The sequence below is a fragment of the Ambystoma mexicanum genome, chromosome 12 (assembly GCF_040938575.1).
Source record: "Ambystoma mexicanum isolate Mex_15411 chromosome 12, UKY_AmexF1_1, whole genome shotgun sequence".
Classification (NCBI taxonomy): domain Eukaryota; kingdom Metazoa; phylum Chordata; class Amphibia; order Caudata; family Ambystomatidae; genus Ambystoma; species Ambystoma mexicanum.
This window is the reverse complement of record NC_090936.1, coordinates 1012193429-1012481786: the sequence shown is the minus strand read 5'-3', so window position 1 is coordinate 1012481786 and position 288358 is coordinate 1012193429. Positions and strand designations below refer to the sequence as shown.

The 288358-nt window shown below is 47.5% G+C and overlaps 1 protein-coding gene across 1 annotated transcript; it reads left to right on the top strand.

Moving 5' to 3' along the window:
• The first annotated feature begins 50913 nt into the window (after positions 1-50913).
• PRRT4 (proline rich transmembrane protein 4) lies at positions 50914-280168 on the top strand. The gene is made up of 3 exons (XM_069629555.1): positions 50914-52142; positions 115780-117284; positions 275896-280168. Exons 2-3 carry the CDS (start codon positions 116306-116308, stop codon positions 277848-277850), a joined length of 2934 nt encoding a protein of 977 aa, XP_069485656.1. The 5' UTR covers positions 50914-52142; positions 115780-116305; the 3' UTR covers positions 277851-280168.
• The last annotated feature ends 8190 nt before the right edge of the window (positions 280169-288358 follow it).

The following is a 288358-nucleotide window of genomic DNA, read 5'->3' as shown; positions in this document are numbered from 1 at the left end:
GTTAATGTTAATGTTAATGTTAAAGGACATTTGTACCGTGCACTGTCACCACCGGAGTGGTACCCTGGTGCTCTGGCGGCTCTGAAAGAGGAGGGGAGGTTGAGTTAGTGGGAGGAAGCAAGAAAAGGGCAAGAGAGCAGTGATGTGCTGTTGGCGGCCTCAGCCCGGTGGGTCCGTTGGCATGTGAGGAAGAGGACAAAACTGCTATCACATCAGTATCATTCCCGAGCTTCCCGGGGCAGCCTAAATTGTGCTCAGTCAGAAGCCTCAAGAAATATGAGATGAGGACTAATCCACTGAGACCCGCTGGAGAGAGTGGCTTGTTTATCGTGCTGCGAATTGTGATGAATCCTGTCGAGTCCTCACAAAAACCCTACCTAAAATCTATTCCCAGGTGGCCAGGGAAAGACAGACACTTCCTGATCCTAACCTTGGGGAGGTATTAGCCGGGAGGAACACCTGGCCAGAGAAGGGCCCCAAGGGAACAGGAGGACTTTGTGGGATGAGACACAGTATTTGTCTTCCTCAAGGAAGGGAATAACATTGATACCGGAGCATGTAATGGTTTGCTGTCAGAGAGAGCTTTTATTTTCTCAAACTGACTGTCAGAATATAGGTGAAGATAATTACAAGCAGTTATGTAATGGGAGTAAGAAAACCCCTTTTAAAGTCACTGACATTCATAGACATGAAGGCCTCGATGAATCCCAGTGAAATAATAAAAGAGAGTCTTTAAATATTACCAATTTAGACCCTTAAAGACCCCCTTCTCGTGTAAAGCCAAATACTCAATTGAATCCTTATAATACTCCTTTAGGAAACAGATATAGGGAGAGATGTGAACTTGATGATGATAACTTCATTAGGAAAGCTGAGTTTTATATTGTGGACTTCAAGTCCCACAATTTCCAAAGTACTGGGATGAAGAAGATGACTGCAGAGGCACAAGACTGCAGGTTGCAGCCTATAAGGAACAATGACCCGCACCTGAGGAGGACTGGGAGGCATACAGAAGAACAGTAGCAGAAGGTGAAGTAGTTTTGCTACCTCCACGTGGCAGCAGAAGAAGAAGTCAGGTGTGAGCCGAGACGCCGGGACCACAGTGGTGTGTAAATTGGATGCCGGTCCTGAGAGGGTGTTTTATGCTCAAGACCATAACTGCAGAGCTTGCCCAGCGGGAAGCGTTGGGAATGACAAGCCTCCCTCTGAGGATCGCAGGTGCAGAGTTTGCGCATTGAAAAGCGCACCATTTAATAGTTTTCCCTGTTCTCAGACAAGCGCTGGTGGCAGGCGAGCACCAGAGAGTTGTGGGAGCCAGGAGAGCCCTGCTGATGACAGACGTGGGTCGTGGCAAGCTCTGAAGTTGAGGCTGCTGGACCGCGTGGGAGAACAGAAGCAGAGGACCTGGAGGAAGCAGGGTGAATGGATGTGCATGCCAGACTCGGTGAATTCACTGTTAGATTGTGACTCTAGAGCGCTCCGTAACTGCCTGCTGGCCAAGTCCAGGGGCCTTACTCTCAGAAATGCGATAAACGTAGTAACGTTGAAGAAGAGGAAACTTTTTAAATACCAAACTAATGTAAAACAGATTAATTCTTCTATTGTGAACAAAGCTGAATTTAAAAGGCACAGATGGCAAAATAAGAACCTGATCATCATACAAGAAGAGTGTGATTATAATATTGTGGGGCATAACAAGAGCCGGAAACAAGAGAGAGCATATACCTACAAGAAAAGACAAACCATCATTGCCAAAGCCAAAAGAGAAAGATACCCGGGCAATTAAGAAAGAACCAGTATTGCCCAAGCCAAAAGAAGGCAAGTGAGAACTTCAGTGTTGGTAAAAACTATTGCATATATATGAATAGGATGGGCCTGAGAGAAAATGGCTTGAACCCACATTGCCAAAGCCAAAGAAGTGGGAAAGTGAAACAGAGTCTATATCAGCAATTGGTTAGTGTGAAAGGGGAGAAACAAGAGTGGCAGGAAAGCTGCCCTTCTGAAAGAAGATATTCAGAAGGAGTGGAGCATAACCTGCAGAGGCTGTGGCAGTCACACAGGTGTAACAAACAGCACCCGTGTGGTTCCTGCTTCCCTTGAAGGGTTTCTTATACTTGATGTTGTGGAGCAAAAAACATTGCTTAACTGTTTGAGCTTAACATTTACCACAGACATACTTGCAATTAGTAGTTTATTCTGGCCTGGCAGGAGAGTATGCCAGGTCAGAGAACATTATAGTATTTTGATCTGTCCTGGCAGGAGCATACACCAGAGCAGAGACCGTTGTCTTAGTAGGCCCGGCAGGTGAGTGGGCCAGGCAGAGGTCATTGAAGTACTGTGGTGTGGTTAAAAGTCTTGAAGAAGTTGAAGGACCACTAAAGTGTTTTTGTGGATCAGTGCAGAATCATACTGACAAATTAATATCACTGAAGCATGTGCTGTGTGAACTGCTGCAGAAGTATTTAATATTGTGAAACAGGTAGTTTTGGTGAACTGGTGCAGCAATAACCCGACCAATAACTTTTTGTTGACACTAATGGAAGAGGGAGTCATTCATTGTTGATGAAAAGAAGTTGTTTCGAGATCTTTGTCACAATTGAATTCAAGGAAAACTTTGTTGAACACATGTGAGATATTGGTTGAATATAAGTTAGAAATGTATGTTATCAAGTAGGAACAAATAGAGAACTGAAGTGGAATTTTTGTTATGAGCCAGGATTTCCTTATACTTTTGGAACTGTTGAACAAAACACTGCTTGAATCTGGGTAAGGGGAATTCACCCAGTTTAAAAGGAGAAACAGTTATCATGATGTGAATGGGTCTGTTATATTTATTGCTTTTGAGCTGCCATATATTACCTTGTTATGTTGGTGTATGTATAAGTGTGAGGGACAGAAACCTTTTGTTAGAGTGTTTTCTTTAGTTTATTTTAGGCAGGAAATTCTCGTTAGTGTAGGGATAGTGAGGCATTTATCCAACTTTTTGAATTAATAAAATTGCATTTTTTGGAAAACATTCACAAAGTTGTCCGCCTCACATTTCTGACCCTTCACAGTAAGACTTTAAAAGCAGTGTTGATGGCCACCTTAGCCCGTTGGGTCAAGTGGTTCAAGCTCCAAGCAAGGATCGACATAGAAAGATCTGGGGCTTATTCAGCATGTGATGGTATGACTTCGAAAGCTTTAGTGAGTGGAGCTTGGCTCCAAGACACAATGAAAGCCTTAGTTTGGTCAAATGAGTCGACCTTCAAGACGTTTCATTTTAAGCCCATGGAACGGGTGGCCTCGTTGATGGTAAGTAAGCTTTGAACAAGCATAATACAAGCACCCGTGTCTTGACATAAAATTCTGATTTCCCAGACCAGGGCAATAGGCGCATGTCGCGAGATGCACGTGAAAGGTGCAAGCAACAAGGTCACGGAATTGGGAGAGGGAGTAGCTAAAGTGCATGCGATTGCCCATCCCTATGACAGATACCAGTGTCTATGAAATGTGGACTTTCGTTTAGGAAGAGACAACAGAGCAACCAGCAGGCTCTTGAAGAGACGAGGAGGATCCGGCTCGGAGCTTAAACCAGTTGTAGAAGTTGTGCTACGTTGGGCACCATTGGTTAATTTATTTTTTATTTTTGGATTTGTCGAGCGTGCTACAGCCCGCAGGCATCGAGGTGCTATGAGGAAACGTAAGAAGGCTTGATTCAGGGTTACAAGAATGCGGCCCAAACAGAATGTTGCTTAGTAAATAAAGTTTTGTTGCATGATACATTGGTTAGACATTGCTTATATGCAGACACAGAGATACATGGAAGCGGAAGTAAAGCCCTATGAAACAAACAGCCTTGTTTTGATGGCTTTCCGGAATGCTGCATGAGAGTCAATCCACCTGATGTGGGCCGGGAGAGTGTTCCAGAAGGTAATGGCCATAGTCGGGAAGCTGGTGCCACCTGCACACAATCTGCGTGTGAGGGGAATGGTTATTTGATTGGAATAGGCCACTCTGGATGGTCTAGAAGGCGTGTGTCTGATGATCCTTTGTGCTAAGAGGGAGCCAAGCCGTGGGGACATTTGTGTGTCAGGGCGAGGGTGTTGAAGACAATCCTTTCCTTGACGGGGAGCCAGTGTACCTGTCTTCTGACCCCAGAGATATGGTCCCTGCGTGAGATGCCTGTTGTGGCCCTCAAGGCATTGTTCTGAGCTAATTGAAGTTTGGCAAGATTCTTGTGGGAAGTCCCAACAAAGAGTGCATTGCAATAGTCCAGCCTCGACCCAATGATCGCCCTAGATTGGTGAGGCAATTCTGTTGGGAGAGGAAGGGTCTAGCTGCGTTGAGCAGTTTGGAGTGGTATGCTGCGGATGAAGCAATTGCATTAACCTGATGATCCATGGTGACGTTTAGTTCGAGGTACACGCCCAGTGTCTTAATGACTTGTTAGACAGTGATGGGAATGTTTTCCACAGTGAAGGCGCAGTATTGCTTTTCCAGTTTACCCAAAGTGGAGGGGGAGCCAATTAGTAGAAGTTCAGTTTTCTCCCTATTGAGACATAACCAAGTTTCTGTCATCCAGGATTGGATCATTGAATAAATGGAGTTGAGGGTGTGGATGTCAGTCGGATAGTCACCAGAGAGGGGGATGAGCACCTGAGTGTCATCTGCATAATTAGTGTATGAGATGCCCAGGGCGTCCAGGATTCTGAACAGGGGCATCGTGAAGAGGTTATAGAGGGTGGGGGCAATGAATGAACCCTGTGGGACCCCACATTTAATGGGACTATGGTTGGCACAGGAGGATTAAGAGGAAACCTTCATCACTCTTTTCTGTAGAAAGCAAGTTATCCAGGCGCAGGCCCTTGGGGAAAAGTTGGCTGCGGAGGAAAGGTGATGGCAGAGGGTTTTGACAAGATCAAAGGTGGCAGACAGATCCAAGAAAAGGAGGAGCGCAGGTTTGCCTGCGTCTCGGAGGTCATCCATTTGATTTTTTAGGTCAAGTAGTGCCGTTTCGGTGCCATGTCGTGGCCGGAAGTCGGACTGGCGTAGACCAAGAAGGTGGTTATCTTAAAGAAATGTTTGGACTTGAATGTAGGCTGCTTTGTCCAAAACCTTCAGCAAAAAGAGGACAGTGGTGATAGGTCTGTAGTTCCCAGGGCCCAAAGGGTCATGGGAGTCTTTTTATAGAAGCGGTCGGACCCATGCTTCCTTGAGACCAGTCGGGACATGGACAGACTGGAGGAGGAAATAATGAAAGCAGTGATGAATGGGGCGAGGGAAGAAGCACAGTCCTTGATGATCTGAGCCGGGCATGTATCTCCTTTACAATTCGACGTTTTGAAAGACTTGAGGAGAGCAATGACTTCGGGTTCACTCATGTCCATGGATTCAAACACCGGAGCTGGCCTAGAATGAGTGGCTGGGGTGGATGCATTAGGACTATTAGTAAGTTGATCGGACAGGGCCTTTTGGTGGGCTAGGATTTTGGAGTGCAAGATGTCCAATTTGTCAAGCATAGCAGCTTGAAGTTTGTTGCACCGCGTCTCGTCCTTCATGATGGTAGAAGGCGGGGGTGAGGGAGTCTCTAGTTCTCTAAAAATGGCAAAGATTTCCTTTGTCCCAGATTTTGCATTTTCAATCCTAGAGTTGAAAGAGGCAGCTTTATCCTGTGTGATGGCAGTTTTATATTCTTTGGAAATTGACCTGAATGCTGCTTTAGAGGCATCATTCGGGTTGTTTTTCCAACGTAGCGAGCACCGCCCTTTTTTTGGAGCGAAATTCCATGAGCTCCAGTGTGAACCATGCATTGGAGTGCTTAGCTTTCTTGGCCTTTTTAAGGGCGAGCATAACGATTGTGTCTACCGCTTGGATAAGGACCTTATTGAATGCTGTTGCCAAGAGCTCTGGCATTAGGGAAGGGGGCTGGAGGGCCGGTACCAGGAGGTAAGGGGAGAGATTCTCCTTAGTGATCTTCCGCAAGCTTCTGGAGAATGCAGCAGGTAGAGCGATAGTGGACTTAGATGGTCCCTTCTTGCAGAGCATAATTCTTCGCCTCTGTGTCTTTAATAGAATTATGACTTTCCAGTATGCTAGTCTGAAAAATCTGAATTATAACTAAAAGTCACTAGCCAAAGTAGACAAAATATGTGCAACATTCAGGTATTAACACCTTTTTCATATTATATGTTTAATTAACAAAAATGTGCCCATGTAAATAATGAGTTGAATTAATGTTGAGCTAAAGAAACTTAGATTAATTTTCTCAAGTCTCCAGGCGGAAATGATTCGGCACACATGTTTAATTCCTAGTTGAACTAATGGTTCACCAAGTGAATGGTTTGGTATTTGGCCTTATTAGAGGAAGGAATAAGTGAAGCAGTTACTCAACAATGTACTAATCTGCTTTAACATTATCAAGTCACGTTAAATATTAGCCTTAATTTAGCCTTATTGCTCAGTAATTGAAGCTTTATAACAGAGTTTTCTTTTCCAATCAAATGTGAAATAAGTTTCTTTGTTACATACATTCTAAATAATAGGTGGTTCCCTTTTGTTTCCCTTTCTCCAAATATTTGTTTTGTTCTATGGATTATTGAAAGATAGATTTTCTTAGCTCGCCAGAGTTCACAGTGTATGTCCTCGCGAGTGAAACACGTATTGGATTTAAAATGGCAGAGTTAGGAGTCTGTTGAATCTGAATATGATTAAAATCATAAGTATGTTATGTTAATTTATACAGCACACTGCTGCCATTTGCATGCAGTATTTCCCAATGATTTTGAACAGAATTGGCACAACCAAGATTTTTTGTTTCCTTTCTTTGTATTCAGGCATCTAAGGAAGATCATTTAGATTTGAAGATGACTGTTGAAAATATTAAAGGTTGTGTTTTATTGTACTCGTTTTGTGACGGGAAACACAGAATTTTACACATATTGGTTATAAACCAAAAGGCATTGTGAATTAAAAAATTGAATGTCGTTTCTATGAACACATGATTAAAATCGAACTATTGAAAGAGAAGATCTATTATAAATTATGTGCAATGTGTGTGGTTACTTTATAATATTACTTTCACTGCATAGCGTGAGCTCCTTTAACAGTGGCGTAATATATGGGTGCATCTAGGTCACAAGGTGCAGAGTGGTATGTGTGAAAGAGGTGTGTATACACAGAGGGTGACTAGTCAAATGGTCGACAGACAAATGGTCGAAAGTCAAAAGGTCGACACAATTTGGTCGACAGGTCAAATGATCGAATTTCTTTTTAGTTATATATATTTTTTTAGGTTTTAGTTTAGGGAAAACAAAGTGGTTTTAAGCAAAAAAAAGGGGGTTGCGGGGGGACCCCCCCAAAAAATAAAATGTGAAAAAACAAAAAAAAAGATTCGATCATTTGACCTGTCGACCTTTTGGTGTCAACCATTTGTCCTGTTGACCATTTAGATTCGATCATTTGTCCTACAACCTACACAGAGGACTGTTTTCCAGAGAGCTTTCCTCTCCTTCCCCCAGAAGCTCACCGTCTCCAGAGCCCTGGTTCTCTCTAAGCTGGACTATTGCAGCAGCCTCTATCTAAATCTGCCTGCCTCTACTCTACGCCCTCTGCAACTTATCCAGAACAGGACTGCGAGACTTGTCCTTGGCCTCAAGCCCAGGGATCGTATCTCTCCAGGACTGAAATCCCTGCACTGGATCCCAGTGGCTGCAAGGATTCATTTCAAAACCCTCTGCATTGTCCATAAGACCTTCTGGGGCCAGGGGCCACAATGTCTTCCACTCTCTTTTCCCAAATATCTTCCTTCTCGAGCTCTTCGCTCATCCGCCTCCAACTCCCTCGGTGTCAGCCGCTTCTCCAAGAAATTAGTTGGTGGTAGATCTCTCTCCTCGGCAGGAGCCTCCCTCTGGAACAGCCTTTCTGCCTCCCTGAAACTTGAGGACAACGATCTCTGGTTCCGGAAGCACCTCAAAACTTTCCTCTTTGCTTCTGCGTTCTCTCCCCCATCCCCTGCTAATTCCTGACTAAATCTTCACTGGCTACCTGGCCACTCTTCTGACCTCAGGCCCAGGCCCTGCCACTTGCACACCTGCACTGCCTCACTGGCAACCCCCGCACGGGCGACTGTATTCTGTATCCCTACAGTCCCCCTACCAGCACTTATGCCTGCTCTTACCTTGCACTTGCCACCATTCGGCTGTTGTATTTATCTACGTATTCTACTATCCCATGTACTGCACTTCCCCCCTCCTTTCCCCCACACACTTTTCCCTTCCCCCTTCCCATGCACTTGCGCGATCTGAATATCACCTGGCCTAGTATGATCGTTGTCTGTTCTTCCCTCTTTTCCCCCTCCCCGCCTCGCCGCGCCTCAAAACACTTCAGTATAGGTGCGTTATAAATGCCATATCATATCATATCATTACATGTGTGTTATACGAGTATAACTGCATGGGAAAGTGTATGGTGTATATCTCCTGCAAGTGAGTAGGGTAGGGGAAAATCTGCAGTGCTGTTGAGAAATAGGAATATGAAAAAACTATCATGAGCATCAAAAAACAAACATTAAACCTAAACATTAATTCTCGTTTATGATGATTGTATATATGTGTCTGCTTCCATCAAACTATTTATAAACAATATTAACACGCGTTACAATAATTTAACAAACAAATTCCATATAGAAATTACTTTAATGCGGACTGATTTCTCAGACAGACTCCCCGAGTCCCCATTTTAACTAAAGAAACAATCTACAACACTGGACCATATGTTCAGATGGGGGAGGCTAATATGTCTGCCCCCATAGTAACACTCCAAGCCATTTCTAATGCAACAATGCTCCGCATTACACCATTACTGCGCCCCTAACCCTGCGACCTCTGAAAATGTCGACCTTTTTTATTTCGACCCCCTTTACACCACATATATATGTGGGGGATGGTAATGGTATATAATTCAAGTAAGGTGGCCTGCGGGGGGTCTCCTGCATATATGTGGTGAAAAGGGGATCGAAATAATTTCAGGCTTACAGTATTCGTATAGATCCCACTAAAATCAATCAGAACTATGGATTTTAAACCCAAAATGAACCAACTAGAATGTATGTGCTATTTTAGTGTTTTCACATTATTTATGTATGTATTTTTACAATATTTGGAGCAGTCCTTAATTAGTTGCACATGATGTGTGTATGCCTTCCTTCTGCAGTATTTTAACCTGTCACCCCAGAGCATGCCACTGTCTTCGTGCGTTTTTTTTTTTTAAAACACTTTATTGTTTTTTTTTATTTTTTATAACGTTACAAAAACAAACAAACATATAACATACAACTTATAACACATTACATGACTGGCTGCTTGGCACTCTGTATAAGTGTCCTACTTCTCATTGCCCCCGAGTGGACAGGCGACCCTGCCATTTGAGTTTCTTCTGTCTATGTGGCGGTGTAGCGGTTTCATTTTTATCACCTTCTTGTACTGGGGGGTGCTGCGAGCACCATCCTCTACTGTTCTTCCTCCCTTCCCAAGTCCCCCTCTTCACTGTCCTCTCTTTGTTCGAATAGGTCCTGCATCAGGGAGTTTTGTCCTATTCCCTCTTCTCCTTTCTGCGCTGCCCTCATCCACACCACCGTTTCTGTCATCGCCCATTTCTTGAGATCCGCCCACCAAGAGTCTATTCTTGGGCCCTCTTTCGAGTTCCATGCCATAGCTATCCGTCGTTTAGCTAATATACATATTAAGTCTTTCATTTTTGCGAGGTGCGACCTTTGTCTGCCTCCTCTAGGGAAGAGGCCCAGTAGGTATAGTTCAGGGTTCCCTACTTGTATTTGGAGTCCGCTTCCGGCCACCTTGCTTCTGACTCCGTCCCAAAAGACCTGTATCTCTGGGCAGGTCCAAAACATGTGCACCATGCCCGCTTGCTCCTCCGGACAGTGGGGGCATGTGCGGGTTTCTCCCAGCTTCATTAAATTCATCCTTTTAGGTGTTAAGTACGCTCTGTGTGTGACATATAATTGTGCTTGCCTGAACCTTGCATTCCTTGATACTTTCTTGGGATATTTCAATGCTCTGGTCCACTCCTGATCGGTAAGGGATCGTCCAAGTTCTTCCTCCCAGCTTCCTCTCGTGTGTGGCGCCTGTGAGTTATTAGATTTTAACAGCTGTTCATATAGCCTTGAAGTTGTGTGTCCACCTTCTGCTATATCGTACCATACATCCAACTCCCCTTCTTCATCCTCTTGTTCTGGCCACTCAGGCCACCTCTTTTTAATTGTCAGTATCATCCTATTATATAGGATGAATTGGCCTTCATGTATATCAAAACTCTCCACCATGTCTTGAAACTCTGCCCACTGTTCTTCTATCCTCCGATCTCCTATTTGTGCCACCCTTTGGCTTCCCATTGGGTACTGTATGTTGCAAGCATATTCCGATCTGTACCCAATAGCCCGGATAATGGGATCTGTGACGAGCAAGGGTCCATCGCCTTCTGGAGTGTCCACGCCCTCGCCCACAGTTTTGTCGCAAGCCTGATTATGCTTGGTAAGGTCTTGCGTAGGGATTCATCTAGCCATGGGATTTCTCATAGGTAGTATGATTCCAGTGCCGGTTGGAAGAGTATTTTATCTATTGCTTCATCATCCCCCAGCCATTTAACCACAAATTGAAGTTGCCCTGCTAGGTAGTATCTTTCGAAATCAGGTAACCTGATACCCCCTGCTTTGTACTGTCTTTGTAAAGTTGTCATGGCGATCTTGCACCTCCCCCCACCCCACAGGAACCTCCGCGCTATCGTGTCTAATTCTCTGAAAAAGGCTCTGGGTATGGAGTGCGGGATGTTTGTGAAATAATATAGCAACCTTGGGAGTACTATCATCTTCAAGATGGCTGCCCTTCCCATCATCCCCAGAGGGAGTGTCTCCCAGAAGCTCATGGCCTTTTGTATTTTGTCTAATGCTACTAGTGTATTACGTTCATGTGATTCTACAGTGCTATGGTGTATCTCTATTCCTAAATATCTAAAGGAGTGTGGTGCCCATGTCAGACCCATGTCTGGGAGTTTGTCTCGGGGGACTCGTCTGAGGTCAGCCAGGGGGAAAAAGATCGACTTCTCTTTATTAATGGCTATCCCTGAGATTCTGGTGTATGCGTTTGCTGCTTCCAGGAGTCAAGGCAGGTTAATATGTGGGTTTTCTACGAAGAGCAGGATATCATCTGCATATATCGAGATCTGATGTACAACTCCATCTATGTCTATTCCTGTGTCTCCGTATTCTGCCCTAAGGAAAACCGCCCATGTTACGCCAAGGCCAATATATATAACATTGGGGACAGTGGGCAGCCCTGTTTGGTGCCCCTGTATATTCTCCAAGCTTTTGAGATGTGCCTTCCTGTTTTTACTCTGGCTCTGGGATCCTTGTATAGTAGCCTGATCCATCTAAGGAACCCTTCCCCTATGCCGAAATGGGCCAAAACACTTAGCAGCCACTTCCAGCTAACTGAATCGAATGCTTTGACGGCGTCTAGTGACACCACCGCGTACTCGCCCTGTCTCTGGTTCATCTGCTCTATAACATGATGTAATCTGCGAAGGTTCCATGACCTATGACATTGAGTGGATCAATGTGGGTATCACTATTTTCAAGCGGTTCGCTAAGACCGCCGTGAGTATTTAGGTGTCTTGGTTGATGAGGGAGATTGGTCTATACGAGGCACATTTCCTTGGGGATTTCCCGGGTTTAAGGATCGGTACAATCGTCGTTTCCGACATGCTATTTGGTAGTTGTATGTTCTCATAGCCCTCCAGGTATGTCTCTAATAGTTTCGGGGCAATGGTGTTCTTGTATACCTTGTATAATTCTCCCGGGAGTCCGTCAGGACCCGGGGCCTTACCCGAGGGGAGGTCGGAAATCACTGTTTCAATTTCATCTAATGTGATGGGGGCATCTAATGATTGGGCCTGTTCTTCCGTTAACTTTGGTAACCTTATCTCGGCCAGGGCGTCCGGAATGTCTTTCGGCTCCACATCCAGATTAGGAGCATAAAGCTTTTCATAAAAGCCGGCGAAAAGGTTGTTTATATTTTCTTGACTTCTAACCTCTGTCCCTGTTTCATCTTCCAGTACCACTATGGGTTCCCTTTTGTTTTCTTGCTTTGTGAGCCATGCTAGGAGTCTGCTGGGTGTATCCCCTTCTGCGTGCAGTCTCTGTAGGTATTTCTCATAATTAGGTTCCCCAATTTCTCCCAGAGTTCCATACATCTTATTCTTAACGTCAGCAATTCCCTGGGTTCCCCGCCCGCCTTTTCTGCCCTTTTTTCCTCCTTTCTTATTTCTCTTTCTATTTTATCCAGTTCCTCCATGGCTGCCCCTTTTAGCCCTCCTGTTTTCCCAATCACCGCCCCCCTTATCACTACCTTAAACGCGTCCCAGATTGTGGCGTTACTTCCTACACTTCCCTCATTGTGTTCAAAGTATTCTATTACCTCGTGTAGGTGTGCTTCCAATTCGCTCTCCTCCAGCGCCTCCGCTCGGAGGCGCCATGTTGGTATTGGGGTTTTTCTATGGGTATACGCCCATGTTGCTATTAGCGGGGCATGATCCGATAGTGTTCGTGCTTTAATGTCAATTCCTGTGAATTCTATTAAGGATTCAGCGCCTGTGAACAGGTAATCAATCCGTGTGAATACCCTGTGGGGCGTACTATAGTGAGTGTACCCCCTCCCTCCTCCGTGTACCTGCCTCCAGACGTCCACCAGCTGCAGTCGTGTGAGTGTTCTATGAAGTTCCTTGGCTGGAGGCGCCGGACTCCTGTACTTGTCATCTGATCTGTCGAGGAGTGGGTCTAAGGTACAATTGAAGTCTCCTGCCCAGATGAGTGTGGCATCTCTGTATTGAGCCACTCTGAGTGCCGCTTTCTTGAAGAACTCGGTTGCTTCGTGGTTCGGAGCGTAAGTATTGATCAGACATACTTCTTTGTTTTCTAGCATTCCGTGTACCAGCACTAGCCTCCCCTCCAAGTCCGTTTCTTGCTTCATGAGCTGGAACGGCACTCCCAGTGCAATCCATGTTAGGATCCCTCTTGCATAATTCGAATATATACTGCTATATACTTGTCCTCCCCATTTCTTTGCCATCTTGGCCTGCTTTTCCGATGTTAAGTGAGTCTCTTGGAGCATTGCTATTTTGACATTCATCCTGTTTAGCCAGGCGTATACTCTGAGTCTCTTGACATAAGCATTGAGTCCCCGCACATTCCAAGTTGCAATTTTTATCTCGTCAGGGTTCATTTATGCATTGATTCTTTTGGCTCCGTTGTCCCAAAGCCTTCAGTTTGTTTGTTGCCCTGCTTCCTGCCAAGTTATCTCCTCCTTTGCCTCTGGGGTGGGTCCGCATGCTTTGCTGTTGTGTGATTTCTCGATCTGCACCCACTCGGGACATGCTGTAGATGCTTGAGTCATCCCATCCGTCGATGGTGCCGTGTGCCAGTCGGCCATGTCTATTATCAACCAACACGTAAACCGTAACTTTCTTAAACCAAACTTCAACCTTTAAACTAACGCCCAGCCACCCTCCCCCCGCTCGGGCTTTGCCGCTTATCTTGTCATGCTCCTTTGGACAAAGCAGACTCGCCGCAGCGTGATACCTTTGAACTGGCATCCAAACTCGCGTTGTGCTCTTCTTAGGGGCTTGGCCTTTCCCCCTCCGCCGGTGCTTCTGAGTGGAGCTAGTCGCTCCTTTCTATCTGTCTGCACTCTCCGAACTCCCATTGTATATTCAATGTTTTTTTTTTGGTGTCATTATTCCTAGTTGGCTGCGGATCCCTTCACCGGGGTCGGCCCCTTCCGTTATTGGCATCCCTCTGTGTCCGCTGGGGGATCCCCTGCGCGTCCATCCATGCTTGAGCTTCCTCCGTAGATTCAAAAAAATAAGATTTCCCTTTATATATCACCTTTAGTTTGGCCGGAAAAAGGAGCATGTATTTTATCTCCGCCCTTCTGAGGCGTTCTTTTGTAGGGCCAAACTGGCCTCTTTATTTCTGGACAGTGGCAGTATAGTCCGGATATATTGTGATCCTGGAGGAATTTCTGATGATCTCTCCCCCTCCCCTCGAGAATGCCAGTATCCTTTCTCTGTCTTTAAAGTTCATTATCCTGGCGATCATTGCTCTCGGTGGGGCCCCGGGCCGAGGCCTCCTGGATAGTGCCCTGTGTGCTCGCTCCATCACAAAGCCTTGGGATAACGACCCTGCTCCGATTTCTTGAAGGAGCATATTTTCTACATATTCTGTGGGGTCGTTCCCCTCTTCGCCCTCCGGAACTCCAATTATGCGGACGTTGTTCCTCCTGGCCCTGCCTTCCACATCCTCTGCCCTCTGCTCTAGGAGCCTGTCTTTCTGCAGAACTTCTGACATTTCTGTCCTTGTAACCGTGAGATCTGCAGTGTTTTTTTGTAACTGCTGCTCTGTTGTCGACACCCTGTCCGTCAAGTTCCTGGCATCCTGCCGAAGGAGGCCTACATCCACCATGACTGTGTCCAATTTCTGTTCCAGGGATGCTTTCAGGGCACCTATAGCCATGTCCATTTTTTTTTCGAGACACGTCTTTAGGGAAGAAATTGCCTCCAGGACCTCTCCGTTTGTCCCGTTGAGTAGTTGGCGTGGGGTGCTCGCCTCCGCCGCCACCACGTCCTGTACGTTTGGTTGCTTGTTCCCAGGTGCTGTAGCGAAAGTGTCCATGGTAGCTTGTTTAGTTTTCACTTCTGTTTTCTTGTTAGTAGGCATTGTTTGTATATGGGCATTTAGGTATGGCTCTGCTCCCGTCCCTTTCACCCGTGATCTGCTCTCAATTCGAAACCGCTGTTATTTTATCTGGGGTTTAGCTTCCCCCGAGGGGCGAGCTCTTCCGCCGGGTTTCTATCAGCCGTGGCAGCCGGATTGGCGGGTGAGGTGGTCCTGTTTGTCGCTTACGCCGTTAGGGTGGAGGTTGCGGGAACAGATTTTGCCCGTTCTTCCCGGGGGGTTGCATAGTCTCGTATGCAAACTCGTGTCATGGGTGGGGAACAGCTGCCTCCCACCTGCTGCCACCAGGTAGTTTATTGTCCCCCAGGGCTGCGGCACACACGGCCCTGTTTGTGACTAGCAGGGGACCGCAGCACACAGGCACGCCACCCCAAGACGGCGATCCGGATCTCCGAGTACCTGCAATCCCGATCTGTTCTCCTCGGTCGGGCGTCTTCCCTCCGCCTCCTCGCTGTGTCAACAGTGCGCTCCTCGTCCCGGTGGCCACGAGGTGCAGGAGGCCGTGCCCAGGCTTGGGAGTCTGCGGGGCTCACTCCTCGCCGCCTCTGTTGCTTCAAGCGCTCAGTCGGTTCCCGGACGTCAGGGGTGACAGCAATGGCCCGTCCAAGCCCGCTCATCCCAGGAGCACCGCTCCCCGCCGTGTCGTTCGTGTGTTCCTCGGTCACCGCCTCTCCACCAGCCCACCTAGGCCCGTGATCCTGCGGGTCGGCGACGGCCGCAAGGTGCAGGCGCGTGGTCAGACCCGGACCCGAAGTCTGCAGGGCTCGCCCCCCACCGCCTCTGTTGTCTCAGGCGCTCGGTCAGCTTCTGGGGTGACGGAGATGGCCCACCTGGTCTTACGCCCCCGGGGAGCCCTCAGCGCCATCTTGGAAGACACAGGGGGGTCCTGCAAAACAGCCGCTACCACAGTTTCCCTGGTCCGTTTTCTCTCCGGGAGGGCACCGGAGGGTAGGAAAATGGTTCTGCCAACTTTATTTGTGTTTGCTTGCCGTCGGATAAGTCTATGTCCGCCGTTACAGGATCATTTACAGGATCTCAAACGGGAGCTGAGTGGATTCGCGTCTTCACTCCATGCGTGCTGGCCACGCCCCCCCGTCTTCGTGCTTGTTATGTTCCGTTACTAGGATTTGTGTGGAGCATCCATGCCATGTGCATGGTCTCCAGGTACTCTTGCCGCTTTCGAGCCAGGACAGGTAAAGAGTGTGATAGACAGAGTCAAAGAGACAAAGTTTAACAGGCAGAACGTGGCAAATGAGAAAGAGGATGTGCGTGACGCAGAACTCTAGCGGTGAAAGTGATGGGAAGTGAATGCAATGAAGAAATAAACTACACAATCAAAACCTGGGCTCGGAATGCCCAGAGCTCAGCCAGAGTGACATCTCATGCCTTGGCACTCAGTATAAACTACACAATCAGAACCTGGGCTCGGAATGCCCAGAGCTCAGCCAGAGTGACATCTCATGCCTTGGCACACAGTATAAACTACACAAGCAGAACCTGGGCTTAGAATGCCCAGAGATCAGCGAGAGTGGCACCTCATGCCTTAAAACACAGAATAAACAGAGCGAGCAGAACCTGGGCTTAGAATGCCCATAGATCAGCGAGAGTGGCACCTCATGCTTTGACACACAGTATAAACTACACAATCAGAACCTGGGCTTAGAATGCCCAGAGCTCAGCCAGAGGGACATCTCATGCCTTGGCACACAGAATAAACGAGGTGAGCAGAACCTGGGCTTAGAATGCCCAGAGCTCAGCCAGTGGGACATCTCATGCCTTGGCACACAGTATTAACTACACAAGCAGAACCTGGGCTTAGAATGCCCAGGGCTCAGCCAGAGGGACATCTCATGCCTTGGCAAACAGTATAAACTACACAAGCAGAACCTGGGCTCGGAATGCCCAGAGCTCAGCCAGAGGGACATCTCATGCCTTGGCACGCAGTATAAACTACACAATCAGAACATGGGCTTAGAATGCCCAGAGATCAGCGAGAGTGGCACCTCATGCCTTGGCACACAGTATAAACTACACAATCAGAACCTGGGCTTAGAATGCCCAGAGCTCAGCCAGAGTGACACCTCATGCCTTGGCACACAGTATAAACTACACAATCAGAACGTGGGCTTAGAATGCCCAGAGATCAGCGAGAGTGGCACCTCATGCCTTGGCACACAGAATAAACGAGGTGAGCAGAACCTGGGCTTAGAATACCCAGAGCTCAGCCAGAGGGACATCTCATGCCTTGGCACTCAGTATAAACTACACAATCAGAACCTGGGCTTAGAATGCCCAGAGCTCAGCCAGAGTGACATCTCATGCCTTGGCACACAGTATAAACTACATAATCAGAACGTGGGCTTAGAATGCCCAGAGATCAGCGAGAGTGGCACCTCATGCCTTGGCACACAGAATAAACGAGGTGAGCAGAACCTGGGCTTAGAATACCCAGAGCTCAGCCAGAGGGACATCTCATGCCTTGGCACACAGTATTAACTACACAAGCAGAACCTGGGCTTAGAATACCCAGAGCTCAGCCAGAGGGACATCTCATGCCTTGGCACTCAGTATAAACTACACAATCAGAACGTGGGCTTAGAATGCCCAGAGATCAGCGAGAGTGGCACCTCATGCCTTGGCACACAGTATAAACTACATAATCAGAACCTGGGCTTAGAATGCCCAGAGATCAGCGAGAGTGGCACCTTATGCCTTGACACACAGTATAAACTACACAATCAGAATCTGGACTTAGAATGCCCAGAGATCAGCGAGAGTGGCACCTCATGCCTTAAAACACAGAATAAACAGGGCGAGCAGAACCTGGGCTTAGAATGCCTGGAGGTCAACGAGAGTGACATCTCATTTCTTGGCACACAGAATAAATGCAGCAAGCAGAACCTGGTTTCAGAATGTGCAGACTTCAGCCAGAGGGACACCTCATACCTTAATACACTGAATAAACTAAACAAACAGAACCTGGGCTTAGAATACCCAGAGCTCATCAAGAGTGAATCCTCAAGACTTGGCACACAAAATAAACGAGGCAAGCAGAACCTGGGCTTAGAATGCAAGCAGAACCTGCACTTATGAGCCACACGCTGAACTTGTGAGTTAACTACACTTCCCCCTTTTTAAAGAATGTCTAAACGGCAGATGTGCCAATGGACCGCAGTGTAATAGGCAGGGCATTCCACAGTTTGGCAGACATCACAGAAAAGGACCGACCACCAACTCAAACAGTTCCAAAATCTCGGCAGAGAAATAAGAAATCGGTCCCCACAGCAAAAAGAACAGCAGAGAACATAAGGGCGAAATGTATGCTGCAGTTATTCAGGCCCCACCGCTTGAAAAGCCATGTGTACAAGACACAGGGACTTATAATGCACCTGCTTGGCCACCCGGAGCCAATGAAGATCACAAAGAACTGGGGGATATGATCCCTGAATGGGGGATTGGTGGCTAGCCGAGCAGCAGAATTCTGCAGAATCTGCAGGCGCTGTAACAGAAAATCTGGTTGCACGGGGTGAAAGGAGTTGCAATAGTCAATACGACTAAGGACTAAAGCTGAAACAACCAGAGCACGAAGATGTACAAGAATAAACGGCAGCATCTTTCTCAGAATCTTCAACTGAAAGTAGCCAGCCCGACACAATGAGCTCATCTGAGTGGCCATAGAAAGGGACGCAGAAAACATAACACCAAGATTTCTAACAACTGCTACATGGACAGGAACAGGACCAATAGACGAAGGCCAAAAGGAAGGAGTCCAGAGAGAAGTAGCAGAAGCAGAGCCCACTACCACCAGTGTAGTACACCCTATTCAGAGTCTTAGAATGCCCAGAGCTCAGCGAGAGGGACACCTCATACCTTGGCACACAGAATAAACAAAGCAAGCAGGACCAGGGCTTAGAATGCCCATAGCTCGGCAAGGGTCGGACCAGTCCCTGGAAGAAAAAGGAAAACCTATGACCAAGAGAGTCAGTGTCGCGCATTTGGCACATCATGCCCGGCCCGCCCTTCCTATGGCCACATTATCTCAATTAGAAGATCTAATGACAAGCAAGCCCTCTCTTAATGAACCCCGATCTATAACGACGGGGGATACAAGTCAGGGAACAGGCGCCTTACAACAGTCTGAAGGCTGTGATAAGGAGGAGGTTTTGGTGGTTGCTCCTACGAGCTCATCCTTGCAGTGAAACATGCCTGTGACGGAGTGCCAAAAACCCCCTAGTCCTGATGCAGGACTTGGTGAGAACCCGGATGACACGGTCTACCAACCAACCCAAAAGGTCAGGATGTCGGGGTACTATCCCCGAGCCTAACGACAGAAGGACTCCTTTTGAACTCATTGTCCCACACAACAAAGCACGGATTGAGAGTGCCATTAACACCTCTAATCGAAACAGGTTTCTTTAGGGGGGTGTACATCGCTGAGTGCCAACCACCCAAATGAAGGTTTCGAAAACAACCGAACAGGAAAGAAAGATAACAATCAGCCAAGAAAATCTGGCCAGGATCTTTTGGGCCACATGTCAGTGGTAACTATTGCTTTGGCTCCTTTCACAAAATGATATGAAGCCATAAATGACACCATGAAGAGCAATCAACCCTACTGGCAATGCCACACTGCAGGATGATATTCATTGAAGGCTTCAGTACAGCCGGAACAATTACAGGAGAAATGTGTCCCATTGATAAGCAGATGTCTGAGGGCTGTCTATGCTGCTCCAAAGCTCTGCTTATACAACCACAGAGACCGGCCAAAAGGAAATGATGCAGTCAAACTCACCGCTGGGAAGTGGGGCAGCGGAGGTGAGACCTGCAGAGTTAGCAACTGAAGAGCCTGCAGCTGCCTCTTTGACAGAAGAAACGGGGGGTGCTCTGACCTCCCGTCCAGATGACAACTGTGAGAGGATGAGGTTAACAGTGGAAAATACACAACCCATTTTAGCTACAAACACTGCAGTGGTAGACCTAACTACAAAGACGGGAAAACAAAAACCTTTCCACTATTCAGCAGGAAAAGGAGAACAGAGACGACCCTCTGTCCCAAGACACGCCAGAAACAGCTACTGCGGGGCAAACCAAAAAGCTCATAAAGCGGTGCAAGAAATTCAATCTACCCCAAAATGACCCTGCAGTTGAGGAACGAGGTACAGAGCATAAAAAATAAACAACAAAGTATTAAAAAGTCAGGACAAACTATCACAGAAGCCAACAGGATTGACAGAAACCTGCGTGGGGTGGGGGAGAGGAATTTTCGGATGAGGAGATGCTAACCACACTTTTAAACCTATCAATTTACTGGACAGTGAGGACACGCAGTTGAGTGACGTCACGGATGACAGTTCCACCGACTAGACAGTGCCGAGACAGCCAGGGGGCGGGTGTCCCGAGCACAAAGAATGATCCTAGCATATTCCTACCCTGGCTGAAAGGAGAGACAGAGCTGTGGCTATAGCCTTGGAACAGGAGCGAACTGGGGCAAAGGCTTGGGGCTACAATGACGCCCACTACGCCTTGGATAAAGCCACAATTGGTCCCCCAGAAAAAAACCAAGACACTCTATGAACCGCAAAGACCAAACACAGGCAAGTGTGATAGATGGAAATGATCCATTAATGTTAGTCAACCATTGGCCCAACAGGGATCGATTAACGACAAAGGCAGCCCCTATAAAGGGGATTCATTCCTCCGTAAATGTTAGGGCTTGGAAGTCTACGGTCAAGGACAGCAAAGATGGGAAAGCTGGAAGTAGACCATTGGAACGGCGCCTGAGACTCGAGCGGGTAGTGGATAAAGGTTTGCCACTGATTGTGAATAGAAGGAACGTCCTGAGGCTATGTCATTGTATTCCAACCCTTTTGACAAATAAACAAAGACGACTTGGTGATTGTGGAATTCAAAAAAGAAGAACGACTGGACTTGGTTTACCCAAGTCTGCACTCCATTGTGATTAAGAACCTGATGCTCACAGTGGCCTCAAGTTTCCTGCTGATGGGTTACGACCTAATGGATATAACTGAGGAGAGGGGCTACATGGCCCACAAAAGACAAGTTAAAGCAGTCAGCCGAGAAAGATCAAGTCAGAAAAGTCTGGGTACTGTTTTAGACGGGGATCGGACTCCAGAAAGGTGCCCTCAAGGTCCCAGGGTGAGGACCATGACCGAACCAGGTTCCCCCAACTTCAGCAATTTCTTTGCCTACTCCTAACATCCTGGGCTAAAGCTGATGCGGACTATAAATCAGGGTGACACCGTGGTGGAGAACGACAACAAGGAGACACAAAGAAAGTTAAAAACATCAAAACTAGGAGAGGTGGATAATTGGTCTTGGCTAGCTTTCACCTTAACATCCAACACCTCAGAATAGGACAATCCCCTGGGCAAGAGGCAGAACACCCTCATCTTCATTTCATGGAACACAAGGGGTTTGTCTCACCTCTTTGCCAAAGGGGAGCTGAATTGGTCAGAACTGGATCTCGTGTGTTTACAAGAAACCTGGTTGTGGGACTGCCCAGTCTTGGACGGTTTCACTGCACCCTTGAACCCATTGGTGAAGGGTGAGGTGGGCCGGCCTCAAGCAGGACTGCTGACACTGGTCAGAAACAGAAAAGACTTTGGAGTAAGATCCCATTGCACAAGAGGACCCTACATCCAACAAATCATACTGGGAGCCAAAAGGAGCCCACAGGCCTCTAAAATAGAAGGCCAAAAAATTCTATATCTACTGGAACGCAACACGGACAGGCTCAACGATATGGTGGGGGAAGTGGCGCGGGTGGTGTATGAAGCGTATAATCAAACAGAGTCTTCAATCATACTTTGTGGGTACCTAAACTCACACTGTATCGACGACCAACATAAAACCATCCAACACAACAGGGAAACCTCAAACGGCCAAACCCAGAAAGGAGACCTCTGGATGGAGTTAATGAAAGCCGGAACCTCTACATCATCATGGGCCACTTTGAATTAGCAGGCCATCGTCATCACACCTGGAAAACATGTCTGCAAGCCTCAGTTATAGACTATGGCCCTCATTACAACTTGCCCGCTCCAGAAACAACGGTGCTGGTAGGTTTACCGCACCGTTGTTTCCGGACCGCTAAGGTACAAGTCTGGTGGCCGGGTGCCCTCCCGCCTGGCAAGTCTGACTTGCCGGGCGGACTGGCACACACCCACAGAGTTTCACAGAAAAACCAGCACCGTTATTACTGGTGCCAGTGTTTTCATGGTCACCATTCCCATAGAGTCCTATGGGACTCTATGGGAATAAGGAAGAACATATTACCGGCACCTAGCTCCCAATCCGCCGGGACTTGTAATGTCCTGTTGTTACCGGAAGCTAGGTGCTGGTAATGAGGCCCTATATCTTTGATTCCAGGGACTTGATTGGCTCTATAGCCAGCCTAGAAGTGCTGCCGACTACCTCCAGTGACCATAACATTTTTATAATGTCATGGTCCAATGACGTAGTTGAAGTGAATCATCACAGGACCAGGGATTTGGAGGTAAAAATGTACGGCTGCAGACTGAGAATGAGGAGGAAGGATGTTCAGCTTGCAACTGTTGCTCTTAAAGAGAAAATCGCTGAACTGTCTAATCAGTCTACATCGAAGTCAGTTAATTATGTCGAAACATTGACTGACTTTGTGCGGATCCCTGGCGCCTACGCCTGGAGACCGGTAGACCATAGTTCTCTGTAGACTCTTCTGTACCTAACCCAGCATGACTTAAATGAACACTGCATACGATTGCTAGCTCTAATGTGCCACATATATACTAGCACAATGCAAGTTTGTTTCTCCTATTCATTCTCCTTTTAATTCCTCTCTACCATGCTAGAGTGTTAGAGCCATCCGCAATGCTAGACTGTTAGTCATCTGCCTTGCCTGTTTATCAGTGCCATCTGCAATGCTAGATTAATAGTCATCTGCCTTGCCTGTTTATTAGAGCCAACTGCAATGGTAGATTGTTAATCATCTGTCATGTCAGATTGTCAGTCTTACTCTGCTTGCATGCAATAAGATAGTAGCTACATATTCTATTACACCTAATGTGTGCCACATGCCTAGCTACTCATCTTTAGATGTGTGCTCCATACTATGACTTGAGCCCGATAGCAATCTCTAAGTGCTGTCCCCTATCTAGCCTCACGCCAACGATATGCACCTCCCACTGCTCTACACGGTCCTACTAAGGTCAATCCTCTATACAATCACTTTACAAGACTTCACTATGTCATCTCCCCCTAAGCAGGGCGACATGATCACCAGACCTTGCCCCTTAGCTCAGAGGAACATCAAACTACGAGCGAGACTCTCAAGATTGCACGACCCCTTAACCAAAAAAATGTCAGTTAACGTTACCTCTGGTCCTTGCAAAACTAGCAATCATCAGCACCCTCTCCAACTGAATAGCAGACTCTTCTGAGAGCCTACCTCTACCTCAAAATGTAACATTAAGGCACAGCTATTACCGTCTCAACTAGCACAGTCTGGTATAAAGGGTGCCCTTATAAATGCCCGATCCATGGGTGCCCATGCAACAGATATCGCAGACCTTTTACAAAACGAAAACATAGATTTCTTAGCGATTACTGAATCCTGCCTCCACCCTGCAGCGGGACCTGCAATTATGCTCGCCATCCCAGATGACTATACCCTCCTAAAACTAGACCGCACCCCCTCTTGCGGCGGAGGTCTCGCCATAATTGGTAAAACCAACCTTACACTGAGACTTTCTTCACTTCACGACTCAAAGTCATGTGAATCCTTAACTGCTAAATTAACCATATCTAATACACAGTCTACATCTATCCACCTGATATACCGACCGCCAGGCACGCTAGGCTCTTTTGAAGAAGAGTTAACAAACATATTGTCTAACAACCTTAAAAACTCCTCTCAGAGTATCATACTAGGGGACTTCAACCTTGGCTTCAACGACCGCTTAGACACCAATGCCACTCAAATCAACAATTCCCTAGAGGAACTAGGCTTTCTCCAAAAGATCTCAGGTGCTACCCATACTAAAGGTAGAACCCTGGACTGGATTGCCGAGCACAACTGCCCAATTACAGTCACATCCATAATACCTCAGTCCTGGTCGGACCACCACCTAATCACGTTCACACTAGAAGCCCAACCCCTTATGCATACCGACAGTACAGCCCCAGCTGCCCCTACTAGGAACAAAAGAAACATTACCCCTGAAAACCTCATTCCCTTAATATTGCCCACTCTTAACAATATCCCAGACCACACAGATGCCTTTAATATGGTAGAAATGTATAACAAAGTTATGCTTTCATCCCTTGACGTCATAGCCCCATTGAAAATACGCAAGAGCAAACCCCGTAAACATGCGAATACTTCGTTCTCTCCTCACTTAAAAGTAATCAGGCAAGAGAAACGCTGATACGAAAAAATATGGAGACTAGACCATCAGAGATTAACAAGACTATCCTGAATAAACACGCATCCCTATAAAAAAGAAATCATCCTTGCTAAACAAACTTCCTACAACCTCCGAAATCTCCCAAGCTAATTCTAACACCAAAGAGCTTTTCGCTATACTAAGAGAGGTAGAATCCCCCATCCAAACTCTGGATTCCTGCCTGAAAGATAAAAACTGGTGCTCCGGCATATAAAATGCTCTGGCTAACAAAATCACAACCTTGCAAACTAAGATCAGTAACAAAAAAAATACTCTTCTTACTGTTAGGAAAGATTTCTTAATTGTGGGTAATTTTCCTTCCATGCGGCAACCCCTAAACTTTTTGCTGTTGTTTTCACCATGATCTAGACTTTGCCAGAGAAGTGCAGCCTTCTGCCGCACTCCTCTGGGCTTTCGCTCCATTCTTACGGGGAAACTGACATGCCCTTAAGACAGTCAGTACGGGGAAACGCTGTTTTCCGTAGTTTCTTTATCATGTTGCAGCTTTCGTGCAACATGACACAAGAGGGCACTGTAAGCTAAGCTACTGCTCTCTTGGGTCTCTAGCCTTCTACAGGCCCTAGATACTCTTTTTGGATTGTAACTGATCAGTGAAAGGGAATCACGGACGGGAATGGTGGCAGCAATCGTTTCTTGTGTTTTTGAGCTCCTTTTGGCGTTTTAAGCGCGTTTCTCGCGCTTAGCCCAAAATGGTGGCCTGGCTCCCAAAATGGCCGGACCATGAGGCTCCTTTGTCCTGTCCGCTGACCGTCTTGCCCCTTCACCTTCCCCAGGTCGAGCCGACCCGTGGCCTTCCTTATTTGGGCATGTACTTTCCCGCGAAACACAGATGCTTTCGCAGGCTTCTACAGGCCTTGTGTGTGCCTCCAGGATGTGGGCTGGGATGTCTGGTCCCAATACACATCCTAGGTGCCAGAGAGTCTAGTGTGGTGTGAATGCCTGGGACCACCGTGGTCCGTGATAGGTCCACATATGGTGTGAGTGTTTTATGAGCGGATCTCCCATTGGGTCCCCTCCGTTCTGGCGCGAAGGGAACCGTGGATAAGAGGGGGCTGGAAACGCCACTACCAGGTCGATCTCCTGAGTTCTCACGAACAAAGGAATACAGGAGCCAAGTATCCTGCAACCACGAGGCTGAACCGAGGAATCGCTGGTGACCCGCTGAAGGACTGCCCCTCTGCACTGCTGTCGCTTTGTGAAACCCTTTCTACCTCTGATCGAACCAGAAGGCCTGTACTGGTACTTCGACCCTTGGAATAGCGGGAACAGCTATTCTCGGCATCTTCACCATCTCCTGCACGTAAGCCTTCGGAAGTGTCTCTGGGCCATCCAGCAGACTGACCAGCCTACCCAGGAGTCTTGCTCTGTAACCGCCGCCAGGTTGTGTTGTATTTTGAGTCCTTGTCACTCTCACACGATTCGTACACTTGGCATTCCCAGGTCTGTAGTGAGTAGTGTACATTTGGCTGAGATACACACGGCCGCTCCGTTGCCCTGCTGTGGTAACAAACTGTGCGGGTTCACTTCGTTTGGGACATCTTTAACTCAACTCTGCTGCTGCAGAATCTACACGACGACGAGACGTCCCCTGCTCCCCTGAACCTGCCAGCACTGAAACTGACGCGGAGAAGCTTGGGTCTGCTTACATCGGGGACCGGTGAGTAGCATAGCTAGGAACTGGTCGCCCTCCTGCAGGAGCCCATAGCTTTTCCCCGCTGTGTCAAACAGCACGCCTTTCCGTACTCGCGCTCTGCTTCTGCCCACAGTGGAGGCTGCGCTTGAGTCACGGAACTCTGTTCTTCTTCATTTGTGCACCGAACAGAACTGCCTGATTCCCTCGAAGAGACTCCCCTTTTTGCCCGTTGGCACCAGCGTGTGCAGGTACTTTTGAGCACAAGGCTCCACTCTTCCTAGGGCTTGGACTTCCTTTTAGTTAGGTGCCTCTGAAGGCGGACTGGGTCTAATCATTATTTCGCACTGCCTGTTTTCCTCCCCTTCTAGGTGGACTACACATTTCGTGCATCTAACGCTTTAGACTCGTTTGTATTTGTATATATATTGTATTGGTTTGGTATGTGTTGGTTTACTAGAGTTTTATTGTGATTTCTCGCTACGGTCATTGTTGCAAAGGCCTTGGAATAAATGTGTATATATTTTTAATATAACACCTGTTTGGAGTAATTTGTAAGTGTCCTTGCTTTGTGTGCTCATTGCAGGCTTTCAGTCACCCTCACCCCTCTTGAGACCTAGTATTGACCGCCGCGATCGCTACCCTGATTGGTCTGTCTTGTCCAGAGGTTACCCTGTTCCAAGTAATTAGGTTGGCCTTCCGAACCTCTGCTCCTCCAGGACAGAGTTCAGAAATCCGTCTTAACAAATTGGTGTACAGCGGTGGGATACGACTGAAGGTATCCAGTGTTGCGCACAAACTAAGGCATTTCAAGTTATTCCTACCAGGACACGTAGTGAATTGTCGTAGTATAACTTTAAAAAGGCCATAATCCTATCTAACAGTATGGAAACAAATACCTTGTTAACTTTAAATGCTTCCAAATCCGAAACATTGAAAAAGATGTGTGCGGAGAGAGTGTTTCCTCTCAAGGCACCAATTTGGATATGATCCAAAGAATCGTGGTGTGGCAAGAAGCGCAGCTTGACGCTATAACTTCTGAGGACAGTGCGGAAGGAGGTGGGGCTGCCCTCACTGGTAGAACCGACGGTTCTGCCGCTGCACTGATCCACCGCAACCACGAGGACAGGGAGGATGTGATGTCTAATGTTTCCTCTGCCAGTGTCAATGGGGAGGCCATGCTTGAATTCAAGAAGCAAGAACTGCTGTTTAGGCAGAAGGAGCTTGAGTTCAATATGGCCAAACTACAGGAAGAGCTTGAGTTCAATAGGGTCAAGCTAAAAATCGAACAGGCAGAAAAACAGAAAGACAAGGATCACCAGTTGGAACTGGCCAGGCTTCAGGTTGCAAATGGGTCCAAGGGTCCTGGACATGGGTCTGGGGCCTCCTCTCATCCACGGTTTCCGAAAGATCTGCTCAGTGTGTACGAGGAAAGGAATGACATTATGGACTGGCTGAATACGTTTGAGTATGCATGTGAAGTTCAAGAAGTTGACAATGCTGATAAGATTGCCTGGTTACTCAGCAGACTGCCCCATTCTGGCTGTAGTGCCATTATGGAAATGTCGAAGGCTGAGCGAGCTGATTTCGCAATGTTAAAGCAAACTCTCATTTTAAAGTTTGGAAAGACTCCTGCCCAATATTTTAAACGATTCCGAGAGTACAAGAAAAAAGAAGGTGGTACTTGGGTATTTTATGTAACCGAATCCTTAAAAAACTTGACTGGCTGGGTCGAAGGTTATAAGGTTTCTACCTTTTGAAGGCATGATAAATCTTGTCATTCTGGAACACATTTTTGCATCTTCTTGCCCGGAGCTTAAGCAGCATTTGGCCGATTCGAAGGAGATAGATCCTAAGAAGCTGGCCATTGCAGCAAGCTTATGGGTGTCACATCGAGTGTCACATAAGGACAAAACTCATCCTGGTAAGCAGGAGGAAGGGAAAAAGTCCAAAGATAAGGAGGGTGGAGAATCTGATAAATCTTCTTCTCAAAAGGGCCACAAAAAGAAAAATAAGGGTAAGACACAAGAGAACTCACAGGGTAGTGGAGGTCAGCCTCCGAAATAGAACTCTGGTTACAATAAGCCTCCCTATGTAAACAGACCCAATGGATCTTGTTTTGCTTGTGGAGCAACGGACCACGTGAAGGGGGATCCCCGATGTAAGGTTAAACCTTTGGGGGTCCACTCTGCTAATCTGGCCTTCTCCTCCTACGAGGAAGAAGAGATTACAGGAGCATCCTTCTCCTCAGACTCATTCCCCAGCGGGATAGAAGCTGAGGTAGTTTTAGTTTCCCTGGGTTCCTGGGAGCCTAAAGTCGCAGAGGCTTATGCTAGGATTCCAGATAATACCAAGCACTACTTTAAAGACAGTGTGCTGATCAATGGAGTAGATACTCCAGCTCTTAGGGATAGTGGGTGCAGTCGAACTGTAGTGGATTCTACCTTGGTAGACTCAGAGGAAGTTGCAAGAGCTACTCTGATGCCCACTAAATTGGCTGACGGCCCACTCCGCATGTTCCCAGTAATACCTGTAAATCTTACTTTAAATGGTACAGCAGTCAGGATTCCAGTGAGCATTCAGAGAAACGTCCCAGGAAAGGTCTTCTTAGGCAATGATCTCAGAGCTTTAGGGCTTGTAGGAGACACTGCCGACAGACCCTGCACACGGTCTCAAACACGGGCAGCATTGGCCAAGACCAATACGCCGCCCCAGCCGAAGGGGAAACCCAAGGCGAAAGGAGTAAACAAGTCAAGACGAGGGAAAGAGAACATTCCCCTGAGCTCGCCTACCACTGCGGTGAAGGAAGTTGGTCAATCGCCCGGGCCTGACGAGGAGGTAGCGATGCCTGAAGTATTTGACCCCAACGACCATCCTGAACTAAAAGACTTGTTAGTAGAAGGCGGTCCTGACAGGGAAGAATTCAGTAAAAGCCAACGTGAGTGCCCATCTCTGGAAGGCCTAAGGAGACAGGCCTGCTCCCAGCTTGAGGGTGAACCTCCTGGGACGCATCGGATTTATTGGGAAGGTGGACTCCTGTATAGTGAGCCCACAGAGTCTACAGAAGGAGACCATAGGAGGTTGGTGGTTCCCCTTGCTGTAAGACCCTTCCTCCTGCAGTTGGCGCATGAAGTGCCCCTTGCTGGTCACCTTGGTATTAAGAGGACCAAGCAAAGGTTATCCATGCACTTCTACTGGCCCAAGATGGGGGTGCAAGTAGAAAGTCACTGCAGGAGTTGTGCCTCCTGCCAGTTATCTGGTAAGGTTGGCTCGACAATCCAAGCTCCATTGGTACCACTCCCAGTTGTGGGAATACCATTTGAAAGGGTAGGGATCGACATCGTTGGTCCCCTTGACCCGCAAACATCCTCAGGCAATAGGTTTATCCTGGTGCTGGTCGACCATGCAACCAGATATCCTGAGGCCATCCCATTGAAAACTGTAACTGCCAAGTCAGTTGCAAAAGCGTTACTTGGCATATTTACTAGGGTTGGCTTCCCTAAAGAAGTTGTGTCGGATCGTGGCAGCAACTTTATGTCGAAGTATATGCAGGCTATGTGGAAAGAATGTGGGGTCACCTACAAGTTCTCTTCTGCATACCACCCCCAGACCAATGGTCTGGTGGAACGTTTCAACAGAACGTTAAAGAGCATGATTGGGGCTCTGGAAGAACCTCAGAGAAGAAAATGGGATCTTCTTTTACCATGCTTACTGTTTGCCTACCGAGAGGTACCACAGGAGGGTGTTGGCTTCAGCCCCTTCGAACTTCTGTTCGGTCATCCTGTACGGGGACCCTTAGCCATAGTCAAAGAGGGATGGGAGATGCCCACTCCCCCTGTTACTACCAACATAGTAGATTATGTGCTGGGGCTCAGAAAACGGATGGTACTTCTGATGGGCTTGGCTAGTGATAAATTGAAGGCAGGACAAGCGCTGGTGAAACATTGGTACAACCAGAAAGCTTCCCTCATCAACTTTACACCTGGTCAGCAAGTCCTGATCATGAATCCCATAAGGCCTTGAGCTTTACAGGACAAATGGTCAGGCCCTTACACAGTGGTGGAGCCCATGGGTGAGGTTAACTATTTAGTGGACCTTGGAAGGCCTGGACAGGCTCCAAAAGTGTTTCATGTAAATAGGCTGAAGGCTTTCGTCCCAAGAGTCGAAATCGCAGCACTGCTACTGGCTTCAGACGTTGAGGAAGAGGAGTCTGAACCTCTCACCGACCTGTTCCAAAGTGGTCCTTCAGATAGCTCCTTTGAGGGTGTCCGAGTGGCCCCTCACCTGACTTCTAATCAGCAGGCTAAGGTGAAAAGTTTGCTTAGGCAGTTTACCCCCCTGTTTTCACAGTCGCCTGGTTTGACACCTTGGTGCAAACATAACATAGACACAGGAGACAGTGTACCTACCAAATGTAGGGGATACAGGATGTCAGACAAAGTACGGTCTTATATTAAGACCGAGGTCAACAAGATGTTAGACCTTGGGGTGATTGAACCCTCTAGTAGTCCTTGGTCCAGCCCTATGGTTTTGGTTCCAAAGGCAGGCACTTCTGAATTGAGGTTCTGCATGGATTACAGGGCTTTGAATGCTGTCACCAAGACAGATGCACACCCCTTACCTCGAACAGATGAGCTGGTGGATACTTTGGGTGCCTCCAAGTACCTCAGCACGTTTGACCTCACTGCTGGCTATTGGCAAATAGCTTTAGCAGAACATGCCAAGGAGAAGACAGCGTTTTCTACTCCAGACGGTCTTTACCAATTCAGGGTAATGCCGTTCGGGTTGAAAAATGCACCTGCCACTTTCCAGAGGCTTGTGAATCATGTGTTGAATGGGTTGGACGAATTCTGTCTTGCATATCTGGACGATATAGCAGTTTTCAGTGCCACCTGGGAAGACCATGTGAAACACCTCGGGATTGTGCTCCAGGCTCTTCAGAAAGCACACTTGACCATAAAGGCTAGTAAATGCCAGATTGGACAAGGCTCAGTGGTTTACCTTGGACATGAAGTAGGTGGAGGGAGGATACAGCCTCTTCCCAGTAAAGTACAAGCAGTACAAGACTAGCCTACCCCACTACACAGACCCAATTGAGAGCCTTCTTAGGACTCACAGGGTATTACCGCAACTTCGTGGCAGACTATGGCACCATAGCTGCCCCTCTGACTGCCCTCACCACTCCAAAGAAACCCAAGAAGGTAACTTGGACCGACGAGTGTGAGAAGGCCTTCAACAGCTTAAAAGACTCCTTGGGCCAGGCCCCTGTCCTCAGGGCCCCTGATTATCAAAGAACTTTTATTGTGCAGACGGACGCCTCTGACACTGGGATAGGAGCTGTACTATCGCAAGTAGATGAGAAGGGTAAGGAACACCCTATTGGTTTTATTAGTCGCCAGCTTAAGGACAGAGAGCTCAGATGGTCCACAGTGGAGAAAGAATGTTTCTCTGTTGTGTGGGCCCTACGGAAGATGAGGCCCTACCTCTATGGGACCCACTTCACTGTGCAAACTGACCATAAGCCGTTAAAGTGGCTAATGAACATGAAGGGAGAGAATCCAAAGTTGCTTAGGTGGTCCATAAGTCTACAAGGCTTCGACTTCACTATTGAGCATAGGCCAGGTGTCCAACATAGCAATGCTGATGGGTTGTCCAGAATGTTTAACCGACCTGAACAAGAGACTCATCTAGGGGTGGATTAGTTCCCCCTGTCCATAGTCTGGGAGGGGCGAGTGTTAGGAAGGATTTCTTAATTGTGGGTAATTTTCCTTCCATGTGGCAACCCCTAAACTTTTTGCTGTTGTTTTCACCATGATCTAGACTTTGCCAGAGAAGTGCAGCCTTCTGCCACACTCCTCTGGGCTTTTGCTCCATTCTTACGGGGAAACTGACATGCCCTTAAGACAGTCAGTACCGGGAAACGCTGTTTTCCGTAGTTTCTTTATCATGTTGCAGCTTTCGTGCAACATGACACAAGAGGGCACTGTAAGCTAAGTTACTGCTCTCTTGGGTCTCTAGCCTTCTACAGGCCCTAGATACTCTTTTTGGATTGTAACTGATCGGTGCAAGTGAATCACGGACGGGAATGGTGGCAGCGATCGTTTCTTGTGTTTTTGAGCTCCTTTTGGCATTTTAAGCGCGTTTCTCGCGCTTAGCCAAAATGGTGGCCTGGCTCCCAAAATGGCCAGACCACAAGGCTCTTGTGTCCTGTCTGCTGACCGTCTTGCCCCCTTCACCTTCCCCAGGTTGAGCCGACCCGGGGCCTTCCTTATTTGGCCATGTACTTTTCCGCGAAACACAGATGCTTTCGCAGGCTTCTACAGGCCTTGTGTGTGCCTCCAGGATGTGGGCTGGGATGTCTGGTCCCAATACACATCCTGGGTGCCAGAGAGTCTAGTGTGGTCTGAATGCCTGGGACCACCGTGGTCCGTGATAGGTCCACGTATGGTGTGAGTGTTTTATGAGCGGATCTCCCATTGGGTCCCCTCCGTTCTGGCGCGAAGGGAATCGTGGATAAGAGGGGGCTGGAAACGCCACTACCAGGTCGATCTCTTAAGTTCTCACGAACAAAGGAATACAGGAGCCAAGTATCCTGCAACCACGAGGCTGAACCGAGGAATCGCTGGTGACCCGCTGAAGGACTGCTCCTCTGCACTGCTGTCGCTTTGTGAAACCCTTTCTACCTCTGATCGAACCAGAAGGCCTGTACTGGTACTTCGACCCTTGGAATAGCGGGAACAGCTATTCTCGGCATCTTCACCATCTCCTGCACGTAAGCTTTCGGAAGTGTCTCTGGGCCATCCAGCAGACTGACCAGCCTACCCAGGAGTCTTGCTCTGTAACCGCCGCCAGGTTGTGTTGTATTTCGAGTCCTTATCACTCACACGATTCGTACACTTGGCATTCCCAGGTCTGAAGTGAGTAGTGTACATTTGGCTGAGATACACACGGCCGCTCCGTTGCCCTGCTGTGGTAACAAACGGTGCGGGTTCACTTCGTTTGGGACATCTTTAACTCAACTCTGCTGCTGCAGAATCTACACGATGACGAGACGTCCCCTGCTCCCCTGAACCTGCCAGCACTGAAACTGACGCGGAGAAGCCTGGGTCTGCTTGCATCGGGGACCGGTGAGTAGCATAGCTAGGAACTGGTCGCCCTCCTGCAGGAGCCCATAGCTTTTCCCCGCTGTGTCAAACAGCACGCCTTTCCGTACTCGCGCTCTGCTTCTGCCCACAGTGGAGGCTGCGCTTGAGTCGCAGAACTCTGTTCTTCTTCATTTGTGCACCGAACTGAACTGCCTGATTCCCTCGAAGAGACTCCCCTTTTTGCCCGTTGGCACCAGCGTGTGCAGTTACTTTTGAGCACAAGGCTCCACTCTTCGTAGGGCTTGGACTTCCTTTTAGTTAGGTGCCTCTGAAGGCGGACTGGGTCTAATCATTATTTCGCACTGCCTGTTTTCCTCCCCTTCTAGGTGGACTACACATTTCGTGCATCTAACGCTTTAGACTCGTTTGTATTTGTATATATATTGTATTGGTTTGGTATGTGTTGGTTTACTAGAGTTTTATTGTGATTTCTCGCTACAGTCATTGTTGCAAAGGCCTTGGAATAAATGTGTATATATTTTTAATATAACACCTGTTTGGAGTAATTTGTAAGTGTCCTTGCTTTGTGTGCTCATTGCGGGCTTTCAGTCACCCTCACCCCTCTTGAGACCTACTCTTGACCGCCGCGATCACTACCCTGATTGGTCTGGCTTGTCCAGAGATTACCCTGTTCCAAGTAATTAGGTTGGCCTTCTGAACCTCTGCGCCTCCAGGACAGAGTTCAGAAATCCGTCTTAACACTTACCTCCTCCAAACTGAGCAATTCTAACGTGACACGATCTAGCCTTACACCACCCCATGCAGCCATTCCCCACTTTAACTTTCGCAAAGTTTCCACTAAAGAGGTTGAAAAAGTCATCCTCACTCTCAAACCTTCAAATTGCCATGGTGATCTATGCCCCGCACAACTCATAAAAGATGCAGCTTGTGAACTCTCCGCTTTTATCACTAAACTCATAAATGCATCCATCACGACTGGCACCAAATCCAATAACCTTAAACAATCTTGAGTCCTCCCTCTACTCAAAAAACAAAACCTAGACCCATCCATTCCCACTAATTACCGCCCCATTACCACAGTCCCTTCCCTACTTAAACTCCTCGATAAAATAGCATACCTGCAAATCCAACACTATCTCAAACACAACCACCTCCTAGGAGTCTGACAGTCAGGTTTCAGACCCCACCATGGTACTGAGACTGCTCTTGTAGACCTTAAGGCACAAATAGATGAGCTGAGAGACGAGGGTAAAACAGCATTATTGTTGCTCCTCGATCTTTCAGCCGCTTTTCGATCTGGTAGACCATGAGATCCTCTGCAATCACTTAAAATCGCAGCCCACTTCTCCCAAGAGGCTATTGACTGGATACATCCTTTCTCAATAACAGAACAATGCGAGTGTTCTCCCCATTAGAAGCTGCCGACCCAATGCCCATTACTTGCGGTGTGCCTCAGGGCTCATGTGTCTCTCACACGCTGTATAATATCTTCACAAAGCCCCTTTTCGATGATCTTGATGGTCTGGGTATCGTCTACACAAATTATGCAGATGATACCCAGATCCTCATCCCGCTGACGGGTGATTATGACAAGGATTTGGCCTTTGTAAACAGACTATACCTCATCATCCAGGCATGGATGGCCTCACATTGTCTATGCCTGAATGATGACAAAACAGAACTCCTCATCCTGGGCACTACTGCTAATCTCAACAATCTTGGCCATAACTACTCTTCGTTTGAAATAGACAACAATATTATTGCTGTGGCTAAGGAGGTCAAAACCTTAGGTTTTTATCTAGACTCCACACTAACATTCAAAAAACAAGTAAATGCTATGGCCTCCGCTACCTCCTATACTTGCAAACTTATCAGAGCAGCCAAACCCTTCCGTTCCCCTAATAACTGTTTTTCCCTAGCAAGAGCCTTGATCTTGTCGAAATTGAACTATTGCAACGCTCTATACGTAGGTAGCAATGAATACATCACGAACAAGATACAAATCTTGCAAAACAATGCATTAAGAGCAGCCTTAAGTCTCCCGAAGAAAGCCCATATCTCTGAGACTAGAAGATCCATCAACTGGCTTTCTACGAAAGACAAGATCCTCCTTAAATCCACCTCCTTGACCCACAAATGTCTCCACCATTCTGCCCCTCAATACCTCATAGCAAGATTCACCAGACAACTATCCTGACGCCCCTCCAGAAAAGCTAATTCTAACCTCCTACTGGTGCACAGATTCAAATGCACTACCACTGGGGGAAGTAGCCTCTCTGTCAAAGCAGCACAACAGTGAAACTCGCTACCGCCATCTCTAAGGGAAGACTTGCCTTACTTACAATTCAGATTGAATCTTATTCATTGAATTAAGGAACATGATATCTAATGTATTGGCATCTACTGACCTTTCAGCTATAAATTAGTAAATTATGTATATTATGTATATTATACTTTTCATGTAATTACGACATTGTACCTGTTCTCATTCTGCTGTCGTGTCTAGCACTGTAACCACAGCTGGACTCCACAGTATCTCTTGTAACCTAAGTTATACAATCCTCTTGTTGCTCCTGCACCCTGCTACCTCCGGGTTAGGTGCGCATTACAAATAATAAAACAAACAAACAAACTTCATTCCTGATCAAAAATGGGGCTAAGGGGAAATTTCCGGTGCCGAAACACACGCATATAACCAACAGATAGTTGTAAGAAAAAGGGAGAGGAGGAACGCCATGCAGCGAGCCAAAAGAGCCGACCCACTGGATTGGTACCTGGCAGTGTGAAGGATCAAAAACACATACAAGAACTGGCTTAAGGGTAATAAAGGCACTGTTTTACAACCATGATGCAGAAATGATGCTGAAAACTATCAGTTCCAGAAACAAAGCCGAAAATGTGGGGCCTTTGAACCGGACAAACCTGGTGGCCTTTCAAATGTATCACTGAAAGAGAACCCGGAAGAATGGGCGATAATGCTGGAATAAATTTTGAAGAACGTGTTGAAATTGCCAAAAATTCCAGTCTCCTAGACGACGGCCAATGTGATACCAATCTTTAAAAGTGATAACAGACGGGACCCGAACAACTACCGGCGATTGCCTTGCTAGATGTACTGGGTAAAATCTACGCAACGCTCCTTTTAAAGAGATTAAACACCTGGGCGAGCGAGGCTGGAATCTCAACATTTTCCAGTCTGGATTTGTCAGAGGTTTGGGTACAGCTCCCCCAATATGTAAACTACCGATTCCAAGGGATAAAACCGTAGGTCTAACTGCAAGCTGTACTTGGCCTTTGTAGATTCTCAAAAGGCATTTGATAGTATCGACATGGAGCGCCTATGGGAAAATTAACAACTTGGGGATGCCTGGAAGACCTTGTGGCCCAAATAAGGATTCTCCACACTAACTCCTCCAGTGGCGTAACAGGGGCCCCTGCAGCCCCCGTGGTGCGGGGGGCCCCGCTAGCACATGTCCTGGGAGGGGGCCACACTTGGAAAAAAAAAGAAAAAAATATTTTTTCAAATTTTTTTTTGGAGTTTCTTTTTGAAATCACTTTGCCTTCACAAAGAAATTATAAAGACATAGTGACTACAAAAAGAAACTTTCTTTGTAAGAAACTTTCTTTTTGAAGTTCGAGGGCTCCCCATACCCCATGACATGGAAGACCCCAGGCTGGAGGCCTCCATGTCATGGGGTGGGGGAGCCCTATGACTTCAAAAAGAAATAGTTTATTGTTAAAGTCACTCTGCCTTCATAAAGAAATGATTTCCGTTATGGTTCGGTCCTTAACAGAAATAATTTCTTTATGAAGTCAGAGTGATTTCAAAAAGAAACAATCAGCCTCATTACAAGTTTGGCGGTAGCCTTGCTGATAAAACCGGCAGGTTGCTGCCAAACTTGCGCTTTTTTCCCGCACTCACAAATGGGCAATTACCGGGTCATTAAGGCCCCGCCGGACCCGGTAATTGCCCATTCGTGTGTACCGGAAAAAAATGCTCCCCATTCTCATTTGATCCCCATAGGGTTCAATGAGAATGGGGAGCTTGGATGCACCAGCACCATTCAGAATGGTGCTGGTGTATCCGACATGCTCTGCTCGCGGGTGCCGGTACGCCCGCCATGTCAGACCTGGCGGGCGGGAAGGCACCTTTGAGCAGAACTCGTAGTTTGCCGGTCTGGTAACAACGGTACCAGCAAGCTTACCGGTACCGTTGTTACCGGACCAGCAAACTTATACTGAGGCCCAATTTCTTTTTGAAGTAATAGGGCTCCCCTCAACACAATGACGTGTGTGTGGGTGAGTGTATGTACACTTAAATGTGGAGGTGGCTGCCTGTGTGAGTGTATGTTGAATGGGTACACACAAATATATGGGTGACTGGGTGCGCATGTGTGCATGTAAAGTGAAAGGGTGCACACTTAAATGCATGGGTGGCTGCTTGGGTGTGCCTGTATGGTGAAAGGGTGCACACTTAAATGTAGGATGGCTGGGCATGCATGCGTGTATATGGTGAATAGTGTTTGTGCTTGTGTTCAGGGGCACAACAAAACCTACATTTCGGGGGGCTGATCCTTCAAATGTTGGGAGAGGCGCTAACTTCATGGGTGGTGGGGGAGGCAAACTTATTTTTGTGGGGGCATCTAACTTCTTTACGCATTTTAATAAGACTATGTTAATGTTAGAAGCAGTTAACTCTCTCCTTTAGTGTGAAAGCACCCACTTATGAACTGTTGTGAGAAAGAACGGTGTCCTGTTCCCTTTCTACCCTTCCAATCACTTCCCTGGCATGAAAGTACTAAACCCACATCACAATTTCAAGTTCCTAAAAAATTTGGCATTTGAATGCAGGTACTAACAGTGAAATGCTTTACGTTAGGAACTGCCGGGCCCTTGTTAAGAGCGAAACCCAGGTGACATTTAACAGCTGTGTCCTGTTCTGTCCGGTAACTGCTCTGAAGTTCAGCCAGGTTGAGTCATTATAGCCCAAAATTTCTGGGGGTGAGTGCTGCAGCCCAGTCAACTGAATATTGTTAAGCCCCTACTTGTGTTTAATGCCTTAATTACTTATTGGTAATCGTCATTACTCCTAGCCCTATACTTCCTTGTCCCTGTACTTCCTTGTCCCTGTACTTGTGTATGAGGCAGTATGCCTCATACAGAAGTACTAGGATGAGGTAGAGGTACATGAAGGTAATGCCTGACCTAGCTACCTGTAATCTTCATTACTCCTATTCCCACTCATCCTCATCCCAGTACTTACCTATGAGGCAAGGAGCCTCAAACGTAAGCTCTGAGACAAGGAAGAGGGATGTGAAGGTAATTCTGGGCCAAAGGAGCTGATTTTAGAGGTTGGGGTAGAGCATGGGAGGGAGAGGGGATGTGTGGGCGGTGGGATTGTGTGATAAATCATAATGGTTGTCCATGTCCAGGCTAAGGATGCATGATATGTGGTATTAGTGGCTAGAGAGGCATTTTGGTGCACCCAGTCTAGTTATTCTTCAGTTTGGTATGGCTTTTAACTGCGCATTACTGATAAAGCAGTCCTGCTAAGTGTAATTACCTGGCTAGATTGCCAGTTGGGTGCTGCCAGTCTAGCCATTTCTTACTGCAGCATTGTATATTTTTTTTAGCATCTGTGATAAAATGATATGATATAAGTCTATTATAACACGCTGAACACAAGTGTTTCTTGGCGCGACAAGCAATGGAGTAAAGATAGAGGGTGGACAAGACAAATGATCTTACTAGGCCTTGTGTCATTCAAATCGTGCAAGTGCGAGAATGAGAAATGCAAGGTGAAAGGGAGGGGGGAAGTGCAAGGAAGAAGGGAGGGGAAAACAGGACTGTAATGTGCTGAGTAAGTGCAGCAAGGACAGTGCGGCTCACGGCAGTGCAAGGAGAACAAGGGACTGTAGGGTTACAGTTGTAGCCCCTAAGTGTGCTGTAGCCCCTCAGGCAGTGCAAGGGTGACTGATCAAGAAAGAGCCTGGACTCAGTGAGACTGAGGGTAGCCAAGCAACCAGTCGGTACAGCAGACAGGTATGCCAGGTAGGTCAGCAGTGGAGGGACAGAGCGAAAGCAGAGGAGAAGAGGAAAGTTTTGCGCTGCTTCCGGAACACCAGGTGGTCCGCTAAAGTTTGAGAGGGGCAGGGAGGCCATTTCAGAGGGAGACATCTGCAGAGGAGAGAGATCTACCCCCCACTCTCTGCCTGAAGAAGCGTCTAGCCCTTAGAGAGTTGGAGGTAGCCGGGGGAAGGGCTCGAGAAAAAAGGTATTTTGGAAGAGAGGGTTGGATGTAGTGTGGGCCCGACCCCAGAAAGCCTTGTGGACAATGCAAAGGGTCTTGAACTTGATTCTTGCAACCACCGGGAGCCAGTGGAGAGATTTCAGGGCTTTAGAGATATGATCCTTGGGCTTGTGGCCAAGGATAAGTCTCGCTGTCCTGTTCTGGATTAGTTGCAGAGGGCGGAGAGTAGAGGAAGGCAGCTTGAGAAAGAGGCTGTTGCAGTAGTCCATCCTAGAGAGAAACAGGGCTCTGGAGACAGTGAGCTTCTGGGGGAAAGTGAAAAAGGGAAGAGTCCCTTTGAGGAGGAGCAGCTGGTAGGTAGTGGGACTTCTTGGCAATGGCCGAGATGCGTGGAGAGAAAGAGAGAGTGGAGTCAAAGATGACACAAAAGGTTTTTTGCCTCGCAGGAAGGCGAAGGAAGAGGGCCCAAGGTGGGTGGCCAGACTGAGTGAGAGAGGGAAAGCCGGGGCAGGGGTCCCAATGAGAAGTATCTCCATCTTAATGGCACTAAGGTAGATATTGTTGGAGGTGCATCAATCCTGAATCACAGATAGACAGTCAGGAATGAGCAAAAGATGAGAGGAGCCTGAAGGGAAGCCGAGTGCCATCCCCATAATACTGAAAGTTAGAGGAGAAGGTAGAGATCAGGTGGGCCAAAGGGGCCAAGTAGAGGTTGAAAAACCAGGGTGAGAGCAGAGCCCTGGGGAATGCCACAGGTAGAGAGAGAGGTGGTGGAGAGAAAGGGACCAAGTTGGACCTGGAAGGGGCAGTCCAAGAGAAAGGAGGTCAGCCACTCCAGGGCCTGATCCGTGATGCCCAGGTTCTCATGTAGTCGATTGATCAGGATGGCGTGGTTGACTGTGTCGAAAGTAGAGGAAAGATCTAGGAGGATTAGGACAAAAGGAATGCTGGAATCAAAGTTAGAGAGCAGATCTTCACTGGTTTTCAGGAGAGAGGTTTCAGTGCCACTGGCAGCTCTGAAGCCAGACTGATGGTCATGGAGAATACCAACAGATTCAATGTGCAGAGTAAGCTGGGAGATGGCCAGCTCTTTTCCAAGAGTTTGCCCAGGAATGGGGTGATGGAGATTAGGCAATAGTTTGCGAGACAGATAGGATCGCCAGACGGCTTCATGAGGAGTGGGTGCACAAGGGAGCGCTTAAGGGGAGCGGGGAACGTTCCAATGGTGAAAGAGTGATTACAGAAATTGGCCAAGGTGCAGCGAGGGTGTCAATACGGTCCTTGATGTTTCTGGAGCAGCAGGGGAGCACCTGTTTGGACGACACTTTCATGAATCAGACTGGTCTAGAAACCTTGTCAGGTATGGTCAGAGAGAAAGAGGAGAAAGGAGGAGGAAAGGTAGAGATGGCCAAAGGGGGGCCGAGAGAGTCCGAGGGAGAGGAAGAGGAGATAGTGGACAGGATGTTCTGAGTTTTAGCAGAGAAGTGAGAGGCCAGAGCCATACAGAGGACCTGAGAGGGAACAGGAGAGGTGGAGACCGCAACAGGATTGACCAGTTCCGTGCAGATTTTAAGGAGTTTGGCCATGTTGTTAGAGGCAGCAGAGACCCGGGCTTCAATGTGTGCTCTCTTCTTGATGAGTGTTATTGGTTCGACTGGTATTTTGGTGCAACCAGTCTAGGTATGTTTAAATGTGGCCTGGCATGTTTTACTGTAATGTTATCACCTGTCTACACTAGTCTACATTGTGCAGCCAGTGGGACATGTTTTCAATGTGGCATGCAATTTTTAATAGCAACGCATTAATGTTCCTGTGCACTGTTGGGGACTTGCATGTATTGGATTGGTGTTACCCTACAAAACAATAGCAAACACTCTGGCTTTTTAGCCAATTTTTCTCAGAAAGTGTGCTGAATATTGCATTAAAACACATATTTATATCTTTCTCCTAGTACAGTGTGCGGCATACCCCTTCAGCAGCCCATTCATGCGTATTGTGCAAGCGTGATAATTTAGGCCGGCCAGAGTGTGGCATGACCCGTGATTTGTTGCCGAGTTTGAGGGGGGCCCCCACAGCATGGCTCGCAGGGGGGCCCCCACATTTTGTGTTACGCCGCTGAACACCTCCATTAAATAAAGGCCATGGGATGGCTAACAGAAGGAATCCTGACGTGGAGAGGTGTAAAACAGGGATGCACGTTGGCACCAACCCTCTTCAAATTGTATATTTCAGATCTACACTACTCAATGGAAACATTCTGAAGCGTCCCGTCAACAATAGAGGGAGTAAAGTACCTGCGTTTACTTTTCGCAGACGACTTAGTCGTTCTGGACCAAACTGCCATCGGCCTGAAGAGACAGTTACAGGCCCTTAAGGGAGTATGCAGCTGAAAATAACCTACAAATTAACAGCAAAAAAACAAAGATCTTAATACCTAAGCAGGGTAACCAAAGAAGAGAAGCTTTCGATGGTGCTTGGGGAAGGAAGGCATTAAAGCTGGGAATTCTTCAAATATCTAGGGATGTACATCTCTGCAAGCAAAGTGGAAACACATGCTTGGATCTCCCTAAGAGGGAAAGTCATAGCATTGGCAAAGCAGGTATTGACAATAAAATGCAAGTATTGCCGCTATTCCATCCTTCCCATTTTGGAAATGTACAAAGCGAAGGTGGCCCTGACCTTAACCTATGGAGCGGAGGAGGCCTTGTTCTGGTTGCCAAAAAAATTGTTTGGCAATATTAGAAGGGATCTTTTGGGAAAGGGTGCTGGGCCTGCCTAGATCAACTCCCATCCAAGTCATCAGGAGAGAACTGGGTCTATGTTCCCTAAAAGCAGTGGCAGAATGGAAAAACCTGAACTTTTTTGGGTAAATGCACTGATCCTAATGCACCACCGATGTTGGCGATAATAAGAGCAGCGATATTGAAGGATGCCATGAACGTGCTCGCCACCTGAGGAGCAGAACACAAAGTTAAACTAGCTGAGCCAGGCGTTTCACTGGAGAACCTTCATCGTACGCCAGGGACAATAAAGAGGAAGTTGTGGACACTGGACTGGATTTTAACAGCTGAGGAAGTAAGCAGCTACAAGGTTTTTCGCAATACAGCAATCGAACCAAGGTGCTGGGGTAATCTACGGGGATACTTCAGGGACATCATTTAGGGGTCGCCAGAGGTCGCAACTGCGACCTCTGTGGTCTCCCTTGCAACCTCTGTGCTCTCCCTTGCGACCTCTAAAAAAAGAACAAAAATCTTTTTTTTTTTTAATGCAAGCTCCTGGGCTGGTGCCAGCACCATGTGGCTCTTTACTTCTGGAGTGGCTGGCTTTCTTGTTCAGGCTCCTTAAAAAAATAAGAAACATAAGAACAGGAGTGCCACAAGTCGAACACTTTCAGCACTGACCCTAAATAAGAAAGAATAGGAATACCAAATAATGTTTCTTCAGGGATGTCATTCGAGGGTCGCCAGAGGTCGCAAATGCGAGCTCTGACGTCTCCCTTGCGACCTCTAAAAAAATTAGAAAGAAAAAATATTTTTTTTTTTTTGTAATGCAAGCTCCTGAACAGGGGTGCCACAAGACTAACACTTTCAGCACTGACCCTAAATAAGAAAGATAGCAATACCAAATAACGTGTCTTTCTGGAATTCTATGCAATAATTGCTAGACTCATTAAAGGTTTATTTCAAGCACAGTTCAGGGGGTGAGTCACTGAATTAGTCTGTTCTTAAACACCTCAACTCAGCCTTTCATCCTTCTGAGGTCGATAAATGAGTATCAACACAGGTTGGGTGATATTGGGTGTATATTTTTTCTATATAAAGCGGTTAAGCGTAAGTGCTACATAATAACACACCATTATCATTTGGTTATGGACGTCTGCTTGCATTCACAGTAATTTGGTAATATGGGCTTATACACACTGATCTTAAGAATAAATATGGCGATCCATTCTTGTATGACATGTACATCACATTATAGTGATCTTGTAACCATATTTTTCGTAGTATACAATGCTATGTGATGCCACTTCTTGTTTTGTCAACGGGTGAAAGGTTGTGTTCCATCGCTTCCCGCGATATCACTTTGGGGGTCAAATGACATCACTTCCTGAGTGAGAGAATGAATTGTGTGCGCTCTCACAAACCGGAAACGAAGGAACATGTTACTTGGAATTGTCAGTGTGACTCTTTGATGATTCATTTGCAAAAGTTTTAAATTAAACTATTATACAATAAAAAACAAAAATTTAAAAACAGAAAGTCTGGCAGGCAGCCTCTCGAAACTCCAAGCACTGAAAGCACGGGTGTTTATCCTGGCACCAACAAAAAATATTCCAAAATGAACAGATGAACACCCAGTGATAGCTACTGGGGGTTGCTCTGGCAAGTGTGACTTGGCTCCAATGGCTTCTTCTTCCAAAACGAACTGACAAGTTACATGTAAGAGATGCCTTCTGTGAATAGGAAAGTATACATACTGATTTCTGAGGTCACTCTCTCAATCATTGTTTGGAATTTCAGAGTGTTCTGTGTCAGTCAAAGTGGCCCATGACAGGAAATTGAAAGCTGCCACAAAACGTACAAAAAACGTGCACTCAAGCAGTTTCTTGTGAAAAGTACGAAATTGTGGCTTGCAGTTGGGGTGGGGCACTTTCTTTATTGTTGCCCAGGCTGGTTCGTTCCAGTCTGACCCAGGCCATGCAATGCTCTGCTAGTATACTGCAATGTGGACTGTCGAACGTCTGCTATTTTAGAACCTGGGCCTGCCCAAATATATCTCAAACCTGACATGCACCCTTTGCTGTATCATTTCCGAGACTCACAAAGCGCTGCGCCAGTGTTCCACTAATCTGATCAGTAGCACCACCTTCTAGTCTAGTACTGGCATCCAAGCAAAGCTGTGTAAATGCGCCTCAATATGACTTGCAGCATTGCTGCTGCTTCAGTACTAGAACCCATGCACCATGCTGCCAATGCACCGCAACATGAGCTGCAGCACGCCTGCTTATCTTGTACTGGGATGTACACACAGCTATCTCAGTACCGAGACCCTCAAACCTGTTCAGCAGCATCAGCACTGGGACACACACACACATCAATGCCAGTGCACCTTAATGGTGACTTCCAGCACCCATGCTACTCCAGTACTGGGATCCACACACAGCTATATCAGTACCGAGTCCCACAAACCTGTACAGCAGTATCGGCACTGGGATAGACACACAGCAATGCCAATGCACCTTAACAGTGATTTGCAATTGCAGCACCCATGCTACAGCTAATCCAGTACTGGGATACACAAACAACAATGTACCTTAATGGTGATTTGCACTTGCAGCACCTGTGCTACAGCTACTCCATTACTGGGATACACGCAGAGCCTGGGATGCACTTACAGCAATGTCAATGCACCTAAACAGTGATTTGCACTTGCAGCACACATGCTACAGCTAATCCAGTACTGGGATACACAAACAACAATGTACCTTAATGGTGATTTGCACTTGCAGCACCTGTGCTACAGCTACTCCAGTACTGGGATACACAAACAGCAATGCACCTTAATGGTGATTTGCACTTGCAGCACCTGTGCTACAGCTACTCCAGTACTGGGATACACAAACAGCAATGCACGTTATTGGTGATTTGCACTTGCAGCACCCGTGCTTCAGCTACTCCAGTACTGGGATGCAGACGCAGCCTGGGATGCACACATAGCAATGTCAATGCACCTTAATGGTGGCTTGTACTTGCAGCACCCGTGCTACAGCTACTCCATTACTGGGATACACGCAGAGCCTGGGATGCACTCACAGCAATGTCAATGCACCTTAATGGTAATTTGCACTTGAAGCACCCGCGCTACAGCTACTCCAGTACTGGGATGCACGCACAGACTGGGATGCACTTACAGCAATGTCAATGCACCCAAACAGTGATTTGCACTTGCAGCACACATGCTACAGCTAATCCAGTACTGGGATACACAAACAACAATGTACCTTAATGGTGATTTGCACTTGCAGCACCTGTGCTTCAGCTACTCCAGTACTGGGATACACAAACAGCAATGCACCTTAATGGTGATTTGCACTTGCAGCACCTGTGCTACAGCTACTCCAGTACTGGGATACACAAACAGCAATGCACGTTATTGGTGATTTGCACTTGCAGCACCCGTGCTTCAGCTACTCCAGTACTGGGATGCAGACGCAGCCTGGGATGCACACATAGCAATGTCAATGCACCTTAATGGTGGCTTGTACTTGCAGCACCCGTGCTACAGCTACTCCATTACTGGGATACACGCAGAGCCTGGGATGCACTCACAGCAATATCAATGCACCTTAATGGTAATTTGCACTTGAAGCACCCGCGCTACAGCTACTCCAGTACTGGGATGCACGCACAGACTGGGATGCACTTACAGCAATGTCAATGCACCCAAACAGTGATTTGCACTTGCAGCACCCATGCTACAGCTACTCGAGTACTGAGATACACAAACAGCAATGCACCTTAATGGTGATTTGCACTTGCAGCACCCGTGCTACAGCTATTCCAGTACTGGGATACACAAACAGAAATGCACCTTATTGGTAATTTGCACTTGCAGCACCCGTGCTACAGCTACTCCAGTACTGGGATACACAAACAGCAATGCACCTTATTGATGATTTGCACTTGCAGCACCCGTGCTACAGCTACTCCAGTACTGGGATGCACACGCAGCCCGGGATGCACACATAGCAATGTCAATGCACCTTAATGGTGACTTGTACTTGCAGCACCTGTGCTACAGCTGCTCCAGTAATGGGATACACGCACAGCCTGGGATGCACTCACAGCAATATCAACGCACCCAAATGGTGATTTGTTCTTGCAGCACCTGTGCTACAGTTACTCCAGTACTGGGATACACAAACAGCAATGCACCTTATTGGTGATTTGCACTTGCAGCACCCGTGCTACAGCTACTCCAGTACTGGGATTCACACGCAGGCCGGGATGCACACATAGCAATGTCAATGCACCTTAAAGGTGACTTGTACTTGCAGCACCCGTGCTACAGCTACTCCAGTAATGGGATACACGCACAGCCTGGGGTGCACTCACAGCAATATCAATGCACCCAAGTGGTGATTTGCACTTGCAGCACCCGTGCTACAGCTACTCCAGTACTGGGATACACAAACAGCAATGCACCTTAATGGTGATTTGCACTTGCAGCACCCGTGCTACAACTACTCCAGTACTGGGATACACAAACAGCAATGCACCTTATTGGTGATTTGCACTTGTAGCACCCGTGCTACAGCTACTCCAGTAATGCGATACACGCACAGCCTTGGATGCACTCACAGCAATATCAATGCACCCAAATGGTGATTTGTTCTTGCAGCACCTGTGCTACAGCTACTCCAGTACTGGGATACACAAACAGCAATGCACCTTATTGGTGATTTGCACTTGCAGCACCCGTGCTACAGCTCTACTCCAGTACTGGGATGCACACGCAGCCCGGGATGCACACATAGCAATGTCAATGCACCTTAATGGTGACTTGTACTTGGAGCACCCGTGCTACAGCTACTGCAGTAATGGGATACACGCACAGCCTGGGATGCACTCACAGCAATATCAATGCACCCAAATGGTGATTTGCACTTGCAGCACCCATGCTACAGCTGCTCCAGTACTCGGATACACAAACAGCAATGCACCTTATTGATGATTTGCACTTGCAGCACTCATGCTACAGCTACTCCAGTACTAGGATACACAAACAGCAATGCACTTTGTTGGTGATTTGCACTTGCAGCACCCGTGCTACAGCTACTCCAGTACTGGGATACACAAACAACAATGCACCTTATTGGTGATTTGCACTTGCAGCACTCATGCTACAGCTACTCCAGTACTAGGATACACAAACAGCAATGCACCTTATTGGTGATTTGCACTTGCAGCACTCATGCTACAGCTACTCCAGTACTAGGATACACAAACAGCAATGCACCTTATTGGTGATTTGCACTTGCAGCACCCGTGCTACAGCTACTCCAGTACTGAGATGCACGCGCAACCTGGGATGCACACATAGCAATGTCAATGCACCTTAATGGTGATTTGCACTTGCAGCACCCGTGCTACAGCTACTCCAGTACTAGGATACACAAACAGCAATGCACCTTATTGGTGATTTGCACTTGTAACACCCAAGCTACAGCTACTCCAGTACTGAGATGCACACACAGCCTGGGATGCACACATAGCAACGTCAGTGCACCTTAGTACTGGGATAGGCACATAGTTGTGAAATCTATCTCAATGCACGCGGATAAACAGCCCTGCCAATGCACTTCAGTAATATATTGTATTTCCCCTGCTTTCCCAGTATTGGACCCAGAAACCACTCTTTACACCCCTCAACCTCTAGAGTCTTCAAGGCAGGTAAAATCAGATGTTTCGGCTGGTGATTCAATTGAAGTCAATGGGAATTAAAGCTGGTGATGAAGGATGTCCTGGGTGGGGGAGTCAGTTGAGGGCTATGGGGGACAAAAGTTGTGTTGGGAGGGGGCGCGGGTGGCCAAGATGCAACACACTTCTACCAATAAGACCTGGGAAAATAGGCTGTGAGGTCAGGAAGTTGCGGACTGATCTCAATTCCTGCCTGAGTTCCATGGGTCCATGCCGGGTGTTCTAGAGGGACCTGAAACTGATTAAATAGAATATAATGCTAAGTGCCAATTGCTGTCTTTGTTTTCTTCAGATTGCTCAATGGTTAAACGAGCTTGCTTGGTGTTTGTGTTAATAGTCCCCAAACTTGACACCCTACCTCTACTGTTGCAGTAGGGGAACCCGCAAACAGCCCTGCCAATGCACCCCAGCCCTGCCCTGTAGCGCCCCTGCTTTCCCAATACAAGGCCCACACAGAGCTCTACAACATGTATCCCAATCCTGGCATTACTACTCGTTAATCAAGTACACTACTTGCCCCGCAGAGCGCTTTGCCAAGGCACCTGGAACCTGCTGTTCGAGCACCCTGGTGCACACTCTTCCCCTCCAGAGGACAACATGCTAATCAGTTGTATCCAGGATTAGGTCATTCCTTCTACTCAACTAAAGCACATACCTACCGAGATAGCTAAAGCCTTTTAATGTTTACAAGCTATTGTTTTACCGCCTGCGGTAAATAAATGTCTCGACTTCAATTCTTTTACACTCAATGTCAACCTCCAGCTCCACACACCCCTGCGTCTCCGCCCCCTCTTCTGCCCTGCGCCTCCTACCACCCTTGTCCCCTCCAATGTATGCCAGCCGACCGACCCCCCCCCCCCCCGTCCCCTTTCCGGGCTGGCTGCAGACCCTTTCTTTGCTGCCGCATTTGCTCAGTGAGGTGTGGTCGCAGCCCATTGTTACGGCATTTGCATTTCAAATAGGCAGTTTGGGACTGGAAGGAGCGAGGGGGCAGGGGAGCTGGGGGAGACACCCACAATGCACCAGGGAGCCAGAAAGGGTGGGGGTAGCCAGGCACTCAGAAAGTGAGCAGAGACGGACCACCCCAAGTCAGCTAGAAAGAAAGTTCAGAAAGTGCGAGTCCCACCAAGTCAAGACAGAAAGGAAGGGGGGGCCTGTCTATCAGAGCAAAAATAAAAAGCGTCAAGAAAAAGATTTAAAAAATAAGGGGGTCGTGGAGCTGAGAAGAGTGAATGGGGGGCGAAGGGGCACAGAGAAACGGGAGAAACTGCTGAGGGACAGAAGAGAAAATAAAGGAGTAGAAAAAGTGCATAGGGACAGAGGAGAAAATAAAGGAGTAGGAAGAGTCCAGAGGGACAGACGAGAAAATAAAGGAGTAGAAAAAGTGCATAGGGACAGACGAGAAAATAAAGGAGTAGAAAGAGTCCAGAGGGACAGACGAGAAAATAAAGGAGTAGGAAGAGTCCAGAGGGACAGACGAGAAAATAAAGGAGTAGGAAGAGTCCAGAGGGACAGACGAGAAAATAAAGCAGTAGGAAGAGCGCAGAGGGACAGACGAGAAAATAAAGGAGTAGGAAGAGTCCAGAGGGACAGACGAGAAAATAAAGGAGTAGGAAGAGTGCAGAGGGACACGGAGAAAATAAAGGAGTAGGATGAGTGCAGAGGGACACGGAGAAAATAAAGCAGTAGAAAGAGTGCAGAGGGACAGAGGAGAAAATAAAGGAGTAGGAAGAGTCCAGAGGGACAGACGAGAAAATAAAGGAGTAGGAAGAGTGCAGAGGGACACGGAGAAAATAAAGGAGTAGGATGAGTGCAGAGGGACACGGAGAAAATAAAGCAGTAGAAAGAGTGCAGAGGGACAGAGGAGAAAATAAAGGAGTAGGAAGAGTCCAGAGGGACAGACGAGAAAATAAAGGAGTAGGAAGAGTGCAGAGGGACACGGAGAAAATAAAGGAGTAGGAAGAGTGCAGAGGGACACGGAGAAAATAAAGCAGTAGAAAGAGTGCAGAGGGACAGAGGAGAAAATAAAGGAGTAGGAAGAGTCCAGAGGGACAGACGAGAAAATAAAGGAGTAGGAAGAGTGCAGAGGATCACGGAGAAAATAAAGGAGTAGGAAGAGTGCAGAGGGACACGGAGAAAATAAAGGAGTAGAAAGTCTGCATAGGGTCGGACGATAAAGTAAAGGAGTAGGAAGAGTCCAGAGGGCCAGACGAGAAAATAAAGGAGTAGGAAGAGTGCAGAGGGACACGGAGAAAATAAAGCAGTAGAAAGAGTGCAGAGGGACAGAGGAGAAAATAAAGGAGTAGGAAGAGTCCAGAGGGACAGACGAGAAAATAAAGGAGTAGGAAGAGTGCAGAGGATCACGGAGAAAATAAAGGAGTAGGAAGAGTGCAGAGGGACACGGAGAAAATAAAGGAGTAGAAAGTCTGCATAGGGTCGGACGATAAAGTAAAGGAGTAGGAAGAGTCCAGAGGGCCAGACGAGAAAATAAAGCAGTAGGAAGAGTGCAGAGGGACAGACGAGAAAATAAAGGAGTAGGAAGAGTGCAGAGGGACAGGCGAGAAAATAAAGGAGTAGGAAGAGTGCAGAGGATCACGGAGAAAATAAAGGAGTAGAAAGAGTGCATAGGGACACGGAGAAAATAAAGGAGTAGGAAGAGTGCAGAGGGACACGGAGAAAATAAAGGAGTAGAAAGAGTGCAGAGGGACAGACGAGAAAATAAAGGAGTAGAAAGAGTGCAGAGGGACAGACAAGAAAATAAAGGAATAGAAAGTGCAGAGGGACAGACGAGAAAATAAAGGAGTAGAAAAGTGCAGATGGCCAGACGATAAAAAAAAGGAGTAGGAAGAGTGCAGAGGGACAGACGAGAAAATAAAGGAGTAGGAAGAGTGCAGAGGGACACGGAGAAAATAAAGGAGTAGAAAGAGTGCAGAGGGACAGACGATAAAATAAAGGAGTAGGAAGAGTGCAGAGGGACACGGAGAAAATAAAGGAGTAGAAATAGTGCAGAGGGACACGGAGAAAATAAAGGAGTAGGAAGAGTGCAGAGGGACACGGAGAAAATAAAGGAGTAGAAAGAGTGCAGAGGGACAGACGAGAAATAAAGGACTAGAGAGAATGCAGGACAACAGAGAATAGAGCAAAGGAGCAGACGAGAAAGCAAAGGAGTAGAAGAGTGCCCAGAGGCATTGGAGCTCTCAGAGGAGCGCAGAAGAGAAGGAGAGAGGGGCACAGGAGTAGAAGACGCAGACTGGAAGGAGGGAGTTCGGTGAACGACACCGAGCAGAAAGCAATAAAGCACCGGAGCAGAAGACCCTGCAGAGAGACAGAAGACCCTGCAAAGGACCATGCGAGACAGCAAAAGGAGTAGAGGAGTGAGGGAGACAACAGAGGAGAGGGAAGAGGAGGGAGCAGCAAACGAGAGAGCGGTGCAGAGGAGAAGATCGGGCACGAAGAACTGAGAGGCGAGCACGAAAGAGAAAGACGACAGCAAAACAGGCTTCAGAGAGAGGCGGGTTGCTCTAGACTACACTAGTGGGGGAGAGGGGGATGTAGAAACAGAGAGGGCTATCGCTGATGTTGATCAGACAGGGAGCGGGGGTTGAGTGGGGGGAGTAAGACAGGGGCACAGGGCTCACGGCGAAGAGGGGGAGGGAAGGACACCGACCGAGAGGACCCAAGGAGGAGGGGGCAGGGTTCGGAGAGAGAAGGATCGAGGAAAGGCTAAGCCTGGGAGAAAGCTGTCCACAGGAAAGCGACCACAGAGCCAGATCCCCCCAGGCGCAGAGCCGCAGACCCCAGGCAGAGACGGCAACCCTGGAAGCTACAGGCCTTGAATGCAAAAAGGAAAGAGCCTGCAAACTACGCTCAGCAGCACACCTGCAACCGAGAGTCGCTGACTGTAGACCAGGGGCAGAGACGGCCACCCGCAGGAAGAGACTGCAGCCAAAGCCGACCTTCAAGAATTGACTGCAGACACTGTACCCCGCGGACAGAGACTGCCTGCAACCCTGCCGCCTGGAGCCACCGAGAGGAGAGATTTAAACCTATCCAGCAAAAACTGCGAACTAAAAGCAGAGACTGTAACACAGAGACCAGGGTGCCGCCTATAGACTGCAAGCCAGGGGAACATACGGAACCCCCGAAACTAAAGACTGATGAAAAGGCACGCTCGAGACCGCAACCCCGAACGGCCGAGGCACTAGTCAGAAACCAGAAAGACTGCTCAGCCTGGCAGCTACGTGACTGCGGAGACCTGGGTGCTGGAGACCGTGGCGACGACGATTGGAGAGCCGAGACTGCAGAGTGTAGACACCAGTGACTGGGCAAGCAGGAAAGCAGAGACATTCAGGGGAGAGGACGCAGAGACTGCAATTAGAGAGTGCAGAAAGGGCTGGCGAGCAGAGACAGCCGGCAGGCAGAGCGTCAAGGTGAGTGCATGCGGGCTCTTCCGTGCACATGGATGAGGGTGGGGAGCAGTCCCTGTATGTCACCGAGCGTGGTGCAAATGATCAATGAACGCTGGAAAGGGCGCTAGGGCGACGGAGTCCACCTGCCCGCCTGCTCTGCGGTGCGCAGTGGTTTCCAGATGTGAACATAACTGGGCACTCGGGCATGTTCTCTGCAGCAGGGGGCGCCGTTTCTCTGGTGGGCAGCCAGGCCCCTTATGGGCCCCCATGGGTTTGGGCTAACTCGCTGTCCCAGATGGCTTCGTTGTGTCTTGTCAGGTCGCTCTGAGGGTACTCAGGTGAAGGATGGGGCTCCTTGTGGACATGCCCCCCTCGCTTATTGGTCAGGGTTTCTGGGGGGTACGTACCCACGATCGTCTGAGCGTGCATGTGATTTGGAGAGAAGGGGGCGGGGGATTATAAGGGCTCTGATTCTTGAAGTGTTCCACGTGGTTACTTTGATGTTGGGGCAGGCCTTCCATAGTGCATACGTGGTTCTGGGGGTATTCCCGGGGTTACAGATGGTGTAGGGATGACCAGAAATTCGGGGGGGGGGCGAGATGGGGGGTCCTATCTTGGGGCAGGCTGCTGTTCTCCTCGAATGACCAAAGCTGCTTCCACGAAAACGCCCTCACAACTAGAGGCGCCTTCATTCATAAGAAATGGACCAGATGTATGGGGGATGTCGGGTTCCGTGTGTGCAAGGGTGTGGATGTGTGGTGTGGGGATATATGACCCGGGAGTGGGTGAGCCTGTGGGTGTGTTGCAGTGGGTCGTGTCTATGTATGTGGTGTATGCGTGGCGTCTGGTTCCGCGCGTGCGGTGTGCGGGTCCGTGCAGTTTGTGTGTGGAGGGTTGTGCATATGTTGTAGTGGTGGTGTATGGGTCGTGGGTGCGCGGTGGTCCGTGTGGAGGGTGTGCGCATCTGTGGCCGCGGTGGTGTGTGGGTATGTCTGCGGGTGTGTGGTGGTGGTTTGTGAATATGTGTAGTGGGGGAGGGGGATGTCGCTGGGTAATGATGTGCGTGTCTGTCATCCAGGGAGAGGTTCATCACCTGGTTGGGGGGTGGAAGAGTCGTCTTATGGGGAGGGAGTTCACGCCTGAGAGGAAGGGGAGGGTAGAAGTAGCATACAAGGCAGATTTAGGTGCAGCATCGTGTAGGTAGGATTCTGTCCACTGCAAATTATCGACCATTTTGGATTTTTCTGGTAGCCTACCTCCAAAACAAAATAGTTTTCATGAATTCATTCGCTGTAGTGTATGCTGCTCCCTAACGTCGTCGTATTTAGCATTATTTAATGTTGCCCTTTAGCCCGGTTCAGGGGGTTGAGCAGTGGCTTAGGATTCAAATATAAGACCTTTCGAGGTAGGTATCAGCAGCTGCAACGCTTTCTACCAAATCTGCATTCACCGATATAGCTCAAGCTTACTCACCCCTGCACACCACAATCACATCCATTCACTCAAGCTTCCAGACCACAATCACATCCATTAACTCAAGCTTTCACACCACAATCACATCCATTCACTCAAGCTTCCAGACCACAATCACATCCATTCACCCAAGCTTCCAGACCACAATCACATCCATTCACTCAAGCTTCCAGACCACAATCACATCCATTCACTCAAGCTTCCTCGCCACTGCAGACCACAATCACATCCATTCCCTCAAGCTTTCACACCACAATCACATCCATTCACTCAAGCTTCCAGACCACAGTCACATCCATTAACTCAAGCTTTTACACCACAATCACATCCATTCACTCAAGCTTCCAGACCACAATCACATCCATTAACTCAAGCTTTCACACCACTCCAGACCACAATCACATCCATTAACTCAAGCTTGCACGCCACATTCACATCCATTCACTCAAGCTTCCTCGCCACTGCAGACCACAATCACATCCATTCACTCAGGCTTCCTCACCACTCCAGACCACAATCACATCAATTAACTCAAGCTTGCACACCACATTCACATCCATTCACTCAAGCTTCCTCACCCCTGCACACCACAATCACATCCATTCACTCAAGCTTCCTCACCACTCCAGACCACAATCACATCCATTAACTCAAGCTTGCACACCACATTCACATCCATTCACTCAAGCTTCCTCACCACTGCAGACCACAATCACATCCATTCACTCAAGCTTCCAGACCACAATCACATCCATTAACTCAAGCTTCCTCACCACTGCAGACCACAATCACATCCATTAACTCAAGCTTGCACGCCACATTCACATTTGTTAACTCAAGCTTCCTCACCCCTGCACACCACAATCACATCCATTCACTCAAGCTTCCAGACCACAATCACATCCATTCACTCAAGCTTCCTCACCACTGCAGACCAATCACATCCATTAACTCAACCTTGCACACCACATTCACATCTGCTAACTCAAACCTCGTCACCCCTGCACACCATAATCACATCCATACATCCATTAACTCAAGCTTCCTCTCCATAGCACACCACATTCACATCTATTAACTCAAGCTTACTCACCCCTGTACACCACAATCACATCCATTCACTCAAGCTTCCTCACCACTGCAGACCACAATCACAATCATTAACTCAAGCTTCCTCACCACTCCAGACCGCAATCACATCCATTACCTCAAGCTTGCACACCACATTCACATCCATTCACTCAAGCTTCCTCACCTTTGCAGACCACAATCACATCCATTAACTCAAGCTTGCACACCACATTCACATCTGCTAACTCAAGCTTCCTCACCCCTGCACACCACAATCACATCCATTCACTCAAGCTTCCTCACCACTGCAGACCACAATCACATCCATTAACTCAACCTTGCACACCACATTCACATCTGCTAACTCACGCCTCGTCACCCCTGCACACCATAATCACATCCATACATCCATTAACTCAAGCTTCCTCTCCATAGCACACTACATTCACATCTATTAACTCAAGCTTCCTCATCCCTGTACACCACAATCACATACATTAACTCAAGCTTCCTCACCACTGCAGACCACAATCACATCCATTAACTCAACCTTGCACACCACATTCACATCTGCTAACTCAAGCCTCATCACCCCTGTAAACCACAATCACATCCATTCACTCAAGCTTCCACACAAATGCAGACCACAATCACATCCATTCACTCAAGCTTCCTCACCACTGCAGACCACAATCACATCCATTCACTCAAGCTTCCCCACCACTGCAGACCACAATCACATCCATTAACTCAAGCTTCCTCACCACTCCAGACCACAATCACATCCATTAACTCAAGCTTGCACACCACATTCACATCCATTCACTCAAGCTTCCTCACCACTGCAGACCACAATCACATCCATTAACTCAAGCTTGCACACGACATTCACATTTGTTAACCCAAGCTTCCTCACCCCTGCACACCACAATCACATCCATTCACCCAAGCTTCCTCACCACTGCAGACCACAATCACATCCATTAACTCAACCTTGCACACAACATTCACATCTGCTAACTCAAGCCTCGTCACCCCTGCACACCATAATCACATCCATACATCCATTAACTCAAGCTTCCTCTCCATAGCACACCACATTCACATCTATTAACTCAAGCTTCCTCACCCCTGTACACCACAATCACATCCATTAACTTAAGCTTCCTCACTGCTGTACGCCACAATCACATCCATTAACTCAATCTTCCTCTCCATAGCACACCACATTCACATATATTAGCTCAAGCTTCCTCACCCCTGTACACCACAATCACATCCATTAAATTAAGCTTCCTCACTGCTGTACACCACAATCACATACGTTAACTTAAGCTTCCTCACCGTAGCACACCACATTCACATCCATTAACTCAAGCTTCCTCACCCCTGTACACCACAATCACATTCATTAACTCAAGCTGGCACACCATATTGACATCTGTTAACTCAAGCTTCCTCACAATAGCACACCACATTCACATCCATTAACTGAAGCTTCCTCGCCATAGCACTCCACAATCAGATCCATTAACTCAAGCTTCCTCACCATAGCGCACCACATTCACATCTATTAACTCAAGCTTGCACACCGCATTCACATTTGTAAACTCAAGCTTCCTCACCACTGCAGACCACAATCACATCCATTAACTCAAGCATCCTCACTGCTGTACACCAAAATCACGTGTTAACTTTAGTTTCCTCACCATAGCACACCACATTCACATCCGTTAACTCAAGCTTCCTCACTCCAGCACACAACAATCACATCCATTAACTCAAGCTTCCTCACCATAGCACACCAGAATCACACCCGTGAACTCAAGCTTCCTCACTGTTGCACGCCACAATAACATCTGGTAACTCAAGCTTCCTTACATTACACACCACAATCACATCCCTTAACACAAGTTTCCTAAACGGTTACACACTACAATCACATCTGTTATTTCAATCGTCTTCACTGCTGCACAGCACCATCGCGCCCGATAACTCAAGCTCCCTCAATGCTGCACACATCAGTCCTAGCCAATAACTCAGTCTTCCTCAGCGCTGTGCATCCTAATGACATCTGATTCCTCACCGCTGCACCCCACAATCACATGCAATATCTCATCCCATAACTCAAGCTTCTTCAACACTGCACACCACATTCACGTCCGTTAACTCAAGCTTCCTCACCGCTGCACACCACAATCATATCCGTTAACTGAAACTTCCTCACCGCTGCACACCAACATCAAATCTGTTAACTCAAGCTTCCACACCATATCACACCACATTGACATCTTTCAACTCAAGCTTCCTCACCACAGCACACCACATTGACATCCATTAACTCAAGCCTTCTCACCATTGCACATCACAATCACATCGTTATCTTAAGCTTCCTCACCCCTGCACACCACAATCACATCGTTATCTTAAGCTTCCTCACCCCTGCACACCACAATCGCATCCGTTATCTCAAGCTTCCTCACTGCTGCACACCAAAACCACATCTGCTAACTCAATCTTCCTCACCATTAAACTGTCATGCGCTGCCTACGCACTCCTCCTTGGCAGGTATGGAGTAGATGGAAGCTCCGCCGCCATTAAGATGTTCCATTAGGTACCTGCACTTCCTGATTCTACGATCTAGTCTTTCTCTCCTTTGTTTTCTTTCCGGTACTTAGCCACGCCCCTCGGTCCTGACCGGTGCGTTGCAACCCTTTGCTTCCTGCTCCGGGTGCTTTCGCTCTCTTGTTATCCCCTTCTGCAGTTTTTGTGCTTGAGCCTTCGATGTGGGATTTTCTCACCTTTCTTTTTCTCTGCCGTTCTGCCCTCTCCAGGGCTCCACTGTTTTCCGCTGGTTTTCCTTCCATCGCTCACCTGCTGTTTTTTTTGGTATTTTCACGTGGCATCAGCGGCATTTCTCTCTCTCTCTCTCTCTCTCTCTCTCTCTCTCTCTCGTGCTTCTGAATGCTTTCCGTTCACTCCCTTCTACTTACTTGAGTCCTGGGACGCCTTCGGTCCTCGTTCTCCCCCTTTTCTCGTTCTCCCTCTTCTGTTTTCCCGGGGGCAGTGTCCCGTGGGCTTCCGCTACGCTCCCTGACGTCTGCGGCTTACCTTGGATTATCCTCCTGCTCCACTTCTCCAAAGTACTTCCATCCGAATCTGGGACGTCTTCTATTGCCTGTATTACTTACCTGATGAACTTTTAAAAATCTCCAGAAGGAGCCAGACGTCCTCCCTTGGTACCAGCCTTTCAACACAGAGAGTTTTTTTTTAGCTTTGCTTTTTTCCTCTCAACCGGCGTATCCCGGAAGGGGGTCCCCTGTTAACCAGTCTTCTTAGGGTCCCAGGGTGGCTTCTTTTCGGGGACGACCATTCCTCTTCACAAAAAAACTGACTCCCGAGAAAAAGGGCAGAAGAAAGAAATCTTCCACAGAAGACTGAGGTGGGGAGGAAGGGGGTTAGAAGGGCGAGAGGATCCAGGAGTTGATATAATATGATATAGCTCAAGCTTACTCACCCCTGCACACCACAATCACATCCATTATGTCAAGCTTCCTCACTGCTGCACACCACAATTCCACCTGGCAACGCAAGCTTCCTCACCGTTACACACCACAATTGCATCCGTTAACTCAAGCTTCTTTGCTGCTGCACAGCACCATCACACCTGATAACTCAAGCTCCCTCCATCCAATTTCTCATCGCTGGACACCACACTGAACACTGAAAGTTGGAAGAGAAGGTCGAGATCAGGTGGGCCAAAGGGGCCAGGTAGACATTGAAGAGCCAGGGTGAGAGGATAGAGACACATGTGGAGAGAGAGGCGGTGGAAAGAAAGGACCCAAGTTGGACCTGGGAGGGTCGGTTCAGGAGGAAGGAGGTCAGCCATGCCAGGGCCTGAATAGTGATGCCCAGATTCTCACAGAGTCGATTGATCAGGATGGCGTGATTGACTGTATCGAAAGCAGAGGAACGGTCAAAGAGGATGAGGCAGAGGGAGAGCTGGAATCAAGATTAGAAAGCATATCTTCATTGGTGTTCCGAAGAGCAGGTTACAGGCCTATGGCTGCTCTGAAGCCAGACTGATGGTCTGACAGTATGTCACAAATGTGTTTTCGGACTTCCACCTCAGTACCTTGAAGAAAGGGTGACCATCTATTGCCCTAAAAGGGACCTCTGATCTGCTAAGGCCTGTTGCCTAAAAGTCGACCGTATAATAAGAGCCCAGGGAAACGGCTGTGCGTTCCCGGTCCCGGCAGCACTGGCCTGGAATGAATTCCTGGAAAACTTCCTTAAGGAGGAGAACCACCTGGCTTTTAGAAAATTATTAAAGACCAGGCTGTTCAGTAAAGCACCTTATGATATAAGCTGGCCTTTTTTGTCCCCCCACTGTATGTAACAGCGCCTGGATGCCCCCGGCTTTGGCGCTATAGAAAAGTATTAACATAACATAACATGGAGATTACCAACAGATTCAGTGTGGAGAGTAAGCTGGGAGATGGCCAGTTTTTCCAGGAGTTTGCGCAGTAAAGGAGTGATAGAAATCAGGCGATAGTTTGCCAGACAGGTAGGATCAACGGAAGGCTTCTTTAGAGGAGGTGCGCAAGGGAGTGCTTGAAGAGAGAGGGGAAAGAGCCAGTGGTGAAAGAATCATTACAGAAATCGGCAAAGGCTGGTGCAAGTGTGGGGACATGGTCCTTAACAGTTCTGGAGAAGCAGGAGAGCACCTGTTTGGGAGATACTTTCATAGATCGGACTTGTCTGGAAACATCATCAGGTTTTGTCAGAGAGAAGGCGGAGAAAGTAATAGAAGCAGGTGAGGTGGCCAAAGGGGGTCTGGGAGAGGTAGAAGGAGAGAGGGGGGGGCGAGGACAAAATGTCCTGAATTTTAGTGGTGAAATGAGATGACGAGGCCGTACAGAGGGCCTCGGAAAGAACTGAAGAGGTGGAGACTGCAGTAGGATTGGCCAGCTCCTTGCAGATATAAAGATTTCAGCCGTGTTGTTAGAGGCCGCAGAGATGCAGGCTTGAATATGGAACTTCTTCTTGGGGAAGACAGAGAGTCTGTATTGCCTTTGGAGCAGGCGGCAGGCGAGTTTATCAGAGGATGCTTCCAAAGCACTCCCTGCACTTGCGTTTCTGGGAGGCGAGGTCTGAGTCATACCAAGAGTTGCGCTTGGAGGTAGGCTTCAGAAGGATTCTCATGACAGGGGCAAGGATGTCCAAGGTGTTTGAGATGGACAGATTCAGGTTAGAGAGGGCTGTGTCAGGGTGGGAGTCAGCTGCAGAAGAGGAGCAGAGAAAGTTGAGGCAAATGCGGCCATTGACACTCGCTTCATGAACTGAATGACCTAGAAGGAGGGTGGCTGTCATGACCACTGTGAGGGGGCACAAGTTGTGCCACAAGCAGGCTCCCACCAGAACCCTGAGGGCATTAAAACCACTGCAAAAGGGCTCCTGGAGCCAGTCCTGGCGCATTTGGTGCCAGGTTCATATGTAGGAAGGAAGGGCTGTTCAAACTAGGTCCCATTTATGTACACGGGCCTTTAAATCCAACACGGTAGCACTCGCACAGTGTAGTTCTAAGAACTAAGCCATGCGGTCTAGTGGGTTGGGTGTGGCAGGCCTGGAAATACTTTCCCTGGTACTACTTTACCTGGGCTATATAAACCACACCCTGACTGCAGAACATGCTTTGTGCCATTCTGCAACCAGCAGCGTGACGCTCACCGTGTCCAGCTCCTGGTCTTCCGCATCTCCCTGTAATCCTACAAGAACAAGAACAAGATTATTCTGTTTTACCTGAGAAAACACCATCCAGCATTCAGCATCTCAACTGGGATGCAATCTGTGGAAACCGAGAGAAGAAGAAACATCACTCACCTGTGAGTACTATCTTAAGGACTTCCGGCGAACCGCTACCACAGCTGCTGTTCGAACATTGCGACCTGCAATAACGAGAAAGGGAAAAACAATATTAGAACGCGCGCTTCCAAAACATCGAATTCCATCAGTCTTACCTGAATTCCATCGCGCTACGCCACGCTTCCATCCGGAGCACCACAGCAACATCTGCAAAGGAAAAGAGACATATTCAGGTTCGCTTTCAATATTAAACAACCGCACAGCGCTGTACTACCTTAACGGATTCCGGGGACCTGTTTTTCATCGCGCTCTCATCCACTCGCAGCACCACAGTGGCCTGTGAGGAGAAGAAGAAGAAAACACAGGTTAGCTTCAAAAACCAATAAAGGCGCTGCGCTTTGCGCTTCTCTTACCTAGAAACGTGCCTCTCCATACGGGTCGCCAGCATCAAGACCTTCGCACCTGAAAAGAAGGAGATAAAGACATTAAAAAATTCCCACCATAAACAGAACAAAGACTTACAATTAGCAAACCTACATGCCTTCCAGCAGATTCGGGCTCACAGCAGGCCTGGGCTCAAGGAAGGTGTACTGCACCAGTGAAGCAACTCGGGCAGCTCGCCAACAAATGTCAAGCGCACTTGCACAAGAAACGCAGGATGGATAGCTCACCCTACAAATAACTAAGATTCATTATTCAGCACTGGGCAACTACACATCCAGGGTTCCAGATCTCAGAGCCTTCCAGATGCCCCTGGGGATATCAGGTGAGCGTAACAGTGGCAGTGCTGGTAAGGGCCTTGTCTGGGGGACAGGAAGTTTCAGGTGGGAGGAGAGCAGAAAGTGGTCAGTCCAAGAGAGAGGAGTGGTAAGCGGGTTAGAGAGGGAGATGTCTGAGTAGATGAGAACATCAAAGGTGTGTCTGGCAGAGTGTGTCGGACCAGATGGTAGAATGGAGAGGGAGAGTGAGTCGCAAAGGTTACTTAAGAGCCCAGAAGAGGGATTAGAAGCATCCCGGTGGATGTTGAGGTCTTCGAGGAGGAGAAGTTGAGAAGTAGAGGCAAGGAGAGAAGAGGATAGGGCTGCCCATACTAAGAGGAAGAGGGCGATCTGGCCAGGTGGCCTGTAGGTGGTGGCCAAAGTCAGAGAGAGGCCAGGAGAGATAGAGAACCTGCAAACCAGGCATTCAAAGGAGGAATAGATCTGAGTAAGAATGGCAGAAGCAGGGACCCACTCAGGAAAGAGCAGGGCCAGTACACCTCTGGGCTGGTTGGTTCTGGGCTCAGAGAGAATCTTGTAGCCTTCAAGAAGGAGAGTGTCAAAACTCGTGGCAGAGCTGGTCCTGAAACAAGTTTTGGTGAGTGCGAAGACATCCAGGTCAAGGTCTTCGAGGAGGTGGCAGATGCTAGAGGAGTGTTTGACAGCAGAGCGAGAGGTGAGAGTAGCGACATGGAGCAGGTTGCCACTTTTGAAAGACGTTTGGGGAGGGGTACAGGAGTGAGGTAAACCCAACGGGAGTGGCAGGTGGGTGGAGGCAGTAGAATGAGGTGGCATAGGGGCCAGAAAGGGGGGTGCCGGAATGGAGGCTGAGGAGGAAGATGAAGGTGGCAGAGGAGCCAGAGAGGTGGTAGACAGAGTAGCAGGAGAAGGGAGGAAGTTGATAAGACGGAGGAGACGCCTATCAAGAAGGGGGAGATTGGGCTGAGGGCCCTGGACTATACCATTAGATAGACATTGATGATGGTCTTAGAGGATTGGAAGTAGAACAAGAGGGCCTCCTGCTGGATGCCAACATTAATGGGAGAGGAGAAGAAAGGAGAGAGAACGAGTGGTCCATAAGTCTGGAGAGGGAACGACAAACAGGATGTAGGTGAGAGTCTGTCTGGAGGAAGCACTGGTGTAGTTATCAGCGATAGGAAGGCCTGGGTTAGAGACCAGGATATCCCTCTTGAACTTTTTTCTTCCAGACTTAGTGAGAGGGATCGGATAGGAGATACAGTAGCAGTTTGAGAAGATAGGAGAGATTGAGAGCACCATAGAGGGTGCGAGGAGGCAAGCAGGGAGAGTGAGGAAGGAGAAGATGCAGAGCACAGAGCCAAGCACCATAAGAAGCACCAGAGGGGGAGGGTTCCCACAGAAGGGGACGCACAGGAAGCCTAAGCAGGTAACACACCACAGGGGAAAGCAAGGCCAGTGAGGATGCAGGACAGGTTGGAGGGGGGGGGGATGCAATGCAATGCGAGAACACCCAGATTCAACTGTTGCAGAAAGGAGAGGCCTAGTTTTAAACACAGCAGCAATGCAAAAACACCCAGATTCGACTTTCCTAATAAGAGGGGAAAAGGCTTGGTCTTAAACACAGTAGCAATATAAAAATACGACTTTCCTAGGGATATGTGAGGGATGGCTAAACAAGCAATTAACTGAGATGCTTATCGGTGGTGCAATAGTGAAATGGGAGTAATCTGAGGGGTGGATCCATTTAGTTGGGTGCAGTGATTGCTGCCTCCCCTGACCGCACCTCACCTACCTGGTTGGTCAGAGCAGGTTGAGGGCTGCAGGTTTCTTGCTTCCCTGGCTTACACCGGCCCAACACCATCCAGAGCTGTCCTTTGCCTCTGGATCCTTAGCTGCAGGGGCTGCAACAGGCAGGGGGATCTGAATCACATCCACTATCTCAAGATTCCTCACCACTGCACACCAGAATCACTTTCAATATATGAAGCCCCCTCACTGCTGTTATCACCAACTGCCTCACTGTTACAAACCACAATCACAGCCAATATCTCAATCTTCTTTACCGCTGTACACTACAATCATGTTCAATATCTCAAGCTGCCTCATTGTTGCACACCTGAATTGCATCCACAATCTGAAGCTTCCTTGCCGTTGCACACCACAATCATATCCAGTATCTCAATATTCTTTACTGTTACACACCACAATCACATCCAGTATCTTAAGCTTTCTTACAACAACACACCACAATCACATGTTTTGGATTCTCCCCTCAACCTACTTCATTCAATCATGTAATGACTGTCAGGCTTGGACTGGCATATAGGGCATTAGGCCCATGGCTGAACCAAAAACACAAAATGCTGGAGAGGGCCTGTTTTTTTGGTCAAAGTGGTCCACTTTTTGGGCCAATTTGGGAATGTTTGATTAGTTAATTCACTCTGCGGCTAGTAGTTTTAACCAGTGTTTCTGAATAAATATTCTTTAAAATACACAATTTGCATCACACTTAATCAAAAAACTCCCCCTTGGTTACTATTCAAGCATTGTCACAAAAGGAATGAATAGCCATTTGCAACCATGGGCCACTTTTTCATTGGTGGCCGAGACAATTTTATGGCCCAGTCCAACACTGCTGACTGTTACTGGCCAAGGTATTGCTAGTACTGGTCCAACACGGAAGAGAGATTGATGGAAAGTTTTGTCTCAAGCACAAGGACTGTCATTGGCCTGAGCAACCATCAAAAACGTTGTTTTCCATTTTCTGTGCAGAAAGGAAAAGTATAAGCAAATCATGGTTGGTCCCACCTTGAACGGGACAGTACAAAAGGAATGTCTAGTTCACATCCATTCTGCACATGACCATAAGCAATCCTAAACAAGTTTCAATCTCTTTGGGCATCATAAGTGAAATGCAGCTTGGACTTCTAGGGCCAGCAACCCCAGAACCCACGTCTCGGCATAGCCATCTCACTTAGGGTGACTTACACAACACTGAGGAGTGGTGGCTGGAGGGATTTGAGTTAATCATAACCACTGAAATGTATCTGCACAACCCCCTCCCCAATGCTTTGTTTTTCAGATTGCCATGCTATTAAAGAAGGGGTGAAACGATATGCAAATTAAGAATTGTCCCCTCCCAAAAGGCACATTCTAGGCCAAACGGTTAGGTCATAGCCCGTTTGCGAACACTGCAAACAATCCCAGACATATTTGAGCCTCATTGGGGGTCATCAGTGAGGTCTTGCTTGGCAATGCCCTCTCTCGGTTTACTTCATCCATGATAACCAATCATATTCTGTGCCACAAAGTCACTAAACCGAAAGCTGCAGTGGGGTCCCATCAGAGTCCAGTCCAAGAGCCCCTACTCTTCACATAGTAAACAACTGCACTGAGCAATATCATTTCCTCCTCCTGGTTCTTGTTTCCTCTGTGACGCAATACTTCCTAATGATCAGTCTTTGCATGTCAGCAACCTTTCAGACCGGCCCATCCTTCCTGGGAGTACCTTAAAACCAGGGTCAAGAAACTTAACCAATTCTCCAAAGAACATGTTACGGGACAGTGTTTCAACAAAATATACCCTGAATAGCAGCAAGCTCAGCAGGAAGCAGCAGCAATTCCACTACACAGTAGGGTTATCAGGTCACCAAAGGTGTAGAGTGACTAATAATTTTAGAGAACTACTCAACCCTAAGGTAAGCTTATCTCCAACAAGCAGCAAGCAAGGCAGCCTTCTCATAAGGGTCCTTATTCAGGTGAAGGTAGTTGACATAGAAGATGAGTATCATTTGACACCCTCATGTCCTGTTGCGCTCATGAGATGATCGCAAGCAACACAGACCCTAGCACAGGGGTCTGTACCCCGTGACTCTTTAGATGTTTTGGACTGTGACTTCCTGAACCGTCACCATTGTTTGTGCTGGCTAGGTCTTATGGTAGTTGTGATGAAATGACGCAGCCCGATATGTATTCGTCCTTTACCTTTTTGGTAATGTGGGCCGGCCAAGGGAAGGCTATATACTTCAGGAGGGGTGTGAAGTAGCACAGAAGCAGTCCAAACAGTAATAGTACCAGGTTAACAAATAAAATAATGCCCAACCAATGTTCCATAAACATAGGATACTTTAATTAAACTAGAATTACAAACAACTACTCATAAACACTAAAACGTACCACTGTAAGGGAAAACCCAGAGAATGTAGACTTGGGAACTCAGGGTTCGAAGACAGGGTTGAACAGGTCACATTTTCTGCAGGAATGTCATTTCACTGCAGAGGTCTTTAGAAAAGGTAGAGAATGGGGTCTTAAAGTAACTATGGCCCTTTAATGACCATCAGGGCACAGAACCACTTCAGATAACTTAAATGCTTGCTCTTGGGGCTCAGCATCATGGGTTGATTCACCAGTTCAACAGCAGATTGAAAAGCAGTGAGTGTCAAAGGCAGCTCCAGATGCTTGCAGCGGCTCAAAATGCACTTCAAGACAGTCAAAATTGTTTTAAAAAGACAGTCAAAATTGTTTTAAAAACGTTTCAAAGCTGAAAAACAGGGTCTAGAGATATGTCCCAACTTCTGGGGTTTTAAGGGACCCCATCCAGGGCATTAGGAGCCAAGGTGAGTCTTCTCTTCTGCGCTTTCCACCCAGGAGGGATTTTAGAGAGCAGTTACAGGGTTCTGTCGCCACCAGTGAGCAGGTTCATGGGTACCAGTGCTATCAGCAGCAGAAGGCATTGTCCAGGCAGCAGGTTACCCCAAATAATCTCTTGGTAAGGTTAGGGGGAAGAGCTTACCTCTTCCTGGGAAATTTTGGTCTTTATCTCTATGGCAGAGGTCTTTGGAGCAGACTGTACTTCCAGCCATGATTCAGATGAATTGTTCTTCTTCCGGTATCTACAGATGAATCCACTAAGAAGAGGGGGGCCTCCTCATCCCCCACTTGTCTAGGCAAATGGCCACAGATGATTGGTTCCATTTTAGCCTTCTGTAAGGTTTTCAGTCCTGACTGCTGTGTTCAGAATCATCTGCCTGGTGATGTCATATCCAGCATGCATTGTCTGCAGGAAATGGGTAGTGAGACAGGAAGTTTGGGAGCCTTAGGACAATCTAGACAGTGGAACCTTTCTCTGACTTAAAAGTCCTATTCTCAGATACTCTACTCTGCCCCTTCCTCTTTTTTCCTACATCAAAGGGATTTGTTAATTAACACCCTGGTGTGATTTCCTCTCCCTGTCCCCAGGGCAATTCCCGTCTGGCTTAATGGAAGGTGAAAACATGCTCCCAGGTAGGCAAATACCTTTGCTGGGGCAGAGCCCACATTATTTTTTGGGCCGAAATTCAGTCACAGACAGCGAATACACAAGAGCCCCTGATCAGGAAGGTCACATGTAGCCAAGCAGATAATACAATTATATCAATATCTTTTTGGACATTATTATTGTGATGTCCTATATACCACCATGTTAAAACCAGACATGGCTTATATTTAAATTTGTCATCTGCCACCAGAACCTGCGACCCACAATTGCATATGTTAATTTTGATCCAGGATTGACCACAGTTAAAAGCAGATCATGGCTATTGCATTTTTGGTTCCAACAGTTGCTGGCATGAATGCACATATCAATTTGTGACTATGATGTCAAATCACAAGGCAGCACCTGAGAGGTGTCATTGGAGATGCTCAGCCAAGAGTGCACTATACTTTTCTAGCATGGACCTTTATGATAATTATTCATGCACTTGCACTAGGAGAAATGCCTTCAGGCCTAGTATTCTAGTTTTTTCTGTTAGATCATTCTGAAATTTCAAGGCCTAAGAATGATTATTGTGTCTCCTTGCTCCCTTACCGCCTTGAAACGCTTAGAAGCACTCCACGTGTGCATAAGCGTTGTATAAATAAACAATTACAATTACAAAGGTGATTTGCTTAGCAGACCTCATTATTATTATTATTATATATATGTATAGCATGAACCTAGCTCGGGATCAACACAGTGCTGTACAGGTCACAAAGCCAAACATTGGTGGCGAGAACTTAACAAGTCATCAAGTTAAATATTAGTAATAGTTATCACAGTACAATGCACGGATGGGTGTGTGCACAAGATTCCTGGAATCTAGGTTATACCATGGAGTTGTTGGAGGAGCCAGGTCTTCAGTTCTTTCCTCACCTGAAGGAGACTTGGAGCATGGAGTTCCAGGGGACTGGAATGTAGCATGAGAAAGACTGTTTCACAGTTTTCTCCTGGCAAGCCAGTCTAGCTTGCAGTCTGGTGATGGTCTTACTGCAATATTTGATTTTGATTCGATTTTTAGCTATTTGTGATGTGTATGTAAACGGACAGGCGTGTATCCGGGCGCAGATTGACATTCTATGAGCAATGATGGACAATCATCAGGGGCAGTTCCAATTATTGATAAAGGGACATTTTAAATTTTGGACTGAATAAAGGTAGGGCATCCAACTGATGGCGCGCCAGGGGCGAGGGGGCAATTCTGGAGTCTAGGACCCATTATGGGGAACCGTCTATCATCTCTTGAAGAACATTTTGAGCCGAATATGAGCAAGACATTTTTGTTCGAAGAGAGCAATGCTCTGGCTGGATGGTAGGGCTACATTTTAGTTCTAAGCTAGAGTAGGGCCAATATATGCAAGCACCTAATATTCCAATAAAGAAAACCCCCAAATGTAACGTGGCCCCCGCAGACATCCATTCCCAAAGGGCCGCACACCTCATCAAGGGTCTACGCAGATACGACTACATCACCCAGGCCCTCGTCGACCTTCACTGGCTCCCATTTCACGCACAAATTACCTTCAAGTTTTGCTGCATCATCTATAAGACAGTCGCCCTCAAGTCACCCAGCTACCACGCGGAGAAACTCAGCATCTCCGGCAGACAGCGCACCACGAGAACCCAGGACACGTGCAGACTTGAAATCTACCATTGCGAAAAGGAAAGGACCAGAAAACAAGCCTTCTCTGCCTACGCCCCAAGACTATGGAGCCTTCTCCCGGTTGGCATCAGACTCACCCCCACACTCCTATAATTCAGAAAAGAACTCAAGACCCAGCTCTTCAAGGAGTCTCTCCTTCTCAACACCTCGGAAATCACGTCGCCCCTCGTGCCACCTGACTGACTAGAGGCCCTCTGTCCCTCTCCTCCCTGCCACCCGGTACAGCAGTACCCCTCCTCTGTGCCCCTCTGTATCTTACCCCCGCTGTATTTCTGTTCTATTGTTATCACTGAAAAGCGCTCCGTTATGCATCTGTTATGTTGTACAGCTCTGTAAAGCGCTCTGTGATGTATCTGTATTGAGATATACCTCTGTAAAATGCTCTGTTGCTTCTCAAAGCTGGGTCCGCTCAATAAATACCATAATAATAATACTTATAATGGAAAAAATGAAACCACAAGTTCCAGGATGCAAACAGAAAGGCCGGAACTGACTGTTGGTGTCACAGATGACTTGGGGCCACGTCAGAGTTATGCTCGTTGTCAGGGAGCTTCTATCAAATAAAGACCCTTAGCTGGCAGTAACAAAAATATTCCGATGGCCAGTCTTTGCTATGGTCCAATCTTGAAATAGATCCCACTGCAAAATGGTCCTGAAGCAATGGAAAATCAAGCAAGACCTCACCAGAAGGAAAGAACCGGTATAGCCAGAAGGGTGGACGCAAATTGCAAGGCAATAGGAACTAAGTCTCCTCCCCTGTCCCTCCCTCACTGCAAGTCCCACACCATTATACACACACACAGGAAACGAGGCAAGAAATAATTGCATTTGCAGGCAGAAAATACATTATAATTTGGCTTGGGTTTAAAAGTCCACCCCAGCCAGCCTGTTATTATTATATGAGGGCAAATTAAAATTAGGCGAAGTACCCCCACCCCGAGGAGGAAGAGTGCATCTTCTTTCACCAGCCACCAAGATGCTGGCCACCCCAAAGCATTCCTGGTAGCTTTTCTACTGAGAGCAATACCCCTGAACGAGTCCCACGTCATTCTCGATGGCCTGCTTATGGAGTCTATATTACTACTTGAAATCTCAGTTCCTGTTTGCTCTACAGATCAAACCACAGCAGGTGACGAAAATTGAGCATAAACGATTCCAGATAAGATAGTGTTTACTTGATCTTTTGGTTCGGGTTTGCGCTACAGGCCAAACCAGAGTACACAGTGGAAACGTAGCTAGACCGACCATGCAGAAGTTGGTGTCACAAGGTGATGTGCCAGTTCATGTCCTCATCGTGCCTTGCTATCCCTGACACCATAATGCCCTTGCTGTTTGGGGCTTCAAACTCTCACAAGGTCCTCCCAGCCTAGTTGTCCACGTCTAGGGGGGAGAATCAGTGGGAGGCGAGAAGAATTAGGGGCGGAGTGCTCAGGGGTTATGGTATGATGAAAAGGACAAGTAAGTCTTGATGGTTTGGTCATAGCACTACCCAGAAAGGCATGGCCAGGCAGAGCAACTTTGGGTCAAGGGCCGGTAGAGCCAAGAGTGTGGGTTGTCCTTTGGGTGAGATAGGATTTAGTAAGAATATTCGTTAGCCAGTGGTTAGGGCAGTTCTGTTTGGCTACTCGACAAGGTCAGGACAATGTTTGCAAGCTTGGTCTGGTCACATTAAAGCGATCTTTTAGACACAAGAACAGTGCATGTGGTTTGTTGTCCTCTGCTGCCGTCTTAGAGGATTTTCAGAGACATTGTGTAGCCCCCGTTTCTTGCCCTAACACAAACCATGGAGCATCCAATTCTGGCCTAGGTCAGGGACAGTTCCCATGGAGAAGCCACCTCCCCCACCCTACAGCCCACTGGGTAGGGAGGGGTGCCGCAACTGCTAAAAGAAAATTGCTGAGAACAGGAGATGGGCCACACCCTGAGTCCTTAGATCACTAAGAGACACAGACACCAGAGTGAATTTTATAGGGATCCAAGTGGGGACCCCTCTTAAATAAAATGGCAACACTTATACCTTTTATTCTCTTTCGTTTCCCTATGGTTCTCTGACATGAGATCCAACTAGACTGGGACCTGTCACTTCCTCTCACCCTTCCTTGTAGGGACCCGTAGGGTGAGCCTGATGCAACAGACCCTTTACCTAACTCAGGTATCACCCACATGGAGTGTGAGACCAGAGGATGGCCTCTGTGGGTGATCCTGTCTTGCTAGGCAGTCTCAGGCAGGCCGCCTTACATTATTCCACTACTTCACGCCAGAGTACCTCCCCTCTAACCCATCTTTAAATAATGGCCATATCTATATAATGTCCTACGTAGCCATTACCCCGCTTAACATTCCCCCTAACACTTACCCCAAACTCTACGCTTCCCCTACTTAAAAATGACCCTACAAAACATGACTTAAATAAATATATACATATAACTACGCATACATATATACATTGACTTACAACATATATACAACATAAAACACTATGTCACAATGGGGGGACTGCTGCAATCAGTCACCCCTTCACAGTACCCTGGCGTCTGGCTCTGGGCACTGGCTCTGTGCTGGCTGAAGGTAATGCTGGCTGGAGGTTAGTGGCAGGCTGGGGCCTATCCCCCGATGGTACATGATGGGGCCTTGGCCACTCTTCTTTAGATGGGCTTTGGAAGCTCTTCACTTTTCCACCGTGGCGGTGTAAATCCTATAGGGCTTTGGAAGCCCCTTGTTTCCCTCTGTGGTGGTGCGTGTTGGGCTCTGCCCAGGTCACAGCACAGTCTGCACTCTATTTAAAGTCCTGGGTGGCCCCCTGGTGAGTCGGGGTCCACCCAATCTCACCACAGTGCATGCAGCTCTTTATCTTGAGGGTGGGCCCCGTTGGCTGGGGGCCCACCCGCCATCACCACCATGCCCGCAGCATTGTCCATTTATTCTGGATGGGCCCTGTTGGCTGGGGGGGCCCCACCCGGGGGCCCCACCCGGCATCGCTGCCACACTCACGTCTCCATTTTGACTTCGAGTGGCGTACCCGTTGCCAGGGGAATGCTGCCACGCTCACCACCGCGCTCTCCACAGCCATCTTGTTTCGAGTCTCCATGGCAACAGGGTCGCTGCCAATCTCACTGCCGCACTGCACGGCCTTGCTTGGGCTACAATGCATCGTGAGACACACGGGGCGACTGCTGCCTTCCCCCGGCTGCTCCGCTGGGCAGCTGGGGCTTCACCTGGGCTGCTCAACAGAGCAGGCTTGGACTTCCTTCTCTACCACTTCTTCACCCGGGTCAGCTGCCCAGGACTTCCACGTTCACTGCTCCACCCTGCTGCGTGAAGGAGGCTTCCTGCTCGCTGCAATTCACAGCAGGGGAGACTGGTCTAGGCCACGCCCACACATGGCACGGAACAGGCTGTTCTTCATGGGCCCAGGCAGGACCTGTCACGCTGCCTGGACCCTGGCTAGTGGGGGGCACGTCCGGTCTGTCCCCCAGACGAGCTGACATCTGCCACGGCCCCGGGGCGGCCGATCTGCCCCTGACCCCTTGGATTCCTCTTCTCAGGGGACTCCGCACGTGCCGTCCGGTGCCATTAACTGGAATTAGGCCCTGGGGAGGGCTGCTCGTGGCAGTGACCTGCCCCAGGTAAGTCTCTTTCTGCTTCTCTCCTTTTCCCATACTCTACAACAGTCCTTTTCTTTCGTTTCAAATGGTCCTTGGATTCTTTTCTGCCCTGCACAACCCATTCTCAGGCAAGGGAGTTCTACTCTATTGTTCTTTTCCTTTTTCTTCTACTTTACCATTCCATCCTGCCCCATAGGGGGCCGGATGGTTTAGCCCAACACAAAACACACACACACACACACAAAGGACACATGCATTAATAAAAACACACACTACACTTTAAATAGAAACCTGTATTTCCCTGGTGACTGTGTCTTTATTACTAGGCCTTCCCTCAGAATACAAGCATGCAGCCACACTAGCTGGGTCCTGCGGGGCCACAGGCGATTATTGCTTTATCTTTTTTCGACAGAGATGGCCAGGGAGGATGGAAAAATGGCATCTGATCTCCATCACCCAAATGGTTATGCCTATCTGTACCATGAAAGGGGTCTGTTGTGATTAGGGGGAGGGGGGGTCAGGCAGAGAAGAATGGGGCAGCTGCAATACTGTGCGGACTGTGGATGATATCACAGCTCTGGAATGCGGTGTGCCGCTCCAGCGCAGCGTCCCCCTTTGCCCTCTCGATGTGGTGCTCTCCCTGCTTTGATCTCGTTCCCTCTTCTGCTATCAGAATCACCGCTCACCGTCTGATCTGCCGACATATTATTATTATTATTATTTTATTATTTATTTTTATATCCGTCCCTCTCCTCAGCAGTCCTTTTCCTGCCTATTCCGTTTGCCCCGCTACTCAATAGCTTGTATTGTCTCTCATTTCCTCTTCTCCCCCACATTTCTCACACACCAGTCCACACTCTCCCTTATTTTTCCTGGCAACCTCCCCCCTTTCTCCTGCATAGTGTTTGCTTTACCTCCTTCTTTTTTTCTGACGGGTCGCACTCCATTTCCCAGGTGTATTCATTCAGTTCAGGTGTGTACGGTAAGCACCGCCCCAATTGGTACTGGGAATTCTGGTCACTGTAGTCTCAATTTCAGCCCTCTGAAACCAATACTCCACCATAACTTTATACCGCAAGCTCAGTGGGGTATGGGGGCGGGTTCGGGGTGCAGACCACAGTGTTGCATTCCTTGGTGCATTACGGATAACCCCTCAGGAGTCCAGAGCAATGTTTGATCTTAGGGGGGGGTGCATTTCATTTCCCAGCTATAATCCCTTTACTGCCAATGCTCTCCTCCAAAGCTTTCCAAGCCTCGTGCGGCCATCGGGGAGGCCGTTTAGGTGTGTATGGTAAGTAGCACCCCGCTTTACTACTAGGAATTCTAGTCACTGTACTTTCAATTTCTGGCAGCCCAACCTCTGCGTGGCCCAGAGCCGTTCTCGTTTCCCATTGGTCCCTATGGTCTTTGGCTTCACACTCGAGCTTCTACACACGTGGGCATGGGTGTAGCTTCAGTTCTAGCGTGAAAGCAAAGCACCAGTTCACTTGTCTTGCTTGGGAAAAGAGATGCCATTCGGGGTGTTTTTTTGGTTACGCAACACCAACTCTCCACACTTTGAGAAGAGACCCCTGACTTTTCAACGCAAGGGGTTTATATTTGACAGCATTGTTCAACGTGCCGCTTAATATTGACTTTGTTCGAATGCAAGTTAATGGGAAAAACAAGCCTCGCTCTTCCTGTTGCACAATTTGCCCCTCAAGGTTTCTCAAATACTTGCTGCTGTGAACAAGTCTACAAGCAGGTCGAACTCAAAAGTCCATAACTTGGGTCATTACACGTTTTAATGCAGGGGGCGCTGCTACCGATGGAGGTCATGAGATGTGTTGCTTTTTGGCTTACTGCACAAAAACCCAGACTCATTTAAAAGTGGAAAAGGTCGCTTTAATGTGACAGGCCAAAGCTTACAATTAAACGCTTACCTGGCTCCATGGCCTTACAGACTAAAGAACTATTTTAAACAACCAATTAAATAATTAAACATTTTCCTTTCCCCCAACAATTAAATAATTAATTAAAGCCACTTCCTCCCTAACTATCCCTTGGACCCTACCGTCTCCTTACCCCTTTTCCAGGCATCCCGCTTTCTCCCCGGGGACATGCCCCTCCAGGCTCAATACCTGTTCCCCCGGGGTGGCCCGCTTGTGCAAACAGCACCACCCCATCCTTTCCCGTGCCATTCCCCCATTGTGCTTCCCTCCCCCCACATCTCAAGGGCCCATGCCCCCGGCAACCCGAACCACTTCAAGACCCCTCAAACTCCCCTCTACACCAATCTCCCCCTTCCTATGACCTGCAGCCTGACCTGCCACATCAGCAACAGAAATGTTTACATTACACTTCACTAGTGTCCAGACCTGTCACACAAAACTACCAGACAATAGCTCCTTCACAGACACCAAAAACAAGAAATCCACGTAAAAAGTTGCCATGGAAAGTAAAAACCCTGCAGAACCCAAGTACATGCCCCCCCCCCATTAGAAATAAAACCAGATACCAGACCTAAAACAAAAGAAAGGGGTGGGAGGGCGGGACATTCTCCAAGTCCAACCGTCGCCTGCTTCCCGAACCTTCTCTGGGACCTTAAATACCCAAAGAGGTGCTCTGCCCCTCCACGGCCACTCGCTGGCCGTGTGCAGCGCCAAAATAATCCCCGGGGGTAAATGCTTCGCGTTCCCCCCGGTGCCCCCCTTTTGGCTTACTGCACAAAAACCCAGACTCATTTAAAAGTGGAAAAGGTCGCTTTAATGTGACAGGCCAAAGCTTACAATTAAACGCTTACCTGGCTCCATGGCCTTACAGACTAAAGAACTATTTTAAACAACCAATTAAATAATTAAACATTTTCCTTTTCCCCCCAACAATTAAATAATTAATTAAAGCCACTTCCTCCCTAACTATCCCTTGGACCCTACCGTCTCCTTAACCCTTTTCCAGGCGTCCCGCTTTCTCCCCGGGGCCATGCCCCTCCAGGCTCAATACCTGTTCCCCCGGGGTGGCCCGCTTGTGCAAACAGCACCACCCCATCCTTTCCCGCGCCATTCCCCCATTGTGCTTCCCTCCCCGCACATCTAAAGGGGCCATGCCCCCGGCACCAGAAAAACCCTCCACCGAGCTGTTCTTTCTGCCCCACCCCCCCACCAGTTCTCTTTACCTCCCACTCCTTAACCAATCTCCCAGCCAAGAGCCCCAGTCCGCCAGATAATGATTATTCCCATAAAGCGACAAGTGTACACCATCCTCTCAAAAGATCATGAAACCCTCAGAGCCTATTTTCTTATGGTCCATAACCTGTACCGCCACCGAGGCACAACTTTACCTTATCTCTGTTTTTCCCCTTCCTAGCCCGCTCTATCGCTCCTTCACTTCTCGTTCCCCTCCAAACTCTCCGCGGCAACCACTTAGACCCTACTACAGATGCTTGAGGCCACACTTCTCGAAACCATAACAAAATCCCTTTTTATTTTCTTAAGAAGAGCCACACCCGTATCTCTTACCAGATCATTTTTCCCACCATAAATAATCACCCCATCTGGAGGCCCATAGCTTTCCCTCAACCCTGCCAACATAGGAAGCAACTGATCCCATTGCAGCCCCCTAAACCCGGACCAATTTACCACAACATCTTTATAGCTGCAACCCAGTTGCCTGCCAACAACCCTTTTCACAGCCTCTTTCCCCGCCCACTTAACCATAGAATGTCCCACAAACCAGATTTCTGACATCTGACCCGACCTCCTAGCAGCATCTGAAAAAGAAATTACAAAATCACTTACAAATCAACATCCTAATAACTACAACTACTCCTGTTACCTACTGAAAATTTTATTTAAAGACATCCCGCCCCCACCCTTCCTCCTTACTAAGATGTCCCTGTGTTGCCCTCCCTGCACTGGGGGCCCACGTGCACCCCGTCCATGCAGGCCCTTTTCTTTATTACTCCTTTTCGCCACTGCACCAGGGGCCAAACCTGCACCCCGTCCATGCAGTCCATTCCCTATAACTAATCTTCAAGCTCCTTGCCTCCATTAACACCTGTTTCCAGCCTGCACCAGGGGCCCTAGTGCACCCCCGTCCATGCATGCCCCTTCTTTGCCTTCCGCTGCACCAGGGGCCAAACCTGTGCCCCCGTCCATGCAGTCCATTCCATATAAATTCCTCTTCCAGCACCTTGCCTCGTTGCTCCATTTTCCCCCAGCTGCACCAGGGGCCCTAATGCACCCCAGTCCATGCAGACCCATCTCATCACTTCCCTCTGCTGCACCAGAAGCGCTCCCGCACCTCCGTCAATGCAGCCTGAAACTTACTCACCTGGTCGTGCGGCAAGCGTGAGGGTTTCCCACCGTCGTCCATGCCCTCCAAAACAACTGCCACCAACCCCTGATAATTTCCACAGTTACATCCCCCCTGCATCCCTCCCCCACCCTACCTAAGCGTCTTCCTCCTCACCCCTCTCCTACCCCCTTTAGATCACCCCCCAAAACTTCTCATCAACCTTGTGCCCCCCCTCCTTTTCCGATAAACGGAGCCTGACCTACCAGAACACCCCAATTTACCTGGCATGCGGTTCTTCCCCCCCACCTCCTTGCCCCGCTCCACGCCCTGACCCACTGTCCCCTGCCTGAAAACAATCTGTCACCGGATGCCGACCCGCACACCTGCTGCACTCGTGTTTAAATTTGCACATCCACCTCGTGCAGCCTTCTTTATTGAACGCCCAACATGCTGCTGAGGGCTGTCCTCTGCCTCCTCCCCCGTCCCCTCATGGGCGGGGCGACCAAGAAAGGGCCGGTAAGGCACCGGCAGACCACTTGCTGTGTGCAATGTCAGGGCAGGCCTCATTGGAGCCATCCATTGCAGCCAAAGAGCCATGTCTTTCTCCCCCTATACCGCCTGACTGTCCTCCGCCATCCTCGCTCTGAATTCCTCATCATACCTTACCCAGGCAAATCCCCCGAAACTCGTGAAAGCCTTCCGAATTACGTCCATATATTTAAGTAGGGCCACAGAACGCTCAGGAAATTTTTCACAATAAACACTGGCATAAATGATAAATGCCGACGTCCAATTCTCAATAGTCACCGGTACCCTTGGGCGCGCAGCTAGCTCCCTCTCTTCTTTCTTAGACACCTCCTTAGCTCTCACTTCCCTACGTAGCAATTTAAAAATGTCTACAAATTTCCCCCCTGAATCTTCTCCCTGGTTGCCGCCATCAAGTGCGCCCCCAACGGTTTCGTTATCCCCATGTATGGTAGTTTTTTCTCCTTTCCTTTCACTTCCAACTCTTTTTCTTTCCCAGCTTGCCCCTCGAGCACCAATGGCTCCCCCACCTTGTCCGTTTGGACCTCCACTGAGAAGATGCCCTTCTCGACCCCCAAGTCTCCAATGCCGTCTACCCCCACTTCTTTCCTTAGCCCTTGCAAACCAGACCCTTCATTTCCCGTCCCCCCTCTTGGGACCCCTCTCTGCCATGCAGATGACCATTCCCTTTCCCACTCACCTCTTTCCGCACCTGCCGTCTGCTGTCTCGCGTCCACACCACTGCTCCTCATCTCCTTCCTTATAGGGCTCCTACTGCGGGGACAAAACATGTCAGCAGCCTCACCCAACCAACCGTTCCCCCGCCTTCTTGTCCCCCGGCCACCCTGCGCCTGCCTTTGCCGCTCCCAATACCAACTTCCTCTCTCCTCCCCCCTTTCACCCACAGTCCTATAACCATCCACCTCCCACTGCCCCACACAATCCTCAAAACCAACTTCATCACCCGTCCAATACCATTGCGGCTGCGAGCCCGTGCCCCAGTCGAGTTGATCTTCTTCCTGCGAGCCCGGGGTGTCCAACCCGCCACTCCTTTGACGTCTTCTCGGCGGGGCCATGGAAACCCCTGCCTGGTCCTCTTCACTCGGGCGAGGCGCTCCGACCTCGACCCTGGAGTCTTCATTGCTAGGGGCCGTGTTGCACCCTCTAGGCTCTCCGTACGCTGACCGAGGAGGGGCCGTTCTCAAACCCTCTACCTCCACCTGACCAGCGGGGGCTGCGCAGCGCCCTCCGCCCCCACTTCCCCTACCCGGGGGGGCCGTTCCGCACCCCGCCCTAACCACCTCAATTGATGGGGACCTCTCCCTCCTCCTCCCACCCGCACTCTTACACAGGTATTTCCCCCATCTTCCCCGCTGCCCTTGCACCCCCTTTTGTGCCCCATCCCTAGCCCCGCCGTGGTTCCTTTGTGCCACCTACCTTTGAGCACTCCCTGCTTCCTTACTGCTATCCTCCCTTCCCTCCCCACATGGCTGCCCACCCGAAATCCTCTCTTCCCCGGACGCTCTCCTGTCTATCTCCTTCCTCATCCTCCTGCCCCTGGATTCCCACACCTCCCCTCTCCACGCCGCAGGGGTGCAAGCCACCACTGCCGCGAGAGCCCCATCCGCTGCCGCCCTACGCTGCGGCCTACCCCCACTTGTCTCCCCCTCACCCGTGACCTCCCCCACCACCCTCTCCAGCTGGGCCTTAGTTGCCCTGCTAATTATTGCCAGGGCCTCCCTCAGAGCCCTCGCATCAACCAACCCCTTCCTTCCTGCACCTTGGCCCACCATCGTGCACCCACACTGAATGGCGCACTAAAATATGCCCCTTGTCGCTCGCCCGCTATTTAAGCCCCCGAGCCGGGCCTAACCGTGGAAAGAAGGACCCCTAGTAGCGGGGAAACCCAAAAGAAATTGCACTAACCACTAATAACGAAAGGAGTTAAATAACTCCCGCTTTGAAACCAAACTTACAACTCTATTCTAATTATTCTATTTATTTAGCTATTTTTTTTTTTATTTGCCCCCCCACCTAAAACTACCCCCCCTTTCCACAACTCCTTTTCCTAATTGCCCCTCTCCCTACAGTACTAGCAGGCCACCCACAAGCCTCCCCCCCAACTGCTAAAAATCCACGCTAATCCCCCTATTTCAAAAAACCCTGTGCACAGCCTGCCCTGCCCCCTAGTGGCACACTATGTGTACCGTACCACAGAAAACACCAGGCAAATGGAGCGGCCCCTTTAAGGAGCTTGCTCTGCCCCCTCTGGACGGAGGCTGCCACCGCACACAGAGCCACGCACCCACTATAGGGCCCACTGGTCTCCGCCACCTCCTCCAGCCTACAGCCCCAGTCCCAAGAGAGGCCGTGCAGCGCAGCGCGGCCCCGCGGCCGTGTGCTGCTTGCAGGGAAGTGTCCACCAGCTCCCTGCCCTGATCACCCTGCCTGTGCCCGCCCCCCAGCCCGGGCCCACGTTCCCCTAATAACGGGTGCAAGACCCGACACCCGTGCCGGCCCCGCACAAGCGACGAGTCCCACTACACCAAACCCTGCTCCCCCACGGACAACCCGGATCTCCCGAAGCCCGGCTCCTCACAAGGACGGCAATCTACTGGACCCGCGCCACCCACCTGGATGCTGCTAACCCCCGGCAGCGGCTCAGGTAAGGAGGGGGGGGGTAATTTATCTACGATACCCCCGACTAGACTGGTCAGAACGCCCCCACCTCCGTATTATTATTATTATTTTTTTTATTTTTTTTGTTGCCTGACACTATAACAACCCCCACCCAAACTAACTACTCCCACTACCCTACCTCACCTGCCCTAACCAACGACAGATGGGCCCCACTCACTCAGGGAAGGCTCGGGGGCAGGCAACGGGACCTGACAATCTCCAAGTCCAACCGTCGCCTGCTCCGGGTAAGTCTCTTTCTGCTTCTCTCCTTTTCCCATACTCTACAACAGTCCTTTTCTTTCGTTTCAAATCGTCCTTGGATTCTTTTCTCCCCTGCACAACCCATTCTCAGGCAAGGGAGTTCTACTCTATTGTTCTTTTCCTTTTTCTTCTACTTTACCATTCCATCCTGCCCCATAGGGGGCCGGATGGTTTAGCCCAACACAAAACACACACACACAAAGGACACATGCATTAATAAAAACACACACTACACTTTAAATAGAAACCTGTATTTCCCTGGTGACTGTGTCTTTATTACTAGGCCTTCCCTCAGAATACAAGCATGCAGCCACACTAGCTGGGTCCTGCGGGGCCACAGGCGATTATTGCTTTATCTTTTTTCGACAGAGATGGCCAGGGAGGATGGAAAAATGGCATCTGATCTCCATCACCCAAATGGTTATGCCTATCTGTACCATGAAAGGGGTCTGTTGCGATTAGGGGGAGGGGGGTCAGGCAGAGAAGAATGGGGCAGCTGCAATACTGTGCGGACTGTGGATGATATCACAGCTCTGGAATGCGGTGTGCCGCTCCAGCGCAGCGTCCCCCTTTGCCCTCTCGATGTGCTGCTCTCCCTGCTTTGATCTCGTTCCCTTTTCTGCTACCAGACTCACCGCTCACCGTCTGATCTGCCGACATATCCGACCCTCTCCTCAGCAGTCCTTTTCCTGCCTATTCCGTTTGCCCCGCTACTCAATAGCTTGTATTGTCTCTCATTTCCTCTTCTCCCCCACATTTCTCACACAGCAGTCCACACTCTCCCTTATTTTTCCTGGCAACCTCCCCCCTTTCTCCTGCATAGTGTTTGCTTTACCTCCTTCTTTTTTTGCTGACAGGTCGCACTCCATTTCCCAGGTGTATTCATTCAGTTCAGGTGTGTACGGTAAGCACCGCCCCAATTGGTACTGGGAATTCTGGTCACTGTAGTCTCAATTTCAGCCCTCTGAAACCAATACTCCACCATTACTTTATACCGCAAGCTCAGTGGGGTACGGGGGCGGGTTCGGGGTGCAGACCACAGTGTTGCATTCCTTGGTGCATTACGGATAACCCCTCAGGAGTCCAGAGCAATGTTTGATCTTAGGGGGGGGTGCATTTCATTTCCCAGCTATAATCCCTTTACTGCCAATGCTCTCCTCCAAAGCTTTCCAAGCCTCGTGCGGCCATCGGGGAGGCCGTTTAGGTGTGTATGGTAAGTAGCACCCCCCTTTACTACTAGGAATTCTAGTCACTGTACTTTCAATTTCTGGCAGCCCAACCTCTGCAAGGCCCAGAGCCGTTCTCGTTTCCCATTGGTCCCTATGGTCTTTGGCTTCACACTCGAGCCTCTACACACGTGGGCATGGGTGTAGCTTCAGTTCTAGCGTGAAAGCAAAGCACCAGTTCACTTGACTTGCTTGGGAAAAGAGATGCCATTCGGGGTGTTTTATTGGTTACGCAACACCAACTCTCCACACTTTGAGAAGAGACCCCTGACTTTTCAACGCAAGGGGTTTACATTTGACAGCATTGTTCAACGTGCCGCTTAATATTGACTTTGTTCGAATGCAAGTTAATGGGAAAAACAAGCCTCGCTCTTCCTGTTGCACAATTTGCCCCTCAAGGTTTCTCAAATACTTGCTGCTGTGAACAAGTCTACAAGCAGATCGAACTCAAAAGTCCATAACTTGGGTCATTACACGTTTTAATGCAGGGGGCGCTGCTACTAATGGAGGTCATGAGATGTGTTGCTTTTTGGTTTCACAGCTGCAGAACTGTCAGTGCCAAATGGGGACCATTTACGCATGGGTGTAATTTTAGGGGGGCACAGGGGTGTTTGCCCCCTCCAACTTTCATGGCACACTATCCATTTGGCTGGGGCACCTTTTCATCAAATGGCCCCGCCCCCCAACATTTTCAGCAAAGTTACTCCACTGCTTACGTCTATTTGAAATTCTTGGGTTCCATCGCAGGGTGTACAAGAACATGATCCCAACAGCATTGGGTGCAGTACTGAACCACCAACCCATCACACACTTAAATGAACAAAGACTTCCACTCCCTTAATTGAAAGGGGGCTCCTGCTCCATGGGCCCTCTTTTTTTTTTTAAATGAAGCTAGCTTCACGTGAAAAGCTTGCCTTTGAAGTAACCTCTAATCATGGCTGCCCTGTTTCAGAAGTCTGTCTTTTGTTCCCATAATCCCATTTGTGTCACAGTCATGGGAAGAGATAGCCAGGCTGCGGAGGTTATCATTTGTCTTTGCTTTGAATTCTAACCAGTGGCTTACAGCGCGTCTCCCTCTGCGTTTCTTGAAGGCAGGGTTGCAACTTCTACAGTGCCCGCGGGGGGGGGGGGGGGGGGGGGGGGGGGTCGAGGGCGCGGGGTCCAGAAGGAGCCCCCCCAGCTGCTGCCGCGAGGGGGGTTGTCCGGGGCACGGGCGATTGTCGCCGGCAGGGTGATCGTTGTCTGCTGGAAGAGGTCACTGGGAACTCATAGCTGCAGCTGTTTAAGGCCTCGGCGGTTTTGCACAGTGGAACTAGTGTACCAGCTGGGAGAGAGGACACGAGGATATCCTGATCAATTGCTGATCGCCTGAGTAGGTGAGCAGACAAGCTGGGAGGGGTGTCACTATGATATGATATTTATAACGTGCTTAGTACCCAGGGGTTTCTAAGTGCGGACCCGGGGATCGAACCTGTGCTGCTCCATGCCGCCTTGCTTCCAAGGCGGGCACGTTGCCGCTGAGCTATCCTCCCGAGATGAATATTGCTCTAACTTTCTGGCAGCCTGATTAAGGTGAGAGGCCAAGGACTAGGCTGTGGTGGGTGGCAGGGGTATACGCCAGTTGCCTGTGTGCCCTGGAAGCTAATCCAAGTCAAGCTAAATTAAGCCGAGCCACTTCTTAGGAGCCCTGCATAATTGCCATCCTTTCGATTATGCAATACAGCGCAATAGCAAGACGTAAGATATTCACTGCCTCAAATTACTCCTCGGACAGAGCGTTTGGCTGAGCGACATGGTTGCTTGGTTGTACATTGTGCAACAAACGCATGACATATTAGTGTCAGGCATTGGTTTGATCTACCTATTACCCAAGAGTTGGTGAAAACAGATGCTGCAATGTCGGTGGCTGCGCCCACCATTTTGGAAGCGTTGGTGGCTGGCGCCATTAGCAGTGGCACAAAATGGTCTAGGAGGCCCTTAGCCTCACCGCTCCTCTACAGATTGAGAAACCAGACTCCAAAGTGACGCACGCTGGCCCAGGAGGCCCTTACCCTCACAGCTCCTATCCAGATTGAGAAACCAGGCTCCAAAGTGACACACACTGGCCCAGGAGGCCCTTACCCTCACCGCTCCTATCCAGATTGAGTAACCAGGCTCCAAAGTGACGGACACTGGCCCAGGAGGCCCTTACCCTCACAGCTCCTATCCAGATTGAGAAACCAGACTCCAAAGTGACGCACACTGGCCCAGGAGGCCCTTACCCTCACCGCTCCTATCGAGATTGAGAAACCAGACTCCAAAGTGACGCACACTGGCCCAGGAGGCCCTTACCCTCACCGCTCCTATTCAGATTGAGAAACCAGACTCCAAAGTGACGCACACTGGCCCAGGAGGCCCTTACACTCGCCGCTCTTATCGAGATTGAGAAACCAGACTCCAAAGTGACGCACACTGGCCCAGAAGGCCCTTACCCTCACTGCTCCTATCCAGATTGAGAAACCAGACTCCAAAGTGACGCACACTGGCCCAGGAGGCCCTTACCCTCACCGCTCCTATACAGATTGAGAAACCAGTCTCCAAAGTGACGCACACTGGCCCAGGAGGCCCTTACCCTCGCCGCTCCTATCCAGATTGAGAAACCAGACTCCAAAGTGACGCACACTGGCCCAGAAGGCCCTTACCCTCACCGCTCCTATCCAGATTGAGAAACCAGACTCCAAAGTGACGCACACTGGCCCAGGAGGCCCTTACCCTCACCGCTCCTATACAGATTGAGAAACCAGTCTCCAAAGTGACGCACACTGGCCCAGGAGGCCCTTACCCTCACCGCTCCTATTCAGATTGAGAAACCAGTCTCCAAAGTGACGCACACTGGCCCAGGAGGCCCTTACCCTCACCGCTCCTATCCAGATTGAGAAACCAGACCCCAAAGAAGGAGAGGGACCTAAAGGCAGGGTAAGGGGGCGAATCTTTGGTGAGCCTAGTGGTCGAAGAGCTTTTGGTGAGGCCTGGGCAGAGCAGGAAGCAAGCTGGAAGGGGCCAGGCTGGCCTACTTTAAAAAGGATGCCCACAAATGCAAAGTCCTCCGATCGGGCGTGGCACTAACAATCACCCACCGTAGCAGAATGTTCCAAGAAAGCTGTATACTTATGTCTGGGTAGCCAGCTGTGTCCCAGGAGAAATGACCTTCACCTAAAGACTACATTTCGCTGCTGTTCGCCCTAACTAAGTGTATTCCTGAGCTGAATGCAGCTGCCATTACACCAAACCCTGCAGCTAAACAGGCCCCATTTTCGGGCCAAAAGGAATCCTAGTGAACTAAGGATCCCGGGTGTTTTGTGGTAGTAAAGTATCTCCTGGGCAGTGCCAGGGTGAGACACCTGCTTGTGATATCTTGACACAGGTGCTCTAGCTCCTGCCGTGCATGAGCAGGGTGACCACCTGATTAATGGATGGAATTCCATACCCCAAAGCCCAATCAAAACCCACACAGACATTGTGAATATTGTCTTTGTGCCTGCACGGTCCCCTGGGTCTGTTCCACTTGTATCCATAAGTGCGCATCCCAGTGCAGCCGATCACATGCTCCCGAGGGACCTCACTAACTTTTTGAATTCTTGGGCTTGCTGAGTGATGATTTGAGGCGAGAGAGTGCGCTCTGTGTTGTGGTGAAATGGGAGCTCATTTAGGGTAGTCAGGGGTAGCCGTCACCACCCACATGCAGGTCCGTACTGCCCCTGTGCTTTCGCCTGTTAACACGTGCTCTAGGAACGCATAAGGTGGGCGTGGTCGCGGTGCCTTTGGCACGTGGCTAGAGCACCGCAGTTAGCATTGCAGTCGCGCACGGGCACTTGCATGCTAACTTCATGCACTAAATGAACACAACTGCCCCTGCTGCTCCTCAGAGTTCTCTCCTGTTGCCTGCCCGTTTCGCCCAGACTCCCTCTGCCCCCTCCAGAAACCCCCGCCCCCTCTACCTCGTTTACTGTGCACAGCTGGCGCTGGTCTGCTGCTTTCGACAGTGGTTTAGTGTCTGCGCACACTCAGACCTTCTTCACCATGGAATTATCCTTCGCTGCAGGATTGCCCTCTGATCCCTTTAAATTGGCCCCCTGATTTGTCTAGTAGGGGTACGGAGACCTAGCAGGGGCCACAGCTAAGCATCCCCCTGCAGCCCTGGGCCCCTTCCCCTATCCACTCTGCCGCTTCCATTGGTCGGTTGCTGTAGCAGCTGGCTGTAGCCTTGATATGTAAAGTCGTGCAGCGGCCCCCTGGTAGACAGCCGAGGACAGTATGCAAGGAGTGAATCGTTTTACAAGCTCTTCCAAATGGTGGCACGTAAACCCCGTTCTCTTCTCATGCTGCAGAATGTGCAGGCGGGTAGCAGTGCCCGTGCGTGGGCCACTGACCTCACTTTTACTGCTGATGCTGTCAGCCAGTGGTTGATGTTATGCAATTACTATGGTAAGAATGATTGTGAACAGCTATGCAAGACATGGCTGTTGCATTGGACACGTGGTGCCGGCATGCAGGCCGTGATCTAATTGTACTTTGATACCATTCTTTTATTTTTTAAGTGTAGCTACCATCTGCGAACAAGTAACGGGATACAACCCTGCTACGCCAACAAGCCTCGCCTCAGCCACTGTGGGCAGGTCCAGGCTGGCAGGTCAGTGGGAACGGTCTTCCTGCATGTCCTGTCCTGTTCCTCATTTCTGACTGACAGAAAACATGCATCACTAGCGTGAGAACTCATCTAAATGGCATTGGGCTGTTACAGCTGACGAGCAAGGCGACCAAGCACCCCCTAAGAAAATGCTGTGCTTTCACACTCATGTGCGTTAAAAAGAGGACACTAGGGAGAGATTTCGACATGCAGAGCCAGGGACACTTCCCAATGCTATTACCATTTCAGGGACTTTAATATGAGGGGAGGATACCATTTGAATTTAGGCCAGTCTACCTGTAAATACCTCCAGCAGATTACATAGCATGGCGTCTGCCATGTTCATGGCTTCTTGACACTCAGGGACCTGCAAGAGATGGAATAGGTTTGGTCCAGGGGTTAGCAAGGTAGAAGGCGCAGGAGGCAGACAGCAAGTTAGCTTTGTGGTGTTAATGCATTCATATGGGAATAAACTTGGCCCTGTAAACTTCTAGGCGTTTTAAGATTGCATGCAGAATAGCATAATAGCTTATTCGATTGTAGCTCAGTATCCTGCCCTTACACCTATCAGCATGTGGTTGAGATGTACATGGTTGCGAGGTGATTGGCTATGTCAGCTGTAGCGCATGGTGCGGACCTATCAGCATGTGGTTGAGATGTACATGGTTGCGAGGTGATTGACTATGTCAGCTGTAGCGCATGGTGCGCACCTATCAGCATGTGGTTGAGATGTACATGGTTGCGAGGTGATTGGCTATGTCAGCTGTAGCGTATGGTGCGGACCTATCAGCATGTGGTTGAGATGTACATGGTTGCGAGGTGATTGGCTATGTCAGCTGTAGCGCATGGTGCGGACCTATCAGCATGTGGTTGAGATGTACATGGTTGCGAGGTGATTGGCTATGTCAGCTGTAGCGCATGGTGCGGACCTATCAGCATGTGGTTGAGATGTACATGGTTGCGAGGTGATTGGCTATGTCAGCTGTAGCGCATGGTGCGGACCTCTCAGCATGTGGTTGAGATGTACATGGTTGCGAGGTGATTGGCTATGTCAGCTGTAGCGCATGGTGCGGACCTATCAGCATGTGGTTGAGATGTACATGGTTGCGAGGTGATTGGCTATGTCAGCTGTAGCGCATGGTGCGTGTCCGAAACTATTTTATCGTCAATGTAAGGCTGCGTGGGGCTGCAATTGGGCTATCTGTCAGTTGCAACGGCAGCCTGAGAAAATTGACATCACATTGTAGGCCCTGAGCTAGCGCCGTGGCATAGCATGATCTGGCTTCCCATGACATGGCCTAAAATGGCATAACATAGCCTAACAAGGAAAACCCAGGCACAACAAGGCATAACAAGGCCTGGAAAAGCAAGGAAGGGTCTGACAATAATGAAGAGTGACAGCAACGCATAACGAGGCATGGAAAGGCACAGCAAGATGCATCTTGATCTCCTCCCAACACTCCTCCCACTCGCCTCTGCAGAAAGCTATCATTTTCAACTTGCTAGTATAATTCCCTCACTCTTTTTTGCTCTCTTTCCCTCTCTATTCTTTCCCTCTATATCGCTCATAGATACATTGTACACCATATACAGTAAGGGCCAGGGATGTCAGGTAAGGAGGCAGGTTCTGCCTGGAGACTACCCTCATAATCCTCAGTGCGGGGATAGGGCTTCTGCAAGGTAGACACTCATGGTTTGCATGAATGACTGTCCCAGGAAATGACATACACAAAGCCTCGCTGCTACAGTAAATGGGGGCAGAATGGCAGCCATCTCAGACCTCAGGCTACCCTGCAGAGATGCGGTGTACAGGGTGGCTTTCCGGGACGTTCACCTCACTGGGCAGAGAATAGTATTTGGCAGAGGCCAGACACCGTAGTTGTAGTTCTCAGAAACCTGCACAGTCTCTACAACAGACCTTAGACCGGGCCCAAACAGACATTGGCTATAAAGGACCCCACTCACTTGGGGTTGGGCAGCTCTGCAATCTTGTTTCAGAATGTGGCTGAATCCATGACAGAAGTTCTGGTTTGAGGCAATTGATCTGGTTAACTATGCTAATGAAAATGAGCCGGTAATACATCTCGATAAAACTAAGGTGATATTAGTATCGCATAAAAAGAATTAACAGGGCGTGCATCAAATTAAGTATTGGACAGACACAGATCCAGTATACACCCTCATATAAGTATCTCCGTCTTAACCTGATGCACAATGCAAGTTAAGAAAGCATCATAAAATTTAAGACCTCAAAGGCAAGACAATTGACCTTTCTGATGAGCCGGTTTGCAAAAGGAATGCATGTTTTTCTATGAGGGGGATATTACTGCTATATAAGCAATGATTTTGCCCCACTATAATATAGAGGTTAGAAACCCTGCAGATGCCCAAATTGGTTTGGCTAAACTGTATAGAGGGTTTTTTGGTGCAATATTTTGCGTTTGCCACAAAACACTCCCATGAAGTATGTGTGTCTAGAAGTAGGGTTACTATCATTAAAGGCAATGGTGATGAGACGCAGGGGGTAGTTATTCATTCGTACACAGACTCTAGGTAAAGATACGTTAATGGCCCGTACGGCCAGTTATAGCCATGAGGAGATAAAAAAATTGATAAATACTTAGTAATGATAAATGAATTATTTACAATTGTAAACTTGCAAATGGATTATTCTCGTGGAATCAATTATGAAAAATTTGAAGAAAGTATTTTTCAGGAAGTTAGCACAGTGGGATTGGCTGGGCAATGACACCCACCTGGGAACTCTGCATGGTTATGCTCAGGTGTCAAAAGGGGTTCATTGCTTCATGCGTCCTCAACCATATCTTCTGATTTGCCATGATCCTGAGGTAAGAAGACTTAGACCTCTTACCCGGATTAACCATCTCCCAGTGCTTTCGTCTATGGGCGGTCGACTAAAACTGAGCCAAGAATGTAGATTTTGTAGAATATATAAAAACCCTGCAAATAAGGAAACTGCGCGACATGTCTTCACAGAATGCCCAAAGCTTGGTCCTTTAGATATGGCATACCTAGGATATCTGGTACATAACTATGAATCGATATTGAATGAAGATTTCTGGATTTACTGTTTAAAACCAATTCCACATCGGTCCATATTGCCCTGCCTGTATCAAATTCGGATAAATATTAAAATATATATGCAGAAGGAGCATTAACCACATATTTGGATGGTACACGTAACCTTCTTGAAAATGAGAGGCTGCACAAAAAACCTTTAAGAATTTTTAAGAATATGTTGAGAACTTTTTTCAATGAACCTTAGTGAATGACCATTTTACATTTATTGTCATTTGAAATTTTAAACCTTTATATAAAATGCAAATTGTCTAATTGGTTCCCAGATACGTGTGAGTATAATGGAAAATGAAATTTGATCATGAAGCATTTTCTGGAATTTCACAAAAAGGTTTTAGTGTTTTTTAAAAAAAGTTGTGATTTTGGAGTATATGGAACATGTTAATATATGAGCATAGGCTCTATATCTTTGATGTCTTATATTTTATATGTGTATTTGTGATAAAGTATGTAATGTATTTGTAAATACAAAAAATATGTAAAAGTTCTATGAACTAAAACGTATAAATAAATCTGGTTTTGAATTGCTCTAATGTGGCAAATAATATTGGATCGGCTTATCTGTAATTAACAGTACATTTCCGAATGTCAGGCCTACTGCCACATTCATGTCCACAATGCTCAAAGAACATTGTAAGCTTATAAGACTGTCACTCCAGGCATACCCAGCAATTTCATTGATAATATTCACCACACACATTTCTTATTGCAGAATTTTATTCGCCAAGATATTCACCTACAAGCTATGATTTCTAAAAAGGCACAGATGGCAAGATTGGGAAAGACGATACTTTTCTAGGGGTGGGATTGAGTGCTACATGGAGTGTCCCCCCACATTTTGCATCAAGGCATAGAATAGACAATACAAGGCTCCTGATAGGCAGCCTTCAGATGCAATATGCTTGCTGCATATCCCATATCCCTGCAAAGGAGAGAAAAAGACAAAAATCGGGTTTTGCAAAAATAAGAACTTTATTTCCAAAATTCCCAGCAATAACCCTCCAACATTCTCGCTAATCATCATGAGTACCCTGAGTTCCAAATATAACAATATCGACAGTCACCACAATCCTTCAGTTAGGTCCAAAAACTCTGCTTCACTACACATTTGGCATCCTCAATGCCATCACCTTCAAGAAAGAAACATCGTTTACTGATTGCTATTGCTCAATGCTTAACTGTTTTTTGTAAGGAAAGGCATTTCCCTTATAAAGGCCCTCAAAACCTTTCTAACAATTCTAAAGCAATTGCAAGGTGCAGAATTCAATGCATCAGAATAAACATCACAAATGTTCAGCAAAGCACAGTGCTAACCAGACCATATCTCACAGGCAGTTCAAAATCAGCATATACCAGACCATATCTCACAGGCAGTTCAACATCAGCATATACCAGACCATATCTCACAGGCAGTTCAACATCAGCATATACAATTCAGTCATGGCGTTCTGCAAACCCTAGAGCTTACACCCCCCCCCCTCTCCCCTCCCCCCCCCCCACCCCCATCTCTGCTTTATGGCATCAGCCCGGCCCCGCCAGCCCTTCATATCTCGAAGGGATTCACACTTTGGAAATCCCCTTTCTTACCTGAAGCCCCTTATGTCATCCACTGTCGGACGAATCGGCTCAGCTTCTCACACCGGGGTCTGGGCTGCCTCCCACTTAAGTCCTCAGGACTATCTGGATAGTAACAAGAGTATGGTGGTACCAGCCCATGTTCTCTGGGCACATTTATCTCCTATTCCTCGGGAAATGTTCAGCCTCTAGTGCCTGCTGCCATATCAAGGCGCCCCTCGCCCAAGGCTTCATTGTCACAGAGTATCATATTCGCTTATGAGCCAGCTGTTGTATTTCTTGCTAATAGATAACGGAGTGACGCTGGCTTAGACAGGCCTTCTTAATAATGGCTTCTCCTTGCACACAGGGACATGCACGCTCTCCTCCCCGCTGAACTACATATGTCTGTTTCTGTCCGAATCTGCTTAGCGTCTTTGCTATGCTACATGGTTAAATGAATGCTAAATCAAAAACACATATCGTAGTGTCTGAGACACTACTTCTAAAAACCTCATTGATCTGTATATAGTCTGCTTTCTGCTTCTATTATAGGTCCTCAGGAGCCTAAATTGTTCACTGAAGCACGCTGAGTGCACAGTTGTAGTTTTAAAGATTACAGTTTAAACTGATTCCAGGCATATCGTACAACCTAGTTTTGTAACCTATGCTAATCAAACATAGTAGGATATATTACAGTATATGTAATATAGACTAGTTTGCTCACCCGTTTTGGGGTGTATATGTTTACTTCGGCCTCTTGGGCCGCCTGAGGTTATTATGAAATGATCTAACATGCATGTGCAGGATGAAGTTCTCACATGCATGTGCATGATGAACTTCTAACATGCATGTGCAGGATGAACTTCTAACATGCATGTGCAGGATGAACTTCTAACATGCAGGTGCAGGAGAAGTCCGTGGCTTTTCTACCCGTCTCTATCAATGGGTGAAATCCATTGACGCCCTGGAGTGGATTGGCAATAAGCATGCGTGTTAGGAAGGACACTACTTGCTATTGTATATGATGTTACTGGGGTGCATGCCTTAACCAATACCATGTGCATCATCTCCAAGCACTCTGAACTGAAACATGGGGGTGGCTTAGGTTGTCCTAATTATAATTGGTTAAGCAGGGACTCGGGATTCGAACCTCTGTTGCTTTGCATTGTATTGCTTCCAAGACGAGTGTGTTGCCACGGTTCCATGTGTTAAAATCGCTGCAAAAATGGCCCTGGACACAAATTATTGCGGCAAAAAGGCTGTGGTTTTGTTGCCGCAATCTATGTAAAAGATGCGGGGGACACCACTGCAACCCCCGCTCCCCTTAAATGGTGTAATGGGGTACACCTTTAACAGGTCAAACTACAGCATTTTTGCTGCGATTTTATTTGTACACATGACATTTTTGCCGCGATTTTATCACTGCATACTGTTGCCACTGAGCTATACTACCCTAGCCAATGTCAGTGGGGAGAGAGGAAAAACTCACCATAGCCTTTGTGCTTTGTTGGTGTGTGCCATTTGGAAGTACCCAATTAATGTGTGCAGATCTATTTTTGGGTGGTGAATTTGTAATAAACAAACTAAATGGAGACTGTGAGGGTCTCAATACCTGCTTTGAGGTAACGTGAGGAGAGAGGTCATGTCTGAAATGAAGGCTGGAAGATAGAGACGAGGGTTTATTTTGTGGGATTTCTATCCTTGCCAGTCGGAATTTGAAGTTCCTTTGTGTATGTAAAACTAGGGGTGGTCTTTTTGCAATGACTACACCTGCGTGTTGAGCAGTCCTGCCTGTGCAATGTTGAATGTGTTACTGGTGTGGGTTTAGTTTGTGCACAGAAATCTAGGGGCTCCCGGGTTTAAGCATTTATACCCGAGCCCTACACTATTCTCACATACAGCCTGCAATGAATTGAGAGCATTCACACGAATCCCAGTGCATTCTGCCTGATTTTCTGCAGAGGGGGAAATGAAGAGGAATTCCATGCAGAGTCTAGTCTCTCTGCACGCACGTGAATAGAGGTGCATTGCATTTTCGACAAGGCAGCGGTTGGGGAGGCGGAGGCAGCCTTGACACACCAACCTCCAGCCCTGTGCAGAAAATATACAAACCTTGCATGATTCATAATTTGGTGGCGGATACCTTGTCTCCACATGCTTCACAAAATGACCACTTGAAGGACTTTTTCATCCACATTTTGTGATCTCAGCAGGGTCAAAGTTCGTAATATATCACGCCCTGGGATGGCTCTGTCGTGAAACCTTGAGGTGTGTAACTTCCTGTGACCTCACATTGGGTGAAAACCATGCGAAGGATTTTTCTGCAATGTTGCGTCCTGTGATGTCACTTCCGGTGTTGCCATTATGGGGATGGGTTTTTTGTGTGATGTTACTTCTGCTACCCCTATGATTTTGGAGAACTAACACCTGTGGAACGTGACGCCTCTGTATCTTCATCCTACCCAGTATGAGAGTCGCGATAATCGCGGGCTTCAATCAAGGTTTCTTGAAACCGTTTCAAGATAATGTTTTGGCCTGGAACCTTCAACTCACATTTCATGCCCACTGCCAGAAGGAACCCAAGTTCAGCATCTGAACTAGGCAGTCACCTTACAGTAAGAACTTCCATTCCACAGCAAAGCCCTGTTCCAGGGCATTCCAGCCATGAGAGAACTCCCAGTTGTGCTGCTCAGAACACACAGCATAGTGCAGGACATGAATGCCCTGGACCAGGTTACTCATGCGATCCCTGAGGGGTATTAGTTCTTATGCTGACTTGACACAAATGGGATGCCTTCAGAGCGTGTGAAAAGAGGGACTAGGGAGGACAAGCAGATCTGGCCTTTGTTACTGCACACTAGGATTCACAGAAAAGTGTGTTTAACTTCTTGCAGAATTCTAGAAAGTTCTGGCAGTCGTTTAGATGCCAGAGCTAGGAATTCCACATGCCAGCGCTAGGAATTCCAGAATAAGGTACCATGAATGACCAGCCAGAAATGGCGCGACCACATGGTACTGTTTAGGGTCTACGGCCCTGTCCGTAATTCTCTGTCCCCGACCCCACAAGTGCACATTTCAGGGAGCAAGACAACCTTCCTGTAGAAGGAAAAAGCGACTCGAAACAGAGCTTTCCAGTGGAACTACCCAGAATGCAACGCGCAGGTGCTGTCCAATCCAAAAGGTGTATATGCACTGAAGCATCACATCCATCACCACTGTATGAAAGAGGGGCCCCCTCTAAACAGTCACATCCAAAAGCAGACCACTGCAATGTGCACTCTCAGCAAGGATCAGGTGAGGAGCAAAGCACTCATGGTCATGCCCTCTGAGGGGAACAGACTCAGCAGCATAGCACCACGCGCTGGGTCCTTTATGACGTTCAGATCCGAGCAGTGAAGCACAGCAGCGCACTCAGATTCAGCGATGGAAGACAGTGACTCCACTCCGCAGGATCCGATGCATCAGTAGAGATAAACCAGGCGCACACGCTGCGAGGATCCGATCCAGCCATACAGTCCAGTGATGCACACTCTGGAAAGAGCAGGTGCGCCAGTGCAGGCCAGTGATACACACTCTGCAAAGAGCAGGTGCGCCAGTGGAGTCCAGTGATACACACTCCCGCAAGGACAGATCCACCAGGGGAGTCCAGTGATGCACACTCCCTGCAAGGATAAGATCCAACAGGGGAGTCCAGTGATACACACTCCGCAAAGAGTAGATGCGCCAGTGGAGTCCAGTGATACACACTCCCGCAAGGACAGATCCACCAGGGGAGTCCAGTGATGCACACTCCCTGCAAGGATAAGATCCAACAGGGGAGTCCAGTGATACACACTCTGCAAAGAGTAGATGCGCCAGTGGAGTCCAGTGATACACACTCCCTGCCAAGAACAGATTCAACAGTACAAGCCAGTGATCCACTGCAAAGATCAGATCCAGCTGTGAACTTCAGGGATACATGCTCTGCAAGGAATGGACCCACCAATAAAAACAGAGATACAAACTCTGCGAGGAAGCAATTCAACATTGGAGGCCAGCAATACACACTCTTCAAAGTTCAGATTCAGCAGTGCAGTCCAGTCATGCACACTTACTGCAGGGAACAGAATCAGCAGTAGAGCAAAATGATACACAATCTGCGGGGATCAAATCCAGCAGTAGAGGTCAATGATGTATACACTCTGCAAAGATCCGATCCAGCAATGGTACAGTGATACACACTCCCTGCAAGGAACAGACCCAGCAGCGGAGTCCACTGACGCACTCTCTGCAAGGATTCAATTCAGGATTAGACCAAGCAGTGGAGTCCAATGGTACACACGCTGCAAGGAACAGATCCATTAGTAGAGGCTGGTGATACACACTCTGCAAGGGACAGATCCGGCAGGAGAGGCCAGTGATACACACTCTGCAAGGGACAGATCCGGCAGGAGAGACCAGTGATAGACAATCTGCAAGGAACAGATCCATTAGCAGAGGCTGGTGACACAGATTCCCCGCAAGGATCACATTTATCAGTAGAGACCAGTGATACACATTCCCTGCCAGGAACAATACACGCTCTGCCAGGACCAGATACAGCAGTGGATTCCAGGGACACATACTCTGCAAGGAACAGATCCGGCAGGAGATGCCAGTGATACACACTCTGCAAGGGACAGATCCGGCAGGAAAGACCAGTGATGCACACTCTGCAAGGAACAGATCTGGCAGGAGATGCCGGTGATACACACTCTGCAAGGGACAGATCCGGCAGGAGAGACCAGTGATACACACTCTGCATGGGAAAGATCCGGCAGGATATGCCAGTGATACAAACTCTGCAAGGGACCGATCCGGCAAGAGAGACCAGTGATGCACACTCTGCAAGGGACAGATCCGGCAGGAGAGACCAGTGATACACACTATGCATGGGACAGATCCGGCAGGAGAAACCAGTGATACACACTCTGCAAGGAACAGATCCATTAGTAGAGGCTGGTGATACACACTCTGCAAGGGACAGATCCGGCAGGAGAGGCCAGTGATACACACTCTGCAAGGGACAGATCCGGCAGGAGAGACCAGTGATAGACAATCTGCAAGGAACAGATCCATTAGTATAGGCTGGTGACACAGATTCCCCGCAAGGATCACATTTATCAGTAGAGACCAGTGATACACATTCCCTGCCAGGAACAATACACACTCTGCCAGGACCAGATACAGCAGTGGATTCCAGGGACACATACTCTGCAAGGAACAGATCCGGCAGGAGATGCCAGTGATACACACTCTGCAAGGGACAGATCCGGCAGGAGAGACCAGTGATGCACACTCTACAAGGAACAGATCTGGCAGGAGATGCCTGTGATACACACTCTGCAAGGGACAGATCCGGCAGGAGAGACCAGTGATACACACTCTGCATGGAAAAGATCCGGCAGGATATGCCAGTGATACAAACTCTGCAAGGGACCGATCCGGCAGGAGAGACCAGTGATACACACTCTGCAAGGGACAGATCCGGCAGGAGAGACCAGTCATACACACTATGCATGGGACAGATCTGGCAGGAGATGCCGGTGATACACACTCTGCAAGGGACAGATCCGGCAGGAGAGACCAGTGATACACACTCTGCATGGAAAAGATCCGGCAGGATATGCCAGTGATACAAACTCTGCAAGGGACCGATCCAGCAGGAGAGACCAGTGATGCACACTCTACAAGGAACAGATCTGGCAGGAGATGCCTGTGATACACACTCTGCAAGGGACAGATCCGGCAGGAGAGACCAGTGATACACACTCTGCATGGAAAAGATCCGGCAGGATATGCCAGTGATACAAACTCTGCAAGGGACCGATCCGGCAGGAGAGACCAGTGATACACACTCTGCAAGGGACAGATCCGGCAGGAGAGACCAGTCATACACACTATGCATGGGACAGATCTGGCAGGAGATGCCGGTGATACACACTCTGCAAGGGACAGATCCGGCAGGAGAGACCAGTGATACACACTCTGCATGGAAAAGATCCGGCAGGATATGCCAGTGATACAAACTCTGCAAGGGACCGATCCAGCAGGAGAGACCAATGATACGCACTCTGCAAGGGACAGATCCTGCAGGAGAGGCCAGTGTTGTACACCCTGCAAGGGACAGATCCGACAGGAGAGGCCAGTGATACACACCCTGCAAGGACAGATCCAACAGGAGAGGGCAGTGATACACACCCTACAAGGACAGATCCGGCAGGAGAGGCCAGTGATACACACTCTGTCGGTTCTGCCGCATCAATGGACACCAGTGAGGCCGAGGCCTATGCACTGCGATAATCAGATCTAGTAGGAGAGTGGTGCACACTGTACAGGTTCCGATGCTGCAGCAGAGCCCAGGGGTGCACACTCTGCAAGGGACAGATCCGACCGTAGAGGCCAGTGATACACACTCTGCAAGGGACAGATCCGGCAGGAGAGGCCAGTGATACACACTCTGCACGGACAGGTCTGGCAGGATAGACCAGTGATAGACACTCTGCAAGGAACAGATCCATTAGTAGAGGCTGGTAATACCGATTCCCTGCAAGGATCACATTTAGCAGTAGAGACCAGTGATACACATTCCCTGCCAGGAACAATACACACTCTGCCAGGACCAGATACAGCAGTGGATTCCAGGGACACATACTCTGCAAGGAACAGATCCGGCAGTAGATGCCAGTGATACACACTCTGCAAGGGGCAGATCCGGCAGGAGAGACCAGTGATACACACTCTGCATGGGACAGATCCGGCAGGAGAAGCCAGTGATACAAACCTTGGAAGGGACAGATCCGGCAGGAGAGACCAGTGATGCACACTCTGCAAGGGACAGATCCGGCAGGAGGGACCAGTGATACACACTCTGCAGGGGACAGATCCGGCAGGAGAGACCAGTGATACACACTCTGCATTGGACAGATCCGGCAGGAGAGACCAGTGATACACACTCTGCATGGGACAGATACGGCAGGAGATGCCAGTGATACAAACTCTGCAAGGGACAGATCCAGCGAGAGAGGCCAGTGATGCACACCCTGCAAGGGATAGATCCGGCAGCAGAGACCAGTGATACACACTCTGCAAGGACAGATCCAGCAGGAGAGGCCAGTGATACACACTCTGCAAGGACAGATCCAGCAGGAGAGGCCAGTGATACACACTCTGCAAGGGACAGATCCGGCAGCAGAGACCAGTGATGCACACTCTGCACGTTACAGATCCGGCAGGAGAGGCCAGTGAGACACACTCTGCAAAGGACAGATCCGGCAGGAGAGGCCATTGATACACACTCTGCAAGGAGCAGATTCAGCAGTAGAGGCCAGTGATACACACTCTGCACGGGACAGATGCGGCAGGAGAGGCCTGTCATACACACTTTGCAAGGGACAGATCTGGCAGGAGAGATCAGTGATACACACTCTGTAAGGGATAGATGCAGCAGGAGAGGCCAGTGATACACACACTGCACGTTACAGATCCGGCAGGAGAGGCCAGTGAGACACACTCTGCAAGGGACAGATCCGGCAGGAGAGGCCAGTGATGCACACCCTGCAAGGGACAGATCCGGCAGCAGAGGCCAGTGATACACACTCTGCAAGGACAGATCCAACAGGAGAGGCCAGTGATACACACCCTGCAAGGACAGATCCAACAGGAGAGGCCAGTGATACACACCCTACAAGGACAGATCCGGCAGGAGAGGCCAGTGATACACACTCTGTCGGTTCTGCCGCATCAATGGACACCAGTGAGGCCGAGGCCTATGCACTGCGATAATCAGATCTAGTAGGAGAGTGGTGCACACTGTACAGGTTCCGATGCTGCAGCAGAGCCCAGGGGTGCACACTCTGCAAGGGACAGATCCGACCGTAGAGGCCAGTGATACACACTCTGCAAGGGACAGATCCGGCAGGAGAGGCCAGTGATACACACTCTGCACGGACAGGTCTGGCAGGATAGACCAGTGATAGACACTCTGCAAGGAACAGATCCATTAGTAGAGGCTGGTAATACCGATTCCCTGCAAGGATCACATTTAGCAGTAGAGACCAGTGATACACATTCCCTGCCAGGAACAATACACACTCTGCCAGGACCAGATACAGCAGTGGATTCCAGGGACACATACTCTGCAAGGAACAGATCCGGCAGTAGATGCCAGTGATACACACTCTGCAAGGGGCAGATCCGGCAGGAGAGACCAGTGATACACACTCTGCATGGGACAGATCCGGCAGGAGAAGCCAGTGATACAAATCTTGGAAGGGACAGATCCGGCAGGAGAGACCAGTGATGCACACTCTGCAAGGGACAGATCCGGCAGGAGGGACCAGTGATACACACTCTGCAGGGGACAGATCCGGCAGGAGAGACCAGTGATACACACTCTGCATTGGACAGATCCGGCAGGAGAGACCAGTGATACACACTCTGCATGGGACAGATACGGCAGGAGATGCCAGTGATACAAACTCTGCAAGGGACAGATCCAGCGAGAGAGGCCAGTGATGCACACCCTGCAAGGGATAGATCCGGCAGCAGAGACCAGTGATACACACTCTGCAAGGACAGATCCAGCAGGAGAGGCCAGTGATACACACTCTGCAAGGACAGATCCAGCAGGAGAGGCCAGTGATACACACTCTGCAAGGGACAGATCCGGCAGCAGAGACCAGTGATGCACACTCTGCACGTTACAGATCCGGCAGGAGAGGCCAGTGAGACACACTCTGCAAAGGACAGATCCGGCAGGAGAGGCCATTGATACACACTCTGCAAGGAGCAGATTCAGCAGTAGAGGCCAGTGATACACACTCTGCACGGGACAGATGCGGCAGGAGAGGCCTGTCATACACACTTTGCAAGGGACAGATCTGGCAGGAGAGGCCAGTGATACACACACTGCACGTTACAGATCCGGCAGGAGAGGCCAGTGAGACACACTCTGCAAGGGACAGATACGGCAGGAGAGGCCAGTGATGCACACCCTGCAAGGGACAGATCCGGCAGCAGAGGCCAGTGATACACACTCTGCAAGGAAGAGATCCGGCAGGAGAGGCCAATGTTGTACACCCTGCAAGGGACAGATCCGACAGGAGAGAGCAGTGATACACACTCTGCAAGGACAGATCCGGCAGGAGAGGCCAGTGATACACACTCTGCAAGGGACAGATCCGACCGTAGAGGCCAGTGATACACACTCTGCAAGGGACAGATTCGATAGGAGAGGCCAGTGATACACACTCTGCGAGGGACAGGTCCAGCAGGAGAGGCCAGTGAAACACGGGAGAGGCCAGTGATGCAAACTCTGCACATTACAGAGCCGGCAGGAGAGGCCAGTGATGCACACTCTGCAAGGGACAGATCCGGCAGGAGAGGCCAGTGATAGACACTCTGCAAGGGACAGATCCGGCAGGAGAGACCAGTGATAGACACTCTGCAAGGGACAGATCCGGCAGGAGAAACCAGTGATGCACACTCTGCACGGGACAGATCCGACAGGAGAGGCCAGTGATACACACTCTGTTGGTTCTGACGCATCAATGGACACCAGTGAGGCCTATGCACTGCGATAATCAGATCTAACAGGAGAGTGGTGCACACTCTACAGGTTCCGATGTTGCAGCAGAGGCCAGGGGTGCACACTCTGTAAGGAACAGATCCGACCGTAGAGGCCAGTGGTACACACTCTGCAAGGGACAGATCCGGCAGGAGAGGCTAGTGGTACACACTCTGCAAGGGACAGATCCGGCAGGAGAGGGCAGTGATACACACTCTGCAAGGAGCAGATTCAACAGTAGAGGCCAGTGATACACACTCTGCACAGGACAGACCCGGCAGGAGAGGTCAGTCATACACTCTCTGCACGGGACAGACCCGGCAGGAGAGGCCAGTCATACACGCTCTGCAAGGGACAGATCTGGCAGGAGAGATCAGTGATACACGCTCTGTAAGGGATAGATGCAGCAGGAGAGGCCAGTGATACACACTCTGCAAGGAGCAGATTCAGCAGTAGAGGCCAGTGATACACACTCTGCACGGGACAGACCCGGCAGGAGAGGCCAGTCATACACACTCTGCGAGGGACAGGTCCAGCAGGAGAGGCCAGTGATACACAGGAGAGGCCAGTGATACACACTCTGCACGTTACAGATCCGGCAGGAGAGGCCAGTGATGCACACCCTGCAAGGGACAGATCCGGCAGGAGAGGCCAGTGATAGACACTCTGCAAGGGACAGATCCGGCAGGAGAGACCAGTGATAGACACTCTGCAAGGGACAGATCCGGCAGGAGAAACCAGTGATGCACACTCTGCAAGGGACAGATCCGGCAGGAGAGGCCAGTGATAGACACTCTGCAAGGGACAGATCCGGCAGGAGAGACCAGTGATAGACACTCTGCAAGGGACAGATCCGGCAGTAGAGGCCAGTGATACACACTCTGCACGGGACAGACCCGGCAGGAGAGGCCAGTCATACACACTCTGCGAGGGACAGGTCCAGCAGGAGAGGCCAGTGATACACAGGAGAGGCCAGTGATACACACTCTGCACGTTACAGATCCGGCAGGAGAGGCCAGTGATGCACACCCTGCAAGGGACAGGTCAGGCAGGAGAGACCAGTGATACACACTCTGCAAGGGACAGATCGGACCGGAGAGGCCAGTGATACACACTCTGTTGGTTCTGACGCATCAATGGACACCAGTGAGGCCTATGCACTGCGATAATCAGATCTAACAGGAGAGTGGTGCACACTGTACAGGTTCCGATGTTGCAGCAGAGGCCAGGGGTGCACACTCTGTAAGGAACAGATCCGACCGTAGAGGCCAGTGATACACACTCTGCAAGGGACAGATCCGGCAGGAGAGGCCAGTGATACACACTCTGCAAGGGACAGATCCGGCAGGAGAGACCAGTGATAGACACTCTGCAAGGGACAGATCCGGCAGGAGAGACCAGTGATGCACACTCTGCACCGGACAGATCCGACAGGAGAGGCCAGTGATACACACTCTGCACGGGACAGATCTGGCAGGAGAGTCCAATGATGCACACTCTGCAGGAGACAGATGCGGCAGGAGAGGCCAGTGTAAGACACTCTGCAAGGGACTGATCCGACAGGAGAGACCATTGATAGACACTCTGCAAGGGACAGATCCGGCAGGAGAGACCAGTGATGCACACTCTGCACGGGACAGACCCGACAGGAGAGGCCAGTGATACACACTCTGCAAGGGACAGATCCGGCAGGAGAGACCGGTGATACACACTGCAAGGGACAGATCCGGCAGGAGAGACCAGTGATAGACACTCTACAATGGACAGATCCGGTAAGAGAGACCAGTGATAGACATTCTGCAAGGGACAGATCCGGTAGGAGAGACCAGTGATACACTCTGCACGGGACAGATCCGACAGGGGAGGCCAGTTATACACACTCTGCAAGGGACAGATCCGGCGGGAGAGGCCAGTTATGCACACCCTGCAAGGGACAGATCCGACAGGAGAGGCCAGTGATACACACTATGTTGGTTCTGACGCATCAATGGACACCAGTGAGGCCTATGCACTGCGATAATCAGATCTAGCAGGAGAGTGGGGCACACTGTACAGGTTCCTGTGCAGGCATCAGTGCCTATGGTAGTATTCAGTAATACAGCTTCTCTGCAAGGATCAGACCCAGCAATCGGAGCCGTCAAGTCAACGATAAACTCTGAAGCCAGGGGTACAGCAGAGTGAAGCACTCTTGCGGGGGATGGTTACAGCTCAAGGCTGCAAGTGAACGTAGAAGCAAAAAGTAACAACGATGAAGGCTGCCAGGCCTGCCATAGAGGAAACCTCATGTGCACAGCATCGGGCAGGTGCATCCGAGCAAAGGGGAAGGGGAGGCTGTAATCAATAGGTTGCACTGGATGGATAGGGTGGCTTTCCATTAGGAAAGCAAGTCCGATGTCTGGACACCTTGAGCGGCTTCCGTTTATCTGTAACATTCTGCGTGCAAGGGCCCCACGCCATGAGATTCCCGCTTTCCGCATGGACTCAAGACCGGTCAGATTTGGTAAAGTCCAAATGTTACACTACTCGGGTTGTCATTTTGGCACGTGCTAGCTCCTTTGCCTGGAGACGTTTGCAGTACTGCTCTTCTGTGCCAGTGCACTTTGGGTCCTGTACCAGGGGGAGTTAGGCATTCTGTACCAGGACGCCTCCGATTTCACATGGTGGTGCACCAAAGCTCTCCTGTAACCGGTGCAACACACCATACGATGCAATACAGCAGGTATGGGTCAGGTTTCATTATTTCCGTATTTCCCGAGTCAGGATGGAGGGAGGGTTTAGGAGTATCCTCCCCAACACTCTACATAATGGCGTAAAGTCTCTGGTGTTAGGCAAAAGACCCTGGCTTCAACCTAAGGACTGTGGGGCTCCAACAAAAGTCTCTGGGCCTCGCACACACAAGTCTCTGGGCCTCGCACACACAAGTCTCTGGGCCTCGAACACACAAAGGTCTGTTGTGCTGTCTCCGAGGGTCAAACTGTCTTTGGTCTTTCTACTCCTCAGTGCAGGGATACCTTCCATGGATTTCTCCCCCCACCCCGTCCCCCTTCCGTGGTTCACTCTCGGATCCTCCTCCCTAGCTCCTTGGTCTGGTTACCCACCCCCCTCCCACCCCCACTTGTTGCCCTTCTCTCTAGGGCGGCCCCCTCTCACTTGGGTCTTGGGTACTGCATCTGGTTGCAAATTAGACATTGGCAATGGAAGGAGTGGGAAGTGTAATAGCATCATACACTGAGAGGCTACCATCTGATCAGCTGTATAGACTGGGTCTGCCTATCCTTGCCACTTCCCTGTCTTGGGTTCCTTTGACCAATTCACAACACCCTATTCATGTCCTCCTCCAAAACAAGTCACAATGGTCTTGTGAATAAGGCGACTTCTTCAGTGCCCCCACCCTCCTCTGTTTGCCCTTCCAACCTCATTGACACACGGTCACATGCTCATACATGTCTCGGAAGGATAGCTCAGGGGCAACGTGCTCACCTTGGAAGCAAGACGACGGAGCAACACAGGTTCGATCCCCCGGGTCCGCACTTAGAAACCTCTGGGTATTAAGCGCGTTATAAATCACCAATCATATCATACCTCCACCCAAACTCTTGTCACTCCCAACCCATGGGTCAGGGTGTGATTACCTCTCTTTACCTCCACTTATTTCTTGTCTTCCTGCAACGTTCTCTAACTTCATATCCTCCTCCCCAACTCTTCTTCTAACCCCCTCCTAGATACACTTCTCTGTCTCCCCTCTGCTGTTTCCTCCGCTCACCTCTTAAATTCACTCTCCTTCTGACTAATACAGTCCTCAACACACACACCTCCTCGTCTCTGCTGTCACTTCCAACCTCCACCTGAACACACCCCTCTTCTCCCTTGATGTCACCCCTAACTTCCTTCTTAACACACTCCTGCTCTATTTCCTTGATGTTACTTCCAAATACTTTCTTAATACATTCCCCAACTCTGTGCAACTGCCATTTCCTCTGTACTCCTTCCTCTCCCCCTTTAGATCTCCCTCCAACTACCCCACTCCTTCAGTGTTGCTCCACGCCATCCGTTTACAGTCCCCAATCCCCCTACTCGCTATCTCCTCCAACCTAGTATCCTTCTCTCTGGCAACCTCCTTCCAGCCTCCTTCCACTTTCACCGCCAGCCTCCTCCAGTGCATCTTCTCGGTCTCCTCTGAAGAAAGCCGTTGAAAAGGTCAGTCGCCATCTTGGATCACAGTCCAGAATGTGAAAAGGTCAGTCGCCATCTTGGATCACAGTCCAGGATGTGAAAAGGTCAGACGCCATCATGGATCACAGTCCAGAATGTTCTCTTTACTAGATAGGTGGCAGCTGCTTCTCCCTCTCCAGGTCAGCTGTTGGAAATCTTCCCTCCCACAGAGTTCTTTTTGGCTTGTTTCGGCACACCACAGAGGAGGGTGTGTATGTTGAGCATTCACTCTGAGATGTGTGGAAGCTGTAAAACTCATTGTCCTTCTTGTGACGTGGCCAGGAGGTTTCCATTGGTTCTACTGTAGGTATCGGTTGCACCTCCTACTGCCTCTCTGTGACTATTACCTGGGGGAGGGGCATTAGTTTCCCATGTGGGTTCTATGTGGCAGTTGGAAAGTAGGCTGGTCTTCCTAGCCGGAACCTACCAAATGTGTCGTTCTAGTCCTGTCCGAGTTTTCCTCCAGTTTGCATGGAGACATATAGTCATGCTCTTCCCAATCCTTGGACAAAGTCTGGGTAGTGCCTTAGGGATGTGCCCTATGGTGTCCTTCTTGAACACAGAGAACCACATCAGTACTTTCTAATGCCCCCACCCCGCCCCCCCCGTGCTGGATCCATAGTTGATGTTCCTAGGTCCAGTTCAGGTTTACCTGCTGACCATGAGATGGATTCTGGGAATCATGGTTTCCGGGTGTTGGACTTTCCGAACTCAGCTGGGGTACCTGTCCTGGGGCTAATGCTGATCTCAAGGACCTGGGGATTGCCTCTCTAGATCCATGTGAGGAACGCTGTGGGATCAGTTTGTCACACAAAAGTCAAATGACCAACTTTGTGGGGATGCTGGGTTGGGTGGGGCGGGGGGGGTAGTGGGGGTGGGGTGGTCATGGGGCATGGAAGGGGCTGGTGCAGACTGTAAGCCGGAGGCGCCAGGTGGCAACAGTAGTTCCACATTAGGGGACCAGGTGGGTTTGTGGGCTTGGGCCCGGCAGGGGAGCACAGTGGTGTGAAAAGCCCTATTAAAGGGGGGCAAGGGTGCAAAGAAGCACCGTTTTCTGGCTTACCCTGGGGGATTTCGTACCATGGGGGATTTCGTAACGCTGTGTTCCTGCCGTCCGGGCCTGCGCTGTCGACCTGCCTGCTCAGAGTACTTTTCCATCCCACCCACCCTGAAAGTCGGTGTTTGGTGGAAACGAGGGGCGAGAGGGCCACAGGTGGGGGAGGACCAGAGGGACATTAGAATCCCCTTCTGGGGACTCTGGGGCTGTGATTGGGAGAAGGGGAGGGTGCAGTACGCCCCCTACGGAATTCATGGACAGCTGTGGTGCTGCCAGGCTGAAGTATGGAATTGCATGTCTGTAGAGGACTAGATTTCCTCTTATGTTTGAGAGCGCTTGGCCTGTGCCATCCGTCGTTTTGTACACTTCCCAGTTTTTCAGCCCTCTCCGAGTACGGAGTAAGCAATATATAGACCCAAAAAGTGTCTCAACTTAGCCCAAGGCCACCGTAAAAGCCTTGGCTGCCGAGCTGCCTGCAGGGGAAACAGACTTCTATGCACCGACGCGAGGTTGCAGCCGTACTCCATTCCCCAAATCTTGACCGCTGCCATGTTGTGAAGGACTTGGGTACCATGGCAATTCTCCTGGTGGTCAGTCATTTGCTGAGGCCCCAGAGAAGCGATCCTGAATCTTTATGGTTTGCCATGTCAAGCCTCCACAGAAGAGGGAGCAGAGTCCACTGGCCAGCAAGGTAGCTCAGAAGCCCGAGTACCTGCTGCAGGAACGAGAGGACCTCTGGAAAACACGCTTAATAGCAGTCCCTTATTGACCCATGCAAATGTCCGCTATGTGTCCGACCCCCCATGGATTGGCTGGGGTATCGGATCTTTCTGTCTTCCTCTTGACCCCTATACTCTCCTTCGAAAGAACATTTTGGAAACCATGAAGTGTATTTATTTATTTATTTGAATTTATAAAGCGAGCAGCGGCTCTGAGGCATTGTGGCTCTGGTACAGATGATTCACTTGGTTACACAGTTACACAGGAGCAGGAAATGTGGCAGACAGTTATACATTTGCAAAATGACACTATTGCAGTAAGTAGGTTCCAAGGTTACACGGGCACTATCACAGTGCTTTTTAGTTTGGGCGATTAGGTGGCAGATTACAGATAGGAAGACATGGCATATGAGGAGGGACACAAAGCTTGAAGGTGTTGTTTGGGTATTTACCCATCCATTGACTGCCCATGGGCATGCTAATTCCAACGGCCATTCCCACCCAGTTCCTGCCCCTTCCTGCCCAAAACACCTCCTCACGGGAACTCTTTCAGCAGCTTTAATCACGTCTTACCATCAGACTTTGCACTTAGAGTGCCTACTGGGGATTTTTCAAAGCAGTCTTCTGAGAGTGAATGCCTTCATTGGTGCTGTAAGCCTGCTATTTGATATAATAAAAATGTCTTACCAGGCCTGGCTTCAGCCACTCGATTTATAAGCTGTGTGCGTGTCCTTCACCAAAGTCTTGTTAAAAACAAGCATTGGCAAAGCCAACAGTTTTGGCGTGTGTATAAGTGAGGCATTTGCCAGGCACTGCTATTAGATGCCCAGGTACTTGCGCCATTTTGCACCTGCTACCAGCAATGGCCAGTAACTCCCACTACAGCAGTTCCTCCCAAATGCCTTTCCCATACCTACACAAAAGCCCCAACTGTTGGCATTGCCAATGCTTGTTCCCATACATTTCCTACAAAGCCACATGTTTTAGAAGCAGGTCGGAAGGAAACAGCATTCATGAATGCAAGGCTTCAGGGTCTGCCACTGCACTGTAGCTTCCTTTGCAGTAACACATGCATGTATATTCAAATCAGACACGGGTGCCTAGTAGAAATACTGGCTGCACAGCATGTATGTGCCGCAGGAAATATAGACACTGAAACATGTTTTGCCCCAGCAGAAAATCTCCTGTTTTATAGTGTGTCATGATCATAAAAAAGAACACACCGTAGGCCCGAAATGTCCTTAAATATTGTGCATTTAAAAACATATGAGGCTATTGATATACTTCAGGACATGTTCGGATTTAAAGATGATGGGTTTAGGTGTTAACTCGCCGAGGCAATTTGGGGAAAATAAGTGGTTATTAGCAACAACTCTAGTAGGTGGTACTAGAAGTAACGAATCCTGCCAAGCAATATAGGTAATACTGACTTCGGCCCTCCCACAAGGGGCATGGGGAAAGTTCTATGTTGGCATTATCCTTTATGCCCAGTTGACAAATTGTCCTTAATGTTCTGTTAAAGGGCAATTGTCATTTTTCAAAAGTGTCTACTTAGCAGACCCTTTCCATTGCCAGTTATGCCCATTTGCAGTTGTCACACCTCTGCCAGTTTGCCCACGTCCACTTAGCCCGTTACTTTTGCGTATTCACCATGCACTGTTAACGCATCGTTGCAATTCCCATAATGCATAATTGGGACAAGATATCGCATTTTATTTAAGCACAGTTTAGTACGGTTCAAGCACAGTCATGGCCAGTTTCTGTTATGCCCTGGTAGCACATCATGCCCAGTTGTGTTGCACCTACTTGCCATAAAATGTCCAGTGTCATAGTCAGTTTCAATAGTAACCAGTACCGCACATGACCACGTTTGTAAATATGCCCAGTTAACACGCTTTGCCTGCTTGCCATAATGGCCAGTTAATGCTAGGGAACAGATGCAGCACTCCCATTGCTGGACAGAAGCACCTGCTGCTATTCAAGGTCTAGGGCCCACACAAGTTATGGCAGAGTATGTGTGTTTGTATGGTTGATGGCCCTGATCATCACTCTACCATCATCTGCAGTGCTACTCCAGTACTTGGGATAACAGCTAGCTGTGCCAGTGTACCCCAATCCTGCCACATGGCACCTCTTGCTAATCCAGGCCTTATTTTTACAACCAGCTCTGTCAACACCCCCCAATCTCTTCACCTTCTTTTCCAGCACTAGTGCCACACCTAACTGTGCCACCGAGCCTCAGTCCTACTCTGTAGCACCACATGCCCTTTTAGAGACAGGCACAAGCTGCCTAGTGTTGCAACAGGCCCCCTGGCGTGTGTTTGGAGAAAAGAATGCATGCTTTGTGTGTGGGTTTTTTGTTATTTTTTCTGAACATGTGAGCCGCATCCTGGGTGAGTCATTGTCCAGGCTGATCAGCTGGTGGAACAGAAGTGCTTTCTTTCTCCGTCCGATCCAGTGCCCACAAAGAGCAGAGGGCCAGCCCGGGCATACACATAACATAACACAGCATTGTGCCGCAGCGTGGTCTCCGGTTGGCTTCTCCGGACACAGGAAGCAGGGCTGATGGTGGGAGTATGTTGCAGACAATAAAATAGTGTTGGGAGGCGTGGTGGGTGGAAAAAGAGAAAGAAGGGCATTCATAGAGAAAGAGATGAAAGGGGGCGGGATAACTGGTTAGGAAACACAAAATGGAGGAACAAAAGGAAGAATGAGGGAAAGAAAGACTAAATGTGAGGAAGGTGGGATGAAGGAAGGGGAATGGGGTAAATGCTGTAGACCCTATCTGCATACCTCGCAAAGGGCCACCGGAAACTAACGCCGTACTGTCTGGCAACCTCTAACGCACACACTTAGAAAAAATACAACCCGCTAGGGAAAAACACCTGGCACACCTTTTGCAAGGAGAACCCGGTTTATTCACATCCAAGAAAAATGCATGTCAGCAAAGAACTCTGCTAACACGGAGCGCACTGAGAAATTCACAGCAGACATCCGACTTTTGAACATCCATGTCATTACAAGTGACGTGCATCACATAGGTTACATTTTGCAATCGCTGGTTGGTGCGACCCTATGCATATACCGCCTGCTCCATAAGGGATGCCAGGCCATTGGTCCCAGCTTCTCCTGTTCGTCTTCTTCCACCTGGGGTTCTTCTTTGTACGACATCAGACGCAAAGCTCCTAATTGGCAATTACCAACACAAATCATTGCATTCCCTATCAGTGGCCTAATGTGCACCAGGTACTGCAGACATGAGCGCAGAGGATACTTTTGAGGTCAGGATAACTTGCAAACCCCAGCGCGATCCCAGAAACATTGGCACCTTTGCCAAACCTGTCCACCCTGGTTTTAGGTTTGTGACTTTCTCCCCCCCCCAAACCCCCCTCACCTGGCACTTCGCAGCACAAATCAAAGGGGTCCAGGATGTAGTGAACCCGCCTTTTTACTGTGATCTTCATGATAGATTGGCCATCTAACAGTTTTATGGTCGGTGGTCTGGGGCTGGCTGGTACACTGGAATGCTGGAGTCTTGGGATGGGGACATCTGACCACTATAACTTAGGGTTTGGAGTGGTGAAGGTCGGAGGCTTGAGCCCTCCTTCTCGTGGGATAACTCTTCACAAGGAGCTCTCTGCCCCCTCATTGCCTTGCAGGGCGCATTCCTTCTGGGATACATGTGCGTATAGTATTAAACAATGGCAGGTCTATGAATTGCCACGGGTTTGGTCTTTCTCACTGCTGCCTGCGCTGCAGCCTGAACTTGCATGCACACATTTATTTCTATGTTCTGGGGCCTGGCCTACTGCCCTGGCAGCAGCGCGGCGCTAAGCCTCGATTTGAAAATGGCTACTCATTTCTAAAATGGCGCTTCACCCCCAGCTTAATCTATACCCAAACGTATGATAAACTACCCATGATGCAGCTTCTATCTACACCCCCATACCCGCCAAGCACTTACAAACAAACTCTTATGCCTCCGCCTCATCCAGAACCTCTTGGGGTCCTGGGACGATCGTCCCGCTCTACAACATTACGCAGAAGATTGGTATCAATGCAGCCCCGCCAACTTCAGTTCCCAAACTTTATTAACTTTACTTCCTCTGACAGTGATGTTTCACCTAAGGAACGCTCCACGTGAGAACAGTAAAGAGAGGGAGGAAAAAAGAAACCATGACCATTAAGGAAAGAAAGAGCCATGAAGGGATGAGGAGGAGCAGGGTTTAATTGTTTTACCCTGTGGAGGGACTGTAACAATATTGGGGCTCTTTGGGCAAGTTTATCCAATGAAGTGAGAGTCTGAATCCCTCTCAGGAGACTTGAGACAGGGGTCATATTCTAGTAAGCCGTTATGGTGCAAGTGAGGAGATGGGCTATCCTCACTTACGCCGAAAAAAGAAGCAGCCCAATTCTCTGAGTGCAAATGAAGGAGCGTTCAGATGCCCCTTTTTACCCCCTTTGCGCAAATAAAGGGGTGTTTCTATGCATTTAAAAGTGCATTCCGAATTCACAAATAAGATGCGCTTTTGAATGCTCATAAAGAGGATCAGACCCCCCCCCCTCCCCCGCGCTAGTTCATTACTGGCACAGGTTGACGAGCAAATCATGGCATGGGTCAATTCTGACCCCGTCATAATTTGTTTTTGAAGTGTGAAATTTGCTGTTTAATCCGCGGCTACCACACTGGAATATACACCCCCCCTGGAGCCTGTCATACATTAGTGTCAGACAATAATGTATGCAAGCGGGCCACTGTCCGGTCCTCCTGAAATGCGCAGGTCACCTTTGAAAATAAGGTGACCAGCGCATTAAAGCAATGAGCGCAAATGAAAAAAGTCTACCCGCAGCGCTTTTAAAATTTTTTTTTCGTTTTTGAGAATCCGGCCTGATGTATTTGCAAGAGAAAGAAATGCAGTCATATTAAAGAGATTTCCAGCCAACGGGGGGTTTTCCATCTCTTTTCAAGACTGTCTGGGCTGTGACCTCACATGGTGCATTTTGTCACACAGCTGTACCCCACCCCCTCACCCAATGAACTACCACTGCTTCTCAGCTTTCCAAGCAGTTAGTCGTCTATCAACAATCTTGCAGAAATCACAATCAATTAATTAGACTGGTGAATAAACGAGCACTGCCTGTCTTTCAAAGAGATTGGTACTCATTGTGCCCTTGGGTTTACCAGAGGAATGGTGGTTAGCTTTGGCACAGAGACAGGATGCAGAGCTGTCTGAGATAAGTGCTCATGGAGGTTTAGAAGGATGGAGACAGGAGCACCTCTCTGGTTCATCTATCCCATCATGATATACTTCACTGTGTCCCTCATAGTGCCATGGCAGTCGTCGCCATTGTACTCTCAAGAACTTATGTCAACATCCTCTGCCTGCTGTAGGCCTTTGCTGGACGACCTACAAAGTGCACAAATCCCAACGGCAAGGCTCCCCTTAGGACTGGAAAGATGGGAACAAATCTCCCCAGCACTGCAGACACTCCACTCCTCACCTGTCAAATCCATTTCAAAACCCTGTGTATCAGCCACCACACATTCCGTGGCAGGGGCTAGAATCCACCATAAAGAATTTCTCATGGTCCTCGCCCATCAGAAGGCTTTGAGTTTGCAGAGTGGCTCTAGTAACTGCCCAGGCTTCCACTTGAAAAGCTAGAGAGGGTCCTCCCTTACATTCCTGACAACTAGCCTACGAAATCCATACCGGGGCAACTCCGCTCCTTGATGGACCACATGATCCTCAGAGCATCCCTTAACCCCTAGATGTTCTCAAGACCACAACACCCAAATTAGCGCTGATATGCATACTCCAAAAGCCAGATCCAGTCAGCATAATTCGAGCTCCCCAACAGAGACTCAGAACTGACAGACCTCCCCTGAAGAACCACAGCGGAGACACAAGCACACACAAGGCTGGACCCTTTCAGGTCGGCCTTGCCCATGTGTTCTACATAACAGACATGAGACATCAGCACCACTCCACAAGCACAAGCTAAAGACAACCTTAATACAGAGACCGTCGCAATCAACGCTTCTTTGCACTCAGGAAGCATGCTGTGATTTTATTGTATGGTTCTCACCTATGCATACCATGTAACTGTAACTTCAAGAAATGCGCCCAGGTGCCTTTGGGCCAGGCGCGCTATATAAATAAAATACAAATACAAATGAAATGCACTCTTCCCATCAGCCACTGGATTTGAGGTCCTCTCCTATTTCAATATCCCTTTTAAGCACCCTTTTGGCCGAAACCTACTGTATCATTCTCACCCAATGACCACAGACCTGGGATACCCAAACCTCGCCACAAGCCCTCACCAGGCTGGGCAAAGGGCACTGGAACATGCCTGAACTAGCACCCCCTCAACAATCATACTAAGAACAAAACCATGGCAGGCCTGGACTCCCTGACCTGAAAAAACTCACCAGTCCAGGACTCACCCATAGGCCCCACTAACCTACTCACCTTTTCCTCTTCCCACCTTTCATCACATACACACAACCCCTTAGACACTGCAGCCTTACCACCGACAGCAGCCTTACCACCTCACTAACCCTAGCCGAGCCAGGGAGAGGCCTCTCTGCGTGACTAGGCAACACCCCTACCCCCAACTTCAGATGTACTCCTCATCATCCAGGCAAGAAGCTCTCCAGGTATTTCTGCACAAGCAGCAAATTGAGCGGGCCACCAACACGTGGGTTCTCCCTTCTGAATATACAGATACCCCGAGAGTCACCTCCAGGAACCGCCTAGAAGCATACCAGAACACCCGGAATTGAATACTTCTGACCTGCACCCATCTACACTTTGGATTCCCTTGCAGGATTCACTGCAAGATTCACTAGCCTACCTCTCCCCCTTCGCCTTCAGAACATTGCAACAAGAGGCTGCGAAAATGGAAGATGCTTTGCTGTATAAGACCATCTTATATTACATTGCATTAAATTACAAGATGTGTGCAAGGAGGTTGGAAATGACACGACATCCTGGGGAAGGGCAGGGAGACAAAGAGCAGCAAGGTCTCCCTGTGTGTGTCAATATTGTGAGATGAATAGCAGTGGGGAAGAAGAGGGTGCGTGTTACAATGTCAACGACATATCAACCTTTCCTAGTGCTGTTCATAATTGTATACACCTGCAAGGTAAACATAACCACAATGCTATTAAACCTGTTTTACACAGTGCAAACTTTGATATATTATTCCGCGACGGGTCGGGAGGATAGCTCAGGGGCAACACTTTTGTCTTGGAAGGGTGACAATACAGAGCAACATAGGTTCAAATCCCCGCCTGCCTTAAAGATTGGTTCCCGGTATTAAGTACCTTAGAAAAGATTAATTAAGAAAAGATTAATTAATTGATGTGTATGCTCTGATTTATAAAGGATGAGTAACACTACACGACCCAGAATGCAACACACATTTGAATCAAAGGTAAATTGGGTAAAAAAAGGCTAAGTGTGGTTAGCTAAGCTATAATGGTGAATAGAGAACAATACACTGGAACATAAAGTAAAGGCAGGAGTGGGTAGAAGAGGGTAAGGTGTGAGTAAACACATGTTTATTGAGTAGATAATGGGTAGGTTAATAGACATGGGCAGATAAAAAGTGGTTGAGGTACAGATATGGTGGGTAGAGAAATATTACCGATGGGTAAAGGAAGAGTAGGCCTTGGAAGAATAGTGTCAGGAGTAGCTATTGGAGGTTTGGGCACAAAAAGAGAAAGTTAATGGGGGATCCCAGAAGTGAGTGTAACAGTTCAGATGGTGAGAAAAACAAACTGTGAAGAACAAGCAGGAAGAGTACTATTTGGATGGGTCACAATGTGCACCTACAGACTACTACCTGGATGGGTCACAATGTGTGCCTACAGACTACTAACTGGATGGGTCACAATGTGCACCTACAGACTACTACCTGGATGGGACGCAATGTGCGCCTACATACTTCTATCTGGATGGGTCACCTACAGACTACTATCTGGATGGGTCACAATGTGCACCTACAGACTACTATATGGATGGGTCACAATGTGCACCTACAGACTTCTATCTGGATGGGTCACAATGTGCATCTACAGACTACTATCTGGATGGGTCACAATGTGCACCTACAGACTACTATCTGGATGGGTCACAATGTGCACCTACAGACTTCTATCGGGATGGGTCACAATGTGCACCTACAGACTAGTATCTGGATGGGTCACAATATGCACCTACAGACTACTATCTGGATGGGTCACAATGTGCACCTACAGACTACTATATGGATGGGTCACAATGTGCACCTACAGACTACTATCTGGATGGGTCACAATGCGCACCTACAGACTTCTATCTGGATGGGTCACAATGTGCATCTACAGACTACTATCTGGATGGGTCACCATGTGCACCTACAGACTACTATCTGGATGGGTCACAATGTGCACCTACAGATTACTATCTGGATGGGTCACAATGTGCATCTACAGACTACTATCTGGATGTGTCCCAATTTGTATCTACACACACGAGGTTCTGCACTTTCAGACCACCACAGTGGTGATGTGGGCAGTGTAAATAACATGACATACCATAACATGGAGACAAGGCCAGATGCATGGAGTTATGCACCCTTTGTAGAGGAAGGGTTTACTGGTGCAAGGTAGTGGAATGATGTGTGAAGGGTACTAGTGCAGCGTATGTTGAGTAGTGAAGTGTGGAGAATTACTGTAGCAGCTGTTATCCTGCAGTAGTTCAGTGTGTGGTGACCTGATGTCGCGTGTGGCGACCTGGTGTTGCGTGTGGTGACAAGTACAGCTTTAGGCATTTCGAAGACCTCTGCATGTCGCCTTGCTTGTCCTCCTTGTGATTAGTGTCAAGGGGAAAGATTGGGCCTCATGTTCCTTAGTATCAGTGATTGGCCGATGCATTTTTCAATTGATGTTGAAAATGCGCAGCATGTGTTGGACTAGTGCAGTTCGTGTTGGACTACTGTAGTGTGTTTGGGACAAGTACAGTGTGTTTTGGAATAGCAAAATCTGGTGACTGGGGCAGGGGGTCTGTTGGATGAGTGCAGTATAGTAAGGATTAGTGCAGTGTGTGTTGGGCTATTCTAATATGTACAGTATGTTTTGGGCTAGAGGAGACTGTTGGGCTAGTGCAGTGTGTTGATCTGATCTAGTGTGTGTTGGACTAATCCAGTGTGTGGTTGGAGCAGTACAGCATGTTTTGGACCATTGTGGTATATGTTGGACAAATATAGTGTAAGATGAACTAGTGTCATTTGTGTTTGATGATTGACTCGTTTTACTAGTACAACGTGTGTTAGACTATTGCAGTGTAGTGGACTAGGACAGCATGGTGAACTAGAGCAGTGTGATGAATACGTTCAGTGAAGTAGACTATTACAGTGTGGTGGACTAGTGCAATGTGTATTTGATAAATGCATTGTGAACTGGACTATAGAAGTTTCTGGTGGACTATTATGTAAATATTATTGTAAATTCATGCAGTGTGGTAGATTATTCAAGTGTGGTGAACTAGGGCATTGTGCCTGGCTAGTGCTGTGTGAGATGAACATATGCTGTGTATGCTAGACTAGTACAGTATGTGGTGGACTAGGTCATTAATTAATAGACAGTTGCTGTATTGTGAACTAGTGTAGCGTGTGTGTGTGTGTGTGTGCGCACACAGGTGGTTGTCTAGTGCAGTGTGGTGAATTAGTGCAGGGTGGGGAATTAGTAGAGTGTGGTCAATTAGAACAGTGCTCTGGGCTAAGCCACTGTGTTAGGCTAGCACATGGTGACGTGAATGGGTGCAGTGTATCGTGTACTAGTGCAGTGTGTGGTGAGCTGGTGCAATCACTTGCACTAGTGCCCTAGAGGACAGTACAACAGTATGTGGTGGATAAGCACAGCTCCCCATCTCAAGGTCTATATAAGGCAGCAGTTGGGTGGAAAATGTAAGCTTTTTCTAAGTGCACACCTTTTCTCCCCAGCGCAATAGGACAAAGTTAATTCCTGTTCTAGGTGTTTTGCTTGTTCAAGTGCCGAGACTGCCATATGGTAACATTTCTCTTGTTCCTTTCCTTCAGGACCACCATTCAGGTGCTCAGGCACTGCACATTTTTGGAGGAAGCAATAAAGGGATCATCTGCAGGAACCAGCTGAAGTCAGCCGTCATTCTGATGGAGGAAGACTATGGTAGGATCATCTGCAGGAATGTGCTGGGAATTCACCATCACGCTGTTGGAAAAAGACAATGAAGGGACCACCTTCAGGAACATCCTCAGACCCACTCTTCTTTAAGAATATTGAGAGGCTGACAGTAGTAAGGTGCTAATAGTTAGTCTTCCAGGGGTAGGAGGAAGACCATGAAAGAAGTATCTGCAGGAATTTGCTGATAACCACTCCTCATTGTCTAGGGGAAGAACATGAAGGGATAACAAGATAGTCTGGGGTGCGGAAAATCACCCTTACTTTTGCCAGAGGAAGGCTATGATGGGAGGGTCAGCAGGAACGTGCTGAGGATCCATGTTCATGTTGTAGCAAATAGACTATGAAGGCACAGTCCAGAGAAGGTTGTCTTCACATTCTAGGAGCAAGCCTATAAACAGGGTCATGGCATTTGTGGAGCGGCTTCTCCTCTACTTTCTGTCCTACTCGTTGCTTCAGTCCAATACTGTGGTGTCTTTGAATGAAATAGATCAAACCTCACCACGTCTTGCTCAAACTGCGGCAAGCCATGGAGGCCAATTTCAGCATCCTTCCGCAGGCCCAGAAACCTCTACTCAAGAGATCCCCACCTTGGCCAACCTACTTCAGGATGATCTGGAATCTCAACCATCTGAAAGTGAGAATGAAAATCTTGAGCCTATTGGGCAGGAAGAGGTGGAATCTTCAATTATTCCAGACTCTGTAGGGGCTGATAATGAACCAGAGGATGCAAACAGATCCCAGCATTCAGCTAATTTTCTGACTCCTGTCAATCCCCTTTGGACCGATATTCCATTGGAGGAATTCTCTCCAATCTCTCCAGTGCCCAGTGAGCACTTGATGGAAACGGAGCCTTTCCATAGACCTTCTCAGCATGCACCTGGAAACCCTTTTGTGTTAGACCATGGGAAGAAACCGACTCTTGAGTGGAGTAGTTCAGCAATCCCTACCACTCCAAGTGAAGAAGGGAGTTCTTTATCATCTCCAACCAGACCTTCTCCTTCAGGAAATGGAGAGCAAACCTCATTCACTGTTGAGTCTGAACTGCTGGCCTCTACCCCCACCATAAAGGTATCATCCTCCGTGGGGCAGAGAATAGTTGTCCACCCTTCCACGGCAGGGCCAGCATCAACGGCCATGGTGGAGCAACAGACCCAGACTCTGCCAGGAATCAACCTGGATGATAACAGCCTAGCTGCGGAGGTACCTGAGGCTCCTGTGATTTATAACGCAGAGAAGGATACAGGAATCGCGCTCGCTGACCCCCTCCAGCCCATGCCTTCCACGGAAATGGCAACTGACGTCATGGATTTGCTTCCAGTGGTGCCTAATTCATGGAACGCAACTCCACTGCACACAACAGCGCAAGACACTGTCATTTCCAGTAAGTACTGTGCTGAATCTTTGGTTTTAGAGGTTAATCAATTCGATGTTAGCACAAACATGATATTGTTTGCACACACAAAATACACCATAGTGTGCTGAAAGTAATCAAATGTTCCAGAAGACGCTCACATTGCACCGTACTCACAGATAAAATATGTGCACAGCAAAACGAAGGTACGCCATGCATTTTCTATATTTTTAAGAAAATGCCACACTGTGTTCCATGCAGCATCTCAGAGAAATGTCATTACCTGAGGTAGTGCCTATGTCCGACTGTGACTCGTGATCATTTTGCTGGAAATATATCCAACAGCAATATCGATACAATAATGTAGCCAATATATTTTGAGCCAATATATTTTCTTCAAAAATTATGTTTTTCAGCAGGAGAAACGTAAATTAGTACCTGGTGAGGGTCAATGAGCTTGTTAAAAGCAAGCTCATTGGCCCGTGCCGGGTCCTTACCTCGCTGACAAGACACTTTTCGCGCTGCATCCCTCCCGCGAGTGGCTGCAATGGAAAGAGAGAAGGCACTATGTGTAGTCCCGTTTCCCGTTCCATAGCAAGCATTTTATATGTTTACTTTTTAAAAACTATTTTCAATGGCTGCCATGAAAAGAGAGAATGGACTTTGTTCCCCATTACATGGTGGACATTTTTTTTCTTTTTCTTTCATTTTTCAGTTGCGAAACACCAGACTGACTCACAACTGAAAAAAATTGCTTTTAGTACCCGATCTGACGGGCCAGAATACTAATAGCAATAAGTTCTGAGCAGGGGGGGTCATTAGCGCTTCTGGTAATGCCCTATGGCCTGCGTTAAGGCCCTCGCTTCAGTCGGGTCTGTAACTATGGGGCCTGGGGCATTACCTGCAGTGGTAATGCCACCCCCTGCTCGGGGCTTATTGCTTAAATAGCACTTCTCCAGGAAAAAACATTAAGAGAAGGGAAGGAACGGGTTAAAAAACATAACAGAAAACAGGCGATGGATCAAAGTATGGGAAAACGGCATTACTAGGATTGGTGGGTATAGTGGGGGGAAAACGAGTTTTCGGCACAAATTTTAAAAAGCTGGCACTAGTAAAAGAACACACCCAAACCCCCCCCCAAAATATAATGTATGTAATAATGCGTTGTTAATAACATCAATGTATATCACGTTGAGTTTTACACGTGCGGTCTATGTGCCAAGAGTTGAGCAGGTATGTTTAAAATGACACTGCCTTTGCATTATAACAGTATCCTGAGCTTATGCTCACAATTATTGGAGCTAAAAAGTAGACCCACGCGTCAGTCATGAAAATGGCGGACATTGCACTTTACAGATATCAGGGAGCATGATCCTGGGAAAAGTCCATTATAAAATGGCTGCCCAGGGTTTGTGGTGAGTAGGTGACTACAAAGAATCTCTATTTTCTTTTTTCTTTTAAATATTTGAATTAGGATGTCCATTGTGAGATTGTACGGCTGCTTTCTAATCCAAAATAAGATCCCTTGTTGAGCCAGTAGAAGGCTGGGGTCAGAATTTAGAACCTATAACTCGCAGAAGGGTGCATTAGTGGAGGTGGTTCCTTGAGGCGAGTGGTAATGTGCGACAGGAATTTGAGCCCGAGGCTTTCATGATGCCAGGGGGGGTGGGTTCACCGGGTCCAGCACAGCAGCAGTAAGCAGGGTCATCGAGGCACAGAACCTTTTCTTTTTTGATCATGTTAATTATTACTGCCTGTATGCTAGTATGGCCACGCATCCTAGGTAATGCAGCCTGTGATGTTGTCCCTAACTCAAGGATCTAACCGCTCCTTCTGTTGTTGTTCTCCAGGACATTTATACCACCAAGACCCCTTTTTTGTCTTAGCTGATGGTTGTACTAAACTCTCACCTGGAGATTTTACTGCCAAGTCACATGGGGTTTTGTCAACGTTGAAAGTTGTTCCACCAAAGCTCTGATTGTGTTGTCGAAGTTGAAGGTTGTTCCACTAAGTACCCTGTGATTAAGTACCCTGTGATATTGCCGTTTCTGAGGGTTGTGTTTTCAAGGTATCCAGTGATATTAACGAAAATTCAATAACAAATAACTTTTTCAACAAAATTTAAACTGCAAATTTTGTATTCAATATATATATAGTGGTGGGGTAAGGGATGAAAATGGGTGGAGAGGGGCTTGAGGCGGGAATATATCCATAGGGAAATGGGGGTCTTGGGGAGGATACCCCCAAAATATTTTTTTTTATAAATCGGTATTTTGTTCCGTAATTAAGGTTCGTTAAAAATATTTGAATTATTACAGTTTTCGTTAAAATCACAGTGAACCATGTTCAACCCCTGTGGTGTTCTTGTAGCAGAAGTATGTACCACAACACCATCTGTGGTATTTCAGAAGCTAAAGTTTGTACCCCCAAGCATCAGTTGTGTTGTTGAAGCAGAAGGTTATGCCACCAAACCCTTGGCGTAGTGGTCCAAGCAGAAAGTTGTACCCAGCAAGCACTGTTTTTTTTTTTTTTTATTATTGTTACAGTTGATAAATCAACTTTTCAATATAAAATAGAGAAAAATACTAAATTAAAACATTACAGATCAATTCAATTCCGCCTTGACAAAATGACAACATAGATTAAAACTTAAAAAGCAAGCACTGTTGTTGTCCTGGCTGAAGGTTGTACCATAGTACCTCCCTTGGAGTTGTCCATGCTGACGGCTGTGCTACCAAACCCTTACAGTGGTGTCCTAGATGAAGAATATGCCGCCATGCTCTGAGCGTGCTGTCCCACTTGAAGGCAATAGCGGCAGAACAGCCTTACAATGTAGGTACATTGCAGGCCCCAGCCAATTGACTTTGAAAACATCACTGTGAAAAAAATTGTTGTATGATTATCCGGCCACAAAAATCCTGTCCACATGTTTGGATTTGTCTCTTCCACCTAGCACTTGTGACGCATCTTCCATAGCTGAAAAGATAGCTCAGTGAGTTTACTGCTTGCCTCAGTCATCTGTGTGTAACCTACTATTTCAGGTTTGAATTCTGGCAGGGCCAATTCAGCCCTCTATCCTTTGGATGTTGATAATTTGAGTATTGCTGTATTGCAGTTGATCCCTGTGAATTTTGTCTGCTCTTTCCCTCTTAAGCTTTTTTTTAAATTTAACATTTTATTAACTTTGAATAGAAACATAACCGACTTAAACACATTGCTTGACATAGCAGCATAAATTCTGACAAGGAAATCATGACATCACCAAACATTATTACTGTGAATCCAAAGGAACCCACCAACACCTCCCTCCCGCTACTCCCCACCACCCCTCTTTAAAAAAAACCTACCCCTCTTTTTTGAGTACGTAGCTTGCCGTTATAATGCCGGGCGCCATGTTTTTTCATGCCCGAAGCCATTACTGATTACTGCTCTGTGCACATGCTCACACTGCGGCAATATGAGCACATTGACTGCAGGCACCCACCTTCCAGTGCCTGACAATACTTCATGCAGTGAGCGAGCGTCATCCCACGGAAAGAGACCAGACCGCAAAGGCCACCTCGGCGGATCTCTTTCAGACAGATAATCCATCAATTCTAAACCGAGCCTATAAATTGCACCTACTTGAAAGGGGCTTTAGGAAATAAACTATATAATGAGCAAGACCTGTACTGAAAGAGTGAGCCTAAAAATGCTGCCTAAGGCAAGAGACTGTGGAGATTACTTACTGGTAATCTTCTCTGCTCCTGGTCCTGTTCTTCCTCGTCACGTTAGGGGTTCCTAATCAACTGTTGACTGAGGCCACCGCGGCCCTCCAGCCTTACTTTCTGAGGCCTCCTGTCTCCATTTAGAAACCTTTTTCCATTTCTTTTTTCTAACCCCCACCCTTCTTAATATGTACGGTATAACAGTCATCCTAGACCTGCCCCTCCAGTTCCATTTCAAATCGTTTATGGATCCAAACACTGAAATTAGTTTGGGTGCGGTGGGTCGTAAGTAATGTGATGAGGAAGAACAGGACCAGTAGTAATGAAGATTACTAGTAATTAATCACCACATTCCCTCCCGCCCTACCTCCTTGTCCTCTTACTTTCTGAGGGATGCCCAAGGAAAAAGATGTCTGGGTCAATAATCACATGAACCACAAGTTGCAACCCCATGACCTTTATTTAGTAATCACATTCAGTGGTCACCAACTACCACCAACACTCCAGTACCAAATACTTTGGAAACATGTCAGGCAATATTTAGACAGTAGTGTCTCTCAAATGTGTGTGGGTCAGCTCACATGGCCACCCAACAAATGTCCTGGATACGAACCCCCTGACCTCTTCCTATGAAGCCGCCATCCCTCTGGTCGACCTCCCATGCACTTTCTCAGGCAAGCGACCCCCTTCCATCTTAAAAGCTTACGTAATGGGGTGCCTTATCAACTGCTGATTGAGGCCACCAAGACCCTCCAGCCTGGAGCAGCCGCCCTCCCCCCAAAGGTGAAGAACACGATTACAGATGTAATCACTACCAAGAAAACAACCTTCATGGTAAAAAATGTAATATCCACATGAAACCAAGGACTCACAAGGAGACTTCTGCAGTGCCCTCAATACCAAAAGCAAGTCCCAGGCTGGGATTCCTGCCTGTGCCATAGGTTGCATCTGATAGAAGCCTTTGAACAATTTTCCAACCAGCCCACGATTTTCTGTCTTCAGACCTCACGGTTCCGTAACTGCCCTGGCATCTGCACACTGCACCACGAGAGGATACCGCCAGACCTAAATAAAAGCCTTCTTTAAGGAATTGTAAGATAACTGGAATTGAACATTGCAGAGCATCAGAATCATGCCGACAACACCAATTAGAGAAGAAATGCCACTGTCTGTCATATACTTTCCACGTTACATGCCTCCTGGCATCTTGCAATGTTGTATCCAGTGGAGATGCAAGCTCTTTTCTCCACCACCCTTGCATTTAATCTCCCAGTCACCCATCGCATCTAAGCCCCTGTCCTGATAGATGCTCCCATCACCACCGGAACCATGTCCTCCTGTAAAGGAAGCATCTGTTATGTGCCATTTCCAACTGAAGTGGAAACCAACATCTCCTTGGCCACACTGGTGTCACTGAAACCACTTATGGTCTTCAACATGACCTTGGGTAACAGAGCCAAGTGGGGAAAGGCATAGACCAACCCCTCCGGCCACTGGGCTGCCATTACATCCACCCCCCCGAACCCTGAACTGGACCTTGCAAGAAGAACCGTGGTAGCTTGGCATTTTGTGGGGGAGGCAAACATACCTGCTACTTGCGTGCCGAACCGTAGGAAAATCCTTTTGAAAACTCCTGTGTTCAGCTCCCAAGAAGATGGCAGAAAGATTTGGCTCAACCTGTCTGCCCTGACATTATCCAGCCCCCTGATGTGGGTCGCCCAGAGGTATCTGAGGTTGTTCTCTGCCCATAAACCAATCTCATCTGCCAGGTGATTTAGCGATGTTGACCGGGCCCTACCCTAGGTATTTGTGTACACAACCACCGTACTGTTGTCTGTTTTGACTAGGACCTGCCAGATCCTGGACAGAAGGGGGGAACCAACGTAGAGCTCTCGAAGTTTCCTGCAGCTCCCTCGAGTTGAAAGATTTGTTGGTCTCCTGGGCTGCCCACATGCCCTAAGCCTCCATTTCTCACGGGGTTGCTCCCCACCCCACACTACTGGTGTCTGTTATAGGGATCTATGAGGGCCTTTTCAGCTTAAAAACCTTTCTGTAGATTGTTCATGTCCATCCTCCAGTGAGGTTTTTCATTTAGGTCCATTGACATCGGGACCTTCCTATCGTAGCAGCCCGACCTCGGTTTCCAGTGACTTAAGCAATGGTTGATAGCAGACGCATGTGCAATTGCACCCATGGAATCACAAAAACATATGATGCCATGTGGCCCAGCAGACACAGCCCTCACCCTGCTGATACCCAACGGGACTCCAGGATAGAGGACAACAAAGTCTGCACGTTGGCTTCCTGAGCTTCGGGTAGCAGAACCCTGCCCCCGCATTCCAGAACCTGTGCCCCTATAAACCGTAGGTTTTGTGATGGGAGAATGTTCGATTTCTTCTAATTGACCAGCAGTCCAAGACCCTGCAGCATGGTTCACAACGGCTGTAGATGTCCATTCGGCAACTGTTCCTGCGGAGCCCTCGGGAGCCAATCATCCAAAAAGAATCCTTTCCTGTGAAGATGGGCCACCACCAGGCTCATCACCTTCTTGAACACCTTGGTGCCATCTTGAGGCTAAACGAGAGTATCTGGATTTGAAAATTGGCACCTCACCACCACAAAGCTAATTTGTATTTGTATTAATTTGTATTTATTTTATTTATATTGCGCACCTAACCCAGAGGTAGCAAGGCGCAGAGGCATCAAGAGGATTGCAAAGCTTGGTTACAAACAGAGGTGTGAGGCCCAACTATGGTTACAGTGCTGGACGCGTCAAAAAGAGAGAATGCACGCCGAAAAGGCATAAGTTACAGCGAGAAACAGTATAAACATTATGTACACAATGCCGGTTGTCTCGTGAGAGGTATCTACGCCGAACAGTTGACAACCTAAATGTACATATTTACAAGCATGGTGGTGTGGGACATCAGGGCAGCAGGGAGCAGGCGGACATTATGTGTCGTGAGCCTTGAGCCAATGGATGGTCTTAGATCTGAATTGGCGGTAGGGAAGGTCCTCCCTGCAGGTAGGAGGAAGGGAGTTCCAGAATTGTGCTGCTTTTACCGGAAAGCTGTTCCCTCCAGACATTGTACGTTTAAACCTAGGCACCCGGAGGAGATTGGAGTTGGCCATTCTGAGTGGGGGAGAGGAAGTAGGTCTGGTGAATCTAGTGATAAGGTATTGAGGGGCTACTTGGTGGAGGCATTTGTGAATCAGGGAAACCGATTTGAGGAATATTTTGTCTTTAGTGGATAGCCAGTTGATGGATCTTCTAGAGTCAGAAATGTGGGCTTTCTTCGGGATACTGAGGGCCACTCTTAGGGCATTATTTTGAAGGATCTGTATTTTGTTAGTGATATATTTGTTGCAGCCTACATATAGTGCGTTGCAATAGTCCAGCTTGGACAAGATCAACGCCCTGGCTAGTGTGATGCAATTGGATGGAGAGAGAAAAGGTTTAGCTGCTCTGATGAGTTTGCATGTGTAGGATGTGGCGGAAGCCATAGCATTAACTTGTTTTTTGAAGGTAAGAGCGGAATCTAAGTAGAAGCCGAGGGTTTTGACCTCCTTGGCTACCATAATCGTATTGTTTTCAATTATGAAAGAGGAGTAATTTTGGTTTAATTTGCTAAGGTTGTGTGAGGATCCTAGAATGAGGAGTTCTGTTTTGTCATCATTCAGACATAGACCGTGTGAGGCCATCCATGCCTGAATGATGAGGTACACTCTATTGACGAAGGCCAAATCCTTGTCATAATCCCCCGTCAACGGGATGAGGATCTGGGTATCATCGGCATAATTAGTGTAGGTGATACCCAGACCATCTAGATCATCAAACAGGGGCTTCGTGAATATGTTGTACAGTGTCGGGGAAACGCATGATCCCTGGGGCATGCCACATGTGATGGGCGTTGGGTCGGCTGCTGCTAGTAGGGAGAAGACTCTCTTCATACGGTTATTTAGAAAGGATTGGATCCAGTCAGAAGCCTCTTGAGAGAAGTGGGCTGCTTTTTGAAGGTGGTCACATAAAATCTTGTGGTCGACCAGGTCGAAGGCAGCTGAGAGATCAAGAAGTAGAGGTCTATGAGTGCAGTTTCGGTACCATGTTGTGGCCTGAAGCCCGATTGTCTGACTCCTAAAAGCTGGAAGTGCTCGAGGTGATGTTGGATTTGTTGGTATGCTATTTTGTCGAGGATTTTAAGAAGGAACGGTACTGTGGTAATGGGGTGGTAATTAGTGGGAGTAGAGGGGTCTAGATTCGGTTTTTTGAGCAGGGGGAGGACCAATGATTGTTTCAAATTATTAGGTATGGTGCCTGAAGTGAATGACGCATTTATTAGTTTGGTAATAAATGGTGCAAGATCACGAGCTGCGTCCTTAATCAATTGTGCAGGGCATAGGTCCCCGTGGCAGTTCGAAGGTTTGAGAGTGAGAATGACCTTTTATACCTCTTTGGTAGATACTTTGTGGAAGTTAAAGTGGGAATTATGCGCATGGGGGTGCGCCTGAGTGGGGTGAGTCTTTTTAGGAATGAGTCTACTAGGTTTAGTAGACGAGAGAAGGGAATCTTTTTTAATGTTTATCTTTGTCTTGAGGGAGGAGATTTTGTTGGCTAAGGCATTTTGAATACCCGTGCACACATTTTTATCCTTGAGGCATGAATCAGGAGCTTGGATATGAGATTCAACTTCTTTTAGTATAGTAAAGAGCTCTCTGGTGTTAGATTTGGCTTGTTGGATTCGGGTGCTGTAGGACATTTGTTTGGCCAGGATAATTTCTTTTTTGTATTGGGAGGCTAGTCTACTCAGGTTATTCTTATTTTTTTCTGAGGGATGTGATCTCCAGTTTTTTTCACAAAATCGCTTTTCCTGTCTGAGGGCTTTAAGATGGGGAGAAAACTAAGAGTTGATGTGTTTTCGAGGTTTGCTCTTTTTCAGCTGCAATGGGGCTATGACATCAAGAGATGAGAGCATAACTTTGTTGTATATGTCTACCATCATATAGGGATCTGTGTTGTCCGGGGTGGCGTTCAAGGTCGGTGTGATCAATGGGATCAGATTTTCAGGGGTAATGTTCTTTTTATTTCTGGTCTGGACAGCTGGAGCTATGCTGTCAATTTGCGCCGGTGTCGCCTATAGGGTAAACGAGATCAAGTAGTGATCTGTCCAAGGCTGAGGAAGAATAGAAGAGATCAGGACTGGGCAGTTGTGCGTAGCTAGCCAGTCCAGAGTTCTACCTTTGGTATGAGTAGGCTCCGTAATCTTCTGGGTAAAACCCAATTCTTCTAAGGTATTATTAATTATTGTGGTATTAGCATCTGCGGGGTCACTAAAACCCAGGTTAAAGTCTCATAATAAAATGCTTTGTCAGGACTTCTTGAGATTATTAGATAGGATATTTGTAAGGTCTTCTTCAAAAACCCTAAGTGGCCAGGAGGTCGGTAAATAAGGTTTATGGAGATGGATTGTGTGTTGGATATGATTAGTTTTGCATTTAAGGATTCACAAGATCCTGCATTGGATGGTGTCTCAATTATCAGGGGGAATTTAGTTTTAGCTATAATGGCAAGACCTCCGCCTCTAGAGGTGGTACGATCAAGTCGTATTAGAGTATAGTCCTCTGGAATGGCTAGCTCAATTGCAGGGCCTGCTGTTGGGTGTAGCCAGGATTCAGTAACAGCTAAGAAGTCCAGGTCTTCATTGTGTAGTAGGTCGGCAATGTCTGTTGCGTGGGCTACCATATAGCGGGCATTTATCAGTGCTCCCTTGGTCCCAAGTTGTGCTGATTTTGAAAGTGGTACCAGGGATTTATGCCTGCTTTTCTGGGCGCGAATAGACTCGCGATAGAGTCTACTGTTTAGATGAAGAGGGTGCTGGGAGGGGCTATGGGGCTAGTGGTAGCCTTGCTGTGAGCTACTTTGGTGAAAGGGTCATAAAGCCTTGGGAGCCTTGCACGTAGTTTGAGGTTCCTCTGGAGGACAGTGAAGGGTGTGGTGATCATGTCAGTAGGTTTGTGAGAATTAGGTGGGGACTCGTGTGAGAGTGAGTTTAGTGACGTGATCGGGTATTGGATATTCATGGTATAGAGAAGTGATCTTAGTAGCACAGTATAGAGCATATGGAGATACATTGTATGCGTGGGCATGATAGGGTTAGTGCAGGGTAGTTATTGGCGGTTGGCATGCAATCATATAACACCTGGGTCGGAGGAGGCAGCAGTTCAAATGCAGGGCAGTAGCACACCTAAATTCAGTTATATCCCTAAAGTCTGATAAACAGCAGTTCAATGCATGGGCATTAGCGCATCTAGATTTGATTTATCGCTAAAGTCTGATAAACAGCAGTTCAATGCATGGGCATTAGCGCATCTAGATTTGATTTATCGCTAAAGTCTGATAAACAGCAGTTCAATGCATGGGCATTAGCGCATCTAGATTCGATTTATCGCTAAAGTCTGATAAACAGCAGTTCAATGCATGGGCATTAGCGCATCTAGATTCGATTTATCACTAAGGTCTGATAAACAGCAATTAAATACATGGGCATTAGCACACCTAGATTCGATTTATCACTAAAGTCTGATAAACAGCCGTTGAATACATGGGCATTAGCACACCTAGATTCAATTTATCACTTAAGTCTGATAAACAGCCGTTGAATACATGGGCATTAGCACACCTAGATTCAATTTATCACTAAAGTCTGATAAACAGCAGTTAATACATGGGCATTAGCACACCTAGATTCGATTTATCACTAGGGTCTGAGAGGCAGCAGTTCAGATACAGCGGCAGTAGCACTCCTAAATTCAGTTTTAACATTAAAGGTCTAACAAGCCGTAGTTCGTTACATGTGTAGTAGCGCCCATAGAAGCAAGTTTAGCACTAGGGTCTAACAGGCAATAGTCCAGTACAGAGGTAGTAGCGCATCTGGATTCGGTTTAGCAGTGGGGCTAAAGAGGCAATAACTCAAATACCAGGGCAGTAACACATAAAGGTTCAATTTTAGTATTAGGGCTAAAAAGCAGCGGTTCACATGCATAGCCTAGAATTCACCTACGTAAGCTTATCATGCAGTTACAGTTGCATTTATAGTAGTGTGGGTCATCCAGGACAATGTAATACACAGTGCTGACAGAGCAGAGTCGGCCGTAGGTGGGTTGCGACTTTGGATTGTTTCAGGATGGATGTACAGGATCAGGCGCAAGATTGGTGCAATGCAGTGGGGCGCGTATAGTATTAGTTAAATTGCCGTAATGTACAAGATGGTAGGACATCCGAACAGAGTATAAAGAGGAGCTAGACAGTGTTGCCGGAAAGTTGTTGCCAGGGAAACGTTCGGTGTGGTGGTGGCAATGGGCAGGTCAAGCGATCGACCTACGCGCATATTATCGTTACGGAATTCTGTTCAAGTAGCACGATATGATGCTTGGCTGGGTGCCATGTAAGCACTTACCATAGAAGGTTCGAACAGTCAGATTAGAGTCGGGCAGCGTTTGTGGCTCCTGGCTCCTTCAGATCCTGACAGGCTCCGGACAGGAAGCCTTGTGGGTGGCTTTAGGTGTTGGCTGGTGTTCGCCTGCCGTTGACGGGGATTGGATAAGAGGGAGTGGTGGGCTAATCCAATCAGGCCTGCATCATTAGCAGTGAGCAGAGGCTCGGCTCGATTCTGCCATCGGCCATCTTGGAATTCATGGAGCCTCCTTGAGGCTGATGGCGGCGGTCACGTTAAGTAAATATATTTCGGCAGCTACTACAAGGATTTGCAGTTTAAATACACCTAAGTAACGTCTGGTGATCCGCCAAATGGGAAAATGATCAAAACGCATCCTGTACGTCTACTGAGGCACGGCAATCATACTCCTTGATCAGGGGAATGATCCTCTGTAAGGTCTCCATCTTGAAAGTCTTTGATGTCACCAATGTGTTGGGTCGTTGTAGGTCTAACACCGGCCAGAAGGACCCATTTGGCTTGGGTACCACAAATCTAATGGAATAGAAGTTTCCGTCTTCCTCTTGCTGAGGTATCCAGGAAACAGCGTTCTTGTTCTTCCACATGAGATACAAACTACAACTTTCTGTCTGCTTTAAATGTCTTTTAGATGTGTCATAATGCTCCTTTCTATACACTCCCAATCACAAAGTCACTGTCACGTAGATGTTTTTGCATGGCACTAGTTGACAAGGAGTGTGGAAAGTACCCCTGGTAGATGTTGGAGTCGTGCAAACCAGGCTCTTCGAGGCTACAAGCAGGAACCAACTAGCTCACAGCAATATCAAACCCTCAGAAGTGCATCGCACGGGCATGTGCCACCTCATCAAAACATCCCCTTTACCTCTTCTTATACAACCCCCACACCATCATCACCTCACTTGCCCTCATTGCTCATCTAATCACCTATCCTGAAACTAGCAAAACTCTATCTGCACTCCTTCGTCATGACCTTGGAATGCACTCCCCAATCAACAAGGTCACACAACATTTATATTTGCTTAGACAACTCACAACATTTAAGTTTTGAGCACACTTATCCACACCAAACGAGGCATCGGCGCTTTGGTGAACGCCTGCAAAACAGTCCAGAACAGAGCAGGGTGACTAGTAGCTGCCCTGAGGGCAAGGGGGCCCATCCTCCTATTCCTACACAGGCCCAACTAGCTCTCAGAGAGCAGGGTACTCCTCGGCCTAACATCAAACCGCCTCACGAGCACAACCCCAGCACATTTCTGTAAAATGGTAACCTCTTACTTCCGCAGCAGAACTCTCTGTTTTACCAAGCACCTCATGCAAACCCCTTCCAAAACCAAACTCAGAGGATGAGGTAACAGACCATTCTGCACTCAGACCCTCATTATAACCGTCGTGTCATTTGTGAAAACAGACAGTATTTGAATTACTGCATGTTTATAGTCCCCGCCTTATTATAGGTCTCGGGGTATATATCGCATGCAGCACGGTTTATAGTGATTGCATCGAATGCCAAAGCATTGAATGCCTTAGCATATAAAAAAAGAAATGAAAAAAAAGCATTGAATGCATATTTTTCTTTTTTTTTTAATGGGGCCCCTCCTCAATCCCTGTTTTTTTACCCCATAAAACCCATTATACTTCAAATAAAACATTTACCTTTGAAAAAAATGCATTCAATGCTTTTTTTCCGATGCTTTTGGCATTCAATGCTTTATATTCGATGCAATGCCTTGAGAGCTGCCCTCCGCATTAATAAGAGAGATCATATCTCTACCACCAGACGCCAACAGAAATGGCTCTCCACAGACAACAAAATCAAACTAAAGTTGGCCTCCCTAACCCATAAAGCCCTCAACAATGCCGCCCCCAGTTATCTGATGGACAAGGTAAAGAGAAAGTCCTCCACCCGACAAACAAGAACTACCAATTCCAACTGTCTGATAATTCCCAGATTCAAACTCTCCACCATTGGCGGGAACAGCTTCCCGGTGAAAGCTGCCACGCTCTGGAACTCTCTGCCACACAACCTAAGAGCCGACCAACCATACTTGCACTTTAGAAGACACCTCATCAGTCACCTTAACTCCAACAACCCTTGTATTTAGCTGCACTTTCTACACCCATGTATAGATAGTGACACTTTTGTTCGTGACTCTGCCCTCGCCTCTAACAGCCCTGCACACATCTGTACACTTACCTCCTGTATAGATATTGTCTTTTTATGCTTAAAGATTTGTATACCTCTTATTCCTGTAATCCTGAATATTTTATTTCAGGATTACCCGCCTCTAACAGCCCTGTACATATCTGTATATCTACCCCTGCATAGATATTGACTTTGTATGCATGAAGATTTGTATATTTCTTACCCTTGTAATTCTGATTATTTTTATTACTACTTCAAAGTGTATATTTCTGCAACATTGTAAGCTTCGAATTATCTTTTGCCTGCGCCCTGTTGCCCCTGGGTAAGGTGCGCCATACAAATAAATAAACAAACAAACAAACAAACAATGACTGGATACCTGCAGCACTGCTTGGGAATACTGCCCAAGAAATCTTCACAATTTTACCTTCACCTGTACATAAGTGAAAAATACACGTGGCGGGGGGCCTAGCAGGCGTGAAAAGTGGTCATCTCGGATGTCCACCTTCACAGCCTATGTGTGTTGGAATGCACAGAAGAATCAGCAGTGACCCTTCTGTGCATTATTGTACATGATCCAGTGGCATTATGATCCCCTAATGTACATAATCCATTTCCACCCCTCGCCCCCAAGTAAGTCGATTTTTTTCAGGGACACTCTTATGTGAACAGGCAGATTTTCAAAAATACTGCATTTTCAGAAATCCCACGTACAGTATTTCTGAAAATCTGAATGCGTTACTACAGTTGGGCAGTTCAGGTCTAATACTGCACAATGTTTCCTCTTATTACTCTACTGTGTCTGGAAATAGAATGTTTGCGTGTAAACCTTTCTGTCTGTGTTCATAATCAACAGCGATTAGCGAGTTATCCGTTCTTCTAAAGTGCACTGGCTGGGGAAAGCCTTCTAAGATTTATTTTTATAAAGATTAACTGGCTTGTAGCTTGCAACTTGACATGTTTACCCTTGACTAATTACTGTGATTATCACATTTAGTCTCCAGTGAATGATTCCCCTGCTTTCCTGAATCCCTGCCCAAGATTGGTTATTCCCTCAGTCTATTCCAGCCCGACCAGCGAATCATTTCATTCTTTAAGTAGTCCCACTTGTGGCTTAGTCCTTTAGCCCTCTTTGTGATTTGGCCTAATGATCTACTTCCTCGAGGCGCCAAAGGCTTGAAAGGCTGAAGTCAGGTGGAAGTGATGGCTCTGATATGAAGTTTTGAAGCCGGGGGAAAACGTCTTGCCGGTGTGGTGGCTGGTCGTGAATTGTCTCTGCCGCTTGAACGTGTGTTTGCTCCCATTGGCGCCTTATCAGGAGTGAAGCATTGTTTTGGCAGTATGTGCGTTTGTTTGTTTCCCGCTGGTGACTGAGCAGGAGCTGATGATTGTCTCTGCAGTCTGCAAGTGAGCTTCTCTCCCACTAGTGACTGAGCAGGAGCCGAGGATTGTAACTGCAGCATGTGAGTATGTTTCTTGCCCTCTAGTGACTGAGCAGGAGTGGAGGATTGTATCTGCAGCTTGCGGGTATGTTTCTGTGCCGCGGGTATCTGAGCAGGAGCAGAGGATTGTATCTGCAGCATTTGCGTATGTTTCTCTCCCGCGGCTGACTGAGCAGGAGTGGAGGATAGTATCTACAGCTTGCGAGTACAATTCTCTCCCGCTGGTGACCGTACAGGAGTGGAGGATTGTATCTGCAGCATGTGAAGGTGTTTCTCTCCCGCTGGTGACTGAACAGAAACTGCGGATTGTATAGGCATTCTCTAAGAGAGCTTCTCTCCCATTAGTGACTGAGCAGGAGCCGAGGATTGTAACTGCAGCATGTGAGTATGTTTCTTGCCCTCTGGTGACTGAGCAGGAGTGGAGGATTGTATCGGCAGCTTGTGAGTATGTTTAACTCCCGCTGGTGACTAAGTGGCAGGGAAGGATTTTATTTGAAGCCTGTGAGCACGTTTCTCTCCCAGGGTGACTGGAGAGCTTGCAAGTATGTTTCTGTGCCGCGTGTGCCTGAGCAGAGGATTGTATATGCAGCATGTGAGTACGTTTCTCTCCCCCGGTAACTGAGCAGGAGTGGAGGATTGTATCTACAGCATGCAAGTACGATTCTCTCCCATTGGTTACTGAGCAGGAGGTGAGGATTGTAACTGCAGCACAGCATGTGAGTATGTTTCTTGCCCTCTGGTGACTGAGCAGGAGTGGTGGATTGTTTCTGCAGCTTGTGAGTATGTTTCTCTCCCGCTGTTGTCTGAGCAGGCATGGAGGATTGTATCGACAGCATGTGAGTACGTTTATCTCCCGCTGTTGGCTGAGCAGGAGTGGAGGATTGTATCTGCAGCTTGTGAGTACATTTCTATCCCGCTGGGTGACTGAGCAGGAGCAGAGGATTGTAACTGCAGCATGTGAGTACGTTTATCTCCTCCTGGTGACTGAGCAGGATCAGAGGATTATAACTGCAGCATGTGAGTACGTTTCTCTCCTGCTGGTGACTGAGCCGGCATGGAGCATTGTATCTGCAGCTTGGATGTTTCTCTCCCGCTGGTGACTGGACAGGAGCAGAGGATTGTACGTTTCTCTCCCGCTGGTGACTGAGTGGGAGTGGAGGATTGTATCTGCAGATTGCGAGTACGTTTATCTCCCGCTGGTGACGGAGTGGCAGTGAAGGATTGTATTTGCAGCTTGTGAGTACATTTCTCTCTTGCTGGTGACTGTGCAGGAGCGAAGGATTGTATATGCAGCATGTATGTTTCTCTCCCGTGGGTGATTGAGCAGGATCAGAGAATTATATCTGCAGCATGTGAGTGCATTTCTCTCCCTCTGGTGACTCAACAGAAGATTATATAGGCAGTCTGTAAGAGAGCTTCTCTCCCACTAGTGACTGAGCAGGAGCCGAGGATTGTAACTGCAGCATGTGAGTATGTTTCTTGCCCTCTGGTGATTGAGCAGGAGTGGAGGATTGTATCTGCAGCTTGTATGTTTCTCTCCCGCTGGTGACTGAGCAGGAGCAGAGGATTGTATTTGCAGCATGTGAGTATGTTTCTCTCCCGCTAGCAACTGAGCAGGAGCGGAGGATTGTATCTGCAGCACGTGAGTACATTTCTCTCCCGCTTGTTACTGAGTGGGAGTGGAAGATTGTATCTGCAGTATGTACGTTTCTCCCGCTGGTTACTGAGCGGAAGTGGAGGATTGTTTTGGCCGGAGAGCACAGTCTTTGGTCTCTCCGAGCATGCTATTAGAATTTCCCTTCCTCTTGAATAGGATTGCTTTTGGGCTATGTGTCTACCTGCCAAGCTTGTGGCTAGGCCAGTATGAACCCCGGGGGTGGGTGGCTGTTGAAATGAAGGAGGGTGCACATGTAGCAAATAGTGGGGTAAACTCTAACACCCGGTCTGAGCTGTAAAGGCGCAGCAGAATCAACCCCGGGCAGGAGACGTAATGGCCCTTAATACATGGTGCGGCTGTGGGGAATCTTCTGTGTCTGCCCTCCAGGTAGCCCTTCACATGCTGGGTGGGTGGCCCCTAGAACTCCCCTATACCCAACAGAGGGTAACACAAAGCGACTTTGTCACACTTCTCTGATTGAGTCTGCAATTCTACAACCATCCCATAGCCTCCCTAAGCGCTCCCGCCAGCCCTGAAGCAATGAGTCTTTGGTTGTCAGGGGTTGTGGGTAGAACTTTGAGGGGTGCCAAAGTCACTGTTTTGGATGCGATTTGCCATCCTTCCCTCTGTACAGGGTGCATTTTGGGTCATGTAGACATGAGCGATATCACTATTATGTGAGACAGAGTGAATTATGGGGTAAGAAAGTTTATATATTTGGATCTGTGTCAGTGGCCTGCAAAAGATGGAATAGTTTGGTAGTTCAAGATTACTAACTAAAGGTCATTTCTCCCATGAAGCTGTATAAATAAATAAATAAATAAATAAATAACCAATTACACTTCCTTCTTCTTCTTCTTCTTCTTCTTCTTCTTCTTCTTCTTCTTCTTCTTCTTCTTCTTCTTCTTCTTCTTCTTCTTCTTCTTCTTGTGACTTCAGAAAACCTAAGCTGGCAATTTCCATCTGTTGAGATGATGTTCACCAAAATAAGCCCCAATCAGTCATCCACCTCCACTAGATCTCGTCCCACTTCCCTGTCTCCCGCACAAACTAAAGCAGGAACGTACACTGATCATCCAGCACCCCTCTTTTCGAACTGAACAGATCAGATAACCCCTGTGCAACCACCACAATGCCACTCATCCTGACTCTGAGCGATTCCCCCTGCACATCAAACTGCACACAGCCCAAAATATAATGAGACACCATCGCTGGACACCCGCAAGCCACACACGCCGCTTATGCAACTCTACCCATCAAGCACTTCCATCCTGGCAACCCCACATGACCTACCCTAAGGCGATTCAAAATAGTTCCTCCCTTTGTGTCAACTCAACCCCCCTCAAATGCCCGAACCCGCACCTCCCTGCACACTGCATACAACTGCCGCCCCTTTGAACTCATATCCTACTGATCCTGCCACATATCCTCCAATTACACTGTTCTGGTCTACTGAAAGACCTGGAACAGAACTGTTTCTCTTTCAGCACTGTGGTTTCCACAATGCACAGTGATGATCATCCAGAACACTTGGAAGATACATCTGCCCCTTTTAGCCTTGCTGAGAAACAGCTGCTTGGAACCATGAGAGAAAACAACCTACTGTGTACTAGTGCACTGGAAGACCTGAAACCTTAATCTGGCCCTTTCAGTCTTCTCACACCCGCCCACATTCACCATCCTCGGGCACCTATAATCAGAGCAAAGAAAACATTGCCTCACTGTTGCTCTCTGTCAAGAATATGTTCAGGTGGGGATTAGGCATAGAGCAGCAGGACTGGGTACCCTAATAGCCACATAACAGAGAGGTTTGCAGGGAACTTTAGGGAGATTTGGAGGAAACATTTGAGAGATTTGAATGGGTGGATTATGTTTAAGGAGATAGAGAATTATGTGAGAAGCTACATTTGGAGTTTTTGTCATTAAAGGTAGCTTCATTCTTATGGCAGAGGTGTTGTGCAGTAGTGTTTGCGTTATATGTGAGTGCAGGGTGTGTGGAATGAGCCCGTGCCTTGCGCTAAATTACGAAGGTGCGGTGTGCGAGGGGAGAAAATGAGTTAGCTGTAAAACAACAATGTCTACATCCTGGGTACCATCTAGTACAAAGAGCTGTGCTACGTGTCACAATTAGGCTAAATGCAGAATATGGCTACCTTACGCAATAAGGCTAATTGCATAGAGTTATATGATATTAGGTAATAAGAGTGGAGGGGTTTGAGACATTTCAGACAATATTGGGGAGAATTCCACGAAACACCAGTGGGGTTCTGGGGAATCACCAGTTACATTTGGAAGGCACATTGGAGACATTTGGAGGGAACGTTGAAGAGCGGTGTCTGTGTGCGTGAATACATGTGTTTGTGAGTGTGTGAGAGAGAGCGAGAGACTCTTAAAGGTCATAGATTTGAATACCACAAGAGCACATTTTTCCTTACATCCTCTCTAGCGTCATAACATTGTGGGAGAAATACTGTTCCCCATTATTAGATTGGAACATCAGGCAGTGATGCTGTGAACAGTAGGGAGATTTTTGAGGAATTTCATGGCGATTTGGGGGTTTATTTTAGAGACATTTTACAAAGCATCTAGGAGAAAGCAGTAGGAAAATGTACAGGGACCCTAGTTGACATTTGGGACACATAACGTTGTGAGTGCCCATTCATAGTGCTAGCGAGTTTATTCTGGAGTGTGGAGCACTGTGGGGTGCTCCATGCTGTTTGGCTGAGTGCACTCTGGAACATATAGTCCATGACGGGGTAGCGTCATGACTTGACGCCTTGTATGAGGCATGGACATTCTTCGAAATGTGGTTATGCTAGTCAGACAGAGTGCATCGAACTATGTGAAGTTTTGCAAGAAACTCTGTACTGAATGAGATAAAGTGCATACTGGGAATAGCAGCCCTTTTGGAAAGGCTGCTGAAGTGAGTGAAGTGAGACTGTAAATTCTTTTTGACAGGTAGTCCTATAGAGGCATATCATGATGCAAACTGCATTCTGGGACATGTAGTCCTCTGGAATCGACTGTACTGCTTAAACCACAGTGCATTCATAGACATGTACTCACGAGGGTGCTTCCATACTATGTGGAGTAATCTGCATTCAATGACTTGCAGTCCCGAGTGTGGGGGGCGTCTAAATTGAGTGAAGCAGAATGATGATGAGGTGTTGTTAAAGCATCTGTTTTGAAGGGAGACGGAGACCAGTTGATTTATCACACACTTAGAGCCTGATTCATGGAACGTTTTCCTATGGGATTGTGCCATTATAAAAAGCGTCCATGAATCAGGCCCTTAGTTGTGTGCAGGCATTTTGACGTCTGCCAGAGTGAATTTTTGATAAGTAGTCTGATTTGTTTATCTGCACTCTGAGATGTCAATTTCAGTCTGAAGCCTGTAGCTATGCGGGCAGGTGTGCTGATGCAATGCGTATTCCGAAGTATTCAGAGAAACAGAATGTTTCCTGGAACACTAGCGCTGTGGGGCATAGCCGTATGCAGGAATCTATACTAAGAGAGCTGCCTTTGGGGATATCAATAATGAGTGGGGCATAATGCATTCTGGGACATTGAGGAACTAATTCTGAGCTCCATGTAAAATAAGTGTCATTTCGTGATGGAACTTTTATTTGCTATATATTCTGTGCCTATATTTTCTTATTTTACATGGAGCTCAGAATCTGGGCCCAAGTCCTCTAGGGCCTCTGAACTGGGCTGGAGTTCAAGGTGGGGAATGAACACCTTTCAGGCATTTCCCCGGAGTGAGGCAGATTGTGGCCTAAGAGGTTTGAACTTCTGTGCTGAGTGAGTAGAATGCATTCTGGGAAATTCAGCTAGTCCCTGTGTAGTTTGTGAAGGAGCAAGAATTCTAGCAAGTGTTTGTGGTGTCGAGGAATATGAGGGCCAAGTATGGGAGTAGTTAGGCAAATGATGCGGTCCCTAACATGCCAGGCCATATTAAGCACATATGTCATGATATATATGATGGCTTAACCTGACATACAAGGCTTGACACAAGCAAAGACTGACTGTGGGGTGTATTTGGATGCACATGGCCAATTCGGGTGGCACCGGTTGCATGCGGAGGGATCCTCACCATAGGAGGCTGCAGCTTGCATAAGGTGGCAGCAGGTGTCCATATACAGGGTTCTTTGGGCATAGGAAGGAAGTAGGCTGAAACTGGGTAGGGTTAATGGGCCTCATTACACGGTAGGCGGTAAGGGTTTACCGGTATCGGTATTTTACCGGTACCGGTAAACCCTTACCGCCTTACTACGCGGTCCCTTTGCGGGTTGGAGAATTTAATGCCTGCTTTTTGCAGGCGTTAAAAACCAGCCCGCAAAGGGACCAGGGAGCTAATTACGGTACCGCAATTTGCGGTGCCGTAATTAGCACCTTCCCCATTCCCATTATGCCCTATGGGGCAAAAATGGGAATGGGGAAGGGCAATGGGGGAAGGGGGAATTACCGCCCCACCAACCTTGGAATAGGGCGGTAATTCCCCTTTCCACCAAGGCGGTGACGGTATTTTACCGGCATGGACTAAGGTGCTAATAGCACCTTGGTCCACCGCCGTCCGTGTAATGAGGCCCATTGTCTTTGCCAATTTGCATTTTTTCAGCTAAAAGTTCTGGCCTAAATCCCTGATGTTGCATTGGCTCACTCCAGAGGAACGATTCCCTTGATTTCGGGTGCCTCCCTAAAGGCTTCTATGTGCCAGTGGCGCGTCCAGGGAGGGGCCTTGGGTGGCACGTGCTACCCCTGGAAACTGATTGGCCACCCCATTATCCTAAACTATGATCATTATGTGTGTGTGCGCACTCGTACTTCATGCCACCCCTGCATAAGTCAGTGCCCCACTTCAGCCACCCCAGTCTGGACACGCCACTGCTACGTGCTATGACAGCCCGGTGGCTATGGAGAGGCCGGCTGTAGAGACCAGGAGGGAGGCCACCAAAGGCTGACCCAGCACATCACATTGAATCAGAACGGATGCGCTATGCGCTGCCAGGCTGAGGTTCAGAGCTCTGCCGATGACACTTCTTGTTACCAGCAGCCAGTGAAGGCTTCTCAGCCGCAGGAACTGCTGTCGATGGAGCATTTGTCACATCTTTGGCGCAGAGCTGAATTGGCATGCCCGTCACACGTGCGCTGCATTGGAATGCAGAGCCCACGTGCCGCCGTTCATTCAGTATTCCCTCTAAATCCTGAATTATCTCGCGCAGTGACTCCTCCAGGGGAGAGCGCAGAGGCCTGGCAGATTCAGCAAGCGCGACTGTCCGTGTTTACCTCCTCAGCCCTCGAGTCCTTCACGCTCCCCCTCCCCTTGTTCATCTCTGCTGCTATCCTTCCTTCTGCCCTCCTAGACTTTCACCCTCCCCCTGTTAATCTCTGCTGCTATCTCTCCTTCTGCCCTCCTAGTCCTTCACCCTCCCCCTGTTAATCTCTGCCGCTATCTCTCCTTCTGTCCTCCTAGTCCTTCACCCTCCCCCTGTTAATCTCTGCCGCTATCTCTCCGTCTGCCCTCCTAGACCTTCACCCTCCCCTGTTCATCTCTGCCGCTATCTCCCCTTCTGCATTCCTAGTCCTTCACCCTCTCCCTGTTAATCTCTGCCGCTATCTCTCCTTCTGCCCTCCTAGACCTTCACCCTCCCCCTGTTCATCGCTGTGGCTATCCCTCCTTCTGCCCTCCTAGACCTTCACCCTCCCCCTCCCCTTGTCCATCTCTGCCGCTATCCCTCCTTCTGCCCTCCTAATCCTTCACCCACCCCTTCCTCTTGTCCATCTGTCGCTATCCCTCCTTCTGTCCTCCTTATCCTTCACCCACTCCTACCCCTTCTCCATCTGGCGCTATCCCTCTTTCTACCCTCCTAGTCCTTCACCCCTCCTTCCCTTTTTCCATCTCAGTTGCTATCCCTCCTTCTGCCCCCCTAGTCCTTCACCCACCACTTCCCTTTATCCATCTCTGTCGCTATCCCTCCCTCTGCCCTCCTAGTCCTTCACCCTCCCCTTCCTCTTGGCCATCTCTGTCGCTATCACTCCTTCTACCGTCCTTATCCTTCACCCACTCCTTCCCCTGGTCATCTCTGTCGCTGTGGCTATCCCTCCTTCTGCCCTCCTAATCCTTCACTCACTCCCTACCTTTGTCCAGCTTTCTTGCTATCCCTCCTTCTACCCTCCTAGTTCTTCACCCTCCCCTTGTCTATCTGTCACTATCCCTCCTTTTGCCCACCTAGTCCTTCAACCACCCTCTCAACTTGTACATCAGTTGCTATCCCTCCTTGTGCCATCCTAGCCCTTCACCCACTGTTTCCCCTTGTCCGTCTTTGTAGCTATCCCTCCTACTGCCCTCCTAGTCCCCCCCCCTCACCTTGTCAGTCTGTGTCGCTATCCCTCCTTCTCCAGGGATCTGGCATGGATTCACATGCTTATGAATATTCCCCGTCGTCAGGCTGGGTATCCTCGGTAAAGAAAAAATCAGTATCAGTTTCGTTTCTGATCTGTCTTTCTTAGTAGTAACCAATCACTGATCTCTGGGTCATACTGCCCCCAGCCAATGACTGCCCTCTCTCTAAGCCCCGCCCCTGGCAGCCATCCTCAGATTTTTACCGCACGCTCAAGTGTTGGGAGTCTTCGTGCTATAACTCTCGAGCTTTTACTGCGTTTTGTGCTTTTTCAAAGAGATTTATCTAATTTTTCGGTTTAATCGAGCCTCAAGCTCCACCGTTTCTACTTCCAATCAACGGGGACCCGTTTCGGATTTATTTAAGCCCCTCAAGGGTGAAGTTTTCGTCGAGTTACACTTCTTGGAGGATTCCAGAAGTTTCTGAGGCCTACCTTGTGGACGAGAAGAACATGGCCCAGGAGAAGGGAAGCTCGACTCCCGGCAAACTGTTCAGGATCTGCCCTGGATGCAACCTACAAAATGTGTTCAAGGAGGACGAGCATTCGAAATGCCTTTACTGCCTCCACAAGGACAAAACGCACGTGGAGAAGGACTGTGCGTTTTGCTTTAACATGTCAGATCGGACGATGAGGGATCGCCGGACCTGTCTCTCCAACTGGCTGGATGGCAAGAGCCCAGCGGGTGAGAAGAAGAAGAAAGAAGAAGTCCGAGCGGTCTTCTAAGTCTTATGAGGGCGCCCCAGCGATGGGGGCCCAACAGAAGGCAAAGCACTGCGAGTCCGCGGGCACTGGGAGCACCGAACGGTCGGGCTCCTCAGCTGCCAGGCAGGGCACACTTTCACCGACGCCATTAACCGCGAGCCAACGCTCTGGCTCGGGGAAGAGAAAATCCAAGAACCTGGCTAAGCTTCTGGAGAGGCCCGGGTCGATCTCGGAGGAACCGGCCGAGGGGGAGCAAGGCAGTGACCCTCCCCCTAAGGTGAAGGCGTCAAGCGCGCCCAGGTGGTGAAGGCCTTGATTCACCCGGCTAAGGCCTCTATCGAGGGAATCGCTGCAGCCCTGGCGAAGCCTGTGGAGGCTATCCCAGTGGAGGCGACCTTGGGGCCCAGAGTTTCCCTCCCTCCGCAGAGGGAATCCTCTTGTAGGCCCATCGAGAAGACCCCCGTGAAGACCCCAGTGGAAAAAGAGGGGGGGGGGGCGGTGGCCATCACAGACACGGACACAACCTCCGAGGAGGACCGAGAATTGGGAAGACGCCCAGCCCTACAGGAGGAATCCCGAGGAGGGGGACAACTAGGGCGAGGGTGCAACGACGGCGAGGTTCCCGTGGAGGAACAACTGTCGCTCCCGGCTCGCCTGTCGCAACCCGAGCCTCAGGACAACTCGATGGCCATTTTCACAGCAATCCAAGCCTTATGCATGGAGATAAGGACGAGACTGCCCCTACCCCTCATGGACAACCCAGCTGTACCGGGTCCGTCGGGAAGCCCTCCGAACAAGAGGAGGAGAATTCATCCAGTGCCCCTTCAGCCCTCACGGCCTTCTCAGCCTTTGTCGCCTTCCCCGATCCCGAGTGACGACACGGGAACGCACACGGCCACGACGGGGACGGATGATGATGGCAGTGACGACGGACTGGCCTCCCGTCTTCGATTCCTCGGGCGTCCCCGCCGACGAGATTGGCTCCTTCCACGCCATGATTGCCAGGGCATCCGAGCTTTTTCAACTCTGCCCTGAGGAGAAGAAGAAGGAAGGCTTCTTCTACCAACGGCGCAAGGCCAAAAGGAAGACGGTCCTCGCGGTGCCGTTGCTGGATGACATCTGGGATGAGGGACTTGCCCTCCTCAAGAACCTGTCCACGATACCTTCCAAGAGGGACCGGTACGAGAAGAAGTACCGGGTCCCCGACGCTGCCCCGTTGTGCCTTGGAGTGCAGCCGACCCCGGATTCGGTCGTCTCAGCGGCGGCCAAGAAGAAAGCGGGGGGGCATCGGCTTCATCCTCAACTTCCCCACCGGACAGCGAGGGAAAGAAGCTGGATGCCGTGGGACGACGAGTCATCTCGTCGGCGGCAACAACGATTAAGGCGGCCAACGCCCTAGCGATTGTGACCCGCTATGACAGGGAATTGTGGTACAAGATCGCCCCCCTGTTGGACTTCCTCCCGGATGACAAGAGGGCAGAGGCCCTGGCGATCCTACAGGAGGGTGAGGTGGCGTCGGTTATAACTGTGGCCACGGACATTGCCGACACCGGATTCCGCCAGTTGGGCAACAGCATTTGCCTTCGTTGCTCAAGGCGACGGATTTCCACCAGGACGTGCAAGCCAAGGTTTTGGACATGCCCTTCGACAGGAACATCTGTTTGGAAAGACTGTGGATGAGTCGCTGCAGGCTATCAAGACCGACATGGAGACGGCTCAGGCCTTGGGAGTTCTGCAGCAGCAGCGGCCGCCCTTTCGGAACTCCGGAGGCAAGCAAGGTGCCTCCAAAGGATTCGGCAGCGGCTCTTCGACCTACCATCAGGCAGCCCGCTCCTCATTGCAAGAAGCCTACAGGGGACGAGGCAAGTCTGGTGGATCTCGCCGTCGTCACCAGGGAGGCCAGGGCGGCAAGGCTGCTTCCAAACAAAACTGAACCGGCCGTCGTGTCGGGCCCCCACCGAAGCACCCCGGTGGGAGGCCGGCTGACAAGGTTTGTCAGCGTGTGGAAGTCCATCTCCACTGACCGTTGGGTGCTGGATGCCCTGGCCCATGAGCACACTCTGGAATTTCTAAAGAAGTGCCCCCGAATTCCTCCCGTGGCCAGGAAGGAAAACCACGTCCCTCAACTACTATTAGAGGTAAGGGTGATGCTCAAGATACTTCCTCGTCAGAAAGAAGACAGGAGGTAGGAGTCCTGGGCCAGCTGGAGGAAGGCGACTTCCTATCATCGTTGGATTTGGAGGATGCGTACTTTCACATCCCCATCCAAAAGGACTGTGCAGGCTTCGGATACGCCCTCTGCAGGAGTTCCTCGATGCCCGTTGGACGCAAGCGACGGACAGCTTCGAGGACAAGATCTCGCTCAACGAAGCATTCCGCCATGCTATTCGATGGTGGGACACCCGCGTGCATCTCGCCGCGGGCACAGGCTTTCAGACTCCAGCATACCAGGTGACGGTGACGACGGATGTAGCCGGCCGAGAGGACTTTGCACTCGCTGGATGTAGCTAGAGCGCTGAAGTTCTACGTGGACCGAACAAAGAGTTTTCGGAAGACATCACAGCTGTTTGTGAACTTTGGACCTGTGAACCAAGGGAAGGCTCTCTCGAAAGCTTCCATTTCCAGATGGCTCTCCGGCTGCATCATGCACTTTCATCGGTCGGCAAACCGACCGTTGCCCGGCCATCCGAGAGCCCTTTCGACCAGAGCGATCGCTGATACCACAGCGTTCTTGTCTGGTGTGCCCCTGCTGGACATTTGCAGGGCTGCTACGTGGAGGTCTGTAGGGCCGCTACGTGGAGGTCGACGCACACCTTCATGAGATTCTACTGCGTCGACCGGGATTCCAGGGAGGAGTCCAGAGTCAGCCAGGCAGTGCAGCGCAACCTGTTCGCTTAAGGTGAGCCTGGTGAGGAGGTAAGAGATGCTTAATGTTGAGTTTTATGTAATGCTTAATGTTGAGCCTTGCCACCTCCCGTGGTTGTGCATGTGTGTACTGCTATGTATTCTTATATTCATGAGCATGTGAATCCATGCCAGACCCCATGCTGGAGAAGGAACAAGTTACTTACCTGTAACTGTTGTTCTCCAGCATGGGTCTGGCATGGATTCACATGCGAACCCTCCCTCCTACTCCTCTGCGGCTCTTCACTTGGTCATTCTGCCACTTTACGTGCTACCAAATCTGAGGATGGCTGCCAGGGGCGGGGTTTAGGGAGAGGGCAGTCATTGGCTGGGGGCAGTATGACCCAGAGACCAGTGATTGGTTACTACTAAGAAAGACAGATTAGAAACGAAACTGATACTGATTTTTTCTTTACCGAGGATTCCCAGCCTGACGACGGGGAATATTTGTGAGCATGTGAATCCATGCCAGACCCATGCTGGAGAACAACAGTTATAGGTAAGTAACTTGTTCCTTCTGCCTTCTTAGTGCTTCAGCTTCCCCCTCCCATTACCATCTCTGTCTCTATCCCTCCTTTTGGCCTCCTAGCTCTTCACCCATTATCCCCTTCTCCATCTCTGTTGCTATCTCCATTTGTTTTACTCCTCTTTTCTATGTTTCATACCCTCTTCCATTTATCAATATATGGTCTCCATTTCCCTCTCCAGCTTTCACTCCACTGTCTTCACTCCATTTTCTCCCCCCCTTACTTCCCTCTCACTCATTAATGTGGCCTGTTGCCTATTACTTTCTTTCTAGAACTATCATCCCTCTGTCTTCTCTTCCAGAATTTTCTGCATGTCTTCTTATCTCTTTTAACTTTTAGCCCTCTGTATTTCCCCAGATTGCCCTCCTCTCATTCTCCCATTCTTTCCCTTTCTCCCCTCTCTCTGTTCCGTTCATGCATTGGTTTAGGTATTCTATTCACAAAATATGTATCTTTGGTTCTGTTGCTTTATATTTGGGTGTACAGTTCATAAACTTTTACAGTCTATCGGAAATATTTTCTAAATGCCTCTAAAACAATTGAATTAGAAAATATATCTGTAGAAGCATGCCTAATCTAAATTCAATCTCATAACATTAGTGGAAGCATGCCTACAATGAGTTCATTCATATAGCATCAGAGGAAGTGTGCTTACTATAAGTTCATTCATATATTAGTGGAAGTGTGTCTATTCTGAGTTCAATCCTTTATATTAGTGGAAGTGTGCCTACTGCGAGTACATTTATATTGTTAGGAGATATATATGTGGCAACAATAGATGCAGGGAATTCTTTCCCTCCCCAATCAAAAGCGTCACACCAGTATTTCTTTTTTTAATTCAGTATGTCTCTGTCTGTGATTCATATAGAACCACATAGGTCCCTCACCCTTAAGCAATAGGTAAGCCAAGAACCAAGCCAGTGTATAGAAAGAATATATATTTATTAATGAACAGGAAAATTAATATTGGTACAACATCGCAAACCACGCCAACTCACTCCATGGCCCAAATGCTTTCCTTTCCTATCACTTCCTTTTTCATATAAAGTTTCAAGCACTGTTTGGTTCAGGATAACACAGATCGCAGACTCTTTAACCCCGCAACATGTACAGCCGAAATACATTGCATGGGGCTCACTTTTAATAACATGTGGCACCTTGAAACATGAGTGGATTCTACACATAACAATACACTACACATGAAGTTTAATTTAAATAACATGGAATACTTTCCTATTGGCAAAAATAGTTTCACACATGCAGCACTCTGTAGATGTAATCTCCCTGCACACCTGGAAATGCTAGCAGTGTTGGAGCACCAAAGACTCTAAAAAACGAAACACTTTTTATACATATAGAACGCTTCTTACTTCACTGCAATGCCACGAAGAATCTCTTTTCTATCAGGAGTCATTTTCCCACTCCCAGTAGAGGGTGTGCTTTTCAGTCAGTGACTTCACTTTATTTAATTTTGGCAAGACACATTTCTGCCCCTGCACACAAACTCAGATATTCAGTTTACATTCAGCACCCCTCTGCTTTAAGACATGGTCTGAGGAATGTTGAACAGTTGGGAATTTCATTTTTTTGCACCCCTACCTTTAGGGAATTTGGGGGTTGGCAATGATAAATAGGAGTCCTCAAATACTTTAACTGTCATGACCCGGCGAAATTGCCCCTTCTGGACCTCATGGTCATTGTCACGCAGGCTTGTACTCCTAGTTCCTCCCAACATGGCCGTACCAAGCTCCGTGCTACGCACTAGCTTTTCACGTTGCGGCACGTACTATAAATTGGTCACGCCCCTGCGGGTCCGCGCGTCTCAACACTATCTTCGGTAGTGACCCGACGTGTGCTTACCTTCTACATTGGTTCCTTTGATCCTTTTACTTCCTTCCTTGCCTTTTATCCTGTTCCTGGATTTCCCCCCATCGTTCATCGCTAAATCCTGGATACCCTGGAACCACGAACTTCCTGGAACTCTGAACGCATCCTGCAACCTGACGAGGCTCGGGCGATCCTATTCAAGACCCGAACCATCCACAGGAAGAGTCCTGCGGCCGAACAAGGGAGATCCCGATCACAGGTGAGACGGGGGAGATTTACGACAGTTTGAGACGCCAAACGATCAATACGGATTCTACCATGGAGAATGCTATTCAGGACCTGATGCGTGGAATGCAAGAACTTTCCACAGAGATGCAAAATTTAAAAGCCGAGAATGCGGCGCTAAGACAGCTTGTCTTGTCACGTGACTCTGTGAACAAGGACAGCATATTATTGGGAGGAGTGGTTGATAAATACGACGGTTCAACAAAGACCTTACGTGGATTCCTGGATTCTTGTTTGGTACATTTTACCTTCATGCCCTACTATTTCTCAACTCCTAGGGCTCAGGTGGGCTTCATAATATCGCATCTTTCCGGTAATGCCCTTACATGGGCCACTCCTTTACTCAATTCAGGGGATGCTCTCCTGGATGATTATGAAGGGTTCATCGCGGAACTCAAGACCATGTTCGAACGTCCAGAGCTGGTCCACAGTGCTCAAGAGAAGTTACTTGACTTCCAACAAGGATCCCAAGACATGTTGACCTATGTTACAAGATTCAAACAGCTAGCCAAAGAGGCGGACTGGCCCCTGGAAGTCAGTTTTACCTTGTTTCGCAGAGGTCTAAATGAAGAGATTAAGGACGAATTAGCCAGAGTGGCACGTCCTAGTTCATTCCAGGCCCTCCTGGACTTGTCTATGCAAATAGACTTCAGAATCCAAGAAAGAAAGGCCGAAAAGAAAAAGAATAAAGTCTCAATTCAAAGAAACTCCCCAGAGAATACTACAAGGACCGAATCTGTCAAGAATCCGAGCACTGATTCTGAACCCATGCAACTTGGAGCCTTTTGTGGACCAATTTCCCCGTGGGAAAGGTTAAGAAGGATACACACAGGCTTATGCATGTATTGTGCCTCAGATAAACATTTAGTTAAGGAGTGTCCTCTGGCTCCTCCCCGACGCTCGGGAAACGCCAGCTCCCGATCCTAAATGGAGCAAGGTTTCGGGAGAGCGATGTTTGCTCCACATCAATTCCATCCTTAAACTCTCCTGGACAAAACAAACTGGTGATATTACAGGCCTTTTTAACGCCATTCAAGGACAAGGTCTACCCCATACTGGCCTTGGTGGATTGCGGAGCAATGGGAGTCTTCATTGATCAAGATTGGGTCAGAAGTCATAACATTCCTTATGAAGCAAGAAGTTTTTCACAGCCAGTGGAAGCAATTGACGGAAGACCTCTTTCCTCAGGACCCATAAGTCTGCAAACAAGGGAGATCCATCTTTCCATAAATCATCATCAAGAAAGGATTGTGTTTGACATTATAAAATCAGCCCATTACCCCTTGGTTCTGGGCATGCCCTGGTTACAAAAGCACAATCCATATATCAACTGGACGGCCGGATCCTTATTCCTGGGCTCGGAGTTCTGTATGAACCATTGTTTAAACCTGGATACCTCAGTCACAGCTCCCATAAGTCTACCGAGGTGTCCAGAGACACCACTCATGGTTTCCAATATTGTACAAGTTCCAGAGATCTATCAAGGGTATGCTGATGTATTCTCTACTGCCATTGTTCAAGCCTTACCTCCACATAGACCCGAAGACTGTGCTATAGATACTGAACCCTCATTCCCTTTGGCAGGATGTTTATCCTCTCAGAACACGAAAAGAGAGCCCTCCAGGAATACCTAGACACTAATCTTGAGAACGGCACCATAAGACCTTCAAAATCACCAGCTGGTGCTTCATTGTTCTTCGTTCCAAAAAAGGATACCAAAGAGCTCAGACCTTGCCTGGACTATCGGGGCCTAAATCAATACACCCTGAAAGACAGATACCCACTACCCTTGATCTCGGATATCCTTGAAGCTGTGAGAGGTGCAATGATATTCACGAAACTGGATCTCAGATGTTCTTACCATTTGATCCTTATCCGGGAAGGAGACGAATGGAAAACAGCCTTTAGAACACCCTTTGGTCACTTTGAATACCTAGTCATGCTCTTTGGTCTGACTAATGCTCCCGCAGTCTTCCAGCGTTTTATGGATAGGGTGTTCTCTGACATGTTATTTCTCAATGTTATCGTCTACTTGGATGACATATTTATCTTCTCCAAGGACTCCTTGAAACATGAAGAACATGTAAAAGCAGTACTTCAACGTCTCCGTGAAAATCAACTCTTAGCCAAACCAGAAAAATGTTTGTTTCATGTTACATGTTCACTATCTGGGATTTGTCCTCAGTTCAGAAGGAATTAGTATGGACCCTTCAAAGGTGAAGGCCATACTGGCTTGGCCCGCCCCAACATCTGTCAAGCAAATACAATCCTTCCTGGGGCTTGCCAACTTCTACCGGAAATTTATTCCCACCTTTTCCGAGATTGTTCAACCCATTGTTAATCTCCTGAAGAAAGACGTTCCATTTAACTGGTCTATACCACAAGACAAGGCATTCCAACGCTTGAAAGAAAAATTCACTCAGGACCCCATCCTGGCCCAACCTGACATAAATCGTCCTTTTCTAGTGGAAACTGATGCCTCCAATTACGCCATAGGAGCAGTTTTAAAACAAGAATCCGATGATAAGTTGGAACATCCCATTGCTTATCTCTCACGGACCCTGACCACCAGCGAGACCCACTACTCAGCTCTGGAGAAGAAGTTATTGGCTATTTGTCATGCCTTCACTGAATGGAGACATTTACTCCTGGGTGCTAAATATCCAGTTCAAGTCCGTACTGATCACCGAAATCTTCAGGTCCTACAATCTATGGAGTGCAGGAACAGTAGACAAGCTCGATGGGCCTACTTCTTTGCTCAATATCAATTTCAAATTTCACATGTTCCTGGATCGCAAAACTTGATTGCCGATGCCCTTTCTCGGCGTCCCGACTACGTTCCCTTGGAGGATAAGACCTATCCTAAAATGTTTCCACCCACAATCTTTGTAGCTCATGCGATCAATCTCCTGGAAGAAATCAGAGCACAGACTCAATTATCTGAACTCTGGAAGGACATATCGAAGAAAAATCCCTGGCGTCTGACAATCAAGAAAGGATATTTATTCAAGAACAATTCAGTGGTCATTCTGACAAAAGAACTTCAACAGAAGGTAACGAATCTATGCCATGATACTCTTCACTCCGGCCATCGAGGAGTAACCAACACCTTCCGTCTTATACAAAGACAGTTCTGGTGGCCAGGGATGAAGTCCAGTGTAGTTCAATACATCAAGACCTGTGCTATTTGTAGTCAGAACAAATACGATAATCAGAGGCCGGCGGGTCTGCTTCTACAACCTACGTTGCCAACCAGACCCTGGGAAGTTATTGCCACTGACTTCATTGTTGAATTACCACCTTCCCGAGGATATACAACCATCATGGTAACCATTGACTTGTTCACTCATCTAGCTCATTTTACACTATTGTATAAACTACCATCTTCCTCAGAACTTGCTGGAATTTTCCTGGAACATATTTTTCGTCTTCATGGCCTTCCTTCCAAGATTATTTCGGATCGGGGACCTCAGTATATTTCACAATTCTGGAAACATCTCTGGCGTGTTCTAGGAATCCAACGTGCCCTTTCTTCAGGCTATCATCCACAAATCAATGGGGCAACGGAACGAGTAAATCAAACCCTGGAACAATATCTTCGTTGTTTTGCCACCAAGGTTCAAGACGATTGGTCTCTCCTTATACCTTTAGCCGAATTCTCCTACAATAACTCAGATCATTCAGCTCTCAAGATCAGCCCTTTCTATTGCAGTCAAGGTTATCACCCGTCTGTTTTACCATCAATTCTTCCAGAATCTACTCCGGTACCTACCCTTGACTCTTGGATTCAGACGCTGATCGACTTACAAAGAGAGGCAAAGGATCAGTTAGAACAGGCCCAGACTCGAACCAAAAGATATGCGGACTCTAAGAGAAGACCATCACCTTCCTATTCAGTTGGTGATCAAGTCTGGTTAGCCTCGAAAATGTTACCTCGACATTTACGACCAAACAAATTAGCTCCTCGCTATTATGGTCCATTTTCTATAAAGGAGATCATCAATCCTGTCTCCTTCCGACTTAAGCTCCCGGATTCCTGGAAGAAGATACATCCAGTCTTCCATACTTCCCTGTTGAAACCCTACGTTAGTTCGACTCGAAAACCCATCAAACCCACACCTGTTGTTGTGGACGACCAGTTGGAATATGAGGTGTCCAGGATATGTGATTCCAGGTATAGGAGGGGTCGACTACAATATCTGGTCGAGTGGAAAGGCTACCCCCCTAGCGAGAGAACATGGGAACCAGTTTCTAATTTAAAGACCCCTCGTTTGCTCAGAAGATTCCATCTTATTCACCCAGGCAAGCCTGGAGGAACCAGTCTTTGGAGGGGGCATGCTGTCATGACCCGGCGAAATTGCCCCTTCTGGACCTCATGGTCATTGTCACGAAGGGCTTGTACTCCTGGTTCCTCCCAACATGGCCGTACCAAGCTCCGTGCTACGCACTAGCTTTTCACGTTGTGGCACGTAATATAAATTGGTCACGCCCCTGCGGGTCCGCGCGTCTCAACGCTATCTTCGGTAGTGACCCGATGTGTGCTTACCTTCTACATTGGTTCCTTTGATCCTCTTACTTCATTCCTTGCCATTTATCCTGTTCCTGGATTTCCCCCCCTACTTACTCATTCATCGCTAAATCCTGGATACCCTGGAACCACGAACTTCCCGGAACTCTGAACGCATCCTGGAACCTGACGAGGCTCGGGCGAGCCTATTCAAGACCCGAACCATCCACAGGAAGAGTCCTACGGCCGAACAAGGGAGATCCCGATCACAGGTGAGACGGGGGGAGATTTACGACATTAACAGACTATTGGGCCTCATTACAAGTATGGCAGAGTGGGAATAAATTGGTGTAAGGCAATTACTGTCAATATTCCTGCACTGTCATACTACGAGTATGGCTCTGGAGTGGAGGATTTACCTCCAGCATGATGCTGGAGGTAAATCCTCTAACTCTCTGCCAAAACATCGGTGGAATTACTGTAGTGGTTATTCCACCAAGAAAGCCCCATTGAGTCTAAATGGAGATTTACACTACCACTGCCTCTTTTAATCCAGCGGTAATATTGCTGGACCAAGTGGAGGTAACAGTAATTCAGTTTGGTGGTATCTGGGCGGGTTTACTGGCCAGATACCACCAAACTCGTAATGAGGCCCAACAGTGGAAGCCATATTGTTGATTTTCAAATTTCAACAATATCACCCCATGTTAATTGGCTATAGGGGAGTTATTTCAATTATTAGATAGTAAAAATACTAAGGAGCCACTTTGCCCACCCATTCAATAAAGGGAAAACTATTCAATCAAATGTATCCCCACAAGACTTGGTTTGGTGCAACAAGTTTACTTACATATAATCTCTGGGTTTTGCGCTCCTGAAAAGTCCTCAAGGATTCTGAATACTCAGGGGAAACATCAGAACTTGGTTAGAGGCCTCTCCAGATTCCGTCAAGAATGGTGTCCAGCATTGATCCCTTTTGATTTACCCCTCCTGGGGTAGATCCCAGCCAGCTTTTAGTATTTCCCTGGTCTCCACCAGAAATTTGGTCAGCAGTTCCAACTCGGATGATATCAGGCAGATCTCCCAAATTTCCATTGTGCATCACCTTATAAATCTTTAACCACTCCCACAAAAATGTCTAAATTATGATGTGCCAGTTCATTGGCTCTTAATTGAGATTGGACAACTATTTTCCATCACCTTAACCCCGGCCTAGCACCTTTTCTTTGATTGGCCCCTTTTAGTTAATAGGCACCATCCCTGTGAATTTAAGACTCCACCCATCTGGAATAGAATTTTCAGAGTTTCAAATAACTTTCTCTAATATCTAAATAAACCTAACAATACATATATTTTTGATTTTTTCTCATTATGCCAGATCTAATTAAATAGGTCCCATGGCGGCACAAGGTCGGAGCTTTGAATGGTCGATTTTGGTGATTTATTAAAAAAAATAACAGCTATCAACACAACATTTTCTATACGCATATCTAATGTATTAAGCTATCATCTCCCCGAATCTCTGCTTCGTAATGTTTTCGGGGAAGCTAGAAACACATTTTAGGTTGTAATTCTTGTTCCGAAGGTCACATTTTTATGAAAGTTGATTCATTGGGCCCAGCTTTCCATATGCTGTTTAAAGATATTTGAATGATATCTGCACTCCTTATGGTTCATGATAAAATTAACTAAGTATGATCCTCTATGTCACCCTGTGGCAAAATAATGATGTACACATTTTTCCTTCAATTTCACATTACATTTCTTTTCTCCAAACTGAACAGGTGATCTGGCCCTCTACTTTCTTTGTTAGTTTTGGCCTGGTGTAAATCCATTAACATTCTTGCAAATTAAATGGCCAGACCCTGGGTCTGCTTATCTGTTGATGCAGATGAAGACAACTCCGCCCTGCTCATAAAGCACCTTCTGGTGGGTGTCAAATCATTAGTTCAGGGAGAAGGACCATGGATTTCAGTTTAAATCCAAGTATTTTAGAAAGGTCACCCATTAAGGGCTGTCTTTATTTGCCCAGTTGCTGGCCCAAACACACCATGGATTCCTTCCTGGTCACTGCTGTTGCTTCAAAAAGATGTTTTAGATAGACAGAATACATGGAGGAGTTGTGCAGTCCTGGGCCTGTGAATCTCCAGAGAAATGTCATTTTAGACTAGCCCAACTTTTCTTCATGCTAAGCAAATTGGTATTTTGCAATCCCATCACACATTGGCCTGCTTTCATTTCTTGCATCAGGCCATTCATGTTCATCTTTACATCCTGATATATATTCACATTACTCTGGCAATTGAGATTCATTTTCCATGTGTTCATTGTTCTAAGCTGCAAAATGCACACCTTTCCATGGTAACTGTTTCTGCTTTTGCAAAATTACACTTTAGGCATCAGTCACATGTAATGGAAAGTATCTTCAGGCCTTCGTTTTTATTTCTTTGTCATTCATACCCACGGCACACTTAATTTTAGACGTCCTGTTTCTGACACACTGTTGGTGTATTTGGCAGTGATGAAAGGTCTATGATGGCCTTTTGATCTGCCTTTCCAGTGTGCTTTCAAACTACAGGAAAGGATTTCTGCATTTGTAGGCCACAGTCAGTTTCATTTTTCCGTGGGAGCTGCATTTGAACCCCACAGTATAATACTAGTGGAAATGTGCCTACTTTGAGTTCATTCATATAATATTAGTGGAAGTGGACCTACTACAAACTCAATCCTATAATATATGGGCAAGTGTGCCTACTACAAATTCAATCCTATAATATTAGTGGAAGGGTGCCTACTCTGAGTTCAATCCTATAATATTAGTGGAAGTGTGCCTACTACGAGTTAAATCCTATATTATTAGTGGAAGTGTGCCTACTGTTAGTTAATTCATATAATATTAGTGAAAGTGTGCCTACTCTTTCTACCAGCGGGCCCTTGTGTGTGGGTCCTGCTCCGGCATTTACTCTCCCCTACAACTCCAGCATTATTTTTTTTACCTCTCTTCAGATCCTTGTTTATTTATTTTGTCCACCCCTCTGGCCTTTCTCTAGCCATTTCCCCTGCTTCCTCCTTACTGTCCTCAATTAAAACCCTGCTACTTCTTAATTAGCACCATCATTGTATAACACTGTGTAGATTACCTGCTGCACCCCCTAGATAGCTGAATAGATGTTCTGGGAGTTATCGGTGTGTTGCTCTTAGCTGTATTGGGAGCAGGTAATGTATTGCACTTAGCTGTATTTTGGGGGTAGGAAATATGTTGCACTTAGTTGGGTTTTTGGCGGTGGGCAATATATGTTGTACTCATATGTTAGTCTGTCCATTATGTGCAGAAGATGTATGATGCTATCCCGACCACAGCACTCACAAGATTATACGGAGAACTGGCCCAATGTGCCTCAAAGATTTATGCGAACAAATTGTTATTGCACCTAGAAGATGTACTAGGATAGCCCTCTTTTGTGCTTAATAAATTCATCAGGATAGCCTGCTTTCTGCGCTTAACCTTGGTATTGGACCTGGAGGCGTCTTGATGTTAGCCCATCTTTATGCTTCGAATATTTGTGAGGATAGCCAAGGGTTTGCACAGAGATATGCGGTTAGTCTGACATTGCACTTGGAAGACTAGCACATGTAGGTTGGCACATGTGTTGCACTTAGAAGACATTTTGTAAGTTACCACATGTATTGCACATGAAAACTGTGAAGGTTATCACAGGTATTGGAGATGAAACTGACAAGATTAGCACACGTTTTGCATTTGGAAGATATTCGGCTTCATTAAAGTTTGGCGGTGTGGAAATAAAGGTGCCAGTAACAACCAGTGTCTGCTGGTAGGGGCATGGAACTCCCAGCAGGCCTAACCTGCCGCGATTTCAGACCCCTACCAACAGGCTTTTCACTGAATTACCTGCACCGTTACTAACGGTGCTGGTGCTTCAGGTGTCCCATTCCCATGGAGTCCTATCGGATGGGAATGGGAAATAACCATTTTGCCACCGCCACCTATGATATCCCAGTGGCATCGGGATGTCAGGTGGTGGAAAGTGTTACGGGTCAGCCGTAGCCCACCGCCTACCAATGGGTTTTACCGCAGATCCCATAATGAGGCCCATTGTGTAAGTTAGCACATGTATTGCACTTGGTAGGAACTGTGTAGGTTAACACATGTTTGCACCTGAAGAGCAGTGAAGGCTAGCACATGTGTTGCACTTACAAGAATCTGGGTAGGTTAGCACATGTGTTGCACCTGAACAAATGTGAAGGCTCGCACATGTATTGCAATTAGAAGAAACTGTGTTTGCACCTGAAGAACAATGGGGGCTAGTACATGTGTTGGGCATACATGCATTGTTTAGGTTAGCAGTTGTGTTGCACTTGAGGAGCTGTGAGGGGTAGCACATGTACTGCACTGAGAAGAAATTGTGAAGGCTAACTAGGGGTGTACCAAACTTCGGCTTTGAGTAAGTATTCGGCCAAATTCTGTCCGACAACCAGTTATTCGGCTTCGGCCAAATAGTTATTGTGAGCCTTACTTGAAGTTGATGTTCAGTACAGGTCTGTGTGTAATTGTTGTCCTCTCTAGGTTGTCTTATGGACCGTTTTAATTTGGCACTAGTAGGGCGCAGTATTGCAGTAATGCCACCGGAGGGCAGCATTGCCATATGTACATGTTGTGTTGACACCGCAGGAGTGTTTGTTTGTTTGTTTGTTTGTTTGTTTATTTATTTGTAATCCCCGCCAGACCCAAGGGTAACTGGGCACAGTGAAGAGAATATGCAAAGCTTACAATGTAACATAGAATTACAGTGTTACAAAGAATTACAATGTTACATAAAATTACAGTGTTACATAATTTACAGTGATAAAGAGAAGGTATGTACAGACTTAGCAGGGAGCATATCTGATCAAAAGGTTGAGGCATTGCTATAGAGCGAGGCAGTCAGTTGTATACATTGTTACTATAATTATTTACAATTGTGATATATCTCTAATAATACATATATGCATTCAGATAAAGTAGCATAACACAAGTGTCTTTCAGTACCTTACATATTTTTGTCATTGAGGTGTTTGATAAGATTCATTCTAAAGTGTGAGAAAGGTTGGTCTGTTCTCAAGTTGTGTGGCAGGGCATTCCACCATTTAGTGGCTAGCACAGGGAAACTGGTGCCGCCAATTTTAGCAAGTTTAAATCTAGGAGTTACCAAGGAGTTGGAGTTGGGAGTTCTTGTAGGTCTACTAGAGATTTTTCTTTTTAATTTGTCCATCAGGTAGCTAGGGCTTTGTGCGTCAAGGAGAACATTTTTAGATGGATTTTATTGTCGGTGGAGAGCCATTTGTATTGGTGTCTGATAGAGGAGATATGTTCCCTTTTATTTATGCCTAGAGCAGCTCTGAGGGCATTGTTTTGTAAGATATGTAGCCTTTTGGTGATAGTTTTGTTAGCACCACTGTAAAGGGCATTACAATAATCAAGTCGGGATAATATTAAGGCTCTCGCTAGGATCATGCAACTATCGTTAGATAAGAAGGGTTTACCTGCTCTTATTAATTTACAGGTATAAACTGTAGTGGAAGCTAAGGAGTTAACTTGTTTGGTGAAAGACATGGTGGAATCGAGATAGAAACCTAGTGTTTTCACTTCTCTCAAAACCTTAATTCTATTGCCATCTCTATTAAACATGGAGTAGTCCTTGCCTAACTTGTTGATATTGGCCTGCGTGCCCAGGATGATCAGCTCGGTCTTATCATCATTCAGGCAGAGGCCATGGGATGCCATCCATGCCTGAATAATGAGGTACATCCTATTCACCAACTCCCTGTCCTTGCTGTGATCCCCAGAAAGGGGGAGGAGAATCTGTGTATCATCTGCATAATTAGTATAGGTGATACCTAGAAGGTCCAGATCATCGAAGAGGGGTTTAGTGAATATGTTGTATAGGGTCGGTGAGACACAAGAGCCTTGAGGGACTCCGCACGTGATTGGTGAAGGGTCGGCAGCTGCCGAAGGGGAGAAGACTCTCATTGTTCTCTCGCTCAAAAAGGATTCAATCCATTTAGTGGCATGGGTGGAGAAGTGTGCAGCAGTGTCCAAGTGTTTGCAAAGGACCTTGTGGTCCACTAGATCGAAAGCAGCTGAGAGATGAAGTAGAAGGAGGAGTGCTGTCTTACCTTGATCTCTCAGTTCATCTATTTGGGTCTTTAAATCAATGAGGGCAGTTTCAGTTCTATGGAGTGGACGGAAACCAGATTGTCTAGCTCCCAATAGATTATGTAGTTCAAGGTGTCTTTGAATTTGTGTATAGGCAACCTTGTCTAGTATTTTCAGTAAGAAAGGAACTGTAGTAATGGGCCGATAGTTGGTGGGGATGAGGGGGTCTAGAGTCTGCTTCTTGAGAAGCGGGAGCACCGATGATTGTTTTAGATTAGCCGGGATGTTACCTGTGGCGAAGGAGGCGTTTATCAGTTTGAAAATGAATGGTGAAAGGCCTCTGGCGGCGTCTTTTATTAGTTGTGCTGGGCAGATGTCACCTTTGCAATTTGAAGGTTTGAGGAAAAGGATCGTTTTCTCTACCTCAAGGTGGTAGTTTTAGTGAAGGAGAATTTGTTGGTAGGGTCGTTGGTGGTGTCGTTGAGTGGCGGCTTGTTTGGGAGGTTTAAGGATTCTTTTTTTAGTTGGATTTTGTTTTGCAGCGTGGTAATTCTATTTGCTAGGGCAGTTTGGATATCTGTACACCAGGTCTGGTCCTTAATACAGGTATCTGGTGTGGCAATGGGAGACTCAAATTCTTTCAGGATGGAGTAGAGTTCCTTCATGCTTGAGTTTGAGTTGGCAATGCGAACATTGTAAGAGTTACGCTTTGCTAGGCAGACTTCATTTTTGTAGTGCCGAGAGATGTTAGTTAAGTTAACTTTGTTCTCCTCAGTTGGACATAGTTTCCAGTCTGATTCGCATTTTCTTTTGGTTAAGCGCAGGTCCTTAAGTTCTGGCGTGAACCACTTGAACCACTTGTTTAAATGTGCCTTGGGTTTGCTTGTTCGCATTTTGAGTGGGGCGACTTTGTCCATAGTGGTACGGATGATGTTGTTGTATTCGTTGACCAATGTACTAGGGTCAAGGTTGTCTGGCAGTGCATTTAAGGTTGGAAGAATCAAGGGAATAATATTATCCACTGTAATATTATTTTTGTTTCTTGTGGGGCAGGGTGGAGACACCTGTAGGACTGGAATGGGTGGTTTAGTAGTTAGTAGGTTAAAGGACACCAGGGAGTGGTCGGTCCAGGATAGGGGCGTAATAGAGGAGACTATGGCTGAGCAGTTGGAATCAGCGATCCAGTCAAGTATACTACCCTTCACATGTTGACCTTTTGGGTTAGTCCTAAGGTGTTAAGGGTATTGGCAATAGTTGATGCATGAACATCTGCTTGATCATTGAAACCAAGGTTAAAGTCCCCTAGTACCAGCAATTGTGAGGTAGTTTTGGTATTGTTGGACAGAAGGCTGTGCAAATCCTCCTCGAAGGTTCCAAGTGGACCCGGTGGTCTGTAAATTAGGTGAATAGATAGAGTTTGGGTATTTTTTATGGGGATTTTCGCAGTGAGGGTTTCACAAGATTGCTTGGTTGTGGCAGGGGCTAATCGTAATGGGTTTATTTTGGATATAATGGCGATTCCACCTCCACGGGAGACTTCTCGGTCCTGCCTGGATATGGTGTAACCGTCAGGAATGGCCAACATGAGTGATGGACCTACCGCATTGTGTAGCCAGGTCTCGGTTATAGCAATAAAGTCTAGATTGGCTTATATAATTAGGTCAGCTAGGTCGATGGCGTGTGCTACTAGGGATCTTACATTGAGCAGTGCTCCCTTAAAGGAATGTCCTTCAGGGTCAATTTTAGTTGGAGCCGAATTTGATTGAGTTAGTATTTGTCTCGAGGTTGAAAGTTTGGGGTATTTATGTTCACTGGTAGGGAGTGAGGGGGATTGGGACCATTACATATCCTGGTATGTTGGCCTTTCATTGTATACTTTATAGCGGGAAGAAATCTTCTAAGTGGCTCATAAAGTTTATTGAGTCTGGCGCGTAATTTGAGGTTTCTCTCATGAGTTGGAATAGGCTGAGAGGTATAGGCTAGTTGGCCTGGTATGGCCTGGTGCAAGGGGCTGGTATGGCCAGAGTAGTTGAGTACCTTGGGAGTGATGGGTGGGAGGGGAGGCGCGAGAGCTGACTTGCATAGGGGGGCTTCAGTATGGCACTTCTGGGTACTGGGGGCATGAAGCGTGGCCATGACCATTATAGTATAGATATTAAGTAAACTTGACATAGTGCAAGGCTATCCCTGGTGGCTAGCAATGCCACTAGGGTTTCAGGCACTCTAAGTTACTGGGTGTTGGATAACTATATGACTAAGAACAGGCACGTTAAAATGCTAGGTGCATTTTACCAAGTGTGGCAGAATCTATGCAGTCTAGATGCCATTCACTAGTAGGAGCACAAATCTGTGAGGCACGAATAGGCAGTGCCTAAAATACATAGCATAGGAGGCACCTAAATGCACCAATCCCAACAAGGCTAAAATGCAATGAGTAAGGGCACCTAGATGTGGCAATCAAACAATGACTAAAATACATATCATAGGAGGCACCTAAATGCACAGTCCCAACAAGGCTAAAATGCAATGAGTAAGGGCACCTAGATGTGGCAATCAAACAATGACTAAAATGCAGAGTATAGCTACCTTGAGGCAAGACAAGTAGTGATACTTATATAGGTGAGAGGGTACACATACAATGCATCTGTAGCTCTCTAAGCAATGTGCATACAGTGGAGGCGAGAGACAAATGAGACAATGCTAAGAGTATCTGGGCAGTAAGTGTGGATTTCAATCGAATTGCTTTATGTATTGGGTATCTATGACCGTATCCTGTCTACATATGCAGGTGCTGAGTTAGTATATATCCATGCAGAGGATGCACTCGCGCACAGTGCAGTGAAAGTACATTATGTTTCTTGCTGACTCCACCCTGCCCTGTAGCTCGAGCATCAGCAAGCTCTTCAACTCCCTCTTTTTATCGTCTGCTGAGTACTCAACAACTGGTTTCCCGCCCCAGAAATGTTTTTACAAATTTTTAAAAAGCAGTAACCTGGTCTAATACCCACCCAACTACAATTTTTCGCTGTCATATGTGTATACATGCTTTGTACTACCTGCAATAGGTTTATGTAATCCTGGCCCATAGTACACAAAATGCGCAGCATTTCGAATATGTACTGTATTCTAGTTCTAGTTTCCGTTTCTGTACTTGAGAGAAATTGCACTGCGTTAGTGCAAAGTTTTTTGTAATCCAGGCCTTCGTGCTGTACTCTCAGACTCCTGCCAATTTATATTACATAATGAAAACAAAATTCCATTAATTGGAATACAAGTGAAAAGCAAGTTTCTCTAGTGGATCTTAAGATTGCTCAGCCTGCACTGTGAAATCCCCAGGCAGTAAAAAAACGAGCGGATGCAATGGGGGCTCGAATCAATGGATTCGCTGGCAGCCTGGCACACACTGTTCCCTGGAACACAAAACAAATCTTTATATGCTGGCATTAACAAACAATCGAGGTTGCAGGTCATACTGCTCCACTTAGATTTTATAGGCTACCAAGCCGGGAACGAGATTAAAAAAGGGTTCCTTTTGTGAGGGAGGCTACAAGGTCGAACTACTGCGTGTTACAAAACTTAATTTGGACAGTAGAGGCCGCTGTCCAGTGACTTCGAGAAGATTGGAATACTGACGGGAGGGGGCCAGTACAAGGGTACTCAATGCAACTGTCTTGTGGCGAAGGCATTTGAGTAATGCAAGAATGACTGTCATTGACTTGCCATCGTCCATAAAGCCACAAATAAGTAACAACAAGAAAAGAAAACCAGCCAACATTCCTGCATCCCGAGCATTCACAACAGCAGCGAGCCACATGCAATACTGCCTAGAACGGATGCAGGTTTGCAGGATGTATGTGTGGGGGCAAAAGGGTTGTCAGGGATTTCAAATCTGAATACACACGCACAGGTAGATGCACGCACACATACACACCTAGCTCTCAACTCATACGCTTTGGGTGGGTGTCACCCACCGCGTATAGAGCTGACTCACCCGCCAAGCCTCCTGCATGCCCATTCATTTCAATGGGCCCTCACCCTCCAAAAACAAAATCGGGTGTTTTCACCCGCCGTTGTGACACAAATGGTTGAGAGCTATGTACACATACTGGCCTGTCTATAAGTGTAACTCGCGAGCATTCGTACAGTTGAAACAGAGACCTTTACCTTTCATCTAATCCGATCCACAAATCCATCAGGAGCGCCTCCTATCCGGACGGCAAGCCTGGACAGGGGAATAGTGTGCAGGCCGCTGGAAGTCAACATGGCTGCCTTTTGCCCTCTTGGCCTCTAAATAAAGGGCAGAATGACCGTCCGTTCTTTCTGCCGGATGAAGCAGCTGCAGAAAAAGGCCTGCATTTTTTCAGAAGGTGTCCATTGTGCCAAAGGTCTCTTCTCTCACTCTATAGACTTTTCTCACAATACTAATGCTTGTGTATACAGAGAGAGACAGGCAGACAGAACACATCTGAGTTCTGCTGATTGTCATCTCTGCAGAGATCCCAGGAGGGAATAAAATACTGTGCGTTTCCATTCAGTGCAAGGCATGCTTAGAACAAGTGCTGCACCTTGGGCTACACGCAACCCCTGGAGGGATGTGTATTCTGCATTGGCCTCTTTTCACATTCAGAGGTGGGCCTTGAGCTGGACTTTGTCTGCAGATCAAAAAACGCCACTTTGCTCGAGGGCGAGGCGGCCAATGCAAATTCCTCCCGGACTCTTCACTCTTCTGTTATTGCTGGCTCCGAAACAAACACAGATTTCTGCATTTTCGGTGTGCCCTGTGTTAATGCCATCCCCTGCTGGCTGAACCTGAGCCCCATCAAAGGGATGCATTTAAAAAGGCCTCAGTAAAGGCTGCCTGCATCAGGGGCCGCACCCAGTACCTAAATGAACTTGATTAGTGTGGCGCAACAAAGGCGTTTAGTGGACCCATCATTCTGTGCCTCTGCTGTAGAGTAGACCTCACAGTGGGATTCCCCCCCCCCCACCCCTTATGTGAACAGAGTCACACAGACCGCATTGTCAAACTTATCTTTTAGTTAAGGTCAGTTGCAGGGACAGCAGGAGATGAAATGACTTGGAATTAGTGGATACTTGTAAAACTCCTCCTCTTTCTGCTTCCCAAACACTTGTATTTTTCCACTCCGTGAACCAGTCATGCGAAACAGTCACCCAAACGCTTCAGTGTGCTTAACTTTAAAGCTAGAAAATGCATTGCAGATTTACCCCAGTAAACGACCTGCTCTAACAAGTCAAACAGGAAGGAAGTCTTGTCTTAAGGAAGCCAGGAGAAATTTTGAGATGCATTCTTTTTAAACATATCTTTTCAAGGCGTTTTAGAGTGTAAATAAAAGTACATACTAGGAGGAAAAAAGGGCCAAATATGGGCTAAAAAGATTAATGTCCAGCTGGCAAATGATACAGCTTGAATCAGGCTAAGGCTGGTCTCTACGGCAATAGGGCACAAATCCTGAAGTTCTGAAATCATATTCTAGCGTGTGTTGGCTTTTTTGTCAAATTGGGCAGTTATAAGCACTTCACTGAACTCCGGAAAAAACAAGCATTAGCAAAGCCAACAGTTTTGGCTTGTTATGTACTGCCCTTTTTTATGCCTAGGAACTTGCACCATTTTGCACTTTTATATATAGTACAGCTATATCGAGCTCCTTCCATCCGTTTTATTTTGCAGGGCCAATTAATACAATTAATGCAATTTTCCTAAATGTATTTCAAAAGGAACAGTTCTATACGTATATTGACATATTTTGACATATATTGACACATTTCTATTAGTAAATCACTATTCGGCTGACTATTCGGTTCGGCTGAATACTTAGGTCAACTATTCGGTATTTGGCCGAAACACCCATAACATATGTATTTGGATGGACTTCTGAGGGTGGACAATGTATTGCACTTGGATGGACTTTCTGAGAGTGGTCAATGTATTGCACTTGGATGGACTTTCTGAAGGTAGGCAATGTATTGCACTTGGATGGACTTTCTGAGAGTGGTCAATGTATTGCACTTGGATGGACTTTCTGAAGGTAGGCAATGTATTGCACTTGGATGGACTTTCTGAGAGTGGTCAATGTATTGCACTTGAATGGACTTTCTGAAGGTAGGCAATGTATTGCACTTGGATGGACTTTCTGAGAGTGGTCAATGTATTGCACTTGGATGGACTTTCTGAGAGTGGTCAATGTATTGCACTTGGATGGACTTTCTGAGAGTGGTCAATGTATTGCACTTGGATGGACTTTCTGAAGGTAGGCAATGTATTGCACTTGGATGGACTTTCTGAGAGTGGTCAATGTATTGCACTTGGATGGACTTTCTGAGAGTGGTCAATGTATTGCACTTGGATGGACTTTCTGAGAGTGGTCAATGTATTGCACTTGGATGGACTTTCTGAAGGTAGGCAATATATTGCATTTAGATGGACTTCTAAGGATGGGCAATGTATTGCATTAAGATGGATTGTCTACGGACGGCCAATGTATTGCCCTTGGATGGATTGTCTGAGGACAGGCAGTGTATTACACTTAGATGGACTTCTGAGGGGAGGGCAATGTATTGCACTTAGATGGACTTTCTGAGGGTGGGCAATGGGGAAAGGTGGAGGATAGATAATGCATTGCACCTGGCAGGAGCACAATATTATTATTCCTGAAAAGGTTAGCATCCTTGATGGGCATAGTTGAGTCAGTGACGTTTTTGCGGAATAATGTGTTTTTGTATCCTCCTGCAACTGCCACATAATAGCGATGCCTGCACATGAGAGGATGCCATTGGATATTATGGCTATAGGGCATATGCGGCTGCAAATGGCATTAAATAAAGTCAATACTAATGGCATTGTCATTGTTTGTTCAAAAAAGTCCTGATTGCTGAACCCTTAAACCAGAGGTCTTCAACCTGCAGCTCTTCAGATATTTTGGACTAGGATTGTCATGATCCCTCACACTTGAAATTCCGGGTAGGACTGATGGGTTTTATAGTCCAAAACATCTGGAGAGCCATAGCTTGTAGACCCCTGCCTTAAACATTGATCTTTGCTTAGAATGTTCAGTAGGCAGCCATCTTTCTGGCATGGGAGGGGGAAACTGAGCATGTTGGCCATTCTGTATCTGAATACTGTGTGTCACTTTTGTGGTGGTAAAAAAGCACGTTGCAGCCCCTTTACAAAGATGCTGAGGATAACATTTGTATTTGAACCTGGAGAAGGGCTCTCAGCCAATCTGGTGGTTGGAAACATGAGCGAGAACATACAGGGGCTAATTTTCATCAGAGCCGTAACATTAATGAAAGGAGTAAAAGCCTTGTACAAGGCTTTTACTCCTTCCATTAACGTCAGGGCTTATTTCCAAGCATTTGTATGGCAGAGAGGCGGGGAGGAACGCAACATGCGCTTCCGCCATCCTTCCTCTCCACCATACAAATGCTTCAGCATGCAGGGACAAATGCTGGTGATCCCTAAGGGGTCCGCCAGCTTTATACGCCAACATAAAGCAGGCAGACCCCACAGGGATCCATTGGCCATGCTACCACGTGCACAATTACAATTACTTTTGCCCTGTGCTTTTGCACCTGGCGAGGAGCCGCCTACATGCATGTCAACACATACCGCCCCTCCCCCCGCCAAATGATACTGTTGGAGAAAATTAATTCCACAGTGTACAACCTGTGTTTTCCCAGCCACATATGGCCTTTTCCTGAGTGCCACCATCTTGATTGTGGGGAGGCAACAGGGAGCATCTGCATACTCAAGCAAAATAGGCAGGTGAATGTTTTTATGAGAGATCTATTTTCTGGGTACCTCATGCTTACCTGGATATCAGCAATGTTTCTCGAATTCTGAACTGGTTGGAGAGTGAGTAGCGGAGAGAACCAACAATAGACATTCCAAGTTTATTATTAGCTTGTTAACAGGTTAAACTACCATACAAACTAGTCTCAACATTACAAAATATCACATTGAAACAGTCATAAAAGAATCAGAAAAAAATGAATCCACTCCCATCCAATTATGAGGAAATACTATGAACAATAGTCCTCTTGTAAATCAGTGCCCTCTCTTGGCAGCGTTGGTTGAATACGAGCAAACAGTACTCTACCTGCTCTAATATAAAGTGTGCAATGGCAACCTCTATTGACAAGGACAAAGATTAAAATCTGATTAAGCTTATCCATTTCACAATTTACCCTGTTCGTCACAGTACCTGTACTTGACATATATCACTGCAATCATTGATCAGAAGATCTTCTTACCTCACTCATTCATTATTAGCACATGAAAGCCTTATTGCCCTCCTGTCAGCCTATCAGAATGTTTGAAATGCCGTCAACAACTCCCGGTATTGACTGTATTCCAGACATGTGCCTTATTACGAGTTCGGAAGTGTGGGAAATATCGGCGATAATGTAGCGGTAATTCTGTTACAGCCGCATTACCGCACCACCGAATTACAGGTTTGACAGTGAAGTGGAGGAAAAACCTCCAACAAAATGCTGGAGGTAATTCTGCCACCTTCCTGGCAAAATGCTCCCATTTCAGCAGTATTACTGCCAAAATCCCCATGGAGTCCAATTAATGGGGACTAACACCACTTGTAGTCTGCCAGTAATACTTCCGGTGGTAATACCGCCAGACCAAGTGGTGGTAACAGTAATACCGTTTGGTGGTATCTCAGTGGTATTACCACTGAGATACCACCAACTCATAATAAGGGTGATTCTGGGCCTCATTACACGGATGGTGGTAAGGGTTTACCGGTACCGGTATTTTACCGGTACCGGTAAATCCTTACCACCTTACCACGAGGTCCCTTTGCGGGTTGGGGAATTTAACGCCTGCTTTTTGCAGGCGTTAAAAACCAACCCGCAAAGGGACCAGGGAGCTAATTACAGTACCGCAATTTGCGGTGCCGCAATTAGCACCTTCCCCATTCCCATAGAGCCCTAGGGGGCAAAAATGGGAATGGGGAAGGGCAATGGGGGAAGGGGGAATTACCGCCCCACCAACCTTGGAATAGGGCGGTAATTCCCCTTTCCACCAAGGCGGTGCCGGTATTTTACCGGCATGGACCAAGGTGCTAATAGCTAATAGCACCTTGGTCCACCGCTATCCGTGTAATGAGGCCCTGTGTCTTGTTTTTATTAATAGTCTAGTTATTAAACTGGCAATTCATATGCAGCCGGTAGAGAGATTGCCAAAGGCCTATAAGGCTCTAATAGCATCCAATAGTCTACATGTGATGAAATCCCCATATGGCCAACACAGGCATAGGCAGAAATGATTTCAAGGGCTGTAATGAGTGCGTGAGGACTGCATAATCGGATTAAGGAGCAGGCAGTGCTGTGGTACCACACCTGCAAATTGAAATGACCAGACCAGGTCAGTCAGGGGTTTATCGAGGCAGGAACATGTGTTCCTGATTTTTAAACACAACACTTATTTTCACCTCGTTTACTGATGCATACCAGCTGTAGGCAGAGTTTATTTATGTAAATAGCAGCACACACCAGAAACTGGATTGCCTCTTGGTGCTGCTAATTAAGGTGAGGCTGAATCATCTCCCAGAACGAAGAATGCCCGGAGAAACAATGGGCAGGACACTGAGAGAAAGGTAAAGAGGGAATGGGCAATGGGAAGGAGGCTCTCGTGAGTGTGAAAGGAGCAGAAAGCTACAAAAGGGGTTCAGAAAGCAGAGCATGTTGAAAAAAAGAATCTGTTTGGAAAGTAGAAGTTAGAAAAGCAGAAAACGAGATGACAGTACGCATGCGCATCAGAGACAGACAACTTAGATATAGGATTAGGTCCAGACTCAGCTGAGCCAAGTGATAATACCACAATAAGATCCCAGGTGATCCTAACACCAGCAGGTTGAAGGCGGCATCAGTCCTCAAATGCACCATTTGACACTAATGGCTTCTCACAAAAATGGCGAGGAGCAAGACTTCAGGAAACGAAACACTTCATCCGTCTTTACACCAGAACCTTATCTTCACACTCGCCTCCCTCTTCCCAGCGCCCTGTGCTTACCACAAAGCAAACTCGCCTGACCAGTGCCCTATATCTGCACACAGGGCAGCTCCTCCTCTGCCACTTACAGAGAACCCCCTGTATTCACTGAACACCTGGTTCTTCAAACATAGCAGTACACAAGGCCTCATCTAGGACCTTGCCGGTATTGCCGCCGAATTACGAGTGCCGGAGGGGCGGTGTAATTCCCTATTCATAGAGTCCTATATGACTCCATGGGGGATATGTCATCATTACCGGCACCGGCAATACAGGTGCCGTTATGACAGAGTTTTTTACCAGTAGGGCGCTTGCCTTGCCTCCACCTTCTAGCTGGAGATAACGCAGGTGCCCCACTGGCACACCTGTAGTCGGCTGGTCCGGTAAAGTGCCAGAACACACGAATACAAGCACTTTAATACCAGAACGGCTGACTAAGGATGAGGCCCACAGTGTGCTCACATCACCCCCCACAGCTTCTTAGGCACAGTACCCTCTTCCCACACAGCAAGCACCTTGGGCTTGACACACAACTGACCAGAGCCGGATCACTCAGACCTCTGTGCTTTACACACAGCAGACGCATATGACACAGTGCCCTACCCTCACGCTCTGCACGCTGTGATGAGAAAGAGTAGCTCCTTCCTCTGAACTTCCCGGTTCTTCACAAGCACACCGACCAAGCTTTCCTCACAAAGTTCCCTTGTTCCGCAATCACAGAACACCAGATTTTTTTACACACAGCACCATGTTCTTCCAACACAGCAGCCCCAGCACGCACACCGCCCCTTCTTTCACACAGGGCTCCCTGTCTCACACAGCGGCGTGGAATGGGACTTGACACGACTGCTTGAGACCTTGGTGTCGCAAACGCAGTTTCCTGCGCTCAGCACTTGGCTGTGGGCGGTGTTGATCACCGGACCAGTGGGCCTGTCACATGGTGTCTGACACATACAAATAACTATTGACTCATGTTTCTGCTGTCTCTTCTCCTTCTCCGGCTGCCACTCAAGTTGCCTTCTTTCTTACATTGGGCCTCACTATGGGTCAAATTTACCGGCAGCTGACTTCCCGGTGCCACCGCCTCATTACGAGTCAGGCACCAGTATATTCGTTAATCCCCATTTACATAGAGTCCCATAGGACTCTATGGCAGTGGTGACATGGAAGCACTGGCACCATTGCTAACGGTGCCAGTGCTTCCGTGAAGGGTTTGCGTACCATGACCGCTGAACCCGGCAGGGTCAGACCTGTCGGGTACATCGGCTCCGGCAGGCAAACATGTAGTTTACTGTCCGGAAACTGTGCCTTGTTGAAGGACCGGCAAACTTGTCATGAGGCCCATTGTTTCCTTTCTCTTTTCATGATCTTCCCACTTTCTTCCTTTTGTTATTTGGTCACTCTCCCGTGCCCTCTTTACCACATCCCATTTGTCGACCATCTTTAACTCTGTCCCTCTCCTCATTCTCGGTCTCTCCAAACTCCCGCCCTATGTCACTCTGTTTTGCTATTTCTTATATCTATTGTCTCATTTTCTCGGATTTGTATTCATTGACAAAACGCTGTTAAAGGAATGTTATGGTTAATTTGTCCTAATCAAACCCTGCACAGTTCAGTGAAAAAACGTTATTAACGGGACATTTTGATTGCAGTACGAAAGGACACAACTCAGATGTTCTCCAGTTAAGGTTCATAAAGAAACCATACCTTGGTCATTGAGCTGCACTGCTTATAATGCCACACGTGATGCAATACATGACATCCACAATGGTGATGGATATATCACTGAATACATTCAAATTGATGTTATCCATGACATTACTTATGAAACCATAAATAAAGTCATCTCTCATATTACTTACCACACAATCAAGGTTAGTTATGATAGTTCTAATGATATGATAAACTGCACTATTCCAAAGCAAACCTGCAGTACCATTTTGCACTTGCACAAGGATTTCTTTTAGAAAAGAAAAAACCATCTGCAAACAAAGAACTATATACATGTGGTGATGTGCAGAGTATAAACGACAAATACAGAACATGTCATAAAATGATATATGTATGTATATAAATATATTGGGCCTCATCACGAGTCTGGTGGTAACCCTTAAATGCGGCGGTAGCGCTATTACCACCGCATTTAAGGGTCTGCCAGATCATGGCCTTGGCGGATTTCTCCCCAGCTCTGAGCTGGGGGAAAATCCGCCGAAAATTCACCGGCGGTATGAGCACGAAATTTCCCCATTGAGCCCAATGGGGAATGGGGCATTCCCGAATGGGCTAAATGGGGCATGGGGATTGCCAAATCCGCCAAACCCGTGATCCGGTGCTAATAGCGCCGGTGGGTTTGGCGGTAGGGCAGATAGCGCCAGCACTATTAGCGCCGGCGTTACCGCCCAACTCGTGATGAGGCCCATTATGTTTTATAAGGTGACAGTCGTTGCCCCATAGTCAAGGTGAATTCTAGGAGTCATCAGATTTGTCAAAATTCGGTAGCGAATACCTTTTGACCCACTGAAGGCATCAGCATGAAATCTGCAACACTAAATGTTTGGCCCAGGCTCCGCTCCTAAAACTAGAACGTTTTCTACACAACTCTCCAATGTTTCAAAACGTAAAAAGTGTGAAACAAACGTTTTACTTTTTGCATTCGTCTTTCCATAGGGAAAATGAACATATTTTAGACAGTGGAACAGCCGTAACATCTGGATGGATTTTTACCAAATTTGTTTTGAGAGCAGCAGGAAGCCTAAGAATACATTCCTTTGTTAGTTTGGTGGAAATCCAGCCAGCCTTTTTTTTTTATTATGCGGAGAACGGTGTGGCCACAGCCCCAAACTATTTTATGTTTTTCCAAAGATGCACTGGTAGTTGGCACCTCAGAACGTACAGGGATAAAAATCCATCATGTTTTCCTTTACGTGTTTTCTATTTGTGCAGGACCGGGACCAAACAGAAAAAGTATTTCATCTCGTACAGCCCTGAACCAGCCACCACAAACGGAAGCTCTCACGGGAATGTGTTTTTCAAGTAATAGCGGAATGGGGTGAACCAGCAGAGGTGGATGATCTCGCTGAGCTCTGGGACTGCCAAGGGGGGTGTGTGTGTGTGTATGTGTGTGTGTGTGTACATATAGTCTTTATAATATGATCATGTATATATTACTAAACATATGTATACTAAATATTTTTTTATATAAACAAAAATAAAAAAGATATGCTAAAATGAATACACATTAAAAAATATATCACATGTACTAAATGATAACATATTCATAGGTTTCCTCTTCACAGGTCCTCTTCATGGTACCATTCTCTCCTCCTTGTCTTACTCCCTCTTATTCGTCACAGTCCCTCAGCTTCGTCACAGTTCCCCTTCCTGCTCACAGTTCGCCTTTCATATCGCAGTTCCTCGTCCACATCCCAGTCCCTCTTTCTCATCCCAGTCCCTCTTCGTCATCTCAGCTCCACTTCCTTGTCACAATCTGCCTATATATCAGAGTCCCTTGTCCTCTTCCTCTTTCAAGTCCCTCTTCCTCGTCCCAATGCCTTTTCCTCATCCAAGGCCATCTTCTCTGTCACATTGACTTTTCCTTGACACAGCCACAGCACAGCCCCTCTTCCTTGTCTTAGTCCCTATTCCTCTACCTTTTTGCAATCCCTCTTGCCCATGTAATGTAATTTGTCATTTGTATGGTGCCGTTTCCCACTGGTATGGTCTCAAAGCGCTGTAGGGGGATGCACTCTGGGGGCCAAAGTCCAAGGTGTGGGAAAATTGGTCAGAGAATTTAGAATGCATTTGTGCATTTTAGCCAACGTGAATGTAGGCAGAGGTGGCTAAGTCCACACTAGCTATGCATATCGAGCTGGCATGTAGATGGGTGCTTTGAAGTCATCTGGAGAGTATGCAAGAGTAGGAGGCTCATTATGTGTCCAGCTAGATCACATTTATGTCATGGGGGATAACTGCATTCTAATGGCAGAGGTGTTATGCAATGTGTCTTGAAAATGGTGTATGATTGAAGATGCAGCAGTTGGCCTTGTCTTCGGCTATCTTCCATAAGCATTGAGTGTTATACGTACCCGTGTGTTCTGGCTCACTTCTTGGTTTTGTAGATGTTGGATGGATTCATCCTGCGGTCTGCTGAAGGTTATTCTCACCATCACTCAGTAATTACATGGGAGTTCGTCGCTGTCCCGGCCTACCTGAAAGGTGGTTAACTAACCCGAAGTGGGCAGGGTTCATCAGGATGCTGGGGGGAATAGCCAGGTCTTGAGGGCCCTCCCCGGAAGGCCGGGTGATCCTCAATGAGTCGGGTGCAAAGGGGAATTCAGTGCAAGATAGAGGGGCCTGGACGGAGAAGGCGGATCCCCCTATTCTAGTCGATCTAGGGATCACAAGGAGGAGTGCAGTGCCTGAACACAGGTTTCTGTTGGGTTGGTAACAGGTGAGTTTCTGTTAAAGGTATTCTGGGCCTGTCTTGTGAATGGCATGGTGGGTGATGCACATGGCTTTGAAAGTGGCCCAGCATCTGACAGAGAGCCATTGGAGGAACAGAGGGCAGGTGTGATGTGTTATCTGGGGCCAAGGGCAAGGAGGAGCCTAGCTGCAGAGCTCTGAACCAGTTGGAACTTTCGGAGTTGATATGCAGGGCACACAGGTAAAAGAAATTGGCGTAATCTAGCCAGGAGAGGACGATGGCCAGGATGGCACTGACTCTGCAAGGGTAGGATAGGTAGCGGAAGATGCATCTGAGAATGCAGAGGTGTAGGTAGCAAGATTTAGACACAGTGTAGATATGGTGTGAGAGTGTCAGGTCAGCATCCATGGTGCATCCCAGGTTCTTTACTGCAATGGATGTGGCTGGGGGTGGAAGGGCTAGCGAAGATGGACAAGGGGTGGGTTGGGGGAAGAGTGCTGTCTTCCCACAGATCATGATTTCAGTTTTTCTGGGATTGAGGAGGAGGTGGTTGGCCGTCATCCACAGATCGATGTCTGTGAGGCAGGATGCAAGGTCAGTGTGTGGAGTGGAGATGGATTTGGGGATCTTAAAGATGATTTTGGTGTTATCTGAATAGTTTTAGCAGGTTACGTTATGTGACCGAATAAGGGCAGGCTGAGGGTGAAGAGTAGGGCAGAGAGGGTAGTTCCTTTTGGGACTCCATTGGCGACTGGGCGGCGGGCCAAGGAAAAGAGAGTGAGGTGGGTGATTTGGTATCTGTTGGTGAGGAATTAATAAATCGACCTTAGTGATGTGCCCGTTATGCCGAGCGAGTGGAGTCTGTCAGTGAGGATGCTGTGGTCAATGGTGTTGAAGGCAGCCGAGAGTTCGATGGGTATAATTGCAGCACAGCTTTCTGCGTCTGCAGTGCTTTTGAGGTCATTCCAGGTGGAGACTAGGGATGATTAAGTTCCACTGAGGTGTCTGAAGCAGGACTGGGCAGGGTCGAGAAGGTGATTGGATTCAGTGAAGAGCTGGGAGTAGGCCCTTCGGTCAGTACGCTTGGCTAAGAAGCGGGTGTTAGAAATGGGTCTGTAGTTGACTGGAAGGAGGGACTCAACGGAGGGTTTTCTGAGGATAGGTTTGATGTTGATATCTTGAATTCTGATGGCAATATGCCTGAGGTGAGGGAGGAGTTAAGGATGAATCTTGCGATGCTGCCTGCACAGGTTGAAGTAAAGATTTATTTGAGGACAGCGGGGGGGCATGGATTTCTCGGAGATCCAGACGTGCTTCTACTGGAAAGTAGCTTAAGGAATTCCAATATAGAGATGGGAGAGAGAAAGGAGAAAATAGGGAGGGGTAGATGGGTCACTGCTAGTTTCATTCCGATGGTGCGGCTTCTTTCTACAGAAGTGTTGTAGAAATGGTCAAAGAGGGCATCACAGAGTTCTCGGGAGATGTGAGAAGGGGTTGGACCCCAGGGGGGGTCTTGAACTCTGAGATGATCTTGCTGCTTTTACAGGCGTTAGAGATTCTGTTCCAGTAGAAGGATTTTTTGGCCTTTCGGATGTCTGCTTTGTAGACATGGATCTGACGGTTGTAGACTGCTCTATTAAGGGGAGATGGGTCAGCCTGCCATCTACGATTTAGGGTGTGGTTGAGTGTTTTGTGGAATTTGAGGAGAGGGTTGAACCATCAAGGCGAGCAGCCTTGTCTGTGGGAGGTTGATCTGAAGGGGTGAGAGGAATGAGGGCGTTGGAGAGCCAAGGTCGAAATGGTTGATAAAGGGTAGACCTCCCTTGACTGACAGATTTGAAAGGAAGAAGAGCACAGAGTCTGCCAAGTCCAGGGTTACTATGACCTTTTTTCACAGCAGGAAGCGGGTGCATGGTCCGATGTTAGTCAAGCGTGGAGGAGGGATGGGAGTCAGAAGCGAGTCAGAAGCGAGAAGGGAATAGCTGCGAGGTCTGTCCATATGAGTGATCACAGGGGGAGCGTGGAGATAAGGTTAGCAGAGCTGAACATGTCATATAGGGTGTGTCCTGCCATGTGTGTGGGACCTGGTATCTACTTCATCATGGTGAGGGCTTCCAGGTTGTCCAGGAATGGTTGTGTCATGGGGTTGTGCGGGGCAATGAACCATATGTTCAGATCTCCTAGCATGGTAAGGGATGGGTGGGCAACCAGGATGGCCACTAGGGAGTTGCTAAGGGCATTAGTGAAGTGTCTGTTGTAACCGGGAGGTCTGTAGATGAGTAAGTAGCTGTGGCTAAGGGAGGGATTGATGAGAAATTTCACTAGGAGGGATTCACAGTCTGCGTTGCAGGCTTGTTCCTCTGAGTGTGAGATGGAGAGGTTTGATTGATGGAGGATGGTGTTCCTGCTTGCACTGCTTGTTCTATTGTGAGTGATGAGTGTGTAGCCAGGGGGAATGCCTTGTGTGTGATGAGACAGACGTCATCAGAGAACCAGGTTACTGTGATGAAAAGGATGTCTGGGCTTTCCGAGGAAATAAGGTTGTATATGATGTATCATTTTTTGGCGACAGATCTGTCGTTAATGAGGATGCAAGAGCATAGGATGGAAGGGCAGGGGTTGTTAGCACCTGGAGAGGCTAGTGGAGGAGGGCTGATAAGGGTGGTTTGGTATGGCGGGGGCGGTGACCCCCTCGTAGAAGCCCTGTGGGGTGTGAGGTGTGAATAAGGAGGAAGGTGGGGAGGTTGGAGATGTCATGATCTCTGCTTCCAAAAGGTCAGGGTTTTCCCAACTCCCTTGGAAGCAGATCCATAACCCAGGTTCCGAGTGCCAACCAGTCCCAATTGGGACCTTTTGGACCCAGTCCTCGCGCCAGTGGCACCAGGCTCCTAAATATGCCCAGTCCCAGCGCTGGAAGCGCCGGGCTCATAATGCTTGGGTGGATTTACCTGCAGCAGACCATGCTGCTTACTTGCCTGCCAGTTGAGCCTCTGATCCTCTTCTGTTTGGAACTACTTTTCCTGTTGGGTGGGGCAGGAGCCACTCCCTAGATTCAGAACACTGGAACTCTTCTGGAAAGCAGGAACTCTTTTCTTACCTAGGCGTGGCTGTGGAAGGAGACACCTAAGCACTACAGGAGGCTATTTAAACCACACCCGATGGATGAATCTTGCTTTGCGTTATTCTGCATCCTCTGCAGCAGAACGCTCATCGTGTCTTCTGCATCTGATCCTGGGCCTAAGGAAAAAGGCTTACCATCCTGAATCCAGTCTTCAGCAACACCTATAAAGACAAGAAAGAACAGGTTAGCATTACGGTCTTCAGTGACAGCTCTTCACTTACCTGGTCCATCGGCTGTCACCAACGCCTCGCGCTGCATTCCGGCATCTGAAAGACAAAGGCTTACCTACTCTTCGTGCGCTCCAGAGGTCTTCACACTGCATTCCGGCATCTGAAAGACAAAAGCTTACCAACTCTTCGCACGCTCCGGAGGCCTTCGGCGCTGCATCCCGCATCTGAAAGACAAAACAAGGTGCGTTTAAAGACATTGGGGAACTTTAATACTCACGTGCCATTACTCCTTTCCACATCTAACCCAGTGGGTATTCCGGCACCCTGCTGTTAGGGAGAATTCTCTGTTTAGGCTGAATTTCCCTACCTAGTGAGTCCCCCAGCAGCTTTGCTGGATTTCTGGGGTTTCTTTTTTTCTCCTGCCAAGAGTGGGACTCTTTTACCCTCACTCTTGGACATGTTGAAGTGTGTTTTCTTGGTTAAACCTTGTGTTGAATGGGCTATGGGGTCTTTTACCCCATAGGGCCTCATGTATTTTTGTGATGTGGGTTACACAGCACCCTCTGTGCCGTGACCCAGGGGTGTCCTAGGGACTCCCCAACATAGACTCCATACCCTGGGACTGACTACTGTCTCCCAGGGCATGTAAAGTCACCAAAGACTTTGCTAGTCTTGAATCCTGAACAGAACCAGTACAAACCATCATATTGTGGACGTACTGGCTGGGGCAATTCGATTGCCCCAGGGTCTGTTAGTCGAGGGGGCACGTCTCCGTCCCCCCTGATCGAGTTTTGGCTGGTGGCAGTGGAAACTACGTTTTATATTCAACCGCGAATATTTTCCTATGGGATTTCCCATTGTTTTAGGCTAACACATTTAATTATTTATTTACGGTAGCCTTAAACATACCGCCGGTTTATATATTTATTTTTATAACTCCGGTTGGGACTTTTTGCCAAAACTTGATTCTAAAATGGCGTTGGTGTTCGCCTCTGTAACTCTGACCCAAAGTGGAGCCCTTTGTTCCACTTTTGGCGGGCTTCTCCACAGAAGCCCTCCAAAGTGGTGCCACTCTGTCTGGGGTACTTAGGAGGGGTGGAGGGGGATTTAGGCACCCTGGACTGAGTTACCTTGGTAACTCAAGTCGCACTCCGTCCTGATTGGCCCAAGTGGTGAGCCGGCCGGCTCACCACTTAGCATGTTTGAGTGACAGCTAGGCTGGGTGAATGGGGGTTTGCTGCATAAAAGCAGGGCTTTGGGGACTGGGACTTCAGAAGTCGCCACAGGACCAAGAATCCGACGAGGGAAGAGCTGAGCCGACCTGCTTCGACGACACCACCCGGTGGAGCCCTGCTGAACCGTCTCACCACTTTTCCCGACGACCGAGGAGAACTCTTAACGGAGTGGCTCCTTCCCTTGACTGGTGGGGACAACCAGTTTTTCGCCTTCTTTTCGCTTCTCGAGGTATCTCGTGGCCGCCTTGCCAGTGCCAAGCACCCCGGCAACCGGAACCCCACCACTTTTTACCCCAACCACGAAAGTCGGTACAACCCTTTGACCGGAGGACTCCGCGGCTGGTTTCTTCCCGGGCAGTGCAACGACCTCCTTCTTCTGCTCTTCTGCGAGAACTTCTTCTCCCCTGACCGACGTCGAGCCTTGCTGCCACTGCCTGGAACAACTGCCACCGCTGGAGGATCCTTTCCGCTTAAGGTACCGTGTTCCGCCTGGCCTCCCTTGCCACCGACTGTACGGGGTAGATTTAGCCCCCGGCTTTCGAACCTGGGAGTGCCTGGAATACCCTGGCTAAACTTCTAAGCCACTCTAAACTCTTTCTAACTCTTTGCAAGACTTTGAATCCCTAATAACAGTGTGATCTTGGGCACATTTTCGCTCCGGCTACTCTAAGAGTGGGCCCTGCCTAGCGACTTTTGCTCACCTGTGACTTTGTGCTTCTTTGAGCCTATTGCAAGTGTTCTGAACCTTAGAGTGGTGTGTTTAACCCATTTCTGTTTCTTTTTACCCCTTCCTTAAACCTACTAGAGTGTCATCTAACGTTAAGCGCTCACCTCTGTTTTAATTATGTGGAGTTAACTTAGAGTTGTCTAGATAGGAGTAAGGGTTGAAACTGCTTTCATTATAACCGTGTTTTAAGTGTTTTTACTATACTTTGCTAGAGTGTTTTCAACTTATGTGTTCTTAAAAAAATAAATAACTATATACTTTTGAAACCAAGCTCTGGTCAGTGTTTGCTTGTGCTATTGTGTCTGAGTACATACTGTGTATACTTTGCATACTGCCTAACTCTTCTTGAGGGAAGTCTGACTGCTCAGCCACAGCTACCAGGTAAATCTGGGTGGTGCGGACTGCTACCAAGTGGGTTTACTGCTATACCTGTAGTCTTAAATCTTTTGCAGTGTTCCCCAAGGGAACTGCACAGGTTTCTGCCTAACACTGGTGTACAGCGGTGGGATTTGTATTGAGTATACATTTTATTGTGCTTTAGATACCTTAGTGCAACTAACCACAAAGCTTAGCACTGTAAAAGTAATCCTCTAACATGTCAGTTATAGAAAGCTATAGTCAAGAGTCCCTTGCAGCCAAAACTGCTGATTGCTTAAGAGTGCTCTGTAAACATAAGGATCTCCTGACTAAGGGCAAGAAAATGGAGCTGATTGAAAGATTGTTAGCTAACCAAAGCCTGGGTGATGGTTCAGAGGAACCTACCACTCCAGTAACTGTAGATGACAGTATTGAAATTAACATGGAGCAAAATGTTGATGATTCTGAGGAAGAGTCAGAAGAGGAGGGTGAGGCTGTTGTGACTGTCCCCCCTAGGCCTCTGCCTGCTGTACCTACTGGACCTTTACCAGGTCCCACATTTAGTCCTCAATACTTTGAACTGGAGAAAATGAAACTAGAATTGGAGTATAAGAAACTTAATGCTCAAACTGATAAAGAACTAAGGCTAAGGGAAATGGAGCTCAAGTATGACTTAGAAATGAAGAAATTATCTGTTGAGAATGCTTCTCTCTCTGGCTCCTCTAGAAGTTCCAGTCCTAAAAGACCCCGGATGCCTAAAGAATTGGTTGGTATGTATGAGCCTAAGTTGGATGTGTTGGATTGGTTGTCTCTGTTTGAATATAATCATGGGCTCCAGAACATCACAGGAAATGACTTACTCACCTGGTTGTTCTCTAGGCTTCCCCCTGTTGCAACTGATGTGGTAATGGAGATGGGGGAGGAGGATAGGAAGGACTATGAATGTGTGAAACTAGCTTTGATAGCTAGGTTTGGGAAGACCCCTTCCCAGTATCTTAAGAGGTTTAGGAGCCTCAAAAAGCATGATGGTACCCCTTGGGCTACCTGGGTGAGTGAAGGGTTGAAAAACTTAGAGGGATGGATTAAGGGTTACAAGGTGAACACTTATGAAGGTATGAAGAATTTGTTTATGTTGGAGACTATTTATGATGCCTGCTCTCCTGAGCTCAGACAACACTTGGCTGATTCCAAGGAATTAGATTCCCGGAAACTAGCTAAGGCTGCTGACTTGTGGGTTGCCAACAGGGCCACTCACAAGGATTCTGGGGTAACTCAGAAAAAGGATGGGGAGAAACAGCCAAAAACAGACTCCAAAGCGAATTCTAATAATTCCTATCCCAAAGAGGGCCCCAAACCACAAAATAACCAGGGTAAGCCACATGGGAAACCTAGTCAGGCTACTGCACCTTCTGGCCACAAGCCAGAAGGAGGTCAGAACAAGCCACCCTTCCAGAGAGCATTTGAACAATGCTATGTCTGCCAGGGTACTGACCATATCAAAGGAGATCCCAAGTGCAAGGGTAAACCTGCAGGGATCAGCACAGTCTCCCTAGCCTTCACTCCTGAGGATGAAGTACAGATGGCTAGTGCCCACTTTGACCTCTTTGCTGAAGAACCCTTGGGTCTTCAAGCAACTGTAAACTTAGAGCCTATGGGTCTGGTTAGTCCCCAGAATAGGGTTGTGTATAACTCCCTACCTGTTAACTCTAAGGTGTATTATGTGGACAGTGTTCTTGTCAATGGCCAGGATACTCCTGCCAGGAGAGACACTGGGGCCAGCAGAACAGTAGTGGATGAAAGCTTCTTTCAACCTGAGGATGTGGCCAAAGCACCCAAAGGTCCCACTAAGATGTCTGGAGGCCCTGTCCAAATGGTTCCTATTCTACCAGCCCTCATTCAGTGTAACAACATGACAGTGAGGATCCCTGTCAGTGTTCAGACTGAGGTACCTGGGAAGGTCCTGTTGGGGAATGACCTAAGAACTCTAGGAGTAGTGTCACATACCCCCAGGCCTCCCAGTATGGAGAAGCAGAACTTAACCAAATTGGCTAGAAAGGCTACCTTGAAGGACCCTTCTAAGCCTGTGGGACCCTCTACTGAGAACCCCACTACAAGCCTTGGGTTTAGTAAGTTGACCTCTGACCCAGGCACCTTTCAGGATAGCATGCTAGGAACATGGGAGCCCCAACCAAGCCCCACCCTTGTTCCCCTAGTCTCAGAGTCTCTGACTCCCCCTACTTCTGAGGAAGAGGTGGATGGACCAACTAGGCCCCTATCTGGACCGGAGAGAACTGGTAATTCTCAGTGCTGGTGGAAAACCAGAAAAGAAAAGTCTAAGGCCAAAAACCTTCAGACTGTTGGACCTTCTACTGAAGACCCCAACTCAAATCCTAATATTAGGGGGGAAACTCCTAAAATAGGTAAGGGTAGATCTAAGAGGAAGGGGAAGCAGGTACATTGTCTAACCCCAACCCCTCCCACCAAGAGGCCTAAGACCCAACCTGCTCCCACAAGAGAGGTGGTGAGGAACCTTGGAGGCCCCTCTAGATCTAAGGGAATCCTTTATAAGGACCCCTTGAAAAAGCCTAACATAGGTTCAGAAGTTGTACCAACTTCTGAGGGACTGGTCAACCAGATCCCCTATAACAAAAAGACTGATGTTCCTCAGAGGGTCTGTAGGTCAGTTAGCTTGCAAAAGAAAACCTTTGAGTTCTCCATTGAACATAGGTCCAGGTGTCACCATCAAAATGCTGATGGACTCTCTAGGATGTATATCATCGACTAGAGGTATGAGGTTCATCCAGGAGTGGATTAAATCCTCCTGTCCCTTAGTCTGGGGGGGGCGAGTGTTAGGGAGAATTCTCTGTTTAGGCTGAATTTCCCTACCTAGTGAGTCCCCCAGCAGCTTTGCTGGATTTCTGGGGTTTCTCTTTTTCTCCTGCCAAGAGTGGGACTCTTTTACCCTCACTCTTGGACATGTTGAAGTGTGTTTTCTTGGTTAAACCTTGTGTTGAATGGGCTATGGGGTCTTTTACCCCATAGGGCCTCATGTATTTTTGTGATGTGGGTTACACAGCACCCTCTGTGCCGTGACCCAGGGGTGTCCTAGGGACTCCCCAACATAGACTCCATACCCTGGGACTGACTACTGTCTCCCAGGGCATGTAAAGTCACCAAAGACTTTGCTAGTCTTGAATCCTGAACAGAACCAGTACAAACCATCATATTGTGGACGTACTGGCTGGGGCAATTCGATTGCCCCAGGGTCTGTTAGTCGAGGGGGCACGTCTCCGTCCCCCCTGATCGAGTTTTGGCTGGTGGCAGTGGAAACTACGTTTTATATTCAACCGCGAATATTTTCCTATGGGATTTCCCATTGTTTTAGGCTAACACATTTAATTATTTATTTACGGTAGCCTTAAACATACCGCCGGTTTATATATTTATTTTTATAACTCCGGTTGGGACTTTTTGCCAAAACTTGATTCTAAAATGGCGTTGGTGTTCGCCTCTGTAACTCTGACCCAAAGTGGAGCCCTTTGTTCCACTTTTGGCGGGCTTCTCCACAGAAGCCCTCCAAAGTGGTGCCACTCTGTCTGGGGTACTTAGGAGGGGTGGAGGGGGATTTAGGCACCCTGGACTGAGTTACCTTGGTAACTCAAGTCGCACTCCGTCCTGATTGGCCCAAGTGGTGAGCCGGCCGGCTCACCACTTAGCATGTTTGAGTGACAGCTAGGCTGGGTGAATGGGGGTTTGCTGCATAAAAGCAGGGCTTTGGGGACTGGGACTTCAGAAGTCGCCACAGGACCAAGAATCCGACGAGGGAAGAGCTGAGCCGACCTGCTTCGACGACACCACCCGGTGGAGCCCTGCTGAACCGTCTCACCACTTTTCCCGACGACCGAGGAGAACTCTTAACGGAGTGGCTCCTTCCCTTGACTGGTGGGGACAACCAGTTTTTCGCCTTCTTTTCGCTTCTCGAGGTATCTCGTGGCCGCCTTGCCAGTGCCAAGCACCCCGGCAACCGGAACCCCACCACTTTTTACCCCAACCACGAAAGTCGGTACAACCCTTTGACCGGAGGACTCCGCGGCTGGTTTCTTCCCGGGCAGTGCAACGACCTCCTTCTTCTGCTCTTCTGCGAGAACTTCTTCTCCCCTGACCGACGTCGAGCCTTGCTGCCACTGCCTGGAACAACTGCCACCGCTGGAGGATCCTTTCCGCTTAAGGTACCGTGTTCCGCCTGGCCTCCCTTGCCAAGGACTGTACGGGGTAGATTTAGCCCCCGGCTTTCGAACCTGGGAGTGCCTGGAATACCCTGGCTAAACTTCTAAGCCACTCTAAACTCTTTCTAACTCTTTGCAAGACTTTGAATCCCTAATAACAGTGTGATCTTGGGCACATTTTCGCTCCGGCTACTCTAAGAGTGGGCCCTGCCTAGTGACTTTTGCTCACCTGTGACTTTGTGCTTCTTTGAGCCTATTGCAAGTGTTCTGAACCTTAGAGTGGTGTGTTTAACCCATTTCTGTTTCTTTTTACCCCTTCCTTAAACCTACTAGAGTGTCATCTAACGTTAAGCGCTCACCTCTGTTTTAATTATGTGGAGTTAACTTAGAGTTGTCTAGATAGGATTAAGGGTTGAAACTGCTTTCATTATAACCGTGTTTTAAGTGTTTTTACTATACTTTGCTAGAGTGTTTTCAACTTATGTGTTCTTAAAAAAATAAATAACTATATACTTTTGAAACCAAGCTCTGGTCAGTGTTTGCTTGTGCTATTGTGTCTGAGTACATACTGTGTATACTTTGCATACTGCCTAACTCTTCTTGAGGGAAGTCTGACTGCTCAGCCACAGCTACCAGGTAAATCTGGGTGGTGCGGACTGCTACCAAGTGGGTTTACTGCTATACCTGTAGTCTTAAATCTTTTGCAGTGTTCCCCAAGGGAACTGCACAGGTTTCTGCCTAACACCTGCAGCCGCTCCGAACTTGTACCTGCAAAATAAAAAGACAGTTAGAGCGCATCGTGAAGCAGGCCACAAGCGCTTACTTACGTGCTTCCAGGCGCTTCTATTCATCACACGGGCTCCATCTTCAACTCACTTCAGCCCGTCATCCGCCATCGCCGGAACCCTGCAAAACAAGAGACATCATTACTAAAGACTTTAAAGACATTAGAATTACTCGAAACTTACCGTTCGTGCAGTAAACGACGGACAGCAGTCCTCTGAAGTCAAGAGGCCTGCTCCCCTTATCCAGTGAAGAAACTGGTTACAGCACCCTGCCCCGAGGCAGATGGAGAGCACAGCGTTCACTTACCTAAGGTGAGAGCGTTAACCTTTGGGGTTCTACAGGAGAAGAGAAAGGGAAGAAGAGAGAGACATTCAATAACCCAGTTCCTTAATCCCATATTTTCTATCTGCAGACATCTTACCCTTCGAGTCAGACATACAGTGCACAGAGGTCCAGCCCAAAGAGCCAGCCGTGTGTTACGCATCACCTTTGAAGATACGGTATATGCCCAGTCAAGACCGGCGCCTCTACGGGAATCAGGTGAGCGTTACAGGAGAGGGGGAAATAGGCGGGGGGAAGAAGTGGAGTATTTGTTCAGGTAAAGCAGGATGTCGCTGATATGGTGGGAGGGGGATGCTCTGAGCTGGTCTGGGCTGGGGGGATGTCGTAATGGTGTAAGTTAGAGATGCAGGCAGGGATCTAGGGGGAGATAGAGGTGTGCAGAGATGAGACGGTCCGGGTGTTGCAGACTCTGTTTTTAAGGGGGTTCTTGTGTGTCTGTGGTGTGTGTGTGTGTGTGTGCGAGTGTCAGCGGGTCTGTCGAGGAGGGGGTGTTGGCGAGGAAAGCTCGAGTGGTACTGAGAGATGCGAAGGCTGTGGCAGCAGGGAGTCGGGTGGGCATGACGTTGGGAGAGGCCAGTTTGGGAAGGATGAGGGGGGCAGAGGGAGGGGTATGATGTGGTGGGTAGTGTTTCCGCTGAGGGCTGGATGTGTGAAGAGGGCGGGGATAGGGAGCGGACAGAGGGGTTGCCCATGTTTCTGGGGTGCCAAGAGCTCCTCTGGTCTGTGAATTGGTTGGCATGATGTGTAGACTGTTGTGTCTGCTCTGGTGACTAGAAAGGGTATGTGGGGGGACCTGTCAATCTATCAGCGCACTAAAAAGGAAACTAGGTTGGAGAAACACAGCTAGAACGAAACAGGGGTTTCACTCAGGATACAGCTATGTTCAATGTAGCACAGAAGTGACTAGGCTGCAGCTAATTCAAAACAGTAGCTATACTCAAATATCCAGCTAACTTCAGAATAGTGGCTATACTCTAATGTGCAGCTAAATCCAAAGCAGTGGGTAACTATAATACCCAGCTAAATTCAAAACGGTGGCTATACTCAGATATCCACCTAAATACAAAGTAGATGCTATGCTAAAAATGTAGCTAATTCAAAACAGTGGCCATACTTTAATATGCAGGTAAATTCTAAACAGTGGCTATACGCAGATAGCCAGCTACATTTACAATAGTGGCTATGCTTTAATATCCAGCTAAATTCAAACCAGTGGCTATATTCTAATATGCAGCTAAATTCTAAACAATGGCTATACTCAGATATCCAGCTACATTCAGAACAGTAGCTATACACTGATTTGCATCCCAGTGGCAACTTGCCTCATATGTAAGTACTGTGATGAGGAAGAGTGGGACTAGGAAAAATGAAGATTACAGGTACCTAAGCCAGACAGTGCCTCCATGTCCCTCTACCCGGGACTTGTGTATGAGGCAAGGTGCCTCATACACAAGTACTGGGACAAGGAAGAATAGGGCAAAGAGTAATGAAGATTACCAATAAGTAATCAAGGCATTAAACACAAGCAGTGGCACAACAACAGTGTCCTGACTGGGCCTCAGCTCCTCCCCTCCCACCCCCTGAAATTTTGGGCCTTGACCTGGCTTGCCTACAGAGCCATTGTCTGACAGAACAGGACACAGATGTTAAACAGCGCCTGGGATTCACTGTTAACAAAGGCCCAGTAATTACTAACGTAAACATTTCACTGTTAGTACCTGCATTCAAATGCATAATTTTTTAGGCAATTGAAATTGTGATGTGGGTTTAGTACTTGCATGCTAGGGGAGTGATTGGAAGAGTAGACAAGGGAGAGGAGACTGCTCATTCTCACAGCAGTCCTTAAGTGGGTGCTTTCAGACTTAAAGTAGAGAGTTAACTGCTTGTACAATTGAAGCTGCACTAGATAGTCTCATTAGAATGTGTAAAGAAGTTAGATGCCCCCAAACAAATATGTTTGTCCCTCGCCCACCACCCTTGAAGTTAGCGCCTCTCTCAACATTTAAAGGGTTAATTGAACCCGAAATGTATGTTTAGTTGTGCCCCTGAATTATGCACACACATACACACACACACACAGCCAGCCATACATTTAAGTGTGTACCCATTCACCATACACTCACACAGGTACACACAGGCAGCCACCCATAGATTTAAGTGTGCATCCCTTCCCCATGCACTCACAAAGGTACACCCAGGCAGCCACCCATACATCATGCACTCACTCATTCATTCACATTATACACACACTTACATGCATGCACACACATTTAAAGAAAATACATTTTCTTACCTTTAATCCATTGGTCAAGAGAACGAGGCCTTCAGCTCCCTCCAGCAGCCAGGAACACTTGTTTCCGTCATCTGCCGAGGATCTTTAGGCCTCCATGTCATGGGGTGCAGAGGAGCCTTATTATTTAAAAAAGAAATGGTTTTTTTTTTAAGTCACTGTGGGCCTCATTACGACCCAGGCGGTAAGTTTCTGCCTGGGCCGTGACTTTACCACCATGGCGTAAACTACGTTTACGCCATGGTGGTTGGCGGATTTACCGCCCCATTCCAACCTTGGCGGGGCGGTAAATCCCCATTTTCCCATTTCCCCTTCCCCATTCCCATTTTGCCCCATAGGGCATAATGGGAGTGGGGAAGGCGTTAATTACGCCACCGTAAATTACGGTGGCGTAATTAACATCAAGGTCCCTTAGCGCCATGGATTTTAACACCTGCTAAAAGCAGGTGTTAAAACCTCCATGGCGCTAAGGGACCTCGGAATCAGGCGGTAAGGGTCGGCGCTGTTTACGCCGCCGTAAAACCCTTACCGCCTGAGTCGTAATGAGGCCCTGTGACTTCATAAAAAATTATTTCTGTTAAAGGACCAAACCGTCAAATGCCTCCCTAAACCCCGTAACATGGAGGCCTCCAGCCTGAATGCTTCCATGTCATGAGGTGGGGGAGCACTCAAACATAACGGAAATAATTTCTTTATGAAGGCAGAGTCACTACAAAAAGAAATAATTTCTTATTGAATTCCCGAGGGGCCCCCTCCCAGGGCATGTGGTGGCGGGGCACCCCACACCATGGGGAGCTGCGGGGGGCCCCACTATGCCAGTGCTTCTGTGTTGACCCTGGATTCAATAGTCCTGGGTTGATAAACGGCTCCGGACCAGAGCACCCAAATGAAGATATCACTAATTGTTTACCTCAAGGCATAAAATAAGCAGTGTCGCATAGCAATTTGCTATGCAATTCTGTAGGCTTGCTAATTAAGCTGGCACGTGTGTAGCAAAGGTAGCTATTTAAATTACCCTGTTCAGTGAAAGCACAGCTCTGTCTGCCTTTCTCTCTTGCCCTCAGGGCTCTCCATCCTCTTGTATCAGTTTACTGCAAATTCAAAGGGGATAATGGAGAGAGAGTGCAGCAGTAATCATCTCCTTCACTCAAAGTGCCAAAGACCTGTGTGGCAGTGCTAGCCAAGAATTGTTCTTTATTTTTCAAATAATTGAACCAGAAGTAATTGGAATTACACTTTTGCTAAGCTACCCTCGTACTTAATAAATACACAAAGCTAACTAGATGTTTACGCAAAGTAGTGCTCAATGGTTCCATCCAGTAAGCACATATATATAGCTGTACTGTTATACCCAACACTGTTAGTCAGCTTCCAAAGCTTGCTTTGCTCTATGATTATGATTGCATTATATATTAGCACCTGTGGAAGAGAGCTGGCCAATCCAAGGGACAGAAACGCAAGAGGAACAGGGACGTCATTTCACCAAAATGCCACGGGTAGAGGAAGTGACATCACATGACCCTTGACCACTGATCTGATGACATCACAGGAAGTGATGTTATTTGACCCCACCCTGAAGTGATATCGCGGGAAGCGGTGGAACACGACCTTTCACCCGTTGACAAAACAGGAAGTGGCATCACAGCATGGTACACTACAAAAAATATGGTTACAATATCACTATAATGTGATGTACGTTTCATACAAGAATGGATCGCCATATGTATCATTAAGATCAGTGTGTAGAGGCCCATATTCCCAGATTACTGTGAATGCAAGCAGACGTCCATGACCAAATGATAATGATGTGTTATTATATAGCACTTACGCTTAAGCCCTTTATATAGAAAAAATATACACCCAATATCACCCAACCTGTGTTGGTACTCATTTATCAACCTCAGAAGGATGAAAGGCTGAGTTGAGGCGTTTAAGAACAGACTAAATCAGTGGCTCACCCCCTGAAGTGTGCCTGAAATAAACCTTTAATGAGTCTAGCAATTATTGTATAGAATTCCAGAAAGAAACACAGGGATGTCATTCGACCAAAATGCCAGGGGTAGTGGAAGTGACATCACATGACCCTTAACCCCTGATTACATCACAAAAAGTGATATTGCTGGAAGCGATGGAACACAACCTTTCACCCATTGACAAAACAGGAAGTGGCATCACATAACATTGTACACTACGAAAAATATGGTTACGATATCACTATAATGTGATGTACATTTCATACAAGAATGGAATGCCATCTGCATCATTAAGATCAGTGTGTATAGGCCCATATTACCAAATAACTATGAATGCAAGCAGACGCCCATGGCCAAATAACAATGATGTGTTATTACATAGCACTTATGCTTTATATAGAAAAAATATACACCCAATATCACCCAACCTGTGTTGGTACTCATTTATCAACCTCAGAAGGATTAAAAATGGGGCGTTTAAGAACAGACTAAATACTCACCCCCTGAAGTCTGCCTGAAATAAACCTTTAATGAGTGTAGCAATTATTGTATAGAATTCCAGAAAGACACATTATATGGTATTCCTATTCTTTCTTATTTAGGGTCAGTGCTGAAACTGTTAGACTTGTGGCACTCCTGTTCTTATTTTTCTTCTTTTTTTAAGGGGCCTGAACAAGAAAGCTAGCCACTCCAGAAGTAAAGAGCCACATGGTGCTGGCCACAGCCCAGGAGTTGCTTTACAAAAGAAAATATATATTTTTTCTTTCTAATTTTTTTAGAGGTCGCAAGGGAGACCTCAGAGGTCGCATTTGCGACCTCTGGCGACCCCCAAATGACATCCCTGAAGAAACATTATTTGGTATTCCTATTCTTTCTTATTTAGGGTCAGTGCTGAAAGTGTTCGACTTGTGGCACTCCTGTTCTTATTTTTCTTCTTTTTTTTAAGGGGCCAGAACAAGAAAGCCAGCCACTCCAGAAGTAAAGAGCCACATGGTGCTGGCCACAGCCCAGGAGTTGCTTTACAAAAAAAAAAAAATCTTTTTTCTTTCTAATTTTTTTAGAGGTCGCCAGGGAGACCTCAGAGGTCGCATTTGCGACCTCTGGCGACCCCCAAATGACATCCCTGAAGAAACATTATTTGGTATTCCTATTCTTTCTTATTTAGGGTCAGTGCTGAAAGTGTTCGACTTATGGCACTCCTCTTCTTATTTTTCTTCTTTTTTTAAGGGGCCTGAACAAGAAAGCCAGCCACTCCAGAAGTAAAGAGCCACATGGTGCTGGCCACAGCCCAGGAGTTGCTTTACAAAAAAAAAAAAATCATTTTTTTCTTTCTAATTTTTTTAGAGGTCGCAAGGGAGACCTCAGAGGTCGCATTTGCGACCTCTGGCGACCCCCAAATGACATCTCTGAAGAAACATTATTTGGTATTCCTATTCTTTCTTATTTAGGGTCAGTGCTGAAAGTGTTCGGCTTGTGGCACTCCTGTTCTTATTTTTCTTCTTTTTTTAAGGGGCCTGAACAAGAAAGCCAGCCACTCCAGAAGTAAAGAGCCACATGGTGCTGGCAACAGCCCAGGAACTTGCATTAAAAGATTTTCTTTTTTTTAGAGGTCGCAATGGAGACAACAAAGGTCGCAAGGGAGACCTCAGAGGTTGCAGTTGCGACCTCTGGCGACCCCTAAATGACATCTGTGAAGAGGAATCTCCAAGTAGCCCCCCTCATTGCATACCGACCAGCTTCGCCTTAGCCCAGCCTTGACCCTGTCCTTGTAAACCATGCACCAGGCCGAATCTCCATTGTAGGGTGACACCTCGACGCCCCTCCACCGACTCACTGCACACCTCCTGGCCCACCTGCAGGTCCTTGAAATAGTTATTTCCAATCAATGTCATATGTTTAGTTCCCTTTTAAGGAAAGCAAGCATTGCACGAAGCCAGGTTCCCTTAAAAAGAAAGAAGGAAAAAAAGGTATCAGCTCGCCAGATGGTGGCTCTGAGTGCTAACAGCGGTAAATACAGCTTCCATGGGGGTGCAGGGCTGGAATGCTGCGCTTGGGTCTACCTGTCTTGGGCTTGAGGGCTGTTAGTAGCCCTGCCCTCCCCCTGAATGTGGTATTGAATGCTATATTGAAAACAGTTGAGAACAATGACGCGCAGGGGCTTCCTTGTACACCTGAATTTGACAATTACCTTGCCTGCCACAATACCATACTATGTACTTAGTCTCAGGCTATGACTTTCCATAACATTGTGAACGTTTTGATTCATGAAACCTCTGAACATCTCTTTATGCAGCAAATGATGGGTCAAGCATACAATCTACAGACACTTTCCTGTGCAGCACTGACTGCACCCAACTGCTCAGAGCCTTGCACTGAAAACTGTTTTCAGAGCCTTTTTGTCATATCTATTTATTTGTGTCCATCCATGCAGCTAACCTTTACATTTTACAGACACGCACCTCGTTAATGTCTTCAGCGGTACAGAAAAATTAGGTATTATTGCTCATTTTATGTTTTGCATAAAAATAACTTCTGGTGACATTACAATATCAGCGAAATAACTGCTGATCAAGACTGTTTGTTTGCTAATCAATACAATTTTAAGTAGCAAAATCTGCTAATTATTTTTGAAAACTAATTTATGCCTTGTACCTACTTTTGGGGAATTTTTAAACAAGCTGCTGAATGGATTAACACAACATTTGCAGACGCACGCTTTGGGCACAGGATCGCCGCTTCTCAGAATGTTTTACGCACAAGAGAAACTTTCTCTAGTGTAATTGAATGCCCCTTTGGAACCCTCCCCATACGTTTTCCCCAATGGCAAAACTGCACACAACTTTCACAAAAAATTCAATAGATCTGTATTTGTTAAAGTTTTGTCCAGATTTGTCAAAACGTGCCAAAGTTATAAACCGCCCAAAAAGAGCTCTTCCTATGGTATGTGCAAGGTAACCATAATTATGCAGTCAATATCGCCAACTCTCTAATTGAATGTATACGTAAATGCCATTAAAGATCATTTGAAGTGGAATTAAGGTTACAGTTTAACACGAGAAGACCCGGAAATTCACCAGTTTAGGTAGCTATGCATCTCTAACTCCAGGCCCCACATTGCACAGCTCATGGCCTCATTGATGGTGCCCTACACACCATCACTTCATTGATGCTATCACTAATGACATAACATGTGACGTCATAGGAGGATTTTCCAATCCACATCACCCCGTTAGGGTGCAGCTGGATACTCTTCTTAGGAGCATCTCCAGATGTCAAGGATCTCCACTAGGCGTCACCCATTTAAAGAGTACACAGCCTGAGGCCAGTCACTCCCCAAAGAGGCAGTGCCCATTCAATCCTATGCTTTCTCTGTTTACCCCCTTGGCCAAGATCCCCAAGTCAAAATCATTTTTCTTCTAAAGTGGTGGTGACAGTTCTGAAAACTCCACAGAAACAACCCATAGTGGCCTCTTGCTAGACCTGCATCTATTCCCATGACTCCTACACTGACGTCTTGCACTGCAGCTGCATTTTGTTCCATTTTTTGGGTGGTGCACATAGGTTTCAGTCCTGTGCGATCAGGGGATCCAGATTTGCACCCAAAAAGTGCATTTTTCGTTAGACTCAATCTGCACCCATGGCAGCAGCCATGACTCTTGATGATACTTCAGACATCTTTCCTATTCTGAACTGAGGATCTCTCTGAGCCGCTATCGTGTCTCCTTGGATCCAGGATGAATGGCAGATCCGTGGTTCCAAGATGGCAGAAAAACACCCATTGCTCTGATTGGTACATTTGTACTTTTTCTCCCAAATTCTCAGATCTATCTGAATTCCAAGATTTTGGAGGGGTAGGTTACTCTTAAATGTTTTTTACATAACCACTCAAATAATGTAGGGCAACCCTTCACTGGGCACTGCCCAGCTTGTTCTTCTTTCATAAGTGCTCAGGTGTAAATCCATTCCACAGATTCCCTCGGATTTGCAACATGTTTTTCGATAACTTTTGAAAAGTCTTCTCAAGTTGCTATATATGTATGGCATTCTCAAAGGGGGGTGAGCCACAGTCTGCTAATCGAAATAAATTGCTAATGATACCGCTTGCCTGATAAATCCTCACTGCTGCCAGAAGTCTTGTGTTGTTGTTTGAGGAGCTACAGATAGCACGTCACCAATTATTCTAAAATCTTATTTTACCATATCCAAATTTCTTTTAATTCAAGCTCCTCTAGCCCTGCAGATAAGCTACTTTTTATTTCTGTGCATATGGTTTAACGACATTAAACCATATACACAGAAATAATAAAAGGATAAGCATTACACGAGCAAAGTTTGCTCTCTAACAATACGTGCAATAAAAATAGGAAACAAGGCTTCTAAGCGCATAGCTCTAATGGATATGTCTGTATTAGTGGCCCCAGATGAGCAGTGCCATAGTAGAAGGAAGCTTTAGCAGCAGCACTGCCTGAGCTGATGAGCAATGGTAAGGTAAACATGCTTCTTTATGCAAGGCATGGATTACTAATAGACATCAGAGTTCAAATATGTTTTACTCACCTAAAATATACCAACATTGGGCATGAAACTACATTTCCACTCCCAAAAAAAAGTTTTACTCCCAACTTCCCAAAAAATAGGGAGTAAAATATTTGCACTTCAAAATCTTATTTGAGCCCTAATATCCTCAATTCGTTTGCACTTCTCCCAGAGGAGCAGAGTCAAGTGTTGCCATCATTTAAACAGCAGTTTATGTTAGGTTAGATTAGGTTATACGTTTTATAAAGCACTTTATAAAGCACCACCAATCACCCAGAAGGACATCATGGCGCTATCGAGAGATGACCGTCATGTCAGAAGTGTCCTGTCAACTCCCTGGGAACTAAAAACATATAGGTAAGGTGTACAGCTAAGGGTTGAGACTAAACAGCCAGGTTTAAAGGGTGCATTTTTCGGTAGACTCAATCTGCACCCATGGCGGCAGCCATGACTCTTGATGATACTTCAGACGTCTTTCCTATTCTGAACTGAGGATCTCTCTGAGCCGCTATGGTGTCTCCTTGGATCCACGATGAATGGCGGATCCGTGGTTCCAAGATGGCAGAAAAACACCCATTGCTCTGATTGGTACATCTGTGTTTTTTCTCCCAAATCCTCAGATCTATCTGACTTCCAAGATTTTGGAGGGGGTAGGTAAACAGCCAGGTTTGAAGGGTCTTTCCAAAAACGAAGTGGTCTTGCTCCTCACGAAGATAACAGGAAAAAAGTTCCCGATTTGGGTAGCAATTACTGAAAAGCCATTGCCACCAACAGTAGTGTACTGAAACGTAGGAATGATGGATGGTGGTGCACGTTGATGGGGAGCAAAGTGCTATAGAGGGAATGTACTAGCGCAGCGTATGTGAAAGCACTGAGGATTGCTTGCTATATAAGCTTGCATGGGTCAGGCAGATGGGGACTCATCACAAGTTGGCCGGTGCAGAAACATGCCAGTATACGATAATACATACCAATACTACAAGTTGGCCGGGGAGGTGGCGGAATAACCTCCAGCTAAAAACTGAAGGTCGTTCAACCATCTTACCGGCAAAATTTGCTGGCTTTACAGGTGCCGGTAAAACCAGCGCCCATTATACCGGCAAACTCCCCTATGGTGTTCTATGGGACTCATTGGAATGGGGGAGTTACACCGTCACCTGGCACTCGTAATCCAGTGGACATTACACCAGACCGAGTGCAGGTAACAGTAATACCGTTTGGCGGTATCCTGGCAGATTTTTAGCCTTGAACGTGCCTTGATGTTCAATCGGGAGTTTATGAAGAGCTGTTTTAACGATAGGTCAGCATCCGTAAGAATACATAGGTTTCTCACCACCGGTAGGCATGGGAGAAACACCAAATTCCAGTGGTCCGAAAGAGGAGTTCCAGGGATTAAGCTGGTGGCCTACTAGTGGGACCTCAATCTTGTGAGAATTAGTCTTCAAATGGTTACAATCCATCCAGGGAATAATGGAACATACACGCTCCCAAACGTTAGTGAAGGTTGGCTCTCCATTGCGGAGAGCTTAATATAAGGGTGCGTATTGTTGTAGCTGAATAGAATGTGGAATGCAGGCAAGGGAGCCTGGAGAATGGAATGTGGAAGGTAGGGCTGGGGACAGCTGTAAGGCAGTTAATATGAGACATTAAAAGAAGTAAGACCTAATCCATGTCTCAGCGTCATCATTAATGTTATGGAAGATATGCATGAAATCAGGATCACAACAATTGGCGACGAGGAGATGACCGACCCACGCATATGATTAAAAAAAAAGTATGGCTCAAAGAGCTGGACAATAAGGAACTAATGATCAGCCTATGGAGATGGCTGAAAGGACACTGATGAGCCCAAGGAGATGGCTGGAATAAAAAAAGAAATAAAAAAAGAGGTTGCCCAAGGAAGGGCCAAAGAAAAAAAAAAGAGGTTGGCCTAGGAAGGGCCAAAGGAAAAAAGGTTGCCCAAGGAAGGGCCAAAGGAAAAAAAAAAGGTTGCCCAAGGAAGGGCCAAAGAAGAAACAAAAAAGGTTGTCAAGGAAAAGGTTGCCCAAGGAAGGGCCAAAGGAAAAAAGGTTGCCCATGGAAGGGCCAAAGGAAAAAAAAAGGTTGCCCATGGAAGGGCCAAGGAAAAGGTTGCCCAAGGAAGGGCCAAAGGAAAAAAGGTTGCCCAAGGAATGGCCAAGGAAAAGGTTGCCCATGGAAGGGCCAAAGGAAAAGAAAGATTGCCCAAGGAGAGGGCCAAAGGAAAAGAAAGATTGCCCAAGGAGGGGGCCAAAAGAAATATTGCCCAAGGAAGGGGCCAAAGTGACCTGAGGAGGAGGTTGCACAAAAAATAAAATAAAGAAAAACAACAAGGAACAAGCAAAATAAAGGTAACGTGACAAAGTTGGAAGTGACATCAGTTGGGAAAAGAAAACTGCAGCAGTCATGGAGAAGGTAAGATGCGCTGCGCTTTTAAGCCCATAGAGTAAACAAACCCAAAGGAGAAATGAACATTATGCTGCAATGTATTAAGCTGGCTTTTATGAATTTATGCCGATGCAGCGTGTGTATGGTTGTGATTAATAGTAAGCTGGTGTGTGGCCATTGAAACCTGCAATTTATTAAGTAACACAGTGTATGGTGCTGTATATTCATTAATGGAAAGAGCCGCTCCATCAGGAAAGCATTTTATTTTAAATTAAAATTGAATGTAAACAAACCTCACTGAGCGCAGGACCAGTGTTTTGTTTTGTATTTGTTTTGCTTGAAAAGATAATGGTCATAAGGAAGCATGGCCACATTGAGTGAAGTCATAAAGGTTACCATGGCAACCCAGCAAGTGCAAATACAAGCAATTTCCTAACCATATTATGAAATGAGGTGAATGAAGTTAGAAACAAAATGCTATTGTAATCTGGAGTATACGGCCCAAACAATCAAATATTACAATATTGTGATGAAAGATAACATTTCATGATAACATTACAAGATTAAAGGAAACTGTAATGTTACATTTACTAACAGTGTTCCTGCCAACTTGAACAGGTTAACATGAAGAAAGGGAAATAATGTTGGAATACATGAGAGTCCACTGCACTCGATCATCTGGCAAATAAACAAAACGTTGAAAACTTGCCACCGTGTTTTGAACAGTAACATGTATTTTTTGTTTACATTAATGCCAATACACCATTTTGAGTTATGTGTTGCCTAACTAAAAATTACAATTTTGACTCAAACCCTGCCATTTGGTGCAATCAGCATTAGGACTACCTGCTAAACAAAGAGAGGGTACAAATTGAAAACTTAAGATTGCTGCAATGTGAAGATGCGGCACAGCTGGTGAACTGTTATGGACCCTGAACTGTAAAGGTCGTGCGTGTTTGGTGTTAGCGTGTTCAATCTATTAATGCAGTAATCTGAAAAGAAAACATAGCAAAGTAATTAAAGGCAAAAGGTCACCTGATTCAAAATACAAATGAAAATGAAATGAAAGCGAATTCAATGGAAATAATACAAAATAAAGACAATAGTGGAGAATGAAATGAGAGGAAATAAATGACAAGGAAATGAAAGGTTGGCATAGCAATGCAGTGAGATAGAGAATGTAATAATGCACACCACATCAGAGCAGGAAAGAGGGAGGAACGAAGTGTGAAAGAGGATAAAATAGTGGCACTTGCTCCTGAACAATAAAGAAGTCAATATAGCAGCACTGTTTCAACGCAGGGCAAAACTGCCAATTTAAAATGAGCAATAATGGGAAATGAAAGGAATACAAAGGGTGCAAATGTAAATGCTGTTGTACAAAGAGAAGAGAATTATATCAAAGAGAGTCTGTCAAGGCAGTAAAGCCAAATGAAAGAAGGTCTAACCACAAAGAACTTTAAAAATGGGGGAGGCATGGAGAGAAGAGGGCTGCAGTTTAATGTGAAAGGTGTTGGCGTAGCAACAGGGGATGCTTCGCTCTTCCATGAAATGTTCCAGGATGAGTTGGAGGAGAAACATCAAAAGAAGGAAGAAACAGTGATGAAATATAACAGATGGCATGCCACAGTCTAGGTCACTTTAATAATCTCAAACAATACTTTAATAGACACAGGCTGTGCAAGGACTACAATATGAGAAGTGCCAGCACTGAGAAGTAGAGCCCTTTCATGCCAAAGAACTCCTCTGCTAAAATACTGCACAAACACTGGAGTTCCTCACGTGTGTTTCATCCCCACTCAAAGACATCCAGCGGTTCACAAAAAAACATCCACTTGGGGGAGAGGAGACGAGTTCGAATGCTGCTTTCCCTTCTCTGTGTCAACTTCTTTCTCGAACTTCTATGATACATTTCCGAAATGTCAAATGTTGGTGGATGGAAAGCCAAATGACTCAATTTTCTCATCTCTGGCAGATGAACTTGTGTGTTATTGGCAACGTGCTTCTCAAATGGGTGACAGCCGTCTATATGCATGTTGGTATGTAGTACAAGATGGATGTTCAGAATTTTGGAGATTGCTTCCGCAATGACAGAGTAATTTGAAAGTCGTGGAATACATTACAAAATAAAACAAAGCAATAATGACAGCCTGCAAAAGCTCAACGAAGAAAGACTAAAAAAAAAAAAAAAAAGGAAAAAGAGAAGGAAAGGGGAGATATGATGAAGTGAAGGATGCAGTGGAAAGTGTGAGGGGTGTAACAGGGAGGCTCCTGAAGTCAGCAGTAATGAGTTTACAGTGACAGTAGCTCTCACTACCTGTATGGAGAGCAGGATGTGATAAACTGTGACTGAATAACGATGACAACACAACTCATTCCAGATACAATAACCCAGCTGAGTGGAGAACATGGAGGCAGATTAAGGAATAACTGAGAAGGAGAAATTCAGGCACAGACTGCATTAAAAAAAACTCAAACAGAACTGGAAATAAGGAGAAACACATTGGTTATGCTGTACCATACAATGATACCAAGAAAAAAGGGATGCCAAGGTAAAAGTGTACAGGGTGGGTATATTGTCAGTGGAAGCACGCTGGTTGACTGTCACAGCATTAACTTTACATCACAATGTGCCTTGTGAGGAAGGAACCTTCACAAGAGAATAACAGAGGCGATTCAATGACACAGGAATGAGAGAGGCCTGGCTCTGATGGGAGTATTTTATTTGCAGAGCACAAATTGTGTATTATTCAACGGTCTATTAGTTAACAGAAGTAGACTGTGAATTGTGGACACCTTGAACAGTTGGGTATGATGAATTCAGATGATAAGTAAGGGGGGGATGTTGTAGCTGAATAGAATGTGGAATGCAGGCAAGGGAGCCTGGAGAATGGAATGTGGAAGGTAGGGCTGGGGACAGCTGTAAGGCAGTTAATATGAGACATTAAAAGAAGTAAGACCTAATCCATGTCTCAGCGTCATCATTAATGTTATGGAAGATATGCATGAAATCAGGATCACAACACGTATCATTGGCTTAGTGTGGAGAAAACATTTGACAAAAGTCGATTGTACAGATAATAAAGAAGTGGGGACAGGTCTAAATCCTGAAGAACTTGGCAAACAAGAGCTTTAGAAGGTGAGAAAAAAGTTGCCAGTTCCATTTCTCAGGAGGATTGCTCAGGGGCAATGCGCTCGCCTTGGAAGCAAGACGACGTGGAGCAACACAGGTTCGATCCCGGGTCTGTGCTTAGAAACCTCTGGGTATTAAGCGCGTTATAAAAAAACCATTACAATTACAAAGTTCCAGTAAGAAACAATGGAATCCAATCAACTACAGTCCAGCTAATGCCATAGATGATAACCTGGCCAGGAGAGGGTGCTGGTCGACGGGGTCAAAGGCCTCGGAGAGACCCAAGAGGAACTCAGATCCAGTGTCGTCCTCCCTTTTTAGTTTGTTCGTAATGGTTGTGGTAAGCCCTTCTGGAGCACAAACCAAGTGGTATGCGGGGCTTTATACTTTGGAGACAAAGGTAGAAACGTAATAGTACCTGATTTTTATGTAGCACTCGATGAATTTGTTGTTTATTTTTGTCAATGTGCCCTTAATATATAGCACTAATTCATTGATTCTTAATGTATCCATCTCAGAAGAATGAAACTGTTTCAGCCCTGCGGGGATTAAAGCCTTTAATGTGTGGTTTGAGCTCAGATCTCTGCAGTCAGCACTGAGCTAAATGAGCTTTCTGACTGGTCGCCATTTCCCTTATTTGTACTCTGTTCCATGCTTCCACTTCGCTGCTTTCCAAATGATGCAACAGGTTATCCTGGGCGTTTCGTTTCTTCAGTTATGCCTGTAATTGCGACTGTACATCTTATAACTCATTCGCTCAAATCCTGAAGCGCAGCCTGAGGGGACATGTGTCAGCTATGAAGAAAGAGAAATCTTGCTATCCTTTTCTAACCTTAGGCTAACCACATGCGTGGCTTATGTCTCTAGTCTCTTTCACGTCTCTATTGGTCAATGAGTATCTTGCTTGCATTGTAGCAGAGTATAAAACCCCATTACATAGCAGCATCTCAAACTTAAGAGGTGGTTGTGAGTGGGGGTGTGGGGGCGGTAACATGTAACTGGCCCAGGACATTAGGCGTGTGTAGATATATAGTTACATCACAAAGGGGATGCTTGGGCCTCATTACTAGGATGGCAGTGCGGTAAAAAGATTCTGATGATTACAATTTTTTGTGGTAACGGAAACACTGCCAGTTTTACACACCACCAAAATTCTGATTTTGACCTTTTACCTCCAGCAATATGATGGAGGTAAATCCTCCAATTTAAGGCCAAAGCTCAGCATGTTTATGTGATTACTGCATGTGGTAAATCTGACCAAAATCCCCAGAGTCCTCTAGAGTCCAACAGACGGGGATTCACATCATTATACCACCACTCACTCCACTCGTAATCTCGCGGTAATGCCTGGGGACTGAGTGGCGGCAACGGCAAATGCGTTTGCCAGTAATTCTGTAGATTTAGTGCCAAATTACAGCCAAGCTCATAACGAGGCCTAAGTATTTTAGCAAGTCCGCCGGCAGGAGGTGGAACCCAGGTGTCCTCTGCTCGCGGCTGTGGTTGTTTTTTGTGTTTGTTTTGTGATGAGCTGCAGTGATAATGTTATGAGGCGTCATTGCCCCCGTGATCTTCATGGCGGCGCTGTTTACACGGAGTGGAACGGCCATTGTTCTGCGGAAAGTGCGTGAACTCCAGAAAGCAGTAACTCCGTCTCCGATACATTGTGGCGCCCGGGGCGGTCGCCTGTGGGAGCGCTTCCACTTTCTCACCCACGTTCTGAGCTGGTGGTGCCAGTATTTGCTACCTCAAGGTTTTTCTGATGACTTATTCGTGGGAAATGTCCTTTATCTGAATGTTGAGTTCAGTCCCCCGCATCTCTGTTCATGCAGGCGGTGGAAGGGGCGGCCCTTCCCAGAAACAAGCCATGCGCTGACAAACGTGGTCTTTGGGAAATTGAATTTCAGGAGAGCCATGCTCAAGGACGGCGACTGCCTGGCTGGCACAATCGCACAGCCGAGTGTAGTGTTGATAGGACAGCTGCTGCAGTAGAAATACACGGTGCATTTTTGTTCTTCCCGTTTCCTGGGCATATGGGGAAGGAACTGTGTACATCTTTTGGGGAGATTTTGAGTTCCTACCCTGGCAATACAGATCGCTAACAAATCAGTAAGTAAGACTGGCACTTTGGCAATCTGAAGCAGTGGCACTCTTCTAACAGAACCTGCTCTCCTTCGATGACATCCTGGCCGCGCCGTTGCTATGAGGATTTGGGGGGCTATAGCCGCAGGTCTTTTGGTTGTAGCCCTGGATAGAATCTCAGGGGCTACAACCAAAAGGCTAGCCAGCCCAGACATTAGCGTAGCCCCGGATCTTTTCCAGACCTAGCAACACGGCCTGGGACTGACCTTTAATGGTCCACGATGTGGTGAAAAATGGTTCTAGCATGCGAGTTTCTGAACCGCCTTATGGCTGCTCTGTGTACGCTAGTGGTCATATGAACACACCCCTACAGTGCCTTTACATGACTGAACACAGGTAGTCAGCCACACAATTTGTGGTGGCAATGTGCACTGTGAAGCGAAGGCTGCTGCCCGAAACACAGCCAGTCCAGAAAAATATGTTCTTTCCTCTAAGTGCCTGCCCAAGCTAGTACAGTGTATTTGCAAAAGTCAGCATCAATATTCTAATGTGAACACCCACAATGCATGAAGAAGAGTCGGCTTGGTAGCTCAGGTTAAGCGTCAGTGTTGCATGATCTCCAGCTACGGAGTCTACAAGACAAAATATTAATGTTGAAGGATATTTGTACCACGGACTATCACCACCAGAGTGGTCCCCTAGCGCTCTTGCGGATCTGAAAAGGAAAGGGGGTCGGGGTGAGTTAGTGGGAACGAGCGGGATAAGTGCAAGAGAGCAGTGATGTGCTGTTGGCAGCTTTCCGGTTGGTAGCCGTTGGGTGCTGTTGTGCAAAGCTATGTGTGGTTTGTTTTGTTGTTGCGATGTAGTGAAGTTTGTGCGGTTTGTTGTGCTGTAGTTTTGTGCTTGTGTTTGGTTTGGAGTTTGAGAGGTGTATGCAGAGGGGTGAGATTGTTAGTGGGTTGGTTATTGGCCTCGCTATCTAGAAATGATATGTGCTAAATTTCCACCTTCTTTCTAGATGTGGCGCGTCAATATCTCCGCATTTCTATCTAGATCCGGCACTGGCTAATATTGACAATCCTGTCTATATATGACGCATGCCAATATTCACAATTATATCCAAATGTGAACTTGGCACACCTTCAAAATCCTGTCTAAATATGAAGCAAGCTAGCATTCACATTTCTATCTAAATAAGGCCTTGGTAATATTACCAATGCAGTCTAGTTGTGGCAATGCTAATATTCTCTATTCTATCTAGATGTGACGCAGGCTAATGTTCATAATTCTATCTTAGTGTGGCACTTGCTAACATTCACAGTTCTAAGTGCGGCACTTGCTATGTATTGTTAGGATTATCATTATAAATATTATTGTTATCATCATCACTATTCTATTTTTTTGTTGCTGTTCTAAATATTGCTATTAGTATTATTGTTTAGGTTATGATTAGTGTAACGTTTATTATTGTGACCTTTATTGATATTGATATCATCATCATCATCATTTCGTCATTTGTATAGCGCCTTTCACCATAGGTGTGGTCCCAACACGCTGTAAACTGAACGCCCTTTGCGGACCGAAGTCCATTGTATGGGAAATTGAGGAAGAGCTGGTATGCATGCATTATGTGGTGTGTGCATTACTGCCAATAGGAAGGATAATAGAGGCTGGCCAAGTCCCTGCTAGCCACCCGTGTCTAATTGGCATGTGGATGGGTGGAGGTAGACCAGAGAAGAGGAATGGAGCGGACATGCGAGAGGATAGTCATTATGTGTGTAGCTACGGTTCGAATTTCGGTTGTGAAAGTTAGCTGCATACTTACGGCAGAGTTGTTGTGCAATGTGTCTTGCGGGTTGTGCGTGGAAGCAGATGCATGCGGGAAGGTGGCCATGCCTTTGACTAAGTTCCATGAGCATGGAGTGCAATAGTTCATTGACTACCTTCTAGCATTCGCCATATTCGGAGATATCTAGGGATAATGTTAGTATAGCGGCTTCAATCTACATGCAATACGCTACACTGTAGCGGCTACCTTTAGAGCACATATTGACTTAGAACTAGCTCATTCTGATCCTGCTAGTTCTGCATTCAAATAAATGGCCACGTTCTGCTGTTGCCTAGGTTAGGCACTGGTTACAACCGGTATCAACTTAGATTTGGTGCATAGGTCATAATTCAGCCTTCGACTGGAATAGTGCAAGGCTATATTCTACGTTCAGCCGGTTCAGAGCTACCTTCTTTATGTGATGGTGATGTTTTCATAGGAGGGTCCTACTGCTGTTTGGTAACTCTTTCAAGGAGGATATCTTGCTAAGATAAATCCCAGGCAACTTTATTCATTCCTGCAGCAACATTAATAATCGCCAACAATAAAGATTTCAGAATTTCCCTTTGATGTCTGTTTTGGATTTTGAGTACTATATATTAGCTAATGTAATAATACTCAATTTATTGAACTCAGACGAATGAAAGGGTGAAGAGGCCCAATCAGGTTTCTAATATGTAGGATGACTACAGCTCTCAACAGCAAGCGCTTAACTCGCTGCACTATCGAACCACAGGTCTATATCCAACCACGATCAACTGTGTCATCCGTCCTTCCTAGAAGGAGGAAGCAAATATGGTCATGTTATGATATCTTTGCTGGGTGCACTCAGGAAGTATTCGGAATCTGTGTGCGGATCTCTTTCTAGGCGGTCTGTATTTGGTATATAGCAATGGTGGGCCAGGCGCAGCCCCCAGATGCTCCGTCCACCAACTTGTGTGATCCCCCACCATTACGTTGGTTAATGTTACTCAATTTGGGTTCTGGCAAATGCAATGTTGGGTTCTTCACTCCTGCATATTTGAATCACGGCACATGGGATCTGTGATCTGCTGTAAGGCTCTCCTGGATTGCACTGGATTTTGCACCAGAACACGGATCGGGCTGAAATTACAAATTGAAATATGACGCTGTTCTCAGGGGAAATCAGATGTTAGCTGGAGCTGAATTCATTTGCAATTATCCGCGTAATTCACTTTCCTCTGCATCTGTTCTCTGCGTCCTCTGGTGCTCAGAGGGAGAATGTAGGCCCCGGGGACCCTCCGCGAATGAGTGGGTGTGAAGGGGTGAGAGGGCAAAGGGGCCCAAAATACAAACCGAGACTGAATTGCACATTTGAATTGCAAATTCAACCATTCTGAATGCAAAAGCAACATGGTTAGGGCAGGGGTGATAAGAGGTCGAGTGGTCAAAATGACAGGAGACGGGGACTGTAGTTCAGGTAGCGTAAGCAGGGGCATTATCGATCATACAGTCTTTGGGACTTCCTAAGGGATCCCTACTCTAATGATTTCCCAAACTGGGCTTTAATGATGTCAGAACTGTGTTTTTTCCAGTCTTGCATTCTCTCTCTCACTTTCTCCCTCTCTCTCCTATTCCTGACCTCTACCTTACTCTCCCTTCTGTGTCTCTTTCTTTTCCTTCCTTCCCACATATACTCCAACATCCCCAGCTACACCAACTCCCTCTCTCCTACTGCCCTCCTGACTCTTCCTCTCATATGCCTCTCACACCTTGCTACACACATAGCACAATCACTACAGTCTCTCAAGCTGGGCACCGCTCTCTCTCACACTCAATAGCCTTCCTGTACTTTTATCCAACATGCCCACAATGTCTTCAGTACTCTGCGCCATCTTCCACTCTCCATCACCTGGTCTCTTGGTCTGCCTCCTCCTGCCAACCTCACCAGAACACTGCTCATTCTTTCCTGAGTGCAGAGCTTTCAAGATCCAGTCCGTCTGTGTAATGACCTCCACCCTCTTTCCATTGGTGCCTCACGACACCTGCTCTATTTGGTCAATCTTCCCCTGTGCATGCTCCTGGAGCAGGGCTTTCATACGGCAAAGTTTCAAAAATCTCTGCTTGGCACTGCCCCCTTCCCATTCTCCAGCATTGTCCTTGTTATGTTAACCACATTTGTTAAGCGCACGTACACCACAAGGGCACATTCGTGTTCGGATATCACGGCCGTCCGTCAGGGCACGTCCGTCAGGGCACCCGATCTAGAATAGAAGAGTTTTCAAGGAGCGTCGAGAATTAAGATGATCCTTAAGTTTCCGTATTGCAATAGGGAGTTCGTTCCAGAGCTTTCCTGCCGCCACAGAAATGGAGCGGCCACCCACCCGGGCACGACAACATTTTGGGATAATCACTAAGTTAGCCACCGAAGAGTGAAGAGCCCAGGCATGAATGGGATTGGAGTTGTTTGTTCATGTGATAATTGTTTGCCGTGAACTGACCGCAATAAATGTGCTTGCATTAGCAATCTCGTGAGAAATGCGTGTACACTAAATGTAACACATTTACGATACATTAATTAATAAATACTAAACTAAAATGAGCCTGCCCCCTTCCCCTACTTACCTGCTTGCTCGTCTCCACTTCCCCTGCACTCCTGCGGCGTCAGATCCAGATTTGGCGCCGCAGGGTCCCTTTTTCTTTTTTTTACTTCTTTTATTTTTTTTGGTCCCCGGCCTCCCATCTTGAGGAAGCGGGGGACACCCGCGCAACCTGTCAAGGCCAAACATATCAAACATACAAACATAGGGAGCGGGGGACACCCTTGCAACCCTCGCTCCACATGTTCGGTATGTTTTATAATCAATCAAATGATACTGTCCGAATTCGGTCAAATGTACCATCTGATCGATTGGCTAACACCCAGGAATGCATGGCATGAATTTGTCTTGCAAGAACCCGGCTCCAAGATGATTATAGACCCGATGTACCAAGCATAAGGCTTTAAATGTGATCCTCTCTGCCACCGGCAGGAAATGAAGAGCTTGGATCGCCAGACTGATATGAGCACCGTAGGGAGAACCAGTGACGACCATTGCCCCTATGTGCTGCAAATGCTTTCAGCGCTGGATGAGACCCTTAGGTTGGGCCAAGTAGAGGGCATTACAGTAGTCAATGCGACTAGTAATCAGAGAGACAACCACCTGTGGGTGAAGAGCCACTGGTAAGAAGGGAAGTATATTACCAAGTAACTTCAAAAAATAAAAACCTGTTTTACACATGGGGCTCACCATTAGAGCCATCGATAGATAGGATGAGAGATACATGCCCAAGTTCTTGACTGCCGGCCCCGGGGATGGGAGATCAGCTAGAGTAGCTGGCCAAAAAGAAGGAGTCCAAAGAAAAGCTCTAGAAGAAGGACCCACCGCCATGGTGGAACAGACAGTGGTACCAATATCTGTACAGCGCAAGGCGCACTCAAGGGGATTAGGGTCAGCCTCCCCCCCACTTCTTCAACCCACCTCTGAGGTAGGATTGGCTCCCTGCTCCCCCTTGACCCTGACATTGTCACAGACTCCAGAAACAAGGATGGGCCTTAGATTCTGCAGTGTGGTGATGGAACACCGTGGGAAGTCAGAAGAAGGCATTGTGGAAAAAGTCTGAGGTTGCTGTAGAGCATTGTGATTAGCCCAGTGTAGGGGGGAAAATGGTTCCTGTCAGGTAGCGGGCTGGTCCAATGGCAATGCAGCGAGAGCAGTAGGCATGTGGGTGTACATTTCCTAGATTCCAGCATTCTTTGTGGATAGTTTCTAACACAAGCAATGTAACCCCAGACCTGTTGTTCTGTCCAGTAACCTGTGCCCTCTTAGCTCAGTGGCCCCACTTCAGTGCACCGATTTCCATGCACGGTAACACTCTGCAGGCTCCCCGGCGCGAGGGAGTTGAAAAAGTGTGCAGCCTGGTTGGTTCCACCAAATTTGGGGAATGAGGCATTGTGCTGTGAGGTAGTCTGGTTAAGAGGTCCCCTGTTTGCAGACACCACAGACCTGGAAGGTCAGAGCTGGTCTTGGATGGGTAATCCGCATACACTTCACCACACTGCAACAACACATAAACCGCACCAACAGCACACGAGGACTGACATCGCCCGATACTCGCACCAAAAGCTCAGCACCCGGTGTATACCAAGTTGAAGCTGCCAAGGGAACACCACTCTTCTCACTTTCCTACCCGCCCTTTACCCTACTAACCCATCCCACCTTCTCGCTTGCAGATCTGCCTGAGTGCCTGGGGACCAACGCCGTTGGTGACGGTGCACGGTACAAATATCTTTTACATTTAACATTTATACATCTGGCAAAGATTTGGCACCCTCTTTATGCTTCAGGGACTTTTCACAGCAATGAAGGAAGCATGGTGGCAGACCATCTCTTCTTATGGGAGATTTGGAGCTGAAGGGAAAGCTTAGTCTCCAGTAATATGGCGGCATCCACGCAAACATTTACCGGCCACCCAATCCATTAGAGGCAGCCGCATTCCAACGCTGGAGCTCTGTTCTGGAACCCTTGCTTTGGAAGTGTAATCACAGAGCCTCGACATCCTTTCAGGCTAGTCAGAATCGGAGGAGACCCAGCAACTGGGCTGTGTCGTGAACTACCCAATAAGGTGCTATGGTGTCATCCCTTTTACCCGTGCAGGTCTGTATTCCTTGCATACCTAATGCCAATCAGTTATGGGAATGGAAGCCCCTTGAATGGCATCATTTATTTCACCTTCACCCACACATTGGCAACCACATCTGGCCGCAGCACATCACACCGGGTTTTATCAGGGTGCTCTTTAGCGCCACCCTGGAGTAGCGCTTGAACACCAACTACAATTGGGTATCTTCTGCCAACAGGTAGGGCACTCACAGCCAGTCATGTAGGAGTACCCACACCGGGCAAAAACAGGGTACACCATGTACCCTAAACTTGAGAGATATATGGAGTCCCAAGGGCACATCAACAGCACTTTCATCCCACATGTTGGCTCAGAAGTAGGTCTCAACAGGGAAAAGTAAAGAAACATTCAATAAAAAATTCGCAAATCCCAAGGTGCCGCTTGTCACAGACGTAGCGTAGGTTGTGTGACCTACACTGAGGGGGAAGGGCAGGGGCACAAATACATCTAATTTTGCAGTTCACAAGAGGACTGGGAAAGGCTAGGCTGTGGAACAGAGCATTGGACATGCACATTCATAGGCAAGAGGAAAAGAGGGGAGTGAAGAAGGGGAAAGGTTTTTAGTTTTGGCTTCACCTGTGTTTTAGGGCAGATGGTTAGCGGAATTATAGGTAATTGGTCGAGTGCAGTGTCACTTTTGGGGGTATTTAAGCGCGTCTTATAGCACAGTCCCCGTGATCATTTAAACCAAGGGTCTGAAGCCTTTGGATCTCTGGATAAGTGGATTGTAGTCCCAGACATCTGGAAAGACACAGCTTGCCGCCGCTCCCTGATCTACACACCAAACTGCCTTTTTCCATCGGTCGCTCCTCGCAGGCCCGCATACTGGCAGAACGTGTGCGCGTGCAAGTAGGCTGAGGACAGAGACAGGGGGGATGGAGGCAAATGAATTAAGGAAGATTGATCTGAGGCGGGCGGACAGTTCTACACACATCGGAGGCTCTCTCCAGCGTCCACTGCTTGCGTCTGCCTGCGCAGGGCGGGACGCAGTCTGCATGCTAATGCGGTCTGCGGAGGCACCACCTACATGCTGCAGAATCTTAACTGAGCTGGCAGTGCTGCACCACTGCATAGCCTTGCTGTGCCAGTGCGCATGCTCTGTCACTAATGCTACCACCGTTTTTTCTTAAGCATTGTACGTTGCAGGCGTTGCTATTACCAAATGTATTGGTAACCGATTTGTTTGCATTAAACGAATAAAAGAGAGTCGGCCCTGTCAGGATTCCTCTCTGGCAATTGCAGGACTTGCAGGTTGAACGCAGATGTCCCCAGGGAGTCATTGACTCACTGATTAGCGACCCCTGCAGTCAGCAGTCCGCATCTCTGCCTACATATGTCAAGGCGAGGCACTGCCTGCACATCTTTGCCATCCTGCGCTCTGCCTGTGCATCATTGTATGCCAAGCTGCAGCTATGCCTGCCTGGGCTGTACCAGGTGGCAGACCTGCCATTGCATGCCAAGCTCTACTTGGCACGTGTTGCGCCAAATCAAAACACTGCATCTGGCTTCCATGCCAGGTCTCAGCTGTGCTTGCCCTTGCCCTGCCAGGTTGCAACTGCCTGTGCTGTAGCAGGTTGCATCTCTTGTGTTGTGCAGCACTGCTCAGTCTGTGTTGGCCCTGCTTGGATCACGTGAGGCCTCAGCTCCGGGTGCAAATGCTTCGATGGGCCACATTTCTGTCTGAAAGTGGTTTGGGGGGGGGGGGGATGTAGCTCTGCTTCTGTGCGTGGTATGGCATTGCCTACTTGTGAAATGCCCAGTCGCACCCATTCCTGCATGTGCTAAACTACAGGCAGCTTTGCCTGCACCGTCTCCAGCAGCATTCAGGATCCCTGTGTTTCTCCTATAAGCTACCTCTCTCCCTGCATGTCCTTTGTCAGGTGTTGCCTGCCGGGGCTTTACTAATCCACTCTTCTGCCTGTCTGTGCAGTGCAAGCCCTAAACTCTGCCTGCACAGATCAGAATTCAGTTCTACCAGCCTATATTTTACAGGGTTGCCTGCATTGCACTATGCCAGATCTCTGGCTGTGCACATCTTTCCAGGATGCAAAAGAGAAATAATCCTGGCAAATGCAAATGTTCAAAGGTTACATGGGTTCTGGCTTCTTTGCTGATTAATGCTTAGGGCCCGATGCACAAATATTTGTTTGCGTAAGGGTTGGGATGTGCTAGCGCATCCTTTTACATGCACCCAAAAATGTTTACTCTATTTACAAAGGGCTTTTTAATGTCTGCCTCATAGATGTGCACATTTCCGATGCTCTCCTTAACTTAATTGCAAAAGCAATGGTGTTATGGAATGCTTCTGCACAAATGAAAGCACAGCCTAAAAAACACAAATGTGGTGTGTTTTAACAGGCATCGAAAAACAAAATAATTTACCTGCACTTGTTTGGAACCGACAGAGGTGAAGGTGCAATTCTGGGCACCGTCATTTCTGACCCTTACACGCAACAGCAGTCGCATGAACCTTTGCTGTCTAACTAGCATTTCTATCCCTCCAACAGGGATAGAAATGTGTATCTGTTATACCTTTCACAGTGATGGGCCACTCACTGTGACATGCACTCCCAGCAACCATGTGGGTACTAGGAGACAATCATACACTAGTGTCGCCTGGTATTAATCTATAAAATGGGGGCTGTCCAGTGCATGTTTTGCACTTGCAAACAGATCACTGCAAATGCACAAGCTAATGTTGTGAATAAGCTGAATGCCGGATTTAAATCATGCAAGTAAAAAAAGTGCATTCTCTGCAAATGCAAATGTGCCATATTTGCATGAGTTCTGGCTCATTTACTGATTATTAGCTGTTTTTACATGCCTGATTTTCAGAGAATCAGGCCGATAATTTTCAGAATAAAGTGCTCATGTGGCCACGGAATGTGTCAGTATAGGTTATGTTAAATATGTTTTGGTACTTCTAAAATCCATATATTCTCACATGAGACAATGTATTAAACCTGCAACCGAAATGCCCTGGAATATTACATGAATAGGACATATCAGTACAAATAAATGACTAAATGTAAAAAAGTGTGTTTATTCCTCAGTCTCAGTGTTCTGTAAGGTGTCAGAAATGTGAGGTGGGCAAATATGTAAATAGTTTTAATATTCGCCATTTTATTAAATCAAAAAGGTTGGATAAACTCCTCAATGTCCCTACCCTAACAAGGGTTTCCCTACCTGAAGTAACTAAAGGAAACACTTTAACAGGATATATGTCCCTCACACTTATACATTCAACAAATCAATAAGGAAATGCATGACAGTTCAACACAACAAAACATCACAATTAAACCTCTAATATGGCGACAATCGTGGCTTATGATCTGGGTGAATTCCCCTTCCCCGGATACAACCAGTGTTCTTTCTTCACAGTTCAAAAGAAAATAAGAAAGTCCTGCTTGATAACTAATTTCTAACACCGTTCTTTGTAACTTCCACTGGACTATACAACGTTACAACACTTCAACGATATAGCGAAATAGAATGTTCTTTCTCTTCTTTGAGTAAGACTGAACCTCAAAATTATCTTCGCCACAAAGAACAAACATATCTGTCTTTGCCAGGATGCTTCGCCACAACTGAATGCTTTGAAAGAAAGGTAGCTCCTCCAGAGCAGGATTATGCAGTTCTTTTTTCAGCACCATTGATGATATAGCAATGATTGTGAGCACCACGGTTCAGCACTTCGTCAACTGTTACCTGCTCTACTCCCATGCTAGGCCTACTACTTCAAAGGTTTGCCATCCGGGTATACTCCCCTGCCCAAACAACTCTTCATAAACAGGACATGCTTCAGTGGTAACAACAACTGTTTACAACAACTGTAAAACAATGTTCTTTGTTTTAGCAGCATTTACCATTTATCAACCTTTCAAGGAAACACGATTCACCACTGTGCTCTTTAAGACGCCTCTGCAAATTATGCTCCTTTGCCTCTGAATACCCTTTACTAGAAGGGCAGCCTCTTTGCCACTTTTGTTTCCTCACTGCACCAGTAACCAAACATTGGCAAGAATACAGATTTGTTCTGCTTCTTTCTTGGCTTTGGCAATGTGTTTTTATATTAGCTGTTGTTATATAGTTCATTAAACATTAATAACAAACTTCACAACCCTTGGGTCTTCCATTACTCCCCTTTCACCTTTGGAAATATCTGTTGGACTTATATTGCTTGGGTTTTATATTCTCTTGGCTTAGGCAATGGTTGCATTCAAAAGTATTATAGCTTCTTTCACTGAAACGTGAGTGAAACTGCCTGCCTGGAACACACAAGCAATCTCGGAGGATCCCGGAGTCACTTTCATGCTGTGAACTTGCCAGGTAGGTTGCATGCTTTCGATCCTCTCCGCAATTGCAGGTCTTCTGCTGCTGTGGCTCCCTGCGACCCGATGAGCAGTCTCTCTTAATTCGCCTTCGCCCGTGCCACTTGTTGCAGGAGCCTTCCTGGCTCCTGAGAGATCCTGGTGCACACCAGCCACCAAAGATCTCTCGAGAGGGAAAACGTGCCTCGCTGCTTTCGCTTCCCTCTGCATGCTTCCCGCTGCACAATCTCTAGGCCTGGAACATCTGGAGACATAGACCATATATGGACCAGCCACAGTCTTTGGCTTCCCAGTGGTCTCTGCGTCTTCCTTTGCCAGTCCCAACCTAGGCTACATAAACAGTCTGCACTGCTCAATCTGCTCTCCTCCTTCTCACTCCACTTCTGCCTCTGCTTCTCTTCTCTCTGTTGTCTGCACCTGAGGTGGCCGTTTAAACCTCTCATCCTCCCTCAGGTGTAGGTCATTCACATCAACTAGTTGGCCACTCCTGCATTGTTCCTCTCCAGCCCTCTTCCTCGTCCCACTATTTAGGGAATTACGGGACTTGAAGTCCCTAGTAACAAAGTTCCTTTTTCTGTTATTCACAACATTTTCTAAAGAAGTATCCTCCACACTGCTAAGGACCGGTGGCCACTGCTAGCCCCCTCACCCCATCATTCCTGACGTCGTTGCTAGACTTTGAGGGTCTTTCTTTGTATTGTGCAGAAAACTTTACCCAGGTGCTACCCTAGATGAGAGCCATGGTGGGGCCAAACTCCCAAGAAATTCGTTTTGGTTGTACGAATTGCAGCAAGGGTAAAAATGGGATAAGAGCACCTGCAAATTGCACATTCAGGGCCATTCACAGGGAATCCTGTGAGCAATTTGCGATTACTGCACTTTGCACACGCAAGTGGATCCTGTTTACCTAGAAGTTCAACTGTGCATGGGAAGGAGAAAAATGAATAAAAAAACAGGTTTTAACTGTTTTACTTAAAAGTGGTGTTAAACTGTAGGGGAAGTCAACACCTTTTTGTGAAAAACATGTTTAAAAGTGATATACATGCCTTCAGTTTTTCCATGTCTCAAATTGGCTTCACGCCACGCTATGAGTGGAATATATTGCTACAGGCGTAAGTGCCTCCTTTTTTTATTTTTGTAAACTAAGAAACTACATTTCAGTGTGTAGTGTGAAACTTATTTAAATTACGCACCCATTTACACGCCTCGAGACACACCCATTTGGCATATGCAGAGTGGGTGTTGCTGAAGATGCACCTTCTTCCCGTCCATGAAGACCCAGGTACACTTCTAGTGCCACCTATAGGTAACCCAAAATAAATGCTGTTGACGACGCAGCCTGGGGTATCTGAGACAGATAGTTTACGTATTTTGCGCATGCATTGCCTTTTGTCTCAGGTCACAGCCATTTAAGGGTCAGGCATTTGGTATTATTCATATTGCATTGGGTTTTATGGTCCACTTTTGTAATGCACTTTGGCCAGCTCCATCGCCAAACATGGTTGATCCCCTCCAACCACAGTGGACCATTGCCACCATCGCCAACCATCATCAGGCATTTCTGAAAAGTGCCAAGCGCTGCAACCATCACCATCCACAGTTGACCATCCCAGAACATTGGCAACCATCGCCAACCATGATCAACCATTGTCAAATAAATCAGCCACCATTGTTTACCATCGCCAGTCATAGTACACTATTTATCATTTTTGGCCACTGCAAACCATCGACATCCTCTGCCAACCATAATCGACCATCTTCGAACATTGTCACTCATTGCTTACTATTGCGAACCATAATTTACTCTAGCACCTTGAAGCATCTCTTGTGCTGGATGGAATTACCAATAAAGATCTCAGACCAAATAACCGGACAGACTCAAGGAATATGGCAAAGTACTACTTTATTCTCAGTTTAATGAAGCGGGGCACACTGGGAAACTTCAGATGGATGCTTGCACACTCGCACTATTCTCAGTTTACTGAAGCGGGGTAAACTGGGAAACATCAGACGGATACTTGCACACTCGCACACAAACTTGATTACACAGAAGTCTTATACCCCAACATGAGTCATCTAGGACGTCATCCTACGTGGCAAACCATAAAACCTATTAGCAGGAGTGATTGGTCTATTTATAGAATGCATACGGGTTAGTACTTCATTGGCTGCCTCTTATCTTTAAGACACACCTCAAACTACCTCCAAATATATATAATACTGATTATAGCAAACAAAATGGCAGCGGATTGGTCTATGCAACATTGTATAGCAGGTTTCCCCATAGGCCCACTGATTGGTTGGCATTCTCACCCAACCTTGGATTTTCAGCTCAGCTAGCAGCACGTAAGGGAACCGAAACCCAGGTCACGTCGGATTACTCCCTACTTTCCCAATAAGTCCATCATCTCTCATAGCAAAGGTTCCCATCTGTAGTTGACCTTGTACTTTGCTCTCTGTTCTAGGACATTGAAGGGAGTGAAAGCACATCACTGTCTTCATCCAAAGCTTAATGGATAGCCCATGTTTTGAGGAGACCACAAATGTGTCCATTTCAGCCTTTTATTTACTGCTCTTTGATTTAATTATACTGGCTATCATTGCTCCTCTTTGCCTCTAGAGACTTTCTCACTATCTTATATAGACTTTATACACTTTTAACTGTCCAACACTTGGCTCTTGCGGGTGTTTTTTTCTTCTTTAATCTAAGAGAAATATCCCTCGTCCATGGTTTATCCATCTGCCTCCCTTTGTGCTTTGCAGCTATTCCTTAAAAATAGCATGCTTGATCCCAAGACAACATAGACCCCTCTTTGTTTTGCACACAGAGTTGTTCTTCCAGTGTCTCCTGACTCTGCAACCCTGATCTAGTTCTGAGGTAGTTGAATGGAAGAATATTTACATGTGTTACTGCATATTTACACTTATTGGTCAGGATGTTACTTTGTCTTCTTTTGCATTCATGATTACTTTATCGTTTCATACATGTTTCTCTTATCGCTTCAGTTACATTGTCACTGTTACGTATTTTCATATTGTTTCAGCATGGATTCGAATATCTTCTTCATGACATCCCTCTATCCATGTCAGGTTTCCATCAGCACTCCATGATGCCCAATGGTGCCTGCTGACACCCTTCCGTACAGCATCCTTCTGTGCATTCAGTGCAAGGGTGCATATTGTCTCTCATAGACTCAATGAGGTAGAGGCATAACACATGGCGTCTCACATAGGGCCCTTCTCCTGCTGTTCCAGTATGATGGTGGTGAGGGGCCAGGAGTTTGGGAAAAAGCATCCAACTGCTCTTCTACAATAAACATCCAGTGACAAACATGATCAATCATCGCCAAATGTGGGTACCCACTGGCACCACAACTCCTGACCCAAGAATCTCTTCGGGAGACCTTGTATCAGGGCTGCATGACCAAAGCAGTTCACTCGAGCAAAGCCAAAACTGGTAGCTTTGCAAATGGGTGTTTTCATTGCAACTGTCGCTCTTTTATTAATCAGACGCAAATTGGCAGCAGCTGAAATTTGCACATTTACCCAGCCCACATGCATTTGCGATTGCAAAAACTGTTTTATGAAAAGTGGCCAACGTGTTCATTGTGCGCGTGTAGAAGTGAATAAATGCATAATGAGCCCATCCTCCAGAAAAGGAAGTGCTGTCCCAAGTAGCTTAAGAGCTACACCACAGGGGAAAGTGTGAGAGTGGATAACAAAGGATCCCTCATATTGACCAGCGGAACAGACGTGTACATGCGGAGCAGAGGAGGACTGCCAGACCTAAAGGAGACTGGAGATGAGAACCACTAGAAAATAGAAATTCCGGGACGTGTTGGGAATATATGGAGGAGGAACTTCTCCTTCACACCTCTTCCATCCACCCCTTCAAACACGCCAAAAAGTGGTAGGTATGAAAACCATAAAAATTCAAAAAAGTATTGAGGAACCGAAGGAAAAGCTGAAGACCATTGGCCTTATTATACGTTTACCGGTATCCCGCCAGTAATTCCAGCGGAAACCTGGCAAACTGACCTACCGTTTCCACCGCCGGATATCCCTGCTTTTCCAGGATATTACAAGTGGCGGGGGAAAAAGGGCAGTAAATCCCCCTTCCATGGACTCCCATAGGACTCCATGGAGGGGACTTCCATGGACTCCCATAGGACCCCATGGAGGGGACTTCCATGGACTCCCATAGGACTCCATGGAGGGGACTTCCATGGACTCCCATAGGACCCCATGGAGGGGACTTCCATGGACTCCCATAGGACTCCATGGAGGGGACTGCCAGCATTACCAGCTCCGGTTTTACTGGCAGTTCTTTGCCGGTGGGGTCCTGATTTACCTATACACAAGCAGTGGTTGAAGTGGGCAGGAGCGAATGGGGGCGGTGCTCGTATACTTTAAAAACAAAAAGTTTTACTTTTTCTACACTTTTATTTAAAAAAAGAAACCATTCAGGAATGGTTTCGTTTTAAAATCAAAGTGTAAGTAGAAGTTGAAACTTGCACCTCAATGCACTGCACTCAACATTCCCTTAAACAGCAAGTGTGTTTGTTTGGGGCTTTGGATTGCGCGTGGGAGTGGGTGTGACGATGGGGTTTGGGGGAGCGAGGTCAGGCCAGCAGGAAACATAGTTCTGTTACTTCTTTTCGTACACTTCCACCACTTCCTGTGATGACTATACCTGGCATATAAGTGTACACCTGGCATATAAAATGGCATTACTTGGGTGATTGGCACAGCACCTGGCATATGATGAAAGCACTTAGGTATGTTAACTGGTAACTTGCATGTGATGACTTTATCTGTCATGCAAGGACTAACACGCCATAAAATGGCGCGACTTCAGTATGGAAGGCATGTCTTGGCGTACTATGGCAGTGCATGGGAATGTGGGGCAGTACAAAATCTGCCATAAGTGACAGTACCTGGCCACACAGGGCTGGCCGGGCATACAATATGAAGGCATCTGCCTTCGTCTATGATAGTGCTGGTTAGTGTGTTGTTGTTATGCCGTGACTGCACCCTTTGCATCTCGAGGTAGCACTTTAGTTAATCTGCGGTTTATTTGTCTGCACTAGAACTATTTGTCATTTTATTAATCTTACGCTTGTTTTAGGTTCCCCCTTGTCCAAAATCTGTGATGTGACTTCCTGTGAGAAAATTGAATTATGGTCTCAATATCACGTCAGGGTTAAAGGCCACGTGGTGCCACTTCCTGTGATGTTATTGGGTCAGTGATGTCACTTCCGCTACCTCTGCCATTTTGTTGAATTGAAGCCCCTGCCCAAATACAGATCTTCGGCCCACGTTATGTATTGATGGAAATGGACTGCGAAACGTGCACAGGGCTAGTGCAGGCTGCAGGCTGTTGCTTGGCTTGGTCCTACATCCCAATTCCAACTATAGTAATTATAATTATTATTGTTATTATTGCTATTAGCAGTAGTTGTCATATTTTTTATTAGTAACAGTAATATTATTCTTGTTACTGTGAGTAATTTATATTATTATTCTCATACATTTCATATGAACCTTCTCCATGCCTGTGATTTCCATCAGTCCGTGCCATGGCAACAGCTTATTCCCTGCAACGCTTCATCGTTTCTGTTTGTTGTCAGATTACTGAAAAATTGCGAGATCCTTAATTATTTTAGCAACTGCGTTAGCGGTAGTGTAAATGGATCTGTACTGTATTCGCAGCAGCGCTAAAGAAATTGGCATGCGCAAACGCCATTTGCGCATACTCAAAATGCATTTATGCCTCCGCGATGTTTCAGTAATTCAGCTGCTGGTCATTTCTTTCATATTCCCTGCTTTCTCAATACAAAATAAGTAACAAACCGCGCAGTGGAAGAAATCGCCATGAAAAGCTGGTAAAACAGCCCCCACCCCCAACACGCACACACACACAACATGCTGCTTCAAGTGTTTATGTCTTTGCATCAATCCCTGTGGATAGTAACTGGAGGCAGAACAAGTGCGCCACCACCTGGCCCCGGGGCGAGGACCCCCCCACCCTCCCCCGCGGCCCCTTTAACATGTGATGCTGGAGGAAACAGCCTTGGTGTCCCAGTTTCCTAATGAGATTTCTTCGTCAGCTCTCTTTCTATAAGGCTCAAAGCTAGACTGGTTTATTAACACTGGTGCAGGCTCGGCGGGTGTCGGGCGGTTTAAATGTCAGCAATGGGGGGGCGCCGAGCGCATCTCCACGCATCCGCCGCAATTCCTGCAAGATGCTCTCCTGGGGCTTGCTTTCTTCTCTGCGGGGGGCTGTGTTGATTATCCCACTGCATTTGCTGCTGCATATTACAGAGAATTGCCATTCTCGTCTTTTTTTGTCACAACATTGATGTTGCTTAATATTAACCAACCTTCGAGCTGCATTATCCTGGCGTCATGTCACCTGCGTCACACCGACAAGCCACACGGTGGGCAATAGGCATCTTTTTTCCAGGGCTGAGAGAATCTCCCGAAAACCCATGCGCGAATGGCGGCGGAGGGGTAGGGGGATAGTGGGGGAGGGGGGATAAACTCTGGATTGCAGGCAGTGCTTTAAATGGAAAAACGAGGTGCAGGGACTCGAGGCGTTAAGTAGCCGGGACTCGGTTCGTGTCATGTCCAAAAATGGATCATGTTTTGGGGAGCCCTTGTCGGTCTCCCCGACCCATTTCCTTTACATTGAACCGGATTCCCTGTGAGGTCAAGTAGTTCCCCGTCTCTCTTTCTACTAGATGTCTCTCAATCTCTATGTGTTGCCCTTTCTGTTTGTTTATCTTCCTTCCCATTTGCTCCCACGCCCATCATATGTTTGCCCTCTGTTTCGCTCTGTGGAAGTCCCTTTATTTCTGAGCTGCCACCTTGTGGCTCTGGCAGACTGAAATATTACACTCAGTGAGTCCAACAAAAAGCTTACTATAACAGCGTATTTTTAACACATTCCCTTGAAATGTGATATGTCGGCTTAATGCAATCACCTCTCAAATATGTCCATCAATCACAGACTGATTTTGCCCTGCTTTGGCGCCAATTCTGCGATGTATAAAAGTTGTTAGGCTTTGAGAGAAAGGAGGATCTGGAAGGCAACTAATACTATTTGAATAACTATGATCTATGCATAAACGAGGGCAGTGAAACTCTCACAATCCCCATTGCAGCCTGCTGAGGGGCACGGGGGTGGGGGGCTGCATAAAAGCAACAACGAGGAGATAGGAGTATAACTTGGCTTCACACCTGATCACCCGAAAGTAGCTCTGCAGATTTTACGTAGGGCAACATACCATGCCTACTATTTGCTTGAAAGGGGGGACAGTTTTCCTTTTGCTAATTGCAGAGAGAAGTCTGCTCTTCCTAACACTGGCATGTCAGCAGTCCTCCCATGCAATTTTGATTGCGTGCATCACAAAGCACAAATGCATGGACATTCAGGCGAATCTGGGTTTCAGTGCATTCTTTGCACGGCATAGTGCAATCATAAATGCCTCATGCCATGTAGGTGCAGGGCATCAGGCATTTACATGATATGATATGGCATTTGTAACGCGCCTATACACAGGTGTTTCAAGGCGCGAAATTCATGCATTTCTATGGAATCCGACAGCTTTCACCAGCTGCTAAAAGCTGGCAGGTTCAATACGACCCTAATGCATAACTGCCTACATTTGAAAATCAAAATTCCTGAGATTTAAGACTCCGCCCATTTGCACACGGCTCCGCCCACACGCCCCGCCCACCTGTCAAAAAGGTAAACTTGGTTGTTGTAGCCTTCATTTTGCTTACTATAGTATTGAAAATAATTCATTCAATGCTATAGTAAGCACAATGTCATTGGATTGAAAGCACTACTACTGCTGGGGCGGCGCCCTCAGTGTGCTTACTAGAGCATTGAATGAATGATTTTCAGTGCTATTTTAAGCAAAATGAAGGCGGCGGCGCCGCCGAAATAATAGTGCTTTCCATCCATGTCATTGCATTGAACGTAGCATTATTTCGGCAGCGCCGCCTTCATTTTGCTTAAAATAGCACTGAAAATCATTCATTCAATGCTGTAGTAAGCAAAATGAAGGCGGCGCCGCAGCAGAAATAATGCTGTTTCAATCCAATGACATGGATTGAACGCAGCGTTTTTTCGGCTGCTGCTCCGACTTCATTTTGCTTACTGTAACATTTAATTAATTATTTTCGGTGCCATGGTAAGCAAAATGAACGTGGCACCACCGCCGTAATAATAGTGCTTTCAATCCAATGATATGGATTTAAAGCACTATTATTATAGTGGTGCAGGCAGTGGGCACGAACATTTGGCGCCGGTCCCGTCATATTCTCCACCTGATTGGCTACCGCGGCAGCCAATCAGGTGGAGAATATGACGGGACCCGGAAAGAATCTCAAAATTCCTGAGATTCAAGGAACTTTTCCGGAGACCCGGAGAAATGCATGAAATTCCGGAGTCTCCGGAAAAATTCCGGAGGTTAGGCAGGTATGCCCTAATGCATGTCCCCCATCATCAAATCAGATGCTGGCAGATAGGCATTCGATTTTGGAAGGTTGAGAGGATGAGGTGGTGGGCACGTGAATTTAGTTCGGGGACCCTACCCATGCTAGTCAAAACCTTAAAAATCACCTGGATTGGCAAATGAGGTGTTCCATGCATACATCATTTACACGTGGTTTTTTCACTTCATTTACCCCTCTGGGAGATAGGAACATGGGCCATCAAATCTAATATATTGGTAGCAAGGATTTTTCCTCAGGACTCCCAATTTTTGCAGATTATGCACAGTGAGACTACATTGTTTGATGAGGATCACACAATTTGGTGAAGCAACGAAACTGGGATTTAAACCCATTGTGCAATTTAGAAACTCAGAGTTCGAAATTGCCAGGAGCTGGGAGCTATTTAGCTCCAGGTTATGGCCCAGGGGATCCCAGTTAGCTTGAAACCAAAAGCTACCAGGAGCTACCTCTGACTCCTGGGGCCAGTTGTACCATACAAACATAGCTTTGTGATTTTTAACTATGTATGTTTGGGAAGGTATATAAAGGACAATAAAAAAAACACAGTTAAGGGACATTTAGAGCATATTTGATAACATGAAATTGACACAAAGTTAAAGAGTTTGCATCTTCTACAAAATTAGATTTTTGCTGCACACTCTGTACTAGAGCCTAGCTCCCCAGAGGTAGCTCCTGCATAACTCGTTATGCCAGATGTCCAGGAGCTGCTTTTTACTCCTGGTCAACAAATCCCAATTTAGATCCCTGGAAATGTGCCCCGGGCCATTCAAGCTGCAGAAGGTACGGACATTTAGGTTTTGGCTCTCAAGAACTACAATCATACTTACAAAATACACAAATCACTTAGTAGAGCATTCTGACAATATTCAAATCCTTACAGAAACACGCTAAGCCAAGAGTATCAATGTAGCTTTATTTTCCACATCCTAAATAAAGACTGCAACTGCCAGCATGCAAAGTAATGCAACCCGGAAAACGTTTCTTTGTTTGCACTTAAAGACACATAAAAAAAGAAACTGTGTTAAAAAGTCACCTGCCAAGATTTTTGGCACAAACTCGAGCTTGTTATATTGCAGTGCTAGTAAAATGTGAATAGTCACATAAAACCAATCCCATTCTTTTTTGAATGGCAAACAAACACATATCATGGATAGCAATCGAGCTTTTAAAAAGTGTTTTATTTTGTGCTCCTGGCCCTAAAGGAAGACACTTTTTTGATAGGTAACTGGAGCTGTACGGGCTTTCACTTCGAAATCCACCATCACAGTTCCAATCACCTGAACATTCATGCAGTCGAAAAGGCCCAGCAGAGAAAAACATAAATTGGTGTAAAAGTAATGGCAAGGTTCTCGCATTCACACCCATTTTGTTCAAAGGGTGTGGCACAAAGGAGACATGATAACGAGACAATTCGGGTGGTGGGGGCGGGGTCAGGCACAGCTTTCCTTGCAGAGACTGTAGTGCATTATTTCATTTCTTTCTGGTTCATGGTGGCAAACTTTAGAAAATGGCACGTCCAAAGCGGTTAGTGCCGGGCAAAGTTCTGTATTGGCGCCCTCCCGCCGTCTGCTCCCACATTCACTTTTATGGTATCATTAATAGCAAAGACATTTTAATACATACACAGCACAAGCAAATAACAATTTCGGTTGGGAGATATTGTATGTAAATATGTGTTCTGTAAAGCGCTTTGGGTTAAGGCGCTATATAAATAACACATTATCATTAACACTATAGGACTGTTAAACATACAGGGCACTAACTTGTGAGATTTCTATTCAGCGCCTGCCCTGGGATTTCCAAGGCCCTTTGTGGTAAAATATATGCAGCTCGCCTTATTTGCAGATGTGTCGACATCATCAGCAGGGACATTATGGAAAATTGCATTTCAAGAGGTTTCATCAGTCTTTTCAGTGGTCTTCAAACTGTGGGGCTTCCCGTCCCTAGGGGCGCCCAATGGATGTCGAAGGGGTGTGCAAGGCTTTTCACTAACAGATTATGGTGATTGCTTTTAATTTTTTAAAAATTAGACAACTCTGTAGTAAACCATCAAAGAGGGTTTGTTTAGTAGCAAAAGCTACACACCGAATCACGTGTATGGGCTGCCAATGTTGGCAGACAGGGTAGGATTGGCCCCTCGGCCTTTCGCCCGTGGCCGGGTCGAAATCGTCACTGTGGAGTGGGGGCCGGTTTCTGGGCATGCCTGGGCCGGTTTGGAGAAGAAGAAAAATTGAAGATTTTTTTTTTTTCAATTTTCTTTTCTCCAAAAAACCTTTCATCCTTCTTAGGTCGATAAATGAGTACCAACACAGGTTGGGTGATATTGTATGCATATTTGCTCTATAAAAAAGAGCTCAAGGGTAAGTGCTATACAATAACATATTATCATTTGGCCTTGGACGTCTGCATGTATTCACAGTAATTTAGTGTGCTTAGGCATAATGCTATTTGATATCACTTCCTGTTTTGTCAATGGGTGAAAGGTTGTGTTTCATCACTTCCCTGGATGTCACTTTGGGGTGTGGTCAAATGACATCACTTCTGGGGATGTCATCAGAGGTCAAGGGTCATGAGGCGAAGGGTGGGCTTTTTTGTGGGTTACTGGGCCTATTGTGAATTGTGAACATTAGCCTGCGTCGCATCTAGACAGGATTTTGACTGAAGGATAGCATGCCCGCGCCCAGATGAAACTTGAATGTTAGCATGTGCCACACTTAGAGCTTTGAACACCAGCCTGAGCCGCATCTAGCTAGGGCTGTGAATGTTGGCATGCGCCCACCTAGATAGAATTCTGAACATTGGCCTGTGCTGCATCTAGATAGGACTGTGAAGGCCAACAAGTGCCACACTTAGACAATGCTGTGAATGTTAGCATGCTAAAGGTCAGGTAACCCACTAACCAATATAACCTCAAACTCTGCATACTTAGCTCACTCAAAAACTCACACAACCATCTCTCGCACCACAAACCGCACGCACTTCACAACACTGCAACAACACATAAGCCGGAGCAACAGCACACGCGGACTGACACCGATCCAATACCCGCACCAAAGCTCAGCATCTGGTGTATACCGAGTTGAAGCTGCCAACAGAACACCACTCCTCTCACTATCCTACTCCCTCTTCACCTTACTAACCCACCCCCCCTTATCGTTTACAGATCCGCCAGAGCGCCTGGGGACCAATTCCGTTGGTGATGGTGTGCAGTACAAATACCTTTAACATTTAACATTTATTTCTTGTGCCAGTCCGACCCTGTTGGCAGATCTGGCACAGTGAGATTAAATCATTTGCCCAGGATCACACACATTGCTTACGTGGTGAAATCAGGATTTTGGCCCAATTGGTAATTTAAGCACTTGGAACACAGAGCTTCCCAAATATAGTTTATTTCAGTATGCGTTTAAGTTTGGGTTTTAAGAAATTGCATAAGAGTTTAATAGCAATGGGTTTAAAAGTACACACATTACATAAAACCGCAACCTGATATTATATAAATCGCTTTAGAAACCTGTCCATCACCCTTTATGAGTACAGCTTTATTTTACCCAAAGCAAATCGAATATCACATTGCAAGCCTACAAACGTCTGTGTTACAAATGTACTCACATTGAAACAAAATGCACCGCATTGCAATGTCATCCGCCGGGCTATTTCACACGGCATGCAACATTATGCTCCCCCTCCCATGTATGATCTCCCCTAGTCTTCCCCACTCCCCCACTAATCTCACTGTGACGGTTTGTTGACTCAAGGCTAAAACTCAGGGCAGCAGCTGCGCATCGCTTCCCTTTGAAGTTTCACAGCAAAGAGTGTGAACGTGGAGCTGGGAAGCCTGGACTTATGGGGCGTTTGGCCATGTATTGAGTGCCAGTACTCTCCTCACGCTTGGAGAAGTCCCCCCCCCCATACTGCCAAACAGTGCAGGTACTGTTAGAGCCGGCCCATCTAAAGCACAGCTTAGAGGGAATCGGACACATTTTTGGTGAGACCAGGTGTTGGTGGTTACTGGCGCCTCCCCAGCGCTGTCTGCAAGCCCCGGCTCCCCCAAGGATTCAGCCGCAAACGTCCTTGTAGTTCGGGCTTCCCGGTCGCGCTTGTTCTTCTTCTTGCTGATAGATTTTTATCCATCAGCGGTGATTTTTTGGATACCGAGGCTTGAGCCTCATTACTCCATCTTCTTGGGTTGAGTGTGTAGTCGTGGGTTTGTATTCTTCTTGGTCTGTGTGGTCTTGTCACAGTAGGGCTGGTTTCACTGGGTCTTCGCAGTGATGGGCCGCGGGTAGCGGTCGAAGGGGTTTGCAGTGGTGGCAGTGAGTCTTCTGATCAGAGGGTTCGGGTTCTGATCCAGTTCTTGGCAGAAGTTCTTACTCAGCTTCGCTAGATGTTCATCCAACATCTCGATGTCCAGGTCTCTGTGAAGGTCTGCTATCCTTGTGAAGATTGGAGCTCCAGATGATATCCGCAGGGCCTTGTTCTGGACTATCTGAAGACTCTTCCGGTGTCGCTCATGGCAGGTCATCCATGCTGGTGAGGCATAAGTCAGGGTTGGTCTGATGATTGCCTTGTAGACGTTGATCTTTGTCCGGAGGGGCATGGACTTGCTCTTCAGGAGTGGGTACAGCGCTGCCATCTTTCCTGTTGCCTTCTGCTGAGTATTCTCGATGTGGCTTTCCCAGTTGAGTTTGCTGTCCAGGGTCACACCGAGGTAGCGGCTGCTGCTCTCCCATTTGATGGTCTCCCCGTTGAGGCTGATGTGTGGGTGCTCCTTGATCTTCTTTCTGGTGAACAGCGTTGCAGTTGTCTTGCTGGTGTTGAGTTCTATCCGCCAGTCGCTGTACCACTTTGCGATGGTATCCAATGAAGCTTGCAGGTTCTTCGCCACTTCCTTTTCGCTGAAAGACTGGGAGATTACTGCAACATCGTCTGCATACAGCGCCAGGTTCGTCTTGTGGAGATCTGTCGGGATGTCGTTGGTGAAGAGGTTGAACAGGAAGGGTCCGAGGTTCGATCCCTGTGGCACGCCTGCTCAGATGGGATGTGAAGAGGACATCTCAGACCGCATGGCGACATGGAAGGTGCGGCCTCCCAGGTAGCTTGCAATCGTCTTCACCAGGTAGTTCGGAAATCCCAGGCCAATCATCTTGTGCAGCAGTCCCTTGTGCCAGACTCGGTCGAATGCTTTGGCTACATCCAGGAAGACGATTCCCGGTGGGAAACGCCCCGTTTTTTATACTGCACGTCACGCCGCCGCGTGCGCATCCTGTCATCGGGCAGCGCCACACCAGGAGTCCCGGATTCTGAGCTCGTTCGAGGATTCGGCTTAGATCACCAGGTCTGGCCTGCCTGTTGTTCTGGAACTCTCACAGAACTTTGGGTTGTGCTTGCCTGCAGCACGGCGAGTACACTAGTAGGAGTTCGAGATATGCTCAAGGGAGCAATGGAAGCCATTTGTTTTCTTGCTATGAAGGTGGGAATGCGTTTCTGTTGTGACATCTTTGCTATTTTAGTTTGGATTTTTGTTTTGTTTACTTGGGTGGCAAGCCCGTTTTCTTTGGGACCTGCCCATTTCCCCAGGTTATTTGTTAGTGGAAGGTGTTGATCTCATTTTTGGACCTGCGTGGTTTGGTGGGATTTCGTTTTGGCAGGTTTGTTGTTGATTTGTTGAACAGTATGGCAGGAGGAAGATGCAGCACTGTCCAGCAGTGAGTGCCAGGGTCTGGATGCGGGTGAATGTGGACCTGGGGTCCTTCTACCTCAAGTCTAGGAATAAAGAGGCACATGTATCGAGCATGCTCAGTGTGGCGTGGCACACAGACCTCCTGCCTACCTCCTCCTCCAACAAGATGCTGCTGCTGGGGTTGTGAATGTGACTGGTGGGGGTAGCATTGGGGATGGTGATATGGATCAGAGTGATGGTGAGGTGGTGCCTAAGAGTCTGGAGGAAGAGGAAGCGGAAAGACAGAAGGTAGTAAATAAGACTCCCTTTTAGAGGGTAGTGGAGGAGCGTGGGCCTGGGACCCCAGGAGCCCCTCCTGACTTCAACCCGGCCGCCCTTTCGGAAGTGGGGACAACGTAGGAGCAGCGGCTGAGTCAAGTTGATCCGCTGGGCACCCAAAGGACCAGATCCTGGTCGAGACGGCAGAGGGGACACGGGACACAGGAGCCTGGCAGACAAGGTGCGTGCGACCGCAAGACACCCGCTAGTGGGACCCCTGGTTCCACCCCCCACTTGTCCCCACCTCAGCTGGACCACCTTGGGCACCCAATTGGGCCCACATGGATAGGGGAGACGATTTCCATCCCACAGTCGCAATCCATTGCTGAGCCCCACGCGCTCCAATACCAATACGCCTGTGGCCGGCAGCCGGGGCGCCTGGGACAGTGGCGCATCCAGTACTGCAGTGCAGGGCTCAGGGGGATGGGAAGGCCCAAAGTCTATGTGACAGGCAATGGCGAGTGCACATGGATCTTGTGACAGGTAATGGCAAGTGCACAGGGATCTTGTGACATGTAGTGGCAAGTGTACAGGGATCTATGTGACAGTAAGTGTACAGGGATCTATGTGACAGGCAATGGCGAGTTCACAGGGATCTTGTGACAGGTAATGGGAAGTGCACAGGGATCTATGTGACAGGCAATGGCAATTGCACAGGGATCTATGTGACAGGTAGTGGCAAGTGCACAGGGATCTATGTGACAGGTAGTGGCAAGTGCACAGGGATCTATGTGACAGGTAATGGCAAGTGCACAGGGATGTATGTGATAGATAGTGGCAAGTGCACAGGGATCTATGTGACAGGTAATGGCAAGTGCACAGGGATCTATGTGAGAGGTAGTGGCAAGTGCACAGGGATCTTGTGACATGTAGTGGCAAGTGTACAGGGATCTATGTGACAGTAAGTGTACAGGGATCTATGTGACAGGCAATGGCGAGTTCACAGGGATCTTGTGACAGGTAATGGGAAGTGCACAGGGATCTATGTGACAGTAAGTGTACAGGGATCTAACTGGCAGGCAATGGCGAGTGCACAGGGATCTTGTGACAGGAAATGGGAAGTGCACAGGGATCTATGTGACAGGCAATGGCGAGTGCACAAGGATCTTGTGACAGGTAATGGCAAGTGCACAGGGATGTATGTGACAGATAGTGGCAAGTGCACAGGGATCTATGTGACAGGTAATGGCAAGTGCACAGGGATCTATGTGACAGGTAGTGGCAAGTGCACAGGGATCTTGTGACAGGTAGTGGCAAGTGTACAGGGATCTAACTGGCAGGCAATGGCGAGTGCACAGGGATCTTGTGACAGGTAATGGGAAGTGCACAGGGATCTTGTGACAGGTAATGGGAAGTGCACAGGGATCTATGTGACAGGCAATGGCAAGTGCACAGGGACCTTGTGACAGGTAATGGCAAGTGCACAGCGATCTATGTGACAGGCAATGGCGAGTTCACAGGGATCTTGTGACAGGTAATGGGAAGTGCACAGGGATCTACGTGACAGGCAATGGCGAGTGTACAGGGATCTATGTGACAGGTAATGGCAATTGCACAGGGATCTATGTGACAGGTAGTGGCAAGTGCACAGGGATCTATGCGACAGGTAGTGGCAAGTGCACAGGGATCTTGTGACAGGTAGTGGCAAGTGTACAGGGATTTATGTGACAGTAGGTGTACACAGATCTATGTGACAGGCAATGGCGAGTACACAGGGATCTTGTGAAAGGTAATGGGAAGTGCACAGGGATCTATGTGACAGGCAATGGCGAGTGCACAGGGATCTTGTGACAGGTAATGGCAAGTGTATAGGGATCTATGCGACAGGTAATGGCAAGTGCACAGGGATCTATGTGACAGGTAGTGGAAAGTGCACAGGGATCTTGTGACAGGTAATGGCAAGTGTACAAGGATTTATGTGACAGTAAGTGTACAGGGATCTAACTAGCAGGCAATGGCGAGTGCACAGGGATCTTGTGACAGGTAATGGGAAGTGCACAGGGATCTATGTGACAGGCAATGGCGAGTGCACAGGGATCTTGTGACAGGTAATGGCAAGTGCACAGGGATCTATGTGACAGGTAATGGCAAGTGCACAGGGATCTATGTGACAGGTAGTGGCAAGTGCACAGGGATCTTGTGACAGGTAGTGGCAAGTGTACAGGGATCTATGTGACAGTAAGTGTACACGGATCTATGTGACAGGCAATGGCGAGTGCACAGGGATCTTGTGACATGTAATGGGAAGTGCACAGGGGTCTATGTGACAGGCAATGGCGAGTGCACAGGGATCTTGTGACATGTAATGGGAAGTGCACAGGTATCTATGTGACAGGCAATGGCGAGTTCACAGGGATCTTGTGACAGGTAATGGGAAGTGCACAGGGATCTATGTGACAGGCAATGGCGAGTGTACATGGATCTATGTGACAGGTAGTGGCAAGTGCACAGGGATCTTGTGACAGGTAATGGCAATTGCACAGTGATCTATGTGACAGGTAGTGGCAAGTGCACAGAGATCTATGTGACAGGTAGTGGCAAGTGCACAGGGATCTTGTGACAGGTAATGGGAAGTGCACAGGGATCTATGTGACAGTAGGTGTACAGGGATCTAACTGGCAGGCAATGGCGAGTGCACAGGGATCTTGTGACAGGTAATAGGAAGTGCGCAGGGATCTATGTGACAGGCAATGGCGAGTGCACAGGGATCTTGTGACAGGTAATGGCAAGTGCACAGGGATCTGTGTGACAGGTAATGGCAAGTGCACAGGGATGTATGTGACAGATAGTGGCAAGTGCACAGGGATCTGTGTGACAGGTAATGGCAAGTGCACAGGGATCTATGTGACAGGTAATGGCAAGTGCAAAGGGATATATGTGACAGGTAATGGCAAGTGCAAAGGGATCTTGTGACAGCTAATGGCAAGTGCACAGGGATGTATGTGACAGATTGTGGCAAGTGCACAGGGATCTATGTGACAGTAAGTGTACAGGGATCTAAGTGATTTCATCGAAATTATTACTGCGAATCCCATTTCATCGAATATGTTTAAAAGCATTTCACTGCAAACCCATAGCAGGGCTATAATAGCCGGGACCTCAAATGACACGGCAAAACAATGTCTCTGTCATAAGCACAGGGATGACGCTGCTGTGAATGAGCCCTAGTCGTGTAGTAACAAGGCTGTGCACACAGAAGGCCTAAGCCAATTCCAGGCAGCATCCTGGGGGTGTGCATGCTCCAGAGTGTATGTCCCAGAGAGTAGGGGCGCAGACATTCCCCGGCAGCTCCTTTTTCATTTTGGCGTGCAGCAAAAAAACGATGTGTGTTTGTAGATGTGTGTGTGTGCCGATACATTTTCCCTGTGGGATCCCATGATAAAATTGTGCGCTCGCCTTCCTCCCTGGAGGAATGCAGAAGAAATGATGTCTGGCGCGGTGTGTGCACACTTCTAAGTGGCATTGCAGTTGGAATTGCGTGTGTGCCCGATTTGCCGTCAGAGTGCAGCAAAACATGTGTGTTTGTGTGCGTGTTTCAACCTTCCCTACATGAGTGCAGACAAAATGGCGCAGTTGCCTTGGATACATCCTGGGGAAACTGTTTAGTTTTATTTTGTGTATGCGAAGATCAATCCACACCCCCAGACACCACCAGAAAGTGGGTCCAAGTTGCTGAATTGGACATCTATAAAACAAATTCAACATAGCAGTACTACACACTTAAAGCATACACAATTCTTTTATTGTATTGGTTTATTACAACCTTATACACCAACAGAAAAGAAAAGTAACAGCAAACAATTATCCATAAATACATTAAACAGGTAAATAATTAAGAACATGAAAGAAGTATATTCGGTAAGTCAATTAAAAAAATGTCTGTGGAATTTCATTCTTTCAATAAATATGTTGCTTTACAATATCTACTATATTCAAATGTACCCCAAAAATTGAAAAAAAATAATATACAAAGAAAAAAAACATATCAATCAAATGTCATAAAATTAAGATTTTAGGGAATTTAGAAAGGACACAGCCGCAATTAATAAAGATGTAGCACCTCCATCTAAAATTCCCAACCAAAATGGCATTGGCAACTCATTTAGGTAAACCACCTCATCAACAAATCTAACGAAATATCATTCTCTTTTTTCTTGAAGGAAGTTACAGTGGATAAAGAGATGCTTAAGGGAATCAACCTCATGGTGGCAAAACCTGCACAAATAATTCAAACACATGCTCCTAATAAAAGGATCTCCTGCGTATGAGTACGGTTTAGCCTCATTCTGAAGAAGGTCCTCATTATGCAGCCATCCGGACATTAGGAGATGTAATGAGGGAGTATTCCTCTCCGTTTGTAGCGTAAACATTAGTTATCAAAAAGGCAAATCAAAATCCGAAAATGTAATGCTCCAACAGCAGGATTGTAAATTTATTTTGGAAAACGGATACGCCTGACAGCTCTCCTAAAGATTTGTGTAGGCTATTGCAAAGGTTTATGTATGCCTGCCATTTCCATCAGCTTTCCCCGGGGCAGCAGCCATGGAAAGCGGCAGCGACGGAAGGCGGCAGCAATGGAGGGCCGCAGCGATGGAAGGCGGCAGTGACGGAAGGCAGCAGCAATGGAAGTGATGGACGGCGGCAGCGATGGAAGACAACAGTGGTGGAAGGCGGCACGAAAGATTATCCTTTTTTTTAGGCCAACCCTTATTAGAATGGTTACATTTTGAACAGGTTGCAGAGCCTCTTTTGAACAACAGACTCAGCCAAAAGTTGATAATGATTTTTAGAGAGGAGAGCAAAGGTTACATTTTAGAAGAATATAAATATGGTAATGAGTGGATTTGACAATTGTTCTCACCTGGGACTCAAAAGTAAACCTTTTTGAAAAATGACCCCAAATTCCAATCAGAGGAGAAAGGGGTGAAAGGTACACCAAGGAAAGAGAACCAGGATAAAGGTAGACGGACAGAATCAGCAATGACCTACACATGGATGTAGCGTAGGACATGGGGGGGGACAGAGGGGACAAATCCCCCCCACAATTTTAAGTGGGGGATATGATGCCATTTATCCCCCCCAGAATATGTCTGTGTTGGGCTGGTCAAATGATGTATGACTGAGTGAAGGCGAACGCCTAGTGTATGTGGGCTGTTCCGATACAAAAGGAACCTGAGAAACTATCAAGGCTCTCAGTCTTCTGAGTTTGTTAGAAGTGCTTTTATCCCAAGCATTAAACACTGCTTCATTAAGAGTTGGGATACTGCAAGGAAATCCCTGGTATTACGGCATCATTTTAAAAGTGGGAGTACACTTATTTTTTGCCACAAACTAGAGCTGTGCTCCCAAAAATCCTTTTCTTCGCCAAGTGAAGTGGCTGGCACATTCCTTTCATGAAAACCTGTCGCACCTTCGTGTGCAATTGCAAAAATCCAGGCAAGCAAGGGTGTTCTCAAAGCAGTGTACTAATATGCACACAATATTCACAAATGGGAGGCACATTATATCGCCTGTGTCTTTTTGCACAAGCAAAGATGCAACGACTCTTCTGTCGATTTCTGTTCAGGAGACAAAAGCTACTGTAAAAATGCATTTCCATCCCCTTTAGATGGATGAAAGCCATTTTTACACGTTTTGGGAAAGCAGATATAGGCTGATAAGAAACACTGCATGCATTACTATTTTCACTGAATGCTGTCTTTTAAGAATACTGCATGGATGGATGGGATGTGTTTTCAACTACCTAGTGCCTTAGGGCTGCTAAAAAAAAAAGCAAAGTCCCCAAGGTGTCCGCTGTCCCCCCCAGATTTTATGTGTCTCCTACGCCCCTGGACCTACAGCAAGACATTTGCGTCACCACTGTTGAGGTTTAGGAAATTATCATTCATCCAGCACTGTGCTCCCAGCAAACATCACAGTTGCTCTAGAGATCCAGCAACCAGTCGGAGTACCACCTACAAATCATACTATTGCACTGTTCGGTGTTTCTGCAGTAAACTGCGCCGCATTTCCAAGCCTTCCCTTTGCCCTCCCATGTTTGGCCACTGGCCCGCGGCCAAGACGGGTGCTAATAGGCAAGGAGATGTTTGTGAGCAAAAACCCAAAGATTTACAGTCACAAGCCATAAGCAATATCTCAACCACTCTCACGGCATTCACAATTCACAGACCTACGGTAATGGCTCTCGTGGAGGCAAAGAAATCCCGGGGAGAAGACCAGGGGTCAAGGTAAGAGCAGTGCTTGTTGCTTGGCGGAGGAATCCCCCGGTCATCTGATTGCATGTGGTATCCCCTGGGCCCAAGCGCACAGACTCTTACAGTCCTGCTTGGTGCAGGCGCGTGTATACAAGCAAATACATCCTGAGCTGGATCCGTGGTAGGTGAGAGAGTAGAGAATACTGCGCATGCGCAGAGCAACCTAAGGCTACAGTCCGACTGCCAAGAAGAGGGTGCTCCTTTCTACACATGTTCTTGAAGGTTGCTCTAGCCGGGCAATTGCAGAGAGATGAGGTTAAGGGTATTGGGCGACTGGAGACTTCTGTTCACTTGCAATGAAGGAACATGGCTCTGCTGCCACGTAAGATCCCCAGACATAACTGTTTGCTGAAATAACCAATTGAGAGAACGAGCTGTGTTTCCAAATGGCCGCCGGCAGCAATTACACTTTAGGAGTACGAACCCGGATTGTCTCTCTCGGGGCACAGAAGTGATTTCTAGTAATTAAGTTCTTAAATAGAATTTCTCTTGACAACTGCGGGTTCATATTGCAGGCTCCTCAAGAACATCTGCCCTTGTCGAGGGGGTGAGGCTTTGCAACACATTCTCAAAAACTAAGAAATGAAAACAAGTGCAAAAGATGCGCTTTAAAAAAAAACTCAGTTACTTTCAGGAATGTGCAGGTCACCTTATGCTCAAAGGTGACTGATGCATTTCCCAGGGGGCTCAGCCCCCTTGAATAAATTAGTGTTGGGAGGGCGCTACCAAGGCGAACATATTACAAACACCCAGCCCCCACATGATGCAGATCCATGGATACAAATCCTCTCATTTACCCACTTTGTGCATTTGAACTTTTCAAGTGGGGTTTCTCAACATTAAAAAATGAGGTGCACTTTAAAACACTCAAAGAAACGCATTCCTCTGCACCTGCTTGGCACAGGCGCAGTGGAATACGCACTGCATGACAACATTATTCCGGACTCTGTCGAGCATTTTTTTCAAAAAAGTTGAATGGCAATACTATTAACCGCTACTGTCCTACGTGCACTTCTATTCCTAAAACCGGGATAGACATAGCAGGAATAGAAATGTTTTATCTTTTTTTTAGCATTTCATAGTGATTGGCTTTTTCAGGGTCCGTCACTATGAAATGCACTACCAACACCCATGTGGGTGCTGGCAGCCTGTAATACTGACTCCTGGTACCGAAGGTGGCCAAGAGGGAGCAGAGTTTGGTTGAGAAGGCACAGTCTGCAAAGTGAAGGAGGGCGTGCCAAGTAACAGTGAGCCAGAGTGTGCATGACAGGGTTCACACCAGTTGGCCGTCTACTGGCTCATGTTTCAGTGCCATAATGATGGGCCCCTTGATGGTTTTGTGGGCTCCTAAAATACAGTTTGAAGGAGCCCAGTAGTCTCCTAGCAGAAATGCTGGACATTCTGTAGCATTGTCCATGCTCTGTGCGCAGCTCCTGCACCCTAACAGCTCATGGAGGGACTGCCGCATTGTGATAGGTTCTGCTCCATGGTGTTAATGAATGGATGTTCGCTGAGCGATGATATGCATTGGGTCGCGCGGTTGATTCTAACATTGCTGACCGGGCAGCTTTCAGTCCAGGCCTCCTCTCTTGCCAATGCCTGGGGCTTTAGAGAAGTGAATTGGGATCAGCAACACACCATGGCATCAGCCCCGCTCTGGCACGGAGAAGGGGACAAAAAACAAATGTTCTAAATCACAATGTGCAATGTACCGAGGGACCGTATAAGCGATGACCAGTCAAAAAGCAGACCTTGTGATAGACATACATGCAATAAGATTTTGGGAACAACCACAGTCTGCACAGAGGATAGAAAAGGCACCCAGCTTTTACGATAGGGTGGGAAACGAGCTGCCCTCATGGGTTTGGATTTACTTTTTGGCTGGGGCCTCTTTATAGAGATATTTTAAAGTCTACGAGTGCAGTTCAATGCTTGTCCCAAAAGATTGGCCTATCTTACTTCCGAGGACAATAAACTCTCTCGGGAGACCCTTAAATAACATAACATAGGAAACCTCCTGAAGACATGCCAAACCTCAACGGGGACATCATACAGCTCGAGAGATCATGAATGGACCCAACTGTGCCACCCTGTTTCTGTGACACCTAAGCAGCTGGCCCAACAGTACTACTGATAAAGATGCAGTATCACTAGAACAATGCAGTAACAACATTGATCATTATGTCCACAACAGCAACCCTACCTCTAATAAAGGGAGTATCCTAGACCTGGTAGTCTCCAGAAATCTGAACCTAGGCCTTAAAAATACCAGTCCATGCATTTGGTCTTATCATTTTACCATGGATTCAATATTTAGCTCCAAGACCTCCCAGTGGAACAAACAAATGCCCTAAAGAGTGTCACTAGTAAGAACTCTAAAAAGCTAAAAAACCTACAGGGGTGCCTCAATTAAATCATAATTTCTACTTCCAGCCTCAACACCCCAAATCTACTGGTGTCTTCATACAATTCCGCCATGACACATATGTTGGACCAGGTAGCACGGTTAAAAAAGAAAACAGCCGGAGAAGACACAGGTGGAACCCATCTGTGCTCACTTCTCGGAAAAAAGAAGAGATTAGCCGAGCGAAAATGGCTGAAAATCCCTCCAATATAAATAACACTCCTACAGACTAGCTATACTCGAGACAAAAAAGAAGTATTTCAATGAGCAAATGAATGGGGCAAATAACAATACCAAAAAGCAATATGAAATATTAAAGCAACAGGCTACTAAGAGCCATATTACTTTTTCCTCCCATTTCAGAGGCGCATTACAAAATTGGGCATTTGACTTTATAGAAGTGAATATATTTCTGGACTAAAACAGCTTAGACAATATTAAACTTTTTATAGTTTCCTTTTGCACTCTCAAAAGCTTCATGCAGCAACTTTTGTCACTTACCAGAAAGCACCCTATCTCCCCCGCCCCATTGCGTGGAACTCATAGCAGCGTGCTGCCACAAAAGTGGCTACCCTTAGAACAGGGTATGCATGTGTCGGTACCTTTATTTGGAAACTGATTTAATTGAACGTGAGATGGTTATGTTTTCTATTGTTGCAAATGTAAGGACCTTTCACCCCAAGTCCCAGACTTTGACACTGGTCTCTTGTTACCTCTCAAGGTCCAAGTCCAGTTGTCACATACTTGCAAACCTTCACTCCAGGTTCCAGCACAGAGTGCGGTTTGGTCTTCGGTTTCTCATCGATATACGATTTGCTCAATGTGGCAGAAGGATAGCCCAGGGGCAACACGTTTGTTTTGGAAGCAAGACAAGGAGGCACAACACAGGTTTGAATCCCAGTCCTGCGCTTAGAAACCACTCCTTGGTATTAAGCGCGTTATAAAAGAACAATTATAAGTGTTCTTGAACTATTGTCATGCATTTGACAGCCTTGATTCCATGTGCCAAAATACTTGCTCTCTTGTCGCTAGATGCTACAAGTTGGTTACCATGTTTTTTTAAATACTATTATGCATTTGGAAGCCTTCACTGCAGGTGTTCAAAACACTTGGGGGGGGGGGGGGATTCCCAAAAACCAGAGCAAATTTAAAAAGCACAGAGAATGCGCTTTTTTTCATTTGCGCTCCATGCAAAAATGGTGCAGGTCATCTTTTTATCAAAGGTGAACTGTGCATTTCACGAGGGACTGAACAAATAGCACAAAGATGCCTGTCCAGCCCCCTTGCTTACATTGTGTTGGGAGCGCACTACCAACACTAATGTATGACAGGCTCTCAGCAACCACGTGGTTGCTGGGAGCGCATTTCTCGGACACAGATCTTTAAAAGACTCTATGTTCTCCAACACCTTTTATACTTCCTTCGCAGGGAATTGGCTGTCAGACTCTCTTCTGATAGGCTGTTACCATTTCCATTTGAATTCTGTCTTCTGATTGGTAATTTCTCAAGTGCTCCTAAATCCCTCCCATAACGGGTTATTAGTACTTTCTTTGTGTTGGCTAATTACCTGATCATGCCTAAGGAAGCGCAGCAAGTTAAAGGTGGGTGCAGTGTGTGCGCCATCTTTGAAATTCCTCCTACGCAGAACAGTGCACTGAGCCGCTCGCTCTCCTCTCTGAATCCCTGAGCCTGGCATCATTCTTGAAGTACTAACGAGTGGTACGCCTTACCTTTATTTCTTCTGTTCTCTGACCGGTGATGTTCAGATCATATTTCCTCTAACTCAGCGAATTGCGCAAGTACACACTTTTTTGCGATGTTCAATGAGCTGGTTCCCTGTTCCGTTCATTACTGGTTTCTGTTAGGGCATACAATTCTCTGAATTATCATTCCCAAAACGGTCCCTGAATTTGTATTTGCATTTTATTTATTTGTAAAGTGTGGCTGGCCCAAAGGCATCTGGGCGCATTTCTTTAGGTTACAGAGAGATAGTATGCAAAAAACATAACTCATATTAAATATTACATACATGGTACATATTACAGTATACTTACAAGATATTTACAAGATAATTACAAAGTGATGGTCAAGATGGCCACCATGGCTAGGCAGGGCGGCCGTAAATCAGTGTAGGTTGTTAACGTTATTGCGAAAAGTGGAGGCTTTGCGAGTCCTGCGCTAAGAGCCACATTTTGACTTCGCTCTTGAATGAGTGGAAAGAGGGTTCGTATCTGAGTGGATTGGGCAGTGAATTCCACAATTTAGTGGCTAGAAACGGGAAACGGGACCCTCCTGCTTTCTGAAGCTTGAACCTCAGCAGTGATAGGCAGTGTTCCTGGGCTGATCTCTGAGGGCAGATAGAGGTGTGGGGTGAGAAGCTGATCGCCAGGTATTCTGGAGGTTGGCTAAGCATTTATGCATGAGTGCAAGAGTTTTGAGGGCGATTCTTTGGGGGACCGAAAGCCAGTGTAAAAAGCTACGTCTGGTGTCAGAGATATGCTGGTTCCTTGGAATGTTTAGAGCTACCCTGATAGCATTGTTACCTGTAACTTGCCTAGGTTCCTTTGACTAGTCCCTAGGTAAAGGGCATTGCAATAGTCAAGTTTTGACATGATGAGGGTTCTAGCTAGGATGGTGCAGTTGGAGGTGGTAAGGAATGGACGAGAAGCTGTGATAAGTTTGCATGTGTAGGCTGATGATGAGATAACAGCATTAGTTTGTCTGGTGAGAGTCGAATCAAGATAAATGCCTAGAGTTTTCTTGTCATTAGATACCTTGATGATGAGGGGCGTGGCCTGGAGCCGATGGTGTGCAGCGGCTGATCCGCTGAGCTCCGGCCGAGATGCGGTTTCCAGATCCTTTTTCTCCGGCACATGTGAAGCAGCAGCCCGCTGAGAAGAACGCAGTTGTGGGGGAAGTGGTTCCTGCCAAGAATCACTCGAAGGGTTGGATTATCAAACCCCCTGGATGGCAGTGGCGGGCCCTGAACACGCTCCCTCCCCCGCCAGGCTCGGTTCCAAGATGGCGCCCTGAACAGCTTGGCGGGGCCTCCGTGTGAAGCACCCACACCAGCGTGCTCCCGAGACTTGGCACCAGTGAGGTTCGGTGAGGAGGCTTTGCTCAGCGGAGCGGACCTCCAAGCGACACCCGACTGTGGCCGGCGCCGGATTCCCAGGCTCCCACCCTACTCCCCCTTCACCGTGTAGAGATCGCTCCGGCTGGCACTACGCGCCGGCGCGGCACGCAATACGCGGGGGCCCCTGAGTCTACGGAGTCCCGCACCACGGCCAAGCAGCAAGTACCGCGCTGACGGGGGAGCACACAGAAGTACACGTCAACGCTGCCAGTCTTTGGACCCCAGGAGCCCCTCCTGACTTCAACCCGGCCGCCCTTTCGGAAGTGGGGACAACGTAGGAGCAGCGGCTGAGTCAAGTTGATCCGCTGGGCACCCAAAGGACCAGATCCTGGTCGAGACGGCAGAGGGGACACGGGACACAGGAGCCTGGCAGACAAGGTGCGTGCGACCGCAAGACACCCGCTAGTGGGACCCCTGGTTCCACCCCCCACTTGTCCCCACCTCAGCTGGACCACCTTGGGCACCCAATTGGGCCCACATGGATAGGGGAGACGATTTCCATCCCACAGTCGCAATCCATTGCTGAGCCCCACGCGCTCCAATACCAATACGCCTGTGGCCGGCAGCCGGGGCGCAGGCGCCGTCGGAGCAGTGGTAGCGAGAGCCTGGAAAATTTTGTGGAGGCCCGGAGAACTCACAACACTAGCGGCCAGCATCCCAGATTACTCCCAACTATAGTCATCGAACTCTCTGGGCACACTCAACTCGGGACCCTCCCTTCTGGCCACATAAGCAAGTGGCCCCCAACTTTTTACCCCAACGGTAACCCAGATCCTGAGCTTCAGTGAAACTGCTACTGTTCTCCCAATATGGCCGCCAAAAACAAAACTAAAGCTGCCACCATGGACTCCTTTGTTTCAACTAGGGCAAAGACCCCCACCCAAGCCAAAACTAGCCCCTACGAAAACACTCGGCCGACTGAGGCGGAAGCCAGTGATAATCACTCTCAAATCCTCGACGCTATTCCCTCATTGAAAACCCATATAGACTCCAAGATCGACGAGTTTAAGATAGATATACAACTCATCCGCCAAGATGCACGCAACTTGGCGGAGAGGGTGACGACCATAGAGAATTCAACAGAGGAAACGTCCGGGGCCACCGCAGCCCTACAGTCCGAAGTCTCGAACTTGAAAAGGAAGGTCGCATTCCTTGAGGAAAGGGCTGAAGAGGCCGAAGGTAGGGCCAGATGGGGGAATATCAGGATCCTGGGAATCCCAGAGGGGAACGAAGGCTCGAATACCACATCCTATGTCGAAACCCTGCTGATACACGAGATTGGGGCCGGCAAGCTGTCACAGGGATTCGCGGTCGAAAGGGACCACAGGTCCCTCCAGAAACAACCTCCCCCCGGCTCGCATCCACGACCAATAATAGCTAAGATACTAAATTTTCAGGACAGGGAAATTATATTGAGACACTCCAGGGAAAAAGGTCTTATCGAACAGGGAGACTCTAAGATCTCCATATACCCGGACTACACTCAGAAGGTGCAGAGGGAGAGGAATTCATTTGTCCCGATCAAGGCAAGGCTTCGCCAACTGAACTTCAAATATAGGTTGCTCTATCCGTCCCACCTAAGAGTCATACATAATGGGCGAGTGGTATTCCTTGACAACCCGGAGGCAGCCAACATGTGGCTAGAAGATAATAACCTTGCTGATGGCAAGGACGCTCCACGGAAGGAAGACTGAACCCCAGAGACCTTTCACACCGCCTGCACGCGGCCATAAAGAGCACACGAAACGCACATTGCCGGACCCTAGAAGGTAATCCAATCAACAGTTTGCCATAGGAAACGGCCCTCGTTCGGCCCCGCCGCCTCGCACCAGCCCTACCCCCAGCGAAAAATCCAATCGGGCCAGTTCTTCGCCCGACCCAACTCGCGCCCGATTCCCGGATGGGTTCAGACGGCTCGAGAGCGCCTGAGCACTGCGACATTGTTGTAGTCGGTGGGCGCAACAGTTTGAGTTATGTTACTAGTTTCGTTAGTTTCACAGTCTTCGTTTCACTAATGCCAAAAAGACACAAGATGGATACAGGAAATGAACCAAGTGATCGCAAACCAGACGCTTCCCCCCTGCAGCCCGCTATCCACGGCCTGACATCACACCAGGTCAAAGGGATTGTACCTCATGCCAAATCTGGAACACTGAATCAATGGCATCACATCTCACCGTGATGACGTGGAACGTGAGGGGAATGGGCTCGTACCTCAGAAGAAATCGCATACAATCCTACCTCAGGAGGAAGAAAGTCTCGATTGCAATGTTACAAGAGACCCATCTTACGGAGGACGCCATGTCCAAACTAGCAGACCGATGGGAAGGGACTATGAGTGGGTCCCCATACTCCAAATACACGAGAGGCGTGCTAATATGGGTGAACCCAAACGTGCCTTTCCAGCTACAGGGGTGCGAATCCGACAAGGAAGGAAGATTCGTGGTAATGTGGGGCACCATAGAACAGACCCCGATTTGCCTGGCTAAGACATACTTTCCACCGCACGGAATCCCGTCATACCTCAGCGCATTAAGTGCTAAATTGGCACACCATCGAGGCCGAACCTTTATATGGGGTGGAGACTTTAATTGCGTCATGGACACAGCTATGGACAGATCTCTCCCTCCTCCCCAACCAAGCAATCCCGCAACTCGCACCCTGACGGAAACACTCGACCAACTTAACCTGGTGGACATCTGGAGGGCACAACACCCAGCTGACAGGATCTACTCACATTATTCAGCCCCCCACGGAGTCCACACAAGAATTGATTACTTGGGGGCGTGGCTTGGCGGCCATGCGAGCGTGAGCTAGTCTTGGAGAGCTCCCACTCGATCCGGAGACAGATCCTGAAAAAAGGCCATAAACAGAAGGAAAACAATAGGAAAAAAGTTGGGGAAGGCATCGGAAAGCCCAGAGGACACGCAGAAGAAAGTTCGAGGAAAATCGGTGACTGAGAAAGCTGAAACGGAGAGCGCAAGATACGCGGTACCACCACGCAAAATGGCGGGCGCGCCTCGCTGAAAAGGCCGCTCGCCACGGAGAAGAAGGCGGGTGCAGGAGGAAGGAAGACAGGACCCGGGGGCGCCGCCGGCGGACAACCAGCCCAGTGAAGACCACCGAGCCGCCCGGGAGAAGGAAGAAGACCGAGATACGCGCCGCAGCGCTGTGCCGAGATAGACGGAGGAGGCGTGAACGCCCATAGACCGTAGCACAGGCCGCAGCAGAGCGGGAAGAGACCAGGCGGGCAGCGGCGGCGTCGGAGGCCTGGAGGGTGCGCCCCCCCCTGACAGTCAGCAAGGGGGCTGGAGGTGAAGACGCCAAGGGCTCCAGCCGGGAACCCCTTGGAGGACTGGCCGCTGCGGGAGAAGGAACAGCCACCGCAGAAGAAAGGAGCCTGGAAGACATGCTGCAGCGCCGTGCCAGGGTAGGCAGACAGGGGCGCGAGTTCCCTCGGCCCCCCCGACAGTAGGCACGGGTGGCGGAGCCCGAGCAGAGGCTGGAAGTCGGGGCGCCGGGAGCCCCAGCCGGGGAAAAGAAAAGAGACCCCGAGGCCAGAGGACGAAGGGGGTGAACGGAGCGTCCGGCCCCGACCTGGGGACCGTTGGACACTCCCTTGAAGAGGTGCCTGGGCTCACAGCGGACGCAACGGATGGTGATACGTCTGTGACAGGCCCCTGCGGGAGGCCAGTTTCCGCCAACACACACACTGGGGCGGACGGCGACGGACAGCAGGGCCACACCAGAGAGGTTGGTCGAACGCCCGACCCCGGGCCCGCCCTGGGGATCATAGGACATACGTGGGAGGACACAGCCCACTCAAACAGTCTTGACAGAGACCCTGGAAGTGCCACGAACCACACAACTGGCGGGCCTACTCCCACACACACCTGCACGGAAGAAATAGCCAGGGGCACACCACCCCACGGAAGACGGGGTGAGGCTATCCGCACAAGAGGAAGACCACAGTAAAGACCCCGGCCCAACGCAACAACGATAGGCTACCACTACGAAACTGCAGGAGCAGGATCCGCATACTGGCATACAGCAACCGAAACCAACATGCCAGATAAACCAAGAGGTGGCAGGGGGAGGCAGACGGTCATGGAGTCATTTGCCCGCAAGAATGAAGATCAGCAGCCCGAGGCAGCTGAAATGGACACGGCAACGTCACAAGTGGCGCATGGAGAGATCAAACAGGTGGAAGGAAGTATCCTGGAGGCCATAGAAGCACTGAAGACTTCGATAGAAGGCAAGCTGGATTCAGTAATCGTAGACGTGGGGCTGCTTCGGCAAGACACGAGAAACCTGGCGGAGAGAGTGACAACGGTAGAACAACAGGTACAGAGTAATACAGCGGATATGACCACCTCCCAATCACAAATGTCATAGGCACTGGAACGCATCAGTGCGCTAGAACGCAGAGCCGAAGACGCGGAAAGCAGGGATAGACGCAACAATGTACGCATAGTGGGGCTGCCGGAGGGGGAGGAAGGCAGAGATCCCACGAACTACATTGAGAACTTACTGATCCAAGCGGTGGGAGTCGGGACCCTGTCCCAGGGTTTCGTTGTGGAAAGGGCACATAGAGCATTAACTAAGAAACCACGCCCGGGGGCACCACCGAGGCCTATGATCGCAAAGATCATGAACTTTAAAAACAGGGAAAAAATCCTGGCGTTCTCGAGAGACGGTGGAGTCATAACCCGGAATGGAGCCAGAATAACCATCTACCCAGACTACACGACGCTCGTGCAAAGGCAGAGAGCTCAGTTCTGGCCGACCAAAGACCGTCTTCGGGCTGCGGGCGTGAAGTTCATGCTACTATACCCGGCTAAGCTCAAAGTGCTACATAACGGAAGGACACAGATCTTTGAGACCACAGCGGACGCCCAACTGTGGATGGACCGACAAGGGTTCCCGCAGCCAGAAGAGGGGAACAGACGGAACAGAGAGGTGCCCCGACGTGGCAGAGAAGGAGATTGAAGATGGAACGCAAGACCCAGGCGCCCGGCAAAACTGGGCGAGACAAAATCTGAGGAACACTGCAGCGAGCCGCAGGTTGCTACACCACCTCACTGCAACTAATTTAAAGACAAAACGGGAAAGAAGACACAGGGATACTCCCTGTGGAAAAGTGAAAGAGCAGGATAACCAACAGCTCACAAGTTCAAGGCCTAAACCAAAGAATTATACTGGGAGTACAAGACTTCTGGAACTGGACCGCCAAGACCCACAGTAGGAACCCCAAGCAGAGACAATGTTTATAGTGCCAGTTCTAAGGCACTACACCGCGACAAGTGCGCCTGAGGGAAAGAAGGCGGCACCTGGAGAGCGGTGGGGCCCGAGGAGGGGGAGGGAGGCTGGGCGTTTGTTGTCGTTGTTTTTAGTTACAGTTGTTAGGAGGCTAAGTTTGCAGGGTGAAGGCATGAGGAAAAAATGACATGGCAGACAAAGAAACCATGGCGAAGGCACGGAAGGTGGACACGCGGGGCAGACCCCGGGCGCCAGGGGTCAGCGAAGCGCACCGAAGGAAAACACCAATAAAAAACCGAATCCAAGAACCGCAAGAACAGCTAAACCCCGGGGAAACGCGGGGGAAGGAGGACGTGTGAACCACACAAAGTATCACAGGAGAGATGCGGGACGAGGACCCCCGGAAGAGGCACGCCAAGAGGACATGAAAGTGTACGGGCCCATGGGACAGAGAGGGCCACTAACGCCTGCCCCACAAGAACCGAGATGACCTAAACATTGTCACATGGAATGTTAGAGGGCTAAATGCATATGTCAAGAGGCTGAGGGTCTACACCTGGTTAAATAAAACGAGAGCCCACGTTGCAATGCTGCAAGAGACGCACCTGACGGTCGGAAAACAAACCAAGGTGGCCAAGAAATGGGGAGGTCAGATGTACAGCTCAACATACTCGAACTACGCAAGGGGGGTGATGACTTGGATCGCTCCGAGCACCCCATTCCAGCTCATCAACCAGGAAAAGGACACTGAGGGTAGGGTCCTGATCGTCCACGGAATGCTGGAAAACCGGGAGGTGTGCCTGGTGAACACCTATGCCCCCAATCATGACGCAACAGCCTTCTTTGAGTCACTCACGCCCCGGCTGGCAGGATCATCTGGGCTGGAGACCACAATTGCACACTGGAACCCCGACTAGACAGGTCGGACGACAAGCATAGACGACCAGCGCCACCAGCACGGAGGTTACGGAAGATACTGGATCAGCTGGAACTGGAAGACATCTGGAGGAAGGTACATGAGGGGGAAAGGGGATACACACATTACAGTGCTCCGCATGGGACATTCACGCGGATTGATTACCTTTTCACGGGAAGGGAAACACTAGGCGAATTCACTGGGGCACATATACATGCACGAACCCTGTCTGATCACGCCCCCCTGAGAGTCACATGGGCACATACACACAGGGGGGCCCCCACGCCCACATGGAAACTAAGGGCAGAAGCACTGCTGGACGGGGAATTCCAGGAACATATCCAAAGCACGATAGAAGACTACTTTGAGTATAACTCGGGTAGCGTGGACAGCACAGTGATGATCTGGGAGGCCCTTAAGGTGGTGGTCAGAGGTGCGGCAATGGGGAAGACGAGAGGACTCAGGAGGGAAACCCTAACACAACTGGATGCGTTAGAAAGGAAGATTGAGAGGGCCGAGAAACGGGCGGGGGAGAACGGAGGAGAGCAGGATGATCTTACCACCCTGCGGCAACAGTGCATGGTGACTTGGGAAAGACTAGGGCGCCTAGAATATGGGAAGTACATACAGAGGCTGCACGCAGAGGGGGATAAGCCCGGCAGGCTCCTGGCCTGGCTAACCAAACAGGAGGCCAAGCGGGAACCAATTAATGCAATCCAGAATAGTCAAGGGGAGGTGGTAAGGTCCCAGGAGGGTATAAACGCGGTGTTCTCGCAATTTTACGAGAAGCTGTACACAAAAGTCCAAGAGGGGGACGAGGGGGACCTGGAGGACGCCTTCGCGGAAATCAGGCTCCCGCAACTCACCAAGGAGCAGGCCCAAATGCTGGATGCTCCCCTCACAGTGGAGGAACTGGCGGAAGTAATCACTCAACTGCCGACAGGGAAGACCCCGGGGCCGGATGGGCTACCGGGGGAATTCTATAAGAAGTACAGAGACAGTTTAGCCCCTAGATTGCTGGAAACATTGGAGGAGGCATATGAGACGGGGAGGCTCCCGAAATAGCATGTCGGAATCCATTATAGTGCCAATACTTAAACCAGGGAAACCACCCCTCGAGTGTGGGTCTTATAGACCAATTTCCCTGACAAACCAGTACTCCAAGATCCTGACAGCGGCATTAGCTAACCGGCTCAAGAGAGTGATACCCACCCTGATCCACACTGACCAGACAGGGTATGTACCTGAACGGAACACGACATGGAATCTCCGGAGACTCCATTACGTCATTGATACGACTAACCAAGTAGAGGGGGAGTGTGCAGTAACTTCACTAGATGCGATAAAAGCATTTGATTCGGTGAGCTGGGACTGGCTTTTGGGAGCACTCGCCCACTTTGGGATAGGGCAGGGGTTCCTTCGATGGATAAAGTTGCTCTACAAAGACCCGAGAGCAAGGGTCAAGACGGGTAGGCTTGTCTCCGGGGAATGGAGCATAGGGCGAGGTACGAAACAAGGCTGCCCGCTGTCACCAATGTTATATATTCTAGCTTTGGAGCCATTCGCGGTTTTCCTAAGAATGGATTATATGGATACGGGCATAGCGATTGACGGGGTGACACACCAGATATCGATCTATGCAGACGACATACTGCTCTACGTCCAGAACCCACGCACCCATCTGCGAGATTTACTCGAGGCACTACGGCCATTCGGTAGACTATCGGGAATCACTGTTAATAGGGAGAAATCCTCACTGTTCCCCCTGGCGGGCCAGCGAAAAGTGCCACCAGATCAACTGCCGCACCTGGGCCTCACATGGACCCCGACCACCTTTAGATACCTGGGGGTGGACATTTACCATGATACCACGGACACACACATAGCCAACACGCAGGCGGCCCTGAACAAAATTGAGCACGCCATGCAGTTCTGGAAGACCCTACCACTGGGGATGATAGGTCGAGCGGCCTTATTGAAGATGACGGTCCTTCCCCAGCTCCTATATTATTTTACCAATATCCCTTACAACATCCCGGGAGCTTTCTTTAAATGCTTGCACACCTTGGTGAGGACCTTCCTGTGGTGAGGGGGGAGAAACAGGGTAGCACTGACTACACTACAGAGGAGCCACGAGTGGGGGGGCATCAAACTCCCGGACTTTTTGCATTACTACCTAGCGGCACAACTCCAATTTGTGGTGAGATAGCTGGGGGAGGATATCTCCATTGACGCAATTCTTCTCCGACCAGCACTCAGGCAATATTACCTGAGGGAACTCCTGTGGATGCCAGCTGCCCAGGCTAAGGCTCTTCCTAACATGGCCCAGCTGGGCCGAACGCTATGGGAAAGAGCCTGGAAGACGCAAGGCATGCAGGACCCCTGCTCGAGACAGATCCCCTTGGCGGATCTTGTAGATACCCGCATAACAAGCCTGGCCACGTACAGGGCACAATGGGAGGACAAGGGGGTAGCCCAAATAGGGGACCTGTGGCAAGAAGGATAGTGGGTCGGATTCCAGTCCCTGGTGGAGGAGCAGGAGGTGCACAAGGGCCAGTTCATCCTTTATAACAGCTTAGTACAAGCAATAAAGAAGAGGTGGAAACCATGCCAGAGGCGGAGGCAGAGGATACTGGGGGTGCGCTGGATACCTGGTATGACATTTCTGAAGGAGGACACACCGTGTCCAGGCTCTACGAGCAACTACTGGGTACCACTAATAGGAAGACACTGAACGTGCGGGCAAAGTGGGAAGAGGAGCTCCAGCAGCCCTTCCAGGATGGAGAATGGAATAGAACCCTCCAATACACGAAAAAAGTTTCTAGGAATGCCAGGTTCAGACAGCTGCAAATCTACATAGTCCATAGAGCATACCTAACTCCCAAAAGAATGACAAAGATGAGAAAAGGACAAACTCCCAGCTGCCCACGCTGTCGGGAAGAACAAGCAGACATGGTTCACATGTTCTGGTCGTGCCCCAAAATAACAGAGTTATGGAAAATGGTGAAGGATAAAGCGAGGACGGCAGGAATCCATATGCAAGCCTGGTCACCTAGGTCTTGTATACTGGGCCTGTTCCCGAGGGGGGACAGGCAGATAGCACACGTGGCAAAAATGAAAGACCTGATGACAATACTGGCGAAGCGCCGCATAGCAATGGCATGGAACACGAGTGAAGGACCCTCGGCAGAGGGCTGGTGGGCAGATCTACAAAAATGGGCGATAGCTGAAACGACTGTCTGGACGAGAGCCACACAGAGGGGAGAAGGCAATAGCGGAGCCAGAATACTGGCGTGGAACACCCTGGTGCAGGACCTGTTCGGAGACGGGGTGGAAAACAACAGGAGTGACTCAGACGACTCGGAAGGAGGACAGGCTGGCCCGCCTATGCCCGGGGGCGGAACATAGACCAGAGGGAACACAGTGAGTGGGGAGGAGGCGGCCTGGCCGGGGCCGGAGCAAACAATGGACAATATAGACACAACTCCAAGGTGCCAACACATGTGTTCACGGACAAGGAGAGGCCACTCCCAGGGGAGAGAGGGGGGTGGCCTGGACGATGGTTTCTCTGTTATGAACTTAATAACCTTTGGCGAGTGGCCCATGGCGATAATGGACCACGGACATAAGCAATTGCCTTCAAGGGGAGGGGGAGAGTGGGGGGAATTGGGAATGCACATTTCCTCTTGTTGTAAAACCAATAAAAAGTTTTTAAAAAAAAGAATTGATTACTTGTTCATTGACGGGGAACAGATTCCGCTGGCAATAGCCACAGAGTACTTGGGGTGATCTATCTCTGACCACTCTCCGCTGAGCATGCAATGGCAGCTAAGGGGACCCAAACCCCCGATCCCCTTGTGGAGGATGCCCACCGCGACACTAGATGACCCGGAGTTCAGAGAAGACCTTGCCGATAGATTAGAGGAATATGTTGAAATCAACAAAGGATCGGTGTCCACCTGGAGCACACTGTGGGTTACCAGAGGAGAAAGTATATCCAGAGCTGGCGGCATTCGCAGAAGTTAAAGGTGACCCTGGAGGTACATGAAGCAGAGATCACCCGCCTGGAATCCACCTCAGACATCTCTCCAGAGGTCGAGGGGAAACTGAAAGTAGCACGTGAAAAATGTCAGATGTCCTGGGACAGATTGGAGAAATTTGACTTTGCAACATATACCACTAGATCCCACAAAGAGTCAGACAAGCCAGGCAGATTGCTGGCCTGGCTGTGCAGGCAAGAACACCCCAAACACCTGCCTACGGAGATAAGGGACGAAGAAGGAGTATCCCACAAGACGCAAACGCGGATCAACGAGGCATTCGCTAAATTCTACTCAAAATTGTACGCCCATGAAGCCCAGATACCCACCGCAGCATTAATAGGAACCCTAGAGGAGATAGGCCTACCCCAAATATCCAGTGAGCAGAGAGACGAACTGGAGTTGGAGATCACTGCCGAAGATGTGAGAGGGGCGATCAGGTCGCTCGCCACCAACAAGCCCCTGGTAGTGACGGCCTTCCGCCGGAATTTTATAAAAACATACAAATCTATTCTCACCCCCATCCTGCACGAAGTTTACCAGGAGGCCTACGCAAATGGGATCTTGCCCAACACTATGAAAGAGACTATAATCATCCCCATGCTAAAGCCGCACAAACCACCCACTGATTGGTACTCCTATCGACCTCTGGCCATGCTAAATTATGACAGCAAGATTCTCACCTCGATATTGGCCAGCAGACTTGCTAGAGTGATGGGGTACATAATTCACGAAGACCAGAACGGATTCGTTCCTGGACGCAACACCACAGCTAACCTGAGGAGGCTTCAGCACATCATAGCCGAAACCTACGAATCCGAGGAAGACCTCGCGATATTGTCACTTAACGCCATCAAGGCCTTCGACTCCATTTATTGGGAGTGGCTTGTGGAGGTCTTGAGGAATTTGGTTTTGGTAAGGGATTCATTAGATGGATCCAGGTACTCTACAATTCTCCAACGGCCAGGGTCAAGACAGGCAGAATAGTCTCAGAATCCTGGGAAATACAGAGGGGTACGAGACAGGGATGCCCACTCTCGCCCATGCTGTATATACTGGGTCTAGAACCGATCGCCATATACTTCCGGCAACAGTTCTTCGATGCTGGCATTAAGGTGGGCAATGTCTATAATATAATATCATTATATGCAGACAACGTCCTTCACTACTTGAGGAACCCCGAGGTCAATGCACCGACAGCACTGGAGGTACTTGATAACTTTGCGAAATACTCTGGAATACAGTTTAGCAGACACAAATCCTCTGCACTCCCTCTAGCCAGATTGCGAGACATTCCAGCAAACGATCTCCCGCCTACAGGGATAAAGTGGCATCTCAACAAGTTCCGGTACTTAGGAATCAATGTGGGCCACACTCCGCAGCTCACACACGAGCACAACACTGAAGTTGCAGTCACCAACCTCCGGCGATCTATAAAATTCTGGTCCAAACTCCCACTAGCAATGGTGGGAAGAGCGGCGATTGCCAAAATGATAATGCTCCCCCAATTTCTGTACTTCTTTGTGAACATTTGCCACTACGTTCGGCCGCACTTCGTCAAGAAATTAGAGGCTATCATCGGGGACTTTCTGTGGGTCCCCCATAGGCACAGACTGTCACTGGCCACGTTAACTCTGCCACATAAAGAGGGAGGAATAAAACTCCCAGATCTCCAGCTCTACTACCTGGCCGCCCAGCTCAGCCATATCATGAAGTGATTGTCAGATGAACCATCAGCTGAATTGGGGCTACTGAAGCAATTTCATATCAACCTAATCCCCAAAGTAACTCTATGGTACCCTCTCCGGCAATCCTTGGACACCCCCCTAATCGTTGAGCTCGGCAGGAAGATATGGGCCAGGACCTGCTACATAAGGAAGGTGAAACACCCGTACTCTCCTGATAACCCTATAATGGTTGATGTGTGCAAAATGAAGGCAGAGCTCTCCACAGCTAGGAGATGGGAAGAAGCTGGCATATACACATGGGGGGACTTGTTCGGAGAAGGGGGATTCAGGGACTTTGAGTCGCTACAGGACAATGAAGGACTATCCAAGGGCCAGTTCCTCTGGTACCATAGGCTCAAACAGGCCGCCAAGAAGCAGTGGAACAGCTGGCCAGAGGAACCCACCCCGGATCCGCTGCTGCAGGAACTGCACGACCTCTCGGATGGATGGAGACCAATCTCCAGGCTTTACAACAAGCTCATCGATAAACCTAATCCCAAAGGAATGGCACTGAAGGCGAGATGGGAAGCAGATCTTGAAACACCACTTACCGTTAAGGAATGGGAGAGAGCATTAATATACCCCAAGAAAGTGTCGAGAAACTCCAGATTTGGTCAAGTACAGCTGAACGTCCTTTATCGGACATACATGACTCCTCAAAGGGTTGCTTCATTCAACGAGAAGGTCTCACCGGTGTGCCCATGGTACGAGAACGACAAGGCGGACATGATCCACATGTTCTGGACCTGTACTAGGGCGATGTCACTCTGGTCCAAAGCTAAACAGTCTTGCATGGACGCTGGAATGGAAAGGTACGACTGGACACCCGGAGAATGTCTACTAGGAACTTACCTCAGACCAAGTAAACTCAAACATATTGTGAAGTTGATGGACATTTCATGTATATTATTTAAAAGAACCATAGCAATGGCCTGGAAGACACCTGCAGGCCCCAGGCACGAACAGTGGTTAAACGAAATGGCGAGATGGACGGCTGCCGAAACCAGGGCCTGGCAGGACGGAACCATAACCAGTGGGGACGTCGCAAGTGGCACTCTGGACTCCTGGAAGGCCCTCCTGAGAGACATGCGCTTCAACGCAGACCATAAGCCTCCCTGAGAACCCATAACTCTCTGTAGTAACAGATCCCTTGCACCATCACAGAGTTGATGCTCCCTGAAACTGTTTCCCCTCACTTCCCGAGAAACCAGTATTTTGTTTTTCACACGCCATCCCGGACTCTAAACGCATCACCATACAAAGACTATTGTTGATGTTGTTGTTCTTTCTTTTTTGTTTTAGTTCGTAAGTTTGTACTGTTTTATTCATGCCCCAAAACCAATAAAATACTTTAAAAAAAATAATTAGATACCTTGATAATATTGCCATCGATGATGAAGGATTTGAATGCTGGATCTAATCTATTGAGTCTGGAGTGGGAACCGAGGATAAGTAACTCTGTCTTCTCGTCGTTGAGGCAGAGCCCGTGTTGTGCCATCCATGCCTGGATGACCTGATAGACATCGTTTAGGGCTTTGGTGTCAGCTGTGTGGACGCCAGTGATAGTAATGAGTATTTGGGTGTCATCGGCGTAATTAGTGTAGGTGACACCCAAATAGTCAAGAATACCGAAGAGGTTTCGTGAACACGTTATAGTGTGGGTGAAACACAGGATCCCTGAGGGACCCCAGACAGGACTGGTGAGGGTTCAGCAGAGGCCGGCAGGGAGAAGACCCTCGTGGATCTGTTTGCCAGAAAGGATCTAATCCATGTAGTGTCCTCGACTGAGAAGTGGGCTGGCGATTTAAGATGATGACAGAGAATTTGATGATTAACCAAATCAAATGCTGCTGATAAATCTAACAGTAGTAAGAGTGCCAACTTGCTGTTACCTTTTAGGTCTTCAATTTGAGTTTTTAAGTCGATGAGGGCAGTTTCGGTTCCATGCCTCGGTCGGAAGCCAGATTGTCTGAGGCCAAGGAGTTTATTAAAGTCTAGATATTCCTGTATCTGCAGGTAGGCAGCTTGGTCGCAGATTTTAAGTAAAAAGTGGACGGTGGTGATGGGCCTATAGTTGGAAGGATTGCTAGGGTCTAAGGACAGTTTTTTAGTAGGGGGATGACCCACACATCCTTAAGGTTATCCAGGAGAATACCTGTGTTGAATGAAGAGATAATGAGAGCGGTGATGAACAGTGCCAATTCGTGTCTAGCCTCCTTAATGATGGGGGCTGGGCATGTATCGCCCTGGCAATTGGATGGTTTAAGTTTACTAATTATGTTTTCAACCTCTTTGATAGAAAGTGGCGTAGGCTTAAAGGTTTAGGGGTGTGTGAGGGCGGGACGGTTATGACAGCGGGAGTACTGTACTGCGAGTCGGTCAGTAGACTGCATTTATTGGCATTGATTTTAGTTTGTAGAGAGAAGATTTTGTCGAGGAGAGCTTTTTGAATATTGGAGCACCATGTACTGTTGTTGCTACAGGAGTCAGGTAGTACTGCAGGAGATTCTAGTTCTTTAAGTATCTTAAATAATTTTTTGGTGTTTGATTCCGCTTGCAGAATGCGCTTTTTATAAGTGTCTTTTTTGGCTTGGAAAATTGCCTCTTAGTAGTTGAGAGATGCTATAATAGGGCTGTTCTTATTCGCATCTAAAGGATGGCTTTTCCAGCGGGCCTCCGCGTTTCTCTTTTCCTTACGCAATGCTCTCAAGTCTGGCGTGAACCACGAGTTGAGGGGTGTACGAGGTTTGGGTTTCCGCAGTTTAATTGGGGTGATGATATTCAAGGCTTTAAGAATACTTTGATTGTAGGTATCGACTAAGACTGTGGGGTCTGCTCATGACATTGAGGCGTTGTTTAGTATAGGTGGGATTAAAGGGAGCAGTTTCTCCTTTGTTATGTCCCTTTTGTTTCTTGTGCTGATGGAAGGTGCAATGTTCTGTTTAGAGCATTGGTTATTAGACTTGATGTTAAAAGTTATTGAATGAGTATCTGACCAAGCACTAGGTGTGTTTGACACTATGTTAATGCTGCAGTTCAGATTGACCAGCCAATCAAGGGTTATCCCTTTGTTGTGAGTGGGTTCCTCGATACAATGGGAAAAACCCAGATCAATTAGAGTACTGGCAATGTCCAAAGCGTTATGGTCGTTGGGATCTTGGAAGCCAAAATTGAAATCCCCAAGTAAGATAATTTGTGAATTGGGCTTAGTGTTGACTGCTAGTAGGGATGTGATGTCATCTGCAAAGGTGGCCACAGGGCCTGGAGGCCTAAAGATAAGGTGCATCGTGGTTGTTTGGTTAGGAGAGATGGGCAATTTGACAGACAGTGGGCCTCATTACACGTTGTGCGGTAAAATCCGCAAATTACCGGCATGGCGCCCTTAACGTGTCCGCCCTCGTAGGAGTGCGCTAATAGCGTACCATTACGAGTACGCGGACACAAGCTTTGCGCCATGCCGGTAATGCCCCTCCAGCCTTGCTGCTAATCTCCCCCAAAAGTCACTTACCGCCTTCCACGACAGTGCAGATAGCGACTCCGCCTTGACGCATTGTGCAAATAGCGGCCACCGCTAATAGCGGTGACCGTTAAATACCAGAACCGGAAATAGCATCATCGCACAGGAACGGGAAAGAGCACGGCGACCATCTTTAAAAACACAATCCATTGCCATCCTCTGCCCCCTGGACCTGTTTGTGTTACCTTGCTGCCTGAGACCCATTGCTACACTGTCACCATGCCCAAGGCATTAAAAAAACAACAGACCGCCACGCGAAAGGAGAAGTTCTCCACTGAGGACTTAGTGATGCTGACTCAAACCTTAGCGGACAATGCAGAAGTGGTCTTCGCAAATGACATGCGGCAGGAGACCCTCCTAAAGAAGAAATCAATCTGGGCTGAAGTGGCAACAAAAGTGAGTGCTGTAGGCACCAGCACGCGCACTGTACGCGAATGCAGAAAACGATGGGATGACCTGAGATTCCGGGTCAGGATGATCCTGTCCGAGAACCACAAGACTGCCACCGCTGGAGGATCAGGGTCACCAATCAAGCTGAAGGAGTGGGAGGAAACATGTGCAAACCTCATTGGGGTAGAATGTTATGAGGGAGTCGGGAGAATGGAGCACGGCGTGCCGGACACTTCTGATGGAGGTAAGTGCACTGATCCAAGCATGCAATGTGAATGTACAAGTCCCCACAAATGGCAGCCCTGGATCACTGCATGGATGGCCCAGCATCCACACATGCATCCCACCCTGAGCATGTCAGCGCCAGACCCCAACACACACACATGCATACATCAACAGAGCCAAGTGCCACACACAACACTGCATAGATGGGGCACTGAAATGACACCTCACCTGCTTCATCCACAATGAAGTCCAAACGGCCCCAAATGAATTCATGATGTAGCCTGCATTGAGTACATGCGACCATAACCAATGACATCCCCCTTCTTGTCCCCGACAGGGTCGCATACAGACAGTGAGGGAGCACCCCAGGCACCCCCTGTGCAAAAGAAGAAAAGGCCACAGCCCAGCGAGGACGCACCAACAACATCAGGTGGAAAAAGGCCAAGGCCCCTATTGCATTGCCCAAAACAACTCATGCACGCCATTGCCAGTGCCACGCAAAACCCTACTGCCCCGCCTCTGGAGGTCCACTCCCCCCACCAAATCACCGCCACCGAGGGTCCACCCTCAGCTGCTGCCAGTTCGGCAGGGGAGGCAGCAGCCATTGCCCCATTGTCCGACGTGGATGAGCCCACGGAAATCGATCTGCCGATGCACACCCCAAGCCCTGCTGTAACCCCCGAGCAATCACCCCTACACACACCTTGCTCGCACGTCACCGTTCACAAGTCAATGGAGGCCTTCAGTAGCCCCACAGAGGCGGCATCTGCACACCAGCCAGCATCAGGATGCGCAGCAGACACACCACCACAGGCCGCCATATCCCCTGACCTGGCCAGCGTCATCCAGCGCCAGCAGGCTCTCACAGATCTCGTAGGTCAACATGTGGAGGAGGTTGCCCGTCTCAGGGCTGACCTCGGGGAGACATTCAGGCACTCCAGGGAGGGAATGGAGTCGTGCACAGACAGGCTGTGTGGGGAGCTGATACGTGTCCGGGAGGTGCTAACGCGCATCGCAGATGCTATGGAGCGCCAATTTCCACCAGGACAGTCAGCCACCTCTTCGACCACCAGTTTGCGGCAGAAAAGCCCAATCAGACGCTCTACACGCACCACCAGGCGCACCTCCAGCCAGCCCCCAAATGCTGGCCCTGGCAATGAACAATAGGGCGTGAATGTCCATTGGCCTCTGTGCATGCCTGGACACATACATTGTTGGAGACTCATGAGGGACAGTTGGGTGGGGAGGGTGTGATGGGACAGTTGTGGGGGGTGGGGGGAAGGGTGTGATGGGACAGTTGGGGGGGAGGGTGTGATGGGACAGGCCTTGACTCCTTCATTGTGTGTGATTAATTTATTGACGGCAAGGTCCATTGTGAGCTAACAAACAGACACCAATGCATCACCAGTCATATACAGGTGACAGTATGACTACATGTCACTCAGAATATTTGGTTAATCAAATGCTGCCTCACAGCACGTCCCTCCTGGCCATCCCCTCTTGCATGACCTGCATCCCCTTCACCTCCATCCTCATCCCCGTCATCATCCTCATCAGGTGCCTCCATTTCATCGTCAGGGGGCAGTGGCACATTCCGTCTCGTACACAAATTGTGCAGCATGACACATGCCGTGGTGATCTTTGCAACCTTCTCATGGCCATACAGGAGGGCGCCACCAGACCTGCTAATGCACCTAAACCGTGACTTCAGCAGTCCGAAAGTCTGCTCGATGACGAGGCGGGTACGAGTATGTGCATGATTGTATTCTTCTTCGTGCCTGTTCTGTGGGTTCCATACAGGTGTGAGGAGCCACCTCTTCAGGGGATAGCCGGCATCACCTACATGGGGGGAGGAATGGGTTCCTGTTACTTTTTGACACATGTGTGGCCTGTTCATGTCACATACTTTGGCCTATCATTTTGATTCATGTACACATTCAACTGCATCAATGAATATGGTCTGTGTGACTGCTTTGTGCAAAGGTGAGCACAAGCATGCAAGTAGACATGCCCCATGGATGCCTCCAACAGTGACTGCCATGTCCTGGGTGAGGCCAGGTCATTGGTGTCCCTGTGGGCAGGCGCATTTGGTACCACACTGGTGGTGTACTGTCCTTCCGACATTGCTGTTGCCATGCTGAGAGGCAACGCTTCAGTGGTGCCATGGGTTTGTGGTGCATTGCCATGGCTAGGGGGTATACCTTTGCATGCATCCAAGGGCACAATGCATTGTTGATGTTGTGCTGTAGGAATGCTGCATGACTATGTTGGCGGCATGGATGACATTTGTGTATTTCGTGGCGTGGAGTGTCTTGCTAAGTGGATGAGGATTGATGTTTGATGTCACCAGATTTGGGTTGTCAGCTCTGTCGTGTGGCATATACTTGCATGTCCTTTCATCCCAAGTACGTTGCTGCCCTCACAGATGCCCATTGGCGTACATTTGTACGTGCATTTGGGCGACGGACTACAGGCTACACCCAGTTGGAGTATCTATCTATCCCCTTCCCCCCCAATGCACACCCAGTTGGAGTATCTATCTATCCCCCCCAATGCACACCCAGTTGGAGTATCTATCTACCCCCCCAACGCACACCCAGTTGGAGTATCTATCCCCCCATGCACACCAAATTGGAGTATCTATCTACCCCCCCAATGCACACCCAGTTGGAGTATATATCTACCCCCCAATGCACACCCAGTTGGAGTATCTATCTATCCCCCCCCAATCACACTGCCATGTGCTTAGCATGGAACTCACCAAGTAGCCACAAACGTTGTCCCATTTGTCGCTCCATGTAGCGGGGGATAGTTGAGTTCCGCAGGACCATGGAATCATGGGTAGATACTGGAAATCGGGCACAGCAATGTGTGATTATCTTGCTTGTGTCACATACCATTTGGACATTGATGGAGTGGAATTGCTTCCTGTTTCGGTAGACTACTTCATTGTGATGTGGGACGACCAATTCCACATGTGTACAGTCGATGGCCCCAATACAACTTGGGATGCCTGACAGTGAATAGAAGCCAACTTTGGTGTTTGCAATCTCCTGGGCAGTCCGTGGCATGGATATGTGTTCGGGTGCATGCTTCAGGAGGGCATCGAGTACCTGGTTCAGCATGCGTGAGAATACTGGTTGGGAGATGCCATGCATCTGCCCCACTGTATGCTGGTAGGTTCCTGTGGCCAGGAAGTGGAGCACTGTCACCACCTTGAGTAGAGGGGGGATGGCAGTTCGGATATCTATGAGACTCACAATGTCGTTGTGTATCATGTCCACGATGCTGGTGATGGTGTCCCGGTCCAGACGGTACAGGGTGTGTATCTGCTCAGGTGTTAGGTTAAATGGACTGGCTCATATCTGGGGAATTGGTGGGTGCCTCTTTGGTATGATTAGGTGGCGTGGTGGTGCTTGCTGTGCCTGTCTGGCCCTCCTCCTCCTCCTGCCTCTCCTCTGTGCAGCCTGTTGTTGTAGCAGCAGCGCTGCAATCAGGTCCTCCAGGCCATGTAATGCTGCCAGTATTGGAACCATCTTGGTGTGGGAAGGGGTGTGGTGAGCTTCTTTTGAGCAGCCACAGTCTCCATTGCCTCCACCTGTGCTGATTTTGGCCACCTGTGGCAGGTGTTGACACTGCTTAGTTCTTTTAACGGGTGGTTCGCGATGGTTTTGGGGTATTTACCATGGCGCTATTGCCGTGTGCACTGGCCTTGTGATGGTGTGCTATTAGCGGCATGTCGTTATTTAAGGGTTGGCAGGTCGTGCGCACGCGGACTGACCGCTATTAGTGGCACCGTAATTAGCGGTGCCGCTAATGGCGGTGAGCGGGGTCGTAATCCGCATGGGCATTTAACGTTACCGGTATTCTATTACCAATAACGTTAAATACCTACCGCCATCCGTGTAATGAGGCCCAGTAACTCTGCTGAAGGAATATGCTGATTAGGGATGAGTCTAAGACCTAGAGAACGTCTGAAAATGAAGGCGATGCCTCCGCCTTTGAATTGATTAGTATTTCGGTCGCATCTAATGATAGAATAACCATTAGGGATGGCCAAGGAGAGTATAGGTCCAGCTGCTGCGTATAACCAGGACTCTGTAATGCCTAGGAAATCTAAGTCTTGGGCTGTGATGAAATCAGCAATGTCCAACGCGTGAGCAAGGAGGGACCTGGCATTGACAAGGGCACCCTTAATCAAGGTGCCTTTGGCTGTTGTAGAGTTGCTATTGTTGAGGTTCAGAGAGACTTTAGGATGGGTGCTGTTGGTGGTTTCCAACTTCAGACTTTGTGAGTTAAGTTCAAAGGTCTTTGGCGATTTCGCAGTAGTAGAGAGGAGGTGTGGGCAACAAGCTCTGTGAGAGAATCTAAAGCCCAGTCTATGGTTCCTAAGATGTAAGGTGCACGGTTGATTAGGGATAGGTTTGGCTGCAAAATGTTCCAGCCATAAGGCAGGAGAGTTCAAGTTTGGGTTAGGGGGTGACGTAGTGGCAAAGGGCTTGGTGCTGATAGTGTGCTGTGGGCCTGAAGGCAGGAAGGTGGAAGGGCAAGTGCTTGCTGGCAGTGGCGGATTGGGACTAATGGTGTGTGATGCGCACAACATAGTGAGCAACAGAATCTCAGTGAAGGTGGGCTGGGATGGAGTGTTAGAGAGATGGGGACCAGGCTAATGATATAGTCGTGTGGAGTAGCAGAAGTGTGTAGCATGATAGGTAAGGCATGTACATAGTGAGCTATGAACTAGGAATGTAACAGTATATAAAGTTCAAGTAGGTGAAGTACAGAGATGCCTAAATTCGAAATCTCACAGGAGGCTATTCAAACAAAAACAATGTAAGCCGCCATATAAGTATATATGCAGGCAGAAATCAGACACAGCAATATTGGAAGCAATGTAGGTTTCATCTGAGTGGGCGCCAATAAAAATATATATAAACGCTGTAATCAGAACTCAACTGTATTGGGGACAATTAAAATTTCAGCTGAATGGGCAGCCCTATGAGTATACGAAGGCGGTAAACAAACTCAACAATATTAGCAGGAGGCTATTCAAACAAAAACAAAGTAAACAGCAATATAAGTATATATGCAGGTAGTAATAAGACTCAACAATATTAACAGCAATAGGGGGTTTTGCGGAGTGGGCGGCAGCAAATGGATTGCAATGAAATTACCAACAAGGTCGGCAGGCGGAACTTCGCGAGAGGCGCTTAGAGTCACCACGGTAAGGCAGTAAAACAGAAACGGCGTACATGGCAGATTACCTAAAAGCAAAGATGGGCAGAATCAATTTGTACCAGGGCATAGGTTTGGGTTCAATATGGACCTCATTCATAATAAACAGGTATGTAACAGTCAATTTCAAAGTGGAGGGCGGCGATTGGGCTATCAACAGAAGGATGGCGATCTATATAGATGATAGATTGGTCGTAGTTAAGACTGTGCAAGCTTTGTACTGTGGAAACAGTTTGAGGTATTTGCCAGAGCAGAGTGGTGGGTGAGACGAAAGAGTGAGGGTCAATGAGTGTGGCTTACCTACTAGAGGACACGTAGGAGGTGTCGCCAATACCGCAGTGCGCAAACAGGCGCAAAACTGGGCCTTAGCTTAGTGGGCCTTTGCTGTGTTGGGCCAGCTTCCGCCTCGCCGGCGGATCTACGCGGAATATGAAAGAGGCGCCGTTGCCTAGCAATGCGAAGCTATGCTCCACAAAGGAGGGGGCGGCCATCTTAAGATCAGGCTACCGTCTAATCAATGAAGAAGTGAGGTGGCAATCAGGTAATTGTAGCGTGGTGCTTCTTGACGGCACCGATGTGCTCGCCTTTGTTGAAAAATGAACGGTGGATCAATGTAGGCTCAGCTGCTCCGGCAGCATGAGTAAAGGGTCGCAGTAGCTGCGTCAGGACCAATAGCAGGGAGGAAAGGGCTCCTGCCCTTTCTGTGTACAGGTGGTGAGTGGCTGAGTGGGGCGCAAAACAGGGCCTTAGCTTAGCGGGCCTTCGCTGTGTCGGGCCGGCTTCGACCTCGTCTCGAATTGGGTACAACCACATCTCTGGGGCAGTAGTGAGCCAACGGGATCCTGCCTATTCCGCCCTCAGGGAGGCATACTGGGCAGTGGCTGGGTCAACCCAGTCCCTAATGGCCTACACAGTTGAGAAACTTTGCTGAAAATTTTGGGGGCACATGACATCTGAAGAAAAGGTGCTCCAGCCAAATGAATCGGAACAAAATGGTGTGCCATGAAAGTTGGGGGGACAAACACCCCTGTCCCCTCCTAAAATTATGCCCATGGGCCTACAACCCACACGTCTTAAAATGGATAGGACATGGAACTCGCCATGGTGGGGCGTGGCACTGGGGTTTGTGGGGAACTGGAGCAGGCCAGCAGGGAACAACGTTCCACTACTTCTTGTCGTACACTTCGACCACTGCCTCAAACAGTAGGTGAAGCTCACAGAGATTAAGCAACAGGGCTCCACCAGACTGCATGGTGCTTTACGCCTTGTGTAAGCTTTAGGTAGACATCTTATGTCCAGGCGAGGGGTCAATTGGACACAACTATGCTTAATTTCACGGCACCTGGCATGCATTTCCACCTGCTTTGTTATGTTATGTTATTTGGCATTCATATATCGCCCTATATATCATTGGTATGATCTCAAAGGGCATGTAGGTTGAACGCCCTTGAGGACCGTAGTCCAGGTCAGTCGAGAGAGTAGAGTAGAATACAGTGCTTGGGTGCACTCAGCATTTGTGCAGCCAGTGTGAAATGGGTGATGGTGGCTGCATCCTAACACTAGGTGCGGTGGTAATGAGAGGTGGTAGTGAGAGACCAGTTGAATGTGTGCGTTTAGGTGGTTGGTCTCCGAGACTGCACTCTGGCTGCGTTAGGCCTGTGTAGGATGTTTATGTGTACAGCTGGGCCGATTTTTCAGTGGGGTATAGATGCGTTATAACAAGTTGTTGAGGTGTTCATGGGGAATTATTTGTATGTATGCAGCTAGGCCGCAATTGATCGAGGGGTATTGCTGCACTCTATTGTTTGTTGGTGTAAAGTGGGGAGTGAGCATAGTAGTAGGAGAGGTGAGTGTCTGGAGTGGGTGGTGTACTCTTCGGAGCCTTCTGTTCCTGGTTACCTTCTAGGTCTGGGTGAGCTGGCAGTGATCGTCCTCATGTTTCGCAGAAGTGGTACTCTCAGGTAGATTCACAGGTTGGACCGGAGTAAGTTATGAATACACGATCAGGGGGTCATTATTCTTAGGCTCAGCTCTATGTGTCGGAGAGCTCCTTTTCCTGGTCCCTGGATGTGGTTTATGGTGGGTTACAGTGTAGGTCTTGGCAGGATACTGGTTATAGGTCAGGCAATATCTCACTGCAACATAGTCCTACCGGGGAAGTGGTACTTAGGGACAGGCAGGACAGAGACATTGTAGGTAGAGCTCTTTGTGGTAAAGCTCTTTTTTGGTGGTGTTGTATTTGTTCTTTTTGGCTGTATTGGTAGTCGTGATTGGCTCGTATCTACTGCTTGCATTGTGTCAGGTTATCTGCTTCTAGTAGTTCCCAGATCCGGCATTCCTGTGTTGCCGCATGCGTTGGGTTTCGCAATATCACGCCTGGTTTTTCCGGATGCAGTGTGGCTGCTGGTATTGTACAGAGTGGAGGAAAATATGCAGTTCCAGATGAGAAGATAACACTTAAATGCTTTTCTATATCTTCCAGAACACTACAGCCAGATGAAACAAGGTCTGTAGCAAAGTCAAGTACTGGAAAGGCCCCCAAGATTGCCCTCCACACTGGTGCAAAGGGGGGAAAGGGAGCAATTTGCGACAGAAAGGGATCTTCCCCCACAGCAAGGTAGCTGGGATAAATGAGCCTGCGGTCCCACTCCGGTAGTACCATAGTATGGTAGCACCATAGCGCGGGTTGGCTGTATGAGGCTGGAGGACACTACTGCAGTGGTGTGTCATGGCACAGGGCTGGGGATTGCACACACTGCTCTTTGGCGTCCTAGTATGTGTGTGTAGCAGTGGCTTCCCCACTATGGCACTGAGTTGAGCGCAATGGTACATGCGGGTCCCTTCCAGCTCTACATTCAAAGGAGTCACAGCCAATCACACACTTCTATTGTGCACAACAAAATTGCACATTAAGGGTTCGAAAAGGAGATCCATTAGCATCAATTAAGACCACTACAGTGGTGATGGGGGCGTGGCATAGCTCCTTTTTCACATAACACATCTGATTCAATTGTTCTAATGTGTTCTGGATTGTAATAAAAATGTACTGTTTTTTGTTCTTTGATGTTGTGTACTCCTCTGTCCACAGGGCCCCAGTTAAGTAGACTATCTTCGTATTTTGAATCCTAAAATGAAACATGGGGAGTGCCACGTACACCCTGTGTCTGACTTGCTATTCCAGTGGCACTGCTGTGCCACTGCTGCGTTCAGACCACTAGTAGGAGCAGCACCTTCCACAAAGAGGACTGTTGCTGATGTGACAACAGCATCAATGATAAAGAAAGGAGTGTGCTTCACAGGAATGCATGGCTACAAAGAATGATGAAAAGTGCCTCTAATGTATGCCAGGTGGGAATGAGAACTGTATGTTTTCCCCCCACAAAACATAATTTTACTCCCCAAAGTATACAATACAACAGTACTACTGCAGATTCTTATCTGGGCTTTGTGTGCACCCAGTGTCTTTGAAACTGCCTTCTTCGGCAATTCAGGGAATCTGAGAAATAATCAAAGAATCTTGGATAATGTTTGTGTGTATTATTCTGGAATCTAAAATGTAGATTGAATTGACTTTTGGAATCAGATGTATTGTGCTTGTTAACATGGCTGCTACGTAAAACCCATACAAATTATATTGAGAGCAAAAAAAATAGATCCTCGTGGGCTAATTATGAAATAACCATGCGACCCTATCTGTAACGCTGGGAGGGACGGGTAGGCTGGTGACCTGCCATTCACCCCCATGTTCTGGCCGGTTGAGTGGATTAAGAGACGAAGAGCGTAATGTCATTCGACTTAATCCAAGCCAATGATCTCATCCATGCAAACAAACGGACTTCTGAAATGTGTTGCACAGGACTGGGAAAAGATTGTTTATTGATTTGCAAGTTGGCTTAAAATTCTGAAATAATGTGCTGTTTTACCATAAAGGTAAGGTATTTTGTCATGGATTTGAATTAGTAAAAGGCGAATTGCTTCTTTTTAAACAAAATCTCTTCTTTTTTTGGAAGGCACTGCTGTTTCACCAGGGCAATTTTTTTCACCCCAAAGTACAGATGATTCGCAATTTGCCATTCCAGCAAAGTATTGTCTACAAAAATCCCAATTCGGTGTTGAAAATATTAAATTCGGTGTCGGTGTTGAAAACATTTGGCCTTCTCTAGCGGCCAAAGCCTAACCTGCAACATAGGGTGCTGCGCCACCCCTTCCCTCCCCCTCAGCTGTGTCTATGCATCAGTGACACTCCATGCGCAAGAGCAGAATCTCGTCAATCCTTATCAAATGTCAAAATTCCCCCTATGCAACTCTAGGTCCAAAGCGGTCTGGGACTTCTTGGACAGTGGATTAAGGCAGGAGAGTGGCACGAGGAGTGGGAAATACATCGCAGGACTAATACATTGATATCAGATTGATAGACTGATAGATAATTGTCGTTGAGCCCAGATGAGAAACTGTTCCAAAAAGTCTAATGGGATTTGAAGGCAGTGGTAACAAATTTCAGTTTGATGTCTTTCCAGTCGCTGTAGGATCGAGCAACCTAAAGTGTTTTTTAGTACTATTATACCCTAAAGATCATTGATTGTTAATAACCCTAAGGTTACACATACCAGTCTGAGATGTGGTTTAGTATTTTCAGATGCAATGCAAATATATTTTTATTTACAGTATATTTTAAAAAGAACAAATCACTTAATTATTTGATTTATTTTACTCATTTATGAAGCACACAAAAATCCAGGGGCATCGAGGCGCTGTTACAAGTGCCAGTTACATTTGGCCGTTTAGCAATAGATAATTTACAGGCAGAGATTAGCAATTACATACATGTAAAGGTTAAAGAACACTGGTAAGTAACATGCAGGAGTAAATGGAAAGCAAACCAGGCAATAATCAGTTACCATCAGAAGTAATGGAAGGAGGAACAGGCAAGGAATGGATCTTCTGATTAAGTAAATAGCCAGGTTTGAAAGACCCTGCAGAAAACCCAATACGATTCTTCGGCTCTCCGCGCATTAGGAAGGGAGTTCCATTGTTTAGCTGCAAGGGATGGAAAGCTGGAATCTCCCACTTTGGCACGTTTAAATTTAGGCTGGACCTCACCAGACTTAAACCTGGTAATGTTCTTTCTGATGGATGTTCCTCCCACAGACTCCTCATCGTAGATATATTCGTATCCTGCTTTGCAGTCTTGGAAATTTCTTCGATGGCACAGGGTGCTGTGCGGCATCAAGTCTATGTCCCTGGACTGAGTCGCGCATCTGGGTGTGACATCTATGACATATAAATAGCATGCACCACGCCGTTGCCTCAGTTCCTACTTTTTCCCTCTTTTTGCTCGGCCATCTTGAGGAATAGATAACCTGAAATGGCGTGGAAGAGAGAACTAGTAACAAATTCTCACACAGTCAGGTGGGCTGGGAGGCAGCTGAGGAATCCGTAGAAGGAACAGTCATCCGAAAAAGCATTATCAGGGGTAAACAATGTTTTATTCTAACAGATTATGGCCTCCCATGGATTCCTCATCTTAGATAGACTCCCATAACAGTTTTGTAGATGGATGTGGGAGAGGTGAATGTTTTGCATAATTTGTTGATTAGCACTTAATATTGTGCAGCGTCACTCTTCCAAATCGAGCATCCTGACCAACAGTGTGTCCAAGCAGTAATGCTTAAAAAAGTGTGGAGTGAGGCCCAAGTTGCGGCATTGCCAATGTCCTGCACTAGTACACCTCTTTGAAGAGTCAAAGTGTTTGCCACTCCTCTGGTGAAATGGGCTCTTAGGCGGTCAGGAACATCTTTGCCCGCAATGGAGTAGCACTCCGAAATGCACAGGACGTTTCGTTTGTTTGGTCATGGCTTGGCCTAACTTGTGGCTGGTATAACGAATAAATAGTTGGTCATCCTGTCTGACATTTGCCATTCTAGAAATGTAGCAGCTAAGAGCCATTTTTCGGAACAAGCCTTTGTAACCTCTCTTCATCCTTAGAAGGCTGAGGGGGTGGATAAAAAGCTGGTTTTGTTATTTTCTGTGTCAGATGTAATTCAGACACCACTTTGGGAAGGAAGGAGGGACGAACCCTCAAGACTACCTTTTCCTTGAAGATTATAGTAAATGGTGGTTTGCATGACAAGACTTGTTGCTCACTCACTCTGGAGCAGAAGTGATGGCCACTAAAAAGATAGTTTTCAACGTTAATAACATGAGAGGACAAGAATAGAACGGTTCAAATGGAGCTCCCATTAAAAAAGTTAGTACCAGGTTCAAATTGCAGGACGGAACCAGAAAAGGAACCAGTGGGAATGTATTTGTCAATCCTTTTAAGAATTGTATGACAATAGTCATCTTAAATTAAGATCCTTGTTCTGGTGTGAGTTTACAAATGCATAATGCTGCAAGGTATCCTTAACAGTAGCAACCTGCATCCCCTGATGGGCTCAGTGCAGTAACCAAGAAAGCATTGCAGGTGTATTGCAAGAGAGAGGGTTTGTATCTTTAGCTCTGCACCAGCTGCAACACATGTTCCAACGGCAGTGGTATAGTGCTTTTGTTGCTTGTCTTGTAGCCGAAAATGACACCTCTATGACATCTTCCTGCAGATGCCAATCTTTATATCTGAACCTTCCCGAAACAAGGCGTGAAGGTTCAGAGTCCTGATTTTTGGGTGAAGAAGACGGCCACGCTCTTGGGAGAGTATGTCCACTGTCTCGGGAATCCATAATGGAGGGCAGATGGACATATCTAGAAGGCCTGGACACCACGTCCTCGTGGCCCATTTCGGAGCAATCCGGATCATGGATTTCCCGAACTTCCTCAACCTCCTGATGACATGAGGAGTGACGGGAACTGCAGGGAATGTGTACATGAGTGCAAATTCCCAGTCCACTATGAATGCATCGTGGGAGATCGTGCTCTACCTGCTCAGAGCATCCGCTGTCATATTCTCTTCTCTGGCTATGTGAACAGCTGACACACAGATTCTGTTTTGTAGCACCCAAAACCAGAGCTGATTGCCTCTCTGCACAATGGTAGTGACCTTACATCTCCTCTTTTGTTGAGGTAATGCATGGCCACTGTGTTTTCCTTCATTATCAGGATTTTCTTCCCATGTATGGACAGCCAAAAGGACATCAGCACTAATCTGCTCGCCCTCAGCTCTAACGGGTTTATTTATAGTATGACAAATTGAGGGAATGTGTCCCTTCTCCCCAGGGGGCAGGCCCTCCCTGTGAGGTTAAGGAGGTGCGCCTGCTTTGCAACACCCTCCTTAAGGGTCGAGGCAAGTTGGACCACCCCGGGAGAGCCTCGGTGGACATTGACTCCCTCACAGCCTCAAAGTGATGGCTTATATGGACATATACAATATACCAAGCTGTTATCAAACTCATGAATATAAGGTGTTGTTATATTATCAATGGCAAGAAATAAAATATATCCCTTTAAATTCAAGTCTCTAATGGGCTGCAATGAGGAGGCTGAAAATGGATGTGAGACCAACAAGTGAGAGAGAGGAGGGCGAGAGCTGGGAGAGAATGAAGACCCGAGAGACGCAGGGAAAGCTCCCTGTGCGTAACAAAGCAGAAGAAGGTGTGGCTCTGGGAGAATGCACAGCTGAAGTGTACAGAACTAGAAATGCAGAGTAACCAACATGCGAGAACAGAAGAAAGACAATCAAGGCAGAGAAGAAAGAGCAGCGTTAGCATGACCACGGAATCATAGTGGTGGGCAGTCTGCCCATACAACACTGCTGAGACCATTCAGGGGAGTAAACAGCTCCCTGCCAGAGTTATGATCCCTTTGACGTCCCAAAGACGAGAATGGCATATCCAGGAAGGAGATGCTGCAGAGAACCGTGTAGAGCGGTGATGAGAAGAAAGGAGAATCCAAGGTCCTGCAGGTACCGCAGAGGTTGCCCCAGAGCTCAGAAGATAAAACAGGCAATGGGACTACCTGCAAGACAAGCGGGACTCATAAGTTAAGCGAAACTCGTATCAGTACTAATGGAAAAACTATTGTAAATAATCCAGCGAAACAGAACTGTTTGAATGAGATAAGAAGAAATACGAAAACCATAAAGTGCAAATTAATTTGAGGCTTTTCACTTTGGGAAAAGGGGAAGGCTCCCCCATATCTCGAAGATAAGAGAGCAAACATTTGGGGAGAACAAACCTATAAAGCCAGGAAGCCCAATCTCGTATATGAAACTGCAAACTGCATCCTGGGAATGGGGGAATTGTAATTAGAACTTGAACTACCATAAAAAAGAGAGAAGAGTGTAACAGAGATTCAGGAACCCTACAGTAGGGAGAAAAGGAACCTAAATAGTCTTAAACTGACAAGATTAAATACGGACCAGGAAGGTACCAGTCCCTTAAAAGAACTGCAAAACTTTATACATTGGATTACAAGAATGGTCTACTGAAAGAAGAGAAGTGAGAGGAAACCTGTGACAAAACACGAGCGCCAGTAGAATGGAGTCATTCTCCTGACTTTAGTTAGTTATAATAGTGGTACAGTCAGATATCTTCGATTGAGACAAGGGACAGATTTTATTTGGACATTCATCCTGAAATAAACTTCACAGTAAGAACATGCCTTTACCGTGTTCATCTCCTTCTTCTGATCCTCCACAGTAGTCTTGATTCTGATGGGGACCAAAGTCTGCTTATCGTCAGATCCCTCTTGTGAGCTCACCATCCCATGAGGGAAGCATCCGTGACTACAGTTATCTCTGGACAGGGTTGCCAAAAATGTTCCCCTATAATCACATTCTCCTCGCAGGCCAACCACAGAAGGTCCTGGGCGACCATGTTCAGGACCTGGAGAAGGTCTGTCGTCCTGCCTGAGATTTGTGACTATTGGAATCTAAAGGCCCACTGGAGGGACGCCATCTGTAGTTAGGCTTCTGGCACCAGGAAAATGCAGGATATGATAAGGACCAGCAACCTCGTAAAATCAAATGCCGGTAGATATTGGGCGTTCTGTAATCTCGTTACAATGTCCACGATACTTGGGAGGTGAGGAAGAGCACAGGACTGCTCAAATTAATTGACGTCTTTTGAAAAGGTGTAACCTGGGAGTATCTGAAGCTGAGGGCGAAGCCCGGTTTGTGGAGAGAGCGGCAGTTGCTGTTGTGATATTCCAGAGCTTGTTCAGGAGAACGAGCTCTGATCAGCCAATCGTCTAGGTAGGGGAAAGATGTGAACCTTAGATTTGCTGCCACCACCACCATCAACTTGGTGAAGACCCTCAGTTGGAGGTGAGCCTGAAAGGCAGTATTCAAAACTGATAATGAGAACTGCCAATGGCAAGCCTCAGGTACTTTCTGTGCTTGGGATGTATAGGCACAGGAAAGTAAGCATTCTGAAGATTGAGTGAACCATCCAGTCCTGGAGTTGAAGGGCCTGGAGGATCTATGAAAGAGTGACCGTCTTGAATGTGTCCTTGCTGAGAAACGTGTTAAAGTGCCTCAGGTCCAGGATGGCTCGCAGTCCTCAGTCTTTCTTGGGAACCAGGAAATAGGAGGAGTACCAACCCTGGTATCATTCCGCTACAGGTACCTTCTCCACGGCAAAACAAAAGAGGTGATGGCTGGAAGGTTTAGAATGAATCTTAACCTCTGGAATTGCTCTGGGCAGCCCTCTAGACCATTGTTTTTTTCACCTGCCAAGCCATTACAAAAGGGGAAAGACCATATGCAAATCAGGTGTGCCAGAGGTTAAGATTTATTCTAAAACCTTCCAGCCATCACCTCTTTTGTTTTGCTATTGTCACCCCGAGTGGGACGGGTATGCCCAGACGTGGGTCCCGTGCCTGCTGGGCCTAGAGACCCAAACTACTCCTCACTGATGACGCCCAACAAGGCTGAAACATGTCTGTGGATGCTTGTGGTCTCGTGGAGAAGAGATGTGACCTAGCAGTTCGGGCTGGACCACCCCTTTAGGGGTGGGACCAAGCCTGATTTGCACATGGTCTTTCCCTTTTTGTAATGGCTTGGCAGGTGAAGAACAATGGTCTGGAGGGTTGCCCAGAGCAATGCCAGAGGTTAAGAATTATTCTAAACCTTCCAGCCATCACCTCTTTTGTTTTGCTACCTTCTCCACAGCACCTTTCTCCAACAGGAAAGGAATCTCCTGTAGAAGGAGCAGAACTGGTTCCTGAAGAGATTGCTCATTCATGGGACAATCTGGAGGTCTTCAAAGAAATGGGATAGAGCACCCTTGGACCATTGTATGTAGTGGCCATGCATTTGAAGGAATGAGATGCCATTCCTGAAGATGCTGATCCAATCTGCCTCCAACCAAGGCTCGGTGAGCAAAAGGATGAGAGAGGTTTTGGGGCTGTGGCTGTCGCAAAGGGCAATGAGGAGGTTGCTGCTGGAGCAGTTTTTCCTCCATGGCCTCTGGGGGCATGTGCGAACATCTTTTTTTCCTCTCTGAGTAGCTTGACCTCTTCCCCAAAAGAGGAGTAATAATGAAAGGAATGTCCTCCCCAAGCCTGCGAAGGCAGTTGTTGCGGCTGACAAATGGCTGCCCCCAAAGATGTTACTGCAGCCTTTGAATCTTGTAGCTTTTCTAGGCTATAAGACAATTTAACATAACATAACAAAGGCTGTCGTCCACCTTTGGTCCAAAAATATTGGACCCATCAAAGGGCATATCTTCGAGACTTGATTGGACATCAGAGGCAACCATTCAAATCTTCTGATTACCACACCAGAGTCCATACACTGACTGGCGCATTCTGGTGCATCTAGGCGTAATTGAAGGGATTGGCAAGTGGTTTCCTAACCATCATTGATGAGATTATTGAATTCATCTCTCATCTCTCCTTCAGGAATGTTTTCTGCAGCTTGAGAAATAATATTCCATAATGTATATGTGCATTTCACCTAAGCAAAACATGCATGAATGGCTTTTTAATGCCATGCTTCCAGCAGTGAATACTCTCTTTGCTAGTGCACCATACGTCTTATCGTCCCTAACAGGGGGAAGGTCGGATAAGCTGCAGCCTTTGAAGTGGAAGTAGCTGCCTGCACCATCAAACTCTCTGGTGTAGGGTGCCTGGAAAGAAAATCAGGGTCCACAGAAGAAGGTCTGTATTTCTTCACCAACTCCTTGTTCACAGCTGAAGTGGTATCTGGTTTTTGACAGTTTTCCAGAATATTTGTTTTTTAGTGAAGGGCAGCACAGGTTCCTTAGGAGGGCCTCTATTCAAGAGATATGTGAGTGTCATGATGCCTACCCCCCGGGACCCAGACCAAGTCCAGCAACCCCGGAAGCAGGCATCAAGTTTCCCCAAGCAAGCCCAACAACCCCCGCTAGGGGCTATTTGGGTGCAGTCCTGGCGCCTATGGTGCCAGGCTCATATGGAGAGTCAGTCCTGGCGCCATAGGCGCCAGGCTCATAGATTAAAACTTACCTGATGCAGACCATGCTGCAAACTTACCTGATGCAGACCATGCTGCAAGAGCTCCAAGCCAAACGAGGCTTGGAAGGGACTATTTTACCTAGGGACTATTTTTTTTACTCAGGTGGGGCTGGGGAGGAATACTTACCTGGGACTACTTTGGAGGCTATTTAAACCACGCCCAAAGAGCAGCACACGCTTCACGTTATTCTGCATCCAGCAGCGTAACGCTCACCGTGCCTGCAAGTCTGCATCCAGTCTTCTGCCACGCCCGTCTCGAGTTTGGAGCTCCTAGCAAAAGGGAGAAAGAAGGAGAAAAGGTTAGAACAAGAGCAATACCTTTGATCCTTACCTGAATTCCCGATCCATCGCGCCTTTGAGATGGAAGAAAGAAGTTATTTTATGCGCGTCGCCTCGCCTGCTGCAGCGCCACGCTGAACTCACCGGCCTTCGCAGCATCTTCACATTTCACCGCATCCTCCTGCTTGTTACCGCTGCACTCCGGCACCTAAGGAGAAGACAAGAACAGCAAGGTGAGCCAAGGGAATACACAGAGGAATACCCCCCATAGACTTACCTGATTTTACCACAAGGGGTACTATTCTTCTTCACGGGTCGGCGCAGCTTCCACTGCATCCTAGCCAAACCCCGGCCCCTAAGGGGAAACAAAAGGACAGCAAGGTGAAACAAGGGACTAACAAGGGGAACCCTCCTCACCACAAAAGACTTACCTGATTTTACCGCCGGAGGCATCATTCCCTGAGACTTCATACTTTCTCTCAGCGCCTGAATAAGAGAGAAAGCAACAGGTTACATATGGACATTATTTTATCGAACTGTGTTGGATAATACAAATCCTTACTAGAACATTACCGGTTGCCACAAGGAACTCTTCAGTAGGGTCAAGCTGCAACCTGCAAGGAATCGGACAAGAGTGAAAGTCAGGCATTTGAACTCTTACGAACTACATACTTACGGCGTCTTGCCGGGAATATCGGAGTCAATATTGTCCTGGAACTCACCAATTCCTTTTAGCCAGTGAAGCAACTGGTTATCTACACGCCCCTGCGCTCAATGCAGGATGGAGAGCTCATCTTTTCAAATCATCAGGTGAGACTATAAGAGGGAACATCCAAGGTGATCAGTGGGGAAAACAGCGGGGTGGGGGGATTTACGCTCAATTCCACGGGTGGTTAATTCCCTTTCTCCACTTGCAGAAGAATATTCCTATGGGCCAAGCAAACGAAGCTAGGTGGGCCCGTCCAGTCCGCCATCTCGGCCCTACGCGTCACATTGGTGGAGACCGCAGCAGTCCAGTCCAGATTGACTCCTCTGTGGGAGCCAGGTGAGCGTAACAGTGAGGTCTTTCTGGGTAATATCCTTAGCAGGACGCCCTCAGCCCAAATACTCAATCACCCTATTCATGAGCATTCTATAGACTGCATTTGGGTGAGAATGGTCATCTGGTTTGTCACATTCAACCTCAGGAGAGGTAGCCAGACCACTGGCTTCCTTCAGACAAATGGCTAGGTCTTCTAGACTTGATTGATTCTTCTGTAACATTGGGAGTCCCAAAACATTCATACCTGTCTTCCTCCTTATCTTCCTCAAAAATTGACCAACAGATTTGAGGATATACGTCTTTGACTTAGGTTTGGAGCTCGAAATTGTGTCTGAGGTCAACATCGAAGGGCCCTTTGACTCCTTCGAAGAGGAAGTCACAGAAACCTTTGGCTTTGATGCTGTCTCCATGGTCAACACTACGAGAGACGACTTCCCTGAGGTCTTCAGACTCTAGCCTTTGGGCGCCAGGTCGAAGACTTACTTGATTCCCTAACTGTCTTGGAAGACACAGTGAGATCAACAGGCATTTTTTTCGATTAACTTTTTCCAGCCTGCCGCTGAAGCAGTCTTATCGGGAAAATGTGCCAGACGCTTGTCAGGTGAGGAGTCTGAAGATAAGGAATTATGGCGTTGTTTCTTCGACTTTGGAAGAGTGATGGGAATCGCTCCTGGATCTTGACTGTTTGGAGTGTTTAGACTGTTTTTTGGGCCTTTCTGGAGACTTGTCTATGGTAGAATTTCTACCTTCGGAAGATTTTCTCTTCGATGGTGTGAACGACAGAGACTTGGAAACCGACCGACCTAAGGTAAGCTTCAATTTTCTCTCCTTCACGACCTTGCTGGTCATCGATTGGCAGGAGCTGCACTCGAGGACTTTGTGTTCTTCGCTGATGCACCAGAGACAACTTCTGTGTGTGGATCAGTGATCGACATCTTCGAGTCACAGTCTGCACATTTCATGAAGCCTGTTTTTGGTATAGACATCGTGAAGATTTAACAAAAACAATTACGACTTTATTTGAAGACATTCGCTGAGATGAATCGAACCGTTCCGAGAGCATGCTGTGCATGCGGAAAAACAGAACTGAGGCAACCTGTGCTATTTATACTGTCATCAATGTCACATCTAGACGCAGGAATGGTAACCATCAAAGGACATTGGCTTGATGCTGCACAGCACCCTCTGCTGTCGAAATAATATCTGAGCCTGCAAAGCAGGATACAAATATATCTAATATGAGGAATCTGTGGGAGGACACAATCCATTAGTATTTAGGATTGTGTGCAGCAAATATTGTCAGATATTTCAGGTCATTAAATTCAGTTAGATTCGTTAGGTGCTATGTTTGGTAAATATAGTTCATGAACAGAAAGGGGAGATGCTGAGCCATTACTGTTTATATACATTGTCACAGCAAGGCTGGCAGTGGCTCCGTGATGCCCTCTATAAATAGCCAGGATTTACTTTTTGAACTTTTAGAGACTTAAGGACTCATTACAGCCTTGGAAAGAACAGTAAAAAGGGTGATATTTACAAAATACAGCGTGCTGTACCTCCCTCCGTATGACAAGTAAAAAGTATATACTCTGGCAGTAATTAATACTTGCGGTTGTTAAGACCACCCAATTATATGCTGATATTTCATCCTTAAAATCCACCACTTCTGAACTCCATCCAAGAGGCAGAAGTAAAAACTGTATAATGTCCCCAGAAGTTTTGAATGTATGGAAGAGAAACCACATTGTTTATGGGGACATTGGAAGGTTTTTTTTCCTCGCAGGCCCACAGTCTCGCTGCCTTTCCCATGTAACATGTAAAAGGGTCCAAACTGACCCTTTTTGTGAATTGAAAAAATGGTGGCATGATGCACTAATGTACACTGTCCATTTCCACCCTCAATGTAAGGGTGGAAATTAAAGGAATTCTATAGAAAATCATATACTATGTGGTATTTCTGGAATACACCCGGTGGTTTTTCAGAAATACCACTACCTTTACCACTTTGCCAGTGGTAAATCTGCAATTGGCGGTAGTGGTAATCACCACCACCTGCAGTCCGGCCACACATTCTTCCCAAATTGTAATGGGGCCCTTAATATACAGAACAAAGGATATTGGTTGGATGTGCAAGGCATTAAAACTGTTATACTGAATTTGGCGGAATTGGAGTCCTTAGGGAATGTGGAGGCAGTGTCCTCCGATAGCTCAGTGGAAATGCTAAACATAGACACAGACTGGCCGATCAACAGCAAATTAAAGGCCAAATAAAGGTTCAATCCCCCACTCCAACCGGGGGGAAAAATAGAAGCCTTTCAAGATTTTGTGATCCATGATCTTCAGAAAGCAAGACTACAAAAAACTAAAATTAAATCTAATTTTTCATTAAAAGAAAGACAAATCCTAAAAGATCTACAAAGTGTCAAAAGCATTGTCATAAAAGCCTCTGACAAAGGCACGAATGTGGTTATTCAAAACCGCACAGAGTACATAAAGGAAGCATACAGACAACTGCGGGATGTAAACTGCTATGAGCAACTGGAAAGCAATCCAACAGAGGAAATAAAACTCAAAGTGGAGGCTTTTCTCAAGAAATGGTCCGATATGGATCTCCTTGATGAAGACGACTGCACGTTCCTTTTCAACAAATTCTCAAGTATACCCACCATATACTTTCTCCCAAAAGTCCATAAACATCCAACCCGCCTCCCAGGCCGACCTATCATCACTTTGAATGGAGCTTTCCTCGAAAATATCTCAAAATATGTGGATCAGACCTTATTACCGCTTGTATTCATGCTACCATCATACTTGCGGGACACTAAAGATTTCCTCGGCAAGATCGAAGGTATATTATGGGAGGAAGATTATATGTTTGGCACATTGGATGTTGTTTCATTGTACACCTCAATTCAACACAATGATGGCAAAAAAGTGTGCAAGTATTTTCTTGACTGCAGGTCTCTTAACTATCTCGCACATGGAGAAATGATAATAGAAATGATAGAAATGTGTCTCACCAACAATGTCTTTCTTTTCAACAACATATTCTACAATCAACTTAGAGGGACTGCTATGGGCACGAGCTTTGCCCCATCTTATGCCAACTTGACAATGGGGTGGTGAGAGAAGTTCCATGTATGGACAGACGGTAACCATCGGTACACTGACCAAGTAGTTTTATGGCTTAGGTTTATCGATGTCCTCTTTATCCTATGGAAAGGTGAAGAAAAAGATTGGCTTGAGTTTGTAAGTATGCTAAATGTGAACAATCTAAACCTACAATTTACTGAAACTCATAGTCGGCAAGAAATCATTTTTCTGGATGTCTTGGTGAAGACCAACCAACAAGAAATCATGACTGAACTATATCGAAATCCAACAAGCTGAAATATGCCACTGTTCGCCACAAGTAACCACCCGACATCTCTAAAGTGGAGTATTCCATACGGCGAATTTGTAAGAATAAGACGTAATTGCAGTACAATTGAAAGCTTTGCTAAAGAATGCAAATTTACAGCAGCAAAATTCTTAAAACAAAGATACCCGAAAGCTGTCTTAGAGAGAGCATACACTAAAGCCTGCAACTTAAACCGAAGGACTTTATTCTCAAATAATAAATCAATAGAAGACAAAGAACAAGATGATGCAATAAGACTTATCCATTTGGAACACATGCTAATGTCATAAGAAAGATACTACATCGACATTGGCATGTTTTGCAGTCTGATGAAGCTCTAGCACCGATTCTAAAGGAAAAAGTTAACATAACATTTAGAAAATCCACATCCATTAAAGACTCGCTGGTTAGCAGTTTTCTGTTGCCCATAAATGAAAGTCAAAATACCACTACGTGGTTACATAAAAACACCAATGGCTTCTTTAAATGCTCGAAATGTAAGGCATGCAAATTGGCCAAGAACAAAACAAACTATATACATCCAATAACAAAGCATCTTGTAGAATTGGGTAGTCACATTACATGCAATACTGAGTACGTGGTTTATGCCCTCCTATGCTCTTGTAACCGCTGGAACATTGGCAGTACCATTGGTAAATTGAAACTTAGAATTCTACAGCATATGAGAGTGATAAAAAACTGTGACCCTTCTTACCAAATGGCAGTCCACTTTAAAGACATACATGAGAGCAAGTTGGACAGCCTGAGATTCTTTGGATTACATCATGTTCGAGCTAACCCTCGTGGGGGCAACAGAGAACTAGCACTATGCCAAATGGAGACTAGATTTATTTTGGACCTTGAATCGAAAAAACCTAAAGGCCATAACCTTGATGAAGAGTTATACACATACCTAGGAACTTGAGAAAATGGTTTATGAAGAACTAATGATCGTTTTTAATTGTTCTTATTGCCTTGTGGAAATATTCTGGTTCACTAGTGTATATTAATTTCAGTTCATTTTTTAACTGTCAGTTTGTATATCTACAATAACTTTAGTAAGCAAGGCTTGGTGGTATGATGCTTTTATTACATCTTACTTAAGATTTTAACAATTTGTGATTAGTGCCTGGTTGTGGTTATATGATTGTTCAATCAATGATGTGTATATGTGTTTTTTATTCATTTTAAATTTCTACTCCGTGGTGGTTCCCGTACAAAGATAATGAGAATGGTCTCTAGTAATAGTTAATTTTTGCTAACAATATTTAAATAGAGAAGGCCTAGCTTGGATTCATGCTTATATAGATGTTAATTCTACTCATAGATTATATTTGCATTATGCACTTTATTATTCTACCTCAAGTGAAATTTCATTTGCACTATACACTTTATGGATCCATTTTAAGTGAGAACTTTATACAAATTCGCACTTTAGGAATGGTTAGTCGAAGCTAAGCACTATGCACTTTATTGATTAGCATTCGACATATACTAATATGTAAGGCTTGATTTATGCACTTTATGACCGGTTTACAGTTTATTAGCAATATGCACTTTATTGTAAAGGTTCAGACTTTTTGTCTGTCCATAAAGGTTCATACACTATTCGCCTTAAAAAACACCCGTAACTGAAGTGGTTGCATTGTTAACTCACGTTACTTTTACCTCAGGAAACGTTTAAATATGAGCGATACAATTTGGTAAAGATGCCTAAATTAAGAACGCACTACTGAACACATAAGAATGTGTTAAAAAGGCTGGGAATCCAACTATACTCCCACTGTCATGTTTGCCTTTACAAAAGAGTATTAGTAATCAAAAATATGCGAGAGCTGTTGCAATTGCCATTACAAAATGGCAACCATGTTCATTAGCTAAAATAGGCTGAGTTCTGGTAGCAATGAAAACCAAAAAGGGAACACCACTGGTAGTAGAGCCATAGAGTTGGGTAATGGTGGGTATATTTACACAATATCACCGAGCACTGACTTGTACGTGACCAAGCAGCGAGGAAGCTGTGAAACGCGCTGTAAAGTGTGGTTTCTACCTTGGCTAATGCCGTAATAAAACTGGATATTTTTTAAGGACAATTTATTGCTTTTTGTCTTCAATAACGAGTATTTCATTGTTTGGAGTGCCATCCCCTCTGGGGAAAAAGAAGAAATCATAATGCACTCGTTGTGGAAATCAAAAGTACCAAGCAACCTGAATGAAATATAATCAAATGTTTGTAACCTCTACAGAAACCTTTATAATTGTACTTTATATGTACTACTATGTCCCGTTGAATCTTGCATTTAATGGCCTTTCTCAATAGTTTTAAATATGCATGTAGTTTAGGTATACTATCATGTATTTGGCATAATAAAGTGCCCCTGGATAAGGAAGGGTGGGCAGTACAATGATGTGTGCATGCTGCCCACGTTCAGTAAACATAACGTTCCTGTGTTTCTCTTTCCAGCTCCTGGTTCCACTCCCGACAGCCCAGCTGCTGGCGTGGCCTCCGCATGGCCAATGTGTGACCCGGAAACATCTGGAGATTGCAGCCCCGCCACAACAGAGAGCACCACAGAAGCCACTGCAGACTCCGGGTCTTACTTCCTCCCCTGCCCGCCCCTCTTCATCACCCTACACGCCGACTGGAACACAGCCATGGCAGACTGGAGGTTGGCCTGGGAGGCTCATGTTTACGGCGTGGGGGCCATGTTTGGGGGGGTTTCTGTCATCGCCTTACTGAGTCTCATGTGCCTGCCTTTCCGCTGCCCATCTGGGTGCCGATTCTTCGTTGTGCTTGACCTCCTGCTCATTTCTGCGGGCAGCAGCCGGGCCTTCTCCATGTTCTACGATGCCTACAGCTACCAGGAAAGGCTTCCGGCTTTCACGGCCCTCTTGCTGTACGATGTGACCTTCCCCTGCCTCACCTCCAGCCTGGGCGTGGTCTTTCTCTTGCTCTCCATGAGGTCAAGGTGGCAGCTTTCCCACTCCAGGTACCAGCACCCATGTGCCTTGGCCGCCATCGTGTTCCTGCACTTCTTCATCACAATGGGAGCCATTATTGCTGTGGACCTTCTTCACCAATTCCCTTTCCTCCTCTTTGTCTCCCGGGGTGTCTTTGTGGCCTGGACCGCCGTTCTCTCTGTGTCTTTCTTCATCTTCTACTGCCTGGTAAAGCCAAACAACCTGCAGCTGTATGAACTGAAGTGCTCAGTGCCATCCGCAGACTACCCTCAAAGGTGTCCCTTTGAAGACTTAGAGGACTGGAACAGAGCAGCAAAGACATGTCTGTTCTCAGCCATGTTTGGGCTCATCAGTGCAGGCCTGCAACTGTATGCTATGCTTTATGCTCTCGGGTATGGCGGTTCTCTGGTCTTTACCCCCTGGCCATGGTGGGCAATGCAGCTAGGATTCAGACTTTGTGAGGTGGGCATGTGTGCCCCGTTGGCTCTTGTTAGCGTATACCCTGTTTTCTGTTCTCGCGAGATCTCGAGGTTTCAGTGCTGGACCGCGTTTTTCTGCCTATCCCCAGGGCATGTCAACATGAAAGCCCCTATCCTTCCAAACAACTGCGCCTGGGCCGAATCCCAGCATGAGAAGCTAATGATTTGCGAAACCATTGCCCGCAGCGATTCAGAGTTCTTGCCACTCTATGCGCTGGTGGGGAAGCGGTTCAGCAGTGGCGAGGACCTCAATCTGATGTACCACAGCAACAAAAGCATGGACTTTGGGGGCTCTGACTTTAACCTAAAGGACAGTTATGGGTCCAAGGCCTCGTCGTTCATCAGCGTTCAGCTGGACAGTGACTCTACGGTGGACTTCAGGCCCCCCTCGCCAATCAACCTCAGACGTAGCATTGATGAAGCCCTCTTTGGTGAAGCACTGATTCTCAAGAGCCTCTTCCATGGCCCTGCACTGTCCAGCAGTTTGTCTCTGAACATTAAGAGTGCTGCTCTCCCAGACTGCCACGCGTTCAAGGAGAAGTCATCAGACCGTGGCCTTTACCGCACCTCCTCATGCATGGAAATAGAAACGGCACTGACTGCAGAGGAGTCGGCCGCTCACTCCAGCAGACAAGAAACCACAGTGTCTTCTCCTGGGCAGTGGAGGGGTGGTGACAGCAGGTCAAGCTCCCTCTACAAGCTGTCACTCGATGGGTCGTCACTGGTGCTGTGCTCCAGCACGGAGAAGACGGGCTACAGCTCTTCCTTCAGCTTTGACGCCAAGGCCTACAAGAACCTCTCACAGGCAAACCTCAGTAGATCCTCCCAAGCACAGGGACAATACCGGGCCCTGCCACCACCCTCCCAAGAATCTCTAGACATTTTGGGTCACCGGAGCATGGACCTTCATGAAGAGTTGATGGACGTGTGCCGACAGATCGATACGTTCAGTGTCAGCAGCGAAACGATAGACTTGTGAAGTAGACCCATGTTGCACAGAGATTCATGACCAATCACTGTAATTCCCATCGACCGGGTGCAGCACTGCCGCAACATGCATCGGTACCCATGCCCCATAGACATACCAGTTGCTGCTACAAGCAGGGCATCCCGATGCAAGCATATGTTTAGGGCAAACACCAACAAAAGTGTCCTGGCAATAATGGGGATTAAAAAAACTGGCCAACAATTTAACATTTTTGGAGTTCTAGCACAGGATTTCTCTTTGCCAAGCCTATTTTGACACGGAGACGATATTGACATAGGGCTTGCATCATGGATGGACATTGTAATTCCCACCTTACCCAATCACATACAAATACATCAATTTCATGTGCGCAGGTGGTGCACATGCGCTCTGCGTTGCGAAATGTGTAGTGCTTGTAAATCACACATGAAGATGTGCAGGGTTGAGGATCATGGACCTCATGTGCACATGTCTGAATTCGAGCAGTGGAAAGAGTAGACAGAGCAATGCATGGAACTGGTGATGTGGAAAGCAGTGTACGAGCCACAAGATGTGAAACCAATGTGACCCCATTGGCCATTTTGATGCCTGTGATGGGGCATGGGTGTGAATTAAAGTGCATGAGGTGAATGAGGGTGGTGATAATAGAATGATTGAGGGTCCTTTGAAGAACAGGAGGCCAGTGATGTGCGAATGAGTCCGACTCCATTCAAATATTTGAATACATACCATAACGCGGAGCAGAAGAAGCTCCATTGACATGTATGAGGCCTACAATGTGGTATGGCGGAGGCTACAATCAAGTACACAAGGTCAGCAATGGAGAATGAGCGGCACAACGATGATGTATGGACGAGTGAGGCACCTTGGAAGTATGCATGTCCGTCAAGTGGGAGCAAACGAGGTTTTGTAAGAGAGTAAAAGGGATCGAATGAGGAAATGAGTCAGACTTTATCAAACTGTAAGGCCAGTTATGGGGACTTCATTGGTGTGTACGAAAGCAATGACGATAGAATGAGTGAGACTCCATTGCAATGTGTAAGGCCTTTGATGGGAAACAAGTGAGCCTCAATTGAATTGTACGTGGCCTGCGGAAGCAGCCACCCAATACCGAGTAGTATCTCCAAATGGGGTGATGCTGACTGGTCTTCCATGAGCCGCCAGGCTGGAAGTTTCTGAATTCATAGCTTATCCCGGAAGGAACAGTCCGGCGTGGTGGTGAGCAGACAGGGTGCATATAGCCCCTGGTGGAAAGAAGTGCCAAAACAGCGACTTTTGATAAAACAATATATTTTTCATGTAAAACCTAATGACACAAATGTTCCTGTGCTGACCTCGCGAGCTAGAGGACCATGCTCACCCCGAAAGATCGTTCCCTCTGTGCAGTGTTGACACAGGCCTGTGCGGTGTCTTGGAAGATGTGGTGTGGTAGAGCACAGAAGCGATTCAGTGCAAACGCAGAGAAAGGCACCTTGTTCCGAGATTCAGTGCAAACGCAGAGAAAGGCACCTTGTTCCGAGATTCAGTGCAAACGCAGAGAAAGGCACCTTGTTCCGAGATTTAGTGCAAACGCCGAGAAAGGCTCCTTGGTCCGAGATTCAGTGCAAACGCCGAGAAAGGCTCCTTGGTCCGAGATTCAGTGCAAATGCAGAGAAAGGCACCTTGGTCAGTAACGGACTCCGCCATGCCGTGAAACGTTCTCAAGACTTGCGTTGAGATGTTCATGGTTGAAAGCAGGGAGCTGCATGGGGATCCAGGCCAATTTTTGAAAAATGGCGCAGTATTTATTGTGCATTCCAAAACCAATGATCTACCTTTTGTTACAGATCTGTTTACACGTCTTCCTTTCTTCTCAAGTTTGGGCTCAGAGGTCCATCATTCTGGCTACTGAAGTCCCGGCCGAGTGAAGTCGCTGGTCATCATCACCTCTTTATGAGTGTATGTCATAAAGAGGCTAGTGTTCTCAGCCAAAACACACTGTGATAACAGCACAACAATACAGACTCTTACCAGACATGGTCCGCTTGAAAAGACGCTTTTTACATTCAAGGCCCATTTTAGAACGCCCTCGGATTACCCTCTGCTGCTGCTGACAACATTGTGGGGAGAGCCAGCTGCTTTCTCTGCTTCCTGCTTCCCCTGTCTGCTTTTCTACTTAATGAACCACTGTGGGCTCACTGCCCACCCCTCTTCATTTACAAATGCCAAAATGTATGTGACCGAAGCTGTACAAATGCTGTCTGAACCCATGCTCCGTTTCAGATGGCCAAGTGAGATTGTATATGGAATCAAAACGTCTAAGTTAAGTTCTCATTAAAGTATTTTTTAAAGAGCTGTCTCCTGTGTGATTCATGGAAGAGGTGGGCCAGGGCTTGCATCGTAAAAGGATCACAGGGTCATGATGAGGGTCCTGCAACAAATGTGACCACCAGTGGTTTTTTACAAGAAATACAGCCAATGTGTGCTTCAGTTTGGGCCTCATTGCGAGTTGGGTGCTATTCTGGCTTTAAATCTGCTGGAATATCGCCCAATGGAATTACCGCTACTGCCACATGGTCCAGCGGATTTAACGCCGGATTACAAGTGGTAGTGGCGTTGTTAGTCTCCGTTAATTTGGAATCCATGGGACTCCATTGGGGATTTCGTCGGAATTACTGCAGCAGTAATTCAGCCAATTTTGCCAATTGTTTGGCAGAAAGTAGGCGAATGGGCCAAACACGTGGTATGGCGGAGCGGGAAAAGTGGCAGCAATTCCGTTACTGACACTTTTTTCCTGCACCACTATACTCGTAATGAGCTGCTGCAGGAATAAATATAACACTTTTTCATAGATTTTTGCTTCCACACTGTGACACTCGGCATACTACAATAAGGCTCAAATTATTCCCACATAAGAATATAATCCAAAACCGCCAAACGCGAATACCGTTACCACTGATATGAAATGCAGCAAATCCACACTGTTCCCAGTTACCCCGCCCCTTATGGGGTGATATAGAACCCTATGGGAGATTGGAGCAATTACTACGTGTGATAGTTATGGAGGCCATCAATCCTACATTTTTTTAAAAGAAGTTAATTCTGCGACTACCTATTTTTCTTATTAATGCCCAGCTCGTAATGCGGCCCACAATATATAGCAAGGAAGCCGGCAGTGAGAAAAATACGTTTTTAGATATTATACATTTCCAGCTATCTGAACATAGCAAAGATGCACAATATCAAACCGCACAAGAAAGAAATGAAAAGTGTCAACCTGCTTCGTTAAATATCGTTAATGGCATGAGCTGAGTATAGCAAATAGTCGTAATGTACCATACCGGAGTAATTTGTTAACTGAAAATAGTAGTGCAAATATTTAAACCGTGGTAAACACTGCGTGCGTAGAGGCGCTTTCTAAATATACATACATACATGCATACATACATACAATGCAGCAATGCAGAAAGTAAACATTTCAGAATTTCATCTAATTAAGCAACAGGTCTGCATGTGGAAAGAGACCGTTTCTGATGGCTTTTTTGAAGGGAGTTCTCACTGAACTGGGAAAAGGAGTTCCAGATTCCAGGTGCTGTGCTAGAGAAGCACAAGCTCTCGTCCGTCTTTTGCAAAGAGAGAGGTACTATAAGGGATACATGAGTTGATGATATCGGTTTGGGCAGAGTTCTTTTATTTTTAATTTGGGGGTAGCTACCACTACTGAAATGGTGCTATTTTTTGAAGAAGTGTTTAACAGAGAGGGTTTCCCAGCAGAGTTGGTCACTGATAATGGGGTGCAATTTTGTTCTGAGAGAATGCTACAATTTTTGAAAAAATTCTGCATCAAGCACATTAAAACAGCTTTGTATTACCCCAGGGCTAATGGCCTTGTGGAGAGAGCTAACAGGTTTATAAAGGGTGGTCTACAACTAACTATGGCTTCAGGATTGAAATGGTCTTGTGTTTTGAAGCAAATGATATGGAACTATTGTACTACGCCACACTCCGTTACAAACATTTCTCCATTCATGTCCCTTAAAGGAAGACAACCTGGCACAAAGCTTTGTCCAGGTTGGCTGGATTTGGCTAAAAGTGCCAATGTTGACAGAGGAAAAATTATGACACTCATCAAGGAGGCACAGGATGTGTACAAAGGGAGGTTTGATGAGGAAATGAAGGCCAAGGTTAACACTTGGAAAGTGGGGGATTTTGTACTCATTAAGAATCCCAGACTTGCGTCCAAGTGTGTGGAGAGTAAATATATTGGTCCGAAAAAGATTTCTGCTATAAGGGGCAATGTGGTCATTATGGAGGGAGGTGAATGTTGGTCGATGTCCCGATTAGCGAAATGTCCAGTTGAGGTCGAAAACAATGAATACCGTGAATGCAATGAAGGTAACAACAATCTTGATGAGTTTTGTGATAAGAGAAACAATCAGCTGTCGGATGGGGACTCTGATGATAATGGTTTAACAAGAATTGGAACAGAGACAAGGTCAGGGAGAGTCAAGAACAAACCCAGTTGGTTTAAAGACTACTTTGTAGAATAAATCTGTTCCAAATGTAAGGGGTGAGATGTGTTGTGATGGGCAAAGTGCACAGCACCATTATGCATTCACATATCCTTTTATGTTGACTCACGAGAGTACTGTGTGGTGTGTATTTCGTATAGAGCAACTCTATTATGAGTCATAAGGTTCTAGGAATGTTTGGTTTTGTTGTGCCGGGACTGGAGCGTCAGTGGAGTTCAGTTGGAGCTGGCGCTCGGTCAAGTGCCTGCTGTCACGTTTGTTTTGACCAATAAACTCCCGTTGGAGTCTTGTTCGCCTGGCGTCTTTATTTTTACACTGGCCTAATTCCATGAAAGGCTACATTTGTGATATAGAGCACCTTAAAGGCTATCTATGTCCGATTGGGAGCCAAGGTCAGCACATCAATGCTGGCGAGACGCACTCTCTGGGCCTGATTCTGAGCTTGTGACATGAAGTGTGTGGAAATATGACATTCTCCCCTCCAGTTTCCAGCACCATCGTTCTGCTGTGGGTGGAAATATTGGAGGGGCAATGTTGTGCTTTTCCAGCAGCAAAAGCTGGTCACATCACACACTGTGGTAGAAATGAGTGCTCTAGTGACTTTGCTAACATTTCTTGATAGACTGCCACTTTTCTAGTTTAAGAAAGTTTTCTCCTGTCCCCTCCCAGGCCCTCTGCACGGCTCTGGCTTCTCATTTTATCTCTAAAACTTAGGACATCCTGTCCTCTCTCTCTTCCTCTCACCCCTCTCGCTCCCCTCTGCTCTCCCTCTGGCCCTTCTTTGGCCACCCCCCTCCCTCTTCTCTGCGTTTTCCCTTTTCTCCCCAGACAAGGTTTCTAGACATGTCCGATCTATGGAAGTCACATCAAAATAGGTTCATCCCTGTTCCTCCAAAACCATCAAGGACCACATTGACTCCCCGGCTCCTGCTCTGGCCGACTTCTGCAACCACTCCTTCACAGCTGGAGTCTTCCTTTCCCCCCTGAAGCACTCCCTCTTCTTAAGGAACCCTCTGCCGACCCGTCCTGCCCAGCTAACTATCGCCCGATCTCCATCACTTCTTTCCTGGGCAAACTCTTGGAAAAGCTGGCCATCTCCCAGCTTAATCTTCACTGATTCAATCTTTGGATTGGATCATTCTAGAATGGCCTCTGAGGGAGAAGCAGCTTAGAGCAGCAGCTCCTGATCCCACACTGGTAACCTTTTGAAACCTTCTGAAGCCTGTTAATAATTTTGAGATAATGTCAGGAAAAAAGAAAAATGTGCTTGTGGACAATCCTCTTTCAAGGAAACCTCAACAGATTGCCGAGGATCTTGACAAAGACACCCGAAGCAGCAATGACATTTTTGAATTACTTAAGCAAATAGCCAATGATATGCTTGAGGTGAAAGCAACTTTGAATGATCTGTCTGGAGCAGTCAATGGTTTGGAAACTCGCGATGTTGAGGGCAGAACTGCTGGTTTGGAAAGGGAAGCCTCAGGAAGCTACAGAGCCTACCAGGAATTGCAGGAAGGGATGTCAGGGCTCCAAATGGCAAACATGAATTTGGAAATTCATGCCAGAAGTAACAACCTGCGCCTGATTGGTATCAAGGAACAACCAGAACCAGCATTCCTCAATTTGGTTATCAGTATCTTCCAAAGAAGTTTGCCAGGAAGTAATGTGCAGCTCAAGGATCTGGATCTGGTTTTCAGAGCTGGGAAGCGAGAAACTGGCAAACCTAGGCAAATTATTGTGAAATTTGTAAAATCCAGCATGAAGGAAGACATCCTACATATTGCAAGAAGACAGGTCTCTCTGTTTTGGGGAGGAACCTCATTTAGTATTTACCCTGATTTCCCAAAAGAGGTGGTCCTTAAAAGGAAAGCATTTTGGGAGGCCAAACGCATGGCTAAAGAACGGGGGTTGAAAGTTTCCTTATTGAAGCCTGCTGTCTTGAAACTTTTTCTACCAGACGGAATTAAGTTTACAGAGGTTCCTGAACAAGCTTGTGCCTGGATTAAAAATTGCCCTTGCTTGTCTACACAGACAACATCATAACTTCAACTCTATGTTTTCTTATTAGCCTTTAACATGCTATTTGTGATATTATTGCTTGATGTTATTTGTTATTGTTATTATTTATTATTTGTTTCGTTATATTAATCTTTATTAGTTTCTCATTTGCTTGATGTTGATATTCAAATTGTTGCAGTCCGTTGAACAGATATTGCGCGAGTTGTCACTTGTTTTCCTTTGGTTGCGGGATGCAATCCATATTAGAGTAAAGGACCCAATGAGACGCGTCTGTCTTTGTCATTATGCTATGTAGGAAGTGGGGTGTTCGGTGCGTAGTGCCGCTTAGCACCGGGAGGCTCCGGATGTTTGTCGGCGGTGTTCACCATGATGTTCGTGTGGATGTCAGGTGGGTCGTGTGTCTTTATATTCTTATATCTTGCAGTTGCATGCTGCCTGTTTGCTGGCAGTGTTCTGGTGGAGTGTGTGGACATTGCGTGCTGCGGGCAACTGCAGAGTGGGCAGCATTGTCAGCCGAGGCTCCCTCCCCAGTCACACAGGCTGTTCAACCTACTCGGCATGGGAACGTCACTCGGCGCCCTCTGAGAGCTTATTTGTATATGACGTCTGTTGATTAAGTCCCCTCTTCAATATGGCATGTCTGTGCTAGTTCTTGGAGCCTTGGATCCTGATATCCTTTAAAATGAACTTCCTGTACAGGGCTATCATTGTTATAATTTTGCTCCGGGTACTGTGCGCTGGCCGTCGCCTCGCAAAATCACTGCCCATGGTTCCCTGTTTATCCCTAGACCTAGCTCTTTATGCCATCCCTTAGTGTAGGTGGGAAGCCTGGCCAGTGTTCCTATGTGCAGATATTGATATAGCTGTGCTATCAGACCCACTGCACCTCCGTGTGTAAAAAAACACCTTTTCAAAGGCGGCAGGAGCTCTTGTTACACCTCGTCTAACGTCCCCTGGTAGCACCTAGTGATGCAATTGTAAATATGCAAACCTCTCACCCTTCGACACTCCAAAATGTATCTTTACAACCAGGGAAGGATCTAATGTTTCCTCCATCGAACATGTATGCTATATATTCACGTCCTCTTTCTTGCCGCTTCCTAAAGGTGTTGTTCTGATATGCAGAAGCGAAATCGCTGTTGTAGTGGATTAAAGTGGCAAGAATGGGAATTATGTTAACTCTAACCAGGGGTGTAGCTAGGTCTGGAAAAGATCCGGGGCTACACTAATGTCAGGATTGTCGGGACTCGGCACTAGCTATGTTAGCTTTATGCATGCTCTCACTTGTGTGCATTGCAGGGGTGGACATATGTCGTGCTATGAAGAGAGGGGCAATTTCAGTTGGATTCTTTTTGCAGGTCATTATGTTATGACTGAGGTCTTTTGTGGGGGCCTAATGGTGATACTGATACAATTCAGCTGGAGTTGGTCGTAATGCAGTATGTGCCCAGTTGTGTCCATGGGGTTATTACTGCTGGGTCTCATGTGTGGTTCAGAAGCAGAGGTGTTTTCTAATGGCTCTGAAATGTGATATGCAGTGTGTACTCCTGGGCATCTGATGTGCATACCCGGGGCAATAGGTAATTGTCTGTGGTCTAGCAGTGGTCTTTTTGTCTTTGCCTCGTAGGTTAGAGCAATGCCTAGCATGTTACTGGGCCTTTGGTGCCAAAATGAGGGTGAATGTTGTGGATGCCTGGCATAATTTGACTCAACTGTAGTGTTGCAAAGCAATGCCTGCTTAATCTTGTTAATAACTGTCAAAATGATGTCAATAATTGAGCTTCTCAGAACAATTACTGATGAGCCGGAGCTTATGATTTTTCTTGAGCATTGGCAGGCCTGTGTTGTGTGCTATGTTTGACAGAGTGGGCACACGTCACATCTTTTCCTTAGGTGTTGGCAGGCATTGCCCGAGTGGTTCAAAGTGAATCACTGACTGTGCATTTGCCTGTGCCTTGGGCTAAGTTCTTATTGCAGTGCTAACTATGGGAGGTTCTTGCTTCTACGCTTTATGTCTCTCTGCCTACCATTGCCTACCTGGTCCTTCAACTGGATTGGTTCATTGGGTGCATGTTTTGACATTGTGCCCCTGATTTGTCAGTTTTGTGTGGGTAACAGGGTGAGGGTATAGAATGGAATCAACCCTTGTCCAGCCTTTGACTTCAGCCCCTTATGTAAACATTGGCACCTGCATCCCAGAAATATCTATGTTTGATATTCCGTGTGTGTGGGGCTCTTATTTTGATTTTGACCATTGCAACAATCTGGTTCTTGCTGTTACTGATGCTGCTGCTAGAATTCCAACTTCCAAAAAATGCTTGTTACTATGCCTTTGATCCTCGATGGGTGGCGATTGGTCAATAGCTTTGAATGTTATTTTATGTACTGAGGCTTTTATCCATATACTATGAGACTCAGTAGGGCCCAATGTGCAGGTTCTTTGTTGGAGGAGGGGGTGTTTTGCTATGCTATGCTCCAAATCAATATGTTTCTTTTTTTGACAGTTGGACCAGAATCTTGGACTCATGATTTGTTGTCATTGCAACAATTATGGGTTGTGTACTGTTCTAGGCTATATGCGGTAGGGTTTAGGATTAATAATCTGGGTTCATTGCTTATGCCCGTGAATAGGTTGTCCTTGTTGTATGCAGAAGTTATAGAGTTGTGTCTTAGGTTAGGCATTGTGAGTAAATTTAGGGTGGAAATGGGATATTTGGGATTGGTGTTTATTGAAAGTTTTGTGTTTTTGTGACATACTTTTAGTTGCCTTGCAGCTGTATCTGTACAGTGTGCCATCTACATGTTACCATTACTAGTATACCCTAGTGGTCTACTGCCCTTTTGGGGCATGTGCTTTATCTTCTATCTTTCCTTTCTTTTCTTTCTCCTGTTCTCTCTCCCTGTCCTGTTCTTTGACTGTGATTGCATATGTTATAAAATGTCTCAAAATTTGAACTGTACCATGAGCGCTAAAATTGTGGATCATCTGAATATCATCTCGTGGAATGTTAATGGACTCAACAATGTGGTGAAAAGGACTAAAATTCTGTCTCATCTAGGTTCCAACTCTTGTGACATTGCATTCCTCCAAGAAACGCATTTGGAAGACCCTGATGCTGAAAAATTGAAAAGAGAATGGGTAGAGGATACTTACTTTTCTAATCACTCATGTAGAAAATGAGGTGTCTCAATACTTATTAAAAATAAATCTGCCTGTATCAGTCATTAAAAGCAGAGGAGATAAAGAAGGTAGAACTATTTGTGTATTGGTGAGGATTCAAAGTGTGGACATTCTCCTATGCAACATATATCCACCAAATTTAGATGATCCAATCTTTTTTCATGAAGTGGCTCAATTGCTTCAAAGTTTTAATATGGACTCCATTATAGTTGGAGGTGATTTTAATCAGGTCATGGACTCAGCTTTAGATCGATCAAATGGGGATTGTACCAGGACCCCGAATAAATGCTAACGATCCATGGAGAATTTAATTAGGGAGTTCAATTTGGCTGACATTTGGAGGCTGGAGCACCCGTCGGACAGGGATTATAGCTTTCATTCTCAATGTCATGGCACGTATTCTAGAATTTACTTCTTTTTGACCTCTGGACGGGTAACTTCAAGTTGCTATGATTCGGCTATTGGACTCATTGCCCTGTCTGATTCCACACCTGTTGCATTGCGATTGTCCTTGCAGTACTCTCTGGTTAAATCATCAAGATGGAGAATGAACTCTTATATACTGAAAAGTGACCGGATCAGGCAGGAGGTGGCAGAGGAGATTGACAGCTTCATCCAAATTAATAGAACTGCCGATGTCCAAATATCAACAGTCTGGGTGGCACTGAAATGGTTTGCTCGGGGAGTGCTGATTTCCAAAACTGGTAAGGAGAGAAAATTGAGAATGGAGGAAATTCAAAGACTCTCTTCTGAAGCTAAACGCCTAAATGTTCTATTTGTAGCAAGCAAAGATGAAAACACAAAGTCGG

Bases quoted from the DNA above. Each gene is read 5' to 3' on its own strand.
- PRRT4 (XM_069629555.1), top strand. From the start codon at position 116,306: ATGGCATTTGTGGAGCGGCTTCTCCTCTACTTTCTGTCCTACTCGTTG. The intron at 117,285-275,895 runs GTAAGTACTGTG...TTCTCTTTCCAG, and splicing joins GCAAGACACTGTCATTTCCA to CTCCTGGTTCCACTCCCGAC.